At 48.7% G+C, this 284,063-nt stretch overlaps 6 protein-coding genes and 1 pseudogene across 16 annotated transcripts in view; 3 read left to right on the top strand and 4 right to left on the bottom strand.

Annotated features, from left to right (window-relative positions):
• Nucleotides 1-4,775, bottom strand: part of SYNDIG1L (synapse differentiation inducing 1 like) — a 17,386-nt gene extending 12,611 nt beyond the window's left edge. For all 3 annotated transcript variants that reach the window (XM_046007335.1, XM_046007333.1, XM_046007334.1), the window contains exon 1: nucleotides 4,436-4,775. Coding sequence is in view for 2 of the 3 variants with exons in the window: in XM_046007333.1 (XP_045863289.1) it covers nucleotides 4,436-4,488 (53 nt within the window). In the remaining variant the exon portion in view is untranslated. The remainder of the gene's footprint in view (nucleotides 1-4,435) is intronic.
• A 49,076-nt stretch (nucleotides 4,776-53,851) lies between these two features.
• On the bottom strand, nucleotides 53,852-61,999 carry NPC2 (NPC intracellular cholesterol transporter 2). Its single transcript, XM_046007732.1, has 4 exons — nucleotides 61,859-61,999; nucleotides 58,313-58,420; nucleotides 57,014-57,186; nucleotides 53,852-54,655 (listed from the first exon to the last, which is right to left on the bottom strand). The coding sequence occupies exons 1-4, from the start codon at nucleotides 61,938-61,940 to the stop codon at nucleotides 54,569-54,571; spliced, it is 450 nt and encodes a 149-aa protein (XP_045863688.1). The 5' UTR covers nucleotides 61,941-61,999; the 3' UTR covers nucleotides 53,852-54,568.
• Nucleotides 62,000-62,381: 382 nt separating this feature from the next.
• On the top strand, nucleotides 62,382-76,343 carry ISCA2 (iron-sulfur cluster assembly 2). Of its 6 annotated transcripts, none has more exons than XR_006818643.1 (6): nucleotides 62,382-62,464; nucleotides 62,701-62,806; nucleotides 62,929-63,044; nucleotides 63,443-63,628; nucleotides 75,529-75,639; nucleotides 76,231-76,343. XR_006818643.1 is itself a non-coding variant. In XM_046007729.1 (5 exons), the coding sequence occupies exons 1-4, from the start codon at nucleotides 62,394-62,396 to the stop codon at nucleotides 63,615-63,617; spliced, it is 468 nt and encodes a 155-aa protein (XP_045863685.1). In that variant the 5' UTR covers nucleotides 62,382-62,393; the 3' UTR covers nucleotides 63,618-63,628; nucleotides 75,529-75,656. The 6 variants fall into 6 exon arrangements, 4 of the variants coding, with proteins under 4 accessions (XP_045863685.1, XP_045863683.1, XP_045863686.1 ...); XR_006818642.1 differs by lacking the exon at nucleotides 76,231-76,343 and adding an exon at nucleotides 75,713-75,846; XM_046007729.1 differs by lacking the exon at nucleotides 76,231-76,343 and having other exon boundaries at nucleotides 75,529-75,656.
• LTBP2 (latent transforming growth factor beta binding protein 2) lies at nucleotides 67,010-168,721 on the bottom strand. The gene is made up of 37 exons (XM_046007726.1): nucleotides 168,006-168,721; nucleotides 161,493-161,563; nucleotides 145,709-145,958; nucleotides 119,462-119,652; nucleotides 117,019-117,189; nucleotides 116,271-116,477; nucleotides 115,166-115,443; nucleotides 114,013-114,115; nucleotides 103,270-103,344; nucleotides 100,017-100,139; nucleotides 96,800-96,964; nucleotides 96,373-96,582; nucleotides 95,295-95,314; nucleotides 94,128-94,167; nucleotides 93,264-93,377; nucleotides 90,965-91,093; nucleotides 90,179-90,307; nucleotides 85,721-85,840; nucleotides 81,272-81,391; nucleotides 80,060-80,182; nucleotides 79,703-79,828; nucleotides 79,139-79,264; nucleotides 78,267-78,389; nucleotides 78,041-78,166; nucleotides 77,549-77,671; nucleotides 76,740-76,871; nucleotides 76,346-76,471; nucleotides 75,661-75,804; nucleotides 74,611-74,802; nucleotides 74,406-74,489; nucleotides 73,558-73,686; nucleotides 73,101-73,238; nucleotides 72,849-73,016; nucleotides 72,270-72,551; nucleotides 71,172-71,321; nucleotides 67,486-70,723; nucleotides 67,010-67,272 (listed from the first exon to the last, which is right to left on the bottom strand). Exons 1-36 carry the CDS (start codon nucleotides 168,497-168,499, stop codon nucleotides 70,578-70,580), a joined length of 5,448 nt encoding a protein of 1,815 aa, XP_045863682.1. The 5' UTR covers nucleotides 168,500-168,721; the 3' UTR covers nucleotides 67,010-67,272; nucleotides 67,486-70,577.
• A 42,307-nt stretch (nucleotides 168,722-211,028) lies between these two features.
• AREL1 (apoptosis resistant E3 ubiquitin protein ligase 1) lies at nucleotides 211,029-258,922 on the bottom strand. 3 transcript variants are annotated; one of them, XM_046008791.1, is made up of 20 exons: nucleotides 258,791-258,922; nucleotides 239,734-240,050; nucleotides 234,134-234,194; nucleotides 232,793-233,019; nucleotides 231,636-231,873; nucleotides 227,634-227,803; nucleotides 227,213-227,393; nucleotides 226,760-227,007; nucleotides 224,740-224,817; nucleotides 223,559-223,700; nucleotides 222,907-223,028; nucleotides 221,853-221,928; nucleotides 220,954-221,063; nucleotides 220,136-220,315; nucleotides 219,832-219,957; nucleotides 218,368-218,497; nucleotides 218,223-218,281; nucleotides 215,983-216,072; nucleotides 215,411-215,586; nucleotides 211,029-215,306 (listed from the first exon to the last, which is right to left on the bottom strand). In XM_046008791.1, exons 3-20 carry the CDS (start codon nucleotides 234,147-234,149, stop codon nucleotides 215,204-215,206), a joined length of 2,472 nt encoding a protein of 823 aa, XP_045864747.1. In that variant the 5' UTR covers nucleotides 234,150-234,194; nucleotides 239,734-240,050; nucleotides 258,791-258,922; the 3' UTR covers nucleotides 211,029-215,203. The 3 variants fall into 3 exon arrangements, with proteins under 3 accessions (XP_045864747.1, XP_045864748.1, XP_045864749.1); XM_046008792.1 differs by having other exon boundaries at nucleotides 227,240-227,393; XM_046008793.1 differs by having other exon boundaries at nucleotides 232,823-233,019.
• A 74-nt stretch (nucleotides 258,923-258,996) lies between these two features.
• Nucleotides 258,997-274,383, top strand: FCF1 (FCF1 rRNA-processing protein). 2 transcript variants are annotated; one of them, XM_046010340.1, is made up of 8 exons: nucleotides 258,997-259,046; nucleotides 259,378-259,445; nucleotides 261,185-261,256; nucleotides 261,855-262,003; nucleotides 266,700-266,772; nucleotides 272,111-272,198; nucleotides 273,344-273,438; nucleotides 274,174-274,383. In XM_046010340.1, the coding sequence occupies exons 1-8, from the start codon at nucleotides 259,044-259,046 to the stop codon at nucleotides 274,220-274,222; spliced, it is 597 nt and encodes a 198-aa protein (XP_045866296.1). In that variant the 5' UTR covers nucleotides 258,997-259,043; the 3' UTR covers nucleotides 274,223-274,383. The 2 variants fall into 2 exon arrangements, with proteins under 2 accessions (XP_045866296.1, XP_045866294.1); XM_046010338.1 differs by lacking the exon at nucleotides 258,997-259,046 and adding an exon at nucleotides 259,072-259,270.
• An 8,237-nt stretch (nucleotides 274,384-282,620) lies between these two features.
• On the top strand, nucleotides 282,621-283,798 carry LOC123944676 (annotated as a pseudogene).
• Nucleotides 283,799-284,063: the final 265 nt, after the last annotated feature.

Raw genomic sequence — 284,063 nt, 5'->3', positions numbered from 1 at the left:
GAACAAAGAACACGACAGCATTTTGGAAAATGGAAACAACTGTCTGAATTTTTGAAAATTTAACGGAGTGAGACGCCTCGTTGCTCAGTTGGAAGAGCATGTGCCTCTTGATCTTGGGGCCATGAGTTCGCGCTCCACGTTGAGTGTAGAGATGACTTAAGTAAATGTAACTTTAAAAAAATTAATAGAGAGACTGGATAACAGAACGGACAGACTTAAAGACTAACTTTTTCATGTGAAAGAAAAAGTTAATGAAATTCTCCAAGACACAGAGCAAAAAGACAAAAAGATGGAGCATAGGCAAGAAAGGTGAGAGGGAGGAGAGTCCTTTAGGTCCAGCAACCACCTAACAGGAATTTCAGAAAGATAAAACGGAGAGATGGACAAGAATAACAATGAAAGGAATAGAAAGAGGAAGTGTTTCCTGAGCTGGAAAAAAAAAAAAAAGAATATTTAGATGGAAAAGGCCCACCAAGCATCAACCTAGTAAAATGAAACACACACCCTCCAGAAGAAAGAGCAGGATGGGAAGGAGAAGTGGAAGGGGGTCTTAGAGTGCTGTTGGGATGTTAGAACGGAAACTCTACCTGGCAATTAGATGTATGCAGTTGAAACCCTGGGTCATGGTCAGGGCAGGAGGGAGACCTGAGAATTGTCAAAGGACCTACGAAGAAGAACAGAGGAGAGAAGAGGGTGAAGGAGAGATAAAAGAGCCAGAACACCTCTCATCTCCTAGGGGAGGCTTCCTAAGGCACTTCCAGGGAACATCAGTCTGCCTTTTTTAGTATCTGCTGCCACCCTGGGCTCCCATGGGCTGAACCAGCCTCTCCCTCAGAGTGTAATCCATTGGGCTGCGGATGGGTTTGTAGCTGACAAAGGTGAAAATTGCTGGGAGGATTGGGAGAGTGGCACCACTCCTCAAATTAGTCCATTTTCAGACAGAAATTGAATCTTTATTCTTGCTGAAACAACCTGTCTCTTCACCGAAGCAGCTCGTTCCCAACCACTTAGAAGCAAACAGTGTATCTAATGGCAGAAGATAACACACCTAATGGAGAGGTAGAGCCTCAGATCCTGGCTCCCTGCTCCGTTTGCTTGGGGGAGGGGGTGGTGGGTGCTGGTGACAGCTGCAGGCAGGAGGGAAAGAAGAGAATAAGGGAGGAGTAAAGAGGAGAGAACCTGCGTACAAAGAATGGGGATGAGATCAGTCCCCACCTTGTAGCAGAGGGGACCCTGCTGCAGGCAAGATGCCCACCAAGCCCCTGAGAAGAAAAGGGGGTTAGAAAATGCCAACGGTTTAGAGAACTGGGATGTTTCTTCTACTTTCTCCCGGGAATGGTATTACTTCGGGACTGCAAGTCCCTCTAGGACACGAAGATGAATTGGCCTTTGAACTTGAAGGTAATTAATACTGTGCAGATGTCTCTAGATATTATCTTATTCTCTGCCTCTGTCATTTTGTGTGTGAAGGGAAAGGGACTTGCATGTGTGTATTTCAGTGTTTCAGGCTCACGCACGTGCACACACACACGTATACACACGTACACACACACACACACAGATGTCATTTCTTAATGACCATGTGACAGGTATCTCTTCCTCTTCCTTAGATCCCCCCCTTGCCCCTAGCCCCAGATAACCAAGATCACCTAGTCACGTGCCAGGGTTGAATCTCTTCTTGCCTTCAAGGCATTGCAAAGGGGGTCAGAGTAGGAGCCTCAGCAGGGAGCCAGAAGGAGGGGAACACAAGGAGTAGTCAGTGGGTAGTTCTCCCTGGTTGAGAGAGGAGCCAGATGTGTGTGCCTGGGTTACCAGAGACCTCCTGCACTCTGACAGCTCAGGGGGTGGGGTATCTACCCAAATAGCTTTGGAAGGTGGGGTGGCACATTGTTCTAGCCCCAGCAGGAGGCCAGCACCCCCACAGACCAATCTTGCAGAAAATAAAGCCCCTTTCTATGCTTGCTGCGATGTGGCTGCTCTCACTTTGTTATAAGGGTTAGTGATTGGCCATTAACTCTGGAGGGCTGATTTTTGCCAGTGCTGCACCAACAGCTGGGAGCCAGAAAGTGCTGACATGGGGCGGGGGGGACATGGCAGTTGATTCCCCCACCCTGGTTGGGTGCTTGCAGGGTAAGTCAGGGAGGTCAGAAGCATGGCTTACTCAGCTCTAACCAAGTGCCAATTAGCTAAGGTTTTTCTGAACATTGGCTGGGCCTGCCACAGTTGAGGAAAATTATTGTCAGGGAAGCTCATTTTGTTTTTCTATAAAAAAAGCTCTCCCCAGAGATGGATCTTTCCTGACTGTCCCCTCCTCCAGTCTTCTTAGGAGAGGGGATCCAGCCAGGCAGTGTCCCTGGGAGGAGATGGCCACGATTTGGGTGTCTGGCCTTTGGCTACTCACAAGGGATGTTTGGGGGGGAGGCGTGCTTTCCTGGCCTCCTGGCCTGGACGTATGGGCCCTCTGGCCCAGCAACTCTATACACACTCATGGCTTTCTCAGGGAAATAAGAGGGGGAGGATCTCAAGGAAACATCAGAAATAGAGAAGGCTTTTTCAGATTCCTACTGCACCCTTCCACTCCATTCATAAAATTCAGTTCTTTGCTGAAAGGACATTAACTTACTCTGAACACAGGTTAATGAAGCTGGTATGCTGTGTTCAAGAACCGAGGGATCTGTGGTCTCAGTATGGCCCTCCGAGAGCCTCACGGAACATCAGGAATATTAGAACTTGTCTAGTCCAACCCTCTTTTACAGATGAGAAAACGGAAGCCTATAGAGGGGAAGGGGTCTGTCTGAGTCAGTAGCAGATCTGGAGTCAGAATATGGGGCTCCCGACTTTCAGTCAAATGCTTTTATTTGGAGATATTTTAACACTCTGTTCTCTTATTTTACACCCAGTAACTGGATCCTTACTATCTTCCAGGTGCTATGGGGGAGGGGAGGTGTGCAAGGAGGCAAAGAGATGAAAACAACACAATCCTTGCCTTCAAGGATCTGTTCCCCTAGATCTGTGATTCTTGGGGAAAAAAAAAACAAACCAACAACAAAACACCAGAACTGTGAGTCAGACTCTCACCCTATATTATCTTCTATAGGTGATGATGAAAGAGAAGTGGGGAGGGAAACCTTTTGGCTCCAAGATTTATAAGTTGGGTTTAACTGGCTGCGACCCCAGGGAGGCCAAGGACAAAGGAAGCCACTGCTTGCCTGGGAGAAAAGGGTGTAGGCGTTACGATGATCAGGTCACTGCCAGCAGGCCTGGCTGGTGATGGGAACAGTGACAGCAGCTCACACTGGCATGGCGACGATGTACAGATGACAAGCCTTCAATTGGTACGTTGTTTCATTGAGTGCCAAGATAGTTCCCAGAGAGGAGCACAGCAGCTACATTAACCCCATTTTACAGATGAGGAAACTGAAGCTCAGAGGCTCAGAGAGTTTAGGTAACTGGCCTCAAGCTGATACATGACAGCGCCCAGCCAAGGACTCCTAGCCTAGTGCTCTTTCTATCACCAGGGGTGGTGAGGTGGTGGGGAAGTTGTGCTGGGGTGAAAAGATGGGGAGAAAGCAGTGGTCAGCACACTGATAGGCCGATCTTCCTCTACGCAGTTTTATTTTGATCATTACGTTCTGCCACTTAGAGAACTCTGCTCTGAAGAATTGGAAGCACTTTGCAGGCCTGAATGAGCTCATTCAGCACACTCTTGCCAGAAAGAGGGAGGACTTCAAATGGAGGCTCTTCTAGGGTGACCAGCATTTTAGGCACAAAATAGAAAACAAAGCTCAGGTTCCCACACTCTTTGCCCTCATGCACCAAGCAGTATAATGCAAAACCAGCCTCCTTCCATTAGAGTCAAGAGGGCCACGGAAAAAAATGAAGGTATTTTCTGGTATCTCCTTCCTTCCCTGGAGAAATGGGTTAATCGGTCCTAAGGGCCTGGATCATCCTTGGCCCAAAGGCCATTTCCAGGGTGAAGAAATCTTGAGGGTGGATGGGGGGGCGAGGAGGACCACAGCCACTCCAGTCACCCTAATGAGCAGGTTGGGGAAGAGAGGGATCCTTAGCGAAGCTGGCTCAGATTTCCCTAGTGAGCAAAACCATGGTGAGGACAGGGGCACGGGAGTCCGGGATACTCTTCTTTGTGGGCAGAGTGTCTAAGAGCTCCCTCAGGTTGGGGTCAAGGCCTGGTGGTGTGGGGTCAGGGTGCCCAGGTGCCTACCTGGGCCCCAGCCCCTCAGGTCACTCCCAGCATCCCCAGCGTGTAGGGTGAGGGGTAGGGATAGACTTGGCGCGATCTCTGCGGGAGCGCAAGGTGCAGTCAGCAGGGAGGCTGAACCCCCTTCCCTGAGAGCGGTCCCACTACCCTCCCCAGCTCTATTCAGCCTCAGCGCCTAGCTCTGGGCTCCCGCTGCGCCCCCAGACGGCCCCTTACCTGTCCCACCGAGGACGGTCCCGCCTCCTCCGCGGGGCTCGGGGGCCCAGCATGGGCCGGTGAACCACGGCGCCCCCGCCTTGCGGCCGCGATGGAAATCTCAGGAGGGTGTCTCTGCTCCCGGCCCCGGGTCCCTGCCGCCGCCGCAGCCGCCGCCGCTTCAGCACCGCGGACAGCTCCCGCCCGTCGCCCGCCACCGCCGCCTGCCCCGCCCGGCGCGGTACCGGGAGCCCCGCATCCTGGCCCGGCCCCGCAGCCGCCACGCAGCCCTCAGTCCGGCCCGAGGCGGCTCCGCGCCGACTTGGGAAAGCAACGAGGAGGATCCCCCTCCTCCCTGCCTCCCGCCGCCGCCGCCTCTTTCTCCCCTCTGTGCTCCCTTCCACGCTCCGGAATCAGCCCACCAGGCACTCCGGACCCAGCTCCGGGGCGGGGCGGGGCGGGGCGGGGCGGGAAGTCAGGGGAGCCCAGAGGAGGCGGTGGAGCGAGGGGCGCGTAGTTGGAAGGGCTCTCTGGTTGCAGGAGCCGAGCTCCCTTTCCCAGCCCTTCTCCTTACCCGACTTCCCCACTCTCCCAGAAGCAATGGGCGGCCCTCGGGCTTCTTGAAGTGCCCAAGCCCTGAGTTTTAGTATTAAGCTAAAAAGAAAAAAACAAGCAAACAAAAAGCATTTATTGAGCGCCTACTACATACCAGACCCCCTACCAGGTTTTTATGTTTTCAACCAATATGATCTCGTTTAATTTTCTTAACAGTTCTATGAGGCAATATAATCCGCCCCCTCACTCCCTCACCACACCCCTCCATTTTACACATGAAGACGCTGGGTTCACAGAGATTTAAATCTCCTGATTTGGAGACAACAGTGCTCTGCTGGCAAGTGCACAGGCTTTAAAGACCATGGGCCCAAGACTTGGTCCTAGTGTCCCACTTACTAACTGTATAACCTCGAACAAGTGAACCTCTGGAAACCTTGGGTTTTTCTCATCTGCAAATTGGGGGAGCTGCATCCACAGAGGGGTCATATGAGGACAAAGTGAGATGACATGTGTGACACCCTGGTCCCAAATACGCCTTCAGGGGGTGTGCATTCCCCTCTGGGAGAACTGAGATCTGAGCTGCCGCTTCTTGACAGAAGACAAAGTCAGCTTTGTCTTCCCACTGTGCTGCTTTCTCTCTGCCCCACCCCCATCCTGGTTTCCTTCCTTTTCTTCTTCTTTTTTCATCATAAGGATACCCTCATCTTGAGTGTTATAAGTGGACGAGGCTGTTTTCCAAGCCCCCTATCAGGTCTTGAGTCTCACCAGAGTACCAGGACCAGGGGAGAGTCTTTTCATTTTCTGAAGGCAAATAGGGGCCAAGTAAACCCCAGAGCAGACTGAAGCTGCGGCTGGTGATGGAAGGAGGTACTGGGGACCAAGATCTTGCAGTGAGAGTTGTCTCTTCCCCAATCTAAGGATGTCATAGCACACTGAATGGTAAGCTCCAGGACCCTCTCACTCTAACCTGACATGGGGCACCTGGAGCAGTTCCCTTCAGTGTCCAGCATGCACTGCAGGAGCCAGGAGCCTTTATTGTGGAGTTGGGGTCTCCTTCTCTCCACTGGACAGAGAACTCCCTAAGCCTTGTGCTGGGTCTCAGGGCTGGGCTGATATTGTTGTTTTAACTTGTTGGGTACCAAATGTATTCTTGCTCTTCTTGCCCCTGCCGCATTAGGGTGGAGACCCCGAGGCTAGGAAGGCTCTTGGGCCATGCATCTTGGGCCCATAAAACATCTGCACAGCCCCTCTTCCCCCCACCCAAGACATTGTCCCTTGAGTCTATGCACCTTCTTGCACCTTTGCCTCCCTGCTGGTCTTCCTCTCACAGGGTCTCTTGGCCCCCCACTTGGCCTTGGCTTCCCTTTGCTCCTTCCCTCCCTACTCTGGCTTTGCTCCATGCCTGGGTTGCATACCGAATTACTAATCAACAGGATAATAAAAAAGCCAGTGAAGCAAAAGCTGCATATAAATTCTAAATACTAATGTTGATAATTATATGCTGTTGCCCAGAGGGAAAAACTCTCAGAGGGGCCATTGGTGTCGTGTCAAGGACCTTGGGCTTGGGCACTAAAAGACCTAGGTTCTAGGCTGATTTTTGACATGAACTGGCACAGCCCAATCTCCATGGACTTTTTGCTTCCTCAGGATTCTGAGCCTCCTCAGCAGCTTTGAAGACGCTGAGGGGCAATCAGCACCACGTGAAATTTGTGACAGAACACTGGCTCATGCAGCGGTTAAGTGTTTCTTTTAGGGAGATTACCCTCGCAAGATATAGGGAGTGGTTCAGGAACTGAAGAATCTACAATTATGCAAAGTTTCCATTCCATGTTCCACTCCCTCCTTTTCTCCATCAGGCATGTCCTGCTCTGTAACGAAGTTCTGCTCCCTAGCTAGACCCCGAGAATACAAAATATAAGCCATAGTCTGGGTCCTTAAAGGAGCTGCCATGAAGGGTGATGAGGTAGATAAATATGTTAATCAGCAATGCCAGCCCAGTGAAATGAATGCCATCATAGGGTGAGTGATAAGTATACAGAGAAGGAAACCATGAAGTCTGCCTGGGGGAAGTCCCCGTGGTCTTCCTGGAGGAGGTGACATTTGCGCTGAGTTTTGTTAAACAATGAAATATTCATCAGGAGGGCCAAGAGAGGAAGAAATTCTGGAGAGAAAGTCTGAAGAGGAGAGATGAGGCTGGAGGACTGGCGAGGAAGCTACAGCAAATTCCTGGAAAGAGATGGTGAAAACTTGAACAAGGCAGAATCAGTGCACTGGGGAACAGGGAATGGGTTTGAGACACTTCTGGAATGGAATAGAGAAGAGGGATTGGTTGTGAGGGTGAGGCATCAGGGGCAATACTGGGGCCTCCTTCTTCTGGGTATCTGATGCTACTACCTAGAATTGGGCATTGGGAAGGGAACAAACTCTGCTTATCCTGGGTAATGCTGTGGGATCCATAAACTCCTTGTTTTCTAGGCTTTTATTTCTATTTTTTATTTAAAATTTTTTTTAATTTAAGAATTTTTTAAAAAGATTTTAAAATTTTATTTGACTGACAGAGATCACTAGCAGGCAGAGAGGCAGGCAGAGAGAGAGGGGGGAAGCAGACTCCCCGCTAAGCAGATAGCCAGATGCGGGGTTTGAAACCAGGATCCTGGGATCTTGACCTGAGCCGAAGGCAGAGGCTTTAACCCACTGAGCTACCCAGGTGCCCCTAATTTAAGAATTTTTTAAAAAGATTATTTATTTAATATCAATGATCAATAAAGATAATTCTGTATCTCATTAAAAAAAAAGATTATTTATTTGTCAGAGAGAGAGCAGAAGCAGGTAGAGTGGCAGGCAGAGGGAGAGGGAGAAGCAGTTTCCCCATTGAGCAGAAAGCCCAAAGCCAGATTCCATCCATGGACTCTGGGATCATGACCTGAGCCAAAGGCAGACACTTAACAGACTGAGCCACCCAGGTGCCCCAGTTTCTAGGCTTTTACACTTTCAATTTTATTCTCCCTTTAGTTCCTAGGAAATGTTCTTAAGCCAAAAAGTCTTCCATCTTATCTTGATTGTTTTAGTAGGAAAGGGAATGGCCCAGGCTTAGGCAGGAGAGCTCAGTGAGACAGAGCAACTCAGGAAGTCATCTTGGAGGAGGCAGCAGGTATCCTAGTGGGAACTAAAGCAAGGTTCATAGAGAAGGGAAGAAGTAGGCATTGGGTGAAAGCTTGGGAGGAAATGCCTTCATGTCCTGTTCTGCTTCCACCTCTCTGACATTCCCTAAGCAGAATCCGACACAGTGGATTTATGTTGGTATAAGCTCTGGTTGCTAATTTCTTTCCACTTGGGGATTTCTTTTCATAAGCTCGTTTATGAACAAACTCTTAGTTCTTATACAAGGAGTTGATCTGCTCACAGCATTCCCTAGGGAATGTAAATCAGCACCAAGAGTGGGAAGAGCTCCTTCATTCGCTCTATCAGTAGGCCACAGGGTGGCAGAGACTCTCCCCATAAATGGGAAGGCAAATCTCACTCCCAGCACAGTGGGCTCAGTACCTCTGAGTCAAACTCATTGTCAAAGCCACATAGCTGGGCACACAAAACCCTAGGTTAATGGGGTGGGTGGGGAGACAGGCTGCTAGAGTACAGGGACAAGTGAGTCTTTGGGCCCATCAACCAAAACCTGTTCCCATGGACATGGTTCCAGGATGACATGGTTCCAAGAAGGAGTTCATTTCTGGGCATAAGCAGGTGGTGGGAATGAATTCTTAACTCTGTACTCAAGAGAGAACCCTAGAGATCCTCACTGCTTCTGAGTCAGGCCCTTTGGTTAGAAGCATACCTCCGTCCCTCCAACAATGATGTCTGTAGTCTCTCTCTCTCTCTCTCTTTTAAAGATTTATTTATTTGACAGAGAGAACACAAGTAAGAGGAGTGGCAGGCAGTGGGAGAGGGAGAAGCAGGCTCCCCGCTGAGCAGGGAGCCCAATGCTGGGCTCCATCCCAGGATCTCGGGATCATGACCTGAGCCAAAGGAAGACCCTTGACTGAATACAGGCGCCCCCGTAGTCTCTCTCTTAAACTTCTTTGGGGCTTTGGAAAAACCAAAACTACCACCTCTCTCCACAGACTGTAAAACTTAAGATGAGGCAATGTCTTTAGCAGCACACCAATTCGTTCAGGGAAAGAAGACAGGAGAGTTTTCAGCCCAGCCCTGCCCAACCTCTTGCTCTCCCACCTGGCACAGGCTCACTCAAGCCTGGGAAGGAGAACGGGTGTTCCTGCAGCTTTGAGAGGCAAAGCCAGAGCATAAGGTGGAGGAAAGCAGCAACCTCAGCTCGCCCTGCTCAGAACATCATCAGCACCAACTCTGGCATCCACAGGCTGCCTCAGGGGCATGTGAGCGTTTGCTTGCTGGCAGAGGAACCCGCACTGTTGGCACTTTCCCACTCTGCCAGGCAGGATGTGTGACAGTGTCAGTGTAAGGCGGGCGGGGGAGGGGCGAGGCAGGGGGGCGGGGGTGAGGTTTATCAGACAGGCCAGGTCTTTCCTCTGATGCAGGAATGAAAATGAAAATGAATGGAAGGGTAAGAATGCTTTATGTCTGCCCTTCCTTTACGGTTTTGGAAGCGTCTGCTCAGCCATGATCTCATTTGACTCTCATAAATGTGGGTCATTCCCAGGTGACAGATGAGGAATGTGAGTCCCAGAGAAGTTAAGTAACTTCCAACTTGGAAGGAAAAGGCAGAGATTAGTCCTGAGGTGAAGGAAAAAGAAATGAAACTGATATGTGATTCTGCCTTTTCCCTGCTCTTGAAGCTATAGCCGGCGAGGTGAGGTCTGCATGGGGAGGCTTTCTTTGCCTTGACCCCGAACTCGGACTGTGCAGAGTGGGTCCCAAACTCTTGCAAGGCCCTGCTGGGGAGCCCTCTGAATAGCTATGGTCCCAGACCCAGGAAGGCTCCCATCTGGGAGCAAGTGTGGGGGATGTGTGTGTGTGTGTGTGTGTGTGTAGGCTGGTGTGTGTTTGCCCAGGTAATTTTCTTTTCTTTTTTAAGGTTTGCTTATTTGTTTAAGTAATGGCTATCCAATGTGGGGCTCAGAATCACGACCTAAGATCCAGAGCTGCATGTTTCTCCCACTGAGCCAGGCCAGTGCCCTGACCCCAGGGGTCACTTTCTGAGCTAGGAAGGACTTTCTTGCCTTTGTGTGTAGGAAGACACTTTTCCTCATGCCTCTCTGCCTCATGGGTCTGTGTGTTCAATGTCTGGATGAGAGAAATGACCCTTCACTCCTTCCCAGATCAGGGTCTAGGGAGGCAGGGAGCTGGAAGGCGAGAATGTTCCCAGAGAAGCTGGAGTCCTTTTTATTTTTTTATTTTTATTTTTTATTTTTATTTTTTTCCATTTTATTTATTTTTTCAGCGTAACAGTATTCATTCTTTTTGCACAACACCCAGTGCTCCATGCAAAACGTGCCCTCCCCATTACCCACCACCTGTTCCCCCAACCTCCCACCCCTGACCCTTCAAAACCCTCAGGTTGTTTTTCAGAGTCCATAGTCTCTTATGGTTCGCCTGGAGTCCTTTTTATATTCTTCAGCTCAGGATAAGCAGGAGAGACCAATCCTGGATGCCTACTCTGTGTCAAACACTTACATTGTAATCCTCAAAACAATTCAGTTAGGTTGTTTTTAATCAAGGCTCATGAAGGTTAAGTTAATGTGCCAGATGCCTACACCCAGCAAATACAGATCTGAAGCCAGGTCTGTCTGATGCCAAAGCTGAGACTGCTCCACTCTCTTCCCCGGCAACTCTGCTCATCTCCATCATTGTCCATGCAACTGGGACATTTCATGAGGAAGGAGAAAAAGAAACCTGGGGAAACAACCTCCAAATGTAAAAAGAGCCCCTCTGGGTGTCCATTTCCCCTCAGGTGGAATTGGAATGGCATAAGGCCCCCAGTTCTCCGGTAGGTTAAAACCTATACTTGCTAAGCTCCATGGCTGCGGATTTTCATGTGCTTACTTTCTTTATTTCCCTTTTGTTCTTCCTTAATTTTTCTGATGTTCCTTTTGAAGGTCCTGGACTGACTCAGCTGGGCTAAAGAGACCCAAGGGTGAGTGGGTGTGGGGGAGGAAGGACCAATGGTAATGCAGCCCTGGGGGCTAGCAGGGTGGCCAGCAGAGAGGAAAATGACAAATTCCAGGGGGAGATGAAACACTCAGTCTGCTGATTGTCTCTTATGGAACACCCCTCCCAAGAGCCCTTCTTTTCTCCCGCCTTGGAAGGGACATGTGCTTGTGTGTGTGTGTGCACGTGTGTGCGTGTGAGAAAGGAACAAGAGAGAAGTCCTCAGACCCCAGATTACTTGCAGTAACCAGCTCCTTGATGCCTGGCCCCCATGGTCCCAGTAGCACTTGGGGCACCCACATAATGCTCTGCCCCATGGTGAGCACACATTTGGTTCCACTGTAGTCTGTGTCCCAGCTGCCATCCACATCCCAATATTCAGTCCTCTCCCTTCAGCTCCCAAGCCTGTTATTTCAAGCACAGACCTCGGGTCCTGACTCCATCAATATGGCGGGGTTCTGCTGTGTCAATGAGAATGTTAACAATGGAGGTGGTGAAGGCACCCTGTGCCGCTTGGGCACTGGAGAGCTAGTGAGAGAGAAATACAGTAGACGACAGAAAGAGAGCTGGACGCTTGGATGGACAGATACACAGATAATAGACTGAGTGCCTGCCATGTGCCAGGAACTGGGCTAAGAGCTTTATATGCATTATCTCAATGGTTATCTATTAAATATATTAAAGAGGCATTCACTTTACCATTTAATTTGTATTTATTCTCAAATAAATTAATAGGTGCCAGGCATTGTACTAGATGCTTTCTATGGTCTTAATAATAATCCCTTTCTTAGGTAGTAAGACAACAACTACCGCAGGGATTCCTAGCACTTGCCCGAAGAGGTATTGCGGAGGGTCTAGTAGGAAGCGCATGAGCCTTGGCATCAGTCAGACCAGAGTTCAAATCATGGCAGGTCTGTCAATACAGGTTTGTGCTGTTTTGTTTTTGTTGTTGTTGTTTTGGAAAGCAATTTGGCACCATATATCAAGGGCCAAAGTATATCCATTACTGGTGATCCATTTTAAGATCATACTAATAGCTAATATTTATTGAGTAACTACTACATGCGAGCTGTTCTAACTGCTTTAGAGAAATCATCTTATTTCATCTAACAGCAACCCCAGGGGGAAGGCACGATTGTCATCCCTATTGTACAGATGTGAAAACCCAGATCCAACGTACCCACCATCTGTAAGGGTGGGCCCCAGATTCCAATCAAGGTAGCTAGGCTCCAAAGCCTCCCTCATCAACCCTCCACCATAAAGACTGCATAAACTTTGCACATAAAACTGCCCATCACAGTATAATTATCATTACAGGAAATTTGGAACATCTTAAATGTCCAAAAAACAGGGCAAAGAGCAAGCAAATTTAATTATAATATGGAGTAGAAAAAAGCAGGTTAAAAATTGTACATGCATTAAAACCATAAGTATGTGGAAAAACCCAGAAAAATATCTAAGGATGAATTAAAGTAAAATATTATTAAGGGTTATCTCTGGATAGAGGCAACTATGGTTCATTTAAATATTTCTCTTTTTTTCCTTTCTAAATTATCTGCAATGTACATGCATTACCTTAAAGTTATTTTAAAACTTACATAAAAATAAGTATTTACTGAATAAATGATTGGTCTGTTGGGTGCTTTTCGAAGACTCCTCTCTTCTTTTAATCTCATTGCTCACAGCAGGAATAATGGCGGGGTTTGGGGGGATGACCTCTACCCTTGGCTTGTGCAGGGGAGAATTATAGTAAATGAGGTCACATTTCTAAAGGGTTATGTTTCCCTTGCAGCTGGGTGGACTGAAGCCCTAGTGATCCTCATAGAAAAGGAGAAAGCAAAGAAGAGAACAGCGGGGAAGTTGCAGAGAGCAGAAGACACAATGGCAGGAGAGAAGGAGGAGGTGGGGGAGACAGCTTGGGGGCAAAAGGGAAGAGATAAAAGAAAGCTGGAGTCCAGAGAAGGGTGGGGGAGCTGGGAGTGGTGACAGAGCCTTGGTGGGGGTGGGGGGTGGCAGAGAGAGAGAGAGAGAGAGAGAGAGATGCACACGTGTATACACACACAACATACCAACCAGGTAAGAGACTTAAATTCTTTTCAACTGCCCATGTTCCCGCGAAACTGCAGTTGACTGCTCCAGTGTTACAGAAACCATTTTCTTCAGTTAAATGATGCTTCCATCTAGGGGAATCATTTCCCTGGGCTTGCAGCTTGAATCTCGTCCAGCTGCCTGGCTACTCCCCAGTCCTCAAGGCTCTAGCCAAGAAAGACCTCTGTGCACCGAAGCCACTGTAATTTGCCAGGGACAACTAGACCTCTCCCTGCTGCAACCATTCCAATCAATGCTGGGAGCCTTGGCCTTGGTACCCAATGGACACGAATCATGACATAAACATGGGCTTAACACCCAGAGGGCTGTGTAAGGCTTCTAGGGTATAAACTGAGGTACTTAAAAAAAAAAAAAAAAAGCCACCCAAAACAAAATTCCAAACCCATGGAACAATATGAGATCTGTGATGGTTCTCTGTAGAATCTGCCACAGGGAAAGAAATGAGGCCATGGAATGTTCCCAGGAAGGGCGGGGGGAGGAGGCTGATTGATGAAGATGCACCGGGGCTTAAACCACATCTTCTCCAGGCATGAGTGCTAAGCCATACACTTTCCCGAGGAACTTTCTGCCATGGGAAGTCAGGAGCAGCTTCCATTTCTCCAGTTTGTTGGAGTCCTTGAGCCAAAGTTCCCCTTTGAGGTAGCCTAGGAAGTGTTAGAGGAGGAGCGAGTGTGTCCCAGTTTCTGCTGAAGCATTCTGGTTTCCACCGTGAAATCATCGGCATTTACAGTTCTGATTACATTATCACTGATAACCATGGATCCAGCACTAATTGTGTACAGGGGACAGAGTAGGTTTTGGGGATACATAGAAATATAAGGCATGGCCCTGGTCATCAGAGACAAAGTTATTTTAGTTTTGGAATAAGGCCAGATACATACAAAGACAACAAGATGACAAGTCTGAAGTCTCCCACAGTGGCCTGCCTTGGTGTACACTGTTCTGATTCTTTGAAATTCTCTACTGCAGCCACCTGCACAGCTCAGGTGTTTGCCTAGACTCCTCAGCCTGGATTGGATTCCCCTCTGCTGGCTTCTGTACTGTCCTCTATTTCCCTCTACCACAGCACTCAGCACACTGACTGTACTTTCAGGTCTTTCTTGTCTCTCTCTTCCATCTGACTCAAAGCTTTGGGGAAGAGGATGGGACTTCATTTTCCATCCCTGTACCTAGTTTGTGGCTGACACAGCAGATACTTAATAGATATTTGTTGAATAAAGAAAAGTGGAGGCACCTGGGTGGTTCAGTTAAGCAGCTGCCTTCAGCTGAGGTCATGCTCTCAGGGTCCTGGGATGGAGCTCCAAGCCCCAGGCTCCCTGCTCAGCAGAGTCTGCTCCTCCCTCTGTCTGTCCCACCATCCCTGCTCATGCTCTCTCTTTCTCTCAAACAAAAAAATAAAATCTTAAAAAAAAAGTCAAGCAGCCATTCTGCTTCATTGTCTCCAGCATATAAGCTCTAAGTCCCTTATGCTTGGCACTTGAAGCATTGTTTTTAGTGACAGTGGTCTCAATTTCACTGAGGCTGGATATGACTTATCTTAGTAGTGAAGGGAACTACCTCATTGTCCCCCTCTTCTAAAGGACCCAATGATAATCGGTGCATGAGCAACAGTGGGAACCTGTGACTTATTTACTTCCCTTTTATTAGAATGATGGGGCCTAGCAAAATCCACTGGGAACTTTCTGTCCACTCCTAGTAAAGTCTCTGCCTAGTTACCTGGTTGCTGGGCAGGTGAGGCTAGGAAAATCCAGTGGCTAGGCAACACAGAACACTCAGGAAAGGAAATCAGCCAGAAATATTTGCAGATTAGAAAGGCCAGGAAAACTTGATGGAAACAAACATTCAAAGTACCTGCCAGGCTTTTAATAATGTCAGAGGAGAAGAGCCTGGAACCGGCTGGAGGAAAAAGATAAGAAACACATTTATTTTCTGTGCCCAGACCACATCAACTGCCACCCCCGCTCCCGTATCTTGTGTTTTACTGTTAGAAAACAATGGTTGCATCTCTCAGGCAGGCTGTATTGTGCCAATCTCTCTCTACTCATAGGAAAACTGAGTCTAAGATTTTAGCAAATTTGTTGGGCAGCAACTTTGGGATGTGCTGCTGTCCGTGGTTCTGAGTTCCCCTTGGGGCCCTGAGGCATCTGAGTCCCAGGCGGGTTCTTCTGCCCCCACAGATGACCCAGCTGAAGAATGACAGGGAGAGGTTGGGGTGTGGACAAAAAGGACTTTAAAGCTTGTCCAGATGTTCAGGTCCACAATGTATTATCTGAGATCCCTGGGGTCAGATGTTTTTTAGAATTCTGAATTTTTCAGATTTTTAACAAGGTAATATGATATGTCAACTGCAGATTATATAAAATCCTTGGTTAGGTCCAGAGCAGCACCATATAATTGAGCGTATCGATATTTCCTCAGAAAAATGTGTGACTTAGTCATCCCAAATGTGATCAATAAAGACATTAAAAATCCTCACGGCAATTCAGGGTCTTCCTCCACATGAGTTCATTAGCATTAGACTTGTGAAAAAGTTTTGGGTGCTAGACTGTTTTGGGTTTAATTGTGGTCCCACAGCGGTACAAGCCCTTGGATTCCACCTTGGGTCAAACTGACCTGCAAAACTTCCTATGGCTGATCAAACTTGCTAAGCCTGTAAATTTCCGGATTGCGGGTTGCAGGTAGGGATGGATGAAGAGTGAAGACGAGGATGAAGAGAAGGATGAAGAATAAACTAAGGAAAAGGAGCTTGAACCATCTAGTCCTTAAACTTCCCCACCCTCAAAGAATCACAAGCGTAATTTTCCATTCAGGAGAAATAGCTCAAAACTCTGAAAGTATGTAGTTGGAGATCCTGGAAACCCCATAGAAGGCACACAGACTGGGGTTGGGGGGAGACCCACAAGACTGACTACCTCTTGATTCCGGGCAAGCTCACATCTCCTATCACATAGGCATGAGCATAGTCCACATGCCTGTGATGGGGGAAGAAGGTTTTGTTATCAGATGTAATAATGGTTACTAGCCCTGTGGACTCCCTACTACCTGCTAGACTCTGTGCCAACTGCTTGACATGCATTATCTCTCTTATCCTTACCACTATCCTGTGAGGCAGGACTGTCCCCATTTCCCAGGTGAGGAAACCAAGGTTCATAAAGGTTAAATAACCCATCTGAAATCGTAAGCTGGAATGGTGGAATCAAGGATTTAAACCCTGACCAGATTCTCATGTGCCTGCAATGCTTTACCTCTCTTCCTTTGCCTTCATTGTCATGGGCATTGGCTTGAGTGCGAATAAGGGGCTTAAATTGTTACTAGTATTGAATCAGTTTAGCTTGTGGTGGGGTTTTAGTTAACTGTGTTGTGAAATGACACATATTTACCTTTATAGTATAATGTTTCAAGTTAAAAAAAATTGTACAGGGCACCTGGGTGGCTCAGTGGATTAAGCCGCTGCCTTCGGCTCAGGTCATGATCTCAGGGTCCTGGGATCGAGCCCCGCATCGGGCTCTCTGCTCCGCAGGGAGCCTGCTTCCTCCTCTCTCTCTGCCTGCCTCTCTGCCTACTTGTGATCTCTGTCAAATAAATAAATAAAATCTTTAAAAAAAAAATTGTACAAATATCGAGCTGAGACCAAGAAGAATTGGACGCTTGACTGCCTGACCCCCCAGGTGCCTCTGGGCTTTTTCTGAAGTTGATTTGTGGGCACTTTTTACATATTAGGGAAATTGGTCTTTTGCCTGTAACGTGAATTGTGCATGTTTCCTCCTAGTCTTTTACTTTTAGATTGTGCTTGTGGTTGCTTTGCCACGTGGAGGTTTTTGATTTGTGTAATTAAATGTGTTGGTCCTATGGCTTCTGGGTTTTGTGGCACACTTAGAAAGGCCTTCCCTGCTTTGGAATTAAAATGATTCTTGCATGGTTAAAAAAAATTGTACAAATAATAATTGTTCGGGGCACCTGGGTGAGGTGGGGCACTTGGTTGAGCATCCAACTCTTGATTTCAGCTTGGGTCATAATCTCAGGGTTGTGGGTTTGAGCCCCTGTGTCACGCTCATGTGTTGAGTGTGGCACCTGCTGAAGGTTCTCTCCCTCTCCTTCTGCCCCTCTCCCTCCCCTCTCCCTCTTGAAATAATTAAAGAAGTAATAATTGCTCATGGAGTAGAGCAGTGAAATATAAAAGGCTGATTTCTTCTTATGGTCTCCCCAGGCCAACTCCCAACAAATTAAGGTTTACTGTGTATTCTTCCAGAAGTATATTTGTACTTTTTAGTACATATAGGAGGTCATACATAATCTACCAAGGCATTTTTTTTTTGCCTTAATAATATACCTTTCTATACCTGAACATATGGAATACCTGATGTTTATTATTATAAAACTACTTTTCCCCCAGAGTGTTCTCCTTGTGCCTGCTGTTTCTTTCTTTTCAAAAAATATTTTATTTTATTTTTTTAAAGTAATCTCTACTCGACATGGGGCTTGAACTTACAACCCTAAGATCAAGAGCTGCATGCTTTACTGACTGAGCCAGCCAGGTGCCCTTTATGAAACTAGTTCTTCAAATGAAATGACAAATGTACCAGGCAAACAGTAGTGAAAGGAATCAATTTCTTTCTTTTTTTAAAAAAGATTTCATTTACTTATTTGAAAGAAAAATGGAGAATGAGCACAAGAGATAGAGATAGAGATAGAGAGCATCATGCCAGCAGAAGAGGCAGAGGGAGAGGGAGAAGCAGGCTCCCAACTGAGCTGGGAGCCAGAGGCGGGACTCCATCCCAGGACCCTGAGATCATGACCTGAGCCCAAATCACTTAACTGACTGAGCCATCTAAGCATCTCCAAACCTCAATTTCTTTATCTGTAGAGTGGTCTTAGTCATGATACCTCTCTTGAGGAGTTGTATGTGCTAGAAGAGAAATACAGTTAATGGGTTTAGTGTTGTAGTACAGCCCCTGGGGCAGAACAAGTTATGTATTAGTCCAAATCTGAAACAGCTACATTCCTACTGCTAGAGTAGATGTACATGGACCTTCTTATATATCCGTGTAGGATAGCCCCTAATTGATAGCACTTAATTTTAAAAAAGATTTTATTTATTTACTTGACAGAGAGAGATCACAAGTAGGCAGAGAGGCAGGCGGGGTAGGGGGAGTAGGCCCCCTGCTGAGCAGAGAGCCTGATACGGGGCTCAATCCCAGAACCCTGAGATCATGAGCTGAGCCGAAGGTAGAGGCTTAACCCACTGAGCCACCCAGGCTCCCCTAATAGCACTTATTATGTAAACATGGGGTTAATAATAATACCTATCTCAAAAGTAATACTTATGCTTTTTGATCCTTTATTCTGTAAATATTTCTTGAGTGTTCACTGTGAGCCAGATGCTGTGCTAGGCACTAGAATACAGTTAGGAGAAATAACAGATGGAACTTATAGTCTAGCATGGAATACAGACAATGACACAATAACTATACTGAAAAATATAAAATCACCGTTGTGACAGTGTGGCTAAATTTGCAAAATGGTGTTGTAAGAACCTGTAACAGAGGGATTTGTTGCAATAATGAATTTCAGGTAAGGTTTTCCTAGGAAGGTGATGTTTGCACTGACCACTGGAGAGTGAAGATAGGTAACTAGGTAAGAGGGGAACTAGGTAAGAGGGGAAACAGGGTGTGCAAATGTCCTGTAGTGGCAGATAATAAGGAAGAATGCCAGTGAGGCTGGACGGAAGAGAATAAAAGGGAACCAGGGGCTAAGTGAGGATGGAAAGATAAGTATCTCACAAAGTTTTGTTTTTAATCCTAAGATTAGTGGGAGGCCATCGAGGGTTTAAGCAGAGTACTCCTATTATCATGTTTGCTTTTAGAAGAGATCTCTAGCTTAGAATAGATTTGGGAGAAGGTGGTAAAATGGTAGCTTAAAATGGGTGGGAATAGAGGGAGTTAGAGAGAAGTAAACTAATTAGAAAGCTATTTAGGAAAGAAAATAAATAGGATTTGGTAACAAATTAGATGGGGTGGAGTGGGGGCTAGAGAGGGAGAGGACTTAGTCATGAATGATGCCCAGGTTTCTGGTTTGAGCAATTGGACAGCTAATGGTACCATTCTTCAGGAGAATGAAACAGCTGTAGGGGAAGAGCCCGAGTGACTTTGGGCCTGTTGGCTTATGGTGCCCTTGAGACATTCAAATTGAGTTGTTGTGCAGGTAGCTGGATGTGTAGGTATAAATTGGAAATAAAAATTTGGGGAAAATTAGCAAAGACTACAATTAAAGCTGAGCACGTGAACGAGATGTCCAAGGAATCAAGTATAATATTAGAAGAAAAGAGGTCCTGGGTCTCAAACCAAAGGAAACCCAACATTTAATTGTTGGTTAAGAAGAATGAACCTGAAAAGGTAACAGGGGGGCAGGGGAAGTGAAATAAGGCCTAGAAATTGTCGGTCATAGAAGTAAAGGGAAGAATGATTCATGAAAAAAGAGTGCTCAGCTATGTGGAAAGACAATGAAAGACTAAGTAAAATGAAGACTGAAAGATACTCATTGCATTTAATAACACAAATCACTGGCGACCTTAGCCAGAGCTGGAGATATGGAGTGATGAGGTAAAAACCAAGGTTGAGAAGAGAGTGGAAAGTGAGGAAATGATCATAGTGAATATAGAATAGTGTTTCACAACTGGAGGGGAATAGAGAGATTGGGTAGTGATTAACCTGATTCTTGGTTGTAAATTATATGATGGGTATAAAATGCTTAGGGTAGTGCTTCACCCAGAGTAAACTGGGACTGAGGGTGTTTGCCTTGGCAAACTTGAAAAATATGTGACTTCTTTGAAAGACGCAGATATTTGACTTTAATGCTTCCACATGACATCAGTGAAGCTTACGTTCTAGAACTACAAACTAGACTCAATTTTCTTAAAAGGGAGACTTGGAGGACAGCTGTAAAGGGAAGAGATTAGAGCTACTTTCTTTAGGAATCACATGGTCCCAGGGTCAGAGGCAGGCAGAACCAGTGACTGTGGTTAGGTGTGAGGGCTGGGGAGGGATGATTTCCCTATAAAGGTTCAAACCTTCAGGCATTTCTCTTCCAGTATATCTCAGTCAAAATCCATGAAGCTTTCAACAACTACTTCAATTCACTGACATTCTGAACTCCTATAGCACTTAGGGTCCTATATAATTTATCAATTGCTTATTGAGGCTCTAATAAGTCAGATAAAATAGAATTAGAATGAATTTACTTTATATATTTGATTTTTACTTATTTTAAGATGAGTAAATGAGAAATATGAGGCTGTTTTAATAAAAATATATAAATAGTACACAATATAAATATTAAAATATAAAATAAATAATAAAATAATAAAAAGGGAAAGTAAGAAAGAAAAAAGGAAGAAAGGAAGAAAGAATGAGAAAGGAGGGAATGGGAGGAAGGAAGGGAGGGGAGAAGGGAAGAAAGGGAGGGAGGAAGGAAGGAAATCAGGAGTTCTATTGGCCTCAGAAACCAACCTGTCTCTTTATTTTGACTATAAAAGAATTCCAAAATCCCAATTCATTCAGTAGTTGCAAATAACAACAGTTTTACTTTGCAATGCCAGGATATTCTTTAATTAACCAAAGAGGAAAGAAGGGGTGCCTGGGTAAGCCCAGTTGGTTGGGTGTCTGACTCTTGATCTCAGCTCAGGTCTTTTTTTTTAAGATTTTATTTATTTAGTTGACAGAGACATTGAGACAGGGAACACAAACTGAGAGAGAGGAAGAAACAGGCCTCCTGCCGAGCAGGGAGCCCAATGCGGGGTTCCAATGCGGGGTTCGATCCCAGGACCCTGGGATCATGACCTGAGCCAAAGGCAGATGCTTAATGACTGAGCCACCCAGGCACCCCTCAGCTCAGGTCTTGATCTCAGGGTAGTGAGTTCAAGCCCTTGTTAGGCTCCACACTGGGCATGGAGCCTGCTTAAAAAGAAAAAAAAAAAAAAAGAGAGAGAAAAGGAGAATATTTTTTCTAAGGTCTGCACAAAAATCAGCTAGTTCAGAGAATATGTTGGCTTCCAGCATGTGTGTGTGTGTGTGTGTGTATGTGCAAATACATACTGACGTCAACTATTTTATGAATACTGTATTATCTGTTTTAATATATTTCTTCATTTATTCCTTAAAACAATCTTATAAAGTGATTATTATTATTATCCCCATTTAATGTACAAGAAAACTAAGGCAAAGAGAGATTTCATTTCTGGAAACATGTAAAGTCTAGATACACTAAAAAAAACCCTTTACTGAAAACAACTAAAATTTTTGGGTAAAATGATTTTAAGGCAACAATGATCTGGCAAGAAAGTAAGGAATATATAGATTAAAAGAAGGAATTCAAATAATTAAGTATACCACTGAAGCTGGCTATCACCCTGAGGATTCCTTCTCATCTTAGCAAACTTGAATTTGAGATTTTACAGACTTCCAGGACTCAAGAGACAAAGCCCAAGTGTTCCAAGCTTCTTGTATGGTTTGAGAAAAGGGTAAAAATAGTAATTTAATTTGAATCTCAACCATTTTAGCATTTAGAATTTTTCTAAGCTATCATTAAAAGAATAAGTCTAGAGAACATATCTTCCAAACTAGTACCAGAAACAAATGGAGTGAAAAAAAATTCAGATAATGCAAAATAAGTCAAGTAAATGGGGGGCAGATAGGAAGAATAAGACAAATGGAGTGTACAAAATACAATGCAGAAATTAATCCAAATATTGTTTATTGCAATTACAATAAATATAAATGGAATAAATGCTACAGTAAAGGATTCTCAAACTAGATTAACCCCCCATATGTTATTTATTTATAAATATTTTATTCTTAAGTAATCACTACACCCAACACAGAACTCTAAGTCACAACCCTGAGATCACGAGTCACATGCTCCACTGACTGAGCCAGCCAGGCACCCTGCAGCTATGTGTTATTTAAAAGAGACACACCCAGGGGCACCTGGGTGGCTCAGTGGTTTAAGCCGCTGCCTTCGGCTCGGGTCATGATCTCGGGATCCTGGGATCGAGTCCCGCATCGGGCTCTCTGCTTGGCAGGGAGCCTGCTTCCTTCTCACTCTCTCTGCCTGCCTCTCTGCCTACTTGTGATCTCTCTCTGTCAAATAAATAAATAAAATCTTTAAAAAAAAAAAAAAATAAAAAAAAAAATAAAATAAAAGAGACACACCCAGGGGCGCCTGGGTGGCTCAGTGGGTTAGGCCGCTGCCTTCGGCTCGGGTCATGATCTCAGGGTCCTGGGATCGAGCCCCACATCGGGCTTTCTGCTCAGCGGCAAGCCTGCTTCCCTCTCTCTCTCTCTGCCTGCCTCTCTGTCTACTTGTGATCTCTCTCTCTGTCAAATAAATAAATAAAAAATCTTTAAAAAAAAAAAAGATTTAAAAAAAAAGAGACACACCCAAAACATAAAAATATAAAAACGAATGGAAAATAATATGCTAGACAAGCACTAACTAAAAGACCGTTGTGGCTGTATTAATAACAGTCAAAACAAAATTTAAGGCAAAAAGAAAAAAAAACCCAGCATGATCATAGATAAAGGGAGTCACTGCATTAAAAGTTTAATTCATTAGTCAAACAACAACAGCAAAAATTCTAAACTTATGTGTTCCTAATAACAAACATAGCCTTAAAAAATTGCAAAGTTACAAGGAAAAACTAGACAAACACACTATTATAGTGGGAGGTCTTAATACTTAAAAGAATTGCTAAATTAAGGAGATGAAAAGATCAGGAGAGTATAGGAAACTGGAAAAACACAAGTAACAAGCTTGGTTTAATGGTAAAATATAGAAGATTGCACCCAAAATAGAGAGTACAAGCATAATAAAAATATATTGTGTGAGGGGCACCTGGGTAGCTCAGTTTGTTATAAGCATCTGCCCTCGGCTCATGTCATGACCCCAGGATGGAAATCTTGAGTCCCATGTTGGGCTCCTTGCTCAGTGGGGAGCCTGCTTCTCCCTTTGCTGCTCCCTCTGCTTATGCTTTCTCTCTGACAAATAAATAAATGAAATCTTTATATATATATATATAGAGAGAGAGAGATAGAGTATGATTTATAACATGCATAAGTAAAATGTATGACACTAATAATATAAACGCCAAGAGTTGGGAAATACAAGTATACTATTGTAATTCTTATACTCTATGTGAAGTGGTATAATATCACTTGGAAATAGATTATTTTAAGTTAAAAATGTAAACTATAAACCCTAAAACAGGCACTAAAGTAACAAAGCAAAGAGTTATGGCCAATAAGCCAACAGAGACAAAACAGAATCATAAAAATATTCAATTAATCCAAAACAAGAAAGGAATAAGGAAAAAGAAAACACAGAAGAGATGGGGCCAATAGAAGTAAACGTTAAGATAAAAGCTTAAGCCTAATTATATTAATAATCATATTAAATGTGAATGATCCAAACATTCCAATTAAAAGGCAGAGGCTGTCATACTGGATTAAAAAAAACAAGACTCAACTAAATAAAAAACAAGACTCAACGAAATAAAAAACACAATTAACAGATAAATGCACACATGAATTAAAAGCAAAAGGAATGGGGGTTGGGGCGCCTGGGTGGCTCAGTGGGTTAAAGCCTCTGCCTTCAGCTCAGGTCACGATCCCAGGGTCCTGGGATCAAGCCCCACATCGGGCTCTCTGCTCAGCGGGGATCCTGCTTCCTCCTCTCTCTCTGCCTGCCTCTCTGCCTACTCTGTCTGTCAAATAAATGAATAAAATCTTAAAAAAAAAAAAAAAGGAATGGGGGCACCTGGATGGCTTGGTGAGTTAAGCGGCTGCCTTTGGCTCAGATCATGATTTCAGGGTCCTGGGATCAAGTCTTGAGTTGGTGTCCTTGCTCAGTGGGGAGATTGCTTTTCCCTCTTCCTCTGCCTGCTGCTCCCCCTGCTTGTGCTTTCCCTCTAACTATCTCTCTATCAAATAAATAAATAAAATCTTAAAGAGAATAAAAGCAAAAGGATGGAAAAAGATATACCATTAGTCAAGAGAAAACTGGAGTGACTATATTAAATGGATTTCAGAGCAAAGAATATTAACAGAAATGAAGGTTATTTTGTAATAATAAAGGAGTTAATTCATCAGGAGGACATAAAAATCTTAGACATTTATATACAAAAGAACAGACCTTCAAAACACATAAAGCAAAAACTGATAGAATTGCAAGGAGAAACAGACAAACCCATAATCGTAGCTGGAAATTATAACCTTTTCTATATCCATTCTTTCCTTTAAAGATTTATTTATTTATTTGAGAGAGAGAGAAACAGAGTGGTGGGAGGGGCAGAGGGAGAGGGAAAGAATCTCAAGCAGACTCCTTGCTAAGTGTGGAGCCTGATGTTGGGCTTGATCTCACCTCATCTAAAATCAAGAGTTGGATGCTCAACTGATTGAAGCACCCAGGCACCCTATATCCATTCTTTTTAAGTGCACACAGACTATTTACTATGAAAGACCAAATTCTGGACCATAAATGACTTTAATAAATGTAAAAGGATTCAAATAATATAAAGTATGTTTTCTAGTTATAGTAGAAATATTATTATGGAGTACAATATTGGAAATGAACAACAGAAATATCTCTGGAAAGTCATCAAATATTTGAAAACTAACCAACATACTTCTAAATAATCTATGGATTAACAACAATACACTTGAAAATAATCCAAGATTAAAAAATATTTTGGATTGAATAAAAGTGACAACACAACATATCAAACTTGTGGAATTCTGCTAAACCAATACTTAGAAAAAAATTAGTTTAGTACTCTAAACACCTATGTTAGAAATGAACAAAGTCCTCAGAATGATGACCTCTGCTTCCCCTTAGAAAAAGAAGACAAATTAAATCCAAAATAAACAGAAGAAAGGAAATAATAAAGATTAGAGCAAAAGTCACCGAAATAGGGGCACCTGAGTGGCTCAGTGGGTTAAAGCCTCTGCTTTCGGCTTTGGTCATGATCCCGTAATCCTGGGATCAAGCCCCGCATCAGGCTCTCTGCTTGGCAGGGAGCCTGCTTCTTCCTCTCTCTCTGCCTGCCTCTCCACCTACTTGTGATCTCTGTCTGTCAAATAAATAAATAAAATCTTAAAAAAAAATCACTGAAATAGAAAACAGAAAAACAAAAGAGAAAAATCATGAAACCAAATGCTGGTTTTTTGAGAACATCATAAAATTGATAAACCTCTGGCTAGACTGGGGAAAAAAAGAGGGAAGACACAAATTACCAACATTAGAAATGTAAAAGGTAATATCACTACAAATTCTACAGATATCAAAGGAATAGCAAGGAAATATTATGAATAATGTTATGACATTAAATTTGACAACTTCGATGAAATGTAGTGTCCTTAAAAGACACAACGACCAAAGCTAACATGAGAAAAAAAATCTGACATGAATATCCTTCTATCTATTAGAGGAATTGAATTTGTAGTTAAAAATCTTCCCACAAAGAAAACTCCAGCCCCAGAAGGCTTCACTGGTGAATTTTATCAAACATTTACTGAAGAAACAATACTTATTCTACACAGACTATTCTAGAACATGGACAAGAAGGAAACACTTACCTATTCATTTTATAAAGTCAGTCTTACCCTGATAACAAAATCAGACAAAGACATTATAAGAAAAGAAAACCAAAGACCAATACCCTACATGAAAATAGATGAAAACATTCTAAATAAAATGCGTTATTGAACAAGCCAAAACCAACGGTACATAAACAGGATGATACATGATGACCAAGTAGAGTTTATCCTAGGAATGCAAAGTTGATTTAACTTTCAAGAATCAATCAGTGCAATTCATATTAATCATACTAATAAGCTAATAAAGAAAACCCATAAGATTTTCTTAAGAGATGTAGAAAAAACACTGAACAAAATCTAATACCCATTCTTAAGGAAAACTCTCAACAAACTAGGAATAGAAGGAAATTCCCTCAATCTGGAAAAAAAAAATCTATGAAAAATCTATAGAAACACCACAATGTATACTAAAAAGACTGAATGTGTTCCCCAAAGATCAGGAATAAGAAAAAGTTTCTGCTGTCATCACCCCTATTCAACATTGTATTAAGGTTCTAGTCAGTGCAATAAGGCAAGAAAAAGAAATAAAAGATGTTTATTTTGGAAAAGAAGACACAAAAATGTCTTTATTTACAGGCAACATGACTGAAGAAAATCTGATGGAAGCTACAAAAAGGTAAATTCAAGGCATCTTAGCCAGATACTGGTACAAGATCAGTATACAAAGATCAATTGTATTTCTATATACCACCAATGAATAATCAGAAACTGAAAAAAAGCACTTTACAATAGCATCATAAATGTGAAATTCTGATGGTTAAATCTGACAGAAAATGTGAAAGACCTGTACAGTGTAAAATACAGGATGTTACTGAGGGAAACTAAAGAAGGCCTACATAAGTGGAAAGTTATGCTTTCTTTATTGGTCAGAAGACTCATTGTTTGAATGTTAATTCTTCCCCAAATAGGTCTATAGGTTTACTGGGATTCTAATGAAAATTCAGCCTGCTCTTTCGGTAAAAACTGGCAAAGCTGATTCTAAAATTCATATAGGGGGTGCGTGGGTGGCTCAGTGGGTTAGGCCTCTGCCTTGGGCTCAGGTCATGGTCCCAGGGTCCTGGGATGGAGTCCCGCATCAGGTTCTCTGCTCATCAGGGAGCCTGCTTCCTCCTCTCTCTCTCTCTGCCTGCCTCTCTGCCTACTTGTGATCTCTGTCTGTCAAATAAATAAATAAAATCTTAAAAAAATAAATAAAATTCATATAGAAATACAAAAGGCCTAAAATAGCCAAAACAACTTTGAAAAAAAACAAAGTTGGAGAGTTAACTATCTGATTTCAAGAGTTACAATGCTACAGTAATCAAAATAGTGTCATACTGACATCAAGAAGAACAGAGCAATAGAATACAGAGTTCAAAAATATACCCAGACATAAATGGACAGCTGATTTTTAACAAAAATGTAAAAGCAATTAAGAGAGAAAGAACAGTCTTTTTTAAACAAATAGTGCTGGGACAACGGACTGTCTATATATGAAATAAATAAATTTTCAACACATACCTGTATATTATACACAAATATATGGAAAGTGATAAAGGGCCTAATTTATAAAACCTAAAACTATAAAACTTCTAGATGAAAGAGGAAAAAACTTTGTGATATTGTGCCAAACATTTCCCAAACACAACACCAAAACATGATCTATAGAAGAAAAAGTGATAAATTTACTTCATCAGAATGAAAATTTAGGCTCTTGAAAAGGCACTTTGCAAAGAATGAAAATTTAAGTCATGGACTAGGAGAAAATATTTTCAAATCCTATATCTAAGAAAGTATAATACATGGAATATAAAGAAAAGTACTCAATAATAAGAGAACGAAGAACGGGGCAAAATATTTTTTTAAGACTTTATTTATTTATTTGACAGACAGATATCATAAGTAGGCAGAGAAGCAGGCAGAGAGAGAGAGGAGGAAGCAGGCTCCCTGTTGAGCAGAGAGCCAGATTTGGGGCTCGATCCCAGGACCCTGGGATCATGACCCGAGCCAAAGGTAGAGGCTTTAACCCACTGAGCCACCCAGGCAGGGGCAAAATATTTTAATAGATAATTTACCAAAGAAGATCTAGAGATGGCAAGTAAGTACATAAAAGATACTCAACATCATTAGACATTAGGGAAATACAAATTAATACCACAATGAGTTACCAATATACTCCCATTAGAATGGGTAAGAATGACTATAGTAAATGTTGATGACATGGGTGAATGGCAGTTCGTACACTGTTGGTGGCTTATAAAATGGCACAACCACTTTGGAAAACAGTTCGGCAGTTTCTAGAAAGTTAAATATATACCTATCATGTAATATTAGCTATTTCACTCCTAGGTCTTTGCCCATGAGAAAAGAAAGCAGAAGTCCATGCAAAGACTTGTACATTAATGTTCAAATCAGCTTTATTTGTAATAGCCCCCAACCAGAAACAACCCCAAACCTATCAACAGATGAACAGATGAATAAAATGTGGCATAGCCATACCATGGAATATCTGCCAGCAATAAAATGTGGAATGAAGTATTGATACACGTAACATGGGTGAATTTCAAAATAATTATGCTAAGTAGAAGAGCCAGCCCCACCCCCTTCAAAAAGCGTATACTGTATTACTCCGTTTATATAAAACTCTAGAGAATGGAAGCTAATCTATTGTGACAGAAAACAGATCAGTTGTTGCCTGAGGGGGTAGAAGAGAAAAAGGAGAAGAACAGAAAGGAAGGTTTACAAAGGAGTAGGAAGAAACTTTAGGAGTGGTGAGTTTGTCCACTATTTTGAATAAGGTGATATTTTCAAGGGTATATATTAAATATATTTATCATACATATAAAATCAAATTGTATACTTAAAATACATGCAGCTTGTTGTATGTCAATTATACCTTGATAAAGCTGTTTTAAAAAGAAGTTAGAAGGGCCTCTGGATGGCTCAGTCGGTTAAGCCTTGGACTCTTAACCTTGGCTCAAGTCATGATCTCAGGGTTCTGAGATCCAGACCCGTGTAGGGCTCACGCTTGGTGTGGCACCTGCTTAAGATTCTCTCTCTCCCTTTCCAAAAAAAAAAAAAAAAAAAAAAAAAAAAAAAGGACAATTGAATAAAAACACAAAGAAAGAAAGAAATAACAAATAAGTGAAATAAAATAAGTAACTTATCCAAGTTCACACGGTTAGAAAATGGCAGAACTGGTTCAAATTTAGATTTGTCTGACACCAAAACCAGTGTTCTAAACATAAGTTAAACATCATCACTGTCTTCCAAATTTCAATCATGAGGTACCACTTACTGTTGTTTACTTAATATTTTTCTTTAAAATAACTCCTTTGGGGCGCCTGGGTGGTTCAGTGGGTTAAAGCCTCTGCCTTCAGCTCAGGTCATGATCTCAGGGTCCTGGGATGGAGCCCCACATCGGGTTCTCTGCTCAGTGGGGAGCCTGCTTCCCCCCTCTCTCCCTCTGCCTGACTCTCTACCTTCTTCTGATCTGTCTGTCAAATAAATAAATAAAATCTTAAAAAAAAAAAAAAAAAATAGAACCCTCCTCCAAAACCCAAATGCTCAATTAGTGACTGAGTAAACCAATGGTAGCACATCCATATAATCAGTAATAAAACAGAATGAACTACTGATATACGCAACCTCACGGGTGAATTTTAATAGCAGTACACTGTATAAAAGACTATATACCGTACGATTCCATCGCGACAATGTGGAAAAGGCAAAACTGTAGTGACAAAAAGCAGATGAGTGGTTGCCAGGGGCCGGCGTGGGAGGGTGGCATCCAAAGGAGCACAAAGGAACTCTGGGGGTCGATGGAGGTGTTCTAGGACTTGGTTGTGGTGGTGGTTACACGACTGAACATATTTGTCAAAACGTACCCAATTGTGTGACTAAAAAGGGTGAAGTTACCTGAACACAAATCACGCAGTCCTCAGACTAACACCTTGAAAATGGAGACTCCTCTTCCTTGCACAATCCCCCTATAGTACAATCAGTCGCCAAACCCTTCCTGGGCTGTTTCCGGTTTCCGGTTTCCGGTGCACCTGCGCACTACACACATCATATCCCCCACCTCTGAGCCTTTCCTAGTCACTCCTCTTCCTGTCCATCCCCGCCGTAGCCCTTATTTATCCTTCAGGCTTTCCCTCTTACTTCCCAAAGGGGCCTTTTTTCCTCTCTCCAGTTAAAATTTGGTATCCTGTTTTACTTGCTCTTCCTTCTTCGGTGGAAAGTAAGCTCCATGAGGACAGGGGCAATATTTTAATTACCTCGGCATAATTAGCACTTGGTGTGCTTCATTAAATAATAAACATGGGGAGGATGTTTACATCTTCCTCTATAGTTCTGTATTGTACCAATTTGTATTTTCATAAACATGTATCACTTTTAAAATTTTCGTGTATTTTTAAACTACTTGCTATGAATTGAAATGATTTTTTTTTTTTTTAAGATTTTTTTTACTTATTTGACAAAGAGAGAGCACAAGAGAGCACAAGCAGGGAAAGTTGCAGAGGGAAGGGGAGAAGCAGACTCTCCTGCTGAGCAGGGAGCCTGATGTGGGGCTCAACCCCAGGACCCTGAGATCATGACCTGAGCCAAATGCAGACGCCCAACCAACTGAGCCACCTAGAAGCCTCAATAATTGAAATGATTTGAAGGTACATGGAGTATAAGGTAAAAGTCATATGCACACAGATTTTAAAAGTAAAAGTAAGGTTCTGCCTTTCCCTGCTGGTACATAGAAATCTCACTCATTCTTTTTAATAGTTACATAATATTCCAAAGCATAGTTATACCATTTTATTTTATTATTTTCTTTTAGTTAACATGCAGGGTAATATTAGTTTCAGGTGTACAATATAATGATTTAACACTTCCATACATCACCTGGTGCTCATCACAAGTGTGCTCCTTAATCCCCATCACCTACTTCACCTGTCTTCCAACCCACCCCCATCTCCTTTGGTAACCTTCAGTTTGGTCTCTGTAGTTCAGAGTCTGTTTCTTGGTTTAGCTCTCTTTCTCTCTTTTCCCCTTTGCTCATTTGTTTTCTTTCTTAAATTCCACATATGAATGAAATCTTATGGTATTTATCTTTCTCTGACTTATTTTGCTTAACATAATACTATCTAGCCCTACCTATGTTGTTGCAAATGACAAGATTTCATTCCTTTTTATGGCTGAGTAATATTCCATTGTGTGTGTGTATACACACATCTGATATATACATATCACATATATATCTACATACAAATATATATCTCACATCTTTTTTATCTATTCATCTGTCAATGCACACTTGTGCTGTTTATATAATCTGGCTATTTTAAAAAAGATTTTATTTATTTATTTGGCAGAGAGAGACACAGAGGGAGAGGGAACACAAACAGGGAGAAGCAGACTCCCTGCCAAGCAGAAAGCCTGATGCAGGACTCGATCCCAGGACCCCAGGATCATGATGTGAGCCGAGGCAGACACTTAATGACTGAGCTACCCACGTATCCGAATATAATTTGACTATTGTTGATATTGCTGCTATAAACATTGGGAGCTTGTATCCCTCTGAATTAATAGTTTTGTATCCTTTGGATAAATACTTAATAGTGCAGTTGCTGGATAGCAGGGTAGTTCTATTTTTTAACTTTTTGAGGAAACTCCACACTGTTTTCCAGAGTGGCTGCACCAGTTTGCATTCCCACCAACAGTGCAAGATGGTTCCCCTTTCTCCACATCCTCTCCAACACTTGTTTCTTGTGTTGTTGATTTTAGTCATTCTGACAGGTGTGAGGTGATATTTCATTGTAGTTTTATATATCGATTCACTTTTAAAACTTAGACTTGTCCTAGGCAATAATATCTCAGAAATTAAGGCTTTGATAAGCATTTAGAATTTTCCAAGTAGACATTAAAATAAATACATGTAAATTCAAAGGGGAAAAGACTCACCTATCGCGATAGTTTTATGTGTCAACATGGCTGGCCCTAGTACTCATTTACTCAATCAAATACTAACCTAGGTGTAGCTGGGAAGGTATTTCATAGGTATGGTTAACATCAATAATCTATAGTCAACTGACTTTAAATAAAGGAGATTAACATCAGTAATGTGGTGGGCCTCATTCATTCAGTAGAAAGGCCTTAAAAGCAAAACTGAGCTACCCCTGAAGAAGAAGAAATTCTTTCTCATCAGGCAGCATCAGTTCCTGCCTGAGACTTTCCAGCTTGCTAGCCTTTCCTACAGATTTCGGACTTGCCTGCTCCCACAACTGCATGAGCCAATTTTTAAAAATAAGTGTTAGTATCTATGTATCCTCCTGTTCTGTTTCTCTAGAGGATCCTGACCACTATGACCGTGTATTAGCTATTTCTTCCCCTCTTCTTCATAAAGTAGGGTGAGAATGAAACACGTGTTTGGGGAGGAGGGGAAGGAGGGGTGGCGGGTCAAGTGGGGTGAAATGAAGAACCTCAGTGATACGAGGAATGGAAATGCAGGAAGCAGAGAAGGCAAGACTCTCCATCTCTCTGAGACTTGCTGCCTACTTGGAGGGGTGGGCGCGAGAAAGGGAAGCAAAGCGGTCCCCATGAGGGAGATCATTCCTAGAATCAGAGCCCGCGAGTGGTCCATGGTCATTGGAGATCAACCTCCACCCCGTTCACTCCCTCTTTATTATTATTATTACTTTTAAAGATTTTATTTATTTATTTGCCAGGCAGAGATCACAAGTAGGCAGAGAGGCAGGCAGAGAGAGAGGAAGGGAAGCAGGCTCCCTGTTGAGCAGAGAGCCTGATGCGATGCGGGGCTCAATCCCAGGACCCTGAGATCATGACCTGAGCCAAAGGCAGAGGCTTTAACCCACTGAGCCACCCAGGCGCCCCTCACTCCCTGTTTAAATGGATGAAGCCTAACAGACTGGTGGTTGCCAGTGGGGAGGGAGAGGGGGGGTTTGGATGAAATAGGTGAAGGGGATGAAGAGGTACAATCTTCCAGTTATAAAATAATTAAGACATTGGGATGTAATGTACAGAACAGGAAATACAGTCCATACTCTTGCAACAACTAACAGTTACAGATAATAACTAGACTGGTCATGGTGACAGTTTTATAGTATACATAGATATCAAATCCCTGTGTTGTATATCTGAAACTAATACAATATTGTATGCCAATTATTTTCCAGTAAAAATAAAAATAAATAGGTGAAGCCTGAACGACAATGTCCCCTGCCCAAGGACCCACAGAGCGAGTGAGGGGCAAAGCCACGGGAACCCCAGTCTAGTTGTGAATCGATCTCCCCTGCTGTCCAGGTAGGAATATTGGAGCTCTCACCCAACCTTGTGGTCCCTAGGGATGGCCCTACCCGGGGAATGAGAGACAGGAAGGATCCATCTGCCCCCCACGTCCTCTCTTAGGCCTGGCTGTACATTAGAATCCCCTGGGGGAGCTTTTACAAAATTCCAGTATCTGAGGCCTACCCCAGACTAGTTCTGTCAGGATCTCTGGGGGACGGGACCTGAGCATCGGTGCTGCTGGAAGCTCCCCCAGCGGATTCCAGTGCGCAGCTGGACTGAGAGCTGGACCGAGCTCAGGAACTGCCCAATTGTAGCTTCGTGTCACATTGTCACTTCACATTTTCCTCCCTCCATCCCTCCTTCCGCTTCTCTGTACTTTGCCTAGGATGAAAGAACCTAGGGGTGGGGGGAGGCTAGCCTGGCCAAGAACACCTGCTCTGTGCCCACACTTGCCCTGGAGTCTGGCACACCTCATCCTGCTCCACGCCTTCCCTTCTAGAGCTGCTGCCCCACGGAAGCAGAAAATTCTAGTACCTTCCCTTTCCTCGAGGATGACCTGGCCTCTAAGACTTCCTGCCTCTTCAGCCTCTCATCCCTTCTCTACCCCTCCAGCCCCCAGCCTCCTTCCTTTCTCGGTCTTTATCAGAAGTTCTGGGGTCGCCTGGGTGACTCAGTGAGCTAAAGTCTCTGCCTTAGGCTCAGGTCATGATCTCAGGGTCCTGGGATTGAGCCCCGCATTGGACTCTCTGCTCTGTGGGGAACCTGCTTTCTCCTCTCTCTCTGCCTGCCTCTCTGCCTACTTGTGATCTCTCTCTGTCAAATAAATAAAATATATATATATAAAAAAAGAAGTTCTGAGCTCTTTTCTTGGTTCCCTTCCCTGCGTGCTGTCTTCCCTCCTGCATCAGTGGCTGAACTGTCTCTCTATGGTGCTTTTCTTTAGGAGGGGGACGATTCCTTTCAGCAGATGACCTGACTGCCCTGGCCCATCCCAGCAGGGAGAAGCTCCCCAGATGTCCGGCACTCTCAGTGTCACTGACTTCAGATAGCAGGCGGGAGGCGTGACCACCTCTTGCCCTACCCTACAGCCCGTGTCCCCTTTTCTCTTCCTTCTCTGCCCTGCCTGAGAAAATTCCTAAAGAGAAAACTGCAGGAAGAGCCCCAGAGACCACGGGCTGCTGCAGTGTTTGGACCGTATTTCAGAATCCTCTCTTGAGGCCCTACTATGTGCCAGGCCCTAGGATTACCGAGGCGAATAAAGCAGTCCTTTCCCTCAAGGAATTTATAATCAAGTAAAAGGTAGAATGTTTTATAGAAGGAGAAAGGAGGGTGAGAGTGTGGTATGGGAAAAGAAAATTTCAGTATCTACTATGTGCCGGGCAAATGTCATCTTCTTCTTTAAGTAAGTTCTGTGCCCAACGTGAGGCTTGAACTCACAACCCTGAGATCAAAAGTCAGTCCCATGAGCCAGTAGGCACCCCGCAGATGCTGTCTTTTTATTTGATCACAAGATTCCATGCAGAGGATTATATAGATGAGGAAATGGCAGCAAACAAGGTTAAATAACTTGCTAAGGTTATACATCTTTTAAGGGACAAGATGAGGATTTGGACCCACATTTTCAGACTTCAGTTCTGGTGCCTTCTGGAAGTCTGATGGTTATGCCCTATTGGGTCCAGCACTCTTTACCAGACTGACCCGTGGGGACAGCAGAAACCCCAGAGATGGAGACCTGGCTTCTTGTCCTCGCTCTGCTGCTAACTAGCTGTGTGACACTGGGCAGTCTTGTCCCCTCTCTGGGCTTTGGGTTTCTTAGGTATAAAGTGAGGGAGGAATGCTAGGTGTTTTAGAGGATGCTTTTCAACGCTATTCTTTTCTTGATTCCATTTCCTTTCCCCCATCAGTTCTGTATTCATTTTGCTCCCATCTTATAAGAAGGGTCACTGGAGCTGAGGGGGTGGGGGCTGGGGAACATTCTATCAACTTCCTGCCAAGTGGGAGCTGGAACCCACAGTCTAGCAGCCTGGTACGCTGCAGTGTTCATCAGTCAGGGCTGGGTGAGTGCAATTAGACTTCTCCGGGAGGCACTGAGAGTCCTGGCCACAGGAATGTCGGAGCCCAGGCTCGGCCCCTGCGTGAGCCGCCAGCAGTGACCACTCAGTCCATGAAATCAGGCTGAAGAAGGAGAGGACGGCTCGAGACGAGTCACTGTAAAGCCTCCCCAGGCGTTTCACGCTTTTGAAAATGGCCCGGAGATAGATGCTATCGGGAGGCGTATTTAATGGGTTTTGGAAATTGGCTAATTTTGTTGCAATCGTCTGGATGTGGCCCGATGCATGCTAAGTATCTAGGGCCAGCGTGGGCTGGTGAGTAGGGCCAAGGTGTCCACGGCCTTCAGAGACATGTGGCACAGGGAGGGCAGTGCAAAGTGGCTAGTTGCCCAGAACATCCCAAGTGACCTCGGGTCACCAAGCCAGGTATTGGGTCAGTGCTCTCTGCTGCCGCACAAGGAGTCATCCCAATGTCGTCTGCCTCCACCCCAACCCCCTTTCCCATGGGCTCTCCCTCCTCTCTCTCCCCGGGGCTTCCTCTACCATCCCTGCCCATAGCCCCTGCCTCCCACACTGCCCCCCAGCCAGCCCTGAGCGGAGTCCTCCCTAGCTACCTCTCCCATGCCTTGGGTCAATAAAGCATCGATAGCCTGCACTGAGAAGGAACACACAGTTCTTTGCACGCCTGATTCACCAAGAACTGCTTTCCAGCCCCTCCATGGGCCCCTGGCATGCTCTCTCCATCCTCTGGGCCCCGCTTTTCCTCCTCCAGAGACATTGTCATCCAGCAGCTCTCTGCCTCACTGGTCACAGTTTCTTCTCTGGCTGTCTTCAGCTGCCTTGTTTATTGTCTTCCTTTCCCATCTTCCTACTTCTTTCTCCCCTCATTCCTGGATTTGGATATTCTGTGGGCTCCTTATCAGGGCTGTCCTGCAGAATGGGGCAGAAAAGAGGCCCAAAGCAATGTACTCATTTTCCCTTTCCAGTGACTCCTGGCCTTCTCTGAAGTTTAGGATCATTGAGGAAAGAGGGCTACAGAGATGCTATTTAAAGGGCCCCTGATTGGAAACCAGAATCCTCAGTGTCAGAACTAGTTCCAGGAGAGTTTGGAAGGTTCATTACCTTATCTATGGCTTGGTCCTCTCCTTTATGACATGGAGCTGTGATGGCCAAACAAGAAAGCAATAGCTATAATTTACCAATATGCTCTGTGTGTCAGGCCCCATGGTAGGCACTTTTTAAAAAAGATTTTATTTATTTATTTGACAGGCAGAGATCACAAGTAGGCAGAGAGGCAGGCAGAGAGAGAGGAAGAAGCGGGCTCCCTGCTGATCCCAGGACCCTGAGATCATGACCTGAGCTGAAAGCAGAGGCTCAACCCACTGAGCCACCCGGGCGCCCCCATGCTGGGCACTTTTGAATAGGATTGCCTTTCATCGTGTTTGCAAAAGTGCTTTGTACATTAGAAAGTACTGTGTGGATGCCAGTTATTATAGGGAAGCCAGAAGACCACAATGGTGGCTCTCCTTTGTTCCCAGAAAACGCTTAACTGGTCACTTTTGAACAGTTCTAGTAACAGAAAGATTTATAAATACATCATCTCATTGATCTTCCCATGACTGCTCTGAAGTAGGTAAACAGATACAATTAGCCCCAAACAGATACAATTAGCCCCATTCTGTGGAAGAGGAACCCAAGACTGGAACTCGGAGCCTGGAGAGCTCTGCCTGTTTTCTCCACTTGCCCCTGCACTGGGCAGTATTCCTGTTCCATCTTACCTGGTGGGGGGAGGGGGGTGCAGTGTGGGAATGTGCGCGTGGCATTGGCCACATCTGGAAAGCTGGAATGGAATGCCAGGTGGAGAAGTTATCTGGACCAGTCAGGGTGGACCTCAGAGAGCAGCAGAGTTTTCCCAGCTGGCCAGGGTGTCTCCACAGGGAAGCGGACTTGGTGGGGACAGCTCTCAGGGTCAGAGTGTTGACAAGCAGGCTGACGGCCTACTGGAAACCAGCAGGAGATGGGACCACCTAAGAAAGACATGGTATGTAGCATGTGTGACCCGTGACTGAGCTTCTGAACATGGGCTCTAAGCCCGAGAGCCTAGCAGGGACTTGTTCTTACTCTCTGCTAACCTCAGGCCAAACAGATCACCTCCCAAACCCAACTGTGCCTGGTATCTATGCTCTGGCCACAGAGCCAGACTCTGTCCGGGAGGCTGCGTGGGACCCTGCCACCCCTTCCGGCAGCTAGTGTAATTATCCAGCCACCAAAGGTCACTGCTCATCTCTACAGGGGCTGAGTCATGATGCCAGACTGTGCGCAGGGAGCGGGGCTCCCTCAGAAGTAGGAAGAACAATCAGGGCTGTTGCTGACCCTTTCCGAGAGGCCCCCGATCCCCCAGCCCCAATAACTCACTGCATGGGCAGATTCCTTTAAAAACTACAGCCAGGAAAACCACCCGGCCCCAGCATACAGCCCCTTCTGCCCGCTAGACTTTTGATCACTCTTAATCCCCATCGCACTGAGCTTTAGCTCTGACCTCCCATGACCTCCCTCCCTCCAAAATTTCCCTTGGGCTGCTGTGTTTCCCCTTCCCACCCCTCCCTGATGGCCTGATGGCATGTGGCTCTCCCCCCAGGGGCATGGCTTCCCTTTGGACACTCAGGTGGAACGGCCCTTCTCTCTCAGCTCTTGGGCCCTGGAACTGGGATGGGAGCCTGAGCTGAACAAACCACCCCCCCCACCCCCGTGAAAACCAACCCCAGGGGGCTCCTGCCACCTGCTTGGCTTTTCTTTGATGTTGTCCTGCTTCTACCTCTTTCATAGAAGATACCGCTCTCCCTCTTCTGGGGACAAGTCTGATTGTCATCGTCATCTGAAATGATATCACATTTCCATGGACAACCTCCTCAACAGCTTGGTCTCTCCCCTGTAGCCCCCCCCCCACTACTGCTGAGCCTCCCCCCACCCCAACCATGTCATCTTGGAACCGCTCCTAGCTCTGTAATGCTAAATCGCAATGTCCTGTGGGCTGGCCACAATTCACAGCCTCTCCGGCCACTGTCGTGTGATACCATGGCTCCTCTGATTTTCTGGCTTTTTATTTTCTCCCCATATCAGTCGCTTCTGCTTATCCCTCCAGCCTGGAGTCCCTCTTCTGTTTCTTCTAATGTCCTCACCTCCATTGCCCCCTTATCTTTTCCGACACCCTTTTGGCAGAGCCCCCGCCCGAAGTTAATTCAATTATTCCTCTTCTCTGTCCCTCTCTCTAGGATACTGGGTGCAGTGGGGGGAAAAAATCACACAGCTGCAGACTCAGGGACTCCACCATCACAGCCTCCATCACAAGCCTGCCTTCAGAGCAGCCCAGAATTTTCTTCCCTGCCTTTGTCAGCTCTCTCCCTGGGTCTCAAGGCATCCCCTATTTCAGACCTCCATTCTCCTCAAGATACCACCTTCCCCAACATCTCCGTCCACACTCTCCACAGATAACCTGAGGAGAGAGACTCATTTGGCAGAAATCCTCTCAACATCCTGCCATCAAACAGATTTTATCCTTTCCGTTCTGCTCTCTGGCCACAATGGAAGAGATAGGGACCCAGACATCTCTCCTCAGAATTTAGGCTAATCCCTTCAAGTGTTTTGGACCCTCTCCCTTTCCACTTCCTTGAAAAACCTCATCTGATGGATTTTCCATGCATTTCTCCCTCCGTTGACATTTCCTCCTCTCTCCTGGCCTCTCATTAGCATGTGAACATGTTGGAGATTCACTCTTTAAAAAGAAAACAGACCAAAATATCCTCTCCCTTAACCCCACACCCTTAATTCAACCCTTGTATTCAGTATCTATTGCTCATGCAACACATTTTCTCTAACATTTTGAAGCTTGAAACAACAAACATAAAGTCATACACATTTATTTTCCCCACATGGTTTCTGAGGGCCAGGAAAGGGATCAGCTAAGCAAGATGGCTCCCGTCTCTCCTGACACTGTAGTCCAGATCAGGCAGGAAGTATCTGAAGGTCTGACCTGGGCTAGAGGACTGGCTTCCATCATGGTTCAGTCATCTGGCTGTTGGCAGGAGCCTTCTACTCTTCCTCAGGCACCCTCAGGACATGGCAGCTAGCTTCCCCAAAGGGAGTGTTCTGAGAAGAGGCTGCACGCAATGTCTTTTTTTTTTCTTTAAAGATTATTTATTTATTTATTTGACAGATAGAGATCACAAGTAGGCAGAGAGGCAGGCAGAGAGAGAGAGGAGGAAGCAGGCTCCCCACTGAGCAGAGAGCCCGATGTGGGGCTTGATCCCAGGACACTGGGATCATGACCTGAGTCAAAGAGGCTTTAACTCACTGAGCCACCCAGGTGCCCCCACAATGTCTTTTTTACCAGACTCTTGGAAGTGATAGTCTAACACTTCTGCTATATTCTATGGGTTCCAAGGACCACCCTGGTAAAATGTGGGAGGGGACGGACAAGGGTGAAACTACCAGGAGGTGGGATCCTTGGGCGCCATCTTGGAGGTTGACTACCACACCCCATTTCACAGCCAGACCCATTCAAAGAGTTGTGCATGCTGGCTCTCTCTCCATTGTGCTCTCACCGCTTCACTCAGACTGTTCTCACAGTCTTTCTTATTTTGAAATCTAAAGGCTTCTTCTCGCCCTCACCTTGCAATGTTGCACCACATCGAGCTCTCCCTCCTTCATACTTTCTTGGCTCCTGAGATATTGTGAGCTCCTGATTCCCTTTACCTTTGGGCCCCTCCGTGGTTTTGTTCACTTGCTTCCCTTCACCTGTTTGTCCATCCCATAGAGTTACTGCTCCTCAGGCCTCTGTTGGGGTTCCCTGCTTTGAATAGCATTTAACCTCATCTCCCATACTCCCTGCACCCCTGCACTCCCCAGAAAGTGGTCTCTGCCCTCTTCCTACTGCCGTCCCTTTACAGCAGCCCCTCTGGGCTCCTCCGTGCTCAGTCTTGGATTCTTCCACCAAAGGAGGGGGGCAGAGGCCTACAGGAAGTAAGACAGGCCATAAATTAATGCAAGCAGTAAGTGAAATTCATCGACTCCAGATGGAGAAGCCTGAGGGGTGATTTCATTACTGCTTTTAAGTCTACAGAGGCCTCTTGCTTTGGGAAACATGACCAACTGCCTTGTCTTCTCCAAAGACCAAATAAGAACAGGTTAAGTTTTAGTAATAACAGAAATGACAGATCCAGGTTAGCGATAGAGAGGCGTTAAATGCCAGGAATTAGCTAGAGCAACTTGGAGTCTCATCAGCGGGTTTTTAAAAGTAGGTTAGGATTTTGCACATCTGAGATGATTCCTGTGTAGACCGAGCTGAGGGTGAGCAGGCGGTGGCTTGGGTGACCTGCTCCATCCCAGGATTTGCCCGTTCTGTGGCTGTATGAGGGGCAGGTCCAAGGTGGAGCTGAGCCCAGAACCCAAATCCTGTCTGTTTCCAGCAGTGGAGTGTGACTGCGGCAATACCTGGGCTGCAGGATGGGTTCGTTCTGGCCTGCAGACTTAGGGTGGTTTAGCTACTGCTGCTTGGTTGTGCCGGTCTTTCAAAGAGGCCAGAGGCTGATGTTATAGGCAGGATGGAGTGGAGTGAGGATGGGTGTGGGTTGGTGTTTAGAAGAGAGGCACAATCAGAGTAAACTTGGCTAAGTTGTTGGTTAGAGCATCACCTCCTTCAGGAAGCCCTCTCTGCTACCCCCAGCCTGGCTTAGGGCTCCTCTTCTGTGCTCCCCAAATGTCCTGTGCTGCGTTGGTCCTTAAATGAACCCTGTGGTACTGAGATGCCCTAAGGGTTTGTCTCTCTTTCGCCAAACTCCTTGACGGCCAGACTGCTTTGCTGATGGCTATCTCTGGGACCTAGCAGAGAGCAGAGACAGAGAAGTGCTAGGTAAGTCAGTCCAGACCAATTGACCTGGGGGTCAAAGCCCTCAGAGGACTTTGTACTACAGCCACGTGTACCTCAAAAGTGGCTTCAATATAGACCAGGAGAAAATCTGCCTTTTTGGGAACCCCATTGCGATGAGACATTGCAATTGCAGAGATGACCCAAGGAGATCTGGCTTCTGGTTTCTGCCCAGTCCCTGACTACCACACGACAGTCCCCTCTCCATGCCTCAGTTCCCTCGCCTGTCAGATGGGGGTGACGACCCCACAGAGACACAGAGCTGACTTGAAAATCAAATGAGATCATGGGTGTGCAGGCAGTGAAAACATCTAGAGAAAGGTCTTTAAGACTTATACAGAGGTAAGAAGTTATTAATAGCCTCCTTATTATTCTTACCCAGAATGCCCATGGAACAGCAGCATGTGGCTGTCCCAGCCCCCGCACCCCACCCTCCCATACTATTTCTGTCCCTGGAAAGCAGGTTCTTGGAGTGGGAGTCCCTGCTTCGTTACCGTGGGGAGAAGGGGGTAAACGTCGGGCAGAGCTGTCCCCCCAGCTCTGCAGCCTGCCCCTCCTCAGGGGCTGTCACCAAATCCTTTGATTCAGAAAGCATGGCCGACACCGGCACACCGGCCATCCGCAGGGTTGCCCGCGGTGTCTTGTCTCTGTCCCTTCATTTGGGGCGGTGCCAGTGAGGGGCTAGGTGACTCCCTAACAGACTCAGGTTCGAGGGGAGGCAGCTTTCATTCCCCTTCTGCATTTCTGGGGAAGGGTCAGCAGCTCTGGTGGCTTGTCCTCTCTCTCTTGCTGCTTCTCTCCCCACGGGTCCTTCCACTGCCTACAACTCACTGTGCCTGGAGAATGGAGAGCTTTGGCTGGGAGCGGGAGCAAGTCCAGGTTTCTGTCCTCCCGTACACCACTCACTTCCCTGCCATGCACGTGTGAGGCTTGTGCGCCTCAGCTGGCCTATGACGAGGGCAGCAGAGAAGCAGGTGGCCTGAAGATAGGAAGAGGAAATCCGGATGGGTGGGATCTGCAGGTGACGTCATCCTCCACGAAGTTCTGGAGGCAATATCCAGGTTCTGCCAGCAAGCAGCATCCTTCAGGATGTAAGGCCTGGGGCTCTCAGCCCCATCCTGGGCCTCATCTTCCAGTTTCCTGTGGCCCTAATGCTAAGGTGTGAACATGAGCAGGAGGGCAAAGCAGAGCTGTGGAAGTGGGGTCTTCACTGGCCTTGGCAATAACCAAAGTCCTGGGGCCAGCAAGGCAGTGGGTTCAGAGGAGAGAAAGCCAGCAGCATCTCGCTGAGGGCCCGGGAAGGCTGGTGTCCAGAGTGAGGTGTCCGACAGACTCGGGCTCCACCAGCCCTGTCCAGGCTTTTCAGTCCATAGGAGGAGGGAGACCAGCAACAGTTCTTGCCAGTCTCGTGGGCAGGGGCCACCTTCTGAGAAATGCAGCTCGGCTGCCCTGCTGAGGTCTCCTAATGCGCATTCGCTCCCCCTCCCCACTGGGCCAGCCAGGTATGCTCACCTCTCACTTAAAACGCTGCCCTCAATTCTATCTTTAGCTCTGGCTGCTGGGAGCCTGAGTGACAGGCAGGGTGGGGGCTTGTGCTGGGGTGGGAAAAGTGTGCAGCTACCGGATCTGCTGAGAACATGGTGCTGTGGCAAGGAGTAGTGCCCAGGTCATACTCACTGCTGCCTCTATGGCCAGTGCCTCGGGGGGGACACAGAGCTCTACCCTGGTGCTGACTGATGGCGGGGGCAGGGAGGAGGCGTCCAAACATGGCTGGAGCAGAGGCCCCCACGGGAGAGGATGCGAGCAGGCCCAGCTGGTCCGTGGATCAAGTCAGGGACCCTGATGGAATTCTGCATGATCTTGGGCAAGGCACTGCCCCTTCTGGCCTCAGTTTCTTCATTTGTAAAAGGGGACTGGATAAGCAGTTTTCAGCCACCTCCAGGGATCCCCACTATGACCTCTACCACCACTTGGCAACCCTCCACCCCAGCCCCACCAACAGGGTGCTGCCACTGGGCTTGATTCGGAAGGAAGAGAAGCAATGTGTTGATGGGACTCCCACCCCTTCCAACAGGGCCGAGTTGTTTTTATCAATTCTGGATATTGAGCTTCCTGGAAAGAGTCTGTTAGACAAAGGGCAGCTCCGTTTCCCCAGAGCATTCAGACTTGAGAAGCCAGAACGAAATTGCTTCTTGCAGCAGGTGCCAAGAATGGCCCCTCAAATGCCTCTCATCAGGACTGGTATGAAAATCCTTTATCTGAGCAATAAAACGCCAGCGAGCTCCCATCCAGCCATTGTCTTTTCCAACAAGAGGAAGTGAAGTGCCCAACAAAGGATGAGGAGGGGCTGTGGGGAAGCCCTTGCAAGGTAGGAGGAGAGTGGACTGAAAGGGGCTGACCGGAAGATGATGCAAACCCACAGCCGGACCTAGGGGAGGAAGCAAGTGGACGTGCAGCTGACAAGGAACCTTGAGACGGGGAGCTCGGAGGAAAATACCAGGACAGGGAGGAGGATCCATCCCCCTTTGTCTGTCCTGAGGTCGGAGGGGATGGCAGGCCTCTGTGTGAGGTCCTAAGGGAGCTCTAGTAGCCTAGTGTCCCGGGACCTACCCAGCTTGGTGTGCTCGCCCAGCGGAGCCCAGAGAACAAGGTTATGGGCAAGGCAGGAAGGCCCTCTGTGGAGAGGGAAGCCTGGCCCTCTGGACTTCTCATTCTTCCTCTTGTCCTGTTTTACGAGAGGAACGTCAGACAAGTTACATTCACCATTATGTGCCTCGATTCCCTCCCTTCTGTGGACCCTGCTTGTATCACAGAGATGTTCTGATCAAGTCAGATTATAGATGGGAAGGATTTCCCTTTCAGTTCTAAAAACCGCTTTAGAGGTATTCTGCAATGGCCAGAGGGCTGGGGTCTAGCTAACAGATCCCTGCTTCTTCTGGGCCCACCTTCTTCCTGCTCTTGCAAACTTAACTCCAGTGAAGCCTCCCTTGAGCTCTCTTCCGCCTTCCTTCCCAGAGGCATCCTCCTCCCACCTCCTGTCTTCCCCAGCCTTCACCCTGGTCCTGCCTCTGGTGCTGAGTTCCCAGTAAGGTCAAGTTCCTGACCAGACCCCTGCTCCAACCTCCCAGCTCCAGCTCATCCCACACACTTGGGCTGGAATCATCATCGTCCCTGCCTGGAGGCCCCTGAGTTACTCGTTGAGGATATGCAAAGGCCCACTGGTATCTCACTCACCTGACCACCCCAGTCACCCACCACCCAGTCACTACCCAAGCCACCTCTGTAAGCAATCAGCTTTCTATTTCCTCCTGCCTCCAAACCCCCCTTCCCCGCTCCCCCCACCTGAGATGTGCTCTCTTTCCTCTCTGCTAAATCAAGAAAATACCTTTTTTTAAAGAAAACACCTTTTGAATAATTGGTCAAGCATTTCCTCTCCAGCAAACTTTCCCCAAATAACTTCACTGAAATCTTGACCTCCCTTCACTTTGAACACTTTCTAGAACAGGACAGGACTGGAATCTCTCTGTAGTGCATGTATATATATATGTGAGGTGCGTGTCCATGGGTCCTGGTAAGTCCCACGAGGGGCATCCTTCCCAAAGAGACCACAGCCACTGGCTCCCTGGTGGGACAGGTGCAGGTCCCTGACTGGCTGGCAGACTTCCTTTGGTAGGAACATGACCAGGTCAGCCTTGGTGTGGCGGAAGGTAGCAGGGCAGCTCCGGGTGCAGAGGCCGCAGTGACTTGTATGAGCTTGAGACGTTCCAGAGCGTTTTCACTGAAATGTGGCCACAGGGCATCATCCTCTAAAGCTACTCCACAGCATTGGTCACCTGCCGCCCTGGCTGGGACTGTAGATGGGGCGCAGACATTGCTGCCCGTTCCCTGCACACTGGCTGGCTAGTGTGCACCACCTGCACGTGGCTAAGGGAGGAAGGCTCAGGGGCCACAGGTGTGCACAGATTCGGCTCAGCACACAGTCCCGGCCTATCCTGTGGTCTTCCGTTCCGATATGCCAAGCACAGTGCATTTTTGCTGCTAGGTCTGGAGTTTCACCCAGAGTCACCCTTAGGTGCTTCCCAACCCCGCAATTTCTTTTCAAGCCTGCAATTGTTCTGGTTGGAAAATGAAAAGCCCTCTCTGCCAGCAATTAATTTACCAAAATAAACAAGAATTCTGCTTTTCGTGACCAAGACGGTCCCTGAATGCCAGTCTTCGGGCTGGCAGATTGCAATTTCCGGTGGGTGCAGCCAGCGCGGTTCCGGTCTGCAGTGATTTATAACAGAGGTTATGAGAAAAGGAGAAAATGCAGTCAGGAAGGAGTGGAGGAGTGTTGCCCAGTTCTTGTCCTCATCTCTAACTTCTCTGGCAACAAGTCTCATGCCCTTGACTCCTCCCTCCCCCACCCCACTTTTTTTTAAAACTGTAGATGATTCTTGTTTTTCCATTCTGTTTGGTTTGGCTTATTTCCAATAAGCAGTGGCCTGCTGCTTCCAAGCCCCATCAACGCCCACTGGCACCCCCAGCATTCGTCCTTCAGGACTCTTGTCTCACTACCTTTTCCATTGGTCTGGTCCCTTTGTCCGGTTGCTGCTTTGGGGGTGGTTGATTTGATACGTTCTAGACACGGTATCCAAAGTGTGAGATGCAACCTCGCTCCTTCCCCTTCCCTGAACACCCAAGGAATAGGCTCAGATGCATTGGAAAGGGCTGGGGCAGGAGCTTGGGAGATGCTGAGCAGCTGGGAGGAAGTCGTTCAGGTAGGCAGAGTTGAGGGTCTGGGGGTGGAGGCTCTGAGTGGCACCAGCCAGGGATCATTAGAGTTGACATCCGGGGAGTTAAAAAGCAGCGATTAAGTCTGAGAACATTGTCTCCTTCATCTCAGCCCCTGCTGAGATCAATCCCCATAATCACCACTTGGATCACCAGGGCTGCTCCCAGGTTCAGCTCACTTCTTTGTTAGGTAGATGAGGAGGGAAGAGGAAGGACCTAGCAGCCTTCTTCAGGACACCTGCTCTTCCAACTAACTTCCTGCTTCCTAGAGAATTTTTCTCTTCCAGGCTTTGCAGTTTGGATGCTTACCTTGGCCAAGATGCTCTCTGCTTGGATCCTAGGGAATCCCTGGGCCAGACAGTGGTCTAGTATTGGCTGTGTATGGCTTCAGGGTGCCTAGTGTTGAAAACAGACACAGCCCTGTCTACAAGGTGCCCCAGTTTCTCCTGGAGTGGAAGCAACACAGATGACAATGGAAAAACACAGGGAAACTAGAGCCTAATTTCCTTATAGGCAATGCAGGAAGTTAAAATCTCTTCTTTGTGCTTTCTGCTTTCAACTCAGTCTTGCTATCTCCCTATTGTCTCCCGCACAATTCCATCCTGGAAGAGCTTGGACACAGCACCCCATGGAGCTTCTTTACTTAGATCTTCCCTGGAGAGATACAGACATGGCCCCAGCTCTCTATGGAGGAGTGGGAAGGCAGAGCAATATTGATAACAAAATCCAATTAACAACTTATAGACTGGACCCAGAGTGAGTTGTTTGCTTTGGCTTCAGTTCCACGCTTAACAGGCAACCCCAGGAGATGGTGCATAACCTTCGTGGGAGTGGTGGGCGCTACAGAAACACACAAGAAGAATCTTGTCTCCAAAGAGCATATTCTCCATGTGCCTTTCTGATCCTTGATTTACAAAACTCCAATCATACAGAATCCTTTGGAATATAGTACCAAAGGTATTGAGGTATTAATGCTTCTTTGAAAGTATTAAAGATATTAATACCTTTGAGGTATTAATGCTTCTCAGACACCGTCACTGAACTACTGCTAATGTCACGAATGTCTTCAAAATCTCATGCGCTTTTATAATCGTAATAAATTTATATTCAGTATTGGTTTCAATATAAAATGATCCTCCTCCCCAATCCCACACTTATCAAAGTCTAGTTATAATGGAAGCAGTAGGAAAATGGGACAGTGATTCTGTCTTTTGTACCTCGGCGTGTTCTATTACACCCAGGGAACACAAGCACGCCCTGAGAGTCAAGGTGATGGATACTCAGTACCAGTTTATTAATTCTCCCTCCATTCTAGGTCACCTCCCGGGTCTGACCTGTTAGGTGGCTCCAGTCTCCATTTTTTCCTGCCTTGGACCCCCCATTTCTACAAGCTCGGAGCCTCTTAATTCTGGGCCATCCCATCCCGAACTTGCTTTCTTTTTGTGCCTCTTTCATGGGAGGCTCCCTATTGGGTTCTGGTCCCTGGGCTTCTGTGTTTGTATATTTGCTATTTGGTTTAGGTTTTGGGACCCTCAACCAAATTTATGCGCGAGGCAGAAAGTGGCTAAAAAGCCATTTATCATTCCATTAATTCATTCAAAAAATATTTATTGGCCACCTGCTCCTTGGACTGAGAGCTCTTTCAGACACTGGGATTACGGTGATGAGCGAACTAGAAATGTTCTCCGCCCCAGAGGGACAGATATTTAATTAAAGAAGCAAAGAATTACAGTATGTAATTCTGAATTGTGCCATGAGGGGAGAAAGCCCAGGGCTCTGGGGATGGAGAGCAAAGCCCTTGATCTGATCTGGGGGAGGTGGTCCGGGAAGGCTTCCCTTCTGCAGAGATGGAAAGGATGAGCAGGGGTTCCTATCTGAATGCTAACCAAGTGGGAGGAGCATTCGGGGCAGCGGGACCAGCCTGTGTAAGAATCCCATGACTGAGCGAAGGGAGCACAGCTGGTGTGAGGAACTGAAAGGAGACCAGTGTGGCCGGAGTGGGTACCGAAAGGAGAAGTGGGTCAGATAGGTTGGGGAGTGGTGGCCAGAGTTCTAGAATACTGGGTGCATGGTCAGAACATAACCAAATGTGCTCACTTGAGGTCAATGAAGTAGGAGGAACTTTAAGCAAAAACAAATTAACCAGCAGTTCGCGAGATCAATTCACTACAATAAATATTACCCCCAATCTCAGAAGACGAAGGGTGGGGCCATGTTTGTTGAATAATGAGAGAAGGATGGCTGAGGGATGACCAAAGGTCAAAGTGCTTCCGGCCTGGCTCCCAACCGAATTGCCCCCACGGCTCTTCCTTCTGGTTGCCATGGCATTCCGCCCTGTGACTGGCACTGTGCCACTGTATCTGTGATGGTTGGCTGCTTGCCTCTCCCACAGACTCAGAGCTTCTTGAAGGCAGGGACCTTGCCTTACTCATTCTTTTGTCCCCAGGGCCAATCACTGTGCCAGGCATAAAACTGGGGCTCAGGAAGTGTTGGCTGAGGGACAGCATGCGGTCCTGCCCCTATAAACTCAACCAGACCACCTGGTGATCAGGGTGACAGAGTGAGAGGTTGCCTAAGCCTTCTATGCCCTCAGGACTAAGCAAACATTATGGGAGAGCCAACTGCATTAAACATCTGTTTGGTGGCCAAATCTTAAACTTGTTCTTAGAGTGATCAAATCCAGGTCTTTGTGTTTCTTGTGGGTTTTTCTGTGGGTGTGTCGAGCTCACCCTTCAGGAAAATCCAAAGGATGAATCGCTGATCCTCCCCACGAGCCTATGATATTATTCTGAGCATGAGTAACTTTTGTATTTCCAAGCTACCGCGTGCACACCCATCATTTCCTTTTGTTCCTGTACCACCTCTATGAGATATTCAACTAAAAAAGGCTAAATGATTCATCCAAGGTCACATGGCAAAGAGGCTTTTCTCCTGTATTCATTCCCACTGCCTTATTCCCTACTCCAGCACTTTGCTTGACCCATGTTGCGAGAAGATGGTTCTCAGCAGCCACGGTCTGGGAAATGCTCCGTTAGCTGTTCGGGCCTTGTTCCTCTGAGCAAGGAAGGGCAAGCTCTGGTGGGAAGCTAAGGGGAGGGGATGGGATCCTGCCAGAGGCTGCCGGGATTTAGCCTCTACCAGAGAAGGGAGAGAGCTGGATAAGCCAGGTCATTTTTCTCTTGCCCTTCCAGAAGCAAGCTGATACAACGTGCAGCTACAGAGCCATGACCATGACCCAGACAGGAGCCAGGAGCAGTCAGGAGGTTTGCTGAACTGAGCTGAAGACAGACAGAAGCCAGACAGGGAGGGAAAGCCACTTCCTCCTGAACCCAGGGCCAGGGAGCCTGCAGCCTGGAGACAAGCTGGTGTTGTCAGTGAGTCTTGGATGCACGTGACGGAGGCTTCTACAAGATGTGAGCCAGAGTCCTGGTCTGGAGCGACCCACCCAGGATGGGGCCCTGTTGTGCCTTCCTCAGGAGAATGCCATCAAATCAACCGTTTCTCTACCCGCCCCATTTGCAGACCAAAGCTGTGATAGAACTAAATGGTCAGATGCAAAATGAAAGAATCATGACGTTTTCCTGTATTAAAAAAATTCACTAAAAGACTGCTGAGTGCTGAGTTTGGGGCATTTACTGAAAAGTGAAAGGGCAGTCTCTGTTCTCAAGATGTTTACAGTCTAGTTAGGAAGGTAAGCTGACAGACGAAAATTATACTTGAAAAAGAATGTGGTTAAGCGTCCTAAAGAAAGAGGATTAGAGTCTGCCTTAATGAAGCCAAACCACGGGGAGGACCAGCGGAGGGGACATTCGTCTTGAATGGCTCCTGGAATTAAATTTGGAAGACAAATCCATGGCAAATGCCTAGGATTCTAGGCCACTGAGCAGTTTCCATGGCTGCAACCTTCTTTGCTGATCTGGGAGGATAATAATAATCAGGTACTTATTAGGGATGGGCACTGCACGAGCCCTTTGCAGACACCACCTCAGGTCATCGGCACAACGGCCCCGAGACGGGTATTCTTAGCCTACTTTACAGTCAGTCAACGGGGAAGAGTTGGAGGTGGGGTATAAATTCAGCTTGGATTTACAATTTTAAATGTTACAGAAATCTGCAGACAACTATGTTCCCAAAGTGAAAATCTCCTCACAGATCCTGGGGGAAATGCTCGGTTGTCCCTTAGAGCAGTGCACGTGCTGGGTGGCCCCTCTCTCTCTCTCTCTCTGATGCCAGCCTCCTAGACTCAAAAGCTCCCTGGGAGGGACTGAGACCAACAGCTCCAGGCAGAAGGCAAGATGAGGAGAAAAAAATAATCAAGACCAGGCAACTCGGAATTCTGGAGAAGCACAGGAAAGTCCCCTGGGCCAAACATGTCTGAGACGGCTTCTAAGTCAAATGTCGCGGTTCTAGTCTCTGTCCAGAGCCTCTCTGGACTCTAGGGAGGTTCCTCACTCTCACGGGTATGATTAGAGACTAGCCCAATCCTTTCAGTCGATACGCCACATGTTACCAGTAGTTACTGGCAGAGCCCCTGGACTGCTTTCTCTTTGTCTCAGAATGGGTCATCTTAGCACCAAACACCGACGTCAGTAATTTCCCTCAATTGCAAAACTCAAAAAATCTTAACGACTGTTGTATATATCCTCTGAGACTGTCAAGCCTCGTTTCTCCTATTTTGTTCCATCTGCGGTACCTTCTGTGGTAGAGGCCTGCGGGGGTGGGTAGGGGGCAGAGAGCAGAGCGGCACGTTTCTCAGGTGCTGACAACAGACGCTGCTCTTGCTGGCCACCACCTGCTTCCTCGCTGGAACCCCCGACACCCCTGCCACAGTCAAGGCCAGCAGCCATCCGTTTTGTCTGCCAGGCTCCTTATCGGCCTGGCCCACCGGCATCCAGAGCTAAGCTCCTTTCACCTGCTGGCTGCTCATCTGGGACATGGGAGGCGTGAAGAAGGGCCTGCCATGCAGCGAGGAGCCAAGACTTTCCCTGCCAGAGCCCCTGCAGACGAGGGTCATGCTAGGTCCGCCCCAAGGTCTCATGCCCTTCTTCTCCTCTCGGGGTAGCGACCACCTGTGCTCTGTGGCTACCAGGGGGAGACACACAGAGAACAGGTGGGGATGCCTGCAGAAAGTGCTCGAAGTCACTGCTTTTCTGTTGTGATGGTGAAGAGCTGGAAAGTGAGGAGATGGCCAGCCTCACTCACTTTCCTCTTCTTCCTGGACCTTCTAACCCTCCGCAGCCCATCTCCTAGGCTCCACCCTCTCCCGTGACCCCCGCCCCACTCCTTTTTAGGAACCAAACCCCTGGTTTTGGAGAGCATGGTAGGTTCCCATAGCAATGGGCCTTTTAGCTGTTTCCATGGCAACCAACAGCCAGACCGTTTAGTTGCTAGTCAACTGACAGCTGTAAGTGAATAGGCTTTAGTTTGGAATCTGAGGGACGGGCCAGGGGATTCTCTTCACAGAAAAAGACACAACCACCCAAAACGACTCCATTCTTCTAAGGATGCTGTTAGGCAGTATCTGGGGAGAGCCGGTGCCACCTTCTACCTCAGGTCACACAACAGAGCCCCTCCCATTCCCAACACACACACACACACACTCTCTCTCTCTCTCTCTCTCTCTCTCACTCAACGGAATACCCCATGCTTTTAAATCTTCCAAGCTCCATTTCCAGTTCTGTCTCCTTCCAAAGGGCCCTTGGGAGAAGCACTTGTTCAAGATGACGGTCACCTCAGTGACTTATCTTGCACATAACCCTTTCCTGTGTCAGTGCTTTTCCAGTCAGTGCTGGACCATGACCTTGACCTCATACCAACCATTTCACTCCCCAGACTTCCAACTGTGTTGTTGATGAAATAATTATCCTCAGTAAGCAACCCAGTCATTTCGGCAATATTTGCTTTTTGGATTCTCAGACACGAGTGGCTCATCCTAGATCATCTTCCCTTGGCCTGGAGCTCACCTAGGTCAAGCCACTTTTCCTGCATCCGTGGGTGTTCTCGGAGAACGGACTTACATCAGCCTTTGATGATTAAAATTAATCTTAATTCTTAAAAAAAAAATCAACTAAGATTTCAAAACCAAACATACAAGCTTGGAAATTACTCCATGCTTATTGCTTTTCATTAACCTCAAGATCTGACTAAATGTCAGCTCTCCCACCTAACCCTCTCCCAAACTGGAGATACTAGACACCGGGTTCCGGTTACTCTGTGAGCATGCTTTTTTAATGACCGGAGTCTGGGATTGTTCTGGCCTGGAATTCATGCAAGAGAGGAGCTGTGTCTGAGCCTCCACAGCTTGCTCAGTGGACTAGAAAAGTATGAGACTGTCATTGGAAAGAGCGCGACCTTTTTTAGGTAGCCCAAGGTTCAGTGCTTCTCAATGCTTTAATAACTCAGGGGGCGCTTATGAACCGTCTGTACAGAAGACGACCTTTCAAACTAATCCCCCCACGGGAGCGCTCCCCAGCTCACAGGGCAGGCTCCGTGTAGCCTCACAGTGGCTGGTAAACAGTTCATAAGCTGTTGCGTCACCTTCCTGCTCTGCCTGAAGGATGGGCGCTAGCTGCGCTATTTTTCTTCTGTCTTCTTTTAGCATGTGAGGGCATGAGTATGGAACGCAGGGTGGGCCGCTGTGAGCTTCGAGTGCGCTCGGTAACAGAAGCAGTGTTCTGGGAGCAGGGAGAGAGCGGTCAAACATGAGAACTGAGCTTTTCCAGGCATCTCAAAAAGTTCCATGCAGAGGATGGGCTCATTTTTTGGAGGTGACCTATCAGCATACATCTGATTGAACCTTCGGATTTTCCTGCTGTTTCTAGATGAGGAACAAGATCTACCTCCTAGAATCATTGCTAACATCTACCAAGTGTGCACCATGGGCCGGGGGGCATTCTAAGTGTTTTCCGTGAATCACCCTGTTTAGGCTCTGCAGCCCTGGTGTTCATTATACCTATTTAACAGAGAAGCGGACAGAAGCACAGAGAGGTTAAGGGATTTGCAGACTACCCTGGTAGTCCTATGAATTGGCAAAGCCAGGATCCAACTACCAGCTGTCTGAAGCCAGAACCCACAGCCGTTACATACCTCCAGAGTCGTCCGAGTCTGACAGACCTAGGCCCCATCATGGCGACACCCATGAGTGGGCTGACTCCCTAGACACAACTTGAGAGGATACACAAAGTGTCTCAGCTAAAGAAGACAGTGGTTGAATGGCTCTGGGAATTAACTAGTAAGTCTTGGCTGCTGCTAACTTTATTCCTGATCTATGCCTGTCCCCTGGTGGTTTTCCTGGGAAACTCACAAGCCAAGGAAATCTAAGGTTCTAGCAAAGTTACTGGGATGAAATGAACTGGACCACGTGACTTACTTGCTGCCTAGGCACCCCAATCTAAAAGGGATGGCCTTTCAAGATCCACCTTCCCCAACTCACTCATGAGTAGGGCTGTTGCACCTGTGACTGCTAAAAGGTGATGGACAGAACACTGATTAAAACAGGCAGGGAAATACACGCTCCATGATTATACTTGCACTTCAAAAGCAATAAAAGCCAAGATCTCATTAACTTGGCCGTTATCTGCCACAACTGCCCCCTTCATTTTTAAGCTTCTAGGCTTTCCTCATGGTTATGACTCCCAAAAGACTACTATGCTTCATGCCAACCTGCAACCTCTTGCTCTCTGCTCCCCGCCCCCCCGCTGAGTTCCCTTGACCTTTCACACGTTATCATTGAACTAGGTGGTGTTTGCTTTCACTGCCTCTCTCAAGCACATCGGTGGTGTCTAGAGTGTGCAAAATAGAGCAAAACTATCATGTCGTTCTGTATAAAACAGATAGGCAAAGTCTAATAGGGCGAAGAGAGAAGAAAGGGCAGTGACTGGACGCGTCCTGTCTTTACTGCACTGTGGGACCATGGGGCCGGGTGTCTACCTTCCACAGACCTGGGGGAAAACACTCTGAAAGAAGCAGGTGACCACCACCAACATGCAGAAGACAAGACTGCCAAGTTTTATTTACTTCAAAAGGACATTTCCAGGGGCATCAGGAAGCCACAAGTTAGTGTTGTTAAAAAAAAAAAAAAGCAAACATCTGCTATCAAGTGCTGCATTTAATGAAAACCACGTAAGACAGAAGAGGAGACAGGAGGTCACCATAGAGGACCGGCCGCTCAGAGGGGAGTTTCTGTGGCAGAGCACCTCCCCTCCACCGAGAGGCTGGGCACCGCCAGACAGCAAGTCACTGTCGTCGAGCAGCGGAGCTGAGGTGCTGGCCCAATGCGCTGAACTCAAAGAGGCACTTGGAGTCGAGGAACCTGCAGATGTGGTATCCCAGGAGGTGGGGGAGGTCTGGAACCCGCCCTCTGCTGCCAGGGCCGATAACCCGAGGGCAAGTTATCCAACAGCCCTACACAGCCTCACTCGGGTCCTGACTGCTGGACCCTCCTTCCAACAGCAAAAAACACTGAAGGCAATTCAAGCCATGCCTATCCCCCTCCTTCTCTCGTCTCTCCCCGACTCCTTCACAAAAGATACTACAAGGGCAATAGTTCAGCTCTCAGGAAAGGGGGTCTGGAACCCCTTGGAGGCTGTAGGCATAACACAGTGGTGTGGAAAGTCCTTTCATCTTATGGCACTGATCTAGGTTAGACTGGATTTCTCCTGTGCCCTCTCACCCCCTGACAGACATACTGGCAGCAGCAGATCTAGCCTTCGATCTGCACTGGGATTTCCCAGCAGAAGAGATGCTGTTTGTTGTCGTCCAGGAGCTCCCACTGCACCACCAGTTTGATCTGGAGAAAGAGAAAAATAATTGGGAAAATGAAAGCAGGACCTCGCCTCCATCCAGAACAGGTTTAACTATGACTCACTCCTAATAACAAACTGCCTAATTCCTCAGCTCTCTCTTCTTGAATCATGCCATCAGGAGGGCGGCCTGGGATGTGGGCACAGCTGGTGCACTTGAGCTCGCACGAGCAAACCAAGTCCCACGTGTGATTCGGTGTTAGTGGCGTCACACGCTCACCTCACTGACTCGTGGCATCTAATTCCTAAAGCGTTCTTGTCCCTCTGAGATGAACAGTACATGACGAAGCCTTGCAGGGGAGGTAATTTTACATTTAAACAATTTCTTATAGATTTGGCAATCTGATCCAGCTTTTCCAAGCATAACCAATTAGGAGCAGAGAGCAGAACGTCAGATTCGTATGCATAACAAAATACCTTGTTACTGGTACTGAAAATGTCAACACACAAAGGATGTCTGAAGAAGTTTAGGACTTTATGAATAATTTCTGGAACAGTAACGCTTTGTAGCAAAATAGCTTTAGTTATATCTTGAACTTTTTTTTTTTTAATAACACACTTCATTAGAAAACTCTGCTTTGATTTGTTATAGTATGGATTGCCCCTTCTAATTTGTTTTAAAAGATTTTATTTATTTATTTGACAGAAAGAGATCACAAGTAGGCAGAGAGAGAGGAGAAGGGAAGCAGGCTCCCCAATGAGCAGAGAGCCCGATGCGGGGCTTGATCCCAGGACCCTGCTGGGATCCCACTGAGCCACCCAGGTGCCCCTGCCCTTTCTAATTCTTAATAAATCTCTGATAATTTTCCAGTCCTTTCTTATGTAGATAATTGCTTACCTGTTATTAGTTACTACCTCTAATTTGTACTCAAATGTTTCTTTACAAAACATGAGTGACCAGGATACCTGGCTTCTGGAAACTTGTAAGTTTTTTAAGACTTTAGCACATTAACTACTGTTTCACTTAATGCCTAAATTAACAGAGTTTAAGCCTTTTTTCAAATGAAATGTAATTTACTTAACAATAACCACCATATACAAAATGCCTACTAAGTGGCAGGCCCTAATCAGACACTCCATGTAAGGAACCAGAGACTCAGAAATGCCAGTGATTTTATGGATACTCTGCAAATTAATCTACAAATCTTGACCTGTAGGGTCTCTGACATCCCTTAAACACAGATACCCGCTATTAGAGTCTCTTTGCAATGTTCTTCAATGACTTGCCATTCCTAAAAAATAAATGGCCAGGCTGCTGCTGGGTTCTCCTTGATTTCCTTTCCCCCCAAAAAAAAATGCAGCTTGTTTTCCTTTATGGAAAACAGGAATCCCTTTACTTCCTCTATTCTTATCAGGATTTTTTTTTTTTTTTTTTTTTGTGAGTAAAGCCATAGAAGTTTATTAAGTGAAGATACAGGAAAAGCTCTCAAGAGTGAGAGGGGTCCTGACAGGGCTGCCCATCTGGATTCCTATCTTTAACACAAGCCCATTCCAACAGGTTCTGCCTCACAAGTGTCTGGTAGTTAAAGAAGCAGGTATAGAAGGGTGAGTCAGAGGGCAAGGTAGGGGCTGGAGACCGACGCAGGGGAGAAAGAAGTGTGTGGAGAAAGTGACCTTTCTACTGTGGAGCTGGGAGACTACTGCTCTCTTAAGAGATTAATGGAGAAAGCAGGATTTTTTGATAACTTGGCATCTGGAACTATTTAATATCTGCCTATAATCTTTTTTTTTTTTTTTTAAGATTGTATTTGTTTATTTATTTGACAGAGATCACAAGTAGGCAGAGAGAGAAGGTGGGGGCGGGGGGAGCAGGCTCCCTGCTGAGCAGAGAGCCCGATGCAGGGCTCAATCCCAGGACTCTGAGATCATTACCTGAGCTGAAGGCAGAGGCTTTAACCCACTGAGCCACCCAGGCGCCCCTGCCTACAATCTTTTAACAGTGCCTAGGTTTTGGGGATCACACGGCCCGGCTCCAGATCGAGATGTAATGTTTCTGAGCAGAGTAGACTCTGTTCCTACTGCTTAACACTGGAGGCTCAAATTTCTTCACTCATAAAGCAGACGTAATATTGCCTAGCGAAGTGTGGTCAGGAGGATGGAGGGAGACAGTGTGTATCAAAATGGCATCAGGAGGTGACAAAGAACAGAGGGCCGTGGTGAAGAGGATCTGCCTTACCTCAGGATTCCTAACACTCCCACTCATCTCCTCGCCCCTCTGAGCTTCTGCTGCTTCATCACAGACAGATGAAGGACCCCGACCCCAATCTTCTCTCTTCCTGCCCCCTCTCCTCAGAGTTCTCATCTAGTCACAGGCCTTCGGCATCCCGAACGACAAGGTCACTTACGGAGGGGTACTCATTCTTCACGGGCAGTTTATTCAGGTAGCTGTAGGTCTTGTCTTTTTGGATGGGGCAGTTGATTCCACTCTTACAACCATCAGCCTCCGGAATGGGAAAGGGAAGGGGGACGCCCAACACGATGCCATGCACCACAGCTTTGCTACTTTGAGACAGAATACCTAAGAGGAACAAAAGAGAGTTAGAGAGTAAAAGGAACAGCCTATTTCTAAACCCTAAGGCAAAAAACTCAGATATGGTCCCAAGCAATGGCACTGCGAGGGGAACAAATCATCACGTCTGTATTTCTTCATTCCTAGAGTCTATTTCTCTTTGTACTTATGCCTAATACCTCTGTGAATGCTACAGACTAAGTATTCACTCTAAAAACAAAACAGAAAAAGCAACCAAGACGGTTGCTTTCTTTGCTCTCACTCCCACCTTGCTCTTAACCGTCTTTCAGTTTCTTGGGGGAATCAGAGCTACGTAAATAACCTTATCCAACAAAGTTACGGAGTTTTGGGGCAGTAACTTTGTTAATTATATCAGCTTCTGTCAAAGTGTACAGGGTATCTTACAGAGTTTTAGAAGACTGGTCTCTGGATTCTCAAATGCCCTGCCCGCAGGACTCCATTAGAAAATTAAGAACAAAATGGAAAGGGATCTCCACAGAAATGCCATGGGCTGGAACAGGGAGAGAGAACCCTTTAGAAACTGGCTAAGATTAGAAAGAAGAGTATATTTCTTGCTCTTCTTCTAACCTCCATATCATAAGATGGGCAGGTATAAGGAATAAATACAATTAAATTAGGGCAACTAACTAGCTGTTAGGTTATCCTAAAGATCCAGAGTACTGGCTCTGTTTCTCTCTCTCTCCTTCTTTCTTTCTGGGTTGGGGATTACTCTTGTTTACAAAGCACGTTTTTGGATTGGGACAATAGAGAGGGCAGGGTAACATCCAGGAGAGAAAATAACTCTAGGATTTAGAGCTGTCTTTAGGCTTAAGAACAGAAGATGACAGGAAGGTTGAGATTTCTTATTAGACTGTCCCGTTTAGTTCCACAGCATAGAAAGCGAGGAAAGGATTCAAAGTAGATGCCCTTTCTAGAAATGAAGCTCAATTTTTTTTTTTCTTGGGTCCCCAGCGAATTCTTTTGGGAAGGTAAGTCTGAGCTTTGCACAGGCAGGAAGGGAGGTCACGGACGTCCTCACTGCAATGCCTCTGCCCCACATCCCCGCATTCATTCCTATACTTGAGACTTGTGAGGCTTTAAGATAAACTTGAAGGCAACAGCCACTTTTACTCACTACTGGTGAAGGTGACATTGACACTGTAAGACTGGCCTTTGTGCAGTTTGCAGGGCTGGGTGGGGCATGGGTTCACATTCAGTTCCTTTATAACGCCAACCCCAGAACCTGTTAAACGAAAAAGAAAAAATGAATTGGGATAGGAGGGAAAATAAAGCACCAGTGATGTCCCCTACTTAATGGGAAGGCGCCCTGTTCTCCAGGAAACTCTTCGTATTTGATGGCTGAAGGGGAAAGAAGAAAATCGGGTAAGTATAAAAAGGCAGCCACCGTGCTCTGCAGCTTGGGAGGTCTACACCAGGGAAAGTCATCCCCACCCCTCCTTCCATCCCCATGCAGGATTTATTTTTTTAATTTTTTAAAAAAAGATTTTATTTATTTATTTGACAGAGAGAGAGAGAGAGAGAGAGACAGCGAGAAAGGGAACACAAGCAAGGGGAGGGAGAGAGGGAGAAGCAGGCTTCCCGCTGAGCAGGGCGATGTGGGGCTCCATCACAGGAACCTGGGCCCAAGGCAGATGCTTAACGACTGAACCAGCCAGGATTTAAAGCAGCATACTTAGGGCACAAGTCATGGCTCAGGGCTCAGAACTGCCATGGAGACTGGCTGCTCCTGAACTGCCCCCCCCCCCCCCCCCCCGTCGGATTTCGCTCCAAATTGGTGGTCACCGAGCTTTGCATACCCCTACCAGTGAAGGCAATCTTAAGAATGCATCTGCAGTATACAAGCGTATACTCCACTTCGGAAACAAGCGTTCTTCCAAGTAAGTGTCTCTGGGACACACTGTGTGTCTCTGCAATCTAAACAAAGACAAAAGTGCTTTTTGTTCCCAATAAATCCTTGACCTAAACGGGTTCAGTAAAATCATTCAAAATCCCACTGTCTGACCCAGGCCCCTGAAACTGGACAGCTGAATGGAGAGAATGCAAGCAAACTGCCTGTTAACACCATCTACACCAAGGAAAGCTTTTTTGTTTTTTTTAAAGAGATTTTATTTGTTTGCCAGAGAGAGAGAGAGCGAGCACGCACAACCACAGGGAATGGCAGGCAGAGGGAGAGGGAGAAGCAGGCTTCCTGCTGAGGTTCCATTCCCAGGACACTGGGATCAAGACCCAAGCTGAAGGCAGACGCCCAACCAACTGAGCCAGCCAGGTGCCACCGAAACACCCTCCCCTTCTCACCCCCACCAGGCAAGCTTAAGCTCTGCCATTCAGCCATCAATGCTGAGAGAGAGACTCTGGGACTGACACCTGGGTTTGCAATCTCACAGGCTCCAGGACTTACTATAAAACCTCAAAGCAAGATACTTCACCCCTCTGGGGGAAAGTACCAGTAACTGCCTCATTAGGGTAAGTGAGCTAACACACTTACAGCTCTCAGGTAAGTGTTTGCAACATAGGCACACTTTGTAGGTGTTCATTTTATTACTACCTCATTGGGATTTGGTCCTCGAATTTAATGTAGAATAGCGGCTCCTGCATGGGTTAGCAAGTTCCTTTTTGACACAAAAGGTGGGCCTCTCCTTTGCAGTCACCAGGTTTGCTCAGCCCATCGGATACGAAAAGAGAAGCTCATGTCGATGCTCTTGGCCTTCTTGGCCTGTGCCTGCTCTTGGCTGGGACAGTTTCATCAAACTGAGCAACACTGCTCCAGGGAGGTCTGTAAATAATAACTTGCCGTCCCTCATCCTCAGCTTGCTTCTCCATCATGGGCAAAGTTTTCAAAATACACCTGCAAGAACTCTCTTCTGCAAGCACTGTCTTCCGCTCACTGAGTCCTCCTATCTTCTACAGACAGGAAAACAGGTATCCGGAACTTGAATCTGCAACCTATTGAAGATGAGTGCTTATGCTAGAGCTTTCAACGTCCACTTCTACCTGCTTCTTTCCAGACTGGGTCACGTGTTCTAGGAGGACCCGAGGGAAGGGTAGTACTTCGAGCTCCTTCATCCACTTTTACTGACAAGAGGTGCTTGGACTTTCAATGTCCACAGAACAAACTCCTCAGTCCTAATCGGCAAAAATAGCAAAACCAGTCTGCTTGGCCGCATTGCTTACTTGAGGAAATACCACTCTAGGGGTAAGGGGTGAGTGGTAAAGCGGCACTTGAAAAACCCTTTGATGTGGGCACTGATGTTTTTACACTGTTATTTCCCAATTCAGAAGTCAATTGAAAATCTGTAACTGAAACCATCCTTCCCTTAAGAAGTTCTTGCCATAGGTGTACATCTGCTTTTTTCAAATGAGCAGAACGGTATCTGGATTTGGTTTCCATAGTTGTTGTTTTTAATGTTAATTTAATGTTACCACTGAAACCCAAAGTGGTTCACAAACACCCACTAATTTCCTATAGCTTACTAGCTCTAAGAACTTGGTAAGTTACTCCATGTGCCTGATTCCTCATCTGTAAAACAGATCCTGAGGGCTGAATGAGTTAATAAAGTTAATATAAAATCTTCATCCAAATTTGGCCACTAAGTTTAATGGAGGGAAAGGCAGTAATTTGAGGTAATAATAGCATCTTTCAAGTGCCAGTAGTTCAGTGGAACAGTGTTTGTTAAGTATCAAGAGGCCTGTAGTCTTTACTCTTTAATCAATCCTGTCTTCTAGCCCAACTTTGTTTTTGCCTCAACATAAATTCTGATGCTATAGTGGAGACTATCTAGTCCCTCATTTACTTTTTCAACACATATTTACTGAGCAGTTACTATACCTGGGCACTAGATATAAAGGATCAAACTTATTCTCGTTCCCACTCTGCTGGGTGACTTTGGGTAAGTTACCCGACATCTCTGGAGTTCCAGAATTGACTCCAGGATTCCAAGCTTCCTTCCAGCTCACAGATCGTATAAAATGTCTTCTTTCACTTATCATCCCACCTTTTCACTTCTGGAAAGTTCTGCTCGAACAAATAATTCCATAGACTTGACTCACTATTTAGTACCTGCCCCTCCCCCCTTGTATTTCAAAAAAGAAAATCCCTTCCACAGAGACAAGAGTAGGTTATGTGTCACAAGCTGTGACCAGCAACACGAGTTTTACGTACAGGAGGAAACAGTGATTAAGAGTCACAAAATGATATAGCCCAAGGGAAGCGGCAATGGAGTAAATCATGAAAAGGAGAATTGGCTTTTGACTTGTCAGCAAAAGGAAAATTACAAATAAAAGCAAGCGGCGTGGGGAGGGAGAGGTCATCCAAGATACGAGGCGGACATGAAGTTCTGCGCCCCACCGCTCACGCCCCACCGCTCACGCCCCGCGCAGCACTGGGATCTCTAGTGGTTTGCCCTACAAACTTTAGGAAACTTCAGCAAAAGGCCCAGCTCCAGGGAATGTCCAGGGACCCCAACTACGCGTCTCAGGAAAGAGACAAAGTTGTCTGCCTTTGGGTTTCGCCGCCCGAAGCTTCTCCCCGACCCCAGCCCACTCCAGCGGCTGAGCCTGGCCGCCCGCGGGACCCGCCCAACCGAGCCCGGGGGTCTCGGCGCGGGGTTCCCGAGGGGACTGCTGCAGAGGGCGCGGGAATCTCGGGCAGGTTGGGGCTCACCGCAGTCCTTGAAATGCACCGGCTCCGCCAGGGCGGAGGCGCCGAGCTCCAGGAGCAGGAACGCGGCGACCAAAAAACGCATCGCAGCTAAACAGGTTCCAAGCGCAAGGAAGACGGGAGCTTCCCAGTCACAAGATAAACCTGCCGGGGCGGGCCGGGGGAGGAGCCTGGTCAGGCCACTCATCACCAGCATCCAGGGCGGGCCCTGCCCGCGCCCCGCCCCCCGGCCCGGAGGGCCAAGCTTGCCTCGGTCCCGCCCAGACGCCAGCTATCTCCGCCCATCTGGTCCGCTCCGCGGCTCCGCAGGCTTGGATCCATCTCCGCCCCGCCGCCTCCTCGCACAGACGCGCCTCTGGATTTTGTTGGTGCGCCTTCGCTTCCGTAAATGGAAGCAATTCTAGCCAATCAAATCTCTTCTCCTCCAGCACCACCCAATAGGTGTGCTTGGGGGCGGGGTCTCTGTGGGTCCCGCCTCCGAAGGCCCTGGTGGAGGAAAGGATTGGGACGACGCGGGGGGCGGGGTTTGTGGAGGAAGATGGCTGCCGTCCGAGGGCTGAGTTTAACGGTCGCTGCGTTGAGAGCGGTCACTCCCTGGGCAAGGGGCAGGTACCAAGTCTACAAAGGCACCTGGGAAGGGTGTTTGGTTCTGCGCCTCCAGAACTAAGGGGGGAACGAAGGCCTGAGGGGGAGGCGAGGGCCTGGCGTGAGGCTGTCCAGGTGGAGGTCGTCAGGGTTGCCGGGAGGCTGTCCAGGTGGAGGTCGTCAGGGTTGCCGGGAGGCTGTCCAGGTAGAAGTGACCAGGTGCCCCTCTGCTCCCGGGCTCATCCTCCTCCCATGTGCAGCAGGCTCCTCGCGGCCTCTCGCGGACCTCAGGCTCGTCGGGAAGCATCGTCCTCCAGCCCCGAGGCCGGCGAAGGGCAGATCCACCTCACCGCCAGCTGCGTCCAGGTAGGAGGCCGGACGCCGGGCGGCGGTGCCCCGGCTAGGCCCAAGAGTGCGGGGACTTCCCCTTAGCCCACCCTTCTGCCACCTCTTGCCTAGCATTCTTGATCCCCGTTTTTGCGTTTCAGAGACTTCTGGAAATCACCGAAGGGTCGGAATTCCTAAGGCTGGAGGTGGAGGGAGGTGGATGCTCTGGATTCCAATACAAATTTTCCCTGGATACAGTTATCAACCCCGACGACAGGCAAGAAGGAAGGGGTGGGTCCTCAGAGAATGTGTGGGAGGGATAAAAGTGCACGTTTGTTTCAAATTTAAAAGGTTTGCTAAGAACGCCCAACACCATCCTTCTCATACAGGGGGAATACAGTGAGGATTTGTTGTCGTGATTCAGAATAACTATATTACAGGAGGGAAGTTGGCCTGCCTAGGTCCTTAGCGTAGTCAGGCTGGACTGGATTCCAGGCCTGAATCCCTAAACCTTCACCAGCATTCATTCCATTGACCCCTTTTGCCTCAGAGAAAAGCAGCACGTGTTAGAGGTAATAAGGACATGCACCCCAGGACATGCACCCCAGGGCTCAGAGGGTGTTATGGTTTTGGAGTTTATGATAGTCCTTAATGTCTTCCTCCTGTCTTTTTCAGGGTGTTTGAACAGGGCGGGGCGAGAGTGGTGGTTGACTCTGATAGCTTGGCCTTGGTGAAAGGGGCCCAGGTGGACTTCAGCCAAGAACTGATCCGAAGCTCATTTCAAGTGTTGAACAATCCTCAAGCTCAGCAGGGCTGCTCCTGTGGCTCATCCTTCTCTATCAAACTTTGATGTGATGACAGGTGACCCAGAGATTGCTGCCACTTGCACCAATTTGAGGAACCTAGGATTAGTAGAATTCTAGAGGTTTCCTTCCAGTCGTGTCCTCCTCTCAGTTTTATTTCCCTCAGTCCAGGAGTGTTGTGTTTTGCCACTATTATTTTCAGAATATGAAGCTTTTACTCTCGATCTGTTTTCACCCACACATTTCTAAGGCCAATCCTCTAGGTGCTGTGATCTAAGATATACTAACTGGTTGAAATCCGCCCGCTGTAATCCGTAGAGCCTCCAAGGTTCCAAAATTTGGAGTCACTTCTCAGGTGCTTGTACATAGGTGTATAGCTATGTATAAAAGCTCCATTTTGAAGAAAGTCCTTAGTTACTTATGTTCTGGATCAGGGTCACAGATTGGGTGGCTTGAACACTGGTTACTAGGCTAGAAAGGATGAGAAAGGCGAACGGAAGTTTCTCTTTTTCATCTCACTCTTCCTGAATGTTCTAGTGACACCCTTTTCTTTCTTTCTTTTTTTTTTCCCCCTTTTCCCCCCATATCCTTATTTTCTGTGCTGCCCATTCCCCACTTCCCATTTGTTAGGGTAGATACATTTTCCTCTCTTACTCATAGGTCTGCTAGATTCACAAAACCAGTAGTCCATCACCCAGGAAACTTGGATCTAACCCCCACTGATAACCTGAATCATTTAAAAAGTAGGCCTCATACTCTGTACCACCACAGACATTTCAAGATTCTGTGATTATTCAATGACTGAGTCTTTTTAGGATATGTTGCTTTACCTACCTTATGGCGTAAAATGTCTTTGGTCTCATGCATAGCAGGAAGGGGTCCCCTTGTTGGTAAAGATAATGGATGGTTAGAGATTTTTCTTTCAGGTTGGATTACCAGATAAAATGCAGATGTCCAGTTAAATTTGAATTTCAAATAAGTAATTTTTAGTGTAAGTGTGTCCCAAATATTTTATGAGACATATACTAAAAATTACTTGTTGTTCATCTGAAGTTCAAATTTAACTGGGCATTGTGCATTTTTATTTGTTAAACCTGGCAACTTTATGTTAGGGTTGCTGAAAGAAAAGCTCTTGAAGCCACAAATTCCAATGAATTTTAAAGTACTTGTTTGGGTATGGCACTTAGGCTACAGAGCTTGTTGTAGGTGTGTGACAGTGCTGGGGGGCCCAGAACTTCGTGGACAGACAGCGGAAAAAAGGACAGAAATACCACCACCATGACAAATGATTTATTAATGTGGGGAAACCACAACCAAATTGCTTCTGGAAATATTATTGGTTAAACTCTTGTTTTCCTTAATAGCCTATTAGGAATAGCCAGAGGCTTAGTCAAAATGTAATGTCAAAAGTTCATTACAGCAAAAACTAGCGTTTCTGGACTGGATTGGAATTAAGGTCATTCAGCAAAAGAATTTACCATTAAAAAGGGAAATGTAGATTTTAGAGACAAGATGAAGCTTAGGTACTTACATTTTCAATATGGGAAAATCTAGGATTTAGAGATAGCAAGCTGTTGTGTGTACAGTGTGTACAAAGAGGAAGGAGGGGACTCTCAGAAACCCGACCTTCGCAGATTTCCATGGGAGGGGGTAGAAAACAGCATATCATGGGAGCGTCTGTTTAAGTTTACCAAGACATTTAAAGTTGCTGTCCATACCTGGACCTAATTAGATTTTCAGCTCAGACTAAGTCTTTTCAACTTCTTTAAAAAGAGATTTTGCTACCTTTTAAATGTTAGAACATATTGTTTTAAAGAGTGCACTTTATTTTTATTTTTTTAAATAAGCTCAATGCCCAGCATGGGGATTGAACTCATGACCCTGAGATCAAGAGTTACATGCTCTACTGACTGAGCCAGCCAGGTGCCCCATGATTTTGTGATTTTAAAACTCATGCAGAGCAGGAGCTTAAATGCTTTAGTTGCTAAATAAACCATTAAACTGCAGTGGTCACTTAGATAGGAACAGAGTCCCTTTGAATGCCTATATCTAAGTATCTGCTGTTAATGGGGAGAATTGGGATTCTGTGTTTTAGAAAGGGTGGGTTTGGGAGAAATCACTTTACTTTATCACACTAGAAAGCCTCGTGAGAAAATCGAAGTAGTAATAAGAAGCTTCCATTGGAGTAGGATGATGTAGAAATTTTAACAGCAGAGAGCGTAGAGAAATAATAGCATCAAGGGGATAGTGGGCAATTTGCTTGGAATAAATAGTAAGCTTAGTAAAATAGATTTAGGGTCTTTTGCAGGCCCTTTATGATCAGGTGCCCTCTTTCTGGTAAAGACCAGCAGATGTTTTCACAAATTTTGCTTACTGTGCGAATTCGTTTAGGAAAACTTGATACTCTTCTGGTATCCATTGGAAGATTTTTTTGCTTCCCCATTACTTTCAAGGAGAAAGGCCTTGTTGTTGCAGAATTGGTTTTATTTATGCAAGTTAGAGAGTGTTTGGGGGTAGCATACCCTGCCTTTGCCCTAGTAAGATATGATGCAAGAAGCAGAAGTAAGGGAGCCCTGCATCTGCTTTATGTTGTGAATATCCTTTTTTTTTTTTTTTTTTTTTAATTTATTTGAGAGAGAGAGAAGCAGGGGAAGGGGCAGAAGCAGATCCCCCACTGAGCATGGAGCCCAGCGTTGGGTTGAGCTGGATCCTGGGACTCCAGGATCACAACCTGAGCTGAAGGCAGATACTTGACCAACTGAGCCACCCAGGCACTACAGCATATTTTTTTTTTTTAAAGATATTATTTATCCATTTGACAGAGATCCCAAGTTGGCAGAGAGGCAGGCAGAGAGAGAGAGGAGGGAAGCAGGCTCTCTGCCGAGCAGAGAGGCTGACGCGGGGCTCGATCCCAGGACCCTGGGATCATGACCTGAGCCTAAGGCAGAGGCTTTAACCCACTAAGCCACCCAGGCCCCCCAGCCCGCCTTTTTTTTTTTTTTTTTTAAGATTTTATTTATTTATTTGTCAGAGAGAGAGAGAGCGCGAGAGCTAGCACAGGCAGACAGAGTGGCAGGCAGAGACACAGAGAAGCAGGCTCCCTGCCGAGCACGGAGCCCCATGTGGGACTCGATCCCAGGACACCGGGATCATGACCTGAGCCGGAGGCAGCCCCTTAATCAACTGAGCCACCCAGGTGTCCCCACCCCGCCTTTTTTTTTTTTTTTTTTTTAGGATTTTATTTATTTATTTGAGAGAGAGAGGGAGAGCAGTAATAGGGGCAGGGCAGAAGGAAAGGGAGAAGCAGACTTCCCACTGAGTAGAGAGCCTGAGGCAGGGCTCCATTCCAGGACCTGGAGATTGTGACCCAATCTGAGGGCAGACGCTTAACCAATTGAGCCACCCAGGTGCCCCTATTGTCTTATCTGCTTCATGTTGATGGCTCTAAGGGGTGGGGGTGGGGGGCTCTTAGTCAAAGTCCAGATCTTACCGAGTGGTGGAATCTTACTCTTCAGTTACGTGATTGCTAGTGACTAGCAGTAAGTGAGCTGTGGGTGTCCCACCCACCCTTAGTTTCTTTGTGTGGGAAGGTCCACAGATTACAAGGGATTAGGAGAAAACAGATTTAGAAGAGATTAGGAAGGGCTACTAAAGTAGGTGTCGAAGAACTTTATAACTTTTCTAACTTCTAAGAGTTGAAACCTGTTGGGGCGCCTGGGTGGCTCAGTGGATTGAGCCGCTGCCTTCGGCTCAGGTCATGATCTCAGGGTCCTGGGATCGAGCCCCGCATCGGGCTCTCTGCTCCGCGGGGAGCCTGCTTCCTCCTCTCTCTCTCTGCCTCCCTCTCTGCCTACTTGTGATCTCTCTCTCTGTCAAATAAATAAATAAAATCTTTAAAAAAAAAAGAGTTGAAACCTGTTAATTCAGTCTCCTTTCATACAGCATTGAGCGTATATAGAGAAGCAGGCAGCACTGATTGTGTGGCAGCGTCCCCGTTCAGTGCGGGCTGAGAGTGGATCGGTGCCACTGGTAGTGCCTGGGACCCAACATTGTCCCCTGCAACATAGTTACGGTTTTGCATGTTTGTCTCAAAGGCGGGAAACTCCTCTACTTTTCTAGGTATCCAGCAGTGGTGTTTTTGATTGCTCTTTTAAAAAAATCCGTTTGCCCTTTCTCCACAGAAATGCTACAGGGCTATTTAAAGAAAGTTTGCTTTAAGAAGTTCAGAAATAATTATGTGGCTTTAATTGTCAGAGAAATATATAAAGAAGGGAGCATTTAAGCAGTCTATGGCCAAAGCTGTATTTAAAAATATTTTATTTTTTTGGAAAGGTAATACACATGGTACAAAATTCAAAGAGACGCAAAAGGGGATACAGTGAAAAGTCTCCCAATCCTGTACCCATCCACCCTGTCACCCTCCCCACAAACCACTGTTGTTTCTAAGAATTTACCCTATAGGTATAATCCCATAGATATAATGTGAAATAACATATACACAAGAATATTCATTATGGCATTACTTATAATAGCAAGAGAGGGGAAACAATGGAAATGTCCATCAGTAGGGGATTGATTAAATAAATTATTTATCTGTTCAATGGAATAATATACAATTATAACATAGAATGAGACAGTTCTTTATGTGCAAGTCTGGATTAAGTGAAAACAAAGTGCAGAACAGCATGCATAGGATGCTACTTGTGTATTTGATACAAAGAAATATGTGTATGTGCACCAAGTTTTTCTGGAAGGGTGAGCAGGAAGGCGAGGGCTGGGAGGCGGCGCAGCGCCAGCGCATATCTGGAAGACTGGTAAGAGGTGGGTGTGAGGCGGAGTGGCGAGGAGGAGGTCAGCAGACACCCAGGTGTCTTTCCCCTTTCTTTAGACAAATAGCAGCACACGGTCTGCTCTGCTCTACAGCCTTTCCCCGCTTCATCTGTTTGGATTTCTTATCAGGACATTTAGAGCCATTTTTTTTCTTTCATTTTTAGGCCCCTGTAGCAACTGATTGTTTCTGATCTTTTGCTGTTACAAGTAATGCTATAATAAATAACCTCTTACACATGTCATTTCACATTTGGTGAGACTATATCTGAAGGTTAAATTCCTAGAAGAGTCAGAGTAAGTGCTTCTATAATTTTGAAAGACATCGCCTTATTACCCTCTTCAGAAGTTGTGTCCTTTTAAGGCCCTGTCAGCTGCGTATGTGCGTCCCTCTTTCACCAGAAGCTTGCCAACTAGGAGTCTTAGCAAACTTCTGATGTTTGCCAATCTGACAGCCTTAAAAAAGTGTCTCAAGTGTGGTTTTAACTCACATTTCTTTTGTTAGGAATGTGTAACAATGTATTTTTGTCTGCTGAAAACATCTCAACCAGTACAGCAACATAGAGCAAATTGTTTAAACCCTGTGTTTCTCAATTTACTCATCTATACATTGGGAATAAAAATAGTAAGTGGAATTGCTGGATGATTAAATGAAATTTGTGGTCAGCCACTCAGTAGAGTGCCTGGCACATAACAAGCATTCAATAAGTTACTGTGGGATGGCCGAACAATTAGAGCAGCAGGTAGGACAGGACAGATTAAATTAAGAAAATAGCATTCATCTCCATGTCTTCAGGTACATGGAGTCTTGTTTACTTACGTTGCCTTTGGTCAGACAAATGCAAAGGCAGAGCTTTCCTTGTCTTAGAAGAATAAAGAACCTTTTCCCATTGGATCCCAATCAGAGGCTCTTGGCAGAGCTGGCAAAAGGATAGGATCCTCGTGTCTAACATTTAGACTTAGCCAACATAGTAAAGAAATTTAGTTTAATATGAAATAAAAACAAAAACAAGAGCCCAAATGTACATTTCTTTATTCCACCGTGGTTCTCAACTTCTAGCTGGCTAAGGATGGAGTGGGTCTCTACTTATGCCAGCCTGCCTTCCCACTTTTGAAAGAAAGACAGCAAGGGCTTCTGAGTAGAGAGAAGAAACGATGTGGAAAATCTGGCTTCCCCTAAACAAGACTGCACTGTATTTCACGAGCCAGAGAACAGACCCCTTTATTTTTAGTACCTCAAACTGGTACCCACAAAAGGAGAGCCCAGGAAAGATTTGTGCCGTGTAAGAAGCAGTGTGTATTTAATACAGGTCATTGGGGTTGGGCCCCGTCCTGTGGCAGCCTTGCTGTGGTGCACAGCAGCTGTCCTGGGTAGACTGAGTGCTTACCCAAAGCTACCGAACATTTTCTTTAGCCTTGTTAAAAGCTTTGGCTCCCCCTTTCTTATCACCTCCCCAAATTTTCCATATTGCCCTCTTGCTGCTTTCTCAGTCTCCGTGCTCCCCTTCATCTGTGTCTCTTCCACTCAGCAAGCTGGTATCAGTCTTGCTCCTCTTGGATGAGGGGATCTTCTGCCCCTGCCCGGGGCCACAGCACTGCTAACAAGATGGAGATGTGGCAAAATCTGGCCCAGACGAGCTTGGCTGAGGTGATGGTTCTTGGGAGGAGGACTTGGAGTCATTCCCCAAACTTCCGCCAATCCTTTTTTGCTCAAGAGATACTGAAGGACCATACCCAGGCAGATGTGACCTCTGACCCAGCTTGGAATCATCCGGATGTTATGTGGATCATGACTGGGAAAGCGTGTCTGCAGTATGAGTCCAAACGACCTTGCATGTTTGCACGGCTTGAGGGGGTGGATGAGGGCCATCCTTTGGTAAGCATCCCACAGCAAGGCCAGGACAGATGATACGCTGATCCTCCCGGCCAGTGGCTGAAGCATTAAAGCATTTGGTGGTGTTTGAGCCAAGCAAGGGCATGGTGGCATGAAGGCAGTGATAGAAGCTCACAGCCAGGGCCTAAGCTGGGAGAGCTGAAAAGCAGGCAGGTCTGGCTGGGAACTGGGGTGCAGGGCCTTCTGCCTGCTTCATGATGTCTTCCCAGCTAGGAAAGCCTCCTCCAGGCCCCTGCCCGTGGCTGGGGCCCATTTCCAGGTAGCTGTCCACACTGACCTCTCACTGCTACTCCTTGGCAATGCAGTGTGGGGGGCCTGCCTCGGCCACGTAACCTGGAGCACAGTGGCAGCGGTAGGAGCCCTCGGTGTTCTCGCAGTGACCGTGGGCACAGAGTGCAGCAGGCCCGTTCAAGTCGTCACATTCATTCACATCTAAGAGGAAGGGAGGGAAGAGACACTGTAGGGAGCCCAGGTGCCTCTGCTGCTGTGGTCACTGAGCTTCTGCCCTGCGGTGGAATCCTACATGTGGCAGCCAGAAGCTGAAGTCACTGCTCAAAACGAAGCTTCTCAGAGGCACAGAGCTGGTGGTAGTGAACCCATCCTGTGCCTCAGAGTGGCCATGCTTTCCTGTCCCTTATTTCTGCCTAGGAATCTCCATGGAAAGGGTTTTCTAAACCCAGCAGGAGACCTTCCTTTGGCACCCTCCCCACTTGGCCTGGCTCCAGGACAGCCCACTAGGGGGCAGCAGTGGATTTCCCAGCTACCCTAAGTTCAGTCTCTATTTCTAATGGAGCAGTAGGGCAGGTCCAGTCTCTCCACTTAGAGCCATCAGGGTCCTCCTGCTCCCTGGGCATTCATTGCCATTCAGATTGACACTTACCCACGCAGGCCATGTGGGCCATGTCCAGCTGGAAGCCCTCAAAGCAGTCACAGGTGTAGCCCTCCCTCACGCGCACACAGCGGCCATTCTCACAGCCGTTCAGGATGCCGCATTCCTCTGCCTGAAGCCCTTCGAAGCCGGCCTGGTGCTCTGGTAGGAGGGAGTCAGAGAAGGAAGCTGAGGCCTGGCACCTGACCCTGGGGCCCTCACCCTCCGCATGAAGGATTGCTGCTGTTGAACTTCTAAGGTCAGGGTTGGGAACCTCATGGAAACTACTGAAACAAAAGGCTATACCCTTAAGAAGTACGTGTCTCCACTTGGGGTGGCAGAGACGTGCCATGCTCTACGGGTCAGCTCCAGGAGGGCCGAGATGCGCTACTTTCACAGTGCCAGGGCTCCCCGGCAAGGGGGTGTCTACAGTTTTGGTTTTGTTGTGGTTGGTGGTGGTTAAAATCTTTGCGTAGTTTTTTTGTTGGGGGGTGGGGAGGGGAGACTGGCAGCAAGAGGGGATTAGCCTCACTCAACACAAAGCAAAACTTAGGGATCTGCTTGAACCTCTCTAAGCAGCTCCCAACCCCTGAGAAAGACCCGACCCTAGTCCCCGTGCGGTCTTAGTCTGATACGGTGGCTGTGCCTGTGGCAGCTTTGTCTATCGCACAGGTGCCAGGCCCGACTTCTCAGAATCCCGGTCCCGCGTGCTGGGGTCATTGCCACTTACAAAGCGGGTCACCATAGCAGGCCTTTAAAGTGATTAGAAAGCCTTAATGCACATTTCAGGCCACCAGCGTGAGCTCGTAGAGCCGGTCATTCTGCCCACTGTGAGTGGCGCGGAGGGGGAAACAGACTGGAGTGTGCCTGCTTTCTCTCGCGCTCTCAATGCCCTCAGGGAAGCTTTGAGGGGGAGGTGGTACCCTGTGCCAGTTCCTCAGTAGGGTCTGACCGGGCATTTGGAGTTGGCCCTTGAGGGACCTGTGAGAGGGCTTGGTGGGTCTTTCCTCCTCGGCGGCCTCACCCCGCAGGAGTGATTAGTAGCTAGAGGAGGTGGAAGTGAAACAGCTGTGGGACCCACCACTTCCCCACGTGGGCAGCAACACAGACCTGGCTGGCTGGCCACGTAGTGGGGCTGGAGTTCCGAGGGCTGCAGGGGTGACTCAAGAACCGGCAGGTGGTCCCTGGCGCGGCTGGCTGTGTTGGGGAAGGCTGGCTCTGGGATGGTGTCCTCAGGGCCCAGGTAGTTGTAGAAGGGGGCCCCCTCGGGGCCGTAGAGGCTGTAGTGCAGGTCCTCGGGCCCAGGGCCGTACTCATAGCCTGGCCGGAAGTGGACCCCCGCCTCCCGCTCGGCTTCAATCCGGGCCACGTTGCACAGCTGAGCATAGACCTCTGTGAGGGAGGAGGGAGAGAGGAAGCCGCCAAGTTCCTGGTAGCTGAGGCCTGGTGTGCTGTTCCCCAGCTCACTCCCTGGGGAGAGGGAACGTGCTGGGACTGGTCACCCCCGGGAGTTCCCGGCAGTGCTCTTCTACCCACCCCAGCCCCGGCCCCGCTTTGTCCCCAAGCGATAGGGATGGGAGACGGCCACACTCTGATTGCTCTCCTCCTTCTAAATCCCTCCCTCCAAAGTGAGGGCATTCCCTTCCCTAGGGCCCCTCCCTCCGAGTGGGCACGGGTCACCCTTCTCACCAGAGCTCCTGGGGGGGCAGAGGGCACACTGCTGGCTCCAGGCCTCGCCGTCCCGGCAGCAGCATTCTGTGTAGGTGGTACGGCGCCCGTGCAGGGGCTGGCTGCACACATAACTGGTGACTCTTTTCCAGCAGATGTCCGTGTGGATGTCGTGGTCAGGCAGGTCCTCTGGTGGCACAGGGCCCAGAGGCACGTGAGCCCTCCCAGCCCACATCCAGTCTCCCTGCCGCCCCACCGCTCCAGCCTACTGACCCGTGCTACTGGTGCTGTTCACGCAGCGCTGCTGGCTGAGGTCCAGGGTGAGGGGGGGGCTGCAGAAGCAGTGGAAAGAGCCTTCAGTGTTCACACACTCACCATCCTCACAGACCATGTCCTGGCACTCGTCGTGATCTGTGGTAGCAGAGAGATGGAGGGGATGCGTGGGGCGGTATGAACGCAGCTTGCCCACAGACCGGCTTCGTGGAAGGAGGTTTTCTTGTAACTGATAATGAAGAGTAGCTCCCTGCTTCCCCCTCCTCCCCTGCTCCAGCCCCGCCTGAGAGGCCCCTCCCTGGGGATCCCTTTCCAGTAGGGGCTCACGTTCGAGCCCGGACAACCCCTCCAGCTCCCCTGCTGCAGTGGGGGCTCCCAGCAAGGATGAGGCTGGCCGGCGGGGGGGGCTGGGTGAGTGGCCTGGGGGGGTGGGGTCGGGGGAGCGGCACGTCCTCACCCTCGCACCGCCTGCGTTGGGTATTGTAGTGGTAGCCGGGGTGGCACAGGCAGATGTAGCCAGGCACCGTGTTGAGGCACCGGCCGTTCTGGCAGAGACTGGGGCCAAACATCGCACACTCATCTGCATCTGTGGGATGGCAGAGGTGGGGAGAAGCCGGACGAAGCAGAATGTAAGACTAGGGGCTCCAGGGCCAGACTTGCTGGTGGGAATCCTGGCGCTGCCACCTGCTAGTCAGGTGCCTTTGGGCAACTTGCTTGAGTTCTCCTCGCCTCAGTCTCCTGACGGAAAACTGCGGCTGCTAGGACTGCTATGACCTCTATTGTCGTTAGGAAGATTAAAAGGTTAATATAGTTAAGTGCTTACACAGTACTTGGCACGTAGCAAGCACTTACGGAAAGCCACTTCTGTTTCTGTTCTCTTTCTGTCTCCAGCTTCAGAATTAGGGCACTGAAGGGCTCAGACCTGAACTACCCACTTTGAGTGTGGGTTTCCGGAAGTTTCTGGCTTTGTAAGTGGGGCCAGGAGGATAAGCAGCTGTCTCCGTACTCCCCACCCCGACCCTGTGCCCCGTGACTGCATTAGTCGTGGCATCAGAGTTTGTTCTGGAGGGTTCAGCCTCAGGGGAGCAGAGGAACCAAGGTCGGGTTGTACGGACACCTCCAGGAGGGGCTCAGGTCAGACCTTCCAGCTGCAAATCTGCAGGCAGTCAGCCTTGGGACAGGAACGAGGGAAGTGAGCAGGAGGCTGGGGTTACATGCAGAACTTCCCCCGGGGACCCCCGGAGGACCAGGTTGGGCCCCCTCAGGTGAGTGGGGTTTGGGGAGGAGGGTCTCTAGGGAGGTTACCTGTGTATGTGGTCTGTCCAAACATCCAGGCTCCGTCCACAGGGATGTAGCCTTTACCACTGGGGCAGATCTCACTGAATTCAGCTGTGCAGGGAGGCATCCAAGCTTAGAAACAGGAGGGCTCTGCCCCCCTTCCCCTCTCCCCTTCTTTCAACGTCACCCTACAGAGCTGACATTGAGGATTTGGAACCCTCGGGGGCCTTACCCGAGTCCTCAGCTGGGCAGAGGGCACAGGCATCTCCCCAGCTGGCACCCTGGGTGCAGCAGCACTCGGCCTGTGTGGTGTTCCGGCCCAGAAGGCTGGAGCAGGGCAGCTGGCCGTTCTGCCCGGAGTAGCATTCCATGCGGATGGGGCCTGCGGGGTGGTCTCCTGGCGGGGCCTCAGGAATACTCTGACCTGTGTGAGATAGACGCCCTTTATTACTGTCTGTCTTTGGCCCCCTGGGGCACCCTAGCTTTTGAATTTATTTTCAAGGCTTTACAATTATATAGCACCAGGAAGTGTGCACAGGCTTTCACCTGTATTGTCTCACTTGACGCTCTGGACGGCATTTTATCATCAGCCGCCTTTACACGGGAGGCAGCTGAGACTATGAGAAGGCACGTGACTTGCCACGGCCTCCGGCTCTAAGTGACCCCGACCCCAGTTCTTCTGGTGCCCGAAGCCGTGCTCTTTCTGGTATAGCATCCTGCCACCAGGGAGGTGCCCTCAGTCCGTGGCATACCATACGGGCAGTCCCTCCATTCCTCAGCTCACACTGTACCCCGGCCCCTCCCACCGTTCCTTGTTCCAGGTCTCGCTTGCTTCTTCCCAAGTCAGAGGAGACCAGCTCAGTCCTCGTCCGGCCTGGGGAGAGAGGCTGCACCCAACAGCTCTGGGGTGTGGCGCGCAGGGGAGAGTGAGGCTCAGCTCAGCCTCAAGGCCCTCCTCACTGAAGGGTTCCCCAGGGTTCCTCGGAGGCTCAGTCGCAGTTCCTAAGCACCTTAAGTTGGCATCAGTTCTTCCTGAGCCCCTGTAGGGTTGTCACAGCCCCGAGCCTCCAGGACATTCCCTGGCCTGGGACAGACGTCCACTTGTCTTGACATTTGCCATACTCTGACTCCTCCCTCTGTTCTCCTCCAGTCCTACGCGGCACCCTCGCCCACACGGCTGGGCCTGGCCCAGGCTCCCTCCCGGGGGCCGGAGCAGCGGAACCACTTTGTAAGCCGCAGAGCGCTCTTGTGTAATGACGCGGTAAGTATGGGGCGTGCTCACCTCCAGCCACCCGCAGGCGACAGTGGCCCTCCTGAGCGTCGTACTCCTCCAGGTCACTGGCACAGAGGCACAGGAAGGAGCCCTCCACGTTCTCACAGAGAGCCGCCCCGCACACCGCCAGCATGAGCTCGCACTCGTTCACGTCTGCCAGGCACGAGGACAGGCTTGGGGGTGAAGAAGACGCAGCCGGTGCCCCCCTCCGGCCCTCTGCCTCCTGCCCAGTGGGCAGATCCTCCCCTCATCCCCTCAGAAGAAACGGGCTAGGTCTCAGGGGGTTAGCAGGAAAAAATGAGAGAGCATGAGAAGGGAGAGAGGAGAAGGGTGGCAGAAAAGGGTCACTAAAGGGACCAAGAGGAAGGGTTCCTCTCTCTGTGCACATTCTCCAGATGTGCCTCTGGAGGCCCTGAGGTCTCTGGAGACGGGCCGTGGCCTTCGCTACTGTGCTCGCTCCCCCTGCTGGTAGGACATGGCCACGCTTCTCCTACCGAGCTGGTCAGGGCGTCAGCTGTGGACTTCCTTGCCCACTCTCTGAGGACCCATTATGGAGCCATGTGACTTTGAACATTTCAGGAGGAGGGCCCTAGGGCCTCTATCCAGGACAGCCAAGATCTGTGGAGATGGGCCCAAGGACCCACAGGCCTTCCCTTCTCTGGCCCCGAGCCTGGCTGGCCTGCCAGCTTCTCACCAACGCAGTCCCAGCCTGAGGACGAAGTCTCGAAGCCCTGGTCACAGAGGCAGCGGAAGGAGCCATCGGTGTTGTCGCAGAAGCCGTGGTTCCCACATATGGTGTCGTTGGCACACTCATCTATGTCTGTGGGACAGTGGGGACTAGATTATAGGGCACACTCTTGCTCTATTTGCTGGGATTACTTGGTCTGTTCACACCAAGGTCTGTGAAAAGTGACTTGTAAACACAGGACAAGAACACTCAAGAACATTCCCATTCCTCTTCAATCTCTCTACAAGCCCTGCTGTGCGGAAAACACACAAGCTTCAAACAGCTACAAAAATGGGACAAAGTCCTTTCTACCTGGATACGTGAAAAATAGGTGTCCTCAGCCCTCCCGGTTCCTACTCACCAATGCAGTCTCCAGCTGGAGCCATGTGGAAGCCAGGCTGGCAGCCCAGGACACAGCGGTAGGAGCCAGGGCTGTTCTCACACCTCCAGGCCCCACATACCGAGTCTCCGTAGTCCTCGCACTCATCAATATCTGGCCCCAGAGCCAAGAGAGGGGACAGAAATGGACAGCTCACTGCTCTGGCTCCACCTCCTTGGCATTATAAGGCCACGTCCCACAATCTTCGGGGTCCTTGGTCTGTTACAAATTACTGTGCTCATCTCAACTCCAAAGCATCAAGTTCAGGATCATTTCTCCTGACCCAGCAGGGATGATTGTCTAGGTAGAGGACTATATGCTATTTAGGAAAACACTGAGCTCCTAGCTGCCTGTGACACTCCTGCCCCCACCTTCTCCCTATAGCAGAGTATTTTATGATTCTCTTTATATAAAACCTTCACCGAAGTGTATTGCAGAAAATTGTCTTCCTATCTGTCTCCCTTGCTCAATTTCAACATCGTCCCTAACTGTCTATTTGTCCTAGCAAAAGACATGGAACCTAACAGGGGTTTAATAAATGTCTGTTGAATCAGTTTGGCTTTAAAAACTAGATTGTGTGCTCTGCTGGCACAAGGGTTATGATTAGCTTCATTCATCTTTGGATAGGTCCTGAGTCAGCAGAGGCTCAATAAATGCATTATCCGTCAGATGATTAATCTGTGGAAAGTGCTCTGCTTCCTGGAAGCTGCCGTTCCTGGTCCCGGGGAGCTGAGGACCGGGCAGGGGCAGACGTGGGGCAGCGCCCTGTCCGCTCCCCCTGGAGCTCTTACCCACACACTCTCCGCTCTCTGGGGAGGGCTGGAAGCCGGCCTCACACAGACAGCTGAAGGAGCCCTCGGTGTTGACACAGTGTCCTCCCAGACACCGGTTTGTGACTGCACATTCGTCCACATCTAGAATAGAGACCTCCGTCAGCAGACCCAGCCACATGGCCCAGCGGCCCAAAGCAGCCTGGAGGAGAGCCAGAGGGCAGCTCGGGGCTCGGAGATCTGAGGAAGAGTCCCGAGCTGGAAGCCAGAGGCCAGGCTGCAGGCAGAAGCCCTGGAATGGGGGCCCTATCAAGGGCAGATGGGTGACACTCAAAGGGTTCAGAGGGCACCTGTCTGTCGTAGACATGGCGGAGAGGCCCTGTTGAAAGACTCTGAGTGCCTTCCTGACACCTGGCTCCCTGTCATCGCTCAGCCTCCCATCCCCGGGTGGGGCCGGGAGTGCGGTATGTCCCTGCTGCGGGCGAGTGGACCAAGGCCAAGCTGGCTTCTCACCCTGGCAGCTGGTGCCCCCCTCTGTGCTGGCGAAGCCTGGTGCGCAGAGACAGAAGAAGGACCCGTGGCTGTTGAGGCACTCGCCACGGGGTGCACAGTACTCCTCTCCCACACACTCGTCCACATCTGCAGAAGAAGGCAGGCGGTGGCGTCTCCCGGACGTGTTACCACCTCCCCTCCCACACCCACCGCCCACAGTGTCCGACGGGCACACACAGCCGCTCACCCTCACACGCGGTGCCGTTGGCCAGCTGGAAGCCTGGGGGGCAGAGGCACTGGTAGGAGCCAGCCGTGTTCTTGCACTCGCCTCCCTGGCAGCTGCCCTGGGAGTCTTCACACTCATCCACATCTGCAGGGTCACAAGGGAGCAAGGCGGCCTATGGCAGCGCCTCCCAAGGACAGGAGCCGATGGGGAGCTCTCCAGAGGGCCCGTCCCCTGCCGGGGGAGTCTGGACCCAGATAGGCATCGTCCCCTTGTGCAGCAGCACAGCTGGCCAGGGAGCTTCTGGGGAGCAGCGCGACTGCAGTGCCTTCTGCTTCTGCTGGGCTCCTCCGGCTAACCACACGGTGTCCCCGGGGACACTCGGCCTCTGCCCGCAACCTCAACCTAGGGCGGCCAAACCCACTGCCCTCGCCATGGCTGAGAGCTCAGATTTTACTGAGAAGCAACGGGAAGACTAAAGAGAACTCAGTGAAGGAAACATGCCGAGAAGCTGAGGTCACAGAAACGAGGCCCTTGAAGGTGGCCTACAGATTGCCTGGTCCAGACGGACGTTTTCCAAAATATACTCCCAGCTCCCACCCTTACAGAGAACCCAGGAAGGCCAGACATGGAACAAATTCCCCTGTTTAGTGGCTCATCAGCCCCCAGACCTGGACTGGCAATTGTCTTTCCAGTTACTGCTGAGGGAGGGGTGAGGATGGCTGTCCCCAGCTCACCCGTCTGAGGTGGACAGAGGGGCCCCTGGCCTGGAAGCAGCCCCTGCTGTGTCTGGTCACTCCCTTCTCTAAGGGTGGTGGGTTAGTCTCCGGAGCACACCCCCTGCCCCCGCCCCGCGCTCCCCTCCCTCATGGTGGCAGGGGGAAGGGAGCTCTCACCTTCACAGGTGTGGCCCTGGGCACTGGGCTGGTAGCCCGCCTCACAGTCCCTGCAGGAGAAGGAGCCAGCCGTGTTGGTGCAGACGCCTGAGGGGCACACTCCCGGGAAGGCACATTCATCCAGGTCTGCGGCAGATGGCCAACCAGTCACCCTGGGGGCCTGGAAGGGCTCCCCTCACCAGGCAAGGAGATCCCCGAACCTCTGACCTCCCTCTCTGAGCTTGTGGGCCTCTCTCCAGGCCCCTGGAAAGGGGCAGGCCCTGGCTGTGGGCCTTCTGTGGTGCAACCTTGTCCTCCTCTCCCCAGAATGCTCTGGGGGCGGCTCTACCATCAGGTTCCCTCTTGTCTCTGTGACTCCCTTTTCTTCCTCCTGTCATCACCTCCAAACTTGGGGATGACGACAACAGACGCTCTCCTTGGGGCCAAGTCCATCTCTAAGGTCCTCCGGTCTAGCCTGGAGACCCTCAGCATCAACCCAAAGCTGGGGGATGAACAGAGTGTTCTTTGGGAGGTAAGAAGGCCTATATTCTTCGTCCCCCTCTGCCTGTGCCTCCCCAGGGTTACCTTCACAGGCAGTGCCGTTCTCGTTCACCCAGTAGCCACTCTCACAGGCCGAGCAGGTGAAGGAGCCCTCAGTGTTGAGGCAGAGACCCGTGGGGCACGAGGCCCGGCTGGCACACTCATCGACATCTGAAACAGGCCAGGGAGTTCCGTGTGGGGCTCTGCAGGACAGACGTGGCAGGACAGCCGGAGACTGACAGGCGGGCAGGGGTAGGGCGAAGGACGGGTCTTGGCAGGATGGGTGGCTGCGTTGGCATGGCTAGGGATGTGGGCGCAGGGCTGGATTAGGAGGGAGTGTGCAGAGGGAAGGAGCTGCAGGCCGATTTGCCTGTAGAGGAAGGTGCTTTCGCATCTCTGTACCTTGGCAGCCCTTCTCATTGGAGGTGACCTCGTAGCCCTGCTCACAAGAGCATCTAAAGGAGCCCTCCAGGTTGATGCACTTTCCATGGGTGCAGACCCCGGGGGTCAGACATTCATTTATGTCTGTGGAAGAGAAGTCCAAGATGGCGGGCTGGCCTCCTGCCCTTCATGCAGTCCCCATGGTCAGGCTTAGGGCATCTTAAAGACGAGGCCAGGGAATCAGCATTCAGAGGGGGCAGAGGCCACCCTGGGAAGGCAGTGAGGTCACTCCTGCTCCCAGCCCCATCCACTAGGCAGGCCAGCGTGCCCTTCCCATCAGAGCCCACTGCAGCTCTGTCTGGTCACACAACACTCTGCGTATGTCCTAGAAGAGGGAGCCAGGTCCTCCAGCCCTGGGGCTGGTTTGGCCCATCTGAGGACACCCAGGATGATGTGTCCAAGACCCCTGACTCACCTTACAGTGGATCTAAACCTTTCTGGCCTCCTACTTGCCAATCAGATGGGTATGATTCCATGTTCCAGCCCAACAAGCAGCTTCAGTAGGCGAGCGGGCAAGGCAGAGAGAGGCCGACCAGCCCCCGGGTGGCTGAGCGGCAGGCTCAAGGGCCTGGGAACTGCCTGCCCTCCCCAGAGCCTCAAAGCCTCTATTCACAATTCAGTCCCTCCTGGCATTCGGAACCCTGGGCCCTTCCTCCTGCAGGGACTAAGGGGAAAGAACATTCCTTCTACAGCTGACAAGCAGCCCCCCTGGGGGGAGAAGAGCCTCCCCACCCCCCGTTCAGGTAGGTGTTGTTCAGACATTGCTGCAGAGCTGCCCAAGAGCCGAACGCTCCTCCTGCCCATAAGCCACGGCAGGACTTGGCTGCCAGCTCACAACACCAGACTCAGCCTCTTCCTGAGATTCTGGGCAACTCACTCTTCCCGGCAGGATCCGGCCACAGAAGCTCCTGGGACCTTGGGCCGTAGCTCCTGGATGGACATGGCCGAGGCGCCAAAGGGGCCCCCACCCAAGCTGATTCAGAGGGCAGAGCAGCAGTCACTGAAGCACACCCATGTCACGGCCAACGTCACACGGGAGCCCAGCCAGGTCCGGGAGGACAACAGCCTCCAAGCCACTTCCCCCTGCCCGTCTCTTTCCCAACCCGTGTGTGGGCTCCACCAGAGGTCCCAAGGCCGGACAGCCCTCTCACTGCCTCGGCGAGCAGCCCTCACCTACACAGCTCCCGCTCTGGCCCCGGTAGCCCTCCTCACAGGCGAGGCAAGTGTAGGAGCCGGGGGAGTTGACGCATCTCCCTTCAGGGCAGGTGCCAGGGTGACGGCATTCGTCGATATCTGCAAAATAACATCCCCTCCCTTGGTCATCCCTGGGAGCCACAGCACGTGGGTGGCTCTGCGAGGTGGGGGGAGGGATGCTGGGCTCTGACAGATGGAAACTAGGAGAAAGTGAGGGCCGTCCAGTGTTCCCAGCTCCACCTCCCACCCACTGTCCTGCACGGAAGAGAGAGAGAGAGAAGAACTTTAGAAAGGAGACTCCTTGGGTGGGGCAAGAGGCCATGGTCACCACTAGCTCTGGGAGGGTGGGAGAGGTCTGCTTTGTGAGCTAGGCTCCTGGGAAGAGCCTTCGTGTCTGTCTGGCTGCATCCCACCCTCTGCATCGCTGGGATCGTGTATGCGTCGTGCAGCAGGTCCCAGAGGCACTAGGACAGCCAGCCAGCTTGGCAACGGGGGCAGAATGGGCTTTCCTGCACCAGGAGAGGACCGAGGATGACCCCTGGTCTCAGAGGAGCCCCAGACTCCACGGCTGATGCAGAGTCCTGGGTGGAGGCTGGCAAAGCTTCTTGGCTGGAGACTTTTGTTCCTGCTGAGAACCACTCAGCACCGTCTGGTGAGGTCCAGGAGAGAGTCAGAAAGGGTGAGCCTGGGCACCGATCAGACAAGCAGGGGAAGAGGGGACCCGAGGAGGGAGAGGAGCAGCCAGTCCAGGGAGAACAACAGCAAGGAGGAGGACAGAGGACAGAGAAAGAAAGAAGGAGATTGTAGGCAACGTTCTTCCTGATGCGACCTGGCATCCCCAGAAGTCCATCACTCTGGGCACACAGGGGATGCGCGCTGAGTTAGGGAGGTCTAACACAGGGCTTGAACTCGGGGTTGGGACTGCCGGAGGATGTGATGTGCCTCTGGCTCTGTGTTGAGGCTGCCAGGCCCTATCTGTGACAGATGATTGAGCTCCGGAGGAAATGAGAGGATTTACTCTTCCTAAGTGGGTAATTGTCATTCTCCTGGAGGAAGTCCCTGGCTTATGGAGCTTCGGAAGCCCTCCTGCCCGGGAGGAAGACCTACTCAACACCCACGGAGGCAAGCCAAGAGGCAGGGCCAAGGGTCGGAACACAGGCCTTCTGTAGAGGGCGAAAGCCAGCAGCTGTTGTTACCAAACAGGACATGGGCCCTGATGTGAAATAATGATGGGAAAATGAGTCTCCCTTGAGGCTGTTGGGTCTGCAGAAGTCAGGCCACATCAAAGCCCTCTGTCCCAGGGAACCGGGACCCTCTCAAGGCCAAAATCTGACCCTGAGGGTCTAGAAGAGGAAGAGATACACAGGCCAGGTGTTATTCGGGTGGGTATCTGCAAGGAGAGAGCCAGAACCCCAAGGCAATCTCGGGGACACCGAGATAAAGCTCATCTCTACAAAGAGGGTAGCCAAGAGCCCTTGGTTGGGCTGTGGTGACCCTGGGCTAACCTATTCTAAGGGTTTCTGGAAAGACAGGGATGGAGACAATGAGATAGAGGAGGGGGACCAAAGGATCTAGGACCACTGACTTTGGCCGTCCAGGAGACAGCAGCCAGCACCATGGCCTCAGGGCCTTGGCCGAGGTATAGGAGGAAGATGGGCAAAGCCATTGGGAATGATAAGCAATCCCTGCTTCGGGAGATAAAGAGGCAGAGGTGAGGACCCTTTTCTAAGACCACGGTGAGAAGAAAGAGGTCTTTGGATCTCTCCTGCAGGTGTCAGGCAGTGCAGGAAGGGGGTCAGATTTAGAGGGAGCGATGAGCCCTGATGTCTGTTCTGGGCACATTCGAAGAGGTGGTGCACACAGTGTCTTAGGCTGGGCATGAGGAGACTCGTGGTACTGATGCTGTTCCCTCAGGATCCCAGCTCTCCCCCTGCTGGGCCAGGGTGGGCTCATGCCCTCTGGCTCTTTGTGGTTGGGTGGGACCAGGGCCTTAGTGCTCCTCAGGAGCCAAGAAGTATGTCAATTACAGACCAAAGCATAATCGTGAGCCCTCTGAAGAGTGCTCGTCCTTTTTCCCATGGAGACAAGACACTGGCTATTCCTTCTGGTGAGTTCTAGAGTCTGGAAATGTAGGGCACGACTCCCAGCTGACCCGTGATGGACACGCGGCCTTGGTCGGATATAAACCTGGCTGTGTTCTAAGCCATGAAGGCTGGGGTTGTTAATGCAGCATAACCTAGTCTGTCCCGCCCCCCCCCACCCCCGCCCCACCACTGCTGGCCTCCTCCCTCAGACCAGAACCCCCGCTGGCGATCACTGTATGGGAGAGGTCTGTGAGCACACAGGAGAGGGAAGGCTCTCCCCAGTGGGAGCGGACTGCCAATGGTAGCCATCAGACAAGCCCATCTTAAAGCACCGGATAAAGATTCCAGATGAAGCAGATTCTTCTGACTTCTGAACGGTCCGGTGTTAAGGGCACAGATTCTAATGTCACCAGGTACCCTGAGGCTGTTCCACCAGTCCTGCTTGTATGTGGACAGGAGCCAGATCATTCTGACTAGACGAGGGTTTGAATTTTAATCTACAATTACTGTATATTTTGGTAGGTTCTCATGGCTTGGTCGTCGGGGGCAGGAACTGTCTTACTTATCGCTATATTCCTAGCCCATGGCTGGGGCACAGCTGGCATGTTTGCTCACCAAAGAATGAGACCACATGAGTAAAGTTTCACACCCTCTTGTTATGAGGCTGCTGAAGAGACCTCAGGAGACCCAGGGAAAGAAGTGTGCCAGGGACCAGCTTGCCAACCTGTCTGTACCCCGGGAAGACCCTGGTGCTTCCGTAAGCAGGGCTTTAGACTTTGCATGGGGGAAATGTAAGCGGGCCCGTCCCCGCTCCTGTGAGAGCACAGGGTGCTCCAGGGCCAGAGCTTGGAGAAATTTGGATGCGGTTGGGGTGCAGGAAAGGCCTGGACAATCCAGAGGCGTGGACTGGAGTGTGGCAGGTGAAAAGGAATGGGGCCCTCACATAGAAACGCTACCCCCTGGGCACTACAGGTCTTGTACGTATTATCTTACTTGTGAGATGGTTTATGGTTTGCATTTTTAGATGTCAAGATGAGCCAAATCCAGGCCCGTGTCCGCCAGAGCCTATGCCTATAATGTGGACAGGTTAGTATAAATCTGATCTTTTTAATGTCCTGGTATTTTCTTGGTTCATCTCCTTTAGTTTTACTTTTTTTAAAAAAAAATAAAGTCTAATGTCAAATTTGTCATGTTGTCATGCTTAAACGAGGTAATCTATCATTATAGGTAATCTGTAAGTCCTCACACAGCTAGCTCCTGGCACACAGAAGGCACCCATCAAAAACCTAACTCCCTCACTCCCCATTCTCCTGGAAAATGCCAGGCTTTCTGACTCCATCATGCTCATGAGAACAAAGAGTACATTTTGGCTTTGATCGGGGGCAGGTCAAAGTGTTAACAGGAGAACACCAAGAGGGAGGCGTTGAGAGGAGAAGGTGACCCCTGGGGGGTGCAAATAGAGAGCTATCTGTCCTCCACCCACAGCTGGCTCTCCCCTTTGCTAAGACCTTCTAGGACTCTGGACTTGGCTTCCCTGGTAATGGCATTGGAAAGGGGACACCTCCCTTCGCAAGGTATTCACCTCCAGGACCCTGTGAAACCAGGCCAAGCGCTGGCCAGGTAAAACCTGGAGGCTGGCAGGTGGCTAGTCCTAAACTTGGGTCAAGGGCAGGATTTCTTTACACAGAGAACCTTGCCTTACCCTGCTTCATTCCTGTCTCAGCCAGTCTTAGCATATAGCGCAGGCCTCCTGCAAGCCTTTGATACCCGAGCCTGGCAAGGAGCGGGCGGTGCTGCCAGGAGCGGTGGGATAGTAGCAGCTTCCAGCCAGCCTGGGAGGAGCCCACATGGCAATGTCACGGCCGCCTTTTGGCAGGGTCCAGAAAATGGCACAAAGTTCGGGGCTCTCACATTCATTCCTCACTCATTCACTCGTTCAGCCGGCATTTGCTGACATTTATCCAACACGGGACATTCCTCCGGTGTCTGCCCGTGAGTCATCTAAGGATGGGGTCCAAGCCCGAGGAGCTCACAGCCTAACCAGGTTTAGCAAGTGGGCCCGAGTCGCAGCCCCAAGCTCCTCCCAGAGAGAACAGCGTCTCCTCTGTCATACAGGAGAGCGGTGTGGCTCAGGCGAGGGCTGTTCCCGGGGTCTCATGTGTGTAATGTTGCTTGAGCTCCTCTGCTTTGGGGGGCAGACGGGATGCCATCACGGAGGGGATGGAAGGCCTCGTGAGGTCCGAGGCAGAGACAAGCTGGAAGGCGGGGTGGGGGCAGCCAGCACCTGGGGAAGGACTGAGAGGTGGTGGGGCGGCCGGCTGTGCTCCCTTATCTCATTTCTTACCTTGACAGTGTCCCTTCCTGACCATGATGTAGCCCTGGTCACACTGGCAGTGGTACGAGCCCTCCGTGTTGGTGCACTGTCCCCCGTGGCACACCCCGGGCTGCTCACACTCGTCTATGTCTGTGAACACACAGGAAAGTCGTGAGTTGGGCCAGCCCTGCAGGGAGTCCTGGGGCATCACTCTGGAACACAAGGATGCCATGCTGATGCCCTGGCGGGAAACGCGTCCCAGCTACAGCCATGACTGGGGATGACGGCGGGGAGTTGGGGGGCGAGGGGGGTGGGGGGTGCTCCCATGGCAGGTCTGAGACTGATCTGGCTCAGGCCTCTGCAAACCCCCGAGGGCTTTCTCCCCATGGGTGTTACTTTGGGGGGCCCTTGGGGACCCTCAAAGCTGTATCCTCACCCTGAGACAGGGGCTACTTTTGAGGTCCGATGGCATGATCTGAGGCCAATAAAATCCTCTTCCTGACCCCCGTTCATCCTCCAGAGGCCTGCTCCTGGGGTTCCTAGGGGCCTTCTGAAAGTTAGGGCTTTACAAGGCAGAGAGGAGCATCTCAGGCAGCTGCGGATCCCGTGAAGCGGTTTATGCCATCGTCCCACAGCATCCCTGTGCCCCACAGCAGCTCAAAAGCCCGACCCAGGTCATGGCACTCCCCTGCCTATGCCCTACTGGGTTTCCCTGCCGTTTCCACCTGGCTCGAAAGGCCTCTGCCACCTGGCCCCAGCCAGGTGATCCCCACCAGTCTGGCCACTGAGCCCTTGTTCAGATGACCCCACGTGGGGTATCTTTCTTTGCCTCGATAGTCAGCAGTCCTACCCCCATTTCAAGCACTGGTTCAACTCATCAGCTCCAGGTGGCTTTGGCCACTCCCCATTCCTTGCCCCCACATCGTGTCAGTGGAGGATTTACCTTAGCGCCCCCACCCCCCAGGCACTGGTTCAAAATCCCCTCTGGGTCCTTGTGCAGATTAAATGAGATAATCCAAGTGGGGGGCCTAGCAGAGTGGCACAAGGTAAGCACTGAAGAAACGTTAGCTATTACTACTCTGGCATTAAACCCACCCTATAAATCTGATCTCCTAGGCCTAGCATGTGAAATTTTTCATGATCTGGCCCCTGTCTGCTCCTCCCACTTTGGCCCCACCTCCCAGCCTCAGCCACACAGGACCTGCTTCTGAGCTTGGGCATGTGATACTCTCTTGCCCCGACTGGCTTCCTGTCCGTCCCCCCCCCCCACCACCCCCCACCCCCCCACCCCCCCCCCACCCCCGTCTCCAGCTCATGTCTTAGGAGAGGTTGACCTCTCCCCGCCAATCCCAGTGCCCCTTCCCAGGGTTCCCTTAGGACCCAGCCATTATAGTAATTGTTCATTTACTCGATTTTTTTCTCCCCAAGTGCTCAGAATGTCCCTCATTATCCTAATGTCCCCAGTACAGAACCCCCCAAAATGCTTGTTGAGTGGATAGGAAACTAACCCTGTGGTTATGGACGGTGTTTTTATCTGAGCAGAGCTTTGTAACACTACGGTGCCCAGCAGACTCCCCGGCAGAAGGTGTAACCCCTCTCCCCGAGGCCCGAGACTAGAGATTCTGCCCAAACAGCACCAGAACCTGCATCTTAATCAGTCTCTAGCCATTTCTGAAAGAACTAGTCCCCTCTCCGAGAAGCTGTGGTCCCAGTGGGAGACGAAAGGGAACTCAGAGCCAGCGCCACGTGTGGGCTGATGAAGAACCTGGACGGGGAATGAGGCTGAGAAAACTGACTTGCTTTCTGGAGAAATATGGGCAGGGGAACGGAAGAAAACAGAGTTTAGGGCCCATAGGAAGATGGACTCCAGATGGATTCAAACAGGCTGTAAAAGGTGAAACTCTAACTTCAGTGATAGAATGTGCAGAAGGAGGATGCCTGGGTGGCTCAGTGGGTTAAGCCTCTGCCTTTGGCTCAGGTCATGATTTCAGGGTCTTGGGATCAAGCCCCACATCGGGCTCTCTGCTCAGCAGGGGGCCTGCTTCCCTCTCTTTCTCTGCCTGCCTCTCTGCTTACTTGTGATCTCTGTCAAATAAATAAATAAAATCTAAAAAAAAAAAGTGTAGAAGGATAACTTTGTAGCTTACAGTTGGGGAAGGATTTCTTAACCCTAAGCCCCAAAAGTATTAGAAATAAGGCAAAAAGGTGAATTTCAACACACGAAAATTAAGGATTTCTCTTTTAAAAAGGACATGTGGGTAAGGTTAGTGGAAGGGGGCGAAATGAGAGACTTGCAACATCTACATCCTGGCAAGTATCTGTGATGTGTAAGGGACTCCCAGGGCCGCCACAAGAAAAACCAGCAACCGCTGGAAAACTGAGCAAAAAATAGGAAAGATCAGGAAACTCAACGCCTAATGTATTAAGAGATGCTCACACTTATTAGTAAAGTAAATGTTTTAAAAGTATCTAATATTCAAATAATTTATATTGGTCCATTACTTATATTAATTTTAATCCCATAAATGGTTATAATTTATATTAATTAATTATATGTTAATGAAATATCTCACACATAATTAAATAATGAGATACTGCTTTATAAGACTGGCAGAATTTAGCAAGTGGGTGTTATCCTGAGTAAGGTCCCAGCAAGTGGCAGCCGAGCCCCGCTGGGAGAGGCAAGGGCAGCTACCTGGGGCTCCCTCCCTAGCTGCTGGGCCCAGCAGAGACAACCTGGCCCGGTGACCCCACTCCCTGAAGCAGCCACTGCTTGTCCCCAGCCTGGTGTCCCAGGCTGGGCCTCTGACCTCCAACATCTGCCATGCAACAAAGCCTAGCGAAGCTCCCTTGCCCCCAGCCTCTCCCCTCACAACCCCCACTCCGAGCTGTGCTGCTGAGTCACATCCAGAAAGCCTGCTCGTGCTCTGGCCACCCTCTGCTTACAGACCTCTCCTGCTGCTCACTGCCTGCAGGACAGTGTTCAAACACTGCAGCCAGGCACCCCCAGCTTCACCGAGAGGCTCGGCCCCTGCCCTTTCCTCCTCATACCCCACGCTCCAGTCACACTGGATTTATCATTATTCCCACTCTGCTCTCTGGTGAAATGGTTCCCTTTCCCAGGAAGACTCTGCTTCCCCCTTTCCTTCCTGGCGCGTGGAAGGGAGCGTGTTGGAAGCCAAACACGCTTTGGGGCCAGAATGACTTGGATTCTGTTTCTAGCTCTGCCCCAGCTAGCTATGAGGTCCCGAGGATTTGGACTTCAGCACTCTGAGCCTTGGTTTACTGACCTATAAAATGGGGTAAGGCTGTCTACCGCCCAGGGGTGGGCTGATGAGCTTGATGCGAAGAAGGGCTTAAGGCAGTGCCTTCATTCCGAAGTGCCCATGAAATGCGGCCCAGGACCCTCCCGCCCCAGCCCCAACACGCCCTCAGCGAACCCGCCTGCACCTTCCATGGAGAACCAGCGGCTTCCTCACCTGGATCCCTACGCACCACGTGCTCACACCCAACTCACTGCAGGAGCCCAGAGCTCACATGGAGCCTGGCTTGCACATGCTTAGCACTTGGTGCCAGTGAAGGTAATATGTAATTCCCCCACTCTGATTAAGCTAGGTGGTTTTTGCCTCTACTCCCCTTTCCTCCATATCAGGGCATCTGCACGGCTTTGGTCTCTGCAGACCAGATCTTCAGGGGATTAGGACCTGGGGGCCGTGGTCATGAGAGGACGCCCAGCTTCCTGATCTCCAGGAGGAAGCTGTGAGGGAGTGCTGGGCTGCTCTGGTTGGAACCAGCCATGTGGGCCTCAAGGACAGCTGTGCCATCCTCCAGGGAAGGCTTCCAGCTGGGTTATGCACCATAAGGCACTGCTTGGAAAGCGCTGCCTCATAGCCTCTGTGAGCTCAGTCATAAAAACGTATGCGAGGCTGTGTATCTCGGAGCAAGTGCTGGATATTCAAGGGTTTGGGCTGGAAGCCACTTTGCCCAGGGCCCTGCGCAGGAGGCCACGCCTCCCCAGGGAAGCACGAAGACTTGCAGGCTCTCTGAGCTGCGGGGAACCCTCTTGCAAAGGCACTCCCGCTCCCCTGTCTGCCAGGAGTCCCAGCTCATGTCCTCACACTTAACCCTCCTGACCCAAAATGGAAGTAGCTCCTAGTCACTCTGAATTCGGGGACAAGGCTTTTAGTTTTCATCTCCAGCCCTGTTCCCTGACCCCCTTACACTCTCAGCTCCAACCACACCTCCTTGGGGCCTTGGTGAGTGTTGCTGTCTTTCAGGTTTGAACCTATCCTTCTGGTCTGGTCTCAGCGTAGGGGTCGGCTTCCACTCAGGTCCAGGTCAGAGCCCTGAGTCTCTGTTCTCACAGCCCCTGCGCTCCACACACTGCAGTGCAGTAGCCGGGTGCTGTGAATGCCCAGACCCTCTTCCACCTCAACACTCTGCATGGGGTCCTGGGCCCATCCCAGGGATGCAGGCAGGCTCGCTTACCTTGGCATTCCTGTGCGGTCCCCGAGGTGACCAGCGTGTAGCCAGGGTAGCAGAAGCAGGAGTAGGAACCCACTCGGTTGACACAGCGCCCTCTTCCCGCGCAGGGGTCCCTCAGACACTCATTGTCATCTGAGCAGAGGAAAATGGGGAGGGAGGTCAGGGGGACCTTTCTTTGGGCTCTCTCTCATCAACCTGCCCATGCTAGGAGCTGGACTGGGAATGGTGCTGTGGGTCAGGGAGGGGATGAAGGAGGAGAGGAGGCCAGGGAGATGAAAAATCTCTAAGGCTAGGGTCACAAAGTCTGCGCATAGGGCCCACTCAGGCACCAAGGGCCTGGGGCAGTGGCCCAGCACTTCCTTCCTGCCCCATGCCGCCCTCCCCCAGTGGCCTCCTGATCACTTCCTTTCCTTCAAGGCACAGTGGATGTTTCTCTCTTGTGTCAAATTCTTGAGGGGTGGGGATCGGTGGAGACATTTCCAACTAGGGTAGGCCTTGGTCTGCTGTGTAGGCAGCAAGATGGCTTGGGGGCGGGGTTGCTGATCTCAGAGGTGATGGCTCCAGGCACTGGTCAGGGAGCCCTGGGGGGGCTTCCCACTCTCCCAGAGTCCTGGAGACTCATCGGACAGTGCTCCCAGAGACTTGTTCCTCCAAGGTTAAGGTAGGTTTTCTCCGCAGGGCTAGTACTCTTCTTCAACTCATTGACCACACAGCACCGCTTGGACCTTCTGCTGGATGCTCGACTCTGTCCCCCGCCCCCGAGTGGGCCCAGAGTGCCCCAGGGCATACCCGTGCAGTAGGCCTGGCTGGGGTGCAGCTGGTAGCCGGGGCTGCAAACGCATCTGTACCCATCTGGGAGGTTCACGCAGGTGCCGGGCCCACAGATGTTGGTGGCTCCGGCGGCGCATCTGTCGATGCCTGTGGGAGGCAGAGCAAAGCAGAGGGTATGGTGGGGGTGAGGACAGACGAAGGCTGTGGCGTCGGTCGGGGAGACTGTGAGAGCAGGGCACAGGGGCCTCGGAGGACCCCCAGAAGCCTCGCTCCTTTCTTGGCTGGACCCTCCCATATCCATGTTAGCATGGCCTTGTGTAAAACCCCATGGCACCCCTCCCAGGACCCCGAGTCCCAGGACGGAGCTCACAGTAGTGTGTCCCTCTGACTGAGACCCAGTGGGCTCCCCTGGCCCATGTCCCAGGAGGGGGCCTCCCTTGCTGAGGCCCCCAGCCTGTCCTCTCCCTGAATAAGGGCATGGCTCTCACCCACAGTCCCCAGAGCTTCCCTTCCCCTTCCCCCAGACAGGTAGAGCTGGTAAGTAGGGTTTGAGGGACACCTGCCAGAGAGAGAAAGGAGAGGGTGCTGGGGCCAACTGAGCGGGGCCTTGAATGCCAAGTTGAGACAGGCCTCTGAGAAGGCGGGTCACGCAAGGTGGGGTACGATCGGAGCTATCTCAGAAAGACCATGCATCTTGCCATGCCATCTCGCTCAGAAAGGCAGCAAAAGGCCGATGGACTGGGCGGGGAGGCACAGGGGGCTCTTTGACACCCACTGAAATAACTCAAACAGGGGCTGCCCTGGGTGGTGGTTATGGGGTAAAAAGTGGGGAGACATGCTGAATTCAGGAAGTTTGTCGACTTGCCCGGACTCAGCACGGAGACTGCATAGAGGCTAGCTTTTTCGAACTGCGTCCTCCACACTAGAAAAGTGCCTGACGCTTAGCGTGTGCTGACTGGACACGTGATCGAATACGTGAGAGGTGCTGGCGGCCTTGTGTTTGTCCTGAGGTCTCTGACGTAAGCCCACCCGCCCAGGGCCCCCCACCCTGGTGGTACCTCCCTCAGGTACCTCCGGAGACCTAAGGGAGGGGACGAGGCCTGTGTTGGTCCACAGAAGGGCCTCACGGCCTTCACTCAATGGGCTTGTTTGCAAGGTTACCCTGTCCCTGGCCTGGCTCCAAGTTTGCATCGGCGCAGGGGCCTTGTGGGGACCCCCGGCCTGGTTCTAAATATCTTCCCAGAAGGGTGAGATTGGGGAAAAGCATGAGAGAAGGAGGATTAAGCTGTGGGTGGTGACTGTGAGGGAGGATTCTGTCCCCCCCACGAAGCTGAGAGCTGCTGCTGAGCCTCGCCTGGGCTTTTCCTCCTGCTCCTCAGCCCTGTTCCTGTCTCCAGACCCATTTTCCTTGTCAGAGAATCCCCAAGGGAGCTCCTGAACCCAGCACCTCTTGCCTGCCCAGCAGAGGGGGATGAGGACCATCCCTGGAGTTGTGCACTAAGCACGGGCGGGGGTGAGGTGGCAGGGGGGCTGGGAAAGGGCAGCAGGACACCCTGTTCAGCCCCAGGAGAGCCAGCCCCCTTCTCCACCCGGCACTCTCTAGACTGTTCCACTGGGCTGCATGGACTCTCTCTTTGCCAGAAGAAATCCAAAGCTACCCCTCTCCCCTGAGGTGAGCTGGGTCTGCGAAGTCAGCCAGCCCCCAGCGAGGGCACACGTGAGGGCACACGCACGTGAGCACACACGTGCACAGGGAGCCACTGCGGCATCACCAGCTTGGCTCCTCTCAAACCAAGTCCCCAAACAATGAGCCTTTGAGGAGGGCACATTCCAGAGCAAGGTGGATTTGCCAGGCATTGCCCCCACACTGCACGTCCTCACCATTGTGGCCGGCAGAGAGGGGAACGCGGGCACCAAACAGTTAAACAACCTTGACAACAGAACTGCTTTCCTTCCAGAAAGCTGGCCATCCCTGTGGGCAGGAGGCTGCCCGCTGCCAGGGCTCTTGGCGGACTCAAGGTCAACGGGCCCGGGGGAGCCAGGCTCCCGGAGGCTCCTTGCACTGCCCTTCCTCTGCGGGGCCCCAGAAGCTCCTAGAAAGCCCCAGAGGAAGAGGCGCCCCCAAGCCTTCCCTTCTCTTTCTCCTCCCCCGCTCGACTGCTATTCCTGACGGGACTCCTGGGTTCCCGAGGGCACCCCGTGAGATGAAGCCAGGGCCGCTGAACCTGAGCGGGAGTTCACTGGAGGCCGTGTCTCTGTGGGCGAGGCCCTGGACCTGGCTCTGCCCGGCCGCCCCCCACCAGGCAACTGCAGGTACCTGAGGGGCCCAGGGCCGCCAGCCCCTCGGCGGCGGTGGTCACGTGCTCTTCTTCCTGGTTGTCTGGAATCCCCTGGCCAGGAAGGGGTGGCGTTGGTCTTTCTACAGCATCTCCTGCAAGGGGGAGGGGAGTGAGGAGGGGAGAGCAGTTGGGCCACGGCCCTTCCGCCACCCGCCTTCCCATCCCCGGACAGCTTTCCCTCCAGAGACCTGGGCGGTGACCCTTCCCTCCTCCTGGCCTTCCGAGGGTAGAACCAGGTGTGGAGCCTAGGGCGGCTCAGCCCTGCGGCCTCCTGGGCTGCTGCAACTTAGCCCGGTTCCAGAAGCAGGCCGAGAATCGGAGAGCTCTAAGGGGTCCCCAAGCGCATCTAGTCTCAGCTTCCATTTCGTGGGTCATGAGACAGGTTTGTGACAGAAATGGCCACTGGTTCAGAGCCAACCAGCTTGGTGGACACAGAGCCCCTGGGCAGTGCCCTGTCCCCAACTCCAGTGACCCTCAGCAAGCTGGGGTCTGCAGAGCTCGAGCCGTTTCCCAGAGGAAGTCAGGCCATGGGGGAAGGGCTCTGGGGACCTGCTGGGCCCCTGCTCTAGCCTGCAATTCCGCTTTGGTCTCCTTTACATGAGTGGCACCATGAAAGGCAGAAAGGGTGCTGTGGCTGGGGAAATATTTGCAAAACAGCTCGGTGTCTTTCACTGACCTTGCTGTGCCTTGGGTGGATAGAGCGCCCTGAGAAAAGCACTCACATGTCACCCATCCACGACCTCATCAGATCTGAGCCCCGTGTATCAGCCCACGACACAAACTCTGGGGTGTGTCCTTCCCTCCCTTCTGTTTTCCGGGAGCCACTAGGGGCAGGGACTCACCTGGGACCCAGGCAGGTACTTGGGTAGTACTGGTTGTGACCTGTGCAGACACAGGAGAAGGTCACTGTTGGTTCCTTGGTCCCCCCACCGTGACATGCTTTCTCCCACCACACTCACCCCTGCCTCCAGGCTTCCCGGCCACCTCACTTGCTTACTTTCTCGTTCCTTCTAGCTCTCAATGAGTTCTTCCTCTGTGCTGGACAGGCTGCCAGCCCTTCATGCCCCTGGTCTCAACTAATCTGTTCAACTAGCCTAGGACAGTAGGTTGTAAGGATTAAGGGAGCCGATGTCTGCGCTGTGCCCCTCAGTTTCATATCAGCAATGCTTGATGCTCGTCCCAATGCCATGAGCCCAGATAAAGCAATAGAAGCTCGAGGTTCACTAGCTTCCCCAGGCTCACAGGACAAGGGTGGTGAGGCTGAGACTCTAGGCCATACCTGGTGTCCCTCACCACAGCCCGCAGCCAGTGGTGGTGACCAGGAGGAGAGAAGGGGCAGAGGATGGCAGAGGGTCAGGGGCACGCTGGGGGCTGTGAGGACACGGATGGAGGACTCTGGTCTGGGAGGACAACACATGATTCCCCAGGGAGAGAAGCAGATCCCTGGAGAAACCATTTTGGGGACAGTCAGGTCTGTGGGTAGGAGGGGCAGGGGACAGGGTAGGGATTGGCAGACGGGTGAGGGAAGAAGCAGGTTCACTCTTCCGGAATGTTTTTCTAGGAGGACATTCGGTTCTTTACAGGGGAATCCTGGGCACAGGAAAGGGCGTGGAGTGCTTTGAGGCCATTCACAGCTGTTTCCACGTCCCCGCAAGCCACCCCCACAGGAGATCTTGAGGTGTAAGCAAGTCACACTCCAAAAGTGCCGAATCCAGAATTAATCTGGAACCAGTTCTATCTAGACCGTATCTGCAGAGCTGGGATGAACGGGAAGTGTTCTTACCTCCTTTCCGAATGGGACCCCTGAGAGAACATTTGTACAAGAGCTGGTCTTACTTCCCTTAGGGTAAACCCAGGTCTTTGGATGGACCCGTCTACTCCAGCATCCCCGCACATAATCCATCTGTCTCCCTTTCCTCTTTCAGGAGACACTGCCCTGCAGCATCAGCGGGGACCCTCTCCCACTCCCTGCCATGCTTGTCCAGCCCCTGCTCGGAGGATACACTCACCTGGCCAGCCTGAGAGTCTCCTAGGAAGGAAAGGCGAGAGCATGAACTCAGGGAGGAGCCTGGCTGCCTTCTCCCCTCCACCCATGGCCAGGGTTGGTTCTCTGACGTCCTGAACTCTGCCCCCAGAGGTCAGCCGTGGAGAGAGTGCAGAATCTTTTTACCTGCTTCTGCCCTTCCCGCCCTGCCCGGACTGGCCACCAAAGATCCCCAAATGCCAGGTCTGGAGGGCCTACAAGGTGGCTTCCCTGGTGAGAGGAAATCTCCAGCTTTCCTCTAAGGCCTCAGGGATAAGTCCCACCCCTTCCCGGGCCAGTCCACCCATCAGTCCTAGATGTAACCCTCCTCTTTGCTCTGCCACCTCCTCCCTCTCAAGCCTCCCAGCAAAGCCTCCGCCCCCTGCCCTGAGCTATAGCCCCGGGAACCATTCTAGAAAGAGAGGAGCTGCTCCTGGCCTGGCCAGGCTCCAGCTCCCTTGAGGACTGGGGCTCTGTCCTGACTTCCCTGTCTGTTCCAGGTTCCCGGGGCAATTTTGGCCATCACAGAGCTCTCCTGGTCTTAGGATGTCCTTGGCCTCCTGCACTGTGGGCTACCGGAACCTGGGTGAGCTTTCAGTATGGTTTTTTGGGGGGCCCCGCCAGGACCTTGTCTTTCTGGCCCAAGCCTCCTGGGCCCCTGGTCATTGAGCTGGAGTTGATGCCCCGACTCTAAGGCCAGGGAGGGGATCTACAGCCTCAGGCTCCCCAGGATCTCCCCGCCAGCTCTCAGGCCTTGCAGCCAGCACTAGCCCAGAAGCAGCAGGGCTGGGCACAGAAAGGCCTGATCAGCTGGGGCTGGGGCTGCCGCCGACCTCTCCCGCTTCCACCGGCGACACTCGGGGTGCAGGCCTCTCGGATCCCACACGTGAGGGGAAGCGGGGGAGGCCTTCCCAGCACGCCAGGCGAGGAGGTTCCTGGGACCGGGTGCTACTGCTCTAAACCCCCTCTCCGAATGCTCCAGAACTGGGAGGCCAGGTGTCCTCGGGGATAAATACCCAGAGGCTCTTGCAGGGTTGCGGGGGAGCAGGGGAACACCCAGATACCCTTGTCAGGGACGGTCTTGGCCTCCAGCCAGGTGTCAGTGACAGCCCGAAGCTGCTGCCTCCCCGCGGGCGCGGTCCCGTAGCTCTTCCGTGGGTGCTCCCTGGAGGGCCTGGCCAGTTCCTCCTCCTCTGCCTTCCTCATGGCCAGGCGGACATGTGAGCTCGAGTAGGTGTAGCCCTGGCCAGCGGGGCAGATCTCCCCGAAGGCCTCTGCAAAGTCAAGGGTCAAAGGGCAAGCTGAGAGGCACAGTTCCCGAGGGAACCCAGGGCCCTCCCTTTCCTCGGTTCAGGGGGACGAGCAATTGCGGCAGTGAGGGAGGAGGGACCCAGGTTGGGGTGAGGAATTGAGCAAGAAGGAGGGAAGACTAAGGGTCTGGCTTGGAGGAAGCCCCTTGGGGGCCAGAGCTGTGCTGGGACGGAGGCTTACCTGTGCCGGGCACGGGGCATCTCTCACACTGGCTGCCCCAAGCTTTGCCCACCCGGCTGCAGCAGCAGATCTGCTTGGTGATGCTCTGGGCCAAAGGCAGGGCGCAGGTGCCAGGCCCCACCGACCGGTAGCACAGCCCCTGCTGCATGGAGATGGCCTTGTCGGCTGCAACAGACACAGCACGGGGGGTGGGCAGGGGGCCGGCCTCGGGGAAGCGCGGGGAGGAGAGGGGCAGTGGGTGGGAGTGGCTGCTGGCAGTGCACACCCTGCTGGCCTGGCCCGAGTCTCAGTCTGCAGCTCTGGGCCTTGGAAATGCTCAAAAGCATGTGGGGAGGAATGGCCACAGGTGGAAGGCTTCGGGATCTCCTTGTGTTACCTACTAGAGGGGCCCCTTGACTCCCACCCTCCCGTGGAAAGCCCGAGGGCAGGAAATGGGAACTTGCGGGGCTTGTCTCCAGGTGCTGGGTTTGCAAGTGTTTACAAAAGCCTGCCCTTGGCCTGGCAGCTGTACTGTGCGCTCTAGGGCCACAGTCTCCCTGGGAAGATGAGACAAGGTGACAGCCGGAGGCCTGATGGGGAGCTTTGAGGACAGGGACCTTATTTTGGCCATCTCTGTAACGCAGCACCCTGGGCAGTGTCTGGGGCTTGGGGACGCTTTAGTAATGCTCGCTGGACCCATGTGCAAGAATCAAAATGCTGTGGGCCACTGAGAGTGTGAGCTATGCTGGGTTCAGATGGTAACAATACTACCAACATTGTCCCCCTTCTTGTCCTTTGAAAGTGAATAGTGAAGACTGTCCTCTTGTATATTATCTCAGCGGAGGATGAAGAGCTCACATCACATGGAAACAGACCAAATTCCTTGTCCGGCCGGACGAGGGGGTGAGGGATGTGTGGAGAGGACAACACTCAAAGCTAAGCAGTCGATGACCCTGGGAAGTCCAGGTCAGGGCCCAGGACTTAGCAGGCCAAGTTCAAATCCCTGCTCCAAGATTAGCCACATGACCTCCCTGGGATTTACCGTCTTCATGCATCAAATAAGGATGATGATCATGCCGTGTGGAGGAGACACCCGTGTTTCTCCCTGCTCGGCATCCATGCCCCTGAGTTCTGGTGAAAGCACCCTGGTTTTCCTATGGGATCTACCTTGTCTACCATTCTGTCCATGTGGAGTGGAGGCTGACCCTACTTCCTAGCTGAAAGAGTCCATACCCCTGGTCATAGTGAGTGGGTCAGGGATGGGCACTTGACCAAGTGGACCCAATGCTATTAATCAGCTTTGGGACTTTCCCTGGATTATTACAAAAGAGATACTTTTTATTTCTCTATTTTTAAATTGGAGTTTGCAGGACTGGGAGATGTAGGCCTACTGTCTGGTGGCCACCTTTGATGGAATTATGAAATCAGCACAAAGAAAACAGAGCAAGGGCATCCCAAAGACACTGTGCGCGCCTAGATCCAAACAAACCTGAGGCATACCTACCCCTCGACTTCCTAGTTGTGTGGACCAAGGAATTATTTTTGCTTACAGTGGTTTGAGTTGGGCTTCTGTCATGTGCAGCCCAAAGGCTCCTGACTAATATACTTTAAAAAAAAGTTTGTTTGTTTGTTTGTTTAAGTCATTGCTACACCCAAAGTGGGGCTCAAACTCATGACCCTGAGATCAAGAGTCATATGCTCCACCAACGGAGCCGGCCAGGTCCCCCCTGACTAATACACTTTCTTCACCAGGATGGAGGTGAAATGCCTTGTCAAAGGTCATAATCAATTACTGGTCAGTCCATGAGCCTAGGTCTCCAGGTATCATCTCTGCTCTCAGCAGCCACTTCCCTTGGGACACTGTAGGAAATGGCTCGGTCCCCTTGAGCCCCAGGGTGGAGGTGACCTGGCTGCCCAGGGAGGCTGCCTCAGCCCAGAGTGGGGGCCCTTGTAGACCAGCTCTGGTCAGCTGTCAGCTGGTAGGGAAGAGGGCAGAGCTCAGAAATGAAACGGAGTGGGTAATAGCAGGGAGGGAGACAAAAATAAAGAACACCAGAGGGCCGCCTCTGTCTCCTGTATTAAGCATCTCTTTCTGGTGCTAATAAGTCAGTTCAGGAGTTAAAAATGTCTGTCTGAGAAAGCAATATAAAGTGGGGGTGGGATGAGGAGACAGAAGGGCTGTATGCCCCTGAAGGTGTCGGTCACATGTCCCTGTCTCCATGAAGTCTCCCTGAGCGCCCTCGGACATGCTCTCCCCACTCTGGCCTCTTACTGTCTCTTCTCCCTGGACACATGGACTGGGTCCCGTCTCATCCTTCCCATCACACGGGACGCTCCTTCTGGGTGGTGCTGGAGTCTTGCTCGTCCCATGGCCTCCTCAGACCCAGTACCTGGTGGTTTGTGGACCGAGGGCCTGGCCAGCGTCCGGGAGCTCTGCAGAGCTGGGGGGCAGCCTGACCTGGGCTGCCCCATCACAGATGCCAGTCAGGACTGGTTTTATTCAGTTCTGGTCCAGCCTCCCTGCCCAAGGAGAGCCCTGTCTGGGCTGTGGCGTCAGCTCTGCTCTCTGGGGGCGCTGCCAGCCAGGGCCTCTTCCAGCAGGAAACCACAGAGGCCGCTGGAAACAGCTTCCTGGGGGTACACACACGCACACACACAGGCACACAGTGTGCACACACACAGACATGGTGCTGATATGACCAGAGACACGTGTGTATTCATGGATGCGAACACATTCTGAGCCACGAGGGACCCTGGGTGTGTGGGAAGGCCTGGGGCTAGGGGTCAGCGCCGGACAGGCCACAGACAGGCCCTTTCAGGAAGGCCTGTCCGCAGTTCCGTGATCAGGCTGCCAAACCCAGGCCCGGAAGAGGCAGCCACGGCTTGGCCAGACATCGCAGCCAACGCAACACACATCTCCCCGAGGTGATGAGGCAGCAGATGGGACAGAACGGATTAGAGAAAAAACAGAAGTAGAAAATCCCAAACTGCAAAGCCCCCAAAGACAGGCCAAAAACTCAAACAGAAGTGCTGGCTGTCTCCGCTCCAGCAGTGGGGCTCGGTTTTTGTACACTGGGTACACCGTACACCGTACACTTTTGTACACTGGGTTGAAATACAGACCCTGGTCTAGGGACGAGGCCTGGGGGAAATGACTGCTCTGGGCCTGGCCGGTGGACCCCAAAGATCCCATCTCGCCTCCCAGTGTCCCCCACCTCCGGTCCCCGCCGACACTTACATACGCAGCGGCTCCTGGATGGGTCCAGCATGAGGCCAGGCCCGCAGGTGCACAGGTAGCTGCCCCTGGTGTTCACGCACTCCGAGTCCTTGCACACACCCAGGCTCAGGCACTCGTTGATATCTGCGGGGAGGTGGGGGGGTGTTGGAGGAGGTGAGGGAGAGCCTGCTCTACCCAGGCCTCAGGGAGGGAAGGGCCCAGGGTGGGGATCTTCCCAAAGGGACAACAATAAGAGAGCTGTCATCTATTAAGTGTGATCCCTCTCTCCGTGCCTCAGTTTCCTCATTCATAAAAGGGGGACCTTATTTGTAACTACCAAATGGTCTTGTTAGGAGAATAAGACAAGATGAAAATTGCAAATCACTTAATTCCGCTCACTGGTAATAATGATCATAATGTCAAGAGCTAATGTTTCTTGAGTGCCTATCACCGGCCAGGCACCACACCATGTGGCGGACACGTGGTACCTCATTGGGTTCTTACCGACAATTTTATCAAGTTGGTCCCTGTGGCTTCATTTTATAGATGAGGAAACAAGGTCCAGGAGTAACTTGCCCCAAGTCAGTCAGGGGCAAGTCACTGGGGGCGTGCGGGGTTGCAAACGGGGGGAGCAGATAAGGAGACAGTTTGGGTTGGAGTGGGGAGAGCCGTCTGCTCCGTCCTTCTTCCTCAGACTTCCTTGAGGGCCTGTGCAGCATCTCCACAGGACCCCACATCTCGGGACCATGTCCACTATGAGCCGCGGGCTTGAGGGAACCCAGCAAGGACGGGAGGCAGGAGGATGGAGGCAAGGGCAGAGGGCCAGAGGGTCTGGAGGGCATGTTTCCAGGAGGCCGAGAGGCCTTGGGCAGGCCACACACAGCCTCCGAGACCAATGGATGCTTGTGCTGTTCTTCAAACAAGGGAGTGACATTGGTGTCCTTTGTGATCTCAAAACATTTCCTTTTTCCTGCCAACGGGAAATCCCAACCCTCACATTCTAAGCTCCAAAAAGTCTTGGTAATGGTGCCTTTGTTGATGACGATGAGTGGGGAAGATTTGTGAGGGGCCCCCCACCGCCAGGGCTGGGACACTAGACACAGCGACCCTGTCACCAGAGTCACCTGCTCACCCATGGGCTTCAGGGAAAGTGGCCCTGAGCACGGGAATGAAGGGGCTAGGAGATGGCCCAACTGTTCTCTGGCAGGACACCCTGTTGGGAGGGAGGTGCCTGGGGAAATGCCACCGAGCTCCGGGCAGGGGAACGGGCCCATTTGCCTCCCGACTGTGGCCAGAGCGCTGATCTAAATCTGACTTGGCCTCCTGGAGGGGCTCCTAAGCCCTCGCACGGTAGCCAGTGCCCTTCCCCACATTTTCTCAAAGCCTGTGGGGTCGCAGGGGGCTCTGATGAGGCCCTGGAATGCCTGTGTTGTCTCCTGTGGCCACACAGGCTGTCCATCTGCCAGCCCAACCCTTCTTTTGCTTGTGCGTCTCCCTCAGCCGGGAATGCCTGCATCTCCTTCAGCTGGTCACCTCGAGTCACTCTTCAAGCCCAGATCAGTCGTCACCTGAAGCCCTTCTCCTACCCTCCCGGTCTGGGAAGGGGCGCCTACCATGCCATCCCACGGCACCCAGGGCCTCTTTCTAGCAAGAGCACTTCTCCCATGGTGTGTAATTGCTTAAGCGCCTATATTCACTGGGGGCAGCCATGTTTGTCTGTTGTGGGGTGCTAACACCCAGTACTAAACACGCAGTTCCTGACAACAGCCCCGACTCGGCCCGTGGCAGGAGAGAAGGACGGAGACAGAGAGGACACATGCCGGTGTAGAGGTGACCAGGTCCCCTCACAGATATGGAGACATGGGGGGGGGGGAGGTTTAAAGGGCGGGGGCTCCTGGGGACGGGCCCTTTGGCTTCCTGTATCCCTTGGGGCTCAATGGAGGGAGGACCGAGAGCTCCTTTGAGATTCTGGGAATAACTTTAACCCTGTGCACTGGGAAACCTGCCAGGAAGAGAGGGCCCTAGGGACAGTTTAGATATGAATGGCCCTACTGTACCCTCCAAGGGCAAAACTAAAGACTTCTCTCCACACCCACCATCCTCTCTACTAGGCCTCTTTGCCCCCAGGGGAGTCTGACCTCAGGCTGGGTCAGAAGGCTGCCCTTTTGCCTGGTCCAAGCACTTTATCCATGGGCCAGAAATCCCCTTTGGGCCTGGCAACCACCCCCCCCCCCAAGGCAGACAGAATAGCCACCCCAGGACTTCCTCAGATCCCTCTCTCCTGGAGAAGCCTCCAGGGGGAAAGGTGCTTAGGAAGCCATCTGGGTCAATGTCCTGTCTCTAACCCAGCTTCATTTCGAGTAAGCCATACAGACAGAACCATATCCACTTGTCCAATGGGGAAGCCGCCTCAGCTCCCCACTGACTTCTGCCTGCCCCAGGAGCCTCCCAGGAGAAGGCTCTGCTCATCTCTCCTACTGCCAGGCCTGCAGCCAACAGGGGCTCCCTGCTCCAAGCCTGAGTTGCTCAGTGGCAGCAGCAGCCCCTCAGTGAGGGTTTCTGGACGCCCCAGTCATCCTGGGCCTATGCGCCATCCCCACTGGAATTCCCCATCGTGACAAAGCCGTAGCTGAGCCTGGCTTCCATCCCTCTGTCCCAGGGTGGCTCTGGGCCTTGCCCCTCTGAAATGCAGAGTGCCCGAGACCTCAGTTGGCTGACAGCCTGTCAGCCAGGCCAGCAAGGCCAGGGTCCATGCTTAACGGTCCCCTCTTTCCTCCACCTCTACCTTCCCCCTTCCCCCTCCTGGCTGTGGGAGGTGATTTGTTGGGGGGAGTCCCCAGAGGTCCCCATCAACTCAGGCTGACTAGATCCTGAAGTCTAAAGTCCTTCCATTCCAAGGAGACTGGCCGAGGAGGTGAGGGGATGTGGGGACTCGGACAGCACCCACACACGCACACACAGACCCCACAGTTCTAGAGACGCACCTGGCTCAGGTCCGGTGGGGGCAGGTGGAGACGGGAAGAGGGACGGGCTCAGCTCCCAGGCCCTTTCTAGTTTGCTCTCTCATAATCCCCACAACTTCCTGAGGCCCCTGGAACCAGTAGCCCCCACAACTCCCCGAAGCTGGGGCTTAGAGGTGCTCAGTGAAGACCACTCAGTGCCACCTTGTGTCTGGGTGGGGGCGGGGGAGTGCCCTGGCATCCTCAGGCCTTCATTATCCAACCCCCTCCCTCCCCCCGCCCCAAGCCCAGCTCTGGGCCCGGGTCACCCTTACCTTGGCAGTGAGTGAGATTCAGTCTCTTGTACCCTTGGGGACACTCCAGCTGGCCATTTTCGATCACCGGGGAGGCTGAGGAGTAAAGATAAAGACAGATCTCACTGCTAGGCCCTTGGGCTGCCCTGTCACCCATGTTAAAAGGGGGGGTGCCACCGACTCCATGGCTATGAGGCCCTGTCCCCCCAAGTCATCCCTGTGGGGAGCTACGCCCCCTTGGCTACAATCCCTTCCCTGGCTCTCGTGGGTTACTCTGACCCATCTTGCTCCTCCTAGAAACGTCACTCAGCGACTATAGGTCTTGTATATAGTTATAACATGACATACAGGACAAGTATATATTGTACACTCCAGTGGAATGAAACCAGTTCTATTTAGTATTTTGGTTTTGAAGTAATTATACCTCTGTAGGAAGTTACAAAAAATAGTCAGAGAGGTCCCTCATGCCCAGCACCCAGTTTCTGCTCATGGTTCCATCTTCCATAACTATAGTTGTCTTCTTAGTGTTTTTTTTTTTCTTTTTCTTAGTTTTTAAACATGCAGATGCAACAATTCACAGTCTAGTTCTAAGTTTAGTTCATTTTGCTCCTCAGTTTTACCGCCACTATAGCTGACAAGTTATCTCAGCTCAGGATGGAAGAAACTCACATTCCACGGCCCGGTGGTAGAAAACTAGGCTCTTAGGTTTGCGCTCCCTCTCACCAACTGTGTGGCTGGTAACTTTCCATCTCCCCTGAGGCTGGCTAGTTGTTCTTAAAAATGTAAAACACATTGGAAAATGCCAGTTGTCAAGTTTTTAAAATGTGCAAATGGACTTGGTTTACAGCAACAAATCCCAACACGATAGAACCGCTTCCAAACAGCCACTTTCAAAAGGCTCTTCCTGTCGCCCAGCCGCACCCAGCCGGTCGCCCAGAGTTAAGGGCAGACCAAACCCACCAGATGTTTGACTCCAGATTGACCAACAAGGAAATAAGGCTCAGATTCTGGGGCTGCTTTTGCATCCTACCTTGATTTCACAACATTCCACAGTACTTTAAAGAGGGGGAAAAAAGATATTTGAAAAAGAAAAACCTATTGACTTACAAACAGGGAAACGTCTCTATTACTTTGGAGAGAGGACTAGCACGTCAGTCTCCAGAGGAATGCTTTGAAGGGTTTTTTCTTTTTCTTTTCTTTCCTTGAAAAGCTCTAGCAGGTAGCAGAGTCCTGACAGCCATCTGTCATCACAGGAAAGAGCAGCAGATGTGGACAGCCATCTGTGTGTGTGTGTGTGTCTGTGTGTGTGTGAGTTTTTAAGGAATAGCTCCTCAGGACGCCTCAGTGGGTTAAGTGGCTGCCTTCAGCTCAGGTCATGATCCCAGGACCCTGGGATCCGGCCCCACAGCAGGCTCCTTGCTCAGCAGGGAGCCTGCTTCTCCCTCTGCCTGCTCCGCCTGCCACTTCTACTGCTTGTGCATGCGCTCTCTCTCTCTCTCTCTCTGCCAAATAAATAAAATCTTAAAAAAAAAAAGGAATAGTTCATCTACAAGTCTGACCATTTCTTGGCTAAGACATAGCGAGCAATTCTAAAGGGGTACAGGGATTTTCACAGACACTCTTCTAACACAATGTTCCATTAAGAGCCCATTCTACTTTAAAGGTCTTGTTTTATAAAGTGAACCGCGTGATGACTTCTCTAGCAATCGTCTTCTGACTTTGTCTTCCTGGTGCCGGTGGCTCGCCTCTGATCATGGGCTGTGGTGATGGGACTTCCCGTGCAGCGCCACCCACCCCCCCATCCTCACCTGGATTCCCTTTCATTCCGGTCAGAGCATCAGCAGCTACCCTCACAGAGTTGTTGGAAAACTCATTGTTATTGAAGAAGTCGTTTACTGTTGCAAATGTACGACTTGCATCCTTCCCTTAGCAGTATCTTCACAAGAGGATAGTTCTTCATCTGTTTCATTGTTGCAATGGACTCTCGCAAACACCGAGGCATACGTTAGAGAGATCTATGCTTCCATCCCATTGTATGGCAAAGGTTGAACATCTTGGTGTTGTTTCAATGTTTTTCTGATCCAGACGGCGTTTGCTCTACGGTCAGCTGCTAGTTCCCAGAGCGCTATAGACTTGGGGCAAAGTCCATTATGTAGAAACCCTATTTCATACAGCCTTCTTGATCGTTTGGGTCCTGGGCTCCCTTCTGGGTCACACCCGAGAGACCCTCGTTATTTTTACCTGAGAATAAGGTTGATTACAGGCCAGGGGAGAAGGGGCAGCATCGCATTTTAAAACTGATCACTTGCAGTGATGTAATTAGTATTATTTCGAATCCTGTTTCTTTGCAGGAATTTTTTTTAGAGTCCCTTTTCCACTTGGAGAGGGTTGTTTTCCTTCAAACTTGACAACATAATTGAAAAACGCCATAAGCTGAGCACTGTCGTAGGGGACGCATTCATTCCAGAGACAAACTCGAGGAGGCGCCATGTTTCTTGGAAACCGGCTCTTCCCTGAGGACACGCCACATGCCAGACGTGATATCTGAGTCTGACATACAGACCAAGTGAGATTGTAAGTTAGTGAGGCTTCTTCATTTTTTTTTAAAGCTTCACTTAAGATTTTAAAGTATTTTTTAAAAAGGTTTTATTTATTTATTTGACAGAGAGAGAGAGAGTGGGGGAGAGAGAGCATGAGAGGGGAGAAGGTCAGAGGGAGAAGCAGACTCCCCATGGAGCTGGGAGCCCAATGTGGGACTTGATCCCAGGACCCTGGGATCATGACCCAAGCCTAGGGCAATTGCTCAACCAACTGAGACACCCAGGAGCCCCTTCATATATATTTTTTTAACGTTAAAAAATGTTAGTTGAATTTGCAATATCTTTTCCCTCTATGGACAACAGTCTCACTCTAGCTTTGCCTGTCGTCCCACCATGGGGGGACTAGGCTCCGGCCTGGGTGGGGGTAAATGAGGATTCTGAACATGCTGACATTGAGATGGAAGGATGGGAGTGAGGCTGGGAAACAGGAGCGCCCCTGGCATGGGGCCTGGGGGTATCAGTCGAGGGCGGGAAGGAGGCAAGAGAGGGAGGACATTGGGGAAACTCAGAAAGCAAGCTGATTCAATGCAGCCTGCAAACACAAGGAGCAGAAGGTGGGAAAGAATAACGGGAAGCTGATGCCAGAGGGCCTACGAGCAGTAACGAGGGGACATCTGGATGGAGTCATGAAGCCCTTGGTCCACATTGTCCTGTTTGTTTCCCACACAACCATCCTGCAAGGACGGGATCATTATCCACATTGTCCAGACTAGGAAAATGAAGCTCAGATGGGGCCCAGTAGGGGTCGAACCCCAGCCTCTGGCAGCAGAGGCCACATCCCTTGCTTGTGGCTCTGCTGAAGGCAGGAGGGAGAGAAGGGGCCGGAGGCCAGGGCAGCACCATGATGGCAGGAGGGAGACAGGAATAAATTTCAAAGCCACTGCCCTGGATGAAATTCCCATTTTGCCAGCAACTCCAACTGTATCCCAAAGAAGGCCCTCGGAACCTGCTTGACACCTCCCAGAGGCCACCTGCCAGCTTCTGGGAGACCAAGTGCAGCATCCAATCTGGAAAAGTCAGCTTCAGTCTCATCCGGGGACAGCAGGTTGAAGTTCAGCCAGCCATGTGCAAGGGAGAACCTTGGCTCGGGTAGAACTCAGCACCCACCCTCCGTCCCAGGCATGCTCCTGGCAGCCGCGAGCTGTGTGATTCACAGCGGGTTGGGGGGGGGGGACAGATGCCACAGCCCTTGCCACCCACACTAGGTCACCTCCCAAGCCCTCCCAACATGCTCAGGCCTTTCCTCGCCATGGCACTTAAAATGCTGCGTCATGATGGTCTGTTTGCTTGTCCATCTCCCCTGGTAGAGGGTAAGCTCCATGAAGACAGGAACCCTGTCTTCATCGTTGCTACATCTCTAGAGCCCAGCACAGCATGGGGCACACGATGGGCACTCGGTTATCTTTTTTGGTAAGTCCAGTGTGAGACTTGAACTCATGACCCTGAGATCAAGACCTGAGCTGAGATCAAGAGTCGAATGCCCAATGGACTGAGCCACCCAGGTGCCCCTAGCGGCACACAATCAAAACAGAATGAATAATAAGAGTAAACCCTAAAATAGCACTTACTATATGCTAGGCCCTACTGTAAAGTCCTTACACGTATTAGCTTATTTAATCCTTGTAATAGTCCTCAAGGGGACTTACTAATATTCCCCCCACTTTATGGAGGAGCAAACTGAGGCACAGAGGGGTCAGGAAACATGCCCAAAGTCTCCCAGCTGGTGGATGGAGCTGAGATTATGAACCCGGACAGTCTGCCCCCAGAGGACAGATTCTGAACCACCCCTTTCTCCCGCCTCCAAATACATAAATGAATGAACTCATGCCAAGCCTCAGGAGTTATCGAGGCAGGAATCCTAGGGTCTGCAGGCTGCAGGGAAACCCGTGCCCATCAGGGAGTAGATTACCCTTTTGGGGAACTTCTCTTCCCTTGTTTTAACATGGGATCAGGAGAAGGTCAGGAGATGGGCGGGAGGACTGATGGTCAGAGATGGCCAGAGGACTCATTAGAAGCTGGGAGAATGCCCCACAAGGTCTACCACTGGACTGCCATGCAGAAAGAATGAAGGCAATGGGGCAGAACCCGCACTACCCCTCATGGCTCCTCAGCCGACACAGGGACATGGGGGTCAGGAAGCAGAGAGAAGTGGATCTGGAAGGAGTGGCTGAAGCTGTGTTTCCCATGGGTGCTTCCAAGAGACACATGGAGTTGGGCCTTGCAGTTGGGCCTCTCAGGCCTGAGAAAGGCTGAGCAGCTGCCGAGGGGTCAGCTGGGATCACCCCCAACTCCAAGGAGTCTGAGCATCACAGAATGCCCGCGAAGCCTGTAGGGTAGACGTGCATACCTTTCCTGGTATGGAAACGTGGTCATGTGGGGCAGAACCTCAGGTCCTCTGGCCCCTCACCCCAGCCCTGTCCCCTCACTGCTGCACCCAGACCAGCTCACACACCAGGGAAGGAAGCGGAGAGGCTCCTGGCTGCGGCCTGAGCCTGCCTTGTGGACTCTCCCCGTTGTCTGCTGGGACTCCCAAGGAGGCCTCAACCAGGACAGACTAATTCCTGGAGACAGTTTTGGCCCTGACTCTACAACAGAGTTCGGGGAAGAAGTGGTGGAGACATATGTCTGGCCACGGGGCTGTTTACAAGCCACGCTGATCTCAGCCTGTGATGACAGATGGCCCCAGCAGGGAACTCTGGAGGGTACCCTACCACGCATCTCTCTGCCAGAAGACAGACAGACAGACAGAAACACTCACAACCCGGATGAGGCTAAGCTCGATGCACCAGGGCATGTGAGCAGACTGGAGCTGAATCCTCGATGTGTAAACCTCTGGGGAGGGGGGGCAGTAAGTTGCAAAAAAACTTCTGGCCCCCCAGAGCAGTGGAAGGGGTGTGGGTTCTGGGGCAGCCAGACCCCATCGAATTCCTGGCTCCGCTCTACTTGTGTGACCCAAAGCACGTTCCTTAACCTCTGTCAGTCTTAACTCTTTCCTCTGTAGAAGTGGGGACAGAAACTCAGTTTCATGGGTTGTGAAGGTCAACTTCACTGAGAAATAATCAAGGTCAGACTGAAGCTAGCCCCATGCCTGGGAGTCCCTGTAGATGCTCCCTAAGACTTAATTCCTTCTTCTTGCTTCCCTTCCCTTTCCTTCCCTTCCCTTCACTCCATTTCTCTTTCCTTCCTCCCTCCCTCCCTCCCTCCTTCCCTCCAGCAACATAATTTCAAGGATTGCAAGCAGGCTGCTGCCCCTCACTGGCTAGAGACACAACCTCTCTGTTTTCTTATTAGTAAAATGTAGGTGACAATTCCTTCCTTGGGGCTACTGTGGACAGCAAAAAACCATGCAAAACTCTGAGCACGATCCTTGTCGCATATTGGTGATTATTATAAGTTCATGATTCCAGATTTTCCTGCTTGGTAAAGTCCTAATGGATGCCCCACCCCACCCCCCCACCCAGGATTGTGGAAATCCCACCCAAAGTTGACTGCTTCCCTGGGGGCAGCATGAGAGCCAAAGTGAGTGTCTTGGTCACCACAAGCAGTCAGGTGGAGAGGGATCTGGTCAGACCCTTGGCTCAGACAGGTGCCATTCCAGCCAACCCCTCCGCAGCCCTCCCTGGACCTCTCTAGTCCAAAGATGCCATGTATTGGTGACCCTCGCCCTGGGTAAGGAGGGCACTAACTTGAGCTGAGGCACAATTCCCTGGAGGCCTCAAGTCCCTCGGAAGAAGCTCTCAGAACATCCCTGAGCCAAAGAGACTCGACTTTTCTTCAGCCCAACAACTGTAAATCTGAAAAATCCCATCTCTTGAGGGCAGGAGACTGGGCGTCTTAGCCAGAGTCCCGGAGAACAGGAGCCCCACCCCAGCACAGCTGTTCCCTAAGCCGGGGTCCTCTAGTGGAGAAGATTCCCCAAGCCAAGTGGGCAAGCAGCAGCCTAGGAGGCAGATCTCAGGCCAGTTAGAGGCCAGGGTCTCAGATCACGTAGACACAACTTTTTTACCCGTAAGATGAAGACGGTCACACCCAACCCCCAGAGACGCGGTGAGGACGCAGTGGAACGAGGAAGCACTTAGCATGGTGCCTGGCACACGGCTGCTAACAGCCATGGTGAAGAAAACAGTGTCGCTGCTGGGACTTGCCCCATGCTCCCCGCTCCAAATCTTGCTGGCCCCCTGGGCAGGGGCTGGCCTCACAGGAAACGGTCCAGTGGGCAAGGGCACTGGCAAAACCAAGGCAAACCAAAGCTTGATTTCTACTGAGCGTTTCCGGCATATTTTCAGACACATACATATGAACCTCCATTCCCTCAAAAATCAATGTCCTTTCCAGCTCCTTCTATGAACCTATTCTTAGCAGGCATCCTCACCCTGGCGGGGAGCAAAGTCCTTCCCGGGTTTTGATAAGCTGTGGTCTTTAAGTAAGCTGCTCCTTGTGCTCAGTTTCAAGTTGAGCTCTGCTCACCAGAAACACCGGCACATTGGCTTTAGCCTTCCAGAACCACATGGAACAAGCCTACTGGCTCCGCCCTGGGACACTTCGTCCAGCACATCTCTGTGAACTCTCAGGCCTGAGCTGCAGGTTGCTGCCTGCCCATCTAGCTGAGCCACATCTTCTTGAGGGATGTTGTCCTTCATGCACATGTAGTTCATGAAACATGACCCTGGGCGGCCCCCTCCCGGCTGTGAACTGTGAGTCTGAGGTCCTGGTGTTTGTTGTCTTTGGGTGGGCTCAAGTCTCCCCAGGATGATTCGGGACATCCCCCCCACCCCCAGTCAATCAGCTGAGAGTGAAGTCACACTGGTTTGAAGCTTTGCTCCCCTGTCCTGCTGTGTGACCTTGGACAAGTTGCTCAGTCCTCTCTGAGCTTTATCATCCTCATTAGTCAAGTGGGGATAAAGACGCTTAGCTGGCATGTGGTTGTGACAATTTCATGGGATCGGGCTGCTGGGGAGCCCGGTGTAGTGTGGAAGTTCGGCAAGAGGTGGCCATTGTTATCTTTAAGAGGGAAAGAGGCAGAGCTCCTTGAAAGGGCGGAGCAGGAGAAGCAGCAGTCCCTGGAGGGACAGGAAGGGGCTGGGTTTGGAGGCGACCTCATCCCATGCCAGGCAGACGGACAGATGATCTCGTGGGGAACAACTGGAGGCCACCACTGCGGGCTGAGAGCAGGGTGCCAGCCCCGCCTGCCCCGGCGAAGGGGCCTGGGGCTTGACACAGCCTGTGCCAAGCCAGATGGGGCAGCGGCCAACTTTCCAGTCAACCCAGATGTCTGTCTTTCTCAGACAAAAACTCTAAAATGTGGCCTCAATCAAAGTGGCTTTTGAGAGCTGTGCGCTCTTTGGACCCTGACAGAGGCTCTGAAAACTCCTGAGGGTCAGGGAGATGGGGCTCAGGTTGAGTCCTGGAAGGTCAGCTGTATCTGTCACCCAGAGCGAATGGAGAAGGAAGGGAGGGGATCAGAGGCTGACCTGAGTTGACTCCCTGAGCCATCTCCCTAAGAAAGAGAGCACTGGAGAATTTTTTCCAGAAGAAAAGAGATATGTCTGTGCCAAATGAGACTTCAAGGCAGTCCCTTTCTTCATCAGAAATAGCATCGTTCTGCAGGGGCCTTCTTTGAGAGTTGGGCCTGGAGCCTCAGAAGCAAAAAGGTGACTTAGGGGAAGCCGTGAAGTCTCATAGTTCCCCGGCTGCTGGCTTTATTACTCTCTTCCTCCCCAATTCTGCTAGATGACCTTGTTGGGGATGACAAAGTCCTTTCCTGAAGGACACAGCCTTATTTCATCAGAGGAGACTTAGAGGCTCAGAGGGGCAGAGCCACCAAGCCTGGGAATGTTCTAGAACCCAGAAGTCCTGCCTGCCTTGCCAACCATTCCCAAAGCCACCCCAGCAGCTCACCTTTTCTTCCTCTGACTCTTGCATGGTAGCTTGCTTGTTGTGCCTACTTAGAGAAACATCCCCAAACCCCAGCCCCAGACGCAGGCATGGAGCTAGGTATCTGGCACGCTGTCAACACAAACAAGGTTTGTGGGCGTCTTGACCTTTCTCTATACAATGCCCAGCTGCACTGTAACGTGTTGTAAGTGTTTACATTCCCCAGTCTTTGTGATTTCTTGCTTGGTGTGCTGGAATGCTTGACATTCCAGGGTTTGCACCCTGGTGCCCGGCTTGCTGAGATGTGCTGAACACAGTGGGGGAGTGGGGTGGGGAGTCACTAACTGGGACAGGGCGGAGGTGAGGGCACAGCCTTGGGTGTGCTGTGCTCCAGGAAGAGTTCCTCACCCTCCTGGTCTTACCTGCATCTGCGATTTCCTTGGGTGGTTAAGCTCTTCCCCTCTCTTTGACCTCCTCTATTAATTCTTTAGATCTCATCCCGGATGTCACCCCCCCCCCATAAGAAGCTTTGCCTGATCCACAAATTTGAGCTAGCATCCGCTACCCCACAGTGAACAGATGTGTGGGTTGTCCACTGCACAAAAGCACCACATCTTAGAGAACCGCTGGCATCTCATATTTATTTGTAAAGACTGTTTTGAACAAAGGAAGCAGCACCTTTCTCTAAATTGTACAAAGGTGCTGTAGGACCTATCCGTGGTTCTGGTTCCCCTGTGTTCACACAGCATTTGGCATTTGTCTAGTTAGTGCTATCTGTATATGCCCCCTCGAGGCCCTCCCCACCCCAAGCCCCCAAGCTTGGAGAAAGGAGGCACTACTTCTACCCCAGTCTCCACTGTCCTTCCTGGACCTGCACACCAGGAGCACTTCAAATGGGTATTTCATTAACGTATATATCCGTGGACTGAATGGGATGTGGGGTGTGGAAGTCTCAAGGGTGGGCCTAACCAGGAGGAAGAAGGGAAAGAGGGGGAAGAGGAAAGTGGCGGGACAACTCTGGCCTGCAGGGGGAGATGCTGAGCAGTTCAAGGCCCTCTCCTGCACCACCGCCAGCCCCCCCATTTCCCTTCGAGGAGGGTTACTTTGCAGCAATACCAATCACAGCTTCTGTTTACTGCCTGAATGCTAAGCACATGCCTCATCTACTGGCCACAGCAGCCCCGTGGTCTCCATGACCGTTTCCATGACCATCTCCACCCTGCAGACTGGAGACCGCGCAGAGACGAGGTCAGCCCACAGAGCTGGGCCCGGGACCTGCTCCGTGTTGGGTGCTCAAGTCTGGAAGCTTACTGCTGGCCTCCAAGGCTTCACCCAAAGCTCCAGCATGCTGCAAAACTGTCCGCGCTTATTTTTAATTTGGAAAACAGGGTCACTGCTCCACAACCAAGTCTGAAGTTAGGAATAGCCCTGTCCCTCCCACCTTTGGGCGCCAGGCCAGGCCCCCTACAAAGAGCCAACTCACCAAGTCGACTGTTGACAGGAAAAAGTAATCCAAGCCAGGCGTGGGCCCAGGCCCCAGGAGCGGGGCCAGGAGGGAGAAGACAGGCTGAGCGGGCAGAAGCCGTACTCAGGCGCAGACCCTCATCACCCACCTCCCAACCGCAAGATCGAGGCCTAGGAGAGCGGCATGAACGGGCATTTTGCTGACTCCCAAATAAATCCTCAGTGCTTGGCACATACAAGGCACCTGGTTAGTATTTGCCGGATAAATGAACAAAGGAGCGAATGAATGAATGGATAAACGTAGGCTTTTCCCACCATTCAAAAGAGAGCGGGAAACTGGGTTTCCCATATCCCAAGGCAGAGGACCCTCTGGGACAGACCCCCAGCCCTGACTGGGTGAGGACACAGGAGGTGAGGAGGTGAGGAGGAGGCCTGGAGGACCCTCCAGGGAGAGAACCAGGGAAACACTGAGTCACTAAATCCAGATTACTGGGCCCCTGAAGCCTGGGCAGGGGGGTATGTAGAAGGGGCCCAGCATGGGATGGGATCCCTAATTTGAGCAGGAACAACTGGCATGAGAGAGGAACCCCTCCCAGGCAATCAGAGAGAACAGAGAGCCCAGGCTGCACCTGGGTCCGAGCCATCTGAGCACTCAGAGGCCGTAGCCACCAGCCCAAAACACCCTCAGAGCACATCTGGAAAGCCTGCCCAGTTGGCCAGCCTGTTCTCCCTGCCTGGCCTCCGAGACCCTGGTGCAAGGTGAAGCAGAGCCCAGGCCTTGGGAAAACTTCACCCCAAACCCTGCACTCCGGCACCTAGCACTCACCTGGTCTGGGTGGACATGGGGCACATGAGGTCACCCCCCAGAAGGCTCCCACACTGCCACAGCAATCCTCTTGGGCAGTCAGCTCCAGCAAGGGGTTGGCACACTGGAAAAGAGGCCACGGACACCTATCACACCCTGTTCCCTTCCCTGCTATGCACAGAGCCGTCCCAGGAAAACCCGAGGTGAGAGCTCAACCCCAACGTCCTGCTACAGGGATGCCTCACCCAAGGGAGGAGAGGAGAGAGTCAGGGGGCACCCCGGAAGGAAGCCGAGAAACCTGTAGTCCATTCCACCAAACCCTAAATGTGGGGGGCAGGGCACACCCAGATAAGAAAAGATCTGCTCTGTGCAGGTCTACAAGCTGTCCCCCTCTGTGTCCCCAGCCCACAGAGGGTCCCAAAGGATGGGCTTTCCTCCATCAAACTCCATGGAACTACAGGGTCACCCACGATGCAAGTCTTCCCCATGAACAGGATCTAGGCTCAGGGACACTGCAAGCTGGGAGCCAGGGAGGATCTGGGGACTCAGAGTCCTTATCCCTTGGCCACTCACTACTTCCTCCAGTTCCTTAACCTCAGGAGGGGGCTCTGGAAACACCAAGATGCAACCAACAAAAGCCATCCTAGGTCTGGCTTAGCCCATATTTTTAGGTGCCTAGACTCAGAAAAACGCCCCTTGATTTCCCATCACTGACTATGGATGGCTCCAGGGGGGGATGGAGTGTCTCTCATCTTTTACCCCCAAGGCTTTAGGGTTTAATCTGCCTTTTCTAATTTCACATCTCTGTGACCCCCAGTCTCAACTGAATACCATACTCTCTCTCGTCGGTTTTAATAGCCCTACTGTCCCTGTGCCGGGAGGCCTAGGCTCAGCTCCAGGACAGGCCAGGGTTTACTGGTGCCCTTCCAGAGTGGGACCCTTTTGGGGCCTCTGGGGCATGTCTGGAACTGACAGGTATCCAGTGAAGCCCAGGTGGTAAGGAGGGCTCTCCTTGGTCACACAATTTTATGCTCTGCGTTTTCCATATGGGGAATGGGAGACTCAGCAGACATTGGCTTCGTGAGGATGAGCAGCAGAGAGAAGGGGCGGAGTGAGGGGCAGTCACTGACTGTTCTGGAAGCCTGTAGGGCTGAGGAAGAGGATGCGTTCTCACCTGTCCATTCACGGAGCTCAGATAGCAGCGGCCCAGCCGTCCCGGAGGCCTGGGTGCTGCTGGGGGCCGTGGCTGGGGGGCCTCTCCAGACCGTGCGGGGATGCTGTTGCTGTCCCAGTGGCTGTGGCGGGGGCTGGCGGGGAGCCAGGGCGAGGGTCTGGTCTCCACGCTGTTCTCCTCTGGGGCCTCGCCCCGCACCCGAGCCACCTGATGGACCTGCACGGAGGCCTCCGGCGGGTGGTGGATGTGCACCTTCACCAAGGACGGGTTCACGGAGGCTGGGCACAGGGGCTGGGTCAGAGCCGGGCAACAGGGCCCCACCTTCTGAAGAGGGCCCAGCACCCCTGGTTCTCTATGTCTCCCCAGGTTCTCCCTCCATCTCTCCTCTCTCTGTTCAAACCCAGAACAGCTCCCTCGTGAGGACAGGATGGAACACAGACTCCTTCCCTCTGCGCCTTTCAAAGAAGGGCCTCTACGCTCAACCTCCAAACTACCTTCCCGATTCTACCTCCCGCCACGGTCCTGTACCATCCCACCACGATCCTGTACCATCCTTGAACTCTGGCCCTACGGACCCTGCAGGGCCCCCCATTCACCCTGTGGCTCACACTGGTCCCGGCATGCAGGGTCCCCTCCCACGCTCTCTGCTTAGTCAAAGGCTAGCCACCCAGTAAGGGCCAACTGAAGCCCACCTCCTCCTCGCAGCCTTCCCGAGGACAACTAGGGGGGCTCTCCAGCCCCTGACCTCCTAGGGAAGTCTGTATTCTTGGTGCCCTTTACGTGGCACCCGGGAAATGACATGTTTTATATGATCATGTTCTCCTTCCTATCCAGTCCCGCACTCTGGTTCAGGGCTGAGGCTTCCCTGAAGCTGAGAAATCGCCTTTATACTTTTAAAAAAATATCATCCATAGCACCCAGTAGGGGGCAAGGACAAAAAAAAATATTGATGAATTCGGAGGAAGGGCAAAGAGAAGTTTAGGAGATGAAATTGCATCCCGGGGGCAGCAAAGGAGGGAGCTCTGAATGGTGGCAGTTTCTGTGCCCTTCCCAACGAAGCCAGCACCCCCCTGTGATCCAGTGCACCCCCGAGCCCCACACTCACCCAGCTGGTTAGAGAGAGGCAAGGTGAAGGTGGACTGCCTCAAGGGGCCTTCCTGCAGGGCCCCATTGCGGGACCCCCTCTGCAGAGGCCCCGTGTCCAGCTTCGGGGAGGGCAGGTGGCAGAACTTCCCGGTGGCGTTGGTGGGACACCAGCACTCGTCCCGGCCGATGCAGCGGCCTCCGTTCAGGCAGGGGATCTGGCAGAAATCTACAACAGTGATCTCAAGGTGACCGGTGGGTGGAAGAGCATAGCAGCGCCCTGCACGGGGCCGGCGAGTGACCATGGGGAAGCAGGGGGAGCGGGAACTCCCATCTGGATGGCCTGGGGAGCCCAGCACACCCTAAAATGTAGGGACTTTCCAGAGGTTGGAAGTGAAGAAGGGTAGATAATAGCCAGCCCTTGACTTCCTAAAGGACCCTTTCACGCAGTCCCGGGGCCCCACAATAACCTGGGGGACAGGAGGGCTGGGGTACTGCTAAATGCCTCACTTCTCCATGGAGGAACCATGGACTCAGGTGGGTTATGGGACTTGCCTAGAGTCACACAGCTAGGCCATCACAGAGCTCGGAGAGGACTCAGCATTCTGTGTGACTGGGGACAACTCACGGAGGCCACAGTGTGAGTAGCAGGCTTCCTTCCTGCAGAAGGTCTGGGCTCCTGCCCAAGACTGGGCCTGTCCCTCTGGCCACCCTGTCTACCCACCCCCTCCATAGGGCCTGGGAACTCCCTGAGTGGGGGAGGGACTCACAGATGCGGAAGCCAGACTTGGGGTCATGCCCGTGACCTCCCTGGCTGTACAGGGTCGTGGTGTCGCCGCGCTCACAGCTGTTGGAACAGTGTCCATGGGCACAGGTCTGCTTGCAGATGGTGGGAGTGAAGACGATCTTGATCTTCTTGATTTTCTCAGTGAGGTTCAGCCCTGCAGAGAGAGGGCTTGGGTCCAGGGGGCAGGGCTGAGAGGCACAGCTGTGACCTCCAGAGGCTGGTTAGAAGGCCCGTGGGGTCAGGGGTGAATCCATCCCAAGGACACTTGCTAAGTACTTACTGGAAGCAAGGTCCTATGGTGGGGGGCAGGGTACCACCTTGCGAAGGTCATGGTCCAGCATGTATCAAGGGGTGCCAATGTGCAAGCACTAAGCTCGTCTTCGTGCACAGTCACTCTGACCCTTCTTGGGGGAGTACTCTTGTAGGCTGACTCTTTAGATATTGCCGTTTTTGTAGGTTACAATGGCTGACTATTGACTATGTTCCCACATCCAATCTGATATCTATTTTACAGTTAAGGAAACTGAGGCCCAGAGAAGGTTGGGTTGCCCCGTGCCGTGGCTGAGCTTGGAACCCGAGAGCAGAAAACTGACCATGGCTGTGACTTGGCAGAGAGGCGATTTCGAAGAGAAAGTGAGGAAGACAGAGCCTGTGAGAATGATTAGAGTCTGGCTGTGGAGCCCCCCATTGCCAGAACAAGGATGGGCAATTTACTGGGTGGGTAGTGGGAAGCCTTTGAAAGTTTTCAGTGAGAGATCAAAGAGGACGCGTGGGGGACCGGTGCCCTCCCGGCTGGAGTGGGCAGGAGGACGGGGAGGCAGGGACACCAGCTGGGAGGGCCCTGCAGCCGTGCAAGCTGCTTCTGTAATTCTGTAACCAGGCAGCGGGTGCCCTCCCGGCTGGAGTGGGCAGGAGGACGGGGAGGCAGGGACACCAGCTGGGAGGGCCCTGCAGCCGTGCAAGCTGCTTCTGTAATTCTGTAACCAGGCAGCGGCGGTGGAAATACAAAGGAGGGGTATTCGTTCAGTGTGGGGAGCCCACGGCGGGAAGCCAGAGGGAGAGGACTTGAGGAGGGAAGTATAAAAAGTCTGTATGGAAGCTAGTCGGGGAAGGGAGGAGAGGCAGGGAGGAAGCCCGAGGGACGGGGAGAAAGAACCCTGTGGCTGTGCGTGCATGCATGCGTGCAAGTGTGTGTGTGTGTGTGTGTGTGTGTGTGTGTGTGTGTGTGTGCATGCGCGCGCATGCGCAAGTGTGTGTTTGTGAGAATGGGAGCCCAAACCAAGTGTATCTGCTGATGGGAAGGGACTTGAAGGGGGGCAGGCTGAAGAGGGAGGACAGAGCTGTGGGGGTTGGGCAAGGGATGGTCTGGTGTTCTAGTGGAATCAAGACGCAGGACACTCCCTTTTCAAGGTGGCAAGAGAGGAGGTCATGGACTACAGAAAGGAATGAGTACTGACAGGGATAAACCTCGAAAACATGATACTAAGTTACAGCAGACACAAAAGGCCACATATTGTGCGGTTCTGTTAGGACACGTCTACAGTAAGCAAATCTCTAGAGACAAAGTACGTTAATGGGGACTGGAGCCTGGGGGAGGGGGAAGGAGGCTTTATGGGTACGGGGTTTCTCTGGGGAGTGATAACAATGTTCTAGAATCAGATAGTGATGGCGGTTGCACAAAATTATGAATACACTAAAAATCACTGATGTGTACACTTTAAAAATGGTTAATTTTAGGTGAACTTCACCTCAGGGTTTAACATGGAAGGAAAAGAAAGAAGGTGAGCTCATGCAAGGGTTTAGGTAAGGGAGTGGTGTGCACCATGGGGCAGGTGGGTAGGAAGGTGAGGATCTCTCCAAGGCATGGCAGGCGTGTCCATGTTCTGGGGGGGATGGGACATGGGGGCAGCTTGGAGTAGCTGCTCTGAGCAATGAGAGGAAGAGAGAGAGACGGACAGACAGACAGAGACAGAGAGGGAGCAGGCACAAGGGAAAGGACTGCTGGGCAATGACCAGAATGTGCCGAGGCATGAACCCACGGTGATGCTCAGTTGTCTCCTCTGGAGAGCCGAGGCCCAGCTGTGGGTGCGAAGGAAGAAACTGCCCAGGCAGGTTCAGGAGGGCCGCGGGTTGCAGGAAGGAAGACGTAAAAGGAGCAGGGTCAGGGAGGTGAGGTTCATGGCTGGATATGAAGGAAGCAAAGGCAGGATGTATGACAGAGGCAAGGTCCCCCCTCAGCTGGTTTGGGACCCTTGCAGCCTGGCACAAAGCAGGCATTTGGCGACTGCTGGTTGATGGGCCGAGAGGATGAGGGACAGGTGAACTCAGTCCATCCATGAGAGTGGAGGGGGAGCAAAGGTGGGGACAAGGAGGCCAGAGATTGAGGTACCCTGCTCCTCTAGGACCCTGAGACAGGGCCTTCTTACCCCAAGGGGATGACGGGTGGTCCAGATACGCTGCCTGCTGGGCGCCATCCCTCCGCTCAAGGCCTGGCCCCGCGGGCAGGGCATTGGAGGTGAGCTGCCCGCTGGCTGCGGTGGTTGGGTAAAGCCGGACAGTCCGGGACAAGCCCACGTGCTGCTGGGAGGCCTGAGTCTGGCTGAGCCCACTCAGGGTCCTGTGGAAATATTCGTGGAATAGGGGTTGACCACCTAGAAGCAGCATCACTGGGCCCTCTGTCCCTCCTCGGGCCGCCCACCCCCCGCCTCCATACTAGGAGAGTGCCCTCTGTGTGGCTGCCTTCTCTCTACCCCTGCGCAGTGACTCAGGGCTGTGGAGATGCCCTGAGGTAGGGGGAGCAAGGTAAGGCCCACCAGTTGGTTCTATGAGAGTGACTAGCACCTGTGTGGAATAGCCAGGCATCTGCTGGGTTATCCTGGGCAAGTCACAACTTCTTTGGGCCTCGGGTCCCGTGACCATAAAAGGAAGGTGTGAGACCCATCCTGTGTGGCTCTGACATTTCTGAGCGTCTTTGAGACTCTGAGGGACCAACCTCTGCCCCCAAACCGAGTCCTGCCCCTGAGCCTACCCCCTGCCACTTCTTAATTCAACCCTTAACACAAATAACCTGTGGAAATGGTGCCCAACAAATACTCATTCACAGATTGATCCGGGGGCGGGGCGTGGACTATCCCACTCATTTCTTTTCATCGCAAAAATAATATAACAATATTCAAGGAAAAAAACCTCCTTCGTCATCCCCCTGCCCCCACGCAGCAAACACTCTGCATGTTTCCATTCAACATTTGCTCACATACATGTTCGTACCCTATTGGCATCCCCCGTAGACACAGCTTAAATCCTGATTTTTCACTTAACATTAGATCATACTTCATGTAACCCCAGTTTTCATATTTATCATCTCAATTCAGATGAGAGTCTATCTGAAGACAAGTCACAATTTATTCAGACATTTGCCTGTTACATAGATTGTTTTTCATTTTTAACTGTGGACATACTTACGTCCACATAAGTATGGCTTTTTTTCCTTCTGAAGCGGGGATTCATTGTATTATTTTGTATTTTTGAAAATACTTAAAATACACATTTAAAGAGGATTATTCTTTTAGAATGAATTCTACAGACTAGAATGACCATATTGAAGGGTATAAGGAAAAGGTTATAAACATTTATGGCTCCAGGTACACAGTGGTGCACTGGTTTTTGAAAGGGTGTATCAAAATGTATAAATGTACCACTCAGAGGGCAACCTCGACATTCTAATGTATTAACAAATTTTTTATACTTTGTTAGTTGGATAAGTATAAAATGGTAGCTCAATGTTGCCTTTCCTCTCCTTTCTTTATTACTTCTGAGCTGAAATGGTCTTCATGTATCTATTTACCACTTTGGAAACTTTCTGCTCACATCCTTTGATACCTTTTTTTTTTTTTTTTAAAGATTTTATTTAGTTGTTTGACAGAGATCACAAGTAGGCAGAGAGGTGGGTAGTGGGGGGAAAGCCAGCTTCCCGCTGAGCAGAGAGCCCGATGTGGGGTTCCATCCCAGGATCCTGAGATCTGACCTGAGCGGAAGGCAGAGGCTTAACCCACTGAGCCACCCAGGCGCCCCATCCTCTGATATCTTAACTATTTGAACTGTCTCGTGAATTTGAATGCGTTATTCGGGGGCTTATCCTCAGGCCATTCTACGAGGCCGCCTCCATGGTCAATAATCCCATCACTTCACAGTGTACACGGACCACTGTATATGATGGCATCTGCACCGCGGCGAGTGGGAGCGCATTGTGGGAGCTGAGGGAGCAGTTCCTGGTCCAAGGTTAGACAACCAGTAAATCAGGGCCCTGCGATTCCAACCCAGAGCATCCTGACTCCTGTGCCCCCCTAACAGAGCAGCCCAGCCTGCGACAGAAGCTCAGCCTAGGAGCATCAGGTTGGGTCTGGAGGGCGCTCCTTCCCCCAGCAGGTCCCTCCTACTCCTAGTAGGTCCCAACTCCAGCCTCTCCGCTGGATTCCTTGCCCAAGTGGAATAAGGTGTGGGACCCTCTCCTTCTGCTGTCTCTACTCCAGCTCTGTTGACCCTGGAGCCTAGGCCAGGAACAAACTTCCTCTTACCCTTTCCTGGCAGAAGCCAAATCAGGAGAGATGTCAGTGGTGGGTATCCCAGTACTCCCCTAGGCAATGTTTAGCCCTCCCTGAGGCCCCTTTACTCAGAGCTTGGCTCCCACAGGCTTTTTTTTTTTTTTTTTTAAGATTTTATTTATTTATTTGACAGAGATGGAGAGAACACTAGCAGGGGGAGCAGCAGGCAGAGGGAGAGGGAGAAGCAGGCTCCCCACTGAGCAAGGAGCCTGACATGGGACTTAGTCCCAGGACCCTGGAATCATGACCTGAGCCACCCAGAGGCCCCTCCCATAGGCTTTAATGCTGCTCTTCCTTCCAGGCGCACCAGCAGCAAATCCTTACCCTGACAGGCCCCAACCATGCCTCACCCTGCTTCCTGAGTTTGGGGTCTGGAGTGGGAGAGAGGGCCTATCAGCCACTTGAGAAGTTCTGGGAGCTGTAATGGGCCAGAATTGAGAGCCCAAACCTCAGGTACCTGCTCATTTCCAGGAAAAGATCAGCACAACCAGCTGCAGCAGAAAACACAGTCCTTTCCAGAGCTTCCCAGAGTGTGCCGGGGATGGTGGGGAGAACCTGGTGGGTGGTGGGAGACCAGGTTGGGGCCATGGCTCGGCTTAGTGCCAGCACTGCAAAGCACCCCAGAAAGATAAAGGGAGTAGCTCATGGTCTGCCCAGTTCTGCATTTTTTTGAACTTGACCAATGAAGAGCTCCCCAATTGGGTCAAAATGGAAACTCAAAGGCTTCTTTCTTGGTAGTTTGTTGTCATTGTGGTCACTGCTGTCACTTGTTTCTCTAACGGAACTCAGTGCTGATGGCCCCAAGATTCCCGAGTTCAAATCCTAAGGCCAGTGGTTAATGTTGCAGGGAAGAAAAAAGTCACCGCCAACAAAGAAACTCCCATGTTCCCTAGCTGTAGACAGGACCTGGCTGTACCGACTAGAGAGAACAGGATTAGGCCAGGCACATGTCAGTTCTTCCTCTTCTAGCAGGACGGCCTGAGCAAGCCATGGAGCTCCTCTGAGCCTCAGAATCCTATTAGTAAAAGTGGGAAGAGCGACACCACGTCATGGGGCCAGAGCGAGGACTAAGAGAAAGAGTGAGGCCATGTGATTACTTTGCAAATATAAGTAAATAGTCGTAAGTGGAAAAATATGCCAGAATTTTAAAACCACATGAATGACAACACAAGAAGTGCCAGAGGCAGTTCAGACAAGCCACTGAAAATTCTTCCTCATCTAAGGGGAACAGAAGACTCCCCAAAACACTTTGTTATACTGTCCAAGCATCCTTGTATGTAAAAAGCCCAGTGCTCAATCTGGTGTCCACTCATTTTTAACAACTGGAGACTCCTGAATCCAATCCACTGTCATCGACAGCTGGGATGGGGATTTGGGGTTAAATGACAGAAATCAAAAGTTCTGCCTTGTCCGAGAGGTCACAGCTGAGTAAAGGAGGAAGACCCAGTTCTTTGAGAGTTTCTACCTCTTCTACCAAAATTACCCTGTAAGGCAACCCCCATCTCCCTTCAAAGCGCCAGCTCAGTCCTTAGAGGTGGGTGGGGAGACCCCCCAATGCGAGAAGGGGGTCTCTAGCTGGTTGCCTGTGCCATGAGCATCTGGAAGGTCATAGGCAGCTGGGATGGGGTGCAGATTGCAAGCTGTGGAATTTGTAAGCCCCGTAGTCTGGCTTTGTGTTATCTTTGTGCTCATTTCCCTTAAGAGATTCACAAGCCTTTAGCAAAAGCCCAGTTGCCTGCCCCATCCTAGTCTCGGATTGGGGGAACATCAAGGAAAGGGTGTGGTGCCATGTTGGGCCCAGGGAGGTCTAAAGAAGCAGTGCCCCCTTAAGGACAAGAGTGGTGACAATAGAAGCAAGCAAGACCTTCATGGAGAAGGGACTTCCTTGGACCACAGCCCCCCACAGGAGAGGTTTCATCTACTCAGCCCTGGAAGAGCTGCTTTGGTATCATCAATGATAGTGGTTCTTGGACGTTCCTGGCACAAGAAGAGAATTTGCTATCTCTCTGGGATTGTTCCAGGCAAGTCCTGGCGAAGCAGCCACAAGGGACCAGAACAACTGCCTCTAGACATTAGGATCGCATGGATCAGGAAAAATTTGAAACAGATGTAGGGGAACAACATAAAGTTGCCAATTTTTTGTTTAGGTAAGTCAAATTCACACACACACACACACACACACACACACACACACACACACAACTACCACTTATTACCCCCATAATTCCATGGAAGAAAAGACATTTCAATGCCCAAAAGAAACATTTGAACAAGCCTAACTTCATGGAAACCTCACCACATTGACTTTCTTTTCTTCATTTCTTCATGGACCAATGAAAAAATTCATGGCAGGCTGGCATCAAACCAAGAGGAAAACCACTGAGCTACAATCTGCTCTCATCTGAGGACTTTAGGGCTCTTTCAACCAATTTGGGAGAAGAGAAAAACAAACAAACAAACAAACAACAAACTTCCTGTCCCTGCTGGCTGGGCTCTCCAGACCCAAGTGAAAACGGCCCAGACAGTGCGTACCCACAAGGATGTCACTCAGTTCCTTGTGCTGTGCCCACATTCTGTCATCCTGAAAATATAGTTAACACTCCGGTTTTCAAAAGCAACTGGGGAGGGGCACCTGGGTGGCTCAGTCGGTTAAAACCTCTGCCTTCTGCTCAGGTCATGATCTCTGGGTCCTGGGATCGAGCCCCACATCGGGCTCTCTGCTCGGCGGGGACCCTGCTTCCTCCTCTCTCTCTCTGCCTACCTCTCTTCCTACTTGTGATCTTTGTCTGTCAAATAAATACATAAAATCTTAAAAAAAAAAAAGCAACTGGGGAGACAAGTGGGTGAGGGGCACGCTGCCCTCCACCCTGTCCAAGTGCCCCCCCAGGCCTGGAGGGTCCATGCTATCTACTTTACAAATTGGTCTTCCAAATACCGTTTTGTTTGTAAAGGCTTTCACTGCTAAAAGAAAGTTTAAAAGCCTCACTGCAGGGTGCATATAGTAATTAGAGCTACTGACTATTGAGGACGGAGTCAGATACTTTATTTTTTTTTATTTTATTTATTTATTTATTTTTTTAAAGATTTTATTTATTTATTTGACAGACAGAGATCACAAGCAGACAGAGAGGCAGGCAGAGAGAGAGAGAGGGAAGCAGGCTCCCTGCCGAGCAGAGAGCCTGATGCGGGACTCGATCTCAGGACCCCGAGATCATGACCTGAGCCGAAGGCAGTGGCTTAACCCACTGAGCCACCCAGGCGCCCCGATACTTTATTTTTTTTTTAAAGATTTTATTTATTTATTAGTCAGAGAGAGAGAGAGAGTACAGGCAGACAGAGTGGCAGGCAGAGGCAGAGGGCGAAGCAGGCTCCCTGCCGAGCAAGGAGCCCAATGTAGGACTCAATCCCAGGACGCTAGGACCATGACCTGAGCCGAAGGCAGCCGCTTAACCAACTGAGCCACCCAGGCGTCCCCAGATACTTTATTTATCTTTTATTTGTATAGATTTTATTTATTTGAGAGAAAGAGAGAGTGAATGAGTGCGAGAGCACGTGAGCAGGTTGGGGGAGGGAGGAGCAGAGGGAGAGGAAGACTGCAGACTCCCCGCTGAGCAGGGAACCCCATGTGGGCTTGATCCCAGGACCCTGGGATCATGACCTAAGTCAAAGGCAGATGCCTAACCGACTGAGCCACCCAGGCGCCCCAAGCCAGATGCTTTAAATGCATCATCTTAACCACATTATTTTATTGAATAGTGCAAGTAAGTTGCAGAATAACATGGACAGTATGCTTTTAGGTTTGTGTCTTAAGAGAAACTTCTCTTTCCTCCTATACATATTTATATAGACACAGGAAAGATCTGGAAGGATCTGTAAACAGTGGCTGCCCCTGTTTCTACATTTTTGGAATTTTTTTCAGTAAAACATTTTTACAGTAAACACGTGTCGTTTCATAATAAAAACAAATCTCTATTTTTTCACAGCAGCTCCATTTTATAGGTAAGGAAACTGAGGTTTAGGAAAAGCATGGTAAATGTGTGCTGATAACTTGGATCCAAAGTGGACCATGACGGCTAACAGAGCTACAGGAACTCAGATGTAAGGCAGACCACGGCATCTGAGCTGAGGCTTCAGAGAGGGGTAGGATTTTTCATAGTCCAAAATGAAGAGGAAGACATTCCAGCTAAGAAAAATATTATAAGACAACTCCTGGAAGGGGGAAGCACTGGCCTTTTTCACAGGAAAATAAATACAAATGTTTCCTAAGCACATGAAAATATGCGCATTCTTTTTTTTTTTTTGAAGGATTTTATTTATTTACTTATTTTAGAGAGCGAGAGAGAGCAAAAGAGAGTGTGAGCAGGGGGAGGAGCAAAGGGGGAGGAGAGGGAGGGAGAAAGAATCTCAAGCAGGCTCCCTGCTGACCACCGAGCCTGAAGCCAGACTTGACCTCAGGATGCTGAGATCATGACATGAGTGGAAACCAAGAATGAGGTGCAAAACTGACTGAGCCACCCAGGCGCCCTGAAGATATGCTCATTCTGAGATGTGCACGTGAAAACTACTCTGAGATAGTATTTTTAATGCATTAGATTAGCAAAAATTCAAAAGTTTAATAATAGACTAATCTGGTGAGATTGTCCTGAAACAGGCACTCTCAAACGTTGCTGCAGGTATGTGAACTGATACAGCCCTTAGGAGAGCAATTTGGCAATGTCTCTCCCCACTGAGTGCATCGATGCTCAGTTCAAAGCTGCCATATAGGAAACTGTGGCCACCCTGCCCCGGTCTCCTTTGCAGCTGGTGCGCTTCTCACCGGCTGCATCAGAGTCTTGCTCTAGGGGATTGAGGGCAAACCCCTGACAAGCCCCCCCTCATCACAAATGACTGTGAGACAAGACCTTCGCAAGCCTGGCCCATTGCCTTCAGGGGAGACAATTCTGCAAGCTCCATCCTCAGTCAGGCCTTGGCTTGATTTCTTTGGGACCAATCCTTGCTGCGCTCTTTCCACTTTCCCATTCTGTTTCCCTTCCTTGTCAATCCCCCAATAAATCACATACTGGAAGCCGCGTCCCAGCTCCACCTCTAGGGGAGCCTGACCTAAAACACTTGGGAATGTCCAGAATGACGGATGAACAAGATTATTCACAGTAACACTATTCTGTAATAGCAAAATATTTTGTAAGGAATAGAAACAAGATAAATGTCCTCCAGTAGGAGATTGGTTAAACAAATTAGGATATATCCACAGGATGGAGTCATACGCCCTTAAAACCGAGAGAAGGGGCTTCTTTACCTCCGCAGAAAAGCTCTCCAAGACAGACTGAAAAGTGGAAAACAGCCCAGATCTGCTCCACCAACCATTTTTGTACGGACGGTGAACTAACAGTTTAAAAAAAATATATTGGAAGGGTTGAAAAAAGTCAAAAGAAGAATATATTTCATGACATGGTAAAGTGATATGAAATTCAAGTTTAAGTTTCCACAAATAAAGTTGAATTGGGACAGAGCCACGCTCATTGACTGTGGTCTCTTGCTCTAAAGGGCAGAGCTGAGTAGTTGTAGAACGGTATGCCATTCAAAGCCTGAAATTTTACTATCTGGCTTTTTATGGAGAAGTTTGATGACTCCTGGTGTGGAGCACATAAACTTTTGTGTAAACGGAGAGAAAATAAGCACATGTGTTGCATTTATTTGCATCTTTATAAAGCAACCTCGGAGGCTACCTTGGAAATGAATAACAGCGGTTACCTATCTATGTGGGGTGCCAGGGAGCGGGACGAGGGCAGACGGGGAATAAATTCATGCCACAATTTAATGAATGCTCGCTCTGCGCTAGCCTCCAGGCCAGTAATACGCCCTGCCCACAACATCTCATGTAGGTCTCTCGTAACTCTAAGTTACTCCTTATTCCATTTCATAGCCAAGAAATCAAGAGTAGCAAGTTTCTATCCCTTCCTGAAGGTTATATGACTCCCAAGGGCAGAAGCCAGGTTACCAAACCAGGTTAAGTTCATCCTAGAGCTACCCCACCATTTGTTATCGCCGTGTCACCATTTTACAGATGAGAACACTGAGATATCTGGGGGCACTGAAGAAGAACAGGCTCCAGGCCATAGGGTGGACAGCATGACGTATCAGAGAGGGTCCTGGCTGTACTGAATGGGTGAGAAGAGTCTCTGAGAAGCCCAGCTCCTTACACTCATTCAAGAAGAACTTACTCAGGGCCTGCCCCCTTCCAGGCACTGTGGTTCAAGGATGGCAAAGACCCTCTGCCCCTCTCTGCTCCGGTGGGGCCTGAGCAAAGGGTCCAACCTCCCAGCAAAGAGTGTGGGGGTACGGGGGAACCGCACATCAGCCTTGAGTTGTTCATGATCTTCAAGCGGATGTAGGACACGATGAACTAGGCCTTTTCAAATGGTTATTACTCGGGTGAATGATGACCCAGGAGGAGACAGACCAGAGAGGGGCAGGCTGGAGGCCAGCTGGAAGGCTTTGGCTGTGATCTAGGCTAGCAGGGACCAAGGATGGGACCAAGAAGAAAGTCTGGATTCAGGGGATGGTTAGGTCATGGGATATTCCCAGTGGTGGCTAGACCAGTGGGTGGAGGGAGGTCCAGGGGCCAAGATCTCAAGTGGGAGACCCAAGAAGTGGCTCAGTTCTGGACACAACGAGGGTTGAGTGCCTCAAGATGGATCTCCACACGGAAGCAGCCAGGAGGCAGCACTGGGGGGAGACACAGGGCACAGTCGGGAGCGCTGTAAGGACAGAGGTCGGGGAGTTAGGAGGGAGGGAATGACAGCGCTGAGGGCAAGCAGGCAGAACAAACCAGGCTTCAGAGCTCCCTGCTGGACTGAGGCACTGACCCTGCTAACACTTCCCAATTTCAGGAGCGCAAACGTGTTAATGAGTGGACTGGTCTCCGTTCTAAGTTTTGTTCCCATAACTTCGTCCCAGCCTTTGGCACCTGCTCCCCCTTGTCTGCGAGCACAGGATAAAACGAAGGAATAAGCAGTCAATGCATATGAACGGAAAATTAGCAGTGGCCCCTCTCACTTCGCTTGACAGCGTGCTCTTCTCACGGCTACGGGCGTGTGCCTATAGCTGGCTTTCATTTTGAACACACAGACGATCGTCATAGTTTCTGCTAATAAAGCTGCTCTCAGCTCTAATCATGGGATTAATTACATTGATGGCATTGCTTATGACTTCCAGGCATCCTGACTGCTACACACTTGGAGAAATGGAGGACTGGAGAGAGGGTGGGGGAGGGGTCTGGGGAGCACTGACACCTGAGGGCAGACAGAGGAAGAGGCTGTAAAGGCATCAGAGGGACAGCCAGTCAGGTGGGAGGGGAACAGGGAGAGAGCACGGAGAGCCAGGAGGGCCTTCCCAAAATGCCGTCTCCCTTCTGGCCCTCCTGTGACTGCAGGCCTCCCTGATGGCAGGTGCCCAGGCTCGAGCACCCCAGGTGGCCCAGGCTCCCCTGAGGATCTGGATGCTGGCAAGGCAAGGGAAGCCTTCGCAGAGCTCTCTTTCTGCTCCTTCTCTCCTCAGGCCCAGGTCAAGGTCAGCCAGCCCTTGTGCCAAACCCTCAGGGACCCAATGTAGTGTCGCCAGACCTCCTGCTCCGGGCCTGCCACAAACTTGCCCGGCTGCAGCCGAGGGCAAGGGGGCAGCAGGCTGGGGTGGATCAGAAGGACGGGACCCCATGGCCGTGGGGTAGGAGCCAGGAGCCCACTGACCTAGGCAATGCACAGCTCGGGGGCTGAGCAGGTGAGATGCAGGCTGGCTAAGACTTAGCAGCTATCACTCTCCAGTGTCTGGGTACCAGACGTGCCAGGCTGGTGGGCTCTCTGATGACCCTCCGAGGAGGGAAGGGCTTGAGCTATAAAGACAGATATGTATTGAGCTCTAATTCTTCACTGTGTATTTTAAAAATTTTTTATAGGTTTTTATGTGTGAGAGAGAGAGAAAGAGCAGTGGGGAGGGGCAGAGGGAGAGGGAGAAGCAGGCTCCCTGCTGAGCAAGGAACCCAATGGGGGACTCGATCCCAGGACGCTGGGATCGTGACTTGAGCCGAAGGCAGTTGCTTAACCGACTGAGCCACCCAAGCACCTGTGCTGTGAATTCATTGTTACATTTGCCTTATGTTATCTAATTTTAGGGGCTAGGTATTATTTTTAGCCTCCTGTTTCAGAAAAGGAAATTGAGGCACAGCAAAGTTAAGGAACTTGTCCAAAGTCATTCATTTGGGTCGCTCTGTCCAACAGAACTTTCCGTGGGGATGGAAATGCTGTATGGTCTGCATTACTCCGTATGTAACTACTAGCCACTGGTGGCTTCTGAACACGTGGAAATGTGTCTAGTGAGGCTGTTTTACATGAAATCAAATTTAAATAGCCCCATGTGGCTGGTGCAGTATAAAAAATGGAGGGGTCAGCATTAGAACCCCAAAGCCTATCTTGGCCTGTGACTAGTTGGATAGAGTTCCTCCGGCTAGCCTTACAGTGCTCTCTGTCCCTTGAAGGCTTCACTTCTACCCCAGGCATTAGGGTCCCCTGACAGTCCTCACCGGGATCAGCGCCATCCTAAACCCTGCTCTCCCGCCCCCAGACTGCAGCACCTGTCTTCAGATGTGAGGAGAGGTGTGGCCGGAAAGAGACAGGGTTTGCAGAGGACAGACCGAGGACCATGCCACAGGGGAGCTGCTTTCTGCACAGTGTGAGGAGAGACGTTTAGAGAGCCAGAGTTGACCAGCGACGGGATGACCCCTGAAGACGCAAGTGCTTTGTGTGCCTGGATAGTGGAGCTGTGCTCCTGAGTGCCAAAGAGTGCCAAAGAGCTTCCTCCAAAGAGGAAGCCGGGGGCTTCTGGGCTCACAGCAATCTCAGCGGGGAGGTTCTGGGGGGACCCAGCCCTGCCCCCCACTGCCTAGCACTCTGATTTGGCATCATCAGCACCGGTCCCCTCCTGACATGTCTGAGAGCTGGCTGTCCCGAGACCTCTTCTGTTGCTCATCCTGCTGTGCCCACACTGCTGTGCCCAACCCCTGGGACCCCAGTGGTCAGTCTGCGTCCCCAACCCAGCCCCACCTCAGCCACCTGTGAGTCCCGTCCTCCTGCTCCGAGGTCTGCCTCTAGCTTCTTCTGTGCCCACAACCTGGTCTGAGAGAGCTGGAGATCTGGGACACAGACCCTAGGGGATGCCTCTGCCAGGCAGGGACAGGGGGTGAGAAGGGGACAGAATCCTGGTGGGGAGGGGTCTGTCCTCCCCAGTCTCTGCCCACTCTCCTCTCCCAGATGGCTCAGGAGGAAACACAGCCTCTTGTTTCCTTGCAGGTTGGTAGGAGTTGTGCATATCCGAGGGGATGTCTGTGAGGCACAAGCCTGGCCTGGGGCCAGACCCCCGCCTCCAGACCCCCACCTCTAGACCCCCGCCTCTAGACTCCTGCCTCTAGACCCCTGCCTCTAGACCCCCGCCTCTAGAGAAGTAGTAGTTGCTGCCTCAGTCTCCCAAGGGCCCAGACAGCCTGCTAGGCCTCCTCACTTTCCTCCGTCCTCTGGATCCCTCATGACCTCATGTTGACAAACCATTTTCCACTGAGCAGCCTGCCTTGTAGGCTATCGGGCTGCCAAACCCTGCCCCTTGAGACTCTGCATTGCCTTTTCTTCTCTCCTGGCTGGGCACTGGAGCTGGGCAGGGGAGCCAGAGTGGGCTACCCAGGGCCCTGGAAATGCCCCCTCTTTTCTACCTAGCTTGCCCAAGTGTCAAACTGCTGGGGTCATCACCCTTCTCCTCCCAGCAGAGGAAAGGGCCCCTCCAAGAGCTTCTCTGTCTCCCTTTGGGCCCAGCAGACCACCCACAGGCTACAGCTCGGCCAGGACCACAGATTCCCCCCAGAGAGGAAGGCAAGGGATCGCGTCTTGTATTATCTTTATATTCTTCATAGAGTCATCACAGTGCTGGGCACACAGCTACTGTCCCCAGATAGTTACACTGTGGACCTTCAACTGCTCAGCGGTCTCTTTGAGCTCTCTCTCCTCACTGGAGCTCTCCCTCCAGGCCTGGCTGGGCCCCGTCCTGCAGCACCTGGGGCCAGCAGGCAGTCAGAAACCTTTGACTCCAACCTCCCCTAAGAAGACTTGTCGGTTCTTAGGGAACCTCGATGTCATGAATTCATCATTCACCTGCTTCCAAGGTACATGTATGAGCATTTTATAAGGTGCATAGTCCCACATGGGCGCTGTAGGAAAGACATCATGCTCCCTCTAGGCACGGCGGCGGAGGGTGGGGAAGGGCCTGCCTTGGTGTCTTTGTGTGAACTAGAAAAGGGACCCCTCTAGGTGTCCAGTTTGCACAAGCAGTCCCATTTCCTTCATGGTGCCAAAGCTGGCTGAGAACATAGGCTAGAATTTAGCTGCATTTGTAACCTGACCAACATTTGTACAGTGTACAAACATATACCCGTATCCAGCAGCCCTGGGACGAGACCCTGAACGTGGGTGATTCATGACCATTCAAGAGCAGAAAGGCAGCAGGTACCAGGAGTCTCATAGCCGGAGGCATAGGGAAGTCTTTCTAGTGGTTGTGTGATATGAGCTAGAGAAAGGGGTCAGGAGGGCAGAGTCCACCCAAGGCAGGGAGAACCCTGAGCTTATGGGGAAACATTCAGCATGCGCTGTTGTTGTTCAAGGAGAAGCCTTGCCTGATTAAAGATAAAAGAGAAGGGGCCAAAGATGACAGAAAATAAGAGCAAATAGCTCTAGAGTGCTTGTAACATCCAGGTCTGGTTCTCAGCACTTTCCATACATTAATTAATTTAACCATCTTTAAAATAAGGAAGTCAATATTATTATTATTCCCATTTTACTGATGAGGCACAAAGAAGCTAGGAAACTAGTCTAAGGTCACACAGCAATGACTAACAGAGCTGGGAATCAAACACAGCCTATAGATATTCTGGTTCCAGAGCCTGTGCTCTAAACCTCTACATTATCACGGCAGCTTGAGAACTATGTCTTGGGACCGAGCCACGGAGGCAAGGGTCCCTGCGTTACCCTGCGTATCTCGTGTGCAAAGTCCATCTCACCCTTTCTGCTCTCCCCGGAGCTGCTACAGAGGGTCGTAAGCAACTGCTCTGGGAGATTAGAGGAGGAGGAGGGCCTGGAGGTGATGCAGGGAAAGGAAAGAACTTTAGGCTTAGGGGACTGAGCTAGGACCATCTCCCACAACCACGAAGAGCCTGGGGGATGGGCATTTCACCACCATCAAATTGGCATGATACTCCCACCTCCGGAACCCCTGAGTTCCCAGCTCATGGCCTATGGGGCTGCTCTGTGCTCCATAACACACCCCATGCACAGAGCTTAGCAGGCTTGCCTCATCAGACAGCAGACACAGGCCTGTGATGTCAGATGAGTTTATCCCACTTTTGGACTTGCCCAGAGAGACCCACTGTGTGTGGGGGGGGTGGGGAGGCAGAGCTAGGTCAAGGATATACTCCTCAGGGGCAGGCCAAAGTCCCAGTAGCCTGCAGCCAGCCAGCTCTTCCAGGGGCTGAAATCGACCCGGGACCATAAACAAAAGGTTTCTATGAGGAGGAGCCCAACCTGATGAGTCTTCATCAGACATCTACTAGGCATTTCATTTTTAAAATATTTTTTGCTAGACTCTTTATGTTTGATACCTAACATGATTAGCACAACCACCTTAGGACGCAGGTATGACCAACCTCCCATTTTGGAGAAGAGAAAACTGAAGCACAGAGAGGTTATCGCTCTGGCCAGAATCAGCACCGGCAGGGGGACTCTCAAGGCCTGAGCTCCCCCTGCCTTTGACGGATGGTGCTGCTCACCCTTGCCCAGAACAAGAAACCTCACTAGGACCAGAAGCACCTTCATGTGGTCTGGGCAACCTCTCAGAGTTTCTAGGTATTGCTGCTGCTTTTCTGATGTAAACAAAAGGCCCAGGTAACCCAGAGTCCAGAGACAAATGAGAGTGGCTGCCATTCATAGAATGTTGCCAGATGCATTTGGAAATATTAGTAAATTCTCCTGACAATTCTATAAGGAAGTGATGGACATCCCCATCTTACAGATGAGAACACTGAGGCCTGTTGGGTTCAATTACTTGCTCGTGGCAGGCAGTTGTTAAGTGGTAGGGCTGAGATTCAGGCCCTGACTTATCTAACTGTAAGACATCAATAGTTCCACAATCCCTCCCTCGCACACCACTGCCTGCTCCAGGGGCTCTGACCTTGACCCCCCAAAAGAAAGAAATGTGGGATGAATGGTTCTCCCACGGGCTGTCTGAGGTCCCTCTGTGGGAATGGATTCCCTTGAGAGGCAGGCCCCACCGTGCTCTGGGTGCGCACACGGGTGGACATGTCAGGCCACAGCCCAGGGCTGAGGCTCAGCAAGCCTTGAAACAGACATGCGGTAGCTCTGGAGGGTTTGATCTGAAATCTTCATTTTGCAAGGAATGGGGATTTTTCTTTTCAAAAAGCACTGGACTTCCTTGAATTTTAGACCTTTCACAAATATTTTTTTAGGAGAAAAAAAAGAACAAACCCCCCCCACAAAATGCCTGTTGCTGCTACTCACTTCCACAATGAATCATGGACACAAAACCACAGCTATGCGGCTAACAAAGCAACTATGTGTTTTCACATTTTGTCAGTGGAAATCATCTAGCGATCTTCACGATGTCATCCGCAGACAGAGGGACGGGCGCACACATCCCGCTGGGTCCTAAGCAGCCTATCACACATGGTTATCAGACGACTTTGCATTTAATTCATCTTTCCTTTCTAATTTTTTTCTGGGAAATTATCCGACAAGGCTTAAACCTTCCTTCTTATTCCTCCCCAGAGGGGTGTGTGTGTGTGTGTGTGTGTGTGTGCTCATGGGCCCGTGTGTGCACCCACACTCACACATGTACACCCCAGTGATCAGGAGAGGAGTGCTGAGACACTGACTCAGTCAGCTCCACGAGTGGAAACAAATATACATTTGAGCCCCTTTTTTCTAGTGTTATCACAGTGCCCTTTCACTTTGGTAAAGCAATTTTCACCTGGAAGCTTACAGCGCCTTTTCTGACAGCAGCAAATTCATTACTTGATGGCAGATTTAAAGGTCGTGTAACTGGAGAAACTACCGGACCCATAAATCAGAAACTTCCTCTGTGTCCCGGACAAGGGGTGAAACCTGATATGCGTATATATTTTAAAACCCTGAGCTCAAAAGGAGAATTCACAAAGCCTGAAAAAAATCTCCATTAGAATTTCTTAGGCATGTTCTTTCATACAGATTTCCCACCCATGCCGTGTGCGCACGCGTGCATACACACACACAAACACACACACACACACACACACATACACACACACACACACAGTAGTGGGTGACATTCACTGAGTAGCCGCCATTCTGTACAAAGCAACCGGATGGGACAAACCATCCCTCCGGGCATCTGAAAAAGAGCACTGAATCTTTCCAGTCCCTTCTTGCTTCATCCCTCCCTAACCTTTTCCTTTCAAACAAAAATCCTAGAGGACTTTGGTCAGTTCAATGCTATGAGTCCAGCCACAAGCCTGAAATGTTTGTTGTTACTATTTTTTAAGCTGGATGCTGGGAACTGCATGCATTATATTTTAGTGATCCCAACAAACCACCTTTGTTCCCCACACAGGGCGGTGGAGAGGCAACTCCAGGCTCTTGCCAGGATTCTGTAGTTTTCTGCAAAGACCCTAGGTACCTTGCCTGTGGCTCCCTCACCAAGCTTGCTGCTCTGCACTGGCCTGAGATCACCTGCTCTACAGGCTGGTTAGCAAAAGGGCTGCTGTCAAGGGTTCTGGAGTCTTGAGGAGAGCTGGGCTGGAATGGCCCTTCCCCGCAGTGCCACTGTGAGGACTCATTAATGGGCTAGAGATCTTCCACTTACTCCTCTAGACCTTTCTCCGCCCTACTCTGGGCCCTGGGGGCTCCTTGGCCCTCCGCCTTCCTGTCCTGTTCAGCCCATGTGGGAGCCCAGCAAGAGGGCAGGAGAGGGAGTGGAGGTATCGATCCTCCCAACTTCCTCCTGACAGGCACAGTGCGGGGGTGGGGGTGTCAGTGGCACGATCCTCAGGGGCCACCTCCCTGTCATGGCTCCCTCCTGTGCTTGTAGCTGCTCTGGTTCCAGTAACCACTGGCCCCCTGCCCCCTCTGACCCCGCCCGAGAGTCTTTGGAAATAGACCCTTTCTCAAACTCTTCCTGCCGCATGTGCCGTCCGTCTCCTCCGGAAACTCTGATTAATCCAGATAAGAAAGAGTCTCCTCTCTCGAGGACTGAGCCCTCAGCCATGTGACTCAGCACTTTTTCTACTTCTTTTATTTTATTCCCAACACAACCCTGTGCAGCCAGTGTTAGCATCACCCTTTTATACTGAGACTCGGGGACGAGAAGAGACACACAGCATCACGCGGCTGTGAGCCACAGAACCAGACAAAACAGAGGCCAAGCTCATCACCGCCACATCACATGGTCCCCATACTTAGGTGGTGCCTGTTGAGTGCTCTGGGGGGGGGGCGTTGACTCAGTAAAGTTCCATCAATGGTAGGTTAAAATAACAACCATACCACACGCAAAAAAATTTTTTTAAATTTTAAAAAATAGTAAAACCCAGTCCTAAATTCTACTCTAAAATAACTTTATCCCAGCCCTAGCCACAGCCCCAGGGTTAAAATCTCACTGTCATACCACACTAAAGTTATCCTCTCTTCTTTCCCTCACCACAGCCGTCTTGTGAAACAGAGTATTACCCCAACCACAACCCCAGTCCCACCCACTCCTAACCCAACATTCACCACTGTAACCACAATTGTAGGCGGCCCCTCAGGGCAGGACTAGGGTCAGGGCAGTGGTGAGCACTGGGAGGGCTCCCGGACCCCTCTGCTCCTGGGTGATTGTCCCCATCCTGTCGGCAGGTACAGCCCTGCCACCTCACTCCAATCAGACTCAATGTGATTGGCCGGAAGACATTTGTGTATTGTCACTGTGCTGGTGACTTTGGTGTGGGGAGGGCCAAGGGAGGAAGGGGGAGGGTAGGGGGTCTAGGGCACAGCGTTGATGGTGGTGAGGAAAAGGGAGGACAGGAAACTCTGTAGCTTTCTCTGTCATTGTGCTACAGGCTGTTGCGAGGGGAACAGCTCACCTATCAGAGACCTGTCGAGGGCAGGGCTGGGAGGGAGGCTGGGAGGGAGGCTGGGTGGGAGCCCCCTCTGTAATCATGCCCAGGGAGGTTCTGAGAATCCTCAGCTCTGGGAGAATCCTGGAAAAGGGTCATGCAGCCCTCATCAGAGATGTCGGGGTTGCCTCAGGCCAGGTGGTCACCTTCAAGCTTAACTAGGAGAAAAGGGAGCCAAGAGAAAGTGTGCAAAAAGCAGACACCATTTCCCTGGACCCTGCCCACTGGTCCTCTGTGGGAAGTAGAAGGGGTGTTAGAAGGTTCTAGGCTCCCTTCTTCCTGGAGCACTCAGAGGCCTGAGCTTGGCAACTCCATCAATCCAGTGATGTCCACACTGGGCTGAATGCCTTTTCTTCTTGATCTCTGGCAGGACCACTAGGCCTAGAGGTAAAGCATAGCCAGAACGCATGCCTCAGGTCACACTCACAGCCCAGAGCCTGTGTCTTTTTGGTATTCATACACAGCTAGCCAAGACACTGCCCAGGCCCTGAGCTCTGTGGGTCTCAGGTACATATGTGGGTTGAGGAGGTGCATATTAGTGCTCTACAAAGCCTAGAACCCCACCCCCCACCCAACACCATTACCATTTCAGAGAACTCTAGAAGGGACCTCAGCAGCCACACACAGCTACGAAGGACAACTTTGAAGCAACATGCTTTGTGGGGCACATAGGAAACCTCTCCCTCCTGAGAAGAAGCCAGGTCCAGGGTCATTATATACAGCTGCACAGGCTGTGCACTGCACAATTCTTGGGGTACCTATCAGAGAGACTGTGATGGAATGGCTATCTCCTATTGTACCCAGTGACTAAGAAGTCTAGCACAGAATTACCCATCTCCCTCCTCTCCCTGGTGGGAACGGAGAGCTTCGGATCTAACCACTTCCTCCAAGCAGTCTTCTGGGCACTGCTGAGGGACCCTCCACAAGCCTTCATGGGGCCCATCTATACTGGCAGAAGCCCCTACGAGCAGCAGGGAGAGGGGCGTGCACAGTAAAGGAAGAGTTTGGTGGAGACCCAGATTTTTTCTACTCTCCTCAAAAAGCAGCAGCAGGGCTTCTGGGATTTCAGATTTGGGAAAATAAAACCCTCTCCATTTCTTCTGGCTGGAGGCCCACAAGTGAGCATCTCCCTCTGACTACTCCCCACCAAGCTCTTCCTCTTCCAGACCCACGAACCCCACAGAGGGGCTCATGGGGCTCTTTTCAGGCCCCAGAGACAGAAGAAACTGGACAGGAACCCCCCCCCCCCCCGCTCCTTCACAGCTGCCACAGTCCTGTACCAGACTCCTGGCACCCCTCAGGGTCTGCTAAGTCTGCCTCTGCCCCATTTCAGCCACTGTTAGAGGAAAAGCATTGCCCTAGGCCCACCCTGGCTCTAGAGCCCCCAGACCCAGGAGTACAGAGTGGGCAGATACCCACCCGCTGGGAGGACTGGAAGTTCCCCTTCCTGATCAATGTCATGATGGGGGATGGGCTGAGTGTCAGCTCAGAAGGAAATGACCCAAGACCATCTTTCTTTGTGCCAGGCAGCCACAGGAGATGCACTGCGATAGGGATTGTCATTCAGTAGATATTTATTTATTAAGTGCTTACTGTATACAAGGCACTGTTCTAAGGTATTGGGATATGTCAGTGAACAAAGCAAGATCCCTGTCCTTGAGAAGCTCACATTGTAGCTGGGGGAAAACAGACGATAAATACTAAACATGGCAAATAAGTTAGTTATATGTATGTTAGAAAATATAAAGTAAAAAGTACTGTGAAAATAAAAAGTGAACAAGATGAGAGGGATTCTTAAGTTGGGGGGTTACAATATTAAGTAATAGAGAGATAGGAGACATCTCCCTCCCAGGAAGGAACCAGGCCTCAGATCACTACATACAGCTGCACAGGCAGTGCACTGCACAACTGTTGGGGTGCCCATTGTAGATGCTATGATCTGCACCATGAAGTACATCCCCTGGTTTTTGTCCAATGGTTAAGGTCAACCCTAAGGCTAAAACCTTTAAAAGGTGGTCAGAGAGGGCCTCAGTAGGGAGCTTCTCCTGAAAGTAACCCATGTACAAATAGGAGGCATAAGCAAATACCCAGCTCACTGTCAAGACTGCTAACTAACAATATGAACCAGCACTTGCAATAAACATTATAGTTCACAAAGCCATCTTTTGCCCACAATGTTTTTGTTAATCCTCACAACATGCCAGTGAGGAAAAAATTCTCTTTCCTATTTTATACATGAAGTCTTGGTGAAGTTCAGCGGCTAGCCCAAAGCCACAAAGCTACTTAGTGTCCCAGCTTGGAAGCAAAATTGGGTCTCCTGATTCTTTCAAAATAGTGTATTCAAGGTCTTAAGGGTTGGGGAACTCCAAAAAAACCCCAGGGGGCAAGCTTGGGGCTCAGAGTAACAAAAACAAATCAGAAAAAAATAAGGCTTAAAAGAAAAGGGAAGGGAAGGAAAGAAGTCACTCTATTCCCAGAGGTCTCAAAAGCTTGACTCAGCCTGGACTATAGTCGCCCTGGCAGGGAGGCGCCACTGCATGGCCCCCAAGGAAGGGGGACATGGTGTGAGAGACGCAGGCTGCTAACCCCACTGCGACCTTGCCAAGGAGGACGCGAGGCCAGATTGTCAGGGATGGCGAAGGTCTGTCCCCATGAGGGCAACGTGTGTCCTTGTCACAACCTTGGAAATGGATAAAAGGGGGTAAAAGGGGGAGTAAGCACACATCACCCTCTGGATAGGAAATGGCCTGATTCTGAGACCGGTAACTCGAGCTCAGAGAAAATCAGGTCTCTGATTTACAAATAAGGAGATTGAGGCCCTGGGAGGCAAAAGAGTTTTCCAAAGCCTTCTAGCATGCATGAGTTGCCCCCCCCACCCCCCGCCAGGGGAACTGGAGAAAGGTCTTAGGTCCAACGGGCCTTGAATGCGGAGGAGGGAGGACAAACAGAGGGCCCTGTCACCCAAGGGAGCCAGCAGAGGGCGGGCGTGTGGCAGACATACAGAGCTGAAGAGGGAAGTTGGGGGTAGGGGGAGGGGGTGCTAAAGCAGGAGCGAGGTGCTGAGGACCCTGGCAAGCCCTTCCTGACCTGTGACCTTTAACTTGCAGCTGCTGCGAGTGAACCCACAGGTTGCCTGGGTCTCCCCCCACCATGGCTCCTGATGCAGTGATCTGCTTGGGAAGTCGCCCCACTCCTCAAGCCTGGCAGAGGAGCTGAGGAGCTCCTCCCACCAAAGGAGGCCCAGGCAACCGGTGGGCTCACTCGCAGCAACTGCAGGTTAAAGGTCACAGGTCAGGAAGGGCAAAGATGGCTGAGGTGGAGAGGTCGGGGCCTAACAAGTCTGGGGTCCTGCCCTGAGGCGCGAGTCCCATGACCACCACACGCAGCCACATATGCTCAGTGGCCTGGTGCCCACCACTGAGGCTGGACCTTCAGCAGCAGGTGGGCCAGGGCTTGCTCCCCACCCCCCGCAGACAGAAGCCCAGGGAGGTTTGGCACAGGCCTACGTCTCAGGCCAGGCTGGGGGACTGGGGACAAGCCCCCTCACCTCTCTGAGCTTCGTCCACAGAAGGGGAACGCTGGGAACTGTGGCCCAGAACTGTGAGAGGTCAATGAGATAACGGGGTGGAGAGCCGGGCCTGTCACTCAGCACACGTTCACCCAACTCCACCTGAGGCCTGTTGTGTTCAAGTGCAGGAAATGCAGCAGCAAGAAAGCAGAGAAAAACCCCTGTCCTGGGGCGTCTGGGAGGGTCAGTCAGTTGAGCGTCTGCCTTCAGCTCAGGTCATGGTCCCAGGGTCCTGGGATCAAGCCAGGCAGTGGGCTCTCTGCTCAGTGGGGAGCCTGCTTCTTCCTCTGTGTGGGCTCTCTCTCTCTCTCTCAAATAAACAAATAAAATCTTTGAGAAAAAAAACAAAAACATAAAACCCCCGTCCTCCTGGACCTGACCTTTCACTGGGGTAAGAAAAACGATAAATCAAATAAATAAATAAGACACAGAAGATGCTAGTGCTCTCAGAAGCTAAGCAGGGTCGGGCCTGGTTAGTACTTGGATGGGAGAAGATGCTAGTGCAATGGAGAAACATTACTGGGGTGGGGTAGAGTGTGTTTGGGACTGTGCAGTTTTAAATCAAATGGACATAGTTGTCCGTGCCCCACCCCCACCCCTGCCCAGGAAGAAAAGACCTGAAGGGGGAGGAAGTGAGCCATGTGAGTATCCAGAAACAGTGTTTAATGCGGTCATATTGTATCTCCCCCCAAGACATGTTGAAGTCCTAACTCTTGACCTGTAATTCGAGGCCTTATTTGGGTATGGGGTTTGTGCAGATGTAATCAGTTAGGTTTAGATGAGATTATACTGGTTTAAGGTGGACCCTAAATTCGCACATGCACGTGTGCACACATACACACACAGCAGGCCATGCGACAGTGGAGATAAAGGCTCGTGGGATGCAGCTACAACACAAAGGACACCAAGGATTGATGGGAGCCATCAGATGCTAGGAGAGAAGCATGAAACAGATTCTCTCCCAGAAGGAACAACCCCATCGACACCTTGATTTTGGACTTCCACCCAACTGTGAGAGGATACATTTCTGTTGTTTCAAGCCACTCAGTTTGTGGTCATTTGTTATGACCATCCTCGGAATTACTAACACAGTATCCCAAGAAAGGGGGTAGCAAGGGCAAAGGCCCTGAGGTAGGAGCATCTCTGGTACATTTGAGGGAAAACCGGCTGGTCAGCGTGGTAGAAGCAGAGTGAATGGGGGAATGAGTGGTGAAAGCTAACCTCAGAGATGTCAGAAAGGTTTGGGGGCCAGATCGTGGAGGGCTGCCCTGTGGCAAGCCCCTGACAAGGCGAGCTGTTACACTTCAGATGTGGGGCGGGTCCCAGTTGGGATGGGTTGCAGTGGGTGGGTTTGGTTGGCCCCCGTGATCTTTGTTTCCTGGAGTTACACCTTTGAATATGTTGCATCAAATGGCGAAAGGAATGACATAACACTGGATGTTAACTACACTGGGATTAAAATTTTTTTAAAAAAATGGTAAAGGGCAATGGAGAAGCAGGTGGAATTAAGGTTGCCAATCAGCTGGCAAGAGAGGGAGAGTGTCCTGGAGTCCCCAGGGGGGCCCGGGGTCATTACGTAGGCCCTTAAAAGTGGAAGAAGAAGGCAGAAGAGGCAGTGAGAGATTTAGCCAAAGAAGGAAGCAGAGAGAGGTTGAAAACATGAAGAGTTCACGTGCCATTGCTGGCCTGGAAGACAGGAAGGGGCCACAAGCCAAAGAGTAGAGGTGGCTTCTAGACACTAGGAACAGCCTTCCAGTGACAGACAGCAAGAACCGGAGAACCCTCGGCCCGCTCTCCCATAGGGCTGGTAGAAATGGTCCCTGCAGAAGGAGCCGGCCAGCCAAGCCCACTACTGGGGCCGCGGGGGCATCTGCTAGTCACGGCTCCCCTGAGGCTGGGCGGGGTCTGACGGCGCCCCAGGGCGGGTTCACACACACACACACACACACAGCCACCCTGGGTTTTGTCTGCTCTTTGCCACCCAAGACCCTCTAGCAAGAAGCACCAGCCTGCTGTTGGCCAAAGTATATTGAGGACTAACCGCTGTCAGGCACCGTATTGTGTGCTCTACTCACACGGTCTCACGTCATCCCTTCTGCACTCCTATCGGGTGGGGACGACTGACTCAGAGACCTCTGGAAACGTGCCTAATGTCACACAGCTGGTGAGCAGTAAATCCAGAATCGGACCCCCAGGATGATCTGAATCCAAAGCCCAGGCCAGATCCTCACCCCTCAAGGTGTGGTCCGTGAACCGGCGGCCTCAACCCCGAGACCACGATAGAGCTGCTGTCCCCCCCGCCCCCTGCAGAATCAGCAAGTTCCCAGGCAATGCTCATGCCCAGGGTAGTTTGAGAAGCCCTGAGGTAAAGCAGGAGTCCACCGCTGGCCACCCCCAGCTTGTTGTAACCACCCACCCTCAACCTCTTAAGGCCTGTCCCCAGCTGCCTGGCTCTGGCTCCCCAGGTGGGACAGGTCCTCTGGCCAGCCTTGGGGAAGAAGCCTGGACCTTGGTCTCAGAAGGCCCCTCCTGCAGACAGCCCAGGCCACAGTGGGACAATGTCAACCCTTGTCTGCCTCTCCTCAGGGTGTGCTGCTGTGGCTAAGTAAGACTCTCCTGGCCCCTCCCTTTCGACTTCCTTCTGGAAGGAAAGTCTCTTGGCCTCTGTTCTGTGCTCTCCTGAAGAGGGTCTCTGGCTATCACCAATCCTTACAGTGTCTCCCCTCCCTAAATATTTTGGTGTCTCCCCCCCCACCCGCCCAACTTCTAGAATGCCCCCTGCTTCATGTCACTCCCTCTATCTGGACACCAAGGGCCCGTATGAGCTGCCATCGGGAAAGAGGCCAACGGCTGCTTGGGGAACCCAGCCAAGCTCACAGGAAATGTCTGACACCACCAGGCAAGCGGGATTTGGCCTCTCAAAGCAAAACACAGCTGGGCCGACAGTGGGCCACTCGGACTTTCCCAGATTTCATGGCACTGAGGTCCCAGGGCAGAGACAGACTGGACCCGCCTGGAGGCAGCGGTGCATTCCCGACGTCACAGTAGCGCCTGGCCAGGGAGCCTGTGAGGCTGGAAGAGGATGTCCCTGCTGGGGGCCACCGACCTCCCTGTGGGCCCTCGCCCTCCACTGCCTCCTGTAGGCACGTGAATCCTTTGCCTGGGATTGGAGGGCTCAATTTGGTCTTGGCCTCCATGCCCCAGCATGGGGTCTCATCCATTCATTCACTTAGCTTCCCTAAACCGAGCACCTGGTGTCAGGTACCAAGGCCGCATGAAACAGCAGGACACAGTCCCTACTCTCCAGGAACTGTGGCCACAAACAGACCACCTGGAGCGAGAGTGGGGGGTGCTCTGCTAGGGGAAGCACAGAGCCCCCCTCTTCCTGCACTCAGAAAAGCAAGGGGCTGCTGCCCTTGGTTCCGGGTACAGGGTGAGGGCTCATGGAGGGTCCATGGTGGGCGGGCCCTTTCTTCGGTTACTCTTCAGTTTGGACCCAGTGAGGCAAATGCGAAGGGAGACTTCTGCATAAGCCAGGCCTGGGGGAAGAGCTCTGGGGAGATCCAAGAGTGAGAAGCGGGATCTCCGCCTTCCAAGGCCATGGCCACACAGTCTGATTACAGACGCAGGGCACAGATGCACAGTGTATGCGCTGCAGGGGGTCAGAGAGCTGGGCAGAAGTGATCAGCGGGGCTTTTGGGAGAAATGGTACTGGGCCTTGAAGAATAGGAGGAGTGGGATGGGCTGGGCAGGTGGGCTAGGGGATCCTAAACAGTTCTGACTCAGGGGTGCAAGGGACAGAATGACCTGCCAGGCAACCATCCCCCGTATTCACTTGTGTGCACACACAAGAGTTCCATGCATTATAAAAGGAATGAATCCTACAAGCCAGAAGAGAGCTTGCACAGGAACGCCAGGCTGGAAGGACTGTGCTCCCATCCTGCCCTGGGCTGATCCCGGAGCTGGTACCTCTGGTGTTCTTCCAGGTGCCTTCACACCACGCCCAACCACCTTGGACCAACAGCTAGGACCAATCATCACAGGGCTCAGGCCCTGCCCACCTGCTCACAGCCAATCCCAGACCATCCACCCCGGCCCTGTGTTGTCTATCTGGCCCTTGGCTCCGCCCCCGCTCCGCTCTAGCATTCCAAGGTCTTGGCAGAAGGGTTTGGCTCTTCTGGTTTTGAGCTGGATCTCCTTAGACCTCAATCAGTGTTCATCCTTCTGTTCTTTGTGCTTCTGGCTACCCTTGCGAACTAGCTGCTTGGGTGCTTGAAGCTCTGGGACTCTATCTTACTGGGACCCAAGTCGCTCCCTGCTTTGGAGCTGCAGGATAATCTCAAGCTCCTTTCCCTTCTCTCCTGAGCATTCCCACTGGGGCCCTGACCTTGAGGCCAGCCTCCTCTCCCTGGTTCTCCTGGCGTCCCAGAGAACAAGTCCTTTTCCCCCTTAGTTCAGCAAGACAAGGTTGCAACATTTCAGAAAGAACATCTTAAGCAGGAAGCGAATGGAAAAACTCGCCTGAAAAACCAAAAGGAAAACACAGCCTCTAGAAATGGACCAGTTTACAAAGTTCAGATTTCCTGTCCAGAGCAAGAAAAAGTCTAGCCAGGTTGGCGGGCAAGCAGGCCAGGGAATCCGGCCCAAGAATATTTCCCTTGCCCACATTTTATTCTACATCCTCCCCCCACACACTCCTGCTGGTCCCTTCAAGGAGAGAAGTTACTGCTGGGCAGCGAGTGAACCAAAGGGCTTCTTTGGGCAGAGGGGGCCTTCCTGCGTGGACCACAGGCAGAGGAAGAGGGGGACGAGGAAAACATTTAGAAAGAGTTTACCATGTGCCCATCCCTATTCTAAGCACTTTCTTTTTATTAATTGACTTAATCCTTACAACAGTTCCATGCTTGTGGGGATCATCATTGTCCCCGCCTCGCTGTGAGGAATCAGAGAGGGTGATAACTTGCCCAAGGCCACCCAGCCAGGAAGTGGCCACGACAGGATTTGAAACAAGAGCGTGTGGGCTTTATGCTTTCTCCCAGGACCCGGAGGGTAGAGACTCCACCCCAGCCTGGCAAAGCCTGTGCCAACCCCAACACTCACCTCCCTGCTCACTGCACCTCTGTTCGGGGCAGGGAAAGGGAAGGAGAGCAGGGAGGAGGAAGGATAATTCTGGTCTTTGCCACCAAGGTCTTCACCCAAAGGCTCCTAAGGAAGAAGCCCCGCTCTGGAAGGACTGTGCCCCTGGACCCGAGGTCCCACTGCAGAGGGGACTTACCTGGCCAGCGGCAGCTGGGACGCCAGTGACCGCGCTCTGGGGGTCGTGGTGCTTTCTCTGGCCACGCTGCTCCTGCGCAGGTTGGGGGACCCCTCGGCTGAGCGTCGGGGTGCTGGCCTTGAGTTCTGGGGGTCGAATTCCTCCTCAGGAATGACCTCCTCGCAGCGGGCTCCACGGAAGCCAGAGCGGCACACGCAGAGCTGGGGCCGGCTGCAGGATCCCCGGTTCTGGCAAGGCGGCTGGCACACAGCTGGGGAGACAGGGAGAGGGATGGGGGCTGGGGCCGTGGTGGGGGAGCCTAATGCTGTCCTGTCAGGAGGGCCACCTCCTCCCCCACTCCGACAGGAAACCCCACTCTGGCCTCAGAAAGCTCCCTGGGTTGATCTGCCGCCCCTCCGCCTGCAGGTCCCCAGGGTGGGGCTACTCTGTCATCTCCAAAACAGCCCATCAGGGATTGAGGGACCAAAGGTGTGGAGCGCCCCCAGCAGGTCACCTGACTTGGCATGCTTGTGCTCATTTTTAGTTGTCAGCCCCTCTCCTCTCAGATGGAAAGTTCCAGAGCGCAGACGGTTTGTTTTCTTCCCTCCTGTCACCCCAGAACTTGGAATAGAGACTCACACAGAGTAGATTGTCAATAAAGAATGAATGAATGAATGAATGAATGAATGAATGAGTTTTTTAAATGGGAAAGGGCTCAACACTGGCCTGAGAGTTGGGCTGGGGCAGGGGGCGGTGGGGAAACTGAGCAGCTGAGGTTTTTCTGTTTTCCCTGAGCTGTGTGATCTGGATCTCACTGAGCTCCAATTTTCTCATGAATCACTCCCCAGGGCAGGCTAGGGAGGCTGGAGTATCCTAAGGGTCTCTCAAAGTCATCTTCAGCACCGACAGTCTCTCCTCTTCTTCCTCTCTGGAGAGCATCTGCTCTCAAGCTCCCACCTTCCAGAGCAAGTGGTGGAACCCGGGACCAGAAGCAGGAGGAACTCTGCCTCCCAGGTGCTGGGATCAGCCTGGGGGCAGACTGGGGCTGGCGCTGGGCCCCTCCCTCCAAACCTGTGCTGTGTCAAAGCCACGCCTTTTCACTGCCCCTCCTCACCTTGCAAAATCTGGGCCCCCTCCAGTGACCAGCAGCCACGGGACAGAGAGCCCCATGCAGAGAAACACACGGGTGCAGGGCCTTGTCCCACCCCTCCCAGGACTGCCTGTGGGGCAAGGAGGAACCCAGGAGAGCATGGTCAGGCTCATGCTGGACGCTCTAAACCTGAGGTCCCCTACATCTGTCACTCATTCATTCAACAAATACTTGCTGAGCCCCTACTGTGTACTAGGCTCTGGGCACAAAGTCTTGCCTTCATGGAGCTTGCCGTCCAGTAGGCAGACCAATGGGAAATCAGAAAAGAGCTTGAGGTTGCTTTGGGGCAGTATCTCAGGCTGTGGAGACAGACACGGTGATGCAGTGACCCCGTGCCTGATGATGTTAGATGGGGGAGGACAGGACAAGATTTTCTGAAGAGCGGGGTCTCACTGGTACAAAGGAGGCAGGTGCGTGAAAGTCTGGGCAGAGCCTTCCAGGCAGAGGCATAAGCACCTGCAAAGCTCAGGGTGCTGGAGGGCGTGTGGTAGGTTCGAGGAGGTGCCAGAGGTCCAGGGAGGCTGGGGTCTGATGATAGTGGGGAGCGCACAAGTTCAGGGAAACAGAGGCAGGTGATGCAGAGCCTCAGGGGCCTCCATTATTCCAAGTGAATTTGTCAAATCCCATGTGATCCCCCAAGCCTGGGATCTCCTGAGCTGTGCTCTCCTCTTTGACATGAGGCCTGGAGTCCAAACCACGGCCGGTCTGAAGGAATCTCTCCAAAATTCCTCTTGGTCCATGCCACCTTCCCCTCGGAGACGCTCACTGGCTCCCAGGGGCCTCAAGTCCATAGACAAGCACTGAACACCTTCCCTGGTTTGATCTCCCTCTAACAATAAACCCTCTAGCTAGACTGGCCAGTGGGTACAGTCTCTCTTCTCTTTGCCTTTGTGGGCACTGTGTCCCTTCCCTGGGACCTTTTCCCATTCCTGTCCATTTACCTAAGTCCTACTGTTCCTTCAAGGCCTCCTCCCCATCCCTGATGACCGCCTCCAGACAGTGCACCCTCCTCTGAGCAATAAGGACCTGCGCTCCCTATGCACACCCTGCATCAGGCACACCCCGAGGGCCACAGTCAGCGTGATAGGTTCTGCACATACGTGGCTCAATTCCCCAACTACTGTGATCAAGCCCGGTGACTGCCCCTTACATCTCTGTGCATCCTTAGCTCCCAGGGAACACATGACCATGACACCAGGACCCTTATTTTCATTAGGGCAGCCACTCTCTACGAGTGCTTACGTTTCACAGGCAATGTACTTCACATGTACTATCTCATTTAAACCTAACGACAATCTTTTGTGGCTGGTGTTGGGATGCTCATTCTATAAATAATGCCTCAAGCTTGGAGAGGTTAAAAGCTTGCCTGAGGTGTGTTTGACTGCAAAGGCCAAGTTCTTTCCTGCCCACAGCCTCCCAGCAGGGCTGGTATGGTCCTTCGTCCCTACAATTTCTGAACCTTGACCCAGAGCCAATGATGAAACAAACGGATCTGTTAGCTTCCAGTTAGCCACCAAATGCCCCTTTGCAGATGGGATAGACTTCAGGACTCCATCCCTCTCCGAAGCCCACGCTGGAAATCTTAGATGATGGAACATGTTTACCAGCTCGTGCACTCAGTCAGTGGACATTCATAGAGCACTCACTAGGTGTGAGGCCTGTGGGAGAGAGGGCCCCTCTCATTTTTTTTAAGATTTTATTTATTTATTTTAGAGAAAGAGAGTGAGAGTGGGTGTGAGCTCAGGCCATGATCTCGGGGCCCTGGGATCGAGCTCCACATCAGGTTCTTTGCTCCCTGGTGAGCCTGCTTCCTCCTCTCTCTCTGCCTGCCTCTCTGCCTACTGTGATCTCTGTCTGTCAAATGGATAAATAAAATCTTTTAAAAAAGAAAAAAGTGTACTGTCAGGGCCCCTGGGTGGCTCAGATGGTTAAGTGTCTGCCTGCAGCTCAGGTCGTGATTTCAGGGTCCTGGGATCGAGCCCTACATCAGGCTCCCTGCTCACCAGAGGGTCTGCTTTCCCCTCTGCCTCTCCCCTCTGCTCATGCTCTCTCTCTGAAATGAATAAGTGAAATCTTTTAAAAAAAGATCAGGGTGCCTGGGTGTTTCAGTCAATTAAGGGCCTACCTTCCACTCAGGTCATGGTCCCAGGGTCCTGGGTACAAGCCTGGAGTTGGGCTCCCTGCTCAGTGGGAGGGTCTGATTCTCCCTCTGCCTTTCTCCCTACTCATGCTCTCTCTCTAATAAATAAAATCTTAAAAAAAAAAAAAAAAAGAAGTGTACTGCCTCACATGGAAGAAGGGACAGTCACGGAAGGCTTCCTAGAGGAGGTGATGCAGATCAGAGACACAAAGCATGAGTTGATTGGGCATCATGTCAATCAAGGGCAATCTGCCTACTCAGGGGAGAGCAGGGGAAATACCGGGTCTCACTTCAAGATTCCTAAACATGAGCTAGATCCTCGTGCCAGAGCACTTTCCTCAGTGCCTTGGCATGACTTCCCGGCAGGCCTCAGGTCTCCAGACAAACAGAGCAGGTCAGAGAATTATAAACTGGAACGCTTCCCCAAACACCAAGTGTCACCATGGCAGGATTTGGGCCTATGGCCCAACTGCCACTCCCTCTGCCCAAACGGACTTGGACCCGCCGACCACTCACCAGGCCCCATCACCACCACCACCAGAGACCAGCCCGACAGCCAAGCCAAGGTCAGTGAACACTGGGGAAGCAGGTTTGCCCAGGGCGGTTCTTGGCCCTGCTTTAGTTTTGGGAGGAAGTAAAAAGGGAAGGCCTGAGTGGTTTCCCATGAACCCTGCACGACTGCTCGTCTTTCTGACCAGGCTTGGCAAACTTCAGTGGGTGCAATGAGCAGCTCGTGGAAAACGGGTAGTTGGGGGAAATCGTAAAAATAGCATTTATATACATAGGTAATACCATGGTCCAGAAAAGCCCTAAAAGCCTTCTAAGCCAGTCCAATATGTTGATGGACAAAACCCCCTTGGGAAGATAACCTTTCCAGGTCAACTATTTATCACCCCCAGATGGCTCAAAGTGGCGGTTCCTAGTGTCTGTCTGTCCCAGGGTCCATTCTTATGACAGTTCTTACTGGTCTGCCATAAAGAGTATAAAACGTTTCCTGACTTTTTGTGGAATGCTCTTTTTTCCCATTTAAAAAGCATCCTTTGCTTTGACATCGGGTGTCTTTTCTAACCTTTTTTGGTATTCTTTTTTAAATGAAAAGAGATGGCAAATGGTAGTTTGTATTTCTAACATCCTCACTTGGCAGAATGAAAAGACCGTAGTTTGGTAGCTGTGGTGTCTGGGCGTATTTTACGGGTGCAGGCAATCCAAAAGTTTGGGACCCTTCGGCCCTAGTGGTCATGTGGTCTCTTGTTGAAAGGGGACTGAAGCAAAACCTTCCTGTCAAATGAATGCAAATTTCAAGAGCTGAAGTATCAGAAAGGAAACCATCCATGTCAGAATGGCCAATGGCAGGGGCCGCTGCATAAGGCAAAAGGGGAAATGCCGAGGCCCCCAGGAGAGGAAGCTATGAGAATTTTAAGAGAGAAAACTCTCAGCCACAGCCAGCAGGGAAGTCTTCATCTTTTGCTCTTGGAGCCCCATCTCTCCCATTTTCCCATGAGAGCAGAGATCACGCCATATACTTGAGAAATCAAACCCAGGATGGGGTATGTGGCTTTAGTGAGTATTCATTGACTGATTATTGGTAAGGGGTTGTGAGGCAGGATGCCCTGATGTCCATGCTTAGCCATCGAGGGCACACCGCCCCCCCCCGCCCCCCCACTGCTCCCGCCAACCAGAGGCCTCCATCCTCAGACAACCAGCAAGCAAGTCTGTACTGGCCTCCCTGTGCTCACTCGCCAATGCCAGCTCTTAGCCATTCATAAGCTGGGCTCCTCCTGAACCCTGGCTTTTCCACACTCTCCTGGTACTCTCCTCCTCACCGAGGATTGGACATGTGGAAAGTTTCAGCCTTGGGAGTTCAGCTCTGGGCAGTTAGTGGGATGCCAAAAGAGAGGGGAATAAAAAGAAAACTCCCAAAATTGCTTTGAAAGTAAGAAATAGAAGGCATCGTTCCCTCCAACCCCCCCCACCCCCCCACCTTCTGGCTGTGCCCCTTCTACCTTCACTCGGCTCCAAAACAGTCCAGCAGAGATTTGCTCAGATTTTCCACACAAACCCCTGCCTCTGGGAGGAGACCAAACTCAGAAGGGGCAGGCCCCAGAGGGATTCTGGAAATAGCTCTCACCGTGTGGCCTGCTCCTACCACCCGCTCAGAGCCTCTGCGATCAGCTACTTGGTAGCAGAAAGAACATGACGCTGGGAGTCAGAAGGATCTGGTTTGACCCCAGCTCAGGCACATCCCTACCATGTGACCTTGGACTGATGCCTCCACAATCTCGTCTATAAAATGGGGCTGAAAATTCCTGCCTTAAAGAGTTATGTCTGACGCAAGAGAGACTGTGGCTATGGAAGGGCATTGTGTTCTCCAAGACTCTTCGATGCACTACAGTTTTTTGGGTTTTTTTTTAAAGATTTTATTTATTTATTTGACAGAGAGAGAGATCACAAGTAGGCAGAGAGGCAGGCAGAGAGAGAGGAGGAAGCAGGCTCCCTGCAGAGCAGCGAGCCCGATGCAGGCTCGATCCCAGGACCCTGAGATCATGACCTGAGCCGAAGGCAGCGGCTTAATCCACTGAGCCACCCAGGCGCCCCCGATGCACTACAGTTTTGTTTTTTGGTTTTTGGTTTTTTTGGTGGGGAGCAAAGCAACATTTATTGAGCAAGAGTAGAAAGCTGCCAGAGAGGGAGGGGGCCTGAGAGGATTGCCCCCAGAGTTTCTAAGTTTAGGGGTTTTTATAAGCTCTTCTGTGGAACTTTCTTAAGCAATCAGGATGTGCCGAGTCATGCCAATTTGGGCTTTGGTCATGTATCTGTCTACCTATTAGATTAATGTCAACATGCTGATGGTTTCTTTTTGCTGACATCTGGGGGCTTAGGTCTTAACTGCCCTTTGTCCGTGATAGGGACAAATGCTTTGTGCCTAATTGTCTTATTTTCGGACATTTTGCAGAAGTCATGTCTGTAAACGTTACAAAAGGGAATGCTAGTGATACACTCCAGTCTTACGCTGTCGTCACAGCTTGTGGCTGTTTAAAATGAAACTGGGGGCTCCCGGGTGACTCAGTCATTAGGCATTTGCCTTCGGCTCGGGTCATGATCCTAGGGTCCTGGGATTGAGCCCCACACTGGGCTCCCTACTTGGTAGGAGGCCTGCTTCTCCCTCTCCCACTCCCCCTGCTTATGTTCCCTCTCTCACTATGTCTCTGTCAGATAAATAAAATTTTCAAAAATATTTTAAAAATAAAACAAAACTGATTAAAATCAAATAAAATGTAAAATTCAGTTCCTCAGTCACATTAGCCACATGGGGCTCATGGCTACCATGTTGAACAGCAAGCTATAGAATGTTTCCATCAGCACAGAAAGTTCTATTGGACAGCCCTGCAAAGCTTTAAGAAAAACCACCACCTATCTCCCATCTCCCAGCAGCAGCGGCGAGCTGGCCTCTGGACATCCCTTTCACCACACTTTTCCCAGGGCAAGGCAATGTCAGGACAGGTCCTGGTTAAAGGGATGGACCCAGCCCTGTTGTGTGGGGGCAGGGCTGCTTTTCAGGCTCCGGATACAGGATACAGCCGGTCCCCTCTCCACCCCATGGCCCAGAGGCACTTTCTCCCTCACCTGTGACCGATTAGATGAGGCACTGACTTCAAGATGGGTCTCTTAACCCTCTGCTTCCTCTAAGAACTCCAGCACCTTCCCCTCTTGTCTGGGAGATGAACCTTAGCTCCAGATCCGACTCTGGGCCCAGCACCCCCACACCGGAAGCTCAGCTGCTCCCTAACGAAATCTCCCTCTTTCCTAAAATCTGTGGCAGTGGGACACAAAGACCCTACCCACCGAGTCAGCGATCCCTCCCTCAGGATGGGGACTGTCCTCTCCCACACCCAGAAGCCTTTGCAGACAGAACAGTCTCCTATTCACCCTCAGTATTTCTCTCAGCCCTGCCTTGGGCACCCCACCTTAGGCCTCCCCCCAGAGGTTTGGGTTAGCCCTGGAACTCTCTCACAGGGATGGGGTGTCCACTTAGGCCTTCAGCAGTTTCGCCTTGACCTTTGGTTTCTGCAGAAAGGGACCTGATGTCAGACATCCCCCGAAGGCCAAGGAAATCCCTGTCTGGTCTCCACACACGTGTCTTCAGAATCCACCCAGACCCGTCCTCTCCATACACAGGCTCTGCCCAGAGGCCGTGTCTCCAGGCCCCGAGCTCGACCCTGAGCCCCCAGGCTGTGGGAGAAGCCAAGTCCTCAAGCACTCGCCCTGCTCCCGCCACAGCTGTGCTGGGGCTGTAGCTCGGGACGCTGGAAACGGCACCGGGGCTCAGGGGCCAGCCAAGCACCCAGCTCCAAAATAGCAGTTGTGTTCACATAAAAGCCTCTAATGAGAGAAAGATGCTGTTTCTTGGCCCCTCGTGTGCTCTCTGCAGACGCTGTCTGGCAGGCCAAGCGGGCCTCTACCGTTTGGCGGCCAGAGGGGAGGAAGGGGGGGGTGTGAGTCAGCCCTTGGCCCCCAGCCCCTCAGCATGGACCGCCCTGCTAATTGCATTAACAAATGCCACAATGCTGGGCCAGTCGGGGGCAGGAGGCCAAGGGCAGAGAGCAGTCCCAATTCCCACCGGCTCTAGCAGGCATGGGGGGAGAGACCACTGGGCAGGGCTCCTGGCCCAGGCCTGAGACCCAGATTTGTCTCCAGCTCCTGCCCGAAAGCAGAAGAGTTACCCGGCTATCCCCACAGTCCCGGGGGGCCTTGTCTGGGAAGAGGTAGGGCTTTGGAGGTGTCAGAGGCAGAGGGGCCTCTGGGGACTAGAGAAAGATGGGATGGGGTCCCAGGACCGCCTCCATCAGGGAGGAGCCCAGGAACCAGCCTTTTGTAGGGAGGCAGCCCTAGGGCAAGGAAGACAGTTCTGTGGCTGACTTGGCGCCACCAAGCCCTTCTGTGGCAGTACCAGATCCCTGCCCCAGGCCCGGGAAGATCAGGAGGGAGGGAAGACACCTCTCCTGCTCACAACTCAACCAAGGCCGGGACAAAAGCACAGAGGAGAGAACAACCTTGCGTTCCAAGAGACCTCTGTTTAAATTCTGTGTGACTGTGGGCAAGTCCTTTCACCTCTGTGAGCCTCAGTGTCATCTAGAACGTGGTCACGCATTCAACATTTACTCTTGACCCAGGATGGGAGGCAAGACAGACACTGTCCTTTTCTTCATAGAGCTTCCAACTTAGAGAGATGGTCCCCAAACGAGCAAACAAGGAAGAAGAACCGAAATGGAGGTATGGGTTACAGAGGAAGAAAGATTCAGGGGTCAGGATCCAGAATAACAAGGTTGGTGTGGGGAAGCCCCGAAAAAGGGGTCAGGGGAGATCCTCGGAGGAGGCGAACTTGAAACAGAATGGGAAAGAGGACAGGGAGCCAGCCACATAAAGAGAGGAGGGAAAGCAAACAGCAGTCTGCCCCAGCACCCAGGGGAAGTGTATTCAAGGAACCCAGGCTGCATTTGGTGGGCGAGGGGGTTCTGGGAGATGAGGCTGGGTGCCCGGCAGCAGGAAGGAGGGAACAGAGATGGGTCACGATATGATGCGTGGAGAGAGAGAACCCGAGAGTGGGGAGAGCTGGCAGCCGGTCGTGGCCATCACCCAGGAGCCCACGCTGGTGCCTTCAACGGGAGAGGCAGCTGGGGAAGCAGGGAGTAGCAGACATGCTCCTAGGAGACTTAGGAAGTGAAATGAAGAGGAAGACCTCGGTGAGGAAGGTGTCCTGGATGGCCCCTGGGGGTCTGAGGCCAGCAGAGCATTCTCATAGATGGGAATGCCTTTTAACCGGTCGGGTAACACTCAGGCAGGGGAGCTGGCACAGAGGGAAGGAAACCACGAGCTTGTTTTGGACAAGCTGGGGCTGGGGATGTCTGAGGAGCATTGAGAGCAGATAGATGCAGAGAGGCGCCCTGACGAAGGAGGCTGGAGGTCAGGGGAGAGGTCTGGCTGAAGATATATATAAACCTGGGAGTCGTCAGCCCAGACAGAAGGCTTCCATCCATAGGAATACATCAGATCATCTCAGAAGCAATTCGGTGAGAAAGATGAGGACCCAGGATGCAGTCGTGGGAAACCTAACATTTAGTCATTGGGTAGAGGACCAGCAGCAGCCAGGGACATGGAAGCGGGGCACGGCAGAGAATCACACGATGACCCGTCACAGGGTGAAGGGGGTTGAAATGCTTCATGCGGTCCCTGGCACAGAGCGTGGCTACTATTGCTGTTGTGGACAGTACCTCCTAGTGCTCAATAATAAGGGACAATTAACGCTTGGCTTGGCTCCCATGGCCCCCCTCTTTGCGTGGGAGATTTGGGAGATCCGCAGGGTCTTGGAGAAGCCCAACATGAAGATGTTGGGTAGAAAGGGAGATGTCAGCTAAGGAGGCAAGAAGAGGAGGCTGGGGATGGAGGAAGGAAACTACCAGGCCACCCACATGATCTTGTACCTTCTCAGTCCTTTACCGAACATTTGCCAAGTAGGCACTCCCCTCGTGTCCACAGGACACAGGTCCTGGCTTCAGGACCCCTGGATAAGAAAGTCTCCTAAATGCTTCTTTGAGCAAAGAGCCTTGGGGGCATGTGCCTGCTGGCCAGCAGAGTCGCAGCTACCCACGGTGGTGGGGAGAGAGATGATGGTCTCTTGCTAGGCCTACACCTATCGTGTTAGTGGGGTCTCCACAGAGGTCACGTGATTATCCCCCTTAGCCGCCTCTCACCTTGCTCTCCTCCACTGCCTGCGGTCTCCACGGAGTCTTGGGATGGTTTTCCGGAGACAAGCAGCACGGAGGCTCCAGACTCTGGCTCCTGGCCATTCCTGACCAGTCGGTGAAGATCCCACCCCCGCCGTGGGATCCCTAACAGTTGCTCAGCATTTACCACTGTGAGGCCCTCGGCTAACTTCTTTACATGTATGGCTTCTCTTCTTTCTTATAACAACGATGGGTGCCAATCTTATCCCCATTCAGCATGTAGAGGAACCAAGGCTGAGAGCAGCCAAGTGGCTTGCCTGAGGTCATCAAACTATTAAGTGATAGAGAAAGGACTTGAACCCAAGGGGTCTGGCTCCAAAGTTGGGGTTCTTAACCCCCTGGCCATAGTTTTGCCCAGCTGGAGTCATTACAGAGATGTAATGAGCTGATTTTGCCCAGCTGGAGTCATTACAGAGATGGGATGGGTGGGGCCACATTAGGGGGAAGGGGTCTCCATCGCACTGAGATGTGGACCAGAACAAGAGCCACCATGCACACAGCGGCTCTGGACTAAGAAGGCAGGGGCAGGTGACAAGGCCCACTCCAGGATCTCCTGAGTTTTCTGGAAGGGCTGATAGAAATGAAGCAGCAAAATGGGACCTCTCGGCATAGTCCTGGGATAGGGCCTGCATTATTGAGTACGTGCTTACTGTTTCCCTTGTGTCCAATAAGCACCTGCCACAGCTGCGTGCCCAGGGCCATGTGACACAGCCCCTTCCCGCAGCATCAAGACCAAACCGGTACGGAGCACAGACATCATGCCAGACCTTGAACTAAACATTCAACCCGAGTTATCTCATTTGTCTCTTACAACTCTGTGAGGTAGAGAATAACACCAGGCGCATTTTACAGGTGAGGAAACTGAGGCACGGAAAGCTTAAACATCTTGCCCAGGGCCACATAGCTAAGTGGTGGAGCTTGCATATAAACCCAGGTAGTCAGGACCATCTCCTGGACGTGCACTAAGATGACAGCTAAACTTAACAAGTGCCAGGCTCTCTACACAGACTTGCCCGTTAATCGGGAGCATGAGCCCGGGACTCCAGAGCCAGGCTCCCTGGATTCACATCCAGGCTCTGCTGACTTCCTGGAGGCATGACTTGGACAAACCTCATTGTCCAAATGGGGGAGAAAGATCAAATGTATTTTAGAGGAGTATGAGGATTAAAAATGAACAATATCAAGTCCTTTGAATAGGACCCAACCCATGGTAATAGCTACAGGGTTATTATTAATCCTCAGAAACAGCACTGTATAGATGGTTATACCCATTTTCTGGTTGAGGCTCTAGAAGAGAGCTAGTCACTTGCTTGAAGACACAGAGCTGGGATTCAGATCCACAACTCCTTGGATTGGCACCGGAATCCTAAGCACATACTCTTAACCTCGAGCCTTCCCACTTGGTGGCAGTGATGGTGGGGTAACTCCACTCCTCCTCCCCCCCCCCCGCTTCCTTCCCCCCCCCCCCGCTTCCTTCCCCCCCCCCCCGCTTCCTTCCCCCCCCCCCGCTTCCTTCCCCCCGCCCCCCCCGCTTCCTTTCCCCCACCACAGCAGCTGCGGGATTCCCTCTGCCCTGCCCAGAATAGCCTCTGTGCATCTAGGCCGAGAAAAGATGAGAAATCAAAGAATTCTTCCAATCTTCTTCCCCAGTGTGAGCCTTCAGAAGCCCCCGAAGCATGTGTGTGTGTGTGTGTGTGTGTGTGTGTGTGTGTGTGTGTGTGTGTGTTGGGGTGGCCATGGGGGCAAGCCAGTCTGGGAAGGCTGGACAGGCTCCCAAAAGCCCTAACTATAAACAGGATCCAGTCAGGCCACACTCTCCAGAGCTCCCCCTCAGGAAGGACTTCAGGCAGGCCCCCGGCAGCGGCCTCCACAAATCCATAAACACATAAACCCTGTGGCAGAGCTGGCGAGGCCACAGAAGGGAAGGCAGATGCCACGACCACAGGAAGAGACGACAGCCCATCTTCTGACCTCGCCAAGGTGGAGTGAGGAGCTGGGGTTCCAACAACGGGGATCCACAGAGGCAGTGGTTCCCCGAGGTCCAGGGACCGGACAGGGACGAAGGAAGGGGCCTGCCAGGCAGATGGACCGATAGGTCACAGCCACCAAGGACTCCGTGAGAGGCATGAAGAGGGGGCAACGGGGCCCAGGGGGCACACTATATGAATAGTGGGTCAGATCCCCAGATTTCTGGCAGACCTGGGGACAGACTGAGTCTCCTCACAATTCTGAGACGAGACTTCTTGGCAGTGGGGGTAGGTCACACAGCCCTCCTCGTCAGCCCCCCTCTCCTGCTGGCCAAGGAGGCACCCCACAAGTGTAAAAGTACCGGGAAAGAGCCCCGAGCCTTCCCCAGCCTTGGCACTTTTGGCTCCAGCTGGGAGGGTAGCTGTGGGGAGGGGAGAGGAAGATGCTAACGGCGGGGGGAAGCAGGAGAGCCAGCTGACGGGGTGTGGAGCCAAAAGCCCCACATTCTACAGAGCCAACACCCCACCGCCCACGTGGTTCTCGTTAGGCTCTTTAGCAGCAAAATAGCAACAAGCAAACAGCAGAAGGCGCAGCTAATGAGCACACGGCCCTTCCGCGCGCAAGCCAACTTCAAGTGGGAAAGTGATGCCCACTGGCAACTCCTCCAGGAGGGCTGCCAGGCTGCATGCCAGGGTCAGGGGGGATGACCGGGGGAATAGCAGGGCGAGAGGACCGGGAGAGAAATAGGGGGGCTGAGGACCCCCAGACCGGGGCAGGATTTGGCAGCACGCGCGAGCAGCCCCCGGCTGGGGCACAAGGGTACACATACACGTGTTGCTTCTGACAATGTGCAGACTCACCCAACCTTGAGTTTCCAGGGTCAAAACTCCAGTCTGGCAGAGACTACCACGGGAAAGTCATGAGCAAGTTAGGAAAACGAGAACCTCCTGCACCGGCAGGCAGGAGTGGGGCCCAGGCCCAGAGCCCTCAGGCAGCTGGGGAGGGACCCGCCCCCTCCGAAGCCACCGGTTCTGGCTTCAGCTCCAATCTCAGCTGCCCTCTCGGCCAAGCTCACTAGAACCTACCAACCCTGCTCCCCATCTCCCACCCCAAATCCCTCCTAGGTCCTCCAGAGTGCCCCAAGGCTCTGCTACGCAAAGGGTTGTCCTTGACCCACCAGCAGCAGCAGCAGCAGCCCCTGGGAACTTGTTAGAAACTCAGACTCTCCAGCGAGCCCCAAACCTGCTGAAGCAAAATCTGCACTTTACTTTTTTTTCCCTAATTTGTTAAAGATTTGATTTGTTTATTTGTCAGAAAGAGAGCGAGAGAGAGCGCGAGTGAGTGCACAAGCAGGGGGAGCGGCAGGCAGAGGGAGAAGCAGCCTCCTCTCCCCACCCCAGCAAAGAGCCGGATGCAGGACTCAATCCCAGGACCCTGGGATCATGACCTGAGCTGAAGGCAGCCGCTTCACCGACTGAGCCACCCAGGCGCCTCACACTCTTCACTTTAAATAAGATCCTAGAAGATTCATGAGGAACATCCAGATTTGAGTTAGGGCCCCCAAGGCAGATCTTCTTATGACTGACCCAGCTCTGCTCAGTGGTCTTCAGGCCCGGCTAGAATTGCCTGGGGTGCACTCGTGCCCAGGCTCCAGCACCCAATCTCAGAGCTTCCGCGGAGCATGAACCCCTGGCTACCCACATCCCTGGCTTCTCTGCCCAGGATTGCTGCTGATTTTGAGTCTCTGATCCTCCTCTGACAAGTCTGGGACCTTAAGCAAGCCACCCAAGCCCCCCCATTTTCATCTTTGTAACTCTGAAGGACGGGTGTCTTCCCCCCGCTCTGCCACCAGCCACAGAGGGCCTGTCCTCAGAGAGGCCCACGCATCCAGGCTCCCTGAAAAGGAAAGGATTTTCAGGGGAAAGATCTGCTTTGCCATTTGTTTTTGAGTTGGGGGTTTTGGTTTCTCTACCTGGAGACCTTTTGAGAGACCCAGGATTCATGCCTGAGCCTCACTGTCAGGCGGGGAGAGGGTCAGGGCCCTGGGTTTGAAGCAGAACCAAGACCGGGCGAGCGAGCATGTCCATCTCCACAGAAACAGAAGCATCCCCATCGTGTCCCCATCCCGCCCTCTCTCAGGAGGCCTCCGAATCAGAGCTGAGGGCCCGCCTCAGGGCTGCGAACACTGCAGGCTTTGTCATAGACCCAGGCCATTAGCCGCGAAGCCCTGGGGCTTGCCCCATGAAGGGGCTCTGGTGAGACTGAGTCCTTGCAGCCAGGCTTAGGGCCTGGCAGAAGGTAGTGGCAGGAGGCAGTCAGGCGGGGCCCCTGGGCCAGCCATAAAGGCCTGAGCAGCTGACAAGGCCTCTAGAGGAGCCTGGGGTGTGAAGGAGAGAGAGCCAATACCTGATTTCACCTGTGAGGACTCCGAAGTCTAGAAAGCCCCACTCTCAGCTGGGGTTGGGAGGGAACGAACCCCCACAGAGAAGAGTGTGGGGCTCCGAAGTCAGACTGCCTGGATCGAGCCCCGGCTCCAGGCCTCGGAGGAGCGTTTCCTTGGCCGCGGGTCCCAGTCAACCCAAGACTCTGCTCCCTCATCTGTACGTGGGAATGGTCACTAAATGCCCACTCCACAGGGTTACTGAGAGGCTCGATAAAGGTAATGTATGTGAGGAGCTCAGCACAGCGGTGGGCACAGAGCCGACATCAGCTGTGAGTAGTGGGGGGCGGCCGTCCTCGGCTCCCAGGTGTAGAAAGTGAGCGCCAGGAAGAGCAGGTCAGATAAGCTATCTGGCCACAGGCGCAAATGATTAAGAAGAAGGACCCTGGAGGTCCTGGGATCGAGCCCCGCATCGGGCTCTCTGCTTCGCAGGGAGCCTGCTCCCTTCTCTCTCTCTGCCTGCCTCTCTGCCTAGTTGTGATTTCTCTCCATCAAATAAATACAATATATTTTTTAAAAAAAAGAAAGAAAGAAAGAAAGAAAGAAGAGGGACCCTGGAGTCAGGTTACCTGAGTTCAAATCCTGCCATTTCCAGGCCACGTGACCTCGAACAAGTGACCCGTCTGTGCCTCAATTTCCTTCTTTGCCCAATGGATAGTGGTTTTCCCTGCCCCTCAGGCCTTGTAAAATGTACCTGGCGCAAAGTGAGGCCTCAGAGGCCTCGGCTCTTGCTGGCACAGCCTTTCTACGCTGAGTGGAGGCTTGAGCTTGGAGGCCTAGGCTCTCCCTGCCTCGCTCCTTGCCTTCTACAGAGCTACGATGACGACTCTCCCTTTGCTCTCACTGGGGCCAGCCAGGAGGGAGGAAGACTGCTCCAGACACGGGATTGGAGCCTCCTCTGAGAGCCTCATGCCGGCAGGAGGCCTGATGGAGGCCAGGACTGGCAGGGCCAGGAGCCAGGGCGGGGAGGGAGGGGGGGGTCGTTCCCACAGCACGCAACGTGAATGCTACCCCGAGGTTCCGGGGTCAAGTCTGTGCTGCAGATCACAGGGGTGCGTGTGCGCCCAAGGGTCCCCATGGCCAGGGTGAGTGGGGCAGCAACACAGTGGGGCAGCAGGACGAGAATGCAGGAAGCTTTGAAAACACGAGTGGGGAATTTTGTCTGAAAGTCGTTTTCAGCTGGAGGCTTTTAAATTTCTCTCTTCCACCACCCATTGTCTCCATTCTGGAGAGGCAGACACCTTTGTCTAGGTTCCGAAGTCCCTGGAACTGGCCAGTCTCGAGGGAGAGGGCCAGAAAAGTGTGGATGGGGCAGAAGCACTCACGTTTGATACAGTGGTTGGTGCTGTTCGCTGTCGTCCATCCCGGGCAGCACTGTCCCCCGCAGACATTCCTCCTGTGGGGTCAGCAAAATCGGGTCAGCACAAGGGTGCTCAGAGAGGTCGTATTCCGAGAGCCCCTTGGGACGGTGCCACCCTCTACGGGCGGGGCCACGGGGAACACTGCCATGCTGGCCAGACCTGCTCTAGGGCATCCACGTGGCCCCTGAGGCAAGAACTTTGCAATCCCGCAGATCTCACACTGAGTCCTGCCTGTCATTTTCTGCGTGATCTAGCGCAACCTCACTCCCTCCATCAGTATGATGGGGGGAATAACACCTGCCTAGCTGGGTTGTTGTCATGATTAAACGAGAGAGAGAGAGAGAGAGAGAGAGAGAGAATGCCTAACACAAAGAAGGCACGCCCTGGGGCAATTAATGACAGTGATGACGCAGATGACGGAAAAAGCAAGTTCAGAGGGGTTCAGTGACCCGCCGAGGCTCGACAAATAGTAAGTGCCAAAGCCGGGTCTGAACCTGAGTTGTCCCATCTCTAAGTCATGCTCCAGCCCTACTCCGCCCCTCACCAAAAAATACACACGACGGGCCTTTGCCCCACAAACGCTGACTCTCTAAGGGAAGCTGGAAAATGCTCATGTGCGTCACATGTCCACAGATGTCCACGGGAGGAGCCTTGCGCTTGGGCAGGCTGATGCATGGGGCAGGGGATGCAGAGGGAGCTGGGGTGGAGAATTTCTATTTAAGAGGGGCTTAAGGTGATGGGCTGGCAGGATGAACCTGGGGACTTGGGTTAAGCTTTGCGCAGGGAGCACACTCTGGGCAGGCGAACGGAACTTACCTTATGGGGACAGCCCTTCCCCAGCTACTCCCTGGTGCTGGCACTAAGGACCCCACAGGAGACACTGGTCGGTAGGAGCTGCTGGGGTACTCGCCCAACTCACCCAGACTTTGTTTTCAGGTGTGTGGTGAAGCCCCTGTAACACCAGCAGCTTTCACCAGCCTCAGCTTTCCAACTAGAGACCTACATGCCTGGACCTGGGTGACTTCTCTAAAAGGGCCCCTGCCCCCGGAAGGCTTCTGAGGGCCCGGGCCTGGTCCTGGCTGTGTGGACCCCACTATCACCACCAGAAATTGTCTCCTGAGCACTCACTGAATCAGGCTGAGTGGGGAAGCAGAGAATGAGCTGGAACATCAGCGTGCAGAGAAGGGGGCCACTCCTCTGACCCCTGTGGACAGAAGAGTGAGCATCTGGTCTTGTTTACGAGTTTATTTGACATTTGAGTGGACCCCAAAACTTGTGTGGTTTTTGGAGCCTTACAAAACATTCAAAATCAATTCCTGCAGCTTGGAAAAGCTGAAGCCCATTTCTAGCCCTGTGGCCCAAAGTTGTGGGGAGCTGCCTCCCAGGGAGCTCCCAGAATGTCCTCCCAGCCAAAAGCTGGGCCACCACCAGCCACCTCAAAGCCTCTCTGGCCCGCTGCCTTCCGCAGCTTCCTAGCTCTGTGACAGCCTCCTCACCATCAGGGCCCAAGTCACCAGGTTCTGAGGAAGGGGCTGGTCATCATAGCCAGGTTTTCTCTGTGTGCACACTGGAGGAAGGGGTGTGTATACTACCCACGCCTCTGTAAGTCACTACCCCTTGTGATGGTGACAAGTCCTCTTAGAGGCTTAGGAGATCTTCAAAAGGAAACGGACTGCATCCCTGGGAGTTTTCTAAGAACTAGGGTCCGTTAGCTCCCAGATAGCACAGACAGAGAGGCCCACTTGGCTGGAAGGTCATGGCGTGGAGCCCAGCCCAAGGAGGCCCCCTGAGCCAGCTGTCACCCCAGATGCCCTCAGGACAGCTTTGTAGCTGACTAGAGGAGGCGGCAGCTGGCCTCCCGCCTGCCAGTGGTAGAGCCCTCAGGGCTCTCGGGAACCTGGTTGTAATCAAAGGCATCCAGGCAGGAGCGCCAGGCTGGGGCTGGAAGAGCACTCGCGAGGGATTCAGGAGAGTTCTTTCGAGGCCAGTATTAGAATCTTCTGCAGAGGCCCAGGAGGTGGAAGATGACCATTCAGCAGGCTCTGGCTAGCTAGAGAGAGCAAGTGAAACTGACTAGCTGGGGCATTTCCGACTCAATGGTTCTGACTCCGTGGAACATACCACCATGAGATCATACGAGCCCAACCTTCCAGGTGACACCTCTCAGCAAACATCAGCTCAGGAGCCAGCATCACTGTCCAACCCTTGGGAAAACATCTGGCTAACAGCCTGGACCAGTTGCTGGTCCACCTCGGACCTATGTGATCATACTGGTCCTTTGTTAACAGCCTCTCCTGACTGTCCTCCGTTGGTCTCTATGAAGCCGGCCAGACCCCCGCCTGCCTGTGCAGTCCAACTGCCCCGTTCCCCAGACCCCCGCCTGCCTGTGCAGTCCAACTGTCCCGTTCCCCTGTCCCTGTCTCCACAACCTTCCACAACCAAGGCTATGATCCTCCAAGGCTACAAAATGTGTTGTCCTGCAAAGGCACCACACAGGGACACATTTTGATGCCTTTGCTTAAACTGCTCTCTGCCTAGAATGCCTTCCCTCTCTTTGCAGATTGAAATCCTTTGTGTACTCCAAGACTTCCAGATCCAAGGTTACCTCCTTTGTGAAAACCTCCCCTGATCTATCCTCTGCCTTCCCCATCCCCCATCCACTGCAATCATTTAGTCCCAACAGTCCCAGGTTACTGGTCCTATGTGTCCCCATCAAGACTATCTTGAGAATTCTTTTAGTCCTCTTCGTGTCTAACACAATGCCTGACACGTGGTATACATTTAATACTACTTTGTTTCACTTAATCCACTGTTTCCCAAATAATGGATGAGCCACACCCAGGCTAGGAAAGGGGGTTTTAGGTTTCCACAACCACAGCATTCAACGCTGTGAGTCACATGGTGAGAAAGCAATCCCCTTTTCAGTGATCTTTCTAGCCTGATTAGATTAGTAAAAAAAAAAACACCAGAAAAACCTGAGGTTGGTCCCCATGCCAGGTTCTTCCCCCAACATGTGCCAGTCTCCCTTTTCCAGAGGAAGAACACACCACACCGTTGAGCTTCCTAAGATAGGGGTGTCTCGCTAGACTTTGAGAACATTTTCTTTTCATTTCAATTTTCCTACAATTATCTTCTTTTTATGACAAGTGGTACTATTTTCAACTATGATAGTGATACAAAGTGTCCTTGAAAAATGAATTTATTGAGTCGAGCACTGTTTGCAATAGCAAAAAAAAAAAAAGAAGTAAATCATCTAAATATTCAAAAACAGGAGGGTAGATAAACTGTGGTATATTCAGACAGTGGCATAATATACCACAGTTCAAATGAATAAATGTGGGCTGATTATATTAACGTGGCTAAACTCAAGAATCTAAGGAGGAGGGGAGAAGCAAATTGTAGGAGGATGACAGAGTATGGTATCACTTATCTGAGTTTAAAATATGCAAAGCAATATTGTGTATTTTATGGAGGCATGCATCTGTAGTCATAGTGTAAAAACATACTTTGGAATGATGAGTAAATTCAGGGTAGCGGTTAACTCTGGGAAGAGAGAGGCGAATTTACGGAGGGATTTTCAACTAAAAAAATCAAAAGCAAAATATGCCAAAATACTAAGATTTGAAGGTTTCTGGATTGTTAGCTATATTATTTCCAATACTTTTTTTATATGTTTGTACAAAACCTCATAATATAAAATACTTTAAAATAGATAAAATAGGAAATCCTGCTATTTTTACAAGTGTATAAATTTTTTAAAAAAATAATAGAACAAGAGCGAAAAGATCAAGGAAAATATGAAAGTATTAGGCTGTGAGGTTAGTTCAAGAAAGACTGAATACTGTGAAACAATGGCCTTCAAAGTCCCCCGTGGACCATAAATTCCATTAGTGCAGATCTGTGTCTGCTGTGGTTACTATGTATCCCACACACTAGCACTGTGCCTGGCCCATGCTTAATAAATCTTCGTTGTGTGCGGTAAATCCCCACTACATGCAAGTTCTGTGAGGACACTGGCTGTGTTCGCCTCTGCTGTATCTCCATGGTCCTGCAAAGTCCCTGGCATACAGGAGGTTTTTCAAATAGTTGTTGAATGAATGAACAATCGCCCATAGTAGTGCTGCAGTTCCAAGCTTCACCAGCAGGTGGCACTTGGCCCTTGGCCCTGAGCAGTCCACTAGGCAATTGCCAGAGAGGTCCGCCTGGCCAGAAGCCATTAGCCAGAATGGGCCTGCGTAGAAGAAGCAGATGGACAAGACTGCTACTCGGCTCACTTGGGGTGGTTGCGTGGACTGCCAGAGGAACCCACCCTTAATCAAAGCTGCAGAAAAGAATCTGCGGGAGGAGCCAAACATGTGATTTCCATGTGTGCACCTGTGTATGACAGTGCCTAGGGGTGGCACCCAGCCGGTGTCCTTATACCCCTGTGCACACATACCAGCTTTATTGTGGTGACAATCTGCTTCGCACATCCCCACCTCATTTTACAACTTCTAATAGTGCACCCTTCCACTCCCAGCCTCCACTATTCTACCTTCCCCCAGCTTACACCTAAATGCCTACGCTGTAAAATCCTCCACGATCTGCCCAACCTATGCCTCCAGCCTCACTCCGATGGCTTCGCTACACCGGGCTGCCGTCCTGCCCTCAGGCCAGTGCCAACAAGGAGAAGCCCTCATCCTTGGGCACTGCTACGCCTGGGACCCAAGTCCCGTCACTTGCTTCCTCTTGCTTCCCCGCATACTGTCCATCGAGCCCAACGGACTCCAGCTCCTCAGCCATAACTGTCCCATTTCCTTATGCTTAATAGGAAGCGGCCATTACTAGTAAGCACGTTCACCGGTACATATCTGTTCATTTCCCCAACTCCATTTAGTTATGGAGTGTCTCTCTTGGCAGGGGCAATGCCTTTGTCTCTGAACCCCCATTCCGTGTCCCAGGCTCTGCGCACTTGCTCTTAGGAAGCACACATTCACTTGCACGTGTCAGGAAAGGAAAAAACTGAAACACAGCCCGTGCTCCATTAACACCTGTTGACTGATCCTGTGTGTAAGCAGTTTGGCAGCGAGTGGGTCTGCTCTCTGCCTGCTTTAAGCTGGGCCTTCCTGGGGCAGCAGGGAGTTCATTCACTTGTTTAAAGGATACTTAAGGAGCATCGACTGTATGCAGGCACTGTTCTAGGCACTAGTAACATAACAATACACAAAACAAAGCCTCTGTTTTTGTAGAATTGACATTGGTGTGGGCTGGAGACCAGACTAGAAATGCAGACAGGTAAAGCGCGTAAAGGGAGAGAGGATGGGGCAGAAGTAGTCCGAGCAGACCTGTCTGAGCAGAGATCTGAATGAAGGGAGGCAATCCTGAGGAAACAGGAAGAGTTCAGCACCCACGGAAAACCTGGAGCAGAAGGTCACCAGGTGCACCGTCCTTCAGGGTAGAGCTGAGGGTACCAGGGCCCTTGATGCGCACTGGGACTAAAATCAACTGGTAAATTGGGCCCAGGCCATAAAGGGCTGCCAGAGCCCTTCCCAGTCTTTCCCATCCTGCCCTCCTCCAGCCCCGCACTGCCCCGGGCTCCCTTTGCCGGCCATTCTGGAGACACATGGCATCCCAGACAAGGCCAAGTGCCCTTCAGCCATGGGGATCCCCGACTGGGTATGGGGGCTATCTCTGAGCTTCCCGACGCTGCAAGGGCGCCCCCAGCGGGCAGCAGGGGTGGCGGGGGAGAGTGGGGAAAAAAGCAAATCGCCGGGCTGGGGGACAGTCCCCCTGCAGACTGCGCGAGTCGTGCTGACACCTAGCTGCACAGGCGCACACAGACCCACTCTCCTACGGACCCACGGTGCCACAACTACAGCGCGAGCGGGCTTCCGGCCCATTCCCCCTCCCACGAGCAGCCTCGCGCGGGCCCAGCCCAACCTGCGTCCCAGCTTGTATACTTGTAGCCAAGTTCAGGATTCGCTGCCAGTCCCCTTCCCGGAGACGCATCTGCCTTGGCACTCTGGAGCCCCGACGTCCACCTACCTGTGCTCTGAGCCCGTTCAACAGTTTCGGGGCCTCAGGCGACAGGAACGCCCACCCCGCTGCCCCCTCGGGGCTCCTTCTCGGATCCCCGCAGCGCTGTGGGCGGGAGTCTGCGGGCGCGGGTTAGCGGAGGGCAGCCCAAAGCATGGCGCCTTGGGAAAGGATCTAACGTCAGGTCTCGACGAACTGGTACGAAAGGGTGAGGATGGTGTTTCTCTTCGCCCTCAACTCTTGAAAAGTGGGTCAGATCTCCGAGCCTCAGCTTGGGGACCCCGGTGCTTTTCCTTGCAGTCCTGAGGCCGCCTTGGTCCCGGAGGAACCAAAGGCAAGAGCCCGGGGCCCTCTCCTCTCGCCTGCACATCCCTCCACTAACGAGCACATGGAGACCCGCCCTCGCTCCCTCCGCACTCCCCACCCCGCCCCGACCCCCAGGCATTCCTCTGCAGTGCTCACCCCGTAAGCCGCCCTCGAGGAGGGGTTGGGGGCGCAGCCCCGGGCCGCTGGAGGGTTCCCAGGCGCGGGAGAGGCGGGGAGGCCCGGGCGCGGGCTGCGGGCTGCTGTTGGCCCGAGGGACTGCTTCTCCAGGTCTGCGCAGGTGGCTGGGCTCGCCGCGGCTGCTGCGCGCGGGGCGGCCTCCTAGCCAGAGCGTCCGCGGGCCTCCAGGGGCTCCCCCAGCCGGGTTGGGCCCGCTCCGTGGGCGGCAGGCCCGGAACTGGCGCGTCCTGCTCTCGGAACAGACTGTACACCTTGGCTGCAGTCGCTGCGGGGTGACTGCCCCCGGGGCGCCGCAGCCGGTTCGCGTCCCTGCCAGCCAACTCGTATCTTCCCACCGGGTCCCTCTGAGCATGGCCCATGCCCACGAAGAGAGCCAGGGTGAGGGCCAGGAAGCCCCCGCAGGGATTCCGTAGGGCGCGCCCGGGGCAGCGGTGGGTGGTCGGGGGCCTCATGGCGCCGGGGGCAATTGGAGAGCCGCGAGCGGGGTGGGAGAACTGCCCCGGGAGCTTGCGGCGGCCGCGCTCTGCTCCCCGGCCGGCGGCCCGCTTCTCCCGGTCTAGGGGCTCCCAGCCAGCCTTCCCGGGGCGAGGGCTGGGCGGCGTGAGCGGTCCCCAGGCTGCGCGCCCCAAGTCTGGCGTCCGCTCGTCTCCAGCCAGACGCGCACCGCCGCTGCACCTTCGCGCCTTCTCCCGTCTCTGCAGCCTTCTGAAGGGGAGCCGGACGCTTTTATTTTTGGAAACCTCCTCCTGTTTTTTCGTCTCTTTTATCTGCACCATGCCCCCTCCTCGGAGGGACAGCTCAGCCCCCTCATTACGGGAGAGGGAGAGAGAAATTCCAGCAACACCCACTTTGGCACCGGGAAGCGAGCGGGCGGCGAAGGGGGGTTAACCCGTGAGGAGCTGGGGGCAGCTCACGGCGGACCCGACGGCTGGCAGGGGAGACGGTGTCCGCCGGGGCGGGGGCACCTGGTCACCTGTCTCCGTCCTGGTTAAGCTCGAACTGCTGACCTGCCCCGGACTTATCTCCTACCCTTGGCCTCTGGGACAAACTCCCGGTTGCGTGACCAAGGCTGCAACCTCGAAGGTCTCAAGGAGGCCAGGAGAGGTATTAAGATCCGCAAGACAGAGCCAGGCCCCAGGGACCCACGCCCGGCCCCTTCGCTTCCCGCCCCGGCCACTAGGGGCGCCCGCTCTGGGGTCGGCGCGCGCGGAGCACCGCGGAGCCGCGGGGGGCAGCGCGGGGAGCTCGCCTCCCCCTCGCCGCCGCAGGGTGCGTGAGCCTGGAAGGTCGCCGGGGGGCGCGCGCCCTCTAGTGGAGCATGCTGCGTCCTCCGCCACCTTGCCGCTGCCGCCCGCCGCTTGCGCTCCAAGATCTTAATCCTTTTCCTGCTGCGTCAGGGTCCGAGAGAGGCCTGGGGCGGCGATGGCGGATCCTGGAAGAGATACCATCTTTGTCAGAGAGGTATAGACACGAGGATCTTGAACAAGGTCACACCAGCAAACAGCGTGTGTCCAAATAGGAAATGAAATGATGGCCTCCTGCTTCGGGCTCAGAAGCCTGTTCCCGGGGGTTCCCTCGGAAATGTCCCAGAGGAGGGGTGGGAGGGATTCGATGAGTCTCTGATTGACCCGGGTGTGCTCACACCTTATAGCGGCAGCGAGGGGGTGGGGGTGCAAAACGGCTGACTGCTACCCATCTGACCCCCTCCAACAATGAGCTCATCATTCACACCATGGCCCCCTGCCCTCAAGCCTGAGGGCCTGGCCAGCATGCTGTCCCCAGTGCATTTCCACTGCCTACTGTTTCCTGGAAAGGAAGAGTGACCAAGCCGGCAGGAGGACACCAGTGGATAACCTCCTACACTACCAAAAGATGCGCACCGCTAATACCTAGTGTTGGCCTGTGACCTCGGATTTCAACGAGCCAACAGAGCGGCCCTCTCTCTAATCTGTCTCGCCTCTTGCAGCCTCCTCTCTGCCCCTTGAACAAGCCACATTTATGCCCGCTGTCATCAGAACACTTCTCTCCAAGATGTTTTACAGAATTAGCTCTTCATCGTTTCCTCTCTCAACTCAAATATCACCCACCTCCTGGAGAGGCCATCCCCGAGCCTCCCATCTAAAGCAGCCCTCCCACGTGTACCACATCACCCCGCTTTACCGTCCTTGCTCTAAGGCCCAGTTGAAAGTATCTTTTTTATTTACCTGTGTAACTGACTTAGGGAATGGGCCAAACTTGGAGAGGGGCTATGAGGACAGAGCAATGTTTCTTTCCCCTCAGTGCCTTCAACCATGGTAGGGTGAATTTCGCTACTCCACCTTTAACGACATCTCAGGTGGAGTCCTTGCCCATCCCTACCACCACAGGAACAGTCTCTTTTCCGTAATTAAGACCGATTTCCAGGCACTAAAATGTCTGGTCCTGTCCAAATCAAAACCTCAGCCAGTTTAATCAAGCTTCCATCTAATTTAATACTCCTTACCCCCGACCCTCCCCGGGCCTAGCCCCCGGCCCAAGATCCTAGGGTGGGGAGTAGACATGGTCTGGTTTTGTTTTGTTTTGTTTTAAAATTTACTTGTTTGTTTGAGAGAGAGAGAGAGAGAGAGCAGAGGGAGAGGGAGAGAATCTCCAGCAGACTTCCCGCTGAGCACAGAGCCTGGCACGGGGCTGGATCTCATGATCCTGAGATTGTGACCTGAGCCAAAAATCAAGAGGCGGACACTCGACTGACTGAGCCACCTAGGCACCCCTCGCATGGTCTGTTTTTCTAACCTCCCTTCTCTGCGGTGGCTCCCCCGTGTCAGGGTCAGGGGAGACGTGTTAGAGGACCAGTGGCAAAATCCTATGTGACAGGTGCCCTTGGCTGGCAGGTGCCGAGTGCTCGTTCTTTCACGGGCACATCTGTGGGCTCCTGGGAGTCTCTCCCTGTGCGACCGCCACCCTGCACTAGCCAGCCTCTTGCAGATCCTGTATTTCCCGCTTCTCGTGGGACTGCCACCCCCCCGCCCATGGCAAACCCCTGGTGACTTAGCTGCTCCTCACTCTGCCGTAGAAGCCACTCCAGCCAGGATCCACGGTCTGAGTTCTCCGGACAGGGAGTGCACACAAGCCTCTTCATTTGTACGCACCCTCCATTCCTAAAGACTCGTGTTGGGTTCTCCTTAGAACTTTCTTGCTGTGCCTTGGGGCACGGCGGGTGCTTGCAACTTCCAGCAACTCAGACAGCATCCATGGAGGGAGAGTTACGGGGAGTCATGCTAGTCTCCTCTTCTTGGAAGCCCCCAAGTGCAATGACTCGTTCTTTTGGGGCTTGGTTTGCGCTGAGGAGTGGCCTCGGGGGGAATCTCAGCCTTGCCTACTCATGTAACAGTTCTCTACCTCAACAACTTCCTTCGATCCCTTTCATGTATAGACTGGAATCCGGGGATGTGGCGCAAGTGTGGTTGAACCAGTTCTGCCTTTAGGAAGGTATCTAGTACTTCTCTTTGGAATGTGAGAATATTTAATCCTTATTGTTCTACTCTCTGCAGCCTCAGCAGAAATTCAAAGATCACAGAAGAATCCTGTTCAACAACCTATAAAATCATGTCTGACTTCCCCAGCTACGACAATAGCTCCAAAGGAATAGACGTCTTGTCTGCCTGGCTCACCACCGTTTCCCCAGAACCTAGAACAGTGCTTGACTCCAACAGACAACCAAGAAATATGTGTTCAACAGTTGGCTAAGTAAAAGGAGGGCAGCATGACTCCATCAAGTGAAAAGGGCTGGTATCATTAGACCCACTTTAAGAAAGAAAAACTGAGTTTCTGGTGGTAGTTACCGGTCCAAGTTCATGTGCTTGCTGCCTCCAAGGCTGGTCTGAAGGATCTCCTTGAATCTTGCACCTTGTATTTTGAGATGAATGCCATGTGAGTTTCCAGAATGTTCAGTTCTCTCCCTGAGACACTGCACCTTCCTGGCTTTGGGAAAACCTCAGCTCCACACTTACCCCCTTGCCCTGTTACCCACCCCACTCTTTAGCTCGGGTCCCCCTTTCCTTTTCCCACTACCTGCCCCCATTCCTTCAGGAGCTGCTGTCTTCATCCCTCAATGCTCACCTCCGAGCCCCAGGAGCCTCCCAAGGCCAGAAACCTTGGCGTCATCTTCGTCCCTGAGCTATTTTTTCCTCCCATGTGTCCAAGTCATTATTACTGCTCCGTCTCCTCCGTCTGCACTTCTGGAAGTCTGCCGCCCATTCAGCCTCTCACCGCTGTCCTGGGCCAAAACCCTCATGCAGACACACTTCCCTCACCACTAGGCGCCCCGCCCACTCCTCCGTGAGTACAAGTGGTCCTTGGAAATTCCCACCCTGCTCTCCTGGGGCTGCAGCCTGGCTGATCTCCTCTGAGGACTCTCCTTCTGCCCCACCCTGGTGCCATCCTCCCGTCCCGGCTCCCACTTACCGCCCATCACTCCCTCCCTTGTAACTGTCGGGACCTGTTGCTGCAGCTCTTCTGAATCTCCAGTCCCATAAACACTCGAGCTTTTTGTTTGTTTTTCTTTTCTATAGCTGCCAGAATTTATGCAGCCTCCGATGGTCCAAGCACGGTGCTAAGCATGCTACATAAATTGGCTCATTTAACGAAATAAAGGAGGCATTATGATTTCTACATGGACAAAGGAGGAAACTGAGGCTGGGAATGGCTCCTGGCTTGTTGGTAAGTAGCGGATACAGGACGCAAGCTTAGATCATTTCCCACCCAAGCCCAAGCTTGTAAGCATCCAACGTGTTGTTTTCACCCCAGGCTTGTGCCCCAGCAGCCCTCCTCACAGCTGAAGGGGTACCTTTCCCGGCCCCTCTGCTCCTGGCACCACCTGAGTCCCTCCACTGCACATTGCCAACGCCCTCTTCCCTGCCTGCAAGCCCACAGTCAACTCCCTGGTGATATGGTGATATGGTGATATGGAGTTACCAGAACCTTCTCTCCTCCTCTACCCTTCTTGCCTGGTACAAGAAGGGGGGCAAACTGTTTCCAGCATGACCCCTGACTCACCATGTGTCATGTCCTCACCCCTGATCCCAGCTTCCTCCCCAGTGAGGCAGAGAATGCTGCCAAGCCTACTCACCCATCTCTTGGGTCCGGGGAAGGAAATCGTCTCTGGAAAGACCTGCAGAGAGAGGCAGAAGGGACTGATAAAGGATTCCGGTGGATGGGGGGGGGGGGGGGGATGCCTGGGTGGCTCAGTGGGTTAAAGCCTCTGCTTTGGTTCAGGTCATGATCTCGAGGTCCTGGGATCGAGCCCCGCATCGGGCTCTCTGCTCAGCAGGGAGCCTGCTTCCTCCTCTCTCTGCCTGCCTCTCTGCCTACTTGTGATCTCTGTCTCTCAAAAAAATAAATAAAATCTAAAAAAAAAAAAAGGATTCCTGCAGGAAAGGTTTGCTGGGACACATGCACCACACAAGGGGCTGGAGAACTGCTGGACACCCAAGGCAGTCTGTTCATTCTCCCATGTCTTGTTGGCATGATACTCGCAGCCACATGGCTGCCGGAACCTAAACTAAGTTGGTAAATAAGGACCAACCACAAGGGATGAATTTCTGTTCCCTTTGCTGAGACCCAGACTTCCAGCAGGATTCCAGGCATTTTTCTTCCTTGGAAGTGACTGGACCTCCAGCCCCGAATTCCTCTCCCCAGGAGAGCTTGTTCCCCTGTTCAGAACAAATAACACATTTCCTGGTTAATCAGAGGGCAGAACAGCCGAAAGAGGGCTGACTGGGCCCCCGGCCTTCCAGGCTGGAGCAGCTCGGGCTCAGATGTCCCCGTGCAGACCCTGGGCAGAGCTGGGACCTCGGCACTGCGCCACCACAGCCTCCAGTTTGGAAGGTGGGGGCCATACCCAGAGGCTCCAGCTTGCTCCTGCATGAGGGCTTCAGGGCCCACGGGGGCTGCCAAGACCCTTCTACCTCAGACACCGTGGTGGCCTGGCCTCCCCCCAGAGCTCACGGCCACCCACCCCGCCTTGGTCGGCCGGTGCCATCTTCTCCAGGTGGGCGTGAATGCTTCTGCCTTCTGTGAACTGGGCTCAGCTCTCAGCTATTTTGTCATCTGAAAATGGAGACAAAGATGCTCTTCTTGCCACCTTCACCTTCAGGGAGAATGAGATGACCAGCCCAGCTCACCTGTGTGTGTGTTGGTGGTTGGGGGGGGTGGAGAATTACTTCTCTCCATCTGCCAGCCCGTATTTCCCGAGTGCTTAAAATGCATCAGGCGTGGTACTCTTCCCAGACATTTTCTCATTTACTTCTCGCAGTGATCTTAGGAAGGAAGCCCTCCTGTTTCATCATAGCACATGATGAAATGAAGGCTCAGAGAGGCAAAACAGCTTACGCACCGTCACAGAGTTGGTAAGTGGCCATGCTAGGGTTCATTCCTTGTTTGTCAGGCTCCAGCCTCCAGAGGAGCATCATCGCTCTGGAAACATACCACAGGGTGCAGTTCCCTGGGAACTGGAAACATTCCTAGCTGTGTGTGGGGTGTGTTGGTTGGGGGGGAGGGTTGCTGATAGCCACTTGGACCCCTGTCACAAGAGAGCCCCCACCAAGCACATCCCCACTCCTCAGGTCTGTTTCCGGCCAGGTATGCATTATGGGTCAAGGGCAGGTCAAGGGCAGATCAAAGTCATCACGGCGAGTCTCAGTGAATCTGATTCCCACCTGTGGAGGAGAAGGAAGGAAATCAAGCTAGGAAATCAAGCTAGGAAATCAAGCTTCCTCTACATCAAATCGGCTTCAACTGCTAAAGGAAGGCTCATCTCACCCCTCAGCTTTTCTCTTTGGAAAAGAAAAGTGCCCTAAATAGAACACCTGTGTGCCCCTGCGTGGTAGACATTGTAATTCCCATTTCACAAACCCAGAGGGGTGAAGACTCTTGGTTGAAGGTCAGACAGCTAGGAGTCGAGCCAGAAGTCAGCCAGAAAGTCTGAAGGGCCCCCAGCCCCCTGCTGCTTCTGCTGCAGCACACTGCCCTTGCTCCAGGATGCCCTGCAATGAGGTGAAAATGCAGTTCTTCAAAATAGTAGGCTGAACTCTGTTTCTCTTCTTTTGTAGTCTCTGATACAAGAGTGGGCTGATCTGCAAGCTCTGTGCATTTAGCTAAAGCTCGGATGTTTCCTCCTTACCTGCATAAATTCCTTCAGCCTCTGCCTTGAGTGGAATCTTCTAGAATTCCTGGGAGATGAGACATAGCAGAGTCTCTGAAGACCTGAGCAGGAAAACAATGAGAGCAGCCTGGAAAGCCTCCTCCTTTTTAATTTCATCTGGTAAGATCGCAGGGGCTTTGAGTGCCCCACCGGGCAGGGGTAAGCGGGGATGGGAATTGGATGGGGAAGGGGATCTGGATGGGGAGGAATCTCATATTATATTACCTGTTCAAAATCCCCAGGGAGAAAGTCCTGTGGGCCAAAGGACTGTGCCAACCTCTCCAGGATTCTGGAATGGCTGTGCTGGACTTTGAGGACAAGGCAAGTGAGAACAACTTCCCTTGGCTATCACCGGGGTCTCCCAGCCTGTTCCCACCCACTGGGATGCAGTGGCAGCCCTCATACCCCAAAGGAGAGGAGTTGTGGAGACAGAGAACAGAAGGTGCTACAGGGTGTTTTCCAGAATCCGCTCTTTCCCCAGAGACCAGTAAGCAGCCTCCCTTGCTTTCTTCATCAGGACAAAGCAAGGGGGTAACGGCTTGTGCCATCATCTCTTGCCCTCCATTGTCCCCTGGGTCGTATGCTGAGAATGGAGACATCCCATTCCCTGGTGGCCCCAACACTCTAGTCTCTAGGACCCCAAGCCCTTGAGGACAGGCCTGGACCCTAAAGCTTTTCAAGACAGGGCCCAGACACCAGGCCGGGGAGTGGGAGAGGAGGGGCAGCCAAATCCCAGGGGGCCCCAGCCTGCCTGCATGACTCACTCCTTGTTTCCGTCCACTCTGGTCTGAGTGCCTTGGCCCAGGGGCCTCCAGGAGGTTGTAACACAGGCTGGCCCCTCGCCCATCGGGGCTCAGCAGACAGAAATTAAAGATCTCACTGCTCAGGAACTCACACAGACAGCAGAGGCATGCTCTGGGCTCTGCCTCACCAGACCAGACCTCAGGCCCGAGGAGGCTGATGGCCAAGGGAGGAAGGAAAGGCGTCTCCGGCTCCTCCCCCTCCTCGCTGCCCCTCACATCCAGGCATGAAGCTCTGGCCACTGCCCACTCTCTTCTCACTCCTCAGGTCATCCCCTGAAGACGGTGGTGTCACCCGCCCTCCTCAGCTCTGCCACTCTCCTCCCCACCCTGCCTGAAGAAACGGGGGAGACACAGACTTGTAAACAACTCCTCAGGCATTTTCTGGCAGCAGAATTCTAATCAGGCCTCTCACCTGCTCCACAACCCTCAATGACTCCCCAGGGCCCCACAAATCAAGTCCCAAACTTCTCACTAGGCCCAGCACACAATCTTGTCTCTTATATGTCCCCTCGTGTCTGCTAGTAGTCAGCACAGTCCTACTTGCTCAGAAGTCTCCCCCAGTTGACTCTCCTATGTCTCCTCTCACCCAAATACTTTGGGCCACACCATTTCCTTCACCTAGAATATTCTTCCCGCCCCTGCCTGCCTGTCCTTCAACTCCTATCCCAGAGGCCACTGCTTCCAAGAAGACTTCCCAGAAGCCCCGCCCCACCCGGAGTCTAGAAAGCCAGCTCCCTCCCCTGGAGGCCTGTAGCTCTCAGTGTACCCCACTCCACCCTGCATGAGTAGGCCACAGCTGCCAGTCGTCAGCGGCGGGAAATACCTGGGGCTTTGGAGCTCTGTTCTATGCTGTCATTTACCAACTTTGTGTCCTGGTTAAAGTGACTGAGCCTTTTAGAAACACAATTTCCTTACCAATAAAATAGAAATTGTAAGAATTGTCTTTCTAGGGCGCCTGGGTGGCTCAGTGGGTTAAGTCTCTGCCTTTGGCTCAGGTCATGATCTCAGGGTCCTGGGATCGAGTCCCACATCAGGCTCTCTGCTCAGCAGGGAGCCTGCTTCCCCTTCTCTCACTGCCTGTCTCTCTGTCTACTTGTGATCTCTCTCTCTGTCAAATAAATAAATAAATAAAATCTTTAAAAACAAACAAAAAAAAGAGTTGTCTTTCTAAGCATCGCATCTATATAGGGCAACTCTGTTTACCAACCACACAAACTTTAGGCAGAAAGGATTGGACCAGAGATAAACACCTGACCCAAGGGAGCCCTTTTATGGGTGGTCAGGGACCTAAGACTTCTGTGGTCTGACTTGAATGCAGGCATCGTTGGTTACTGGGAAAACCAGATTCTGTGTTAGACATTTGAACTAACAGGTTTTTCTTCGAAAACCAGGCCCTGGGATTAAAACAGAACAAGTGAGTCCCAGTTCTTGAAAGCTTGCAGTCCAAGCGGGTTCATATAACCGTAGACATAGAGCTAGATAGGTGGCGTGATTTCTGCGGGGTCACACAGCTAGTCAGAAACACAGAGAGGGCGAGGGCTCAGGTCTCTGGACCCAGGTTTAGTCCAGGGTGGCTGGTCCCTTCTCCAGGCTCAGAGGCACGTGGCCCTGAGCAGATTGCCTGAAGAAGACCAAGGAGCCACTGTGCCCCACATCAACCTGTTCTGGCCCAGCTTTTGCACAAAGTGTTCCTCCCTTCAAAGCAGCAGTGAAAAGACAAGGTCAGATCATGGCAGGGAGCGCAGACCCTGGTTCTCTTCCCCCATGTAGTCCCCGTGTCCCCCTGGGCCTGCCCTCTTCCTCTTTCAGATGTCAGTTTCCTCATCTCTAAAAGGAGGGGATTTTACTGCATGAACTCAGATTCAATGTCAACACTACGATTTTGATTTGAGGAGCAGACAGACAAGCAGTGGGTGTGGAACCAAGAAGTGTAGGACCCAGAGTGTGAACGCCGGAGGGCACTTCCCGGAGAGATCAGCCAGCCCACTCCTTCAATTTACAGTCGAGGAAACTGAGGCCCAAAGGGGGAGAGATGCTTGTCCGGGGTCACGTGATTGGTTATTGGCAGCCTTGGCTCTTGAACCACGGTCTCCTGCCTCCCAGACCTCTCAACTCTTTCTTTCAACTCCCTCAAGAAGCTGGGAGCTATCTGGCTGTGTCAGCCAGGAAAGCCCAGAGTGGCTGTGCATGTCAGCAGCTGGGCCTCAGAGCCTGGGAACATCTCTGATAGGGTAGGAGCAAGTGCCAAAGCTGGGGGCCAGGGAGGGCGGATTGCAGATAAGCTGTCAGCATCTCTCCTCTTCCAGTTGGCAAGAAGAAACAGAGAAGGGTCCATGATGATTGAAGGAAAACAGCCCCCCTTCTGATTGGGCCATTGCTCCATGGAGGACTGGCATCTCTTTCTTTCCTACACGCATGCACGCACGTACACACACACACACACACACACACACACACACACACACACACTGTCCTCCCCTGCCTAGCTGCTGAAAATTGTCACTCCACATCCTTGGTCTCAAGATGTGTACTGATATTCTCAGGGGCACTACTTGGTGGGGCCTGGAATTTCTTTCATTGCCAGAGATGTCTCCAAGCATCTGCCTACCTTCTAATGCTCACCCTGTCACGATCCCTCCCATTCTACAAACATTTTTGAGCATCTAGTATGCGCCGAGGTGCTGCGCTAGGCACTAGGGCTGGGTAGGACATCCTCACTGCCAAGGTCATGGTGAATGCTTCAGTAGGGGAATTAACAGTCTCTTGGGCTCACTGAAGAAGAACTTCTTACCAGGCAGGGTGGCAGTTGGCTAGGAAGAGTTTCTCAGAGTCTTGACTTTGCCTCAAATCTTGAAGACTAAAGGAGAGCTCAACACATAGGGGAGGGGAATGTGCTGAGGACAGACACTGCATATGCAAAGGCAGGGTGTGAGATGAAGCCTGGGTTACAGGGGGGAATTTCAAGTAGCTCAAGTGGCTAGAGTTTCGATAGGACCAGAGGTTACAGAAGGGGAAATGAGCCTGGTAGGCTGGGATCAATTCATGGGGCGCTTAGCTCTGGTCTGCTCCTTTTTTCCAGAAAGATGAACCTGTTCCCCACATCCAAACCCATCACCCTGGAGGGCACAGACTATCTGGAATTCTGAAACGGATGTCCTCTGGTCAATAGCAGGGGGTCACTTGTGTGGGGAGGAAGCAGCGTACTTACAATCTCTGTCAACACCCCCAAAGCCACCCCAAGTAAACATCAACCGACATAAAGCCCATGAGCCTGCCGTGCTTAAGAACAATCCTCCAGTCCTGCTTCCAACCAGTCTGTTCCCCACATGGCTCCACTTTTATAGAAATTATGGAGCTGCCAATTTAGCAGGTTTGCCCTGTCCCTGGGTTCCTGCTGCCATGGCCCACCAACCCCTTCCAACCTTTTCCCCAAGTACTTCCCTAAATCCCCCACTCTCTCTGGACCCAGAATTTCCTGGAGGCTCAGCCCCCCCCCCCCCCCCCCGTCAGTCTTCTGTCCTCCAGTCTCACTCTTGCTGGCCCTCAGATTCCTCTCCAGTCCCAGAACCCCGTCAGTCTTCTGTCCTCCAGTCTCGCTCTTGCTGGCCCTCAGATTCCTCTCCAGTCCCAGAAGTTCATGTTGTTGAGGTTAGGTCATGCCTAAGTATCACAATACACATCTCCAAGCCCCATTCTGCAGCCTCCAGCTTGGCTTTGCCCTATGGATAGATAAGCCATATGTGCTTGACATCAAACAGAGAGTTGGGGAGGGCCTGGTGTATTTCAGCCACCATTCATTAATCATCCCTTTGTCAGGCATCGGGGTTGCCAAGAAGAAGAAGGCTTAGCCCCTATCCTCAAGGAGCGTCCAGCATAGGAAGAAAGGCAGCACCACCTATCACAGTGAGTGCCATGACTGAGATGAGTTCAAAATGCAACGTGAATATAAGGACAGAGCCTTCCTGACTGGGATATGGGACAATTGGTCAGGGAAGGTCCTACCTACGATGCTGTCTGAGCAGGGTCTGGAAGGCAGGCCAGGTTTCGGCCTGGAGAAGGAGGAAAGCGTAGTGAGGAGTAGGCACAATAAGGAATACCAGAGCCACGTTTGCAAAAATAAAACCACAGCAGAGTCTACCGCACTTCCTTTTTCAACGGAGTTGAAAGAGAGATTTTTGCCAGAGTTTTGAATGGTAGTCAAGTGAAATTCACATGAGATTCAATGTGGATAGGCTGGAGAAATGCAGAGACTACAGTAATGCGGATAAATATGTGTGTAGATGTTGAAACCATCATTCCTGCATTGAGGGATAGGTGACGATTGTGGAGCTCTACAGTAGCCCGTGAGCCAGGCCTGGCACCTTCCCAAGACTGCTCACAATCTGGATGAAGTCAGAAAAAGCATTTTTATCAAATTTTCACATGACACAGGACTGGAGGAATAAACGATAAAAACTGGATGATAGAAGCAAGATATAAACTGATCTAGATAAATTGAGATTTAATAGAGATAAGTGAAGAAGTCTTGTATTTTGGTCCAAAATGAGTAATAATTAAAGGATGAGGGATAGTTTCTTTGATAGCAGTTCACGTGAAATAACTTTATTTGGGCAGAGTGTTGTGGGGAGGGGCAGAGGCTGTTGAAAAGGGAGATCCTGGTTAACTACTGGTTTGAAATAAACTAATAGTGCAAACTTCTAAAAGGCCTGGTGCCATGCTGGACAAAATCCAGGGCTTAGAGCAGGAAGGGTAACAGTGTACTCCAGGCTACGCAGATTGTTTCATGCTGCTGCCACATTTTAGATGACTTGTTACAACTCGGCAGCATGTCTAGAAGAAGGTCACCTGAACGGAGACAAATCCAACGGAGGAGGAGTACTTGAGATGCTGGAGAAAAGTCTGGCAATGTTCAACTGTTTGCAACATTACTGGGTAAGAGAGGGATACAGTTGTTCTGCATTTGCATTAAGCATAGCGGGTTTACTGCAGTTAACAGCCTCAAAACAGTACATGAATTTTTGTGCATGTCAAGGTAACACTCAAATTCCCAAGGTCACGCAGGGTCCTAGGATCCTTCCATCACGAAGCTCCCGTACAGAGATTTGAATCCTCCTTCCCATTCAGCCAATAGATAGAAGAGAAAAATAAATGTGGAGGACTGCACAGGGCTTTTCAGGGCGATGTCTGGAAGAGACAAGCACCATTCCGTCCACATTCCAGTGACGAGATCCCCATCACACAATCACACCTGACAACAAAGGAGGCTGGAAAATGTGTGTCCGGGAAAAAAAGGCAGTGCGTGTGGGCTTTGGAGTTGTGGACTTGGAGGAGACTGCCTCAGGAGTGACAAGAGTTCAGAGTTTAATGTAACCACACAAAGACTTGCACATAAGTAATGTAGACTTCACAGCATCATTCATAAAAACCAAGGGTTACCTATTGACTAAATGCCCATCAACTGGTGAAATCTGGTATATCTACACCGTGAAAGGCTACTCATCAATAACAAGGAGTGGGCTGCCAACACATGCAGCTATGGGGACGGACCTCAACAACGTTGTGCTCCGTGACAGAAATCAGCCACAGCACCATATGCTGTATGCTTCTATTCGTGTAAATATCCAAAAAAGGCAAAGCTATAGAGACAAAGGAGATCCCAGGGACCCAGATGGGAGAAGGGGGAGGGAAGTTCACAGGAAGTGGGCCCAAGAGATCTTATTGGGGCGATAAAAGGGTTCTGGAACTGAGTGGTGGTAGCAGTTGTACAACTGGGTAGATTTACTAAAAAATAATCGAATTCTTCATTTGAAAATGATGGATTATAGTACATATTAATATCCCTCAATAATTTTTTTTTGAGGTAAAGGTCTAGTGCTTTGAGGTTGAGGGAAGGAGGATAATCCTGCAAAGGCAATAAGAAGATCCAAAGTGGAAGAAGGAAGTGGCCCAGAATCCAGGGAAGGAGAGGAGTTAAAAAAGGGATGCCTGGCGGCTCTAATCAAAGTTACTGAAATGTCACATCACATCAAAGTCAGTAGTATTTTCTCTGCCACAGCAGAGTTCACAGTGTTGTTCCAGGTCCTGGATCAGGTACCAGAAAAAACACAGATTTCCACGGACAATGGATCCAACTTTTGGAGTGGTCTAACAGCAAGACAGATCCCATTGCTGAGTAACGAAAGACGGGCTGGATGGGCATCGTAGAAAGGATTTCTACGTGGGAGGAAGACCTCTAAGGAAGACCCGAGTCTGTGAAGGGCCCGTGGTTTATTAAAGATTTGATTTCCTCCTTTTGCCCAAGGCCTCCTCTCCACTCTCATCCTTGGGGTCCTCACCTCAGACACTGAGAGCAGCCCCCTGGGAAAGCAAGAGTGATTCTGCCTCCTGAAACCCTAGGCATCCCAGAGCCACTGAGGGCAGTCGTCTGTACAAAAATGGGTTTCACCTGGGCGCCTGGGTGGCTCAGTTGGTTAAGCGGCTGCCTTCGGCTCAGGTCATGATCCCAGCATCCTGGGATCGAGTCCCACATCAGGCTCCTTGCTCGGCAGGGAGCCTGCTTCTCCCTCTGCCTCTGCCTGCCACTCTGTCTGCCTGTGCTCGCTCTCCCCCTCTTTCTCTGACAAATAAATAAAGAAAATCTTAAAAAAAATTGGGTTTCACCAACATCAATGCAGGGAACTGAGTAATCCTGGGAGACTAGGGGAAAACAGGCTGAAGAGCCAGAGATGACACCAGAGGATTAGTGCTCATTTTTAAATCACATTTATCCACCATCCCCCCAGAATTCAGACGTGGGAGGGAGAGATTGCAAGATGAAGTTCACGGTAGCCATGTAGGGTCTCCAAGGTAGGAAGAGGAGGAAATGAAACACAAATGTAAATGCACATCTTCTGAGGGGCAAAAGGGAGCTGGGGACCCACCATGTGAGTGGACGAGAAGAATTTAATGTAACTTTCTTAACTGGGACGTTGTTTGTTTGATGCCTCATCTTTGTCACCTGTCAAAAATGGCCTCCACGGTGTAGCTATAAAAACCAACATCTAGAAGTTGGACGAGTCTTTCCTTCAAGGACTCAGAAAGCTGTGTGAAGCTTCTGGATGGCTGACTTGCCATGGTCATGTAGGAAGCTCTTGGCGTTGCTCCGGCCTAAACTCTGATTCCACGTCAAGGGGGAAGGAATCCTTCTTCGCTCCTAAGTGCACCTGACAAGCTATGGGGTCACCTGATCACCCAAACAGACACTCAAGAGGCAATTCATTCATCCAGAAAACGCTTGTCGGGCATCTTCTATGTGCCAAGCCCCCTCACAGAGCTTGGAGTCTGTTCACTCTGAGGTACGAGGAGGCCTAACCCACAGTTCCGGGGAATATGCCGATCCACGTGGGTAACAGAGCTGGAGAAAGGCAAGCAAAGTACGTGCTTCTGAGCCTGCCTCGCGGAATCAAACCCAGAAATCCTTCCCGTCTCTGGACAAGAACCACACAGCTGCAGAAGTGAGGAGGAAGGAGGGGACAGCACCAGAAGCACAGGTCAGCTGGGGGTGGCGGCTTCCAAACTTGGTGAGCACAGCTCACAGTAAGAAGGACACCCTAGCTCAGTGGGTTAAAGCCTCTGCCTTTGGCTCAGGTCATGATCCTGGGGTCCTGGGATCGTGCCCCGCATCGGGCTCTCTGCTCAGCAGGGAGCCTGCTTCCCTTCCTCTCTCTCTCTGCCTGCCTCTGCCTATTTGTGATCTCTCTCTCTCTATCAAATAAATAAATAAAATCTTAAAAAAAAAAGAAGAAGAAGAAGAAGGAGAAGAAGAAGAAGAAGAAGAAGAAGAAGAAGAAGGAGAAGGAGAAGGAGAAGGAGAAGGAGAAGGAGAAGGAGAAGAAGAAGAAGAAGAAGAAGAAGAAGAAGAAGAAGAAGAAGGACAACCTACAGCACGGTTCCCCTTGCTAGGACCAATGCACTCTCATTTTTTTCTCTCCTGGAACGCCAGTGTGACTCACTACATCAATTTCACAACCCACAAATGTGCTTTAACACTCACCTAGGCTAGAGGTCTATAGGGGCTCCACCATCGTGGCCCTGAAGAAGTCAGATAACTCAGCCAATCAAGATGGCAGGTTGTTTAGAAGCAACTGGGATGGTCCTTGGATTCTGCCCCAGAAGAAAGGTCTTCAGCCCCTCAGCCTGGACAAAAAGGAGTCAAAGGAAGATTCTATGTGGTCTTCATATGTATTAAGATGTTTGTTTAATGTAGAGATGAGGTGAGGATTTATTCTTCATGCTTGCTGAGGACTGTGTGAAGGGAAGTTCAGATGTCAGTTCAACACAGGATTTGTAGGTGAGTACACGTGGGGAGAAAGGGCAGCAAGAGATTTACAAACGAAAAAAGGTTTGTGTGACATTCCTCCTGTTAAAGGCAAGGGAAAGGCAGAGGTCCTTAAAGGCTGATTAAATTCTTGTCAATCTGGAATGGTTTAAGGTTTTTTCCAGAAGCTTGAGGTGGTCTCCTCCAGCCCTTGGCTGTCATGACCTCTCAGTTTGCCCCGACAAACCCATCCGTGGCCTTTTATGCTGGCTCGGTGCTAGCCGAGGAAGGTGGGGCTAGATTTGTAGGAGCCCCGAGCAACAAGGCCTCCCTGTTTCCAGACCTAAAAAGAGAGCCAGGCCAGGGCAAGTCGGAGAGAGAGGACCCTCGGGGTGGGAGAGGGGAGGAAGGCTGCATGCTTTGTGCCAAACGCTCCAGACTGGGCGAGAAAGCCAGGGCGCTGGGGCTGTCGCACGGGAAGAGGCCCCTAGCAGGCCATGAGCTCAGTGGTGGGAGGAGACCGGTCTGGTTCCCGTCGTACCTGCGCTAATGAGCTGGAAGTGGCCGGAAACAGCCCAGCATGGGAATGCCAGCCAAGGGAAGGCCCTCCCCATGCCAGCTGGACAGGAGAGGATCGAGCTGGGGTGGGGGAACAAAACCCGTCCCCCTCTCCACACCCTGAATTCTCAAACTGGAGGCTGAGACTTCCAGGAGAAGGGACTTGGGAGGTCAGGGCAAATCAGCCTCCTGGGGGAATGAGGCCTCCTGGGGGAAAGGGGATTAGCAAGATGCCAAGGGTCGGTGGCATATGGGGAGAGAGGGCCAAAGGGCTACAGAGGCACTCTGCCAACCCTGCGGAGGGTAAAGGCCCCAGGGGGGTCATGAGCTGTAACCACAGCCCTGAGGAGAGAAACTGAACAGAGACAAAGCCTGCAAGGTCGACTGACTTAATCAGGGCAGGCAGAATGGATGAGTCCCCCCAACCCTGCCGGGGCGGCAAAAATGGATGCAAGTATTCACAGACTGTAAACACCAAGAGGGACAGGGCTCGTCTAGGTCTGCAGGGACCTGGCTAGGCCTGGCAGGGGAGGGGCAGGGCCGAAACAGCGGCCTGAGCCTGGAGTTCTCTGCAGTGAACTGTCCAGAGGCCCAGGAGGAAGGGTCACTCTGGGAGCTCCACAACCAGTCACAAAGCCCCACTTGAGCCAGGAGCTGGCCACAGCCCCAGATGGCTCGCTCCTGCAGGGGTCCAGCATCCAGGAACCCAATCCTGGCATTTCTGTTTGGACCCTAGGCATGGCGCTAGAGTGTGGGGGAGCCCACTCTGCCTTCTAGTATCGGGTGGGGCCCAGGCAGTGGGATAAATATTTATGGAGCATCGACACGAACCTTTCCTATGGTCCCTCCCAGTGGTTTCCATGGGACCCTTAGCCCTACTCCATTTCTGGTATGCAAAAGTTGTACCAGAAGCAGGAGCCTGTGGGTCCGGTCCTACCTGTGGGCTCCTTGTTCAGCGCTGGCTGCCCAGAATTGAGGCTGTGACCAGGGACAAGTCACCTCTTCTCACCAGTTTATTCACCTGAAACACGAGAAGACCGCGTGAGCTCTGTATGCAACGATTTTCATTGGTACAGCCTTTCCCTCGGCCTGTGGCTGCCATGGGAACCAAGTCAAAGGTGGATCCAGCAGGCAGGAGGTCCCCCGCTAGCCTTCGACTAAGGAAAACTTTGTTCATTTATCGGCCAAGCATCCCTCCTCTCACTTATTCTGGTAACAACATCCTTTTTCCTTTACGGATTTGCCCTTCTCTCTTCTAGCTCATTCTAATGGGGCAGCCAGTTGCAACACCTGCCACAGGGCACATGACCCAAACAGGCCAGTCAGATTCTCAGGGTCAAGCTTGACCCTGAAGCAGAGACACACAGTTAGAACTGGATCATCCAATGGCAGTTTCCAAAAAAGACATAATCCGAGGAGTTCCTGGGGTTGAGCCCTCTCGCTGCCTAGATACCTTCTTGGTACCTACCTATTTAATTCTTATTTCTGTTTTGTTTGCTCCTGAAATCACTCTGGTAATTCCACTTTTTTTTTTCTTACATACACATTAGAGTTCTTTTGTTGTTTGCAACAAAAGAACCCTAATTTACACACAAAGCGAGAGAGAGAGGCCAGGTGCGTTAGGTGCTGGGCCGCTCCTCTCTGCAGACCTCCTTTCTCTGTGGTCCCAGGGCAGCTGGTAGGAGACCTGGGAGTCAGCATCTGTTTGCTCGACAGGATTGGGAACATCAACCACTAAGGACATCTGTATTCTAGATACACCTGGTTCACGGTCTCGCATGTTATCGGTGCTCAGTTTCATCAAATCAAGACCTCACAGCTCGAAGGAGGTGACTCCAGTGGGGATAAGACTTTACAAGTATCGGGGGTAATACGTGGAGGGCAGATACAATCAGCTGCTGAACAGAGGCTGGGACAAGGCAATTCCCAGGTCATGCAAGTGACAAGTGCTAGGGAGAAGGGCTCAGAGCTCATTGCAGGGTTTGGGGGAAGGCCTGGCTGTCCCCCCAAATATCTCTTCTACCTCTTCACAAATACTTCTCATTTCTGGAACAAGAGGCATAGGCACTCAGTTAACACTTAGATATAGGGCTGGAAACGCATATACCCCTGAGAGAGTGAAAAGAATGTTTTCATTCACTCTGAAGTGTGAAGGATGGGTATAGACCATTCCCCCGAGAGTAGACATGGATGGGAGAAAGAGCGTTGGGAGCATAAAGGTTTCCAGGGTGTGGAAAGTGCAAACAAGTCTCCAGGTGGAACCAGAGCGGGAGCAAGGTCTGGGAAAGAAGGGCCAGTAAAGTGTATGGGACACACATCGGCTTTCGTGGCAAGTTCTGGAAGCTGACTCGGGCAAACTTAAGGGGGGAGAAAGAAAGCACCCTGTTATTTTTTGCATAAAGGAGGTGAAGGGAATTGGAGGAGGTGTTCAACAACCAGATCTGGGAAGCCAGGGGCCAGGGCAGCTCCGGGAGTCTGGGGCACAGGAACCCATAGGCTGGCTGGCTTGGGTGATTCCAAGCTGATTGTTTTCTGTGGCCAACAGTGGAATCAAATTCCCCAGGAGAGAGTCTGACGAGTGTACCTGGGGTCCTGTGCCTACCCTTTGGGCATGGAGAGGTGGGAGTGTGTCCATGGCTGACAGCCCCACCGGGAAGGCCTGGAATGGGTACAACGGATTTCCCGAAAGGAAAACTGAGTTTCCTTTATCTGAGGAAGGGAAATGAGTGGTGGACATATGCACACAACAGATGTTCACTACACATGGCATGTCAATTTAGAGTGGAGGGAGATGAGTGGGGTGGGGTATAGGAATCGCCAAGACACTCCAGAATCTGCCATAGGAGCCAAACTTCTGACTCCAGCCCTGAATTTCATCTCCCTCTCCCCCTATAAAAGCAAGCTCAAGGAAAAAACACTGTTTCTGTTCTTGACAGCTCAATAGAATTGTCTCTTTAGCTTCCAGTCACGCTCGGCTCCTGCTAGAGTAATTACCACCCACCTGTTCTCCATGCAAGAATTCACAGCCAGTGGACACACATCTGGCCAAAAGACATGCTTGGGAGTCTCCCAGGCTTCTCGGAACAGGCTGGGGACAGCACAGGGTCAGCCACTAATTCAAAAGCAAGGAAACAGCTGGCCTGAGAGCCGCACTCACTGTGTCCCGAGTGGCTGCCCATCCCTCCCCCGACACAGGCAGCTTGATGGATGTGGGTCAGGTGTGACCTGGGACGAGCAAAACCCCTGGGATTCAATACTGAGCCCTGCCATCTTCCTCCATCACATGGCTGTCCTCCCCACCCCGCCTGCTTCTCCAGTGGGAGAGGAGACTGTTACCCTGCCTTTGTTAGGATTCCTTTATTTTTCCTCCCATTCCATCCATACTGCTCCCCTCTGAGCACCCAGAAGTTAGGAGAATTCCAGGTAAGGTTTTAACGGGAGAGTCAGAAATATTTTGGTGGTAAAAGTAACTGCGTCAACATTTTATTTTATTTTATTTTTTTCTTTTTTTTTTACAACCAAGATTGTCACATGGCCCTGTTGGTTCCTGCAGTTGCTACCTCCATACTATCTTAGGGTATCTTTTTTTTTTTTTTTTTTAAGATTTCATTCATTTATTTGACAGACTGAGATCACAAGTAGGCAGAGAGGCAGGCAGAGAGAGAGAGGAGAAAGCAGGCTCCCCGTGGAGCAGAGAGCCCGATGTGGGGCTCGATCCCAGAACCCTAGGATCATGACCTGAGCCCAAGGCAGAGGCCTAACCCACTGAGCCACCCAGGCACCCCAACTGCATTGACATTTTAAAGACGTGAGTACAGAATTGAACAGGCCCAAGCCCTGAGGCCCGTGATTTTCAAACTTTCTAAAAGAATTTGCAAAAATCTTTGTGCAGTATTTCAGCACTCAACAAATATTTATTGGATCCCTACTGTATGCCAGGAGCTGTGCGGGTGGATACAGCCTTGGCCATATGGACACAGTTCCTGCCCCAGGAAGCTCCCAGTCTAGCAGAGGAGGCAGATATGGAACACAGAACGAGGTCAATGGATTGGTGATGGGTCACAATTGCAGTAGAATGGTATAAGACTTGCACGACACTAGGTGGTCTAATACGGACTTGGGGGGCCAATGTTGGGGAAGGCAAACCCAAAAAAGTGACACGTGAGCTGAGATCTGGCAGGTACGTAGGAAAGAAGCAAAGAGATGGGGAGAAGAGGGGTCCAGGCAAAAGACACTATGAGAAAATTCCCCGAGGTAGGAAAGCACTTATGTTGGAGGAAATTGCCGATAGTCGCCATGGTGAAGCGGGGCAAGCCGGGTAGGGGGGCATGATGGCCAAGGGACGCAGGGAGCGGAATGCCGGGGCCTCATGGGCAGCTCCAGGACAAAAGCAGGAAACTGGGGGGCTGCTCCAGCTGAGGAGGGACCAACGTCTCACTCACTGCCAAATGCACACACACATTCCCTTGCCTTGTGGCCGCTGAGGCTTCTCAGGGGAACCACAGGGTTTATCAGAGCACAGCTTGGAAACTACTAATCCGGCCCTAGTTGCCATTTTCAGATGAGAAGAGTGAGACTTGGCAGCCATCCACCCCCAGTGCCCTCTCTGTCAACTCTGGGCACCTCACCCAGCCTCCCTGGGGAGAGGCTGGCCGGATAGGATCTGGGGACAAACTCTGAGAACACTGCCCAACTCAGTATTGCAAGAAGGAGGGGGCGGCAGTCTCAAGGGCCAGCCCAGGGTTTGGGATGGGGGATGGGACCCGAGGATGGGATTTTGCCCCTTGCCTGCCCTGGGACCCTGTCTCCCTCTATGCTGAGAGAGCCCCGGACACCCAGGGCCCCTCCCCATCGCTCGTCAAGAGGCACAGGAAGGCCGCCTGCCAGGATAGCAGATCCCACTCGAGCTCCAGTCTCAACATTCCTCTCCACCCGGAGGTCAGGGTCAAGTGTGGGGTATTTTCCCAAGCCCTGGGGAATGGAGGCGCCTCCTGACATCTACAGTGACTGCCCCCAGCTGAAAGGGCAGCTACCGAGAAGTCAGTCTGGAAAGGGGAACAGTCAGCCCACTCTCAAAGCAGAGCTACCAGGGGCAGGGGGCAGGGGAGGAGGGGCCTGAAACATATCACCAACTTTAGGCCCGGAAAGCAGAAATATGAAGCTGGTGATTGGAAAGGGGGAGGGGTGCATGGCAGGAGTCTGAGCCGAGGCTGGAATTTTCCTGCCCCAACCCAGCTGGCCCTCATCTAACTAAACCCTAGGGTCTGGCCTCTCTTGAGACCCTCACTGGCCTGTCTGCAGCCCCCCCAGCAAGGGCCAGTCAGGACAGGCACTGCAGACCTCTTTGCAGCCCTGTAAGGGGGCAAAGGCCAAAGGGTCGGGAAGGTGGAAAGGTTCGGACGATGAAGGAGGAGGCAGAGGCAGTCAGTCCCCTCTGGGCCAGATCAGGAGCAGCCCTGGAGAAAGAAGTCTCTTGGGGTCCAGAAGGTGGTTTCGTCAGCCACAACATCCTCCTTCCTTCCCGCTTCTCCCTCTGCCCCTTATCTGAACACGCTGCTCTGGGAGCATAGGCACCTGCCAGGCTGCCCTCTCCCTGGAGGAAAGCAAATACAGAGGAACAAGGGAACAGGTGTCAGAGGGCCTGAATTCAAGTCCTAGCTGCTTCCCATTGTAACTGTGTGACCTTCAGCAAAGATTGCAACTTCTCTGAGACTCCACTTTCCCTTCCGTAAAAACTGGGGTGAATAAAACCTACAGCAGGACTGCAGAAATGACCGGATGAGAAAATGAAAGTAAAGATGGTCGTTAGCTCTTCTTTAGTGAGCCTCGGGTAACTCCTAACAAGACAGGGAGAGAGGAGGCTGGAAGTGGGGGAAGTACTAGGCGACTTTGAATTTTCAAGATGGGGGTCCTTGACAAGTCGGGGAGCTTCCCAAAGTTTCACACTTCATTTCCAAGCTAGAGGCTGATCTGGATTGTGGGTGGGTATTTTCTATGATAAAGAAAATGGGAAGAGGGAAGGCAGGTCTCCCGACATGTGTCAGCCAAGAGCCTGGGCAGACAGTGTCTCCTCCAGAGGAAGGGCTGGGGTTCTCCACTCCGTTGGTCCCTGGCAGCCAAGTAGCTCCTGTTTTGCTCATTAAGGATAGTCGTAATCTGCTCCCCTTTACACTGCTGATACAAGGTCCAGAAAAATTCAGTCCCCAGACAGACAGCATCAGCTACTTTCAACATCACCTCCTGGGTGGATCAACAAGGTGGGGCCAAGCTTAGGGCAGGCTGCAAGGAGTCAGGACAGAGATCCCTGACTCCTGGGAGGGAATCCAGGGCCCAGAGCCCTCGCCGTGTGCCCAGCAATGCTAAGCATCATGAACATCATAAAATATAAAAAGCTACTATGTGTTGAACACACACTATTGGCTTTGTTCTCAGCACTAAAGCGTAATATCTCATTTAATCCCCTTAACGACCCTATGAAATTGATACCATTATTATTTCTATTGCAGAGTTAGAGAAACCGAGTCAAAGAGTAATTAAGTACCGCAACAAAGGGGCTTATATTCGTTGGGGAACACTAAAGGTTAATACCCCCCATCCGAGAAGGGAAAAAAATATGAACTCCTCCCCACTATCCCAGGTAGCCTACTTCTCAGGTTCCCTTCACCACCTACCTCAGTTTCCCTTGATTTCCAGCTGCCACTTTGGTGGCTGGACTCAAAGGGTAGCCGTCACTCTCTGTCTAGGGATGGTCATGCTTATTTTCCCAAGTTTAGCTAAGACATGGTGAGATTTTTTTTCAAAAGGAGCTTATCTAGAAAACTTAGAAGAAAATAGAAAAAAAATGAAAATATAAAAAGCCAAGAATCTGGGAAGAGATGAATTTATAAAGCAGTTTTCAAGTCCTAAGATAAGGAAAGTAAGAGGAGTTACTGGTTGGGCCAAGGATCAGACACTATACTATGCTTTTGATATATGTTCTTTTGTCTAATCCTCAAGGGTACCACTGAGACAGGCATTATATCCTCATTTCACAAATCAGGAAGCAGATGCTCGGAGAGGTTAAGCAATTATCCAGGTCACACAGTTTGTAAGGAATGGAGCAGGGGGTCAAATCAACCTTTGCTCTTAACCACCGACATAAAAGAGATGGGCATGGTGGGCACCCCTCTCCCAGCTGCCAGCCTGAGCCACCCAGATCCTAACCTGATGGGCTTCTGCTTGGCCCTACTGCTCCAGCTCATAAATATTCAGCTATTGCTTGGGAAAGAACCAGAACACTCTTCCTCCTGGACACAGTGGGGGGAAAACCTTGGTGGACTGTACCTTCCAGTTCTCTGTCTTCTCCCACTGAGGCAGACCAAAACAAAACAAAACAGTCAAAGCAAACTGATAAGTCAAAACCCTTGAATTTGGACTTGTCCTTCGTTTCACATTACCCTCATGACATGATATAATTTCCACAATATCTCATTAGTTAACCATTGGGCAGAAGGTTCCTAAAGCACAGAGCTAATGTGAGTGAACCCTTAACCCAGGGCCAGGTGCATAACTAGTACTTTGCCTGTTGTTGTTGCAACGACCACCATTGAGAGACCTTTTTCTGGGACCACATCAGCAAGTTAGCCCTGACTCCCTTGGTATAAGACAATATGAAATTGATTACTAATTGCATAGTTGATACTAATAGTTATTGATAAGTAATATTTATTGAGCAGTTGCTACATCCCAGGTTTTAGACTACGTAGCTTGCCTACATGGTCCCTTTACATCTTCATAACAACTCAGGAAGGTAGAAATTATTTTTATTACTTCCCTTTTATGGACAATGAAACTGAGGCCTGGAAATATTCAATCACTTGCCCAAGGTCGCACAATTCCCAAATGGCACATCTTGGGTTGGAACCTAGAGACCCACGTCCAGAACGTGCACAGCTAAACCCCACACTGCACAGTCTCTGATGGTGGGCATGACACGAAGATTATGGGGCTGTGTGCTGGGGTAGGGGAAGGGAAAGCATCTGACGGGGGGTGGGCCTGACTTGAAGGAAGGACGAGATGGATAAAGCAAACAAAAGGTAAGTTTTAGACTGGAAGATGATCCCTGAAGTCTCAGGGGACCCACACGTGGGACATCAGGAGGTCCTCCATCCTTGGAATGTGAGAATTGCTATCCCTCTAAGGCAGCGTCATTTGGCTGTCCGACCAAAGACTCAGGGCTTGAACAGGAACCTACGGGGTCTCTGGCAACAGAATGGAGAGAGAAAATGGCAGCAGTTCTCCTGGGAGGCCCTGGGCATAAGGCTGGCCAGAGTCAGATGGACCGCACCCCCACCCACCGCCCCTTCATCTTCACATGGACCACAGGTTTGCTCTGAGGAAGATGTTTTGTTTGGCTGTGACTGTGGTAGGGTTGCCCCAGCAAGTATGGACACGAGCCCACAAATCCGTAGAAATTCACAGAAATTTCTGTGGAGGAGGAGCTTGAGTTTTACTTAAGCCATAAAAATGCTGGGGCTGGAGTGAGGGGGGATTTCATCCAATAGGTCACATTCGTTGCCCAGGAGCTGGTCAGAAAGATAGCTCCAGGGAGAGAAGGGCCACTGCCGGCCCGTGGAGGTCTGGACGGGAACATGTGTGCAACCCCAGGCTCATTCCTGGCTCTCACATGCACTGATGGAATTTCACTTAGCTCCAGCCTGGCCTGGCCTGGCAAGCCTGCAGCCAGAAACAGCCTGGAAAGAAATGGCCAACTCTTTTGAGAACCAGGCTGAGCCCAGAGAAATGAAAAGCCTGGAGAATTCTTCTTGGAGCAGGCACCTGTGTGAGAAGCCCCTGGCTCCCATCACCTGTGTGTGTCGACCTCACTGCTCGCAGAGTGCCCTTGCTGACTTCTGTTGTGGCCATGGGTGTGCCTGTCTTATTCTCCTATTACACTTCAAGTTGCTGTCGCTCTAAGTGTGGCCCATAGACCAGCAGCATCAGCATCACTTGGGAGCTCACTGCTAATGTTGACTCTCATAGCTGAATACTGGATTGGAGGCTAAATACAGTAATCCCCCACTTATCTGCGAGAGAGACATTCCAAGACCCCCAGTGAATACCTAAACGGCAGATAGTACCAAACCTAGATAAACACAATGTTTTCCCTATACATACATACCTATGATAAAGTTTAACTTACAAATTAGGCACAGTAAGGATGAAAAACAGTAACTAATAAAAAAATAGAACAACAGACTGTAATAAAAGTTATGTGATTTCTGGTCTCTCAAACTAATTGTCCTGTACTCATGCTTCGTGTGATGAGGGGAGAGGATAAAACGCCTTAGTGATGAGATGAAGTAAGGAGAATGACACAGGAATTGTCACACAGCGTTAGGCAACTAGTAACCATCTAATGATACGGACAAAGGAAACTCATCTGTTCCCGGACCTGATCGTGGTTGACCTTAGGTAACCGACACCACAGAAAGCAAAACTGTGACTAAGGGGGTATTACAAGATCCTTAGTAATTTTGAAGGCACATTACAGTTTGAAAAACACTACTCCTTGGAGGCAAGAGTTATCTGAGTTATCTGTGCCAAAGGTATCTTTGTACAAGTAAGCTTTTGTATCCCAGCTGCTCGGCAGTAAGTAGGTGCTCAGTAAATATATGTTTTAACTTTTTATTTCAAAATAATTTTAGGCTTACAGAAAAGTCACAAAAAGAGTACTGGGGTCCCAAATATCCTTCCCCCAGCTTCCTCTCATGTTAGCAGCTCATAGCACCAAAGTGCAATTACCAACTCAACACGGGTAAAGGCACTAAACCGGAGTTCCTTTTCACATTTCACATTTTCACATTTCATCATTTCTCCCCATTTCTCAGTCCTGAGACCCCCTGTGGCATTTAGTCGAGTCTCCTTAGTCCCTTTTGATTCAGGACCATTCATTCTGTCCCTCTCTTGCTAATGACTACTCTTGTAATGAGTACCTCTTAGTTATGTTTTAGACTGTCAACTTGAGTACGCCTGAAGCTTTCTTGTGGTCAGACCGAAGTTAGGCATTTTTGACAAGAATACCACAGAAGTGATGCTGTACTGTTATCTCCTGTGGACATGTCTTATTCCTGGCGATGTTAACCTTGCTCTCTTGGTTAAGCTCATGTTTGCCAGATTTCACCACTGTTTCTCTACTGTGAAATTACTACTATCCTTCCCTTTGTAATTAGTAAGTACCCGGGGCAGGGTGGAAGAGGGATTTTTTTTTTGAGACTCTGCAAATATTCTGATTCTCCTCAGAGACTTCTTCCCAGCTCATTTTAGCATCCATCACTGACAAATCTTGCCTTCAAAAATGATTGCTGTTGAATTAAGTCAATCAGAGGAAGACAATTATCATATGATCTCCCTGATATGAGGAAGTTGAGAGGCAAAATTGGGGGGATGGGGGGTAGGGAAGGAAAAAATGAAACAAGATGGATCGGGAGTGAGACAAACCATAAGAGACTCTTAATCTCACAGAACAAGCAGAGGTGCCAGGCAGCGGGGGGGGTGGGGGTGGGGAGAGGGTGGTTGGGTGATGGACATTGGGGAAGGTATGTATTATGGTGAGTGCTGTGAAGTGTGTAAGCCTGATGGTTCACAGACCTGTACCCCTGGGGCTAATAATACATTATATGTTAATTAAAAATTTAAAAAATTATTGCTGTTGTGCTTGCTTGATGGTGGTTTTGTATTTCCCTCATTCTGTACTTATTAACTGGAATTCTTCTATAAGGAAGAGCTGCTGCTTCTTTAGAGCTTCTTCCCCCATTCTTCTAAAAAAATATTTCTATCTATCTCAGTACGGACTCATGGCTATTTTATTCTATGGGCTATAATGCAGTATTACTATTATTATATTATTTTGTTTTTCAAATTGTTCCATCCACTGGGAGCTCCCACAAGTTGGCCTCTTGTCCTTTTGCCATGCCCCATCCTTTTCCAATCACTTTCTTTTTTTTTTTAAGATTTTTATTTATTTATTTATTTGACAGCGAGAGGGAGAGATCACAAGTAGGCAGAGAGGCAGGCAGAGAGAGAGAAAGAGGGAAGCAGGCTCCCTGCCGAGCAGAGAGCCCCATGTGGGACTCGATCCCAAGACCCCTGAGATCATGACCTGAGCCGAAGGCAGCAGCTTAACCCACTGAGACACCCAGGCGCCCCTCCAATCACTTTCTTATTTTTTGTCACTACACATGTTCCAGACTCATTTGGTCCAGTAAATTTTTTCGAATGACTGAATGGTAGAATGAAAAAGAAGGGGCCTGTATAGAAACTCAGCCCTTCTGTGACTCCCCAACTAGGAGCTCGATTCGATTCCATTTCCAGCGGGAAGGAAGAAGGGGAGATGTTCCTAGGACTCCCAGAATTACTCAGTTCCACTGCCCTGTGAGGGTCAAGGAGAGCGGGAGAAACTTTTAACCTGAAGGCAGAAGAAGAGATTGGACGCTGGGTAATTGGTCTGCCTGAACTGGACTCCACATCTAGAAGCAGCTCGAGGTGGTGCCTAGGAGCACAATTGCTGGAGCCAGATGCCTGGCTAGTTCTGCTCCTTACTGCGAAAACGCCCTGTACATCAGTTTCCCTATCGGGAAATACAGGTAATAGTAACGGCACGTGCCATGATGTTGCGCAATGACTGGACGAGTGTAAAGGTTTAAATTACATAGAACGATCTGTGACACACGTAAACACTCGACAATCATTAGCCGGGGGTCTCACCTGTGCAGCATTAACGCAGCCTGCTGAATTCATTCTGCAATTCTGCTTTTTTTTTTATATATATTTTATTTATTTGACAGAGAGAAATCACAACTAGGCAGAGAGGCAGGCAGAGAGAGAGGAGGAATCAGGCTCCCCGCGGAGCGGAGAGCCCGATGTGGGGCTCGATCCCAGGACCCTGAGATCATGACCTGAGCGGAAGGCAGAGGCTTTAACCCACTGAGCCACCCAGGAGCCCCTGCAATTCTGCTTTCTGAGAGTTGTAGCATGCATTGCTGTGAGCGGGTTCCAAAAGGGAAAAAAGACAGAGTCACTGTTCTCCTGGAATTTACGGTCTCCTAAGTAAAAAGAGCCCAAGGCTAAAGAGGCTGCTGTACTATTTAAGATGGTGGTGGGGTGGGAGGTGGGAGCAGCTGTTTTCGCCATCCACCTCAACCATTCACCCCTCCCGGGCAAAAGTATTCATTCCCCTCTGGGGCTAAGTCCTAGCCAATCAGGACACTCTACTGTCCCAGCGCCAGTGATTGGTTCAGACAAAGACACACGACCCAATCAGAGCCAGGGAGAGTTTTGTGCTGGGGCTCCTATTGGTCAGAACCTCTGAACTACTAGCTGAGGAGGGGCGGGGCTGGCCTCCACTCAGGGCGGAGCAGGGAGTGAAGGAAACTGAGTCCTAATGGCGGCCTGAATCAAGAATGGGCCTGAAGTCAGCCCTATTCTGCAGTTTTCGGTTACACAACCCAATAAGTTCCCTTTTATTACTCATTACTGAAAGAGTCCTGAGCTTACTTCAATCCCTCAGAAAGCTGACACCTCAGCAGGAAGCTGGACCCTGTTCCGAGCCCCTGCTCTCCCTCTGAGCATTGAACTTCCTGTCTCCACCCAAGTGTAAACCATCACGCACGCACTCACACCCACACACGTCAGCACTCCATCCCACTTCCTACCTCTGGCGCACTCCCCCCTGCTTCCGAAGGACAGCCATCAGCCCATGCTCCCCCATTCTCCAGAGCTGGAGTCTCTCCCTCCAGCTCACCCCCCACCCCCAACACACACGCCCCTCAACCCTCATGTCCAAGCACCTCTTTCTGAGGCAAGTCTGGCTGAATCCCCAGGCCTCAATCTTGCTTTTTGTGGTCCTGCCTCCTCCTCTCCAACAGGACTGAGGGGTTCTGCCCAGTCCCCGATGGCCAGAGAAAGACCACCATGCTACCTCAGGAGTCACACTGCAGCTCGCAGCCTAGAAGACCCTCTTTTCATTACCTAATTTGTCTCCAGCGTCTTTTTAAAATTTTTTTTAAAAGATTTTATTTATTTGACAGACAGAGAGAGAGACCTCGAGAGTAGGAACACAAGCAGGGGGAGTGGGAGAGGGAGAAGCAGGCTTCCCGCTGAGCCCCATGTGGGGCTCCATCCCAGGACTCTGGGATCATGACCTGAGCGGAAGGCAGACGCTCAATGACTGAGCCACCCAGGCGCCCCCTCCAGGGTCTTTCTCAAATCTAGGCCTGGGCAGCTGACTCAAGGATGTTTGAGTTCTCTCACTTACGTGTCCAGGTAGAAGCCATGTCCTCAGGGCAGACCAAAAGAACCCAAATTGCTACTTCCTTTGAGAAGATTTCCATTTCCAGAGTCTAGGGAATTTACTGTCTCCACCACTACACAAACATTTCTTGTCCTGTCCTCTAACCCCTGGTGTGTTAGCTTTTACTCAGTATATGATTTGCCTCTTTGACGGATTGCTATCTCAGCTCGGGCTACCATAACAAAATGTCCTAGACTGGGTGGCTTAAACAACGGAAATGTACTTCTCACAGTCTAGAGGCTGGGAAGTTCAAGATCAAGGGGGCCAGCAGATTTAGTGTCTGGTGAGAGCCTTCCTGCTTTGCTGTGTTCTCACACTGCAGAGCTGGAGGGAGTGCTTGTCTCTTCTTCTTCTTATAAGGACACTAATCTCATCCTGGGCCCCAACCTTCATGACCTTCTCTAAATCTAATTTGCTCTCAAACTCTACCTCCAAGTACCATCACACTGGGGTTTAGGGCTTCTACATGTGGATTTGAGGGGGACACCAACATTCAGTCCACAGTTCGACTGTAAGCCTAGCATGGTGCTCTATGAACATGGTGCCTTATGAATGAAAGTATTATTGAATGGATGGTGAAATGAGCGAATGAATGAATAAATCAATAGACTAATAAGGAGAGGCAGTAATATGACTGGAATGGAGTGTCAGAAGGATCCAAAAGCCCTGGAGGGGATGGGGCTTGGGCCCAGGAAGAGAGGAGCAGAGAAAGGACACAGGCAGGAGGACGGAGCAGATACACCGCGGCAGAATGACAGGAGAGAGACAGATGCCACCTGATCTCCCATTGTTTACATAAAAACCTGGAGCTTGGGCCTTTTGCAAAGCTCATTTACTAGCATTTTAAAACTTCTTTTTTTTTTTTTTTTTAAAGATAAGTGCCATTTGTCAAGGACATTGCGTGTTTTTTTGTTTTGTTTTGTTTTGTTTGTGACTCTGCCGGCACTCGAACAAGGACGTTGTGCCTCTTGCTTTGAGATGGCCAGTCTTGATGGCTGAGTGCTCTCTTTGGGCGTATTCCTCCCCCAGATGTGGGAAGGACAAGCTGGTCATATGACCAGCACACCAGGTGCAGCCTCTGGGGAAGGGCCTGGGAGGTCCAATGGACTCGAGGATCCTCCTGAGATCCCTTCGGCAAGGACACCAAGTCCTCTCTGGGTCAGAGCCAAAGGGCTGCCGTCTGTCCTCCAAAGACTCCCCTTCTCTGCCCTCTGCCACCCACTCCCCATCCCTCGTTCCACAGTGGCATTGCCTGTGCCTGCAGGGCCCCACAGGACCCAGAAGAGCTGCAGATGTCTGCGCAGATTTGCAGCTTCGAATGAAAAGCCAAGGTTTGTTTTGAATGGATTGTGGCTCTGGAGAGAAAGCCTGGGGATGCAAATCTGCCATGAGTGGGATGCAGATGGGAAGCAGATGTGGGATGTGGAAAGTCCCTGCTCCGGAGTCTAAGGCCCACCTTGGAGAACTTATCCCTTTCTCCACACTGGGACCAACCCCGACAGTGGGAGCCCCAGCTCCCAGCAGTCTGCTCAGCTGTGGGCCGTCTCTGTCTCCAATTACATTCCCTTCTTGCCTTCCTATAGGATATGCCTGTTTGCCTGCCTCTCCTCTGTCTCCTTGAGCTTCTCTCTCTCTCTCTCTGTCTCCCAGTCTCCCTCTGTTTTTCTCACTCTGTCTCTGTCTTCATGTCACCACTGTCTCTTGCTCTCCGACTCCATGTCTGTCCTCTGTCTCTGTCTCTCACTCCCTCCGTCTTCCTGGCTGCTTACCAAGGCCACTGGCCCTACCCTCCATGCTTGGATAAATCTGCCAATCAGCTTGAGCCCCTGGGGTGAGGGACAGGAAGAACAGACTCAGGGCAGACACCCCAGTTCCCTGAAAGAAGGCAATTTTAAGCCAGAGAGGCCTGGGCAGGCCGAGGCCAAGAATTGCTCACTTACCAGTAGGGCTGGACGTTTAGTCCGAGTTGGGGAGGGCAGGTGGCAACCAGCATGGAGCTCCAGAGCCTGCAAGAGCAGCCCCACCGCAGCCCCTCAACAGCATGAGGTCTCCTTCAGTGTGCCGGCTCTGTCTGCCTCCAGGCCCCGGAGGAGGCAGACTGATAAGTGCACGGGCATGGTCTCCCCCGAGGACACGGGCCCAGGTGAAGGGCAGGCAGGACCGGTCTGTCTGTGTTTTGTATCCCCCACAGCTCTCCCAAGAGCTGGGAGCAGCCCTTCCCTTTCAACCCCTGCGGGGCCTCAGTCTCCGAAGGCAAATGTGCTTTTTCTTTGGCTTGTGTACAATCTAAATACTTCATCCAATTGATATCGGCTCCACGTTCAGTTGTCTGCTTTTCGCTTACGAATCTGTCCACGGCCCTCAAAGCTCCCTGGCAGGGCCTAAGGACCATTTGTGGCATATGCCCAGGGCCACTAGGGATCTTTAAGTTCATAGACAGACTGTGAACCCTCCACGACTTCTGGGGTTGGGGGGGTCTTGAGGGATGCCGGGAAAGCCATCCCCAAGCAGCCTTCGGTCCTTCCCAGAAAACTGGAATGGTTTAGAGAGCATGTTCACAAATGCTTCTGCAGCTGTGAAAGAGGATGCTGTCATTATACAGCTGGGGCCTGTCTCTCCGGCACTGTCCAAGCCTCCGCTCCCGGCTGCCTTCTCCTCCCAGCACCCAGGGGTGCCCCGTGGGCCCCAGCACTGGGCTGGAACTGAGTGGGCATCACCCCAGCCCTCCATCACCAGGTGTGGACTCCGCAGGCCTGCAGTGGCTGATGCCTCCATTGGGAACCTACGCATCGAGCACCTGTTACGTGCTGATGCTGTGCGAGGCAGTGCGTGCAAGTCGTGAGCAAACCACGTGGGGTGACGCCACGCACGAAGAAAGCGAAGGGTGGTGAGACCCGGGGTGATGGTCAGGGAGCGCCCGGGAGAGCACGTGGCAGGGGGAGCCAGTCACAGCACCTGTCTCTGAGCTTTGGTTGCTTCACCCCGTGATGTTGGGAGTGACGCCAGAGCTGTCTGTCAATGATGTCATCGATGCCCGGGAACTAGAGATAATACGGCCTGTGCAGCTAAAGCAGACGGGACGCAGGTACAGCAGGTGCCATCGGGACTCCGCCCACGAATCTTCTGGTCTCCTACCACTTCAGGACATGTGCCAACGGCTGTCTCCTACTGTTAGAACCTGCTTTGGCCACCTGCGTAGAGGTCAGGGAAGTGCCTGTGAAATTCTGCCCTCGGCCCCCAAGGACAGCCCCTAACCGACAGCTCCGGGGTTGGGGCATAAACAGCTCCATCTCCCAAGCTCCCTGCACATGGAGTGAAGTCCCCCTGCGCCTTTTGCTTAACAGCACATCCTTGTTTGGTTTCCTTCTCTTTTTCTAGCCCCATCTCCCCCACTTCCTACAGAGCTACTCTCTTGTCAAGCTTGGTTCTCGAAAGTTCCTAAGGAATCAGCGACAGTAGGCTCCTAACTCTGAGGAGATCTGTGCTCTCTGTATTTGAACACACAAAGGTCAGGGCCGTTGGAAGCTGGCAGGAGAGTCCCTGCCCTGTAGCTCTCAGCCCTCAACCCAAGAAACTGAGAGAGTGGTTTGGGGACTGTCTGTGTCCTCCCTCCACGGTCCCGCACAAGGTGCCGAAAGATGGCATAAAATTCATATTTAATCATTGTTGTCTTTCTCTGTCTTTGGGAACTCCAGATGGTTATCCTGAAGTTAATCCTTTATTGTTCCTCTTTCCACATCTCATCAGAGGGGAGATGGAGACCCACACAGGGCAGAGACACAGCACTGACAGGGGAACGTCCTGACGCTGGTCCAGGTGACTTCTCTAGACTTTGTGATGTTCGTGCTATTTGCTAGCTTCAATCTTTCTTATGACTTCTTTTTTCTTATTTCAAATAAATACCCTCCTTCATACCTAATTTTGTATTATTTTTCTTAACAAGGGACCCCTAGTAGCTTCAGATGACAGAAAACCTCAATATACTTTGACCATTTGAAGAGTAAAAGAATTTTCACAGATGGGCTTCTGAATCTGTATATTTCAGCCCTCTTTTCTCCTCTCCTACCTGAGTCCTTCTCGTCCTGGATGTCATAACCATCAGGCCCTGCACCTGTCACTGCGTCAGCTGAATCCCCACAGTGGGCTACGGGAACATTCTAGAAAGCCACTTCTAACTACGTCAGCTACTATTACATGGCGTTAAGTGTATTACACATAACCCAACTGAATGTTTTCCTGACATAACTAAATGATTACCTGACAGTAGACTCAACTGAATGCATTCCCAACTCAAATTCCTTTAGTCACTCCCGCTAATGCCACAGCTACCTCCTCCAACCTGACACGAAGGATGTGACAGGAGAAATCATGGCGGAGAGAGTAAAACTATTACAGTTTAAAAATTCTTACCTTAGCAGACATTATGAGATATATGATCTTGACAAATAGATATGTATGACCTTGGAAGGGGTCCTCGTGCAAGCAAGGAGCCCCAAGTGGATACCTTCCTAGCTTCTCAGGACGCCTGCCTCTGGTGGCTGGACTCACTGTGAGGCTCAGATACATCCTATTTGAAGACCTGTGAGTTTTAGCCACATCCTGTGTGTGTGTGAGTGTGTGTGTGTGTGAGAGAGAGAGACGGTGGCTCACTATTATTCTGGGTTCTCCTTTTCTTTGGCGCCTCTCAATGCCAAGTCCACCAGGTAAAGCCAAGGAGGGACCGCAGTGATGCTTGTGGTCATGGCTCAAGATCCTCAAGCTTGGACTTCACAGCAGGAGACATCATATTCGTAAGCCCAATCACTCTCCTTTTGTGTCTGCTTGGCTTAATTTACCCCTTTACATTTTTAAACCAAAGTTTCTTTTGAAAAATATTCCAGGCTTGCCTTTGCTGAATAAAGGGGCAAAGGGATTTAACAACAGCCAGGCCAGTGGCAGGGGTCAGATCGCCCAAAGGGGAAACACGATGGGGATAGGAGTTTTGCCAATGCCAGAGCCCTACGTGAGCCAGAGGAAGTGGGAAGGCAATGCCACATTTCATAGGCGGTTCTGTGATTTTACAAACATCTTTTACCACTGTTATATTTGAGCTTCACACTCCCTCTGTGGGGTATGCTATGTGGGTGTTAGAATCGGTATTTTCTAGTTAGGAGACAGTAAGTAATTTATTCAAGAGTATTCAACTAAGAAGGGCCAAGGTCAGGATTGGAACTGAGATCTTCCAAATTCAAATCTACAATAAAGCCAAAGGTAGCTGTGCATATTGATTTGCCGTCGTTAATAACAATATGAGGGCGCCGGGGTGGCTCAGTCTTTAAGTGTCTGCCTTCGGCTCAGGTCATGATCCTGGGGTCCTGGGATCGAGCCCTACATCAGGCTCCCTGCTTGGCGGGAGGCCTGCTTCTCCCTCTCCCACTCTCCCTGCTTGTGTTCCCTGTCTCGCTGTCTCTCTCGTTGTGTCAAAAAAAAGAAATACAATCTTAAAAAAAAAGATATGAGTATGATACCCACTTTTTTAAGGCTTCATGTGTGTCAGACTGTGCACTTTTCATAAATTCTCCTATTTTATCCTCACCTGCTCTGATCTGAGCTGGGCCTGAAGGGCAAGGCAGTGGGAGGGACCGAACTGGGCAGCCGTCCTCCTGGAGTGCCCACCATAAGCAAAGGCTCAAAGGTCGGCTGACCTGGGTTTGTTCATTTCATGCCTGTGACCCACTGTCCACAGGATTCTGGCCCAGTCAGGCGAGGGCCCTCTCACTTCTCACCAGCACACTCTTCTCTCCTATGGAAAGGGGGTGCTGGGAAGCTCAGGTGGCCTTCAGCCTGTTGTTACCCATACGGTGGCTTCTCTGCAGACAGAGGCCTGCCAGGGTGAAGTATGTCACTGGGGCTCCCAAATCCCCAGCCAAGCGATGGGTTTGGTTCCCACCCCGCAGCTTTGAAGTTTAACGGTGCTCCTGGCAGTCCACAGGGCCTTGGTCAGCAGGGGCTGCCCTTCAGCGCCTCTTCTCCGCACCCCCCTACCCCCACCCCAGGGCCTGGAGCCCCCGGCAAGTCTCTAGGGAGACTCCCCCAGCTGGTCCGAGAGGCGGGTGGAAAGTGTGAGCTCTGATCCAGGGAGGGCCGCAGAAGTCAAGAGGCACAGAACAGTGGGACCGGATGGAGAAGCGCCCACCAGACTGGCTCCCGGTGGCCCCAGAGTCCGAGGACCACACAGTCCATCTCGGGGTTGGAAGACAGGCAGCACACTGCCACTCCTTCCCAACGCTCTCCGGATTTGACTCTCCTGCCCTCAAACTCCACCACCTTCGAGCTTGTGGGAGATAAAGTGAAGGGCCAGCTTGACACCTAGGCGCGTCCCTGGGTGGGCAACCTTGGGCAAGTTACTTCTCTCCCGCAGTTTCCTCATCTGGAAAGCGGGAGTAGTACCTGTTTTTATCTTGTAGATCGGCGTGAAGATTAAATGAGTTACCACAGGCAGTTCTTTGAGCAGGGAGGGCACAGCAGGATCAGATGCTGGCTGTTATTACTCTAACAGTTCTGAGGTTACTCCCTAAGGCTCCCCGGTATTTTCCCTTGGGGAGTTTCTGTCACTTAAAAATGGACTGACAGGGACTCCTGGGTGGCACAGTTGGTTAAGGTTCTGACTCTTGGTTTTGGCTCAGGTCAGGATCTCAGGGTCCTTGAGGCTGAGCCCCTGGTCAGGCTCCCCGCTCAGCACAGAGTCTGCTTAGGATTCTCTCTCCCTCTGCCCCTCCCCCATGCTTGCTCACACGCTCTCTCTCTCAAATAAATAAATCTTTTAAAAAAAATCAAAGGGACTGGCATTTCGGGGCAGGCGCTAGACAAAGTTTGACTTCGTCAAGGTGAGAGGTTTGAGGCTGCTGTGACTGCTGTCTCTGGCTTGTTTCCTTGCCTGCCACCTGCAGTCCCACGGCTAGCCTCAGCTGGAGAAGAATGTTTACTACCTCATTAGTACTTCCGGTGTTCATTGTGGGCATTAGTCACTTTGGTTACTCCCTCCGGGTGGCTCTGAGCTGCCTTTTGAAAAGCAGGCCATGTGATGGCCTGAAGACGTCCCCAGCTGGTCCCAGTTCCTTCCCTCCCTTGCTCCCTTTATCCAGAAAGTGAAACAACTTACTGGTTAGATTTTGGTGATATACATGTGCATTAAAAAAGAAAAAAAACAGGGGGACCTGGGTGGCTCAGTGGGTTAAGCCTCTGCCTTTGGCTCAGGTCACGATCCCAGGGTCCTGGGATCGAGCCCTGCATCGGGCTCTCTGCTCGGCTGGGAGCCTGCTTCCCTTCCTCTCTCTCTGCCTGCCTCTCTGCCTCCTTGTGATCTCTGTCTGTCAAATAAATAAATAAAGTCTTTTAAAAAATAAAAAATAAAAAAAATAGACCAGACTCTTCATCTTTCAGCGGCACCTGAAATCAAACCTTTAGAGGACTTTTCCCAGAGCCTTCTACCTCTTCTTCTGCCCCATCCCACACCTGCAGACCTGCTCCTCGCCCTCACCCTTGCCACCGCAGTTTGGTACAGGAATCGGGGAGAAGGCAAGGGCCCAAATCTGAAGCAGATGTTTGGGACGATGAGTGAGGTTGGGGTGGAGACAATAGGAAGGATGTGGACCTTGCTAGAACTGCTTGTTGCTCTGACCCGCTGCCAAGGCTGAGAAAAATAGAGGGACTGTTCCTGGTTAAATACCCAGCTTTTATTCGTGCCAAACTTTACTGGGCCTCAATCCTCAGAGTCTCTGGCTCCGCTTCCAGAGTTCTCCATATCCTTGTGCCAACCACTATCTTGGCCCCTTTTTCCCACCGCGCCAAGCCCCTGAGCCCAGCCTGCGCCCTAAAAGCAGGACTGGAGCTGTGCTTTTTTTAATCCCCGTATAGCTAAAGCACAATGGCATTTTTGGAGCCAAAACTTCAGATACGGCCTGAGAAAAAGAGTTTTAAGGCGCTGTTTCCAGGTATGAGAGGCTGTCTGGAAGCCATGAGTTGGATGCCAAAACAATACAGTTCTCAAGGTGTATGATCTCAAGGGATCCGAAGTCAGAACTGTTGAAACCAGAACTGCTGTGAAGGAGACGAATGCACGCTCGGCTGCTGTACCCACACCCGCCGCCAGACCTCCCCACCCACCTCCGGAGTCTGTCAGTATCCAACCACATGTCTCCCCTGACTAGGAGACCAAGTGCCAAATCTATAGCAGAACACCCAATTCTAATTCTGGTGCTTTGAGTACTTGAGGAGACACAGGCCGGCATTATCATAAACAAAGTATCAGAGGAGAAATCCCTCCGGGAAAAGAAGACTGAGGTTTTCCTAAAGGCCATGGCCTGACCCAAGGGCCATCCAGCTGTGATCCAGCTCAGAAGCTTGGGGGAATCAACGCTAGGACTTGTTCAAACCCCAGAGGCTACTAGGCATCAGCTACAGCACACCACAAAGAGATGAGGAAGACTTCAATTTCCTGGGTGTAATTAACGTCAAGGGAAATTGGAGTGAAGCTCAGTGTTTCCACCCCTAATGGTCTCAACCAATCAATTTCATGGCTGTTCATGAAATTGATTTGCCTCTTCATGCCTCTGGACTCATTGGAAATGGAATTTCTTTCCTCTGCCACCTCAGTACGAACACTTCTGATGGCTGCTAGTGTTGGAGATACCTCCCTCTCCCCATCCACTCAAGATATTAATTTCATTCACTGAGCTGCAGGCTACCGGCCAGTCTTCCCACTGCCAAAGTCAACACTTCAGGTCTGCTTCGTCTGGAAGAGGACATTAAGGGGAGATTGGATCCTGAGATCGCAAAGTTCCCTTTCCCAGACTTTCCTAGGACCTGCTCAGGTGATAGCCTATTTATGGGACAATGGGGGTCTCCTGATTTGGAATCCATCTTTCCAAAGGTCCTCGATTCTCTGCAAATCAACAAGGAACATAAATTCCCTCCCTTTGTATATTTCTTAGGAGCTAGATGAATTTCACTTGCAGCTGTTATTCCTGTAGTATGGAAAGTCTCCAAATGCATAACCAGAAATGTTTCCCCCCACCCCAATTAAACAGAATGAGAGAAACTATGGGGATGGGTGGTGATGGGTTTGGGTGTTCAAGCCTTGGGGGAAGGAAATGAAGGAAACTGGATTTTTTATATGTCTGTCTCCCCAGACAAGACAGTGAGCTGCTCAGAGGCAGGGATCTCGTTCTGTCTCATGTTCCTGGCTCGTAGCACAGTGCCTGCCCGATTCACAGGAAAAGTCTGCTAACATGTGGACGTGCAAAGAACAAAAGGGAAAAGGGAGGCCACAAACCCAGTGTTGGAACAGAAACATGGTTTTTTGGGGGTGGTGTGGCAGGGGGTATACATTTATAGGAAATGAAATGACAGTTTGGAGCAGGATGAGATCCAGAACTTATGAGATCTAGCACAAAATGATGACACGCACACAGTCTTCCTCTTACACAATAACACAACATTTTGTTTTCAACAGAACATAAAAGCCATCAAAGGCTTCTAGTTGGCTTGCAAATACTCTGATATCCCTGACTCTGCTAATAGGCAAACAGAGGAATGTCCTGGCAATTTCTTTGAGTGGGAGTTCTGAGGAGAGAGGGAACATTGCTGGTCTGTAGGAGGAGGGTGGGAAGATTCCGAAAGATTCCTTCATGTGCAAAATCCATAATGCAGGTGAAGTGGGGTTGTAGAAATAGTGACCTTGTCCTAGAGAGGTACAGGACTCCCACCGTGGGGAAGATGCTATGTTGGTAGTTCAAACAGAATCAGACTTGTGTGAGGGGTAGGTCTCCCTTTAACTGGCATTCTTGAAAATGTCTGCTTCCTCAGTGAGATAACCACGAGGAATTTGGCCTTTACCAAACGGTGCTGTGTTTCATGTAAGGAAAGTTTAGAGACAAAAGGTTTATTTAAATGAGGCTTTTTTCTGCAGACTTAGTTACCAGAGATAAGCATCAGGGTATTGTGTGGCGAGTCTGACCTCATTCTAATGATTTCATTTGCGTGAGACCTATGGTTTTTCTACCAAAGTGGGGATATTAAAATTCCAGGATTTTTTCCCCCCTCAGTTATATCCTTAAGAGTTTCTTGTATTCTTTATGCAGGTTCATTTAAACTTGGAAGTCACCTCACGCGAACTGTTAGTTGGTATTCTGTGGAACTTTCTAGATGCAAAAGATTTTAAAGTCACTACCAATAGTTACCTTTCTCTCTTCCTTCCTTCCTTTTTTTCTTTTTTCTTCCTTCCTTCCTTTTTCTTTCTTTCCTTTATTCCTTTTCTTCCTTTCTCTCTTTCTTTTTTAAACTGGGGTCCCCCATGACCCCATGAGCCAGCCCAGGTGCCCCCCCAATAGTTGTATTTCTTGGGGTAGGGCCTTCTCCGCCTGTAAATCTCAAATCCTCAAGTGATTAACAGGTATAAGAAAGAGGTATAAACTGTTCATCTGCCACACAGTGTCACCAAACAATTGTAAGGCAGAGTCAGTGAGCTCTGGTGGCCCAACACCTGTTCCTTAGTCTAGGCTAATCTGCCCGAGACAAACCAGCAATGTGAAAAGAGTTTGGGTCTTGACATGAAACAGACCCATGTTCAAGTACAGCTCTGCCACTTACTAGCTAAGGAAACTCCGCAGTTACATATCCTCTCTGAGTCTATTGTGTCTTTTGTGGAATGGAGCAAACAAGCCCTTCCTGGCAGGGTCATTGTCAGTGTAAGACAGTATTTATTAAACTCCTAGCATCAGGGTGGAACTAAAAAAAAAATGGCAGCTACTATCATGATTTGGTAATCAGATGAGCCAAGGAAGTCAAGGGTATTAGGTTGCTTATCATAGGGGTGCCTATGCCACATAAAATAGGTTTGAAATACAGTCCCCTCAAAGACCTCTTTTGGCCTTTAGAGGGTCATATGGAGGAAGGAGAGGAGGTCTCTTCTGACCTGGGGCGTTTTTCATAGGGGTATGGGCTGGATGTCTTGAATACCCATTCTCTCTGGCCTGCCTGAACACGGCAAGCAGGGACAGGAGCCACCATTCCATACCCACCACCCACTCTAGCATCCTCCAATGCCCCTAGATCCACGTTGCCTCCTGGCATGGAAATTGCCAGGCCAGTATGCCATGGCATACTTAGGCATGGCCTACTTAGGCATGGCCTAAGCCATGGCCAGTATGATAACGCACACACAATATAGAGGAAAACCTTCCAAGAGCTTGAAACTATTAGTCAATTTTCTTATTTAGTTAATTACATCATTTCACAGGTCACAAAACTAATACTGAAAGAAGACTATCCTGCCCAAAGTTGAACCATGGAGTTAAAAACAAAACAAACGCTCAGACTCATCAATCCATGGCTCTTTATCCTTTGAGGGCCCCGTTCTGCCCACTTGATGCAAGCGTGTCTAGGAACATCTTTTGAGAATGGGCTGAATGACAGATGCCTCTGCTTCAGGGGAGGCCATAGGCCCAGAGGCTCTGGAGTCAGAGACACAGCAGACAAGTTAGGAGAGGCTACCTGGGCAAGGATGCAAGATGTTATCTCCTCACCTAGCTCCTTGACTAGTCCCAGACTTACTTCTTCCTAGAGTCATCCCTAAGAGATGAAGTCCTAAGATCTTGCTTACTCAGAAAGTTGCCTGGTTTGCCAGCTGACTCTGGTCTAAAGGCATTCATGGTCGCTGAAGATTATACAGACCATGTTGGTCTGCTAATTGGGCAGCAACCACACCCAGAGGCTTCATCCTGGAGGCATTAACCATCCATTGTTTCCCTGAAGGAAGGCTACAAAGGGAACTAGAAGGGGAGCCCCACAATGTTCTTGGAAGGTGACGGCTATCACGGTTCTGTGATGTGTTTGATCCCTGCTCCCAGACGTACTACCTTGTGTTGGAGAAGCTGCTGCAGCTGGCGGGCTCTGATAACCCGGACAACTTTGCCAAAGTGACTTCTGATGCCGTATCCAAAACCTGCAGCTATCATTCCTCTGTCATCTGGAGAGGCCGTGTCCTCCACATCTTCTCATCAGGAATTCATGGACCATCTAGTAAAGACCACACCTGGTTCCTGCTCTGGCCACCACAATGTGTTCTTATAGGAGCAGAATTCAAGCGAACTGTACTTGGGGTGGGGGTGGGGGGCGGAGAAGTACTCACAGCAAGGTACAGCTAGCTCTAGGTGGCACCGCTCTGTCAATCACAAGCCCACATCATCATCATCCCAGCACCCCCTGTGGGTTTCTAAATCCACCCCGTGCGCACTCCAAACCCAAACAACTAAGCTCTCGGGTAACTTTGGAATAGCATTCTGTTAGAGGCTGCATAGACTCAGTACCCTAAATCAGAAATATTAGCCCGTTTCACAACTTCTGAGACAATTTCACGCGGGCTCATTTTCCATAATACACTTATACGCTACTCGAGAACCTGCTGCTGAGCACCAAAGAGAATCACGATCACGTTAGACCAGCCCCCACAACCTGTTCAGGGTATAAAAGCAAAGCCGTATTCAATTTAGAATAGCTGGGGGGAAAGTCTTTGCAGAGAGACCTTGTTGTCTTTGAATATGACTCATCAGGTTCAGCAATCAAGAATCAGAACTGGAACCTCCTGGCACAACAATGACCTCCAACTTCTCTTTAGACTAATTGTGATGTGTAATAATTACTACAGAGAAATTAACCTTGGTAAGTATCTTATCAAGAGATCACACGGCCTCTTATTTTTCCCTTCCCCACTGTGACTTTTAAGACCGATTGTTCGAAAAGGGAATTGGCGCAACAAGGACCATAAAAATCAGGATAACAGTTACCTCTGGAGGGGTGGGAGGAGACATGCTTTGCAGGGCTATAATGTTTTATTTTTTGGTTTGGATGCCACCATCACATACATGTGTTTCCTTTATAATTATTTATTAAATTGTACATGCCTGTAGACCTTTTTAAAAAATCTACGTTACATCTCAAAATAAGAAGATAAAAGGACATTCATTTTTAAGTGTAAGTATTACAAAACTTGGAGCTGTTCTGTTACGCTTGAGGGTCTTTGTGAAGCAGGAGTAAAGCCTCTGCTTCACGCCCCCTGCTAGAGAATCTCGGTTGTGCCTCTACAAGAGAAGTGTGGCTGGGTGGAGGTCTGACGGCTCTATCTGCAGTGGGTCCAAGGTAATGGCTCATGCCAGGCTGGTGCTAATATCTATAGTGTCAATTCGAGAACAATCCTACCACTGTCTTGAGTCTCAAGAATAACTAGCTTTATGACAGAGGGCACCAGGTGGCTCAGGTGGTTAAAGCATCCATCCGATTTTTTTATTCCGGCTCAGGTCGCGATCTCAGGATCCTGGGATTGAGCCCCGCATCGGGCTGGATGCTCAGTGTGGAGTCTGCCTGTCCCTCTCCCTCTGCTCCTGCCTCTGCTCCCTCTCTTCTAAATAAATAAGCAAATAAATTTTTAAAAAGAGGAATAACTTTACGATAGGCTGAAATCAATGATGAATGTTCACAGCCACTCAAGGTCACAAAAGCAGCAAGTGTAAGAGACGTAGGACTGTTAATCTAAAAATATGAAATTAGAAGGACAGAATTTTGGTTTTTTAAGGGCATCTCATATCACCAAGGAGCTTGAGGAGGTAGGAGTAGAGTGAATGGATTCTTTAAAAGAATGGTGTTCAGACTAAGATTCCAATTCACCAGGTCTGGGAGATGGGGCAAAAATTAGTATTTTAAAAACAATTCCAAAGGGTTTTTTTTTTTTTAAATTTTCCAGATTGGGAACCAATGTGTCGTGACACCGTGACTACTTTCCCAACAAAGCCAGGGTCCCTGCTACAATTCCTTCCAGGCCCCAAATCAGAGGTCTGGTTTTCTCTCTCTGCCAAGCTTACCTTCAGCTGGAAAAGAATTGGTACCAATTCTTTTGGTACCAATTAGTACCACCCGCCACCCATAAATGTCTGAGGAGCAGTGATTCTGTCTGCCACGCCTAGCTCGCTTGGGAGGAAGAGGTATGGAAATAAATGTGATCGTATGCAAACCAGAAGGCTACGTGTATCAGCAGTGGTGACATCTGGATGGCAGGTCAATGATTTCTCTTGGCCTCTTTTTTATTTCCAAATTTTCTATGCTGAGCTTCTTACATCAAACAACAAATGAAGATCGAGAAGACTCAGGAGAGCAGACATCCTCTGCTCTTGCCAAACTGGGTTTCTTCTTCAGGAGCTGAGCATAAGCCTGTGTCCCACACTGTGGCCCCGCCTGGCATCCGGGACAGCAATGAGGAAGGATGAAAGTGTGAGAAGCCCAGGGTGGGCCAGGGCTCTGCAGGTAGATTCTACCCTGAGCTCATGGCTTTTGAAGGCATCACCTGGGGAAATGCAAAAACATTTCTAAATCTTTCTTTTCCTTCCCCGCCTCCAGTCTGGGCCCTAAACCCCACTTAAAAAAGTCACTTGCTCCTCAGTCCTTTCCAATATCGATTTATTTCCTGTACAAAATATTTACACTGTCGCTGCAGCAGTCTGGCCCCTTTGCCTGGCCTGACGGATTTGCAGCAGCACGTGGTCTCTAGAGAACATGCTGATGCTCTCCTTGGTGTTCCCTTGGTGCTTGCTTGGTCTCCTTCCAAGACACTACAAGGCCAGGTGTTTACCTGGACTCCCAAGTACCTGGGCCCCTGGGGCATAAAGAAAAGAACTGGCCAAAATAAGAAACATGAGATTCACAATTGCTCGAGAAGTAACAGGTGTTCCTCCTTCTCTCTGACATGTCGTACCTTCTCCACAAACTGGTTTGGACCAAAGCAGGCTTAGAAGAAAAGGTAAAGAAAAAGACCAAACTGAGCAAAGATACTTTGGAACAGACTTAGGAGACAGAGTACACTGGAAGAATAGAAAACCACAACAGTACCAAAGGGTTTTTGTTCAGCAAAGCCCCTGGGGCTGGGGACCACCACGGGGCTGCGAGCTGCCGCAGCTGGGTCACAGTGGCCCCGAGGATGCTCTGAAAAGTGCTACGACTAGAGCTGAAAATGACAGATCTCGCCAAGAAAATCAATTCGAGCTCCAGCCTCAGTCTCTAGAGGGCTGTTGGAGGGGAGAATGCGGAATCCAGAAGAGGGGCAACTGCCAAAGACAGCAGAACCAGCCCCCGTGCCCCCAGATGGAAGCCCCCTCGAGGCTCGAGGGGCAGCATCGTGTTTCCAGGGTGATGACGAACCTGCCTGTATTCGTCCGATGGGAAAACACTGGGGCAAGCAGCAGCACCTTGTCCTGGTCCCTGAGGACAGCAGTGACTGTGTGGCATGGAGGGCCCTGGCTGGGATGTCGAGGCCCTGATGCTGGATCCTGGACCCCAAGAATGAGTGACGTCAGCACCCACGCCAAGAAGGACAAATGACAACTGCGAAGGAGTGAGATCAGGCCGCAATGGGAGCAGCTCAGGAGGGCTGGTTCCTCGTGATCCCTGGGAACAGGAGGGCTCAGACAGGCTTCCAGGAGGCCGAGGCATGGCCGTAAGTCCCGCCTCACCTCTGGACTCTGCAGGCTTGCTGGTTTTGGCAGTAAAGATGGCTTGTAGTATTCTCAGAGTTGAATGCCCCGTTGAGAATGGTAGCTTGTAGCAAAGCCTTCTTAAAAACAGAAATTTGGGAGGTTGATGAGATTTTGAGTCTTGAAAATGTCTGCATTCAAATTCTCATGAAAAAGGGTGGTGTGACTTTGCAAGGGCCTGCTGCCCAATCGCCATGTTAACAGTGACTCTACGAGATCGTCCTCCCTCCACCGGGGCTCCTGCTGGCAACTTAGACATGGAAGGAAGTCAGTGGGCAGCTGGGTGTTTGTCGTTGGACACAGCTTTTCTCTGCATGTTCTCAGTCCCTGACCCCACGCACCTGTGACCAAGCACCACCACTGATCCCTTTTTCCTTGCCTCAGTGCTGCCAGAGAATACCAGGCAAAGAGAGTCAGGGATTGTCAGCATGCTATTCTTACTATTCCCAAACCCTTGTTACAAAAATTTTCTTCTGTAGAAAGCTAAAGAATCCCTAGCTCTTAGCAGGCTGCAGAAGTTGGAGGTAAGCGGCTCAGGCCCAGCCACACCTCCGTGTACAGAACAAAGTCAGGGACAAACATCAGTAGTCTTCAAGCCGGCCACAGGCCTAGACATGCCCTAAAGGAACATCATTTTCAGCACTGGAAGCTATGCCCCAGCTATCTTTCACATTCTTGGGTCTGTTTTTCTCACTGGCTCAAACTCAAGAAAAAGCTTAGGGAGTTCTTTATGGATTAATGATCATTTCCAGAAATGCCTTCAGGGGAAAAGTTCCTTTTCCAGTTTTGACAACCACAGAAAGAGATCGTTGTGTGCCATCAGTCCCCCCTTAGAGGTAGTCCAGCGCCACGGCCTGAGTCTGCTGTGGTGGAGAGGGACAAGAATGAAGACTGAGCACGTGGGCCACTTGCCATCTGCGCTCCTCCTGGCTTCTGGTGAGAGAGGCGATCGCCCCGTGCCCAGGAGGGACTCACGTCCCCGCAGGGCAAGCAGTGAGGGCTGCAGAGGGACTTGTGTGGACATTGGCATAGGAGCCTGAGGAAGGTGGACCCCAGTCTTCTAAGAAAGCCGAGCCCTTTGTGTAATCTCCCTCAGGTCCTGAAGCAGCTCCGGCTCTTGAGGTCTTCTGAGAACCAACTGAAGCGACAGCAGCACGGTCCTCTCCTCAGGAGCGAGCAGCACAGACTCCATGGGCCCATGCCCAAGTGGGCTGGGGGCGGGGGGGGGGGGAGGGAGTGGAGGGGACGGGGATGCAGAGGGGGCGGCGAGGAAGTGACCCGGGTGGGAGGTGAGCAGGTACTGCAGACCCCGGGTAGCATGCAGCAGCTTCTGGCCGACGGCGAGGTGTTAGGGTCGATGGTTCTCACGGTGTTACGTGCACCCAGGTGCTCCAGGAAGCACGGGGGCCGGGGGCGCGTGGCAGGGGAGTGGTCAGAGCATGCCAAAGCCCTCGCAGCCCTCGCTGATGGCCAGCTGCAGCATCCTGTGAACCTCTTCATACGAGTCGTACGTGGGGAGGCACAGCTGGTTGAAACTGGAAGAGCAAGGGGAGAAGCGATAAACTCACGCGCCAGAAACACTGGCCAGCGCTGGCAGAGCCTCCCCTCCAGAGGGTGCCCTGGGCGGCGTGGGACCTACCACGTGTGTGCAGTCGGGAGTGTGCTGTGGGTCGGAGCGGCAATAATCTGGAACGAGGGACAGAGGGCGGCAAAACCTCCGGGTGGCAGCTGAGAGGAGCCCGTTGTGAACTGTAGCAGCCGAGCCAGCTCCTCCTGGGTCAGACTGGACACCACGGTCCAGAACCACCTCATGACCTGGCAGGGAGAGCACAAGGTGGGGTCACGCTCAGTGTGCAGCCTAGCACTGGACTCTGGGGGATAGAGGAGGAGAGCCGGAAGTGGGGGACACGGGTAGCCACAGGGAGAGTCGACAACTCCAGGAATGTACACTGTCACACCATCAGCAGGGCGGCCTCTGACTGGTTGGTTCTGTTTCTTCACGTTTCTAAGGTACCGCTCCTATGGCAGCTGGAGCAATAGCCCTCAGGGACCAGGGCTCCCTTCTGCGTGGACAACCACCTGTCTTTCCCTTGTGTACCATTTTCTCCCCAGCTGATGTGTCTGCCTATCTGACTCCTCGGCAATTTTCTTCTGAAAGTTTTTCCTTGCGAAGTGGCACAAATCCAGGGAAAAGAAGTTTGGCCCACTTACCTTTTCTCGGAAATGCCATGAGCCGCCAACAACCACTGCGTGGGCTTTGAAGTCAGACACACTGATGTCCCCAGTCCCACACATCAGCAGCTGGAGAAGACAGTTGGGCGTTACTAGGACAGTCAGGGGACAAACACCCAATATAAGGTCAAAACTACTTATGTTAACATGCAAAACATGGAATAAAGGAAATACCAGGAAAAAGACCATAAGGCGAGATCATAATGCCAGAACTCTGCGTTAGGAAAATCAACTGTAAGAGGCCAATGGTTCCTAACCAGTGTGGTAAAAATCACCCAGCTTTTAAAAAAATATGCAGCTGTCTGTGGCTTTACTCTAGACCTGCTGAATCAAAATCTCTAGAATGGGTTAGAAACTTGTGTACTTTGAGAAAGTCTCCTGTTACCAATGTGTACCTCTAAATAAGAACTACTGTTCTGGTTGGGCACCTACGTGGCTCAGTTGGTTAAATATCCAGTTCTTGATTTCGGTTCAGGTCATGACCCGAGGGTCATGGGATCAAGCCCCATGTCAGGCTCTGTGTTCAGTGGGAAGTCTGCTTCTCTCTCTCTCTCCCCCTCTGCTCCGTCCCCTTGTTCATGCACACTTTTTCTCTAAAATAAATAAATAAATCTTCAAAAAAAAAAAACAACCCCAAAACAAAAAGAACTACTGCTGTAGATTATTTTGAATTGAAACAAAAGACAGAAAGAGAACCAAGTATTTACTGAGTCTGCTCTGGACATGGCCTGAGAATACCTGGAAGAAAAGGCAGGCCCCCCCTCCCCTTTGATGAAAACCCCCAGCTCCATTTCCAAATTTGTCAGATGGCCTTTCCTGTTTCCCAGCATCCATCCTTCTTTTGTGGCTTGAACTTTGACCAACTTCCCTTCAGCCCTGCCTCTACTTGATCAGATGAGTTAAAAAAGTACACCAAAAAATGAGAAATGAATGCTATCAGAGGCCTGAACCTCTTGCTCATGTCCTAATTTGGTTCTGGATCCAGCACGTGACATAGCAGACGGCGAATGCTCATTCAACAGCTCTAAAGAATGATACGTCCTCATCAAGAGACAAGGAAAGCCCACATTAAGGCCTGAGGAGCTTTGGCTCCTTCGAAAAGAACCCTAAGCTAATGAGTAAGAGTGGGGTATGGAACAATTCTAAGAGACCGTGTCCGTCCTTCCTTCCTCACTTTTACAAATCGTCACAAAGGTTATGCTTCATAATAAACCAAAATACACCAGTAGCTGCTCCTCAGTCTGGAAAATACCAGCACCAGGTGACAGGTCTAGTGGAAACGTGAGGCTGAGTAAGAGATGGAACATTCATTTTGCTTGAATTTCGTGTCTGAAGGTACACATGTGAAGAAAAATCACACACGACTTGGATTCTTGTTCTTGAGGCTGGTTCCGTTAATAAGAATAAACACTGTTTAAGACCATCTGAAATGACTTTTGTTTTCTTTTCTTTGAGGAAGAATCTCCTTACAGGAACCAGTCTGCAAAGCACACCCCTCACAAAGGCTGTGGCGAGTCGGAACCAATAACTTGCCTAGTATGTACCATTTGTGAGCAACAGACCAATGACCTCCTGATTTTATTTTTTGCCCACAACTTCTATTTTGATAATTATAGAACGGTATTCACCACCCTGGGTCCAATTTGCAGTTGTTACAGGATCTGCGATAAGAATATATTGACTGTATAGGGTTGTCGCCCAAAACTTTGAAATATTTCACATCTTTTGGTTTGTCTCCTTCCCTGGAACATAGCTCTATGAGGGCAGAGACTCTGTCCTATTCGTTACTGGCTCCCTGGTGCTTCAAACGTCCATGTCTTGTAAGAGATACTTGATAAATAGTCCCTGAAAAAATAAATCCTATTATTCCCTTAAATCAACTTTAAATGTCAGAGGATTTACAAGGACTGTACACAATACCAATGTTCTTTACTCTTCAACCAGGATCAGTAATACTGGATGCATAAATGACTATTAATTATTACTCTTCAAAAATAATTAGTTATTTGGTTCCTAATGTTCACATTCTAATGTTCTGCAAGCTGGAGAGAGCAGCAATGCATGGAAGAGCGACAAAAGAGAAACCAACTCCTGCATGAAGGACTTCCCACCGCATCTCACAACAGGACGTGTAACAAGCTGGTTCCTTTGGGCACATTCACATACCTCGTCAAGAAGGGGGTGGGGGTGGGGGAGGTCCTATAATTGGAACCACTTACCTCAAGCTCATTTTCATCAAATATAGCCAAAAGGTTTTCAGGGACCAACTCATTCAGGCCTGAAACAAAGTGGCCAAGTTAAAGCCATACCCATACCACGGATACGGGGTTTTTTTCTCAAGGCCAAGAGTGGACGGGCTCTCACCTTTTAGGAAGTGTTCTACCTCCTCTTTCACTTGACTGGCCAGTCGATATTGGGCCAATAAATTTAAATAGAAGATTTTATTTGCATTCGTGACTGGGGTTTGAGCTCCACCTGTCATGAGTTCTACAACCTGAAAGAAGAGGCAAAAGACAGACAGGGGAAGCTGTGGATGGGAGTTGATCAGATGACACCTGCCCAGTACGTCCTGTGAACCCAGCCTCATTCATGAGTTTCTGATGCACATTCAGCCTCTCAACACATCTGGTTTTATACAGACACTAAGCTTCAGCCATCCTACCACTGTGGCCTAGTCCACTGGCCACCAGGGTATTAGAATAAGTCTTCTCTGACCAGGTCAAACTGTGGTGATGCAACAGAAGATGTCATGATTCCTTGAGAGCAACATCCTAACAGCTCTAAAGATCCAAAACTAAGCCCCTTGTGACCTTGTCTCTTAGACTCCTGAACCAACTTATCTGAGAATAAATAAGGCCAGGTAAATAGTGAAGAAGCCTTCTTAGATTTGAGAAATTCTGGGCGCCTGGGTGGCTCAGTTGGTTAAGCATCTCCTTCAGCTCAGGTCATGATTCTGGAGTCCTGGGATCGAGTCCTGCTTTGGGCTCCCTGCTCAGCAGGGAGTCTGCTTCTCCCTCCGACCTTCCCCCTCTCATGCTCACTCTCTCTCAAATAAATAAATAAAATTTTATAAAAAAAGATTTCAGAAATTCTAAGATGAGAATCACTGTTCCTTTTATATTCCCAGTGTGTTCACAGAAGCCATGTGATTATCAGTACCAATAGTATCAGTGCTCACAATTTTTTAGTCATTGTTACTTTACTTTCAGTGGTAATAATACTGCAACTTTATGGTCGTCATTATCATCTGATACCATTTAACCGCAAAACAGAAACAGAACCAAATTTGCACCAGACATGTTTTGGGCCTCCCCCAATTTTTTTAATTTAAAAAAAAGTTTAAATTAAACTAAATTAAAATTGAAATTATTTTCGGCCGGCAATTTTCTAGTAAAAAAGCCAAAAAATATATAAGCACAGTGTTAAAATAGGAGTTAACTACATCATGACCATCGAAGTTGAGAAAAACAAAGTTTCCGTCCCTTCCAAAGCTGCTTGTGCAGTGACACCTGATTTTCACTCATTTCTTTTTATACCGGAAAGTAGAAATGGTATGTCTTTTGCGCCATCATACAGGCCAAGATCATCACGTGTGGGATGCAATGTCCTGATATGGCTGCCACTAGCCTCACGTGCTTATTTACATTTAATGAGAATAAAACAGAGTGAAAACTTCAGTTAGTTGGTGAATAACCAGGCACATTTTGGGTGTTCAAATGCAGCACAGATAGACAGCACTTCCATCGCTGCAGAAAGCTCCAGTAGGTAGCCCTGCTCTAGTGGAGACTGGGCACCACGGGACCCACGGGCTCTGCTTCTCTTTCTCACCTTCTCCAGCTGGCCTGATCTGTTATATTTCTCTTCCGCAAAGACCAGCTCCATCTCACTCATGTCATTGTTGAGGATGAAGCAAACCTTAGATTTGTAGAATTCTGGGTCATCTGTTTCAAAGTACTGAGAAGACAGAAAGACAGAACAGAACATAACTACTCTTACCCAGAAATGAAATCTGTAACTGTTTAGAAACACTTCCCCTTCAACCTTAAGAATAATGAGCTCAGAGCGGAGGGATTCCAGAATTAACAGCCAGAGGCCTTGGTTAAAAAAAAAACATGTATATCTAAGACTTTACCTTATAATGCATACGTAGTCCTATGATTTGGGCCAAGAAAGAGCGGGTGAAGCGAGCTCGGACCAGTTGCTTATAGGCTCCGCCTAGAGAGGACTCATAGAGACACTTGCCTACCAGCCGCCCTGCAAACTCATACATCTTCAAGCGTAGGTGAGCAGGGCGATTAGGGTTGGGATGGACCTGTCAAAGAAAGAGATTAAAAGGCTCTGGGCCATTTTTCTTCAAGCTTAGTTCACCAATTCTTATCGCAAGGGAGCAGGAATTTCAGTGTTAGAATCAAAGAATCATCTAAATGGCATTAGCTATTTGGTAGCTACCATGAGTACTTTAGAGTGACTAGAAGACGGAAGGCAAAGAGGGACTTCGAGGAAGGGGAAAAATCTTACATTAAGTTTGTGGTCCCTGGCTGAGTATGGTAGTTAACCAGCGAATGATGTGATGCCTTCCCCCTAACCCAGAACTTATTTCAAACAAAGTCTATTTCTCTACTCCTGCTACCTCTACCTAGTCAAAGATCTAGTACGGAATTCAATGGCTTGAGGTATGGTCTAAGAAAGTGGCCTAATCATTCTAATAATTAGTAGATAGCCATCATACTATGTTTTAGCCAAATACTCACCTATCTGCATTTTCTCTTATTTTACAGAAGAAATAATAAAGGCAAAGAGGAGGGAGGCAATCTAATTTGGGTTCACTAAGAACAAGACACAGGTTGCCAAATTCCCAGGACAGTTTCATGACTTCAAATCCTTCTGAGAGTTTCCAGTACAACACAACTGACATCTTCTGCCCACCCACAGCGGAAGTCACAGACTCACTAATGCTTGGTTGTTGTCACTGAATCGGGTGAAGAGCTGATTGGTGGTATCGAACAGTGCTTTGCAGATTAGCTCAAACCATTCCCGGCGAGGCCCTCCCCAGTCCAGAGCTGAAAAGTATAATAAAAATAAAATGTGGGGGTGCTTGGGTGACCCAGTTGGTTAAGCGTCCAACTCTTCATTTCAGTTTAGGTCATGATCTCAGGGTCATGAGATCGAGCTTTGAACTGGGCTCTGAGCTCAGCAGGGAGTCTGCTTGGGATGTTCTTCCCCTCTCTCTCTCCTTTCTCTGCCCTTCCTCCTGCTGGCACATGTATGCTCTCTCTCTAAATAAATAAATCTTAAAAAAAAAAAAAAAAAGCGACTCTGACCTACCACTTCTTACTGCTTGTGTCCATTCATTCATCATTCGACACTTTCCACTTTCCTTCCATTCCACTACATTAGTGTCTCCCCAGTGCAAGCCACCTAAACTATGGCACCTTTTTTCTTTCTCTCTCTTTTTTTAAAATCCCACCCCTTTCTGTAAGATTACAGGATTCAAGATATTCTACTCACTAGGTTAATGCCCGCCCCACCCCCACCCCCAGTATGGAAACACAGGAGAACACAGGTCCCAGGAAGTGGACATTTCTCTTCTACAAAGGTTATTTTCCCTTCCAATCCAGACTCTTAGAGCTTGCCCTCCCAGTCCCTGTGTCTGTGCTCTACAAGCTTGAAAGACCTAGAAACACCACCTTTTCTGTTTCAACTCATGACTTCTTTTTCCTCGGGAAAAATAAGCTGGGGCAGGGGTAAGGTTGGGGGGGTATTTTTGTGATTTGTGGAGAATGGGTAAGGAGGAGGGGAGAAGTGGGGAAGAGACTTAAAGAAAATCAACAGGAACTTTTAAAACTGACCTTCTTCATCTTGAAAAACCACTTCAAAGTTCTTGCTCCAATCTGAGATGGAGAAATTCCGAGTGGCTTTCAGAGACTGAAAAGCAGTGAAGGGAAGGAAAGTGTCAGAAGACTGGCAGGAATCTTTTGGGTGTTAGAGACAAAAAACACAAGAACATCACCACTGTCCCTTTAAACCATTACTACTTGGAGGAGATGCAGTATTCATTAACTTCAATCTTATCATTTCATATTTTAAGTACACATATCTCCAGAAGAAATTAAAGATTTCAAAAAAACAATTTAATTCATCTTTACACCATTGCTTTGTTGGGAAGCTGAAGTCGTTTTTTTTTTTTTTTAATGTTTATTTTATTAGTGAGAAAACTCTTAAATAATGAAATAAAAGGACTCAAATTAGTAAGCTGTCAGCAAGAGAACCAAGGAGCCCTTGGTTTTCAGTAAAGTGCAGCGTCCACTGGAACTCTCTATTCACAGGGCTGCGTTCAGACAGGGAGCCATGCCACACAGAGAATGTGGCTGAGAAAAGGGGTTTCCAGTCACACCTGCCAGAGCCAAACATCACAAACACTTTCTGGACAGGGACCAAGCCTTCTCATTCTTAAGGAATGCAAGAACCAAGCCAGTGTCTGTGCAGTGGAGACAGACAGACATCAGGTGTTCCTTTTCCATCAGCCCAGAGTGACAACAGAAATCATTTCCTTTTAACCCAGCAAGAGCTCTTCTCTTCCGGGGATGCAAGCACAAGAACGCTCCTCTGTGACAACTGCTTCTCCCTTCCCCACATACAGGTTCCAAGAGATGGTTCTGGAACTAGTTTAGTACAGACTGTAAAGCCAATGTGTCAACTAGTCTCTCTCCTCAATAATACGTCTTGAACAAATCCACCCCAAACTTAGTATAATCAGACACAGAGAAGAGCAGTCTTTAATAGATATGTTTAAAGAGAAATTTGGGGCTCAGAGAAGATGACCTGGGGGGTATAACCCAACACCAGAGAGGTTTCTACTTGCAAAACCCTGACAACTGATGGCGGAAATGAAACTTTACCCACCGATTCCAGCAAGGTGTGTCTGCTGACCTTCAGGGTGACTTTGGAATGTGGTCTTTTCATATGTACCTGCCGAAGCTCTCGCTGGAAGAAGTTCACCTTGTCCTGAAAGGTCTCAGAGCCTCCTGAGGAGCGAAAAGATCCATCATGGCGACAGCCTCATTACAAGACATCTGGGCAGTCCGCCCCACATCTTCAGATGCCCAGGGTGGCTGGGGCTCCTGCCTTTCCTGTCAGAACCCCTGTCCAATCTTACCTATATTCTTTTTTTTTTTTTTTCCCTTTTTATTTATTTTTTTTCAGCGTAACAGTATTCATTCTTTTTGCACAACACCCAGTGCTCCATGCAAAACGTGCCCTCCCCATCACCCACCACCTGTTCCCCCAACCTCCCACCCCTGACCCTTCAAAACCCTCAGGTTGTTTTTCAGAGTCCATAGTCTCTTATGGTTCGCCTCCCCTCCCCAATGTCCATAGCCCGCTCCCCCTCTCCCAATCCCACCTCCCCCCAGCAACCCCCAGTTTGTTTTGTGAGATTAAGAGTCATTTATGGTTTGTCTCCCTCCCAATCCCATCTTGTTTCATTTATTCTTCTCCTATCCCCCTACCCCCCCATGTTGCTTCTCCATGTCCTCATATCAGGGAGACTATATACCTATATTCTTATGGAGGGAGCGGATGAAAGTGGCTGCTAGAATGTTCCTCTCCTTACAGCTGAGCTCCACAGGTGGTTGAATGCCATCATCTACCACCAGTGTGAGGAGCTTATGAACAGGGTCGGGGCCAAGGTATGAAAACTAATGAAGGGAAAAAAAGAAGGCGTTAACCTATAAAACCCTCAAATCCAGCAAAAACTTTCCATATCCCTAACCTTCGGTACCAACCCATAAACAAATTAAGCATGTCTCCTCTAAGCCAGTATCTCCTAGGAGTATATCACCTTGCTTTTCATGTTAAGTGCTCTATGATCCAATTGTACTTAAAATTATTTCAGTTACAGAATTACTGGTTACTACTAGTTACTACTAGTTAGTTACTGTTTACTACAGTTACTACTAGTGGAGTCACTAACTCCACTAACTGGAGTTAGTGAGGATCACAGGCAACAGGACAGCTCTCCTAACATAAAACCGAAGGAGGATGAAGGGAGTAAAGATATATAAGATAAAGGGGCACCTGAGTGGCTCAGTCGGTTAAATGTCTGTCTTGGCTCAGATCATGATCCCAGGATCCTGGGATTGAGCCCCACGTTGGGTTCCCTCCTCAGTGGGGAGCCTGCTTCTCCTTCTGCCCCTCCCCCTGCTCGTACTCTCTTTCTCTCTCCCATGCTCTCTCTCTTTTTCAAATAAATAAAATCTTTAAAAAAAAGATATATATAAGATACAAATGACTACCTGACGAGGTTGGACAGACTGGCTGGAGGAAAAGCAATTCACCTTCAGATTCCAAAAGCTCAGAAAGTTAAAACAAATGTTTTTAATATATGAGAATGCTCATTCTATAAGAGTTAACTTCAGCACACTGGGAAACCAAGCCTGGGCCAGAATTGCCAACACCATCTCCGTTAACTTAGTCTCAGTGGCAAAAGATAACTGTGGAAGAATTCTGACTTGCCACTAATTCCTATTTCTGTAGGCATGTGCCCTTCTAGAACTTCTATATTCTTCATGCCAGGTTGTGAGGAGAAAACAACCCTTTCTTTATTTGGCAATGAATCCTGTGTGCACAATAAGAACTTCCAGAAACACCAAAAGCCCTTCTAGGAAAAAAGAAAAGGCAGAAACATTCCAGGGTCGAAGTCTACTCAGCGTGAAGCAGATGTAAGGTTCAACTTACTTTTGTTCCTGGGCACACTCGGAAGGTATAAAGGCGCCAGGGAATGATTTTCAGGTAGAACTCCTTCACTGAAAATTGCTGGAGGACAAAAGTACAGAAAAGGAAGTGAAAGAGAACTAGAAATGGTCTATTTGGGTATCGTAAGTAAAAAATCAAGAGTCCCTACCTCCATTCCTCATCATCTTTTCCCTCTATGGACGAAGAGGATAATTTTTTAGTACTAACACCAAATCAGTACCATCAATTCTATCTTAAAATAGGCAAATCAAAAAATTACTCTGACAAGGCAAATTTATCATACAGGTACACTTTGTAATCTCAATACTCAAGTCTTACTACCATTTCCAAATGTCTGAGATCAGGGTTTCACTTTATGAGTAAACATTTCACCTAGAAATGATCAAAATCTCCCTGTGTTCAGCTGGGTGCTGCCCAGATCTCCTCAATGGAGGGGGAATACCAGTGGCCTACACCCACTGCTTAACCCTACTAGAATGGAACCACGGATCTGCCGGGGGGAGGCAGGTGGGGAACAGGGGCGCGTGTGAAGGTGGTGGTGTGATTTTAAAACAACAAAGTTCATAAAAATATGTAAGAATAAAGAAGGGTCTCTTTATACTGTTATAAAAAAAGAAAAAGAGAGGTTTAACTTTTAAAAAAACTGTTCTCTAAATGTACAGATCAGACTTTTCCTTGATTTAAAAAAAAAAAAGCTCTTCATGAAGAAAATTTCAAACACATACTAAAGGAGAGAAAATGGTACAACGAACCCATCATCAGCCTTAACAGCTGTCACTTCATGGTCAATGGTCAATCTCGCTTCCTCTGTACCTCACCCTGGCCCTCATTCCCATTCGCCTAGTCCAAAGCAGGGCTAGATTTTTAAATGATAAAGGACGCATAGAAAAGTTTGAAGTAGAACAAAATCAGAACTCTTGTTTTGGTTATGAGATGAAAGAGCTGTCACAGGATGTTTCAAGAGCTCTTTTTTCTGAGATCTGAATGACTAAGCAAAATACTAATGTTAAAAAGAAAATTCCTAACACAAAGTGCCTCTTAGCTCAGGGGCCTTGGGAAGCTCACCTCCTTGCCTCTGCCAAAATTTCTCTATTCTGATCTTGTTGCCTGATAGTGACATGCATTTACTGTGGTTTCACAAAGCACAGAATGAAAGATCAAGCTGTTTCAAAACAGCGTAAGGGGCCAACAGTAATTTTTATACCAGTGAAAAATTTTTAATGGTCAAAAGCTGCTTTATTTAAAATTCTGAGAGCCATGCCTTGAAAAATCTTCCCAGGAGCAAGTAAAGGGCAGAATGCACCTGCTGCTCTAAAGCACCAAGGTAGTGCTCGCTTCGGCAGCACATATACTAAAGCACCAAGGTACACAGAATCTCTGGACAGAGTTTCCACCTAGTCAAAGCCAAACAGGTGCAACAAAAAGAGGGGGCACAGGGGCGCCTGGAGGGGGGCTCAGTCGGCTCAGGTCATGATCCCAGGGTCCTGGGATTGAGCCCACATTGGGCTCTCTGCTCAGTGGGGAGTCTGCTTCTCCTTCTGCCTCTCCCCTCACTTGAGCTCTCTTTCGCTCCCTCTCTAAAATAAATAAAATCTTTTAAAAAAGAGGGGGACACAATCTTCTGCTCAACCTTAAGTAGTCTCTCTTAGTGTTCCAGAAACCCTACAAGTCAAGGATCTCACCCTGATTCTCACACTAATACTTGGTGGTGGTTTTTTTTTTTTTTTTAACCAATGGCCGGTTACATGCAGGTTCAGGGAGGAGGGTTTTGAGACAAGAATGGGAGGTCCAGGGCTGCCTGGGTGGCTCAGTCCGTTAGGCATCTGCCTTCGGCTGAGGTCATGATCCCGGGGTCCTGGGATCCAGCCCTGCGTCAGGCTCCCTGTTCAGTGGGGAGCCTGCCTCTCCTTCTCCTTCTGCCCCCCTCTCGTGCCTTCTCTCTCATGCTCTCTCTCAAATAAATAAACTCTTAAAAAAAAAAAAAAAGAATGGGAGGTCCAACCTTTGGTGACACATAGCAGTACACCTTCTTCGGTTTCTTCACCTTCTCGGGGGTCTGGCACTCAGAGGGTGAGTCCTCATCCTCCTCCTCCACGGCTGTGGAAGGCCGGCGCTGGGAAGAGCTCGTGTGCATGGGCGGAAGGTGCCATGGTGTGCCGGTACAGTTGGTAGCATTATAAAGATAAGCCTCAAAGTAAATGCTCACTCCTGAGGTGGACACATTGCGTTCAACAATATTCTTCTCATTCTCTGAAGTATAACAAGGAATAAGGTTTTAAAGTAGGACACGGGGGAGAAAAGAAATGACCTATCACTAGACCTTTAGTCCATAGGACTCTTGAGCCAAGTTCGCCTCAAATAGCAAATGTGTGTGAGGCCGGGCAGAAGAATGCAGACACACAAAGAACAAGTGGTCTGGGAACGGGGCTAAATCACAGCTTTTCTTTCAACTCACCACTTAGGACAATAATGTCAAATTCACCATTATTGATTGGCTGATTTTGGTATGAAATGCAGGCATGGAAGCAGCCGCGAGAATGCAGGGTAAGTCGTAAGGACACCTGGCAGGTCTGCCTGTTGGAGGTCACTGACTTCTCAAATGAGACACCAGTGCTCTCTTCTTCTTGAGGACCGAGCTATAGGAGGAAAACAGAGCATCACTGAACATTGAGAATTTTCCCTACTGCATGGCAATTTACTCTTGACAAAGAACTTTCCTATCTGCGAGCTGATCTAAGTCTCTTAATTATCATGAGATGGGCACTGTCAGATGGAGGAAGGACAGCACAGAAATCAGGGCGGAGACGAGAGCAAGTGAATGAGAAGGAGTGAGAATGACAGGGAAGGAGCAAAGGAGAGGAAGGGAAGCTGCTTACCTCATGAATGGACACACTGTAGTTGTGCTCATCTCTCAAGGATGCAGAATTGTTGGTAGGGTTGTCGTACTCATCTCGGGGCACTATTTGAAGGGTGTGTGGCTGTCCACAGGTCAACACCAGAGTAGAAAAATGGCACACTATTTTGGTCTTGGAAGGAACCACCATTCCTGGAACAGACAATGGAATCTAATCCTTAGAGGGGGACTTTTCAGAACACGAAGATCTCTTCAATTAGTGAGTCCCAGAGAGCTGGGCCCCACCTAATTCCTAGGGATAAACACCACCATTAAGACGACAAGAAAAAGAAAGAGAAAGAAATTCATTCAAATGAACTGGGGGACTCATTTTCACAAATTTCCAACCACTGCGGTACTAAACAAAATGAGAAAAGGACTCACAGGAAACAAAACTGAGAGTTTCAAAGTGCCCACAGTCCCACTGGGAACCTACAAGTGAGGCAGGCCTCGGAAATAAGTACTTAAAAAACATCAAAACAAACAAACAAAAAACCCCTGAAACACTTGGGTGCAAATCTAAGGACAAATGTACAAGACTCCTATGTTGAAAACTACAAAATGTGAATGAAAGCAATGAAGAGGTCTGTATAAAGTCAGACGTTACCATGTTCATGAACTGGAAGATTCAGCATTGTAATGATGTCAACCCTCCCCAAATAATATACAGGTTTAACACCATTCTTGTGGAAATCTCAGTGAGAGTGTTTGTAGATATAGAAAATAGTGTTCTCTTCTGTATGGAAAGAGAAAGATTCTGCAGTGGCAAAAAACAATCCTGAAAAAGTTTACCTCATTTCAGGATCTACTGTATAGCCATAGTAATCCAGATTCTGTAGTATTGATGGAGGGACAGACCCAAAGATCAATGGAATAGAACAGAGGACCCAGAAATAGACCCCTGCAAATATGCCTAACCAATCTTTTTTTTTTTTTTTTTTTTTTTAAGATTTTATTTATTTGACACACAGAAAGAGATAGCGAGAGAGGGAACACAGGCACGGGGAGTGGGAAAGGCTGAAGCAGGCTTCCCACTGAGCAGGGAGCCTGATGCGGGGCTCAATCCTAGGACCCTGGGATCATGACCTGAGCTGAAGATAGACGCTTAATGACTGAACCACCCAGGGGCCCCTGCCTAACCAATCTTTAACAAAGGCTCAAAAAAAGGACAATGTAATAGGGGAAAGATGATCTTTTCAACAAATTGTGCTGGAACAAGTAGACATCTATAAGAAAAAAAAAAAGAAGAAAAGCCTTGACACTATAAAAAATGAACTAAAAATGGATCAAAGCCTTAAATAGAAAATGTAAAACTTTAAGGAAAAAAAAAAAACCACAGGAGGAAATCTTTGAGATCTAGAACTAGTCAAAGAGTTCTCAGATACCTAAAGCATGATCCTTAAAAGAAAAAATTAATAAACTGACTTCATCAGAATTAACTTTTCCTTTGTGAAAGACTATGTGAAAGGGATAAAAAGAAAAGCTAAAGATTGATAGAACAGGGGCGCCTGGGTGACTCTATCAATTAAGCATCTGCCTCCGGCTCAGGTCTTGAAACCAGGGTCCTGGGATCATTCCCACATCTAGCTCCTTGCTCGGCAGGGAGCCTGCTTCTTCCTCTGCCTGAAGCTGTCCCTGCTTGTGCTTCCTCTCTGAGAAATAAATATATAAAATCCTTAAAAAAAAATACTAAGTGTTTAACTACCACATGACCCAGCAATTATGTTCCTGGGCATTTACACCAAAGAAATGACTGACAACGTATGTTCACACAAAAACCTGTGCATGAATTCTCATAGATTTCTTCATAACAGCCCCAAACTGAAAACAACCCAGATGTCCTTCAACTGGTGATGGTTAAGCAAACCAGAGTACATTCACATTGTGGAATACTACTCAGAAATAAAGAGGAACCAATTACGGTACACTCAACAACTTGGCTAAATCTCCAGGGAATTAGGCCAAGTGAAATATAATTCCATTTATCAAAGATTTTATTTTATTTATTTAAGAGAGAGCAAGCGAGAGCACACAAGCAGGGTGGGGGGGGCGCTGCAGAGGGAGAGGGAGAAGCAGGCTCCGTGCTGAGCAGGGAGCCCGGGACTCGATCCCAGGACCCTGGGATCATGAACCGAGCCAAAGGCAGACACCTAAAAAACTGACCCACCCAGGCACCCAATAGAATTCCATTTATGTAACATTCTTAAAATGACAAAATTATAGAAAGGGAGAAGAGAATCATGGGCTGCCATGGGTTAAGAAATAGGTAGGTGGGGGAGGGAAAATGTGTGGCTATAAAGAGGCAGTGTAAGGATCCTTGTGGTGCTGGAAATGCTTCCTGCCTTGGTTGCGTCAATGTCAATAGCCTGGCTGTGACACTGTACTTTAGTTTTGCAAGATCGCACAACCACTGGGGGAAACCGAGTCAAGGGTATACCAGCTCCCTCTGCGTTATTTTTGAAACCGCTGGAGAATCTACAATGATCTCAAAGTGAAGAGTTTAAATTTAATTTAAAAATAAAAGCCTGAGACATGTTGTGAGGATATGAACTGTTCTCCACTGGTGGCAAGGAGGTGGGGTGAGGCTAATTCCCGTGGAAAGAAGTCTGCGAGACACTGAGGGAAAGGAGGAGCCACATGGAGAGGGGCGTGGCTTGGGAGCCACCTTGTCCACAGCCTTCCACTGTTATAAGAGAAAGAAAACGAAGGACCAGTCAAGCAAAGACCGACAAATCTTCTTAAGGTTCCTCTTCTTGTCGTTTGACCCCAAAATGTTCCCAAAGGCCTCTCATTTCTGTGGATACCAAGCTGGCCAGTACTTAATGACACCCCCTAAATGAAGCCAAGGCAGGGCACACAGAGTGGACAGGATGGTCAACACACCGAACACATTTGCTGCGGGGTCAGAAGTCAGAGATTATACCGTTAGGCTTCGAAGTCGGTGAGCATCTATGATCTGGCATAAAGGAAATGAGTTGGGGGGAAAAAAGAGAGAGGTCTCAATTCTTAGGTATCGGCAGCTTGGGCACTCTGCCATGAAGGAAAACACATATGGGCAGTAAGGGCTTCCGGTCAAGAACTTTTTACTTGAAAAGATTTCAAAAATCAGAAGAATTTACCTTTTTGTCTATTCTGGCACCCTTACCCCTTAAGAATTTACTAGGCTGATGATCCAGCAATTCCACTCCTAGAGAAATAAAACCATATGTCCACACAAGAACTTGGGCACAAAGGCTCACAGCAGAAGCAGTCACAGCAGCCGAAAGCAAAAACAACCCAAACGTCCGGGTCAGCTGGTGAATGGATAAATAAAAGGTGGTCTATCCACACCACAGAATGTCCTTTAGCAATAAAAAGGAAGGAAATCCTGATTCATGCTATAGCACTGAATAAACCTTCAGAGCATTATGCTAAGTCAAAGAGGCAGTCACAGAAGGTCATATATTTTATGACTACACTTATATACAATGTCTGCAGTAGGCACATCTACAGAGTGGATAAATGGTTACTTAGAGATGGGGAGATTTGGGGGAAACGGGGAGTGACTGTTAACGGGTACCAGATTTCTTTTGGAGCTGATGAAAATGCTCTAAAAGTGACCAAAGTGCCAGTGGCACAACTCAGAATTTTATTATTATTTTTAAAGATTTTATTTATTTATTTGACAGACAGAGATCACAAGGAGGCAGAGAGGCAGGCAGAGAGAGAGGAAGGGAAGCAGGTTCCTTGCTGAGCAGAGAGCCAGAAGAGGGGCTCGATCCCAGGACCCTGGGATCATGACCTGAGATGAACGCAGAGACTTTGACCCACTGAGCCACCCAGGCACCCCATAACTCAGAACTTTAAAAACCATTTAACTGTATATTTCAATTGGAAGGGTGATGTGGCCTGTGAATTAAATCTTAATAAAGGTGTATTTTTAAAAAGCGAGAAAGAAAAATACAGGAAGGAAGGGATGGAGAAAGGGAGGAAAGAGAGAACATACCAGGCTGAAAAATCTTATAGTAGGGACTGTAGGCCACGTTTAATCCACCAAGCTTCACCGAGATCTCGTAACGCCCTGCCCTGCGCACAGTGAAGGCCACCTTGACCACGTTGGAACTGGGCTCCTGCAGGACTTCCTGGGTCACTGGAATTTCCACGGCCAGCTCGACATGAGAGATGTGAACTCTCAGTCCCACAGGCCGATGTGCCGGGAAAGGCTGTCCGTTCTTGTAGAATAACTGTGGTGGGGAGACGAGGGGCCCTCATCAGTGAGCAGGTGGAGACAACTGTTCCCCACCTGATTCGAGAGAGTGTGGGCAGGGAGGAGGGAGCTGGCAAATCCCAGTACCCACTGTTCCTACAGTCCTGCTCACAGACACAGAGAGAAACAGCACACCTCAGAGGAAACATTAAATCAGGAACAAATTCTTAACTTGTTCAGGAGACAGGGATAAAAATACACTGTTGAATCCATTTCAACTTGACATTTCTGAACCACAAATGCTGCCCCCTCTATTACCCGGTCCACTATATTATATTATATTATATTATATTATATTATATTAATCACTGTGGACCACCCAGATGTGAAGGTAAGTCAGTGGGTACCACTGGCGCTGAGTGACTAAAGCACCAGGCAGGGCTGGGGGTAGCGGGGCAGGCAGGCAAACTTTTCTATAAAGGGCCAGAGGGTAGATATTTTGGCTTTGTGGGTCACACACAGCTACTCAAATCAGGTGTGGTTAACTACTCAAGTATAAAAGCAGCCACAGGCAATACAGGAAGAGATATGGGTGTGGCTGTGTTCTAATAAAACCATATTTACAGGCACAAGAGGTGGGCCTGATTTCGTCCCTCAGGCCATAGTTTGCCAACCCCCAATCTGTAACACCTGTTCTTTCTGGTGACATTTTTCTTCTTTTGAAAAAGTAACATTAAACTTTATACATCTTCAAAGTTAAATACCTACTAAACCAAAATGATTGAGAAATTCATGACCCTTCCAGACAGTAACAACTACTAAGTCCCTGGGAATGGCTGAAAAACAAGGAAACATGTTAACATTCCAGGCCAGCACTACCAACAGACTGAACGGGGCTCTGGAAAGCAAGTGATTCAGAAAACCCAATGGGTATGGAGACAGAAACATTCCCTTACATGCACTCGGAAGGCCATGCTGTGGCCCACCTCATAGGGGTCCTTCCAATCCCAGGACACTTTGCAAGACCGGGGATCCAGGTAATTTCCCCGCACGTAGTCATAAATAGTCCGGTCCCCTCTGCGCTCACGGTCCTCATTCTGGAGGAAGCTGACTACGCGTGCGGCAAGCTCAAAGAGGAACTTAATTGTGAAGAAGAATGCAACCACAGACACTGTGATTCCACCTGTGTAAAAGAGAGAACACACATACCACCTGCCAGTTACACATTATAGCTCCTCACTGTAGAAAAGGTTAGTCATCATTCAAAAATTAAAAGAAGTCAGGATGAGAGAACAAGACTTCCAGAGAAACACTGTACTGGGTCACTACCTCTGAGGGTGAAGAGAAGACCTTCTAAGATATCTATCTATCATCTATCTATCTATCTATTTAGAGAGTGTGTGCAAGCAGGGGGAGGGGTGAGGGAAAGGGAGAGAGAATCTCAAGCAGACCCTGTACTGAGCGCAGAGCCCAACCCAGGGCTTGATCCTCTGACCCTGAAATCATGACCTGAGACGAAACCAAGAGTCAGATGCTTAAGTGACTGAGCCACCCTGGCGCCCCAAAGAGAGGAACTTCTATACCAGGGGTTGGAAATTATGGGCAAAATCCCATCCACTGCCTATTTTTGTAAATAACGTTCTATTAGAACACTGGTCCATCTACTGACTTACATCTTGTCTAGGGCTGCTTTTGCCCTAAACTGCCAGAATTCAGTAGCTGAGACAGAGACTGTATGGCCTGGGAAGCCGAAACACTTACTCCTTGGCCCTTTACGGAAGAAGTCTGCCAACCCTAGCTCTATACCATGTACCACATACAATGCCCACCCCCCACCTTCTTGCATGGGCTAAGCCCCCACAAGAGTCCTAGAAAGGATGTGAATTCTATTCCCTCCATTTCAAAGTCTTCCCTTCTCTAGTCCACTTGGCAAAACCCCTCCCTGATCCTCATCTGCATTAGGGGTTCCCTCTTCTGGGCTCCCTCAAACTGCTGCATATTCACTTATTATAGCTCTTCTCCCCCTTGACCATCTCCCCATTCATGTTATGAACTTCTTGAAGGCAGATTTTTGCCTTATTCGACTTTGACTCAACCGGAAACAGTGTCTGGCATGGGCCAGAATTACTCAATAAATATTTCCCAAATGAATGAATTCCACTGCCAGCTCTATGAAGGTACATTCTGGCACGAGGAGAAATATTTCTATTTTCAAGAGGAAAAGGGATAGACAGGGAGGCAAAACGGATGTAGCAACCCTAACAAAAAGATAAGAGAGAGCTCTTTTCATAACATACCAATAACGTAAAACATCAGGTCCCTTCAATGCCGACAGACAGCCGAGGATCACAGCTGCAGCTGCAAAAGAAAACCTGTTTAGTTTTTTTCTCCAGCTCCTCCTTACAGCCATCTCAGCGAGAGACAAAGAACATATGGCTTGAGTTGACTCGCTCAAGCCTTACTAACCCAGTCCTCTCTCTCTCTAGCCTGACAGGTGCCCTATGACAAATTTCAGCAAAACAGTGACTGCATCCCTCCTTCTAAAGACTTCCAATCTATGACCACCCTAGGAATACCACAAACAGCCACTTGCTTTAGTGCTAATTACAAAATGCAATAACATGACTTTTATCTTCTTAGATCCAGGACCCCAAGACAGTTTCCCTCCCCCATGCAAAGTAGTGCTAATTAACACAAGCAAAGAGGGTAATGGAATCACTTTCCCCTTCTATTTGCCTTCTGGAAGTAATTCATCTGAGTGGAAATAGTTATATCAAATATAGACTTTCTAAAAGCAAGTATTATTATCATCATGTTGGCATTATATAATTAAAGTGAACCACAGGTCATCCCAATAATAAGCAGTGAGAATGTAAGAGAAGGCGTTTTTGCTGTTACCACTCAGATAACAGGTCCTGTGGAAGCAGCAGAAAGGCCAAGGACAGAAACAAAAGGATGAGATCGTATTTTTCCTAAGCGATACCTGGCAAGGTCAGAACAACTCAAATAGGGGCCAGAGTTTGAGGGGAAACTTTCACTGTTATAAACCTTGTGTCCAGAATAAGACTTTAATCATCATTACTTGTTTGAACCACCAAGGTATTACCAAGGAAAAATGCAACGTACATTGATAATGGTATCTTATCACTGAGTTCTGACCTAAGTGTAGGCTATAAAAGCCCTCCATTCTACAATGCAATGAATTCATGTTTTTCAAGTCAATGTATATAAAGGTTATCAACATTAGCTCAACCCAGCACCTTTTATCAGCACTAGAGTATTACTTAGAAACAAGACAGCTGAAAATTTCTAGGCTCAGATCTGGGAAGGACCAAGACAAGTTTTAGGGTTTTGTTTTGTTTTCTTAAATAGGATATACTTTTATATCTAACTGTACTGGAAAAATTTAAGAGGGAGACAGAAAATGGTCTTTAGTTCCTCTGATAGCAACAATATATCCAATGGAATCTAGACAGTTGGTTAATTTGAGGAACGGCCATGTCACATTTCATGGAAATCCCTATTTGGACTGGTGTCTAAAGTCCTCCTAGAAAAGAAATCCACAGAGGGAACATTAGCACAGTCAATATAGGCCGCTCCTAGAAGGTCTATTATAAAAAGACAATATAGAGACCCCAAATTTGGGATCACAAATACTGAGCCTCCTTCCCAAACAAGTATCTCTTCTGCTGGGACCTTATGCTGAAAGCTGCTCTCATCTCTCAAAAAAGCATCTGTCTGCACTTTCCAGGATGCAGAGGACTTCCTAGATGACTTGGTAGAGCCCACGCTGGCAGTTTAACTGCCTGAAGTACTCCCTCAGTTGGATGTCATCCAATCCCATCCCGGACATGACAATCGGTCCTTAGCAAAGTTCTAACACTTGGCAGAAAATAAGGTGCATGTGGCTGATGTTACAGGTCTTGGGGTCACAAGTCTCTTACTCCCTGGAAGAACAGGAGGCGGTGCCAGATTTACGGCACATTTCATGAGGGCCGGGAAAATTCCGATGCACTGTCTCCGAAAACTACGACCTTTTCTGGGAGAGGCAGTGGACAAGCTGTAAGTCAAAGACCTGCAGACCAGTTCCGAGGCTGCAAGTACGTGACCTGTCCAGCTTCAGAATTCTCCTTGCTATAAAAAGAGTTGAGGTTTAGTTGTTTCTGTGGCGCCGTCTCCTTTAATCTAACGCCCCACAACCATCAGGACTCTAAAATCAAACAGTTATAGAAAAGAGGACAATACAGAGCATGAGGGCAGGGACTCCCTGGGTTCAAACCCATTCTCTGCTGCTCAGTGTGACCATGGATAGATTATTTCATCTCTCTGGGGACAGCCAATTTCCTTGTCTGTCAAATGGGGCCCATGTGCGTGTACCTCGCAGGGGTGTCTGTGAGGATGAAATGAGTTAACACATGTCAACAGCCTAGAATAGTGCCTGGCACTCAATGAACTGTCAGTGTGAGTTATTATGACACTTATTATCAGTAGTGGTAGCAGCACCACTATCCCTTTGTGTCGGAGCCAATAGGAGACTCTGGGAACCTCTCTACTGGCCCACACCTTCTTCAGTGGGAAATGCATCAGAATTACAAAAGGCATGGCTTCCCTTACTGCATTTTAAGTTTCTGCCTACATGGGAGTTCTACTATTCTAATTTTATGACCGAAAATTTTTATGGTGGAGAGTTCAAATTCATCCTAAAATAATTTGTCCGACAAATACTGGGTACCTACCTAACGTGCCAGGTGCCGGGGGAACCAGCCACAGTCTCAGTCCTCATGAAGCTGGAGTAACAAGCTTGACCTTGCTGAGTCTTTGTCCACTTTCTCCCCATTCACTTACTTCTCAGCCAAACTGTCACCACTGATCTAGGACACCCAGACTTTTCCCAGTAGGTCAAGTCTACATTTCTACTCCAATTCCCTTTATTATTTAAAACTAGGCATACCTATTGCTACTTTTTCCCAAACAACTCTCATCTCTTCTCCTGGAAATGTCCTTGTGGTCAGGGAATTAGCTCTGTCAATTACTAGCCCCTGATCAGACCTTTACAAAGTATCCCAGCTCTCTACAGTAGCTCTCAAAAACCTTGCCAACAGTATCTAACCATCTCTACACTGGTCACACTTTGAACTTGTCTTCCTTCTTCGTTTTCCTCCTGTCTTGTTCCTCTTGAATGTTGTCACAAACCTTCTGATCTTTGTCACTCAGATCACTTTTATTCCAGATTTCACTTCCATTCTGTTAGCATTTTCCATCCTTTTCCCGACCCTGACATGGCTCCCTGTTGTCCCTGCTCCCATCCCCACCCACAGTGGTCTTCTTGACTCCGTCTCCCATAGTACCTTGTTTTCATCCTACGATCTACCCAACTCAAGTCCTTTCCACCTTCACATCTAAGTTCTGAAACGTCCCATCTCCATGCTTTGTAAAAAGTCACTTTCTCTGTCCACTCCCCTCTCACATCTCCATCCACGGGAAATCTCCTACCCGGAAAGTCTAGGGAAAATCCTGTCTCCTCTCCCTGAAATCTTCCCTGGGCCTCAATTTAGAAATTCCATCCCCTCTGAATTCCCACATAACTTTATTATTTATCTTATAAAACTTATTTTCTTTCAATAGTCCCATGTTTGTTTTATTTTCCATTTCAGAGTGGTAAATAACATTAGGCAAAGACTAGTCTTTAAAATTCCCCACAGCACCCAACATACCTGCATACAGTCATTGTAATAAACATGAACGAAGTATCTGAACAGACAAGAGTCCAATGTCTGTTCCTTCCTTCATCCAGAATGCCTAAGGATCAGGAATTTTCTAGATGGGACCTCTTTTCTGATACAGTTTTTAAACACTTCTCTAAGTGTTTAAACTTAGAGAAACTTAAACTACATTCACTTGAGCCAGGGGTTATGAACTCTTCAGACCACAAGTTACCAGTTTACTGCAGTTCTGTAAGTTGGTACCAAATGCCTACAACCAGAGTCACTGGTTCTCATGCATGGCATGGTATCTGATTTTATGGTTCTCTCTTCCTTATCTTGAGCATTTATTTTTCTATAACAGTTTCTATAGCACTCTCCACTTTCTGCTGCTCACACTTCTTCTTCATAAAATTATTCTAGAACTCTTTCCGAGACTCATTCAAGCACAAAGAAGCACTATGTTAAGCCTCTGCCATATTAATTCACGCCATTTAGCTATACGAGTATTCTGTTTTCTTTCTTTTTTTTTTAAAGATTTTATTTATTTATTTGACAGAAAGAGATCACAAGCAGGCAGAGAGGCAGACAGACAGAGAGAGAGAGAGAGAGCAGGCTCCCCGCTGGGGAGAGAGCCCGATGCGGGGCTCGATCCCAGGACCCTGAGATCATGACCTGAGCTGAAGGCAGAGGCTTAACCCACTGAGCCACCCAGGCACCCCCTGAGTATTTTGTTTTCAAGTTCATCTCTTTAGTGACTTGCTCTTTTTTTTTTTTTTAATTTTATTGATTTATTTGACAGAGAGAGGGATCACAAGTAGGCAGAGAGGCAGGCAGAGAGAGAGGGGGAAACAGGCTCCCTGCTGAGCAGAGAGGCATGTGTGGCTCGATCCCAGGACCCTGAGACCCTGACCTGAGCTGAAGGCAGAGGCTTAATCCACTGAGCCACCCAGGAGCCCCTTGACTTGCTCTAATACAGCTGAGCAAGCTGTGATTCGCTAAGCTAGCAGAACGACAGTAGTAGTAAAGTAATACTCAACTCCCTCTCCTTATTGAGCCACTTACAATAGGTGAAGTACTAAGTGCTTATATGTGTTAACCTAAGTAATTGTCTCCCTAACAACTTGGTAAAATAAACACTATTCTCATTTTACAGATTAAAAAACACACATTAAACACACATTAAAAAAGATAGGCTTGGAAAGTTAACTTGCTGAACACCTCCTGGCGGGCTAAGTGACAGAGCTGAGACTCAAGCCTGTGCCTAACTCTGAAACCCAACATTCTACAACACTAAATCATGATAAAGAATGGAGTCATAGTGATAGTGAGGTATTTGGGAAGAGGAAAGATGAAAAAAACAGGTAAAAGTATGGAAAACATTACTTAATCTTACTGCGAGGAGTCCCACCAGGAGGTTAAAATTAGAAAGATAAATGCTTATAGCCCTTTTTGAAATCTTTTGAAATAAAAATAAAGCATGACAAAGGAAAATGGAATGCAGTACCAATTATCTAATGCAGAAATATCACTTGCTTACTAAAAGATCCCGGGCAAGTTGCTTAATACTACAGTGTTTTGGCTCACATTACCTACAAAAGGCGGGGTAGGGAGAACACTTGAAAGTGCCTGTCTTGGGGCGCCTGGGTGGCTCAGTGGGTTAAAGCCTCTGCCTTCAGTTCAGGTCATGATCTCAGGGTCCTGGGATCGAGCCCCGCATCGGGCTCTCTGCTCAGCAGGGACCCTGCTTTCCTTCCTCTCTCTCTGGCTGCCTCTCTGCCTACCTGTGATCTCTGTCTGTCAAATAAATAAATAAAAAATTTAAAAAAAAAACTTAAAAAAAAAAAAGTGCCTGTCTCAAGGGAATGTTAGAAAGTTGACCAACATACATATTCTAAAAGTCTCCACTTTTTTAAGGAGTCTAAAGATTCGTAATTAATTCATAATTTAAATTAACTTGTAAATTAAATAAATTATAACCCAGACATTAAGATCAGTTGTGAAAAAGTCATTTCCCAGAAACAGAGAATTGATTTCATCATCCTCAGAGGGGCCCTGGAGGTGGAAAGAAGGGGGGATCCATTTTAACTGCAACTTCAACAGCTATCCCTTGTTGGAAAGGCTTAGGAACTGGTCACTGAGTCCATGTTCCGTATCCTAGTAACAAGTGAATCTGAACTAGTCTATGGTCTTACCTTTAAACGAGGGCCCATGTTCTGAGAACCAAGTGGAACACTCCTATGCACCAAAGCAGGCAACTTTTGGCACCATTCACCTTGTCCTCCAAACTCCACGGGAAAGAAGATTGCTGCAAGGTCAACGGAAAGTGTCTGTCCATCAGATATTCGTTGAGGATGTGTCACAGAAGCTGAGGGTCAATATTTCTGGAACGAACTGGATGAATTCCAGGGTGGAGAAATATTTAACCCCAAAAGCTATTATCCTGGACTTCTCTCTAGGGCAGGGTACGGTCGACCACCAAAGGACGCATCTGTTCTCTCGTCCTGGGATCCTATCAACAGAGAAAAAAAGGGTCAGAGGAAGAGCTGTTTATTTCTGAAAGAGAATGCCCAGAAAATAACAAAGAGGAGATAGATAGGATAGGCAGAGGGAACTCTGGGGCCCGAAAAATAAGCGTGGCCTGGTAAACCTGGACCAAGTTTTCCCAATTAAAATGCCACCAAAAAAGGCAAGTGGCAACCTCACTGCCTTAACTGTGTCACTCCCCGAAAGGAAGCTCCAGCACTTCGGCTGATTCTAATCCTTTAAGAGAAGCAACGAGGGCACAGATTTAAAGAGTGAGCCTTGGGATGCCTGGGTAGCTCAGTTGGTTAAGCGTCTGTCTGCCTTTGGCTCAGGTCATGTTCCCAGGGTCCTGGGATCCAGCCCCGTGTTGAGCCCCGTGTCAAGCCCCATGCCCTATGTCCAGGTCCCTGCTCCCTGGGGAGTCTGCTTCTCCCTCTTTCTGCCCCTCCCCTTCCTTGAGTGCCCACACACGCACATGCTCTCTCCCACTCAAAGACATAAATAAAATCTTTAAAAAAGAATAAATAAAAGGTGAGCCTCATTACTACCACATGCCCAGTTCCAGTTTAGTGGGGCTGGAGCACAGGGTCTGGGAATAGGGTGAAGAGAAACGAGACCACAGGATAGGTGAGGCCACATTACAGAGGGCCTTATTATGCCATAGAAGCAATGAAGGTAATGCTCCAGTGGAAAGAGAAAACCACCGAAAAGCTTTAAAACCTAACCCATCTGCCCAAGTAGGCTGCCCCCTTTGCACCCATGTCTGCATTTCCAAGACATGGTGAAACAACGTTGATTTTATTTTTTAAATAGTCACATTTACTGAGTGGGGGCGGGGGGGGGAGTCTGAATTCTCAAGATAAAGTCACTAAGTAGAGTCTAGTAAGGTCAGTGTGTAACTCAAAGACATTCATAAACTAAACGTAGCAGAAGGGGGTATGGCAAAGCATACACAAACAGCCACCAAAAAACAAATGCGGAGAGACCACTCATCGCTAAAAACAAACAAACAAAACCAAAAAAACCCACAAAAACCAGAATTTCTTTCTACGTGATGGGAACTATGGTCAGTGCTTCATATATACTAACTCACAACTCCAGGACACAAATAAAATTATTCCTATTTTGCAGATGAGGATATAGAGGTACTTTCTCAAGAGAATGCATGGTAAGTAGCAGAGGTGAGTCAAACCCAGACAATCTGGACCCAGAATCCATGCTTTTTTTTTTTTAAGATTTTTTAATTTGATATTTATCAAATATCAAAAATAAAAGATATTTATTTGATAAATAAATAAAAATAAAGATATTTATTTGATAGATAGAGATCACAAGCAGGCAGAGAGGCAGGCAGAGAGAGAGGGGGAAGCAGGCTCCCCTGGCGAGCAGAGAGCCCGATGTGGGGCTTGATCTCAGCACCCTGGGATCACGACCTGAGCTGAAGGCAGAGGCTTTAACCCACTGAGCCACCCAGGCGCCCCCAAAATCCAGGCTTTTTAATGACTACCCTACGGCCTCCCTACCCTGGGAAACCAAGAAAGAAAAGCCACAATGCTAGTAAGAACAGCAGAACAGAATCAGGGAAGGCCAGCAGATCAAACAAGTTGGCAAACTTTTATAATTAAAAATAAACAAGTATATGTATTTATTTTAAAATATGGTGATAGAATTGCCAAGTACATGAGCCAAAAGCTGGGTCGACTAGCAACTAGGACCAGCTTAAAGGATCCACAAACAAGATAAGAGTTATATATAAACTATAGGAGCTCCATTAGAATGCTATCTCAGCCTTAAAAAATGACACCTTTTAAGGAATAATGAAAGAAATTTCTCACAAATAAAATGCTAAATCAAAGGCAAGCACAAAATTATTTACATAGCATGAGCCCAATTTTTAAAATGTTATACTACATACACACAACTAGATGGAACATAAAAATATTAATAGTCATCATCTCCTAGTGTTTGCAATTATACATGGTTTTTGTTCCCTACTTGCACCTTTCCGTGTCTTCTAACTTCTTACTGATGTAAGAACATAGTCAAAGTTTCTATTTCTGGAGAACAAATAACTTTTGAGGAGAGAACAGGCAAGTTATCCTTGTTTCTAACAAGGAAAGAGTATAAAAAACTAGCTAAAAATAAAAGAATGTACTGAAATTTTACTTCTAATCATTATGATCTTAGTGGGTCTCCAGCCTGTAATCAGCCATTTGGTTATTAAATTAAGTAATTCCTAGTTCTTTTTTTTAATAGTGATTTATTAAAAAGATTTTATTGATTTTTAGAGAGAGAGAGAGAGCGCGCGCGCACAGGGGCAGAGGGAGAAGGAGAAGCAGACTCCCTGCTGAGCAGAGAGTCCAATATGGGGCTCAATCTCAGGACCCTGGAATCATGGCCTGAGCCAACGGAAGACGCTTATAACCAACTGAGCCACCCAGGTGCCCATAACTCCTAGTTCTATATCATTTTTACCGTATCCCACCATGAACTACCATGCCTGCCCCTGACAATAATTCATTCAGTGTCTCTAGAAAGCCTGAAAATCCAACTCAAGCACCATTCCTCTTCCTAGTCCAATTCTCAGGCCCCTCTGACGATTGCCCCCAGGCCATGCAGAACCAATCACTTGCTCCTCTGTGATACCCCTGTTCTGAAAATACCTCTATTTAGCATTTATGAGTCTGTATTGTAATTACTTATCTATATAGTAGTCTCTCCTAATGAATTCTGGGATCTCTGAGGACACTGACTGGGTCTTACTCATCTTTGTCTCCCAGCAGTTAGTATGTTGTTCAGTTTATCTCAGTCTATACTTTGACAAGTGCTCCCAAGAGATTCCTATAAATATTAAAGTCTGAGAAGCTTGGTCTAGGCTCCAGGGCAGCCCCTCTGAGAAGCGACCCGATATTCTGTATCTCTAACAGGCTCGCAGGAAGTGTTGATGCTGCTGGTCTGCAGATCATGCTTTCGGGAGCAAAGGTCCCGAGCAGGAGTTGGCAAACCATAGCCTGCAGGCCAAGTCCAGACAGTCGCCTGCTTTTTTTTTTTTTTTTTTTTAAAGGGAGGAACACAGCCAAGTTCATTCGTTTACATACGGTCTATGACTGCTTTTGCACCACAAGAGCAAAGCCGAGTAGCTGCAACGACTTACAGTCTACAAAGCTTTCCTATATGACCCTTGACAAAGGTTACCCCTCTCTAGCATAGAGGTCTCAGTCTTAGAGCTACGTAATTGCTTTGTATAAATGAACTCATTTTTATAAATCAAAAAAAAAAAAGCATAAAATCATTTTCTTCCAGTTCTCCTATCCCCTCTTAGGAAACGAGCTATAAAACTGGCAACATTATGCAAATATTTCTCCTGGCTAATTTCAACTGTTGTTTAAAAGTTTTATGCCTCCCATACCCCAAAGTAGGAATTTTTTACAGTCATTTCCCAAAGTACATGTTTCCTACAATTATGCTTGCATTTCATCAAGGCTGTAATTTCCTAAAACCAGTACCTCGGGGACCAATCCCATATCCAGGTTTCTAAAATTATTACGATACCTATTACTGACTCACTGTCTACTTTTAAAATGCTATTATAAAAAGCCATGGGAAAAAAAAGGATGTGAAGGTCCACTGTGGAAATCTGGTGAAGAAAGAAAGTGGCAGTGGCAGCACACAGTCACCCAGCTACAGCCCGAAGAGTCCCACAAAGAAGGCCAAGACGAGAGAAGATGTTGCCTTTGAAAGATGGAGTCTTGGGCGGGGGGGGGCGCCTGGGTGGCTCAGTGGGTTAAAGCCTCTGCCTTCGGCTCAGGTCATGGTCTCAGGGTCCTGGGATTGAGCCCCGCATCGGGCTCTCTGCTCAGTGGGGAGCCCGCTTCCTCCTCTCTCTCTGCCTGCCTCTCCGCCTACTTGTGATCTGTCAAATAAATTAAAAAATTAAAAAAAAAATAGTTTATGAAAGATGGAGTCTTGGGGTGCCTGGGTGGCTCAGTGGGTTAAAGCCTCTGCCTTCGGCTCAGGTCATGATCCCAGGGTGCTGGGATCAAGCCCCACATCGGGCTCTCTGCTCCGCGGGGAGCCTGCTTCCTCCTCTCTCTCTGCCTGCCTCTCTGCCTAGTTGTGATTTCTCTCTGTCAAATAAATAAAATAAAATAAAATAAAGTTAGTCTCCTACATTCCCACCAAGACTGGGAAACAGGGGCGCTATTAAAAGAAAGATGGAGTCTTTAGGACTCTCTATATAGAAGCACCAGCTCCAAGTCCAGGAAAATCAAATTAAAAGAACCAAATCATTCCATTAACAAAAGGCCCACGGTTTAGAGGGATCGAAGGAGGTTCCAGAAATAAAGTGTACCATCAGACACTTTAGATTATTAGTTTACGTTTTCCTTTGCTTAATTTCAGCCTTGGTTTATTCTCCCCCAAATCCCACCCTAAGAGACTGCCCTCCCCCATCAAGTTTATTCTCTAGAGATATTTCTGCAGTTGTGTATTCCTGCTATCTCGGTTCAGCCAAGTTATACGGTTTTCATTTATATTCTTTCCTCATCAGTCAGCCCCTCCAGTCTCTTAATCATTCCTGTGGGTCTTCTGTGAACTCTCTCCAGCTGGTCCCCAGCGATCTGGTAATGAGGTGCCTCCAACTGACTGCAGCCTTCCAGGAATAGCCTCGTTAGAACAAAGATGAGCTCACCCTCCTCGGTTCCATGACATAATACTCCTGCGTAGACAACCCCCCCCCCCCCCACATCACAGCAAGCTAGAACACTGCCATATTAGACTGGAACCCTGTTCCATGCCTCCCAGATTTGGGCCTTGGGGCAGGTCGATGTGCTGGAAGCCTGAGGATAAATGGCACAAGTTCATGCAGCAACCATTTACTAGAGGATGACGCAGGTAGGGAGAACAAGGTATTCTCACCTTAAAGCTCTCACAGGCAATACAACAGAATGCAAAATTTCTATGAATTTCTAAAGGCAAAATACGGGTATGTCCGAAATATGCAGATTCTTTTTTTTTTTTTTAAAGATTTTATTTATTTGACAGACAGAGATCACAAGTAGGCAGAGAGACAGGCAGAGAGAGAGGGGGAAGCAGGCTCCCTGCTAAGCAGAGAGCCCGATGCGGGGCTTGATCCCAGGACCCTGGGATCATGACCTGAGCTAAAGGCAGAGGCTTTAATCCACTGAGCCATGATGCACTATGCAGATTCTTGATACCTGAGGCAGAAAGGTTGCTCAGGGCTCTGCTCCCAGCCCCCTAGGGATTACATGCCCACATCCTCTACCACCAGAGGCACTTAAACTGAAGTTTGAAAAGCACTACAACCCCCACTCAACTTATGGTCTATTTCCCCACTGCCGCCCATCCCATATACTCACATTTTAAATAAAATTCTTTTTGTTGCTATGTCCCCACCCCCCAACCCTTGGATATCTGTATTTTCTCTTGGCCTAACACCATTTGCTGAAACAGTGTTTTAGCAAATTCACTGTAATTCACCGGCTGTAGCCCACCAGCATCCTCGGGTTCTTCTGTAAGGTTCATTCCTCATTTATGTCAGATTTCTTGAGCATTTGCTGTCTGCCAGACGATGTGCTAAATAAAACAAAAGCTAAGGTAGCAAGGATAAATGAGACAGGGTCTTTTCTTAACTCTGATGAACTCAGTCCAAAGTGGGAGTGTGGCAAGTAGCACCAGAACAGGAATAAGCAACGTGTGGAGGGCAAAGGAAGGAGAAAGGTAGCTTTGCCTCAGAGTGAGGAAGTTCTGACAGGAGAGACAACAGAGCTATTCCTTAAGACTGAGCAAGCATTTGCAAGGCAGAAAGAAAAGGACTAGTACCCCACGCAGGAGAAAAATAGCACAAACCAAAGTTGAGTCAAGAAAGGGAGTGATGATGGGGCGCCTGGGTGGCTCAGTGGGTTAAAGCCTCTGCCTTCGGCTCAGGTCATGATCCCAGGGTCCTGGGATTGAGGTCTGCATCGGGATCTCTGCTCAGCAGGGAGCCTGCTTCCTCCTCTCTCTCTCTCTTTCTCTCTCTGCTCTGCCTACTTATGATCTGTCTGTCAAATAAGTTTTAAAAAATCTTTAAAAAAAAAAGGTGGGGGGGGGGGAGTGAAGAAAAAGGCCAGCATTATGAAAGCTAAGCATTTAGAAAGACCACCAGGGGCCAAACCAGGGTGACTGACTCTCAGCACGGTAGGGTGGAGGGTTCAGGAGCATGAATCTTACTACTGAGTCATTTTGGACAAGCTGCTTCTCTTCTGTTGTCTCGAATATAAAATGGAGGTGTAGGAAGAAGAGGGAGGAACTCAGCGGCTCTTGAAAGCAAGGCGTGGCGTGTTAGGGAAAGGACTGGGTTAGGCTGGAAGTGGCCCCAGGTGAGCAGGCAGGAGCGTCTCAGCAGATACGGCTTGGAAGTGCAAACCGGGCTGCCGGTTGCCAGCTGATGATGGTAGTTTGTGTCCAGCAAAGCTGCAGGTCAACCTGTAGGAAGTCAGGAAGATGGCACTGAGTGTACCTGAAGGACTAACTGGTTTTCCAGAGAAATCCTATTTGGAAACAACCACAGCAACAATCCAAAAAACCAAGTGTTCTGGTTTTTTCTCGAGAATGACAACGCAAATCTCCCTTTTACTGAGAGCTCACTAGGTGCCCGCACCATTTGAAGTGCTTCCTGTATTATCTCACTTAACTCGCAGCAATCACATAAGAACCCATATTGTTATCCATGTTTTGTGGATTGGGACACATGAAACACGGAGGGCTAAAATAACTTACCCACTATCACCCAGCTGACAAATGAAGGAAATGAAGGAGCCAGGCAATGTGATTCCAGAGCCTACCCTCTGAACCAGGAACACTGACGTATCAAGAACCCCAAGAAAAGAAAAAAAGATACTTGGGGTAGGAAGAATGAGAGGTCAACAAATACTTACCTGGAAATTTAAAAGGAATATGACTTGATTTTAGAGTTGAAGCAATCACAACCAAAAAACCCAAGAGATGTTTTTTTAACTAAGAAAGAAAGAGGATGACACATTTTAAAAGGAGAAAGAGGACCACAAATTTTAAAAGAGACTCTGAAGAGGACAAAAGATCAATGGCTGAGTCGAGACAAGAGGATGCTGGCCCAAAGGAGCAGGGAGGCAGTGGCCACAATGTTGAGGGGGAGGGCAGGGGAGGCTAGAATATGCATCGTTTCCCAGTTAGAAGCAACAGGATTAGTGACCTGTGAGGTCAAAAAGATAAAAGAGAGCAAGAAGCCAAGGACAAATTGGGATTTTGTACGCTTGGGAGCCTGGTTGAATGGTCGTGGCGAATTACCGAGGCAGAGCCAATGTGTAGGAAAAAGATCTGAGAACAGAACTAAGTTTGAAATGTCTTTAAGATACCCAGGTAAATATATTGACAAGACAAATGGAAATGAGCATCTGAAGCTATGGAGATACCAGTATCCTGAGGGCAGTTAAAAGACAGGAAATGAAAAAGGACTGCCATGCAAAACAAGCAGACCAAGAAAAAAGCCAATTATAGAACCCTGAAGGGATCAACCTTAAATGTACCCTCTACCCCAAAAAAGAAGCTAGCAAAGAGTGGAAAGGAACAGAGAAAAGGGGAAAAAACGTGTAAGTTGTTTACTTGAGGCAAAAGGAAGTATTTCTCGAAACTGGTGGTGGTCACAGTATTATAATGAGTAAATTGGTTATAAGACTCGGGCCAGAGGGGGAGCTCAAAATCAGCCCGCAGGTTTTTTTTTCCTTGATTATTCAGAACTCTGATTCTCTGATCAAGCATCTTCAAATAAATGTGTATCTTATTTCCACCTGTTCTCATTAATGATAAAAGTCTTAGCCTAAACTTGACCCAACTTGGTAACTAGTAAGTTCACTGCAACAACTCAATTCAGGGATCTAATTATTTCAAAATTATTTTAGCGCCTGTAACAAATTCAGATCTGAATTTAGTTTCTGAATCTGAATCTAGTTTCTAATAGCACATAAGTCACTGGCAAAAAAAAAGAAAAGAAAAAATCTTCTCCAAATCAGCTTTTTTGAGGTATAGCTTAGCTACAGTAGTCACCAATTTAAAGTAAACAATTAGAGCTTTGACCATTGTAAACGGTTATGATATAAAACACAATCATGATACAGAACTTTCGCCTTCCCAAGGGGATCCTCATGATCCCCTTGTGCAACCACTGAAGTGCTTCCTAGCACTTTGGTTTTGCAGATGCCAAACAGTATCATATACAAAACGTAGTCTTGTGTGTCACGTTTCTCCACTTAGCACAATGTTTTTAGACCCATACATGTCATTACACGTAACGGTAGTTCATTCCTCTTTACTGCTGTGTAGTAGTCCATTATAATATAATTTCTTTACCTATTCACCAGTTGATGGACATTTGGTTCTATCCAGTTTGGGGCTACTATGATAAAGCTGCTATGAATATTCAAGCGTAAGTCTTACGTGGACACATGTTTTTATTTCTGTTGGATAAAAGCTAAGAGAGAGCTTGCTGGATCATATCATAAGCGCATATTTAACTTATAAGAAACTGCGACACTGTTTTCCAGTGAACAGTGTATGCGAGCTCCAGTTGCTCACATCTGCCAACACGGGGTATTATCGATCTTTTAAATGTTATCATTCTAAAACAATCCAACCAGATATAACAACTGTAAATATTTATGCACCCAACATGGGAGCACCCAAATACTTAAAGTAGTTAATAACAAACATAAAGGAAGTAATCAGTAACAGTATAATAGTAGGGGACTTTAACACCCCACTTACATCAGTGGACAGATCATCCAAAAAGAAAATCAATAAGGAACAGTGGCTTTGAGTGACACACTGGACCAGATGGATTTAACAGATATATTCAGAACAGTCCATCCTAAAACAGTAGAACACATATTCTTTTCAAGTGCACGTGGAACATTCTCCAAAACAGATCACATATTAGGCCACAAAACAAGTCTCTCAGGGGTGCCTGGGTGGCACAGTGGGCTAAGTGGCTGCCTTCAGGTCATGATCCCAGAGTCCTGGGACAGAGACCCGCATCTAGCTCCCTGCTCAGCAGAGAGCTTGCTTCTCCCTCTCCCTCTGCCTGCTGCTCTGCCTACCTGTGCTAGCTCTCTGTCAAAAAAATAAATAAATAAAATCTTAAAAAAAAAAAAAAAAAGTCCCTCAACAAATTCAAAAAGATCATACCATGCACCTTTTCTGACTGGAGAGCTATAAAACTAAAAATAGACCACAAGAAAAACTCTGGAAAGAGCACAAATACATGGAGGTTAAATAACGCACTACTAAATTTTACCCATTCTAAAAGGTCTGGTCTCTCACTGTGGTTTTATTTGCATTTCCCTAAGGACTAACAATTTAGAGTATGTTTTCATGTGCTTATTGGCTATTTCTGATGCTTCTTTGGTATCTAAATCTTTTGCATTTTTAAAATCAAGCTGTTTGTGGGGCGCCTGGGTGGCTCAGTCGTTAAGCTCCTGCCTTCGGCTCAGGTCATGATCCCAGAGTCCTGGGATCGTGCCCCACATCGGGCTCCCTGCTTAGCGGGAAGCCTGCTTCTCCCTCTCACACTCCTCCTGCTTGTGTTCCCTCTCTCACTCTGTCTTTCTCTGTCAAATAAATAAATAATATCTCTTTTTTAAAAATCAAGCTGTTTGTCCTCTTACTTAGTTGTTAGAATTCTTGTTGTTGTTTTTTTAAGATTTATTTATCTATTAGACAGAGATTACAAGTAGGCAGAGAGGCAGGCAGAGAGAGGAGGTAGCAGGCTCCCTGCCGAGCAGAGAGCCTGATGTGGGCTCAATCCCAGGACCATGGGACCATGACCTGAGCCGAAGGCAGAGGCCCTAACCCACTGAGCCACCCAGGTGCCCAGTTGTAGAATTCTTTATATATTCTTCAAACAAGTTCTTTACTAGATACGCTTGACCAATATTTTTGGTTTGTTTTTAACGTTTTCTTAACAGAGTTATTTAAAGAATAAAAGTTTTCCGTTGGGGACGCCTGGGTGGCTCAGCTGGTCAAGCCGCTGCCTTCGGCTCAGGTCATGATCCCAGGTTCCTGGGATTGAGTCCCACATGGGGCTCTTTGCTCAGCAGGGAGCCTGCTTCTCTCTCGGCCTCTGCCTGCCGCTCTGCCTACTTGTGTTCTCCCCCTCTCTCTCACTGACAAATAAATAAATAAAATCTTTTAAAAATAAAAATAAAAAAATAATAAAAAAGTTTTTCCTTTGATGAAATCCAACCTATCACTTTCTTCTTTTACAGTTTGTATTTTTTACAGAGTAACTCAACGACACAAAGATTTTCTTCTAGAAATTTTATCTACAAGTTTCACAAAAGAAAATCTCTTGTTAAAATTTTTAACAAGAGTACACACGAAAAGATGTTCAACATCACTCATCATCAGAGAAATGCAAATCAAAACCACAGTACCACCTCATACCGGTCAGAATGGCTAATATCAAAAAGACAAGAAATAACAAATGTTGGTGAGGATGTGGAGAAAAGGAAATCCTTGTGGCCTGTTGGTGGGAATGCAAGCTGGTGCAGCCACTGAGGAAAATGGTATGCAGGTTCCTCAAAAAATTAAAAATAAGGGCCCCTCAGTGGCACAGTTGATTAGCCGACTCAGTTTTGGCTCATGTTCAAGTTCATGAGATTGAGTCCCACGTAGGGCTCCGTGCTCAGCAGGGAGTCTGCTTCAGATTCTCTCTCCCTGTCCCTCTGCCCCTCCCATTCATGTTCTCTCTCTTTCTAAAATAAATAAATAAATCTTTAAAAAAATTAAAAATAGAACCATATGACCCAGTAATTCTACTTCTGGGTATTTACCTGCAGAAAATGGAAATGAATTAAAAAAGATATATGTACACCTAGGTTTACTGTAGCATTATTTACAATAGCCAAGACATAGAAGCAACCCAAACGTCTATCAATAGATGAGTGGATAAAGAAGATACGGTGTGTGTGTACATACATATATATTCATATGTATGTATATATATATAGATATACACACACATATATGTATAATGAAATATCACTCAGCCATAAAAAAGAATGAAATCTTGTCATTCATGGCAACATGAACAGACCCATAGAGGGTATTACGCTAAGTGAAATAAGTCAGACAGAAAAAGACAAATACCACATGATTTCACTTATATGTAGAACCTACAAAACAAAACGAACAGAAATAGACATAAATACGGAGAAAAGCTGATGGCTGCTAGAGAGGAGGGCTGTGAGGGGATGGAGAAATAGGTGAGGGAAACTAAGAGGTACAGACTTCTAGTTACAAAATAAATTACATCGCAGAGATGAAAAATATGCAAAGGGAATATAGTCAATAATACTGTAATAATTTTGTGTGGTAAAATATAGTAACTATACTCATTGTAGTAGGCATTTCATAATGTGTATAACTGCTCAATCTTGATGTTTTATCTAATACATAATGTTGTATGTCAAATATACTTAAATTTATAAAATGTTTTATTTTATTTATTTATTTGACAGAGAGAGAGCACAAGTAGGCAGAGAGGCAGGCAGAGAGAGGGGGAAGCAGGCTCCCCACTAAGCAGAGAGCCTGATTCGGGGCTTGATCCCAGCACCCTGGGATCTGACCTGAGCTGAAAGCAGAAGCTTAACCCACAGAGCCACCCAGGCGCCTCTCCCCCGCAATTTTTTTTTTTTTTTTTTTTTTTTTTTTTTTTTTTAAAGATTTTATCTATGTATTTGACAGAGAGAGATCACAAGTAGGCAGAGAGGCAGGCAGAGAGAGTGAGAGGGAAGCAGGCTCCCCGCGGAGCAGAGAGCCCGATGCGGGACTCGATCCCAGGCCCCTGAGATCATGACCCGAGCCGAAGGCAGCGGCCCAAACCCCCGCAATTTTTTTAACAAGAGTTTTTGAAGCTCCTGCATGCCCTTTATCTCATTCATTACTCAGTTTTACTATTGCTTTGTTTCTTTCAAATTCAACTCCTTATATTACTAAGAAGTATTTCAGTTAGTCTGTTACAGAATTTGGACAGATTTTTATCTTTTAACAGATCCCCTACTCTTTAACCTAATAAATGGCATTTCTAAATGGGGCCAATGTTTTAGTCCCTCAGTTCTCCTCAAATTGACATAAACCCTCTGGACCCATGTCGCCGGGTCTTAAAACAACAACAAAGTTCCAAAACCCAGAGCGTGCACCTGCAGGTTAAGCCAAGGACAACGAACTATTTGCCCTTCTGGTTTTGAAGAAAAGCTTTTATTTTTATTTTTTTAAAAGATTTTATTTATTTGAGAGAGAGTGAGAGAGAACATGAGCAGGAGGGAGAGGGAGAAGTGGGCTCCCCACTGAGCGGGGAGCCTGACGTGGGCTCCATCCCAGGACTCTGGGATCATGACCTGAGCAGGAGGCAGACGCCCAACCAAACCAGGCTCCCTAAGAAGCTTTTATAAGATCAGTCTCACCTGAGAGGAGGAAGGAAACCGTTATCTGATCATTCACTAGTTAAAAGAAAAGTTAGGCTTATAAAGGTTTAGCTGACAGTGACAAAAGTAATTCTCCATTTCTTAATTCAATCTGGATTCTCTCTGCTGCACCATTCTTTTTAAAACAAACAAGAGGGACGCCTGGGTGGCTCAGTCAGTTAAGCGGCTGCCTTCGGCTTGGGTCATGATCCCAATGTCCTGGGACTGAGTCCCACATCAGGCTCCTTGCTCGGCAGGGAGCCTGCTTCTCCCTCTGCCTTTGCCTGCCACTCTGCTTGCCTGTGCGCACTCTCTCTCTCTCTCTGACAAATAAATAAAAATAAAATCCTTTAAAAAAAAGACAAACCAGAGTTTGTCAGACTTGAAATGAAGAGAGCATATGAAAGTGCAGTTCAGGTCCAAATGGTCCCTGGAATAGACTTTGCCATTCTCCGCACAGTTCAAAGTAAAGAGGAAAAGCGATTCAAAGCCAGCATGCACAGAACAGGGAAACAAGGGTCAACTTAATCATTGCTCATTTTGTAACTTCCTGGGACATCTGGAGAAAAACAAAATAAAAAAACTGGCCCATCTATGCCTGTCGCAGTTTTTCATCTTTGTCAAGAAAACAGCAGCTTCACTTTCCAACTCTCTCCTAACGTGCTTTTTTCTTTCTTTCTATTTACCAAACGGAATCTGTTGTGCCTGATCCACAGAATTAGGACAGGCCCCTCTGTTCCCACCCCATGGCAGCTTTTATGCTTAGGTGACCCTGGGCCACCGAATCTTGGCTATAACAGAAAAATTTTAAAACAAATTCCCTGAATCTGACAAGCCGTCTCCCTCAATAAGTCTAGGAGGGTGTTATTTCATTAACTGTGCATGAAGTGGCAGGCAAACGGCCAGATCTACAGCCCAGTGGGATGAAACTAGAATCATCACACATGCGCTTAAAAGCTAACAAAACTTCTACCTATACGGTCATCTATTCTACCGTTATTTTTAAAGAAAATAGTTTATCTACATCAGGGGAAAGAAAGAGCAATCTTAAATGAGTATTTTATAGTCGTTCATTTAAGATTCCAGGAAGAAAAACTCAATTAGCCACAGAAAGGGCAAACTGAGATGGCTCAATTTGAAGGAGAAACTCAACACTCATGTAGTGTTAAAACAAAACTTTTTTGACCTAATAATCAATGTTACCAAACAAGATCTATGATTTTCTTCGAATGCGTATTAAAAATCTATTAGATGCCCAGCTTATGTTGGACCCTGAGGAGCCAAAATGAGTAAGATGGTCCTGACCTCTTAGAAACATACAGTTTAGTACAGAAGACACACAAGTAAACCACTGGGTGACAGTTCCGTGTAGTGGAAGTCTATGAAGTGAGCACATGGTGTTAGTGGAACCCGGGGAGGGCCCCACAATCGGGATTAGCTCTTAGCATCTCAGGAAACTTCAGTCCACCCTCCTGGGAGCAAAGCCGACTCTCTCACTGAGTTACCAGTGTTTGGGGAATTAAGGAGGTACAAAACACTACCTACACAGTACTGTCTATTCTCAGGGTCAATGACTTCCTCTCTTCAGCAACGGTCACAGGGGATTACGGAACTATATACACGGCAGAGAGAAAGCTCATTGGAGACTCCAACCTGTTTATCAAAATTGCACATGGTCTAAATACAAGGTGGTATCCTGGTTTGGATCTTAGAACAGAAAAAGGCTTTTATTGGAAAAACTTGTAAAATCCAAATAAAGTTGTAGTTCAGCTAATGGTATTGTATCAAAGTTAATTTCTTATTAGATGTGACAAACATGCCATGGTTATATACATACACAAATATATATGTACACACACACTATGATTAACCTAATGGTTAACATCAGGGGAAGAACTGGATGAAAGATACACAGAAACTCTCTGTACTATCTTTGCAACTTTTCTATAAATCTAAGGCTACTCCAAATCCAAAATAAAATGTGATTTTTAAAAAATTACATCTTGTTCCCCACGCTACATTCTCATTGCCCCCCTGGGATTCCGATCATGCCTCCTTAATCCCTACCCAATCGAGGTAATGCTTGGTTGAAACACTTTTTCCCATTCCTTTTCAATCTTTTCTCTAAATCATTTACACAGCCCAGCTGAGTTCCCGTCTTCACCAAGACATGAGAAACTAGATTATACCTAGGAGGTTTTAATTATTTTTTTTTTCTTCCTAATAGCTTTACCACATACACCAGGGGTATCCTTGGGAGTGGAACCTCTCCAAGTGGACAAAGAGGGGTTAAAATAATCTGAGCTGGATCTCTGGATAAGAGCAAGGGGACCCTGCAGAAAATGTATGCTGTATATCATTAGATTACCTTTACCTGATCTCTGGCCAAAAAGGATAATGAATAGAAGATACGAGGAACAGATGCTGACTACCCATATCTCAACACCAACAGGAAAACTGCCTGAAATGATGCTGCAGCTAGAAGCTCCGAAAAACGTGTGCAAATTCGTCAACTATCCAAGGTAACAGAAATTCATATTAAACAAAAATTCATATTAAAAGCATACAGTGTGGCGCTTCGGTAGCTCAGCCGGTTAAGCGTCCGACTTTTGATTTCAGCTCAGGTCATGATCTCAGGGTTGTAAGATCAAGACCTGTGTCCACGTAAGGTGCGAGCCTTCTTGAATTCTCTCTCCCTCTATCTCTGCCCTCCCCCAGTTAAAAAAAATACATATGGTACTCTTCAATACAGGCGAAATGACGAAACATACATTTACCAAGACTGTCTGGTTTCTGATAACTAAATGAATACTCATCTCTATTAAGCCATAACTTGTAGAAGAGGCTTCAAGAGTCCCTAAGGAAAACATCGTGGTGATAGAACACCCTATCAAGGCGTCAAGCATGTGTGTGTGCGTATGCACACATGTACCCATGGACATACACACAAAGTGCAACAAGGTTAAGCAACCTCAATAGTTTGAAAACTATTATATAAAAGAATATTATTAGTGAAGGCTAAACATTCATGAACCCTTCAAAGGAAAAGAAACCAAAGAAAGAGAAACTGAAATTTAAACCTAAGCTATTTAATGACTAAAATCATTTCAAAAGTAAAATGATATACTAGAATCTGCTGAAGTCTGATTTGTTATATGGTATGTTGGAATATATGTAAAATATATATTACGCAACAGTACTCCAACCGGGACCACTTCTGTAAAAATGAACAGGTAGAGTAATTCCCATGAAAGAGTTCAATTTGCATTCGTCTGTTGAACAACTTTACCATCATTGATCTGCTCACAAGTCTATCTCCAATACAGGCCTGAGATCTTGAAGAGTAATGAGCACACTGCATAGGGCAGAATGGGCCCTTAATACACGCCTTCTGGTTTTTTTTTTTTTGTTTTTTTTTGTTTGTTTTTTTTTTTAAGATTTTATTTATTTATTTGACAGAGAGAGAGATCACAAGTAGGCAGAGAGGCAGGCAGAGAGAGAGGAGGAAGCAGGCTCCCTGCGGAGCAGAGAGCCCGATGCGGGGCTCAATCCCAAGACCCTGAGATCATGACCTGAGCCGAAGGCAGCGGCTTAATCCACTGAGCCACCCAGGCGCCCCAATACACGCCTTCTGAATGAGCGAACGTGCAGTGGTAATATATCTCCGAGGTATCCTTACAAGCCACTTGGTATCAACACCTTAGGAGCAGAACATGCTGTATACCATGTTACATATTTAGGAGAGAGTCAAACTCACTGAAAAATAATTACTACCAACTAATGTTGGGGAAAAAACTCATCACATGAGACATAAAAAGAAGTGTAAAAACTGTAACTTGAAAATGAAGAAAGTATCTGTGAATTAGTTTTCTTCCCTGGATTGCCACAAAAGTCAATCTACCTTTAACTTCCTAAAATGGAAATACAAGAGTTTTAAAAGAATCTTTCGTTAGCCATAATTTTATATTAAAAAAAATGTGTTATTAACTTAAATTGGTAAGGAAGACCAATTAGTGGATGGAATGAAGTCCAAGCCCAATTATGTGTTCAAAACTGTGGGTTGAACGCCTTAAAAAATTCTTCCTCTTCAAGACTGCAGAAAAATACAAAACAACCCTCTTGACTGCTGAGAAGGACTAAAAGTATTTCTTTTTCTCACAAGTATGTAATCAAAAGCAATTACTTTCTGCTCCTACCCAACACAAAGCGATGCCATCTCCTCCCTCCCATCACCATCAAAACATGCTATGGAGTATCTCAGTACTTTAATCTTAGACTATAAGAATATCAGATTGCAATAAAATTCAATTCAACGAAAACATTTTTCTAAGTATGTTCTCATTCCCTGTGGTGTTCCTATACTAATTTAGGTCCCTCTCAAATATTAAGAAACAAGAAAACAAGAAAATTCTCAGAACAGGTATTCCAAATTGTTTTTTTTTTAATTTACTATTGTTCATGGATTCCAAAATTCATGGTACTAACATTAGCAGGGCAGTATCTTTCTGTCAATGGCAGAATTTAAATGTGAATTACTATTTAAATTATATGCATTTTTCCCTCTGACCTTACCTATAATACTGATCAACAACGAAATGTTTAAAATAAACAAGTAGTCATGTTTACTTAAAAAGGTTATTGCTGAATCACTGAGAGGTCTAATGCATCGAAAAAGCGGTAGCTCTCAGCGCTAGCCATGAATGCAGCTTGCAGACAAGCTGTCTCAAAAGATTAGGAACTTCTAGTGACTGCAAATGGGGTAAAGCAGAAGGCACATATGTTATCTGTAGATGGTTCACTAATAAAACTGTTTCAACATCAAAAACTCAAAGCCTACAAAATGCCTGCAAGCCAAAAAGAAGAAGGAAGAAAAGTGTGTCTATATACAAGTCAACATGAGAAACCACCCTGCAACTGAGGTTTTCAAGAACTGCAAACTTCATAAGGTTCTTGGAGCTACCAACACATTCAAGTTCCAAAATAGAGCAACTATATTAAAATACAATTGGCATAAAATTCAAATCCACCACATGTTGAAAGACACACAATAAATAATAATAGAAGACACTTTAATAGCGTTTTATCTGTGGTGGGCCCTGTTCTAGGGACTTCACATTCTTATTCATTTACTCCTGATAACCTTCCTATAAGACAGGTTCTATTAAGATTATCTCCACTCTATAGATAAAGGAACTGAAGTACAGATAGATCAATTCACCCAATGTCATACAGCTAGTAAGAGGAAGAGCAGGAGTTTAATTCCATTAGTCGGACTCCAAAGTTTATGTTAACCAATGCACCGTGTTTTATGAAATGGTCAGCTTTTTTTTTTTTAAACCTAATAACATTTTTGGATTTCAAACACTAGGATAGTTTTGTGCAATAAGAAGAGTACAGGCTTGGGAATCAAATCAAACCTGAACAAACCCCTGAACCACGTCAAACCTCAGCTTCCCTGTATGGAAAAGGCAGGCACTTAAGTTATGGTGAAGGTCAAAGTAGATAATGCAAGTGCCACTTATGGTATACAAGATAGGGGTTCTTAACCTTACGTTCACAGACATCAAGTGTCCACAGAAGGGCTTCAGAGTCTCTTTGTCTTACCAATTGTATGACAAATGTGGTATGTGCCCTCCCCCTTTTTTTTTAAGAATCGTCTCCGGCTGTCCACAAACCTTCAAGGGATACCTGGATCTCTGAAAGGCTAAGAACCACCGAAGTACACAGCAGCTACTCAAAAAAATGGAAATTCTCTTTCCCTTCTTATTCTCAAAAACTGTCCCTTTTCCATTAAGGGTGACACACCAAGGCTTCCCAATAAATGTCAGTTATTCCCCCACCATTTTCCTGGCTCGGGAACTAATAACATATGTAAAGTTTATGCCCCAATTTTCTAGAGATGGTCTAAAGAAGGCCCTCAAACGATGATTCATCCCTCTCTGCACCGAGATGAATCCGCGGTATTTACACGAGAAAATCGTGAGAATCATCTACCTAGCTGCACAAAGCACCATGTCAGCTAGGAGAACCGAGTAGGTAACAGAACCTCCCAACTGCACCCTAGAGACCTGAACCCCGGCGCTGAGGGATGAGAAAAATGTGTTTCCCTAAACTAGTGGAAAACCCTAAAGTCTGTTCCCCCATCCCTGTGCTGCCTCTCTGGAACTCTGGTGCAGGGAGGTCCTGGGGCAGTGCCCCGGGCTACAGTGGGAAAGGAGAGAAACGTTACCCGAGCAGCGCGGCAGAGTCCCAGCTCTGCTGTCGGGGGCGGCGGCTGCAGCACCGCAGCAAGACTGGCCCAAGATCCTCCCCGCAGAGACCCCAGTACAGATCTCGGCTCCGGCTGGGAACCGGCTCCAAGCTTTTCCGTTTCCCAAAGCGGCTTCCGCTTCCGGGCTAGGCTTTGCAGGAAGCAGTATTTGGATGACGCAAAAGTGTCGTGCGCCTGGTGATTCCGGAAGAAACAGGAGTACGACGTGAACATGGTGAGAGGAGGGTTTGTGAAGTGATTTTGTTAGACCACGTTTTGGGAGCGGTCGAGCCAGTCAGCCGTTAGCCAGATTTTCTCTGTATTACTCTTAATTTCCTCTGTATTACTCTTAATTATTTTCATTCTGATCGTAGTTCTTAAACTGCTCCTAAAGGTGCCTGCTATGCTGTAGCGAGTGGGGAGAGGAGGACCAGACTGGGGCACAGAGGATAAGAGATGGTGGGTATTTGAGGGAAGAAGGGAAGGGAATGGACAAAACAAGAGAAAGAACTCAAGAAGGTACTATGTATTTCTAATTCTTTTAACTCTAAAATTTCTGTTTCAAGGGGAAGCAAAAGAAAGCAAGGAAGTATGCGACTATGAAGCGAATGCTTAGTCTCCGAGATCAGAGGCTGTGAGTATCTGGAATAAATCTATTCCGGAAGATAAAAGAGTTAGGAGGACATAAGTAGTAAGAGTTTTGTCTTTGTTTTGTGTTTACGTTTAAAGTTATTGTGTCCTGGTTTTGTATAGCATAAGATACTAGGCAGGTGTGTAACAGCCGCTTTGATGCTGAGCAATTACACTGGGGAACGGGGTGGGAATTAAACATTTCTGAAGTGTTCGCTCTCTTCTGCTGTTTTTATGTATTTTATCTATCATATCACATTTGAGCCCCCTTGAAGTTGGTAGGTTGGAATATCTTTGTGTTCTTGCCATTACCTTTCTTATATTCCCCAGTGAAAAAAAAAAAATTTGTTAAGATTGTTGGAAAACGGTGAGGTCGGAGACCATGTTGGCCTTGTGTCCCCAGCATCTGTCACTTAAATATTTTTAAAAGAAAGAATGGGAAAACACCTAGATGTCTTCATTTTCTAAATCTTACAAGAATCCAAACCACTGTGGGAGAGTGAAATGATACTCCCTATTGTAAGCTTCCTTGCTTCAGTGAAGAATAGACCAAGTTATGAAATAAGAAGCGGTCTTGCGGGGGCGCCTGGGTGGCTCAGTGGGTTAAGCCTCTGCCTTCGGCTCAGGTCATGATCTCAGGGTCCTGGGATCGAGCCCCGCATCGGGCTCTCTGCTCAGCAGGGAGCCTGCTTCCTCCTCTCTCTCTCTCTGCCTGCCTCTCTGCCTACTTGTGATCTTTCTCTCAAATAAATAAATAAAATCTTTAAAAAAAAAAAAAAAAAGAAGAAGCGGTCTTGTGGCACCTGGCTGACTAAGTCAATAGGTCACGGGACTGTTGATCTAAGGTGGTGAGTGCAAGCCCCACCTTGGGCCTAGAGCTTCCTTTAGAAAGGAAGGAAAGGAAAGAGAGAAGAGAAGAGAAAGGCTGGTCTTCATTGTGTTTAATAACCTTAGAACAAAGAAATGGTCTTCAGTTACTAAATTGTATTCTCAGCCTTCAGTGTGTATGTATTATGTAAGTTTTAGGGAATTTGCCTCTTTGATAATATTTTATTTCCAGTTAACAGTTAAATTTTGTGTATGTGTTTTTACATTTTAGCCTTTTATAAGAGGCATATAGGAGAACCTTTTTCCTCCTACTATTGGAACATTTGAGTCTTCAGAAGATAAATGTCAGCCTGTTTCTCCAGTGCATCAAAGTGGATTTTGATCCTTGATATGAAGAGCTTCTGACAAAGAAATGATAATATAACTAACATTTATTTACCCATTAACACTTTTTTTTAGATTTTATTTATTTATTTGTCAGAGAGAGACAGAGCACAAGCAGGGGAATGTCATGCAGTGGGAGAAGCAGACTCCCACCTAAGCAAGGAGCCCAATGTGGGACTTGACCCCAGGACCCTGAGATCATGACCTGAGCCGAAGACAGAAATTCAACTGACTGAGCAGCTCTGGTGTCCCCCCTTTAACAGGTTTTATGGATTATTGGCTAGAGATTTTTAAATTTCATTCTGTTTACTGATTAGTTACTTTCAGCCTACTTCCCACACAGTTCCACACAATTATTTATTCTTAGAAAGTGGGTATGGGTATTAACATGAAGAAATCACAAAATAGGATTTTCTTTGTAAGCAAAAAAAAAAAAAGAAGAAAGAAAGAAACTTTAAATGTTGAATGAGATTATAACTACAATGAGTTTTTCCTTCTCTCTTGCATTTAATTTACTTTCTTTTTTCCTAGTAAAGAAAAGGATAGATTAAAACCTAAAAAAAAAGAAAAGAAAGATCCCAGTGCACTCAAGGAAAGAGAAGTGTGAGTAATCAAAATTTTAAGTTTTCCTTTAAACTTAGAAACCTGACATTTTAGAACCATAGAATTCTTAGAAATCCAGGCTTTCCCTGAGCTGTTCTGTAAGCCATCTGTAAGTCTGGCACAACTATGCAAATGAAAGTGATATTGGTGAAGGTGTTATCCATTCTAGTAGTTGGAAGGTTTTTGGATTTCATGGAGCAGCGAAATTTCCCCTAAAATCTTGGGGATTAGATCTAGAATTACTAATTTTTTTTTCTTTGCCATGATCTTTCAAAAGAAACAATTATCATTGTTTAACACACCAGCATTGATGAAAGAATGTATCATCAAAAGTAGTAAGAACAAAATTTCAGGGTCATTCTTCTTAAAAAAATACACTTAATTTTATGAAACACCATCATATTTTCTTTGTTATCTCATTTTGCCCTAAATTGGTAATGGATATATCATCACAGGATTTATTAGGATTTATTTTCAATAAATAAGGAAAAGGAACTTAATCTATAGCAAACAGTTTAAAGCAGAGACTTCGTTTGTGTTGTTGATATCAAAGTATCAATGTAGACATTACTTTGTGCTTTGTGTCTTCTTCCTTCAGCCCCCAACATCCTTCCTGCTTATTCTTCCAATATAACACACAGCTGGGCCCACCTTACCACATCCTGGTTGATACCAACTTTATCAACTTTTCCATTAAAGCCAAACTTGACTTAGTACAGTCAATGATGGACTGTCTTTATGCCAAGTGTGAGTATCATACTTTTACATTTCGTATCATTTATAAAGAATAATTATAATTATCCAAATACATGAAAAGGGGGGAGTGGGGTCTTAGTTAGTTGGATTTCTGGTCATTTAATTTGCTCACTATAGCAAAGACCATTTTCAGTGAGTTGAAATATAATGCGGACTTGACTGGAAATAATTAAACGTCACAATCAGAACATACTTAGCCTGCTTTGATGTTATGGATATCAATTTTGAACATGGGATGGGAATTTTTTGTTCTAGAATTCTGGGTTTTAAAATTCTGGGTAAATGAAAATTTATTTTATTTTCCAGAATTCTTTTACATCAAGGAGGAAACATTCTCTGTTCTGCTCCTTTGTGGAAAAGCTAAATTAGATATTTTGCCATTTATGGTCACTGAACTAGAAGTGATGCTGTTTCATGACTCTAAGTTTATTCAGTTTGGTATTTATTTGCACCACAAAGGACCAGAAGTAGTTTATTTACACCTAGATGTGCAGTTTACCATTAGTAGCTTTCCCTTGTGTTTGGGTGTCCCCTCTCTCAAGTAATCTTTCTTCACTACCATGAGTAAGAAAAAGAAGAAAATCTAGGCCATGTACAAGGGAATCACTTCCTAATAGTGAGATCTGTTGCATTCTGTGAGGGATTTACATTTATATATATTTTTAATATATTTACATTTATATTTTTTTACCTTTTTTTAAAGGTACAAATGAAAACTAGACTAATACTTTGCCATAAAGAATAAATTGAAGGAAAAAATTTGCGCATCCTTTAATTTTTAAAAGATGCTATGTAATGAACATTTACAGAGTGATAGTAACGTAAATGTTGTTTATTGATTGATTGAAACTAACAAGTTGGGAAGATGGGGTAAGAAATGTGATGAGTAAGAGATCTAAGTTCTTTAAATGCCGTAAAATTAATAATACAAAAGTGCATACGTTTATTATATCAAGATAGGAAGGTAACCACCAAATGAGAAAAACAGCTAATTAAGTAAAATAGTGGTCTCTAAGGATCCAAATTGGTGCGGTGGGAAGGGATTTTTTCACACAGACTTTTCCATATTTCTTTTTAAGCTGTGGACATGTAATACTTTAATTGGTTTAAGCTTGTTGGAATAATAAAGAATAACCTGAAACGGGGCCCTACCTTCCTGTGAGCATGGACTAGGGTGGCCTTGGATGAGAAAAGACAGTACGTTTGGTAGACTTACCGTGGTGTTTTTTATGACTAAATAAAGTGTGCTAGCTGCTTATCTAGAAATGCCATGACCTACTTATAAATGAAATGGATGGAGGTTCAGGCATGGCCCTTTGAAGGCAAATTGTTTCCTTGACTCTATAGGTCCATTACTGTTATCTAAATGGTGACCGTTTAGGAAAGCTCTCGTCCGATAGGAGTGCTTTCTCTAGATACGGATACCTTGGGAATACAGCTATAATGTGTACAGCTAAATGCTCTCACTGTGCCTTTTTTAAAAACAAACTTATTGGGATACCTCAGAATGCTGGCTCAGTCAGTTCAGCATCCAACTCTTGATTTTGGGTCAGGTCATGATCTCAGGGTTGTGAGATCGAACCCAGTGTTGGGCTCCGTGCTGGACGTGGAACCTGCTTAATATTCTCCCTCTTCCTCTGCCTCTCCACCCATCTCGGCCTCTCTAAAAAAAAAAATAATAGTAATAATAAAATAAAAACTTTTTAAGGAAAATACCACTTTCTGCAGTCTTCTGTGTAACATAATAAATACCTCAAAGGAAAGGTTGAAGAAATACTCAAGTACAGTACAAATTCAGTTACCTAGGAGATTCCTTGGCGGTTTTTAAGCTCTCACTATTTAATTTTTCCTCACTTGTCTTTATACCTGAAGGAAGACCTTTATCTTCCTCTTCCCTTGAAGATGCCCCTTTGGCCTTTTCATAGCTCCTGGTCCCATTCCTCCCTGATATTCCAAGAAGGGAGGATAGTTAGCTTTCTGTCAGCTTTCTTTTCTGCCCATGAGTGTTCTTCCCTGTTACCTTCCCTTTCTTGATAGTCTTCCTGGGCCAACTCTCCTGTTCCACATGCAAGCCCTTGGTTGGTTTACTGCTACATGGTTCTGAAATTGACCCTCTTAAGTTGCATAGTGCCCTCTGATTCCATGACTGTTTGATCCTACTGATTTCATACCTCCATTTTACAACTGCTTTTCCTTCTGGATGTTGTACTTTAGTTTAAAATTTACTTTGTCCACATTCAAAAATATTTCTGTAATTGTGGAAAAAAATCTAGCATAAAAATATTAAAGCCCCCTATAATGCCTTTCCTCAGGGAGGGACAGTTTTTATTTTTATTTTTTATGTTTGTTTTTTTTTTCTTAATAGGCTCCACACTGGGTGTGGAGCCCAGTGTGGGACCTGAACTCATGGCCCTGAGATCAAGGCCCAAGCTGAAGTCTAGGGTCAGATGCTTAACCGACTGAGCCACCTAGGTATCCCTCTAAAACTTGATATGAAATCTCTGTGGATTTTTGGTTACTTTTGTTTATTTTATTAATGAAAATGAATCCTAGATTATTTACAATTTGTCTTTATGCCTTTTTTAACAACTTGGAGACATAATTCACATACCATTTAAAGCGTATGATTCCGTGGCTTTTAGCGTATTCAAAGTCGATTTTAGAATATTTTATTACACAGAAAGAAACTCTGAACCCTTTAACCGTCATCCCCAACCTTTCCTCTTTCCCTCCCTAGACAACCACTAACTTGCCATCTGTCTCTATAGATTTTCCTATTTTGGACATTTCATTAAAATGAGATCATAAAATATTTTGTCCTCTTACATTCAGCATGTTTTCAAGGCTGAATGTTAAAGCATATATCAGGACATCATTTCTTTACATTACCAAATAATATTCCATTGTATGGCTAGATTACTCATCCATTTTTTTTCTTTTACATTGCCAAATAACAAATAAGTTTTTTAAATGGGTATTTATTTATTAGAGAGAGAGCATGCGCACTCTCGAGTGGTGGGGAGAAGGCAGAGGAATAGGGAGAGGAAGACTCCCGCTGAACAGGGACCCTCCCACGCCCCCACCAGTGCAGGGCTCAATCCCAGGACCCTAGGATCATGACCTGAGCCGAAGGCAGACACTTAACCAACTGAACCTCCCAGGTGCCCCTTGAACAAAACATATCTTGGACATTTTTCTATATCAGTATATACAGTGGACTTCATTCCTTTTTTAAGTTTACATAGTATTTATATAATTCTTAAAAATTAATATCCTATTAGATACTTGGATTATTTGCAGTTTTTACCTTACTATAAATAAGGCTGCAGTGGATATCAATGTAAATATGTCTCTGTTAGGGTGGAGTAGTTCTTTAGGATACATTTCTAGGAAACTGTATTGCAATTTCAAGGGGTATGTATATTTTCTTACTTTAACGTATTGCAAAATTGTCCTAAAATAGTAATAGATATTTTTACACTTACTTAGTGTGAGAGTACCTGTTTCCTCAATATTGGGTATTTTCCTTGTTTAATCTTTGCCACTCTAATAGGTAGAAAATGAAATCTTGTTTCAATTTATAGCTCTTTAATTAGGAGTGAGATTGAGCACCCTTAACATTCGTTGACCATTGTATGTCTTCCTCTGTGACCTGAAGTGTAGGAACTGAAATGTAGCATGGTGGTTAAGAATCCAGTCTATAAACAAACTGAGGGTTGCTGGAGGGGAGGGTGGGTGGGAGGGATGGGGCGGCTGGGAGATGGACATTGGGGAGGGTATGTGCTATGGTGAGTGCTATGAATTGTGTAAGACTGATGATTCACAGACCCGTACCCCTGGGGCAAATAATTCATTATATGTTAATAAAGTTAAAGTGAAAAAATAAATCTCAACACATAGGGAGAAAGAGGTAACTAGTGATGTACTAGGATTAAGTATTGCTCTTAAGGAAAGAAAAAAAAAGAATCCAATCTATAGCCTGACAGTCTCTATTCAAGTCTTGGCTTCACATTTGCTTCTACTTAACTTCTTTGTGCCTTAGGTTCCTGATCTGTAAAATGGAGATGATAGTAATAGCAATGCTACCTGTTGGGAATTATTCTGAATAAGAAGTGAGATACCCTCCTAAAGTGCTTGGCCCAGTGGCTGGCAAATAGCACATAACATAAGCTATCATTACAAGCTTTTTGTATATTAAAGAGTATTTAAGTATATTAAAGAAATTTGCCCTTTGATGAAGGTGTAGAAGTACCTTTCCTAGTTTATTTTTATTTTAATATGACTTCCATAACTGTCAAACAGAAGTTTTCTATTTTTATGGGATCTAATTTACATTTTCTGATTAATTGTTTGGTTTCTTTGGGCTCGTATTTAAATTTTTTTCCATCTAGAATTTATTTTAATGTAGAAAGGATGACAGGGATCTAGCTTAATTTTTTCCCCCAGGCACATTCATGACACTTTATGAATCTGCAGTGTGGGATTGGGACGGTTCAGTTCTCTACTTTCCTCATCGATAGGAATTTTATTCACCTTTTGTTCTTACTGTTCATTTCAGTGTGTTATTCTGCTGTCATTCCAGAAGCCTCATGGGTCTTTTAAAGACTCTCAATGGGATATAATTCAGAGAAAGTAAAACCAGTTTCTTTACAGATTCTGTTACCAATATGTATTTTTTTCCTGGCAGGTATCCCTTGTATAACTGACTGTGTAATGGCTGAAATTGAGAAACTGGGGCAAAAGTATCGAGTGGCTCTAAGGTAGGAAGGAGCTGGTCTAGATTGGTATACTCAAGATTCTTCATTGATTTGCTGTCTGAAGATTTCTTGGATAATCACTTTAAATAAAAACCATACAAAACTAGTTAACTATTTATGATCAAGAAAGCAAACATTTGGGGTGCCTGGGTGGCTCAGTTGATAAGTGTCTGCCTTCGGCTCAGGTCATGATCCCAGGGTCCTGGGATCGAGCCCCGCACCAGACTCCCTACTTGGTGGGAGGCCTGCTTCTCCCTCTCCCACTCCCCCAGCTTGTATTCCCTCTCTCGCACACTCTCTGTGTCAAATAAATAAATAAAAATCTTTAAAAAAAGATAGAAAGAAAGCAAACATTTGAAGGTTAAAGAATTTAAAAGATTTTATTTGAGAGAGAAAGAGAGCATGAGCTGGGGTGCAGGGGTGCTGTGGGCAGAGGAAGAGAAGGAAACAGGCTCCCCCTTGAGCAGGAAGCTGGTCAGGCTGCAGGGCTCTATCCCAGGAGCCCCAAATCATGACCTGAGCCAAAGTCAGACACTTAACTGACTGAGCCACCTAGGCGTCCCTAAGCTGCAGTTTTTTGAATGAAGTTAGTTAGTCCTATTGGTCTTGTAGGCCTCCTTTTAAGTTCCTCTGGATTTTCAATTAGAAAGTGTCCTCTTATTAGCTATCTAGATATCTCTTTTAGAATCTCATACTTAAAGGATTCACATTTTGAGTTTTGAGCTTACTCTAGAAGGTATACTTGAATTAAAACTAGTGGTTCCCAAAGTATGGTCCATGGACCCCTAGAAGTCCCAGAGACCTTTGTGCAGGAAGCCTAACAAAACTATTTTCATAATAATATGAAAACATTGTCTCTGTCACTGTGCTGACATTTGTACTGAGAGCAGAAATAACTGGTGTCTTAGTACCAATCAAGGCAGTGGACCCAAATAATGCTGGTAGACTTTGTACTCGTCACTGCCCATCACTTGCAGTTAAAAACAACGTAGGGGTGCCTGGCTGGCTCAGCTGGTAGAGCACAACTTTTGATCTCGGGATTATAAATTTGAGCCCTAAATTGGGTGTTGCAGAGATTACTTGAAAAAATAAAATCTTAAAAACAAAAAACAACAACAAAAAAACACCTCAGAGTCCCTTAAGAATATCCTTGATGAAGCAGTAAAATTTGTTGACTTTGTTAAATCTCGACCCTAGAGTACACATCTGTGTTCCTTGTGATGAAGTTTAAAATATACCTAAAAAACTTCTGCCGCATCCCAAGAGTGAAGGTTGCCTCAGTGAAAAGCATTTGTGTGCTTGTTTGAGTTGTGAGCCAAACCAGCTGCTTTTTCATGGAATGTCATTTATCTGTGAAGAGTAACTGACAAACACTGATTTTTCGGACAAAATTTGCAGATAGTTTCTCAAAAATTAATGCAGTGCATCTGTTACTTCAGGGAAAATCTTAACTGTATTAGCTGCCAATGATAAAATTCAAGCTTTCAAGTGAAAATTAGTGTTTTGAAAAATCACGAGCTTTTCACATTCCCAATACTAAAGACCTTTCTGTTGAGATCAGTGAAGATACTGAGTATGATATTTTTGGTAATTCTATAATGAAATGTGTTAATACTTGGAAGATTTGTATAATTCAATGAGTTGGCATTTTCCAAATGATCAGTGAATAATATTACAAAATCACACATGGGTAAAACATTCAATCAAGGTCCAGGATGTACCAGTGAATTGTGTGTCTCTGTGTGTCACCTTTTAAAGGTGTACATTATATGCTATAAAATTCACCAAGTTTAATTATATAATTTGATGGGTTTGGCAAATGTGTACAGTTACGGAACCACCCTCATAGTCATGAAATAGAACATTTCCAACATTCTAGAAATGTGATTCCATTTATGTGAAATTCCAGAAAAAGACAGAACTGTGCTAATAGAATATACTGGTTAGCTGAAGCTGTGTGTGGGAAAAGTGGATTAACTGCAAAGGGACACAGGGAACTTTTTGTAGTGACAAATATTCTATATCTCAATTGTGGAGATAGGTGACATGGATATCTAAATTTGTCAAAACTCGTCAAATTTTACATGTATTGTCAGTGAATTTTATTATATTTCATTTATGCTTAATAAAGCTAGTTTTTTTTTAAGGCAAAGAAAAATGGAAAAAAAAAAAAAAAAGAAAGAAAACTGGGAACCCAGTGTATAAGAATGGTAGCACTGTTTAGCTGAATGGGAAAGTGATAAACTATGAAAATATTGATTATCTTTTGGAGGGGAGAAGGGTGGGGGGTTGGGTGAGCCTGGTAGTGGGTATTGTGGAGGGCACGTATTGCATGGAGCACTGGGTGTGGTGCATAAACAGTGAATGCTGGAACACTGAAAAGTAATAAAATAAAATGGAAAAAAAAGTATATATAGGGGCACCTGGGTGGCTCAATGGGTTAGATCTCTGCCTTCGGCTCAGGTCGTGGTCTCGGGGTCCTGGGATTGAGCCCTACATCGGGCTCTCTGCTCAGCGGGGAGCCTGCTTCCTCTCTCTCTTCCTGCCTCTCTGCCTACTTGTGATCTCTCTCTCTGTCAAATAAATAAACAAAATCTTTAAATATATATATATATATATATGGTCACTATGGAAAGAAACAAAATTGGATTTCCCTCTTTCACAAAAATCAGTTCCAGGTAGATTAAGTATCTAGACCTTTATAGAAAATATAGAGAATATTTTCATGATTTTGGAGTGAGCAGGGCTTTCTGAAGGAGTCTAAGCCATAACAGAAAACTAACTGATCTGATTATATTGCTGTTCAATACTGGAGCACCTGGGTGGCTCAGTCGGTTAAACATCTGCCTTGGGCTCAGGTCATGATCTTAGGGTCCTGGGATTGAGCCCCTTCTCGGGCTCTCTGCTTATTTGCAGGGAGGCTGCTTCTCCCTCTCTCTCTGCCCCTCCCTCTGCTTGTGGTCTCTCACACTCTCCATCAAATAAATAAATAAAATCTTTAAAAAAAAATTGAATACTACGTTATAACAAAAGGCAGCATAAACAAAGCAAAACAGTAAGTCGCAGATAGTGAGAAGATACTAGTAACGCATAGAATCAACAAAGGGCTTAGTTTCAGAATATATGAAAAACCAAATCTCTAAGAAAAAGACAAAATCCGGGGTGCCTGGGTGGCTTAGTGGGTTAAAGCCTCTGACTTCGGCTCAGGTCATTAATCTCAGGGTCCTGGGATCGAGCCCTGCATCGGGCTCTCTGCTCAGCAGGGAGTCTGCTTCCCTTCCTCTCTCTGCCTGCCTCTCTGCCTACTTGTGATCTCTTTCAAATAAATAAATAAAATCTTTAAAAAAAAAAAAAAGACAAAATCCTTAAATTCACAAGGAGATATCATTTCCTATGCAGCAGATTGGCAAGAATTGAAAAGTCTGCTTAACAATGCCGTGGATAGTTGAGACTGGGGACCAGTGGGAATTCTCATATTCGACAGATACAGAGGTAAAGCGGACGATCACTTTGGAGAGCAGTTTGGCAATATCACTGCAGAAAGTTCTGTCTTCCCAGCCGTTTCACTCTCCTCTGCACAGACTCTCCCGACCAGAAAGATGTGCTTGCTCTTCGCTGAACACCAGTGACCCAATTTATAGATGATTGGTGCCCTGTTTGGAACGTGCCTGCCCTCACTTTGCATGGAATATTCTTCCATCTTCATTTTATTTAACATCCATGTAATTTTTTTTAAGTGTACCCAATTCACAGTGACTTAGCTCTGAGCTACTGCAATGTGGAGCATTTTTCTTGCACTTGGTACCTATGTGCTGCCTTGTAGTTTCATTCAGTTTGTGACTCATCATTACGTAGTAGGAAGAACGTGATTCCGGGAATCACAGACTTGGGGTTTTTCTTTTTTCAAACTTGCACGAAAATAACATGTTTGATATATTTATGGCAAACAATATAAACATGTACATATGATAATAAGTTAAAGTCCCCCCGCATATTCACACTTTGTCCATTCTTCCACCCTAATGGTGACAACTGAGAAGCATTAGTGTATGTTTTTCTAGACCTTTTTTCTAAGCAAATGCAAGTGTAGAGAAAGACAATGAAAGAAATTTGTATTTTCTTTTTTTTTTTTTAAAGATTTTATTTATTTGAGGGCACCTGGGTGGCTCAGTGCGTTAAGCCTCTGCCTTCGGCTCAGGTCATGATCCCAGAGTCCTGGGATCGAGTCCTGCATCGGGCTCTCTGCTTGGCGGGGAGCCTGCTTCCTCCTCTCTCTCTCTCTGCCTACTTGTGATCTCTCTCTTTCAAATAAATAAATAAAATCTTTTTTAAAAAAAGATTTTATTTATTTGACAGAGAGAGAGATCACAGAGTAGGCAGAGAGGCAGGCAGAGAGAGAGGGGAAACAGGCTCCCTGCTGAGCAGACATCCCGATGCAGGGCTCGATCCCAGGACCATGAGATCATGACCTGAGTCGAAGGCACAGGCTCAACCCACTGAGCCACCCAGGCGCCTCAGAAATTTGTATTTTCTTAATTGAATCATGTATGTATACTGTTCGATGACTTTCTTTATGCAACAGTTTGAGTTTTTTTTGAGTTTATTCAACAAGCCTTCTGTGTTGGTATAGACAGCCCTACCTCATTTTTTTTTAAAACAGTGTGGGGCATCAGAATGTATTTAACTTTTTCTACATTGCTGATGGATAGATGATCTGCAATTTTTCACTATTATAAAATATTCTGTAGTGGCCGTCCTTGTGCCTATACTCTTGCAGATTTGTGTGAGACAGCTTCTAAAAGTGAAATGGTTCGGTTAGAATTGTTTGGTTTTCATAAGTGACTCTTAATCTCACAAAACAAACTGAGGGTTGCTGGGGGGAGGGGAGTAGGGAGAGGGTGGTGGGGTATGGACATTGGGGAGGGTATGTGCTATGGTGAGTGCTGTGAAGTGTGTAAACCTGGCGATTCACACACCTGTACCCCTGGGATAAAAATACATTATATGTTTATTAAAAATTTTTTAAAAAAAGAATTGTTTGGTTTTGAATCCTGACTTTTCCCACCTGTGTACTTTGAACAAATTAATTAATCTCTGTGAATCTGCTTCCTCATCTGTAAAATGGAAACATAATTAATTCAGAGTTCTCTGAAGATTACGTGACCTAAGGCACAGCAGCCTCTCTCTCAGTTGTCTTTCCAATCAGAAGATAGGGTGTGGGAGGTAAGGGGTGCCTTAGAATCCCCACATAGATCAAGTGACTCTTATTTTACAGATCAAGAGTCAGAAAGTTACCCAGTTGCCTGGCTGTCGTTGTTAATCCACTTTTGTAACCCTTTAGGATTGCCAAGGATCCAAGATTTGAACGATTACCATGCACACACAAAGGAACCTATGCAGATGACTGCTTAGTGCAGAGAGTAACTCAGGTATCACCAGTTTTTAAATGTTCACTTTGTGCTTCATAGGAAGCATGGGTGCCCTCATTTATTTGAGGAAGTGGATTGGAAATGTATACTGTAACTAATGGGAAAATCACAGGCTTGGGGAGGAGACACGGGTTTCAAATCTCAGCACCTGCGTTTATTTGTATGTGATTTGGGGCACTTATTTATTCTTTATTCCACAACTCATCTCTATAAAATGCTTTGACTGAGTGTACATAGAATATTAGGTTTCACCACCCTGTGAATCAGAACATCCATTTCCATTATTCCTCGTGCAGGAATTTTGTTCCTCTCCACCATGCCTAAGTAAGAGTGTTTCTCGGTTACATCTGAGTGTCCCAGGATGCTGTCTTACAAGTACCCTGGAATAACTAGGTTCTTGATTCTTCTGTTCTGGCCTCCTTGTCAAGCATGACAAGAACTTCTGCTGTTGGTTGCCCTTCCTGGACCCTCCTCTGCTGGGGATAGCTGTCTTCACCTGGTGACCACACTGCCATCCCTTTAGCCACCCCAACCCATGGGTGGAGACAGCATTTGCCTCAACTTCCCACAGCACAGCTGTCACCAGGCTACAACTCTTTTCAGAAAGGAATGGGAGATTGGGGTATGATGGCAGTAAAATCTAATACAGCTGGCAGCTAAATGCTTTCAGAACTGCTAAGCTCAGACTTGTCCTAGAGTTCCATTCTGGTGTCCTAGCTGAGGAAGTGGCCTGCCTCCACCACTAGGAGGTCTCCGAGTAGGCCCAAGCTCAGAGACTGCAGGAAAGGCAAAAGCTGGGCCCTCCAATCTAAGACATTTACTCGGCCTTTGCATTGAGTCTTTTGGGGTATTTCTCCAAATCAAGAAATTGCCTGCCCTAAATATGAAAGTCCCTTCCACTTACGAGACAAAAAACAATTTGCTGCCTTTAAATACTCTATCTTGTCCCCATCAAGAGTCTTAGAGCTACATTTCCTCTAGGCAACTTGTTATATGTTTTGTAAATATGAGCCCCAAGATCATAGTAGGTACTCAACAAATTGTTGTAATGCTATTTACTGTGAAAATGAGTAATTCTCTAGATTAGCCAGTGTACCATTATTCAATGTCAAGTAGACTCAATGTGTGAGTTTTGTCTTTTACAGCACAAGTGTTACATTGTGGCCACAGTTGACCGAGACCTTAAACGAAGGATCCGGAAGATCCCTGGAGTTCCTATCATGTACATTTCTAACCATAGGTGAGAACCGTCTCTTGGGGAAAGCTATTAAAAGTATATAGCTGATATCAATTAAAAATGAGGTCAGTTTATAAGAAGATTTGAAAGCAATTGTTGTATCAAATGCACACATAGTTACATTTGAAAAAGTGAGACAAAGTAATAAGAACAAGCGTAAAAGATAAAACTAGGATTTGGGGGTGAGGCAGACATTCCCATTGCTACAGTAAGATTACTAGAAGAAATAGAGATGTGTAGCTTTAAATACAAAGCAGTAATTTGAATTAAGCTAATCTTTTTGGCCAGAAATATCTTTTTTTTTTTTTTGAAAGCCTAGTATATGTGATCAGCACCTCATCTGGGAAACTAAAAGCTTATCAAAAAACAAAAACTGGTTTTTATTTTTTATCTTGCTTGGATGTCCCCATGTTAGTGCTCAGTCTCTTACTGTCTCACTTTTCAACCTGGGAAGAACGCAATATAGTGGGAAGAATATGGGCTGGGAGGAGCTAGGCTTACCTGGACTAAGCGCCTGGCTCCCTTACTTGTTAACTTTCGATTTTGAGGAATAAAGGCAATATATTAAAGTCAGCATTTTGCTAAAAATCACTCCTTACGCTATCCCTTTAAAATGTTCCCACTGACAGAAAGGATTCATAGTGGGGAGGTGAAAGTGTTGCAGTCAGTAAAGGATGGGTTTTTAGGTGGGTTCTGGACCCACCTTTCTTACCAGTGTTAATTTTTTCTCCTGATTAGGTACAACATTGAGCGAATGCCAGATGATTATGGAGCCCCTCGGTTCTAATTCTTAAAAAATAGAGTTCCTCTGCCTTCCTTTACCAACTTTTTCTGTTGCTGGTTCATATTAGCAACATGCTATAGCATGAATTATTCTTCTTACCCTTTTCCTGTTATGAGCTGAGTATGGTTAAATACACTCACTTTTTGGTATTGTTTTGAAACTGATATTTTGTATCATTTTAAAGATTGCATTTTTTTTATAAATCAGATGGTTGCTCATATAATTTGGTGGTGGTTGTTTTATATCGATGTACTCAACAAATATTTATTATGGTTATCCTCGGTACTTAATAAGATACGGTCCTTCCCTGAAGATATTTGGGGAAAGAGAAACATGTTTGTGAATAAATATAGTCATATAATGGTGCCAAGTTAAAGGTATAAGCGAATAGACCCGTATATGAGAAAATAATTCTTTCTACTTGGTTGGAATGGGGAGGGAGGAAAGGCTAGAGGTAGTTATATTTGAGTTAATCTTTAAAAGTGAATAAGTGCTTGCCCAATATCTGAGCAAAGAAAGGAGGCATAAGAAACATATGAACAAAAGCACGGAGACATGGATGTTACACGGAATGATTGCTTGGCCTGTGCAGACACTACCAGACAGTTTTTCTAACTAGAACATGGGGGAAAGAGATCTATTCCTGCATCTGAGACTCCAGGGATGGGAGGTGACTGGGAGGGGGCCTTATATGACATGGTAAAGGGTTTGGACTTGATTGTGAGGTCAACAGGAGCTTATTAAAATTTTAAGTAAGGTGAATAAGATCAGATTAGATATTTTAAATGATCACAAGGTAGTGTAAGAATAGAGAAATAAATCGTTGAAATAGAATTGAAAGTCCAAAAACAGATTGATATATTTATGACAAGTTGGTATATTATCAAGGTAGTATTTCAAATCTGTGGAAAAGGAAATTTTATTGGAAGGCCAATAGTGTGGAGTAATTGTTAGTGGGGTTAGACTCCTGATTCCACCACTTACTATCTGTATGAATTGGGCACAGTATAACCATTTGGTGCCTTCCTTGCTACCTCTTTAAAATGTGTTGTCTAAAAAAAAATAAAATGTGTTGTCTAATCCTCAAAACAAGTCTGATAAGATGGGATGAAATCGAATAGTATGTGACAACTTAAGTATTGCTCAGTAAATGTCGGTGATTATTATAGTATCATAATGGCTAGAGGACTATCCATTTGAGAAAAGTGTTTGTATTCCTACTTTATATCCTTCATGAGAATACATTTCAAGTGGGTCAAAGGTGTAAACGTTTTTTTTTTTAAAGCTATGGAAGTCTTAGAAAAAGCACAAAAAAATGCCTATAATCTTTGTATAGAATTCTCAAGTAAGATGGAGAATTTAAAAGCCATTAAAAAAAAGATTAGTAGGTGTGACTATGTTAAAACTATAGATTTCTGTGGAAGGCAGCCCTCCCAAATTAAAGACAAGTGGCTGACCAAAAGATCTTCCAATATCTTTAACAAGGGTGTAAGAAATGAGTAGTCACGCAGTGGCAAGAAGAGTACAGATGGATATAACTGTTTTAGGTAGCAGTTTGGCAGGAGCCCTTAAAATAAAAATTACAGATATCCAAGGAACCCAGTTATATTTTGGGGTTGCTTATAGGTATACAGGAGATTTTCTTTAGTATACATGGTTAATGTGCTATAAGTGCATAAATGCAATATAAATGGGTAAAGAAACATTCACACGTGGGTACAAAGAAGCATCTAGAAGTGTCTTACTGCACCACTATTTATAATAGAGAAAAACTGAGAAGAATGTAAAGTTCCATCAAAAGAATCTTAACTATGTTACATCTCTACAATTAACCCTTGAACAAAGCAAGGGCTGGGGGGCTGATTCCCCATACAGTTGAAAATCCGAGTATAACTTTTGACTCCCCCAAAACTTAACTACTGATAGTCTACTCATGACTGGAAGCCTTAGTGGTGGCATTAACAGTTATTGCATATTTTGCATGTTATATATATTATACACTGTATTCTTACAATGACAAAAGCTAGAGAAAAGAAAAGGTTAAGGAAATCATAAGGAAGAGCAAATATGTTTCTAATACTGTATTTTTTAAAAATCCACCTATAAGTGGACCCATGCAGTTCAAACCAATTTTGTTCAAGGGTCAACTATACTGTGGAATGTCACGAGCATTTGAAAAGAATGAAGCAGCCTTAAAAATGGGCAAAACACTTGAATAGATGGTTCTCTGAACAAGATATACAGATGGCCAACAAGCACATAAAAGATGCTTAACGTTGCTGATCATTAAGGAAGTGCAAATCAGAATCACAATGAGGTATTACTGCATACCTATTCAGGTGGCTACTATTTAGAATAAATAAATAATGAGTATTTACACGGATGAAGAGAAATTGGAACTGTTGTACACTGTAGGGGTAGTCACTGGAGAAAACAGTATGGCAGTTCCTGGAAGAATTAAAAATAGAATTACCATATGATCCGGCAGTTCCACTCCTGAGTATGTACAAAAGAATCAACTCAGGATCTTAAAGAGTTATTTGCACATCTATGTTCACTGCAGCACTTCTAACAATAGCCAAGAGGTGGAAGCAATCCAAGTGTCCATTTACAGATGAATGAATAACGTCCATTAACAGATGAACAAATAACCAAAATGCGGTATATACGTGCAATGGAGTATTATGCAACCTTAAGAAGGAAGAAAATTCTGACACATCCTCCAACATGGATGACCCTTAAAGACATGCTAAGTGAAAAAAGAGTCACCAAAAGTTATACTGATTCCACTTACATGAAGTACCTACAATAACTGAATTCATAGAGACAAGGTAGAAAGATGGTTCCCAGGGCTGGAGGGAGTGGGGAATGGGGATTTTAATGGGGGTGGAGCTTCAGTTTTCCAAGACAAAAAGAATTGTGGAGATTGGTTATACAACATTGTAAATGTACTTAACGATATTGAACTATATACACTTAAAAATGGCTAAAATGGTAAATTGTATGTGTATTTTATCACAAATAATGATAATAAGAGCTGTATTGCTTACTTGACCTAATGTTAAGAAAAAGAAGCAACTCGTAGAACAATTAGGTGTGGTGTGATACCTGTTTCACTTTTTTTGAAAACCACAAAATTATGTAACTGTTAATACGGTAATGTACATACATGGATAGAAGAAGATCTGAAAATAATTCTTTTCCTATTCTCCCTTCTCTGCTAACAGTATTACTCTTAGAGAAATCCATTGTTATGGGACTGGATTGTGGCTCACTGCTACCCCAGCACATAATATAGATGTTTCATTTTCCTGGTTAGACCAGTCAGAATATTCTTTTTTTTTTTTAAGGTTTTTTTTTTTTTTTAATTTTATTTATTTATTTGACAGACAGAGATCACAAGTAGTTAGAGAGGCAGGCAGAGAGAGAGAAAGGAGGAAGCAGGCTCCCTGCGGGGCTCGATCCCATGACTCTGGGATCATGACCTGCACCGAAGGCAGAGGCTTTAGCCCACTGAGCCACCCAGGTGCCCCAAGTCAGAATATTCTTATACCCTTTGCCACTGTGATTACTTCAAACCTGGGAGATCAAACTCAAGCCAAATAGTCCTAACCAGAGCTTTTACTGGAGATCTGTTAGCTAATGTAAGCTTTGAAACTGAGTGATCATATCTGCCAATACATTGGAAAATCCAACCTGGATTTTACTTTGATTGCATTGTCAAACTTAATCTTAACTAATGTAGGATATAGGTCTTCTCAACCAACAGAGAGGAAAAATGGAAAAGGGAACTCAATCGTTTTAAAAAAAACTCAAAAAATCAAAACAGATTTTGTCAAAACCCAATGAGCTGCATCACTGGAGATTTGCATATTTTGCTATCTGTAAATCGAAAAAGGGAAGAAGAAAAAAATACAGAAGAGGGAAGGGAAGAAGAAATAATGGTAAATAGAAAACAAAGTAAGATGGTATAGAAAGGTTCAAATGCACAGTAATTATGATGAATGTGACTACATAAGTTTTCTTACTAAAGGACAAGTGCACGGGGCGACTGGGTGGTTTAGTCAGTTAAGCATCTGCCTTTGGCTCAGGTCATGATCCCAGAGTTCTGGGATCGAATCCCACATCCGGCTCCTTGCTAAATGGAGAGTCTGCTTCTCCCTCTGCCTCTGCCCCTCCCCCTGCTCGTGTTTTCTCTTTTCTCTCTCTCTCTCTCTCTCTCTCTCCCCCCCCCCTCAAATAAATAAAACCCTAAAAAAAAAAAAAGAGACAACTGCACAGGTTGGATATTTTTTAAATCTTATGACTGTGTGATACTACAAAACATGCCTAAAACAGAATGACACGGAACAGTTGGAAATGATAGGAAATTACACTTAACTGCACAACCTAGTAATTCTATTTCCTAGGAAATCTACCCAAATGAAAACAATATTCACACAAAGACTTGTACACCGGTGTTTATATTATCTTTATTCATAAGAGATAAAAACTGGAAGCAACCCAAGTATCTGTGCACAAGTAGATGGAGAAACTGTGGTGCATTCACAGAATGGAGTACTATTTAGCCATAAAAGGAATGAGCTGATACAGCAACATAGGCGAATGTTAAAATAATCAAGTTGAGCAAAAGAGACCAGACACAAAAGAATATATACTATATGATTCCATTTATATGAGATTCTAGAAAAAACTAATCTGTAGTGATGGTAAATCATTAATTGCCTGAGGTGGGGATGGCAGGTTGGCTGTATATAGATACAAAGGAATTTGGGGGGTTATGGAAGTGTTCTCTTTTTTTTAAGATTTTATTTATTTATTTATTTGACATAGACACAGCGAGAGAGGGAACAAGGCAGGGGGAGTGGGAGAGGGAGAAGGAAGCTTCCCACCAAGCAGGGAGCCCGATGCGGGACTTGATTCCAGGGATCATGACTTGAGCCAAAGGCAGATGTTTAACAACTGAGCCACCCAGGCGCTCCTGTGGAAGTGTTCTATATTTCTCTTGTTGTGATGGTTACTTGGATATATTGATTTGTCAGAATGCATTGACATGTACACAAAATGAGTGTGTTTTGTTGTGCATAGATTATACTTAAGTAAATTAAAAGATAGAAAAAGACTTGCGAAAAATATGCTGCTTGAATATGCAATATGGAAAATGTAGAGGGTTTTTTAGTGGCATAGTGTCAATTTCATGAACATTCCATGTACACTTGGAAAAGAGGTGCAGTCTCCATTATCAGGATATTATCAAGGTAAAAGTTTTGCTATTTATCCATAAGATCTACTTGATGTTTAAATCTTCTGTCTTCTTATTTTGACCCTTTTATCTGTCTCAAGCTGAGAGGAATGTATTAGCGTTTCCTAATATTGGTATGTTTTGTTTATTTCTCCTTGTACTTCTTAAAGTTTCCACTTGATGAAATTTGCTACTATGTTGTTTTGTTATTGGTTCTCATAACTGACATATTTCTTGTGGATTGTAACCTTTAGCATTATAATGTATCCATTTTGTCTCATTTAATGCATTTGGGCCTGAATTCTATTTTTTCTGACACTGAGAATAGAATCTCTGCTTTCTCTTTCTTTTTTTATAGTGCATTTGTCTTATATGCCTTTGGTAATCCTTTTATTTTTAGCTTTTTTAATGAATTCCTTGTCCCGAAACTGAGATTACCTTGCATGGCTTATCTTGTAGACAGAATTGCTAGAAACCAGTCATTTCTATGTGCTCTTTTTTTCTTTCTTTTTCTGAATGAGAGTGTTCACTGCAGTTGTCCTGTTCCTGTTCCAACAATTGTGTATTTGGTATATGAGGGCAGATAATTTGCCCTCTTGGTGCATTGGTCTTTAGATTAAAAAAAGCCACACCTGGGGCGCCTGGGTGGCTCAGTGGTTTAAGCCGCTGCCTTCGGCTCAGGTCATGATCTCAGGGTCCTGGGATCGAGTCCCGCATCCGGCTCTCTGCTCGGCAGGGAGCCTGCTTCCCTCTCACTCTCTCTGCCTGCCTCTCTGCCTACTTGTGATCTCTCTCTGTCATAAATAAAAAAAAAAAAAAATAAAATCTTTAAAAAAAAAAAAAAAGCCACACCTGCTGATAATGGTACTGCTACATATAGTACCTAATGGTCTGCTACCTATACATGTGCTTTACCTGGATATCCTGGACTTAAAGCATGACGTCATGACTGGACAAGATTTGGAGGGTGTCTGTTGGGGGAGGGGTTGGCCTCTGGTAAGGAAAGCAAGGAAGCGAGCTCAACATTTGGTAACTTAAAGGGTGGAGTGTAGCGTTGGTTTGTGCTGTTCAGCAAACATTTCCAACTCTCTGTTTTATGGACCCAGGGTAGGACTGCTCGTCCCCACCACCTTTGAAGTTAGATGTGGCAACACGAGTGAAGATGACATACTCATTCCTAGGCGGACACTCTCAAAGTCATTGTGTGATTAGCTTTGGCCCCTTCATTTTTTTCTGGCAGTCATAAAAACAAAGATGGAACCTTGCTTTGCCTGGATCCCAGCCTAATGATGGGAATATAGAGTGAATGATAAATAAGCATTTGTTATTTTAAGCTATGAGATTTGGGTTGGCTTTTTGGTTTTGTTTTTTTTTTTATTACTGTAGCATAACTTAACCTGTATCAACTGATAAAGCACATGTTAAAAAGTCTGGGTCAGAAAATTAGACAAGAAAATAGGAAATGAAGTAAAGTCCTATCCAAATAGGAAATGAAGTAAAGTTCTCTCTGTTCAAAGATGATGTGATCTTATATGTAGGAAATCCTAAAGAAACCATTTTTTTTTAAAGTTTTTATTTTCATTCTGGTTAACATGCAGTGTAATACTAGTTTCAGGTGTACTGAAGAAACCACTTTTAAAACTGTTAGAACTAAAATGCTTTCAGCAAAGTTTCGGACACAAAATCAACGTGGAAAAATTAGGTGCACCTCAGTATACTAACAATGATCAATTTTAAAAAATTAAGAAAATCCAATTTACTGTAGCATCAAAAAGGATAAAATACTTAGTAATAAACCTAAGGAGGGGAAAGACTTGTACACTGAAAATTACAAAATGTTACTAAAAGAATCAGAGAAGATACAAAGAAATGGAAAGACATCCTGTGTTCTTGGACTGGAAGACTCAGTATCATTAAAATGTTCATATTACAAAAGCGATCTACAGATTCAGTGCAATTTTTATCAAAATCCCGATGACATTTGTTTGCAGAAAGAGGGAAAAATGCTAAAATTCATATGGCATTGCAAGGGATCCCAAATAGCCAAAACAATCTTGAAAAAGAAGAACAAAGTTGGAGACCTCACAATTCCTGATTTCAAAACACACTATAAACAAATAGCAATCGGGACAGCGTCGTACTGACATAAAGACAGAGATATAGGCCAATGGAACACAATAAATAAACACTTGGTATAATGCCAAAAGATTTGTGACAAGCATGCTAAGACCACGCAATTGGGAAAGGAAAGTCTCTTCAACCAGTGGTACTGGGGAAAACTGCAAAAGAAGGAAAGATGACTCCTACATCATAAAATAATTAGTTTTAAAAAATTAACTCAAAGTGGATTAAAGACTGAAACATAAGACCTAAAACTAAAAGAACATGGGGGGGAAACTTGAGGACATTGGATTTGGTAATGATTTCTTGGATATGACACCAAAAGCACAGGCAATAAAACCCTAAACAGGCAAACCTTGGAATGGGAGAAAATATTTAGAAACCATATTTCTGACAAGGGATTAAAATCTGGAATTACAAGGAGGTTGTACAACTCAACAACCAAAACCCAAATAACCCAACTTAAAAATGAGTAAAAAGACCTGAACAGACAATTATCTGAAGAATAGACATCTGAAGAACCAATAAGCAAAGGAAAAGATGCTCAACATCACTAATCGTAAGCGAGGTGCAAATTAAAACCATGGTGAGCTCCCCCCTCCCATCCATGAGGATGGCTACTATCGAAAGAACAGAAAATAAGTGCTGGCAAGGCTGCAGTCGGTATCCGATTAATTGGAACACTTGTCCCTGTTGGTGGGAATGTAAAGTGGTATAGCCTCTATGGAAAACAGTATAGTGGTTTCTCAAAAAATTAAAAAGTAGCAGTATCATGTGATCTGGCACTCCCACGACTGTGTATATATCCAATAGAATTCAAAGCAGGATCTCAAAGAGATAATTGCACACCCATGTTCATTACCGCATTATTCGCAATAAGCGAGAGGTGGAAGCAACCCAGATATCCACTGATGGATGAATGGATAAAGAAAATGTGGTATGGACCTCTCCCGGCGTGCTGCGGAGGAACGGCTGTTGAGCGATGCTGGGTTCAGGCTCCTGGCTGGTTGGTGACTCCCGTGCTCTGCTTCTCCTCACTGAGCTGCTGCCTGGTGAAGAAGAAGCCATGGCGCTCCGGGTCACCAGGAACGCAAAAGTTAATGTGGAAAATAAGGCGAAGATCAGCATGGCAGGGGCAAAGCGCGTGCCTCTGCCCACGACTGCCACCTCCAAGCCCGGGCTGAGGCTGAGAACAGCCCTTGGAGACATTGGTAACAAAGTCAGCGAACAACCACAGGCCAAATTGCCTCTGAAAAAGGTTTCGCCTGAGCCTATTTTGGTTGATACTCCCTCTCCAAGCCCAATGGAAACATCTGGATGTGCCCCCGCAGAAGAATATCTGTGTCAGGCATTCTCTGATGTAATTCTTGCAGTGAATGATGTGGATGCCAAAGATGGAGCTGATCCAAACCTTTGTAGTGAATACGTGAAAGATATTTATGCTTGTCTGAGACAACTCGAGGAAGAGCAAGCCATCAGACCAAAATACCTACTGGGTCATGAAGTCACTGGAAACATGAGAGCTATCCTTTTTGACTGGCTAGTACAGGTTCAGATGAAGTTCAGGTTACTTCAGGAGACCATGTACATGACTGTTTCCATTATTGATCGGTTCATGCAGAATAACTGCGTGCCCAAGAAGATGCTGCAGCTGGTTGCTGTCACTGCCATGTTTATTGCAAGCAAATATGAAGAAATGTACCCTCCAGAAATTGGTGACTTTGCCTTTGTGACTGACAACACTTATACTAAGCGCCAAATCAGACAGATGGAAATGAAGATTCTAAGATCTTTAAATTTTGGTCTGGGCCGCCCTCTACCCCTGCATTTCCTTCGGAGAGCATCTAAGATCGCAGAGGTTGATGCTGAGCAACATACTTTGGCCAAATACCTGATGGAACTAACTGTTGGACTACGATATGGTGCACTTTCCTCCTTCTCAGATTGCAGCAGGAGCTTTTTGCTTAGCACAGAAAATTCCTGATAACGGTGAATGGACACCAGCTCTACAGCATTATCTATCATACACTGAAGAATCCCTTCTAAGTGTTATGCAACACCTGGCTAAGAATATAGTCATGGTGAATCGTGGGCTTACAAAGCACATGACCATCAAGAACAAGTATGCCACATCTAAGCCCGCGAAGATCAGCACGCTGGCGCAGCGAAATTCTGCACTAGTTCCAGATTTCGCCAAGGCTGTGGCAAAGGTGTAACTTGTAAACATGAGTTGGAGTATTATAATAACTGCAAATAAAATTGGCACCATGTGCCATCTGTACATACTAAAAAAAAAATGTGGTATATACACACAACGGACTATTACGCAGATTTTAAAAGTAAGGAAATCCTGTTACATTCTACAACATGGATAAATTTCAAACATTCTTTTTTTTTTTAAATTTACTTATTTATTTGGCAAACAGAGATCACAAGTAGGCAGAGAGAGAGAGGAGGAAGCAGGCTCCCCACTGAGCAGAG

The sequence above is a fragment of the Meles meles genome, chromosome 6 (genome assembly GCF_922984935.1).
Source record: "Meles meles chromosome 6, mMelMel3.1 paternal haplotype, whole genome shotgun sequence".
NCBI classification, from domain to species: Eukaryota; Metazoa; Chordata; class Mammalia; order Carnivora; family Mustelidae; genus Meles; species Meles meles.
This window is presented reverse-complemented; position numbering and strand designations above follow the sequence as displayed.

What these genes read in the sequence shown, in the direction of transcription:
- NPC2 (XM_046007732.1), bottom strand. Translation starts at nt 61,940, where the DNA reads ATGCGTTTTTTGGTCGCCGCGTTCCTGCTCCTGGAGCTCGGCGCCTCC. An exon ending in GGTGCATTTCAAGGACTGCG is followed by an intron (nt 58,421 to 61,858) that starts GTGAGCCCCAAC and finishes TTCGTTTAACAG; the next exon opens with GTTCTGGGGTTGGCGTTATA. An exon ending in TGAAGAATGAGTACCCCTCC is followed by an intron (nt 54,656 to 57,013) that starts GTAAGTGACCTT and finishes CTCTTTCTCCAG; the next exon opens with ATCAAACTGGTGGTGCAGTG.
- FCF1 (XM_046010340.1), top strand. An exon ending in GGACTGTCTTTATGCCAAGT is followed by an intron (nt 262,004 to 266,699) that starts GTGAGTATCATA and finishes TTTTCCTGGCAG; the next exon opens with GTATCCCTTGTATAACTGAC. An exon ending in AAGTATCGAGTGGCTCTAAG is followed by an intron (nt 266,773 to 272,110) that starts GTAGGAAGGAGC and finishes GTAACCCTTTAG; the next exon opens with GATTGCCAAGGATCCAAGAT.
- LTBP2 (XM_046007726.1), bottom strand. Translation starts at nt 168,499, where the DNA reads ATGAGGCCCCCGACCACCCACCGCTGCCCCGGGCGCGCCCTACGGAAT. An exon ending in CAGGAAGGGACACTGTCAAG is followed by an intron (nt 81,392 to 85,720) that starts GTAAGAAATGAG and finishes GTTATTTTGCAG; the next exon opens with ATATCGACGAATGCCGTCAC. An exon ending in TCCAGCTGGAGACTGCATTG is followed by an intron (nt 76,472 to 76,739) that starts GTGAGTAGGAAC and finishes ACTGTCCCACAG; the next exon opens with ACATAGATGAGTGTGCCAAC.
- ISCA2 (XM_046007729.1), top strand. Translation starts at nt 62,394, where the DNA reads ATGGCTGCCGTCCGAGGGCTGAGTTTAACGGTCGCTGCGTTGAGAGCG. An exon ending in ACTCCCTGGGCAAGGGGCAG is followed by an intron (nt 62,465 to 62,700) that starts GTACCAAGTCTA and finishes TCCCATGTGCAG; the next exon opens with CAGGCTCCTCGCGGCCTCTC. An exon ending in TCACCGCCAGCTGCGTCCAG is followed by an intron (nt 62,807 to 62,928) that starts GTAGGAGGCCGG and finishes TTTGCGTTTCAG; the next exon opens with AGACTTCTGGAAATCACCGA.
- AREL1 (XM_046008791.1), bottom strand. An exon ending in ACAGTGTGTCCATTCATGAG is followed by an intron (nt 227,394 to 227,633) that starts GTAAGCAGCTTC and finishes TTCCTCCTATAG; the next exon opens with CTCGGTCCTCAAGAAGAAGA. An exon ending in GATCAGGCCAGCTGGAGAAG is followed by an intron (nt 218,498 to 219,831) that starts GTGAGAAAGAGA and finishes CTCTTCTTTCAG; the next exon opens with GTTGTAGAACTCATGACAGG.